The sequence below is a fragment of the Cyprinodon tularosa genome, unplaced genomic scaffold (assembly GCF_016077235.1).
Source record: "Cyprinodon tularosa strain WSP-4 unplaced genomic scaffold, ASM1607723v1 ctg18, whole genome shotgun sequence".
Classification (NCBI taxonomy): Eukaryota; Metazoa; Chordata; class Actinopteri; order Cyprinodontiformes; family Cyprinodontidae; genus Cyprinodon; species Cyprinodon tularosa.
The window spans coordinates 1,214,049-1,467,500 of NW_024038608.1; the positions used below are offsets into that span (position 1 = coordinate 1,214,049).

At 38.8% G+C, this 253,452-nt stretch overlaps 5 protein-coding genes across 6 annotated transcripts; 3 read left to right on the forward strand and 2 right to left on the reverse strand.

The window, feature by feature from the left end:
- The first annotated feature begins 8,101 nt into the window (after positions 1-8,101).
- Positions 8,102-44,289, forward strand: LOC119781572 (fibronectin type III domain-containing protein 5-like). The gene is made up of 7 exons (XM_038282069.1): positions 8,102-8,742; positions 28,812-28,927; positions 38,037-38,138; positions 42,601-42,703; positions 42,787-42,876; positions 42,958-43,124; positions 43,852-44,289. Exons 1-7 carry the CDS (start codon positions 8,673-8,675, stop codon positions 43,891-43,893), a joined length of 690 nt encoding a protein of 229 aa, XP_038137997.1. The 5' UTR covers positions 8,102-8,672; the 3' UTR covers positions 43,894-44,289.
- A 9,424-nt stretch (positions 44,290-53,713) lies between these two features.
- Positions 53,714-83,006, reverse strand: gpd2 (glycerol-3-phosphate dehydrogenase 2 (mitochondrial)). Of its 2 annotated transcripts, XM_038282114.1 has the most exons (18): positions 82,888-83,006; positions 80,631-80,737; positions 78,042-78,050; positions 74,542-74,713; positions 74,321-74,445; positions 74,137-74,234; positions 73,889-74,052; positions 66,489-66,653; positions 66,240-66,384; positions 65,634-65,827; positions 65,426-65,560; positions 65,176-65,351; positions 60,461-60,592; positions 60,224-60,382; positions 60,004-60,116; positions 59,847-59,925; positions 59,673-59,771; positions 53,714-56,181 (listed from the first exon to the last, which is right to left on the reverse strand). In XM_038282114.1, the coding sequence occupies exons 2-18, from the start codon at positions 80,730-80,732 to the stop codon at positions 56,056-56,058; spliced, it is 2,193 nt and encodes a 730-aa protein (XP_038138042.1). In that variant the 5' UTR covers positions 80,733-80,737; positions 82,888-83,006; the 3' UTR covers positions 53,714-56,055. The 2 variants fall into 2 exon arrangements, with proteins under 2 accessions (XP_038138042.1, XP_038138044.1); XM_038282116.1 differs by lacking the exon at positions 78,042-78,050.
- A 4,908-nt stretch (positions 83,007-87,914) lies between these two features.
- LOC119781573 (nuclear receptor subfamily 4 group A member 2-like) lies at positions 87,915-93,587 on the forward strand. Its single transcript, XM_038282070.1, has 7 exons — positions 87,915-88,116; positions 88,285-89,021; positions 90,335-90,464; positions 90,644-90,801; positions 90,895-91,094; positions 91,261-91,439; positions 92,858-93,587. Exons 2-7 carry the CDS (start codon positions 88,290-88,292, stop codon positions 93,121-93,123), a joined length of 1,665 nt encoding a protein of 554 aa, XP_038137998.1. The 5' UTR covers positions 87,915-88,116; positions 88,285-88,289; the 3' UTR covers positions 93,124-93,587.
- Positions 93,588-116,898: 23,311 nt separating this feature from the next.
- On the forward strand, positions 116,899-123,472 carry LOC119781585 (tubulin alpha chain-like). The gene is made up of 4 exons (XM_038282117.1): positions 116,899-117,050; positions 119,382-119,604; positions 121,609-121,757; positions 122,303-123,472. Exons 1-4 carry the CDS (start codon positions 117,048-117,050, stop codon positions 123,275-123,277), a joined length of 1,350 nt encoding a protein of 449 aa, XP_038138045.1. The 5' UTR covers positions 116,899-117,047; the 3' UTR covers positions 123,278-123,472.
- Positions 123,473-136,526: 13,054 nt separating this feature from the next.
- On the reverse strand, positions 136,527-243,543 carry LOC119781566 (inactive dipeptidyl peptidase 10-like). Its single transcript, XM_038282066.1, has 27 exons — positions 243,161-243,543; positions 191,372-191,486; positions 191,140-191,235; positions 172,832-172,926; positions 169,415-169,489; positions 166,212-166,264; positions 166,036-166,117; positions 162,731-162,851; positions 162,063-162,217; positions 158,670-158,767; positions 158,455-158,578; positions 157,651-157,689; positions 157,173-157,280; positions 155,480-155,571; positions 155,342-155,389; positions 155,135-155,253; positions 149,529-149,576; positions 148,050-148,148; positions 147,781-147,850; positions 146,665-146,793; positions 146,519-146,584; positions 143,399-143,453; positions 143,125-143,221; positions 142,864-142,922; positions 138,806-138,878; positions 138,593-138,666; positions 136,527-136,868 (listed from the first exon to the last, which is right to left on the reverse strand). The coding sequence occupies exons 1-27, from the start codon at positions 243,218-243,220 to the stop codon at positions 136,740-136,742; spliced, it is 2,379 nt and encodes a 792-aa protein (XP_038137994.1). The 5' UTR covers positions 243,221-243,543; the 3' UTR covers positions 136,527-136,739.
- Positions 243,544-253,452: the final 9,909 nt, after the last annotated feature.

The following is a 253,452-nucleotide window of genomic DNA, read 5'->3' on the forward strand; positions in this document are numbered from 1 at the left end:
CGATTTCATTTCAACAGACGTTGGTGGCCTAGTAGAACATAGAAATCTACTTTGCATCTTATTAGTTTGTCATAAAAATATATAATTAATATTTTTTTTAACATTCTCATCCAAAAAAGCCTCTTTTAGTGTGATAATAGATTAACTGCTGTATTTTGTGATCCTAAGATAATGGATCCCATTAAAAGCATAATCTCAAACTGAGAACTTCTTTTTTAATAATAATAATTTCCTAATTTTCCCCATTGTCCTACGGCATTACATTTCTATAAAAAATAATTAAACAAATAATAATAATGCTTTTATAAGAGACCTGTATTTTAGAACATTTTAAAGAGTTCTTCTTAATCTTAAAATAATAGCCAGAGAGGGATTAACATCTACAATTTGAACCATGCTATAAATGCTTAATTTGCTCAGAAAGCACTGCTTTTGTTTTCCACTTTATGACTCTTACTGCTGTTTAGAGTTTGGGATAAGAGATCTGATGCTTCAGGATATTTTAAAGATTAATATTTGAGCTTAAAATAATGGTCAGAAAAGGTATGAATCTGGTGAACTGGCCAAAAACTGTTCATTTATCTTAGTAAGCATTGAAATTGCTTTATTACTCTCACTGTTGTTTTAAAATGAGAGAACAATGTTTATACCATGGCTAAATTAAGTTTTTATCTTGCAATAATCTTAAAAAAAAAAACGAATTTCATCTTCAAAATATTATCTGAAATCTCACTGTCTTTACGTAATACCTCATTTCTTGCCAAGGTAACTGTTGACTACTCTTATAAAGAGAAATTAATGTTACTCCCACAGACTGCCACTCTGGGTCCCCGAGCCAGACCCTTTACCCCACACTGCTCACCAGGTGCCGCACAATAGAGGCCAACTGCTTCCCTAAGGGATGGGTTAAATGCAGAGAGCAAATTTCATTGCTTTTCCTTGTACCATTATAATGAAAAGTTGATTCTTCTTCTAAAAAAATCTTGTTATCTAGAAATACCAAAGCATGTCTTACAATAGTTTAGTTCTTATTATCTTCAGATATTGAAGCATATCTTAGTAATTTAGTTATTACGTCAAGATAACAAGGATTTTCATGCCATAGTAACAATTTAGTTATCATTATTTCATGAGAATGAGGCTTGTCTTAGTAATTTTTCTTACGATACTGAGATATTTCTTGCAAATTCAATGGTTAACTCCTCTGAACTTAAGCTATTAAGTCATATCCTGTTTGTCATAATTTGTTTAAGCGATCTGACCCACATGCAGATTACAACTCAGAGACCAAGGGAAAAAGTTTAACAGGTTTATTGAATGTTGATGAAACACAGAAGCTCAGTGGACTGGTGAACTGGAACCGGAAAGTCTGAAGGAGAGGTCACAGAGATCAGTTCAGGGACCGTAGGAAAATTGACTGAGGCTTGAGTATAGCTGGAGAGAAACTCACATTTGAGGGGACTCTTGTTAATCCTTGAATCCAGTTTGTGGGGAATTAATCCAGAGGAGAGGGAACTCGTTGGAGAGCAGACAGGTACACATACGTTGGACCCAGAGGAGTAAAGGAGCGGACTGTCACTTGGTTTTCCAATGAGGACTTGAACGGATCATTTGGAGGTTTACCCCTGCTCAGTGTGTACTCAGTAATCCTTTCAGGGGGAGAAGGTCCAGGTTATCCAGTTACTCAGGAAACAAGATTAGACTCAGAGAAACAAAGCTTCGGTTAGACTCTGCTAATCTCAGCTTGGCTAGAGTACCCAAAACTGGCAAACAATCTGGCATCAAGGTAGTGACAGCCCACTGCTCAAATACTCCTCCGGTAATGATCCAACGAGCTGCAGGTGTGCACGGAGGCCCAACGCGGAACAGGGCACCACCTGGTGGTGGAAAGAGAAAAACACAAAAACAACCCACACAAACTGGATTCCTAACACTGTTGAAGTATTAGTTTAGCTATTTTTATCTTAAGATAACTAACTTTTCTTCGCTATAGAAACATATTGTTGGCTTCATTTTAAGATAATGAGATTGTCTTACCAAGGAAACATTTTAGTTGTCATTACCTCAAGATGCTAAAAGCCATTGTGAAGTCCATATTACCTTGACATGGTGAGGCATATCTCTTTGATATAACTGTTTTGTACGCATTATATCATGATAACAAGGTGTTTCTTGACACAACAATGGTAAGCGGACAATATTTCATGATTGTGAAACATGTCTTACCTGATTTTAATAGTTGTTATCTTGGGATACTGGAATATGTAGCCAAAGCCAACGGTAAAGTCCTCTTTGACATTGACATTATGAGCCATATCTTGTTGACTGAATTGTTTTGTTCTGGTTTTACTGAGATAACAAGGTCAACTTTGCAATTTCAGGCTTGTCTTGCTAATGACACATTTCGTTGCCATTATCTTAAAATACTGTAATATGCCTGATAAAGATGATGTAGAGTCCTTATGGTCTTACGATAATGAGACAAATGTAATTGATGTAAGAGTTTAGTTTTAATATTTTGTTGTTTTTTCTTGTCACAGTAACAAGATAGTTGTCATTCTTTTAAGTAACTGAGGCTTTTCTTGTCAAAAACACATTTTGTTCTCATTACCTCAAGATACCAAAACATGTCCAATAAAGGTAGTGGTAGCGACCTCATGGTCTTCAGCTGATCAGGCATAGCCTATGTCACTGTCTAGTGCTTATTGTGATTAGATCATTAGGTATTTCTTGTCATAGTCACTGATTAGTTGCCATTATTTTAAGTTAAGGGGCCTTGTCTGGCCAAAGACACATCTTGTCATTATCTCAAGATACTGAAATATGTCTTACAAAGCCAATGGCGAAGTTCTCATGAGCTTAAGATAACGAGGCACATCCGGTTGATGTAGTGGTTTATTTCTTATTTTGTTAATATAACAGGGGGGGTGGGTTTTTTTTGCCATAAAAAGCTGTTTTATTGTTATTATTTTTAAGACAATGACTTTTGTCGTGCAAAGGAAACAAAGGCAGGCTAAATGACAATGCAATTTTTATTATTATTTTTTTTTTCTACTTGCTTTTATTCTGTTTTATTTTCCTATATTTTTATCATGTAAAGCTAGTACTGTACTAGTACTAGTTCAATTTCTGTGATTGAAAAACATCTCATATAAAGCATGTTCTGTTATCTGATTATTCTTTGATTCATCACTAAAGAATAATTAACAGATTAATTAATTAGCATAATAAAGTCTTAAAATTCTAAATCGTTTTCTTTGACTCTACTCTCCTTCCTCACAGCTACCACCATTTTGCTGTTCTGTTTTTTTACAAGACTGTAATGTTCCCCTGCACTCCTGACTGTTACTATTGTAACAACTGTTTACATGCATCTTGAACTACTCACCTTGACTGAATATTGATTTGCACTGCCGACTGTTTATTCGCAGTACCAATTGTTTACATATACATTTGCAATAACGTACTTTAACTGTAATATGCCTTCCACTGCACTTTAATTTAGATAGCTTCTGTCCAAACTTTATTTATTCATTTTATATTAAAATCCATCTGTATATATGCTATTGTATATAACTGTAAAAACCTTTTTATTTAATACTATTCATCTCTATACTTATTCATTAGAAACCCATGTCCTGTATTTATGGAACCATTATTTATCCTGCACTTGCAGCTATTGCACTTCTGGTTAGACCTAAACTGCATTTCGTTGCCTTGTACCTGTACCTGTGTAATGACAATAAAGTTGAATCTAATTTAATCTAATCTGATGATTATTTTAGAATTACTCAGCTATAGATAATAAATGTTGACTAATATTATTTCATTACACCTTTAGTTTAGAAATTGCTTAAAATCAGAGATGGGAAGTAACGGAGTAACGAAGTAGGGGAGAAATACACTTCAGGAACAATCTAGAAACTAGAAATAAGTAAAACATTTCTTAAACTAATTTCATTTACTCTTACTTTCAGCAGGTAAATAAGATGATTTGCCAATGGAATGAGTATTTTTACACTTAAAATAAGATAATTAGATAACATGCACTTGAAATAAGACTATGCAATTGTTTTTTTTTTTCTAATTTTAAATGTAAATTTTCTTGTTCCATTGACAAAGTGTCTCATTTACCACCTCAATTAAAAAAAAAAATGCTCTTATTTTTCAAGAAAATTACTTATTTGGATTTCCTTTTTTTTGCAGTGTAGCTGGGCTGCTGCCATCGATACCTTTGATTATAGATGATAGAGTTGGGTCTTTTCTTCAGTGTTTGGCCCTGTTTCTCTCCTAGAAATATCTATGGGCATAATTTTTACTGTGACTAATTGGATGATCTCTCTTTCATCCCTTTTTGGCATTAAAACTGGCTCATACCCATTTGCTTAACTGTTCAATTCAATTTCAATTCAGTTTATTTATATAGCGCCAAATTCACAACACATGTCATCTCAAGGCACTTTACAGTTCACCAGATCATACAGTCAAATTGATACAAAGTTTTCTATCTAAGGAAAACCAGTTGATTGCATCGACTCATTGACTCTTCAGCAATCCCTCACACTAAGCATGCTTGTAGCGACAGTGGAGAGGAAAAACTCTCTTTTAACAGGAAGAAACCTCCAGCAGAACCAGAACTGTTATTCCCTGACAGAACCATCTGTGAAGTTAGTTTACCATTACCGACTAACATAGAACGTATTTATGCATCTTTACTTCTATGGTCCTGAAAGCTGCTGACACTGTGCCCGGTGAAAAGGGAGTGTTTCCTCTCCAGTCTCACTCCAGTCTCATGATCCGGTGAGGGACGGTCCCCTTTTTGGACCACCCATCCCCAGCTAAAGCTGGCCCTGGAAATGTCTCAGATTTGACCGTTTTATGAATGAGGGGGAAGTGTTGTTTGTAGACTAGTATTATGGTAGATACAACATGTGAGCATGCTGTTCGCTAGCTGGTTTGCAACTGTTATATGAGCATGTCAAAATAGAAGAAAGTGTTAGGATAATTATCTTTGAAGATGTGAGAGTTTATTACATCTTGGTATTGGCTTTCTGTTGCGGGTCAGAACTGCTGTTTTGATCTAATTAGGACAGTTCCTCTGTCTGGATATAGTTATAATCTTTATTATGTACGTGACAAAGATTTGGAAGTGGAATGAGAGCGGTGTCCTTCAGCTAAGAACGAAGTGTAATATTTTGATAAGGATGGAGCCATGGATGTCTACTCATCTGCTAACGTGTATGATGTAAAATATAATGATGTGGCAGACTGGAGATGTATAAAATGTATAAAATGCCTTTTTAACTGTTAATCACTTCCTGAGAGGTGAGCCTAGAGGTGAGAAGCTGCCTTCTGTACATTCTAAGCAATTTCTCTGATCTGAGTAAGATTACAATTTCTATCAGAATCTGTTGTCAAGTCTCTTGGTTATTTAATACATATAAGTTATGAAATGTTATTTAAAGATTTCTTCCCAAGTGATCTCTTTTCAGGAAAAAGGACCGGAGAGATAGAGCATCAGGGTGCATACACAGAGCCTATCATTGTCCCCGTTTCCTATTTTAATTTTGATGATATGTATTTATTTTTATCTACAAACTGGAAAAATCCCCAGATTGGATTCCAGAAATCAGGTCGCCTTATAGTAAGTGCTGGAATGAAAAGGCATTGAAGGGTATTTTTCTGCTCTACATCACATTTAAAATGTATTGGTGTGCCCATAATGCATGTGTATAATATGAGTTTTCCTTTTTCAAACAAATTAATGAATTATGAAAACGTCCATGAAATGCACTTGTATGTCCCCACCTTGTTAGGATGATATAATGATTTAGATATGCTGTAAATTCTCCTGCACAAACCAACAGACCTCATATAGGTTTGTTAGAACAGGGGCGGAGCTATATGGGGGGCCAGAGGTGGCCATGGCCCTTAGCCAATCATGTGGCCACCCATCATTTTTTCCCTCTAATACAGACGATGGCAACAGTAATACTCTCAAGGGGAATGTTCAAACTTATTAAACATTTACATTTTTCATTTATTAGCAATTACTTGACAACTAAAACATTGTGGTTAACTAACACATTAAAATACTAATATTAAAGTTGATATATACAGAATTCATGTTCTCTTCAGAACTAAATTTTGTGTTATATGGGGTAAAGAAATTATTATTGTCTCTGCAAGTCATCTAGGAGACTCCAGTGAAATCATAGATAAGTAACTACTTAAATAATAACTTAATGCAGATATTAGTCCATGTAAATATAAATTTTATGTAGAACAACTTTGATAATAGTAGGTAGGTAATGACAAATGAAAAGATGTTCGGCCCAGAAATTTTGTCTACTAAATCTTTTATCTAGACAGAATGGATCTTTAAATATATGCATCTATTTGTTAGCAAATGCTTTAGGAAAGTATAGTTAGTGATATTTAGAAAATATGGATGTTGTGTTGTTCCAGTGTAGATTGACCCTGAGGTTCTGGCGCCAATCTGTTTACGGCCTCCCTTCAGTGCACATTGTTTTTTTTTTACTGGGCCCCCCCTTTTAAAATTTTCTGGCTACGCCTCTGTGTTAGAAGCATGGGCGGTTCTAGACAGGGGTCAAAGGGGGCCAGTGCCCCTGTAGACCATGTCCTGGCCCCTGTTATGGCCCCTGTACTAAAGACATAATACCCAAAGAAATTCTAATGATGATATGTGCTGCAGCAGACATGGTTACTGATAGGTCCTTTCGATCTATTTCATTATTTTCTTTACAAATTCTTTTTAGCCTGTTAACATCCACCTCATTTTGGGTAATCCTCGCCTCTTTTACATACCCCAATGGAAAAGCAAATAACTTAGGAACTGTAATCGCAAATTACATGTGCAATACATTATTTGAAAGCTAACACCCTCTAGTTTCCTAATATATAAATTATAAAATATAAACAATTGGGTGACTAGAACACAGATCAAGCAGCATTAGTGCAGTCAAACATGACTCAAAGTTGTTTTTTTATTCTCTAAAATGATAGGTGTTTTTTGAACAGCAGTAATAAAGACATTCTTGGGAAAAAGCAGGTTTCATTGTATTATATTTGTTCTTCATCATGTCAACAGGAAATGCAGAAAAATTCAGACCTCAAGCTATAACAGTTCCAGAGCTGTGGGGTATGGAACTTTTGGTGTCAGCTTGGAGCTGTGCGCAATGGCTCCACCTGCTGGTAAAAATTTTATGTATTTTAAATAATTACCCCCACTTAAAGGGGAACACCGTTTTTTTTACATTGGCCCCTTGATATTACGTTATTACATCATGTGTTACTCACCCATGTTAGTTTTGTGTAATTTGGCGCGTTTGACGTCATACACACTCCCCTTTGTTTTAAAAAAAATATAAATATAAAAAATTAATGGCGGATGTCTGGGGGGACAGTGATTCGCCTACATGTTATGAATGCTGGCGTACTATAAAGAATTAATTATGAACAGTTCAGTTTGTGCCCATAGGAAGAAGTTACTTGGATATAACAAAACGAAATATCTTCGGAACAGTTCCAAATGAGACAAAACTAATATGGGTGAGTAGAACATGATGTAATAACGTAAAATCAACGTCCAAATGTAAAAAGAAAAAAAAACGGTGTTCCCCTTTAAGGTCCGCCGGGACAACGGCGACCCAGTCGGTTTTAAGAGGTTAATTATCTAAAAACAGTAAGGTGATAGCTTCAGTGGAGCTAAGATAGGATCCCAGTTTTCATCTGCTAAATGTTTTTTTTTTTTTTTCAAAACAAATTTAAAAAAAATCTAATTTTCACAGCTGAATTTATCAGTTTTTCTTGAGTTCTAATTCAGATTTTATAGAAAATTTATAGAAATATTGACTTAAATTAAGTCAAAAACATGTAAATTTCCTGACTTATGAATGTATATTGACCTAATAAGACATATAATTTTAATCGAACCTAATTGAATAGAAATTTCCCTTCCTGCAGCTATCTTAATATATTTGAAACCCTTGCTCTGTTTTTTATTTCATGCTTTTCTGGGCACCCTCCTGGCCCCCTGGTACATTTTTGTCTAGAACCGTCCGTGGTTAGAAGCCATCTTCATACTCACCTGGTTATATAATCAACAGTTGGCTTTTGGTGAGGAGAGGGGGGTGTATCCATCCTCTCTCTCCATCCTCCTCATCCTCCATGCTGTGTTTGGTGACAGGATTTCAGCGCAGACCTGCAGTGTGTCTCTGAGGCTGAATGGAGGTCTTCATCCAGCTCCTGCAGACATTTTCCCCTCAAACACCCCCACTATAGAAACGGACAGACCGGCTGCCACTGGCTGTCATTCCTTCCAGCGAGAACCGGTGTTTGTTTTCGCCTGCGCGCTTCTCTGAACCTGCGGCTGGAGGAGAGAAAAGGCGCATCTTTTTCCCCTCACTGCGTGGACACGCATCCAGAGTGGAGGTGATCGGGGACTACCTGTTTGCTTCCACGCGGCTGACGCAAGCTCATCCATACCTACTGACCTACTTTGTGGTTAGTTGGGAGCCGGAGCGTTGGAGCGGTTGCGTTTTTTGTTTGTTTTGTTTCTTAATTAAAGGATGCAAGGTGTTGTGGACGAAGTGGTGACCCCGAGGGGAAAGCTTCAGTAAAGCAGAGGCAGTGGTCAGAGGAAGGCAGGGATGTGCGCCTCTCATCAGCTGCTGATGCTGATGCTGCTGATGCTGGCCTGCTGGCAGACAGTCGGTGCAAGTAAGTCCCTTCTTCTCTCAACACATTCAATGCAAAAAACAGAATAAAATAAGTTATTTTCTCTTCAAGGAAGTCATTTTTTATTGAATTGAGGAGGTAAGTGAGACACTTTGGCAATAGAACAAGAAAATGTACATTTAAAATAAGAAAAAATAATTGCATTAGTGCATATTATCTAATCAACTTATTCCAAGAGTAAAAATACTAATTCCATTAGCGAATCATCTTATTCACCAGCGGAAATTAAGGGTAAATACACTTAATTTAAGACATTTTTACTTATTTCTAGAACATGTATTTAGATATTACATCTTACTCTCTAATTCTTTTATTACAGATCACTGCAAAAACGACCTAGAAATAAGTCAACATTTCTTAAATTAAGTGTTTTTACTCCTAATTTCAGCAGAAAAAAAAGAGGATCTGCCAAAGGAATTAGTATTTTTAGTCTTAAAATTAGATAACTAGATAATATGCACTTGAAATAAGACAATGCAACTGTTTTTTCTTATTTGAAAAGTAAATTGTCTTGTTCCATTGGCAAAGTTTCACACTTACCTACTCAATTCAAGAAAAAATGCAATTATTTTAAGAAAAAAATTACTTATTGAGATTTCAATTTTTTCCAGTGATGTTGCTTTTAAGCAAAGAGAATAAAGTTCCTTTTTTCTAATAATTCAGCAAAACTTGAAGCTTAGGATTTTATGACACAGAATCATATTTTAAACGGTTATTTAGCTTTATTAGTATGATTGTAGTTTTATATGCTAAAATAGTATTAATACCCCTTAATAATCGAGAAAGGGGGCATGCATTCCGGCATCTTAAGGGAAAGTTGAGTGGAAGGAAAAAGTGTAAAACAGGGGAATATGACTTTGGGCTGATGCTACAGTTAAATAAAATAGAAAAAAATAATTGCCTGGGAAACAAAAAAAATAAATAAATATATATAATATTGCAAATTGATCTCGATGGCTGACCCATATATATATATTTATTTATTTATATATCTCTTTTGTATCTCCCTTTTTTTATTTACTTTTCATGTGCTTTAACCCATATTTTTCACTTCATCACTTATATCTACAATTGGAAAAAAAGACAGCAGAAGTCCATGTAATTGCCCAAGTATAACAAAAAGCAGAAATACTTCATTCAAGCAGTCCCATATAAAAACAATTGTGATATGATCTATTGTGCAGCTCTTATTTACATATGAAAGACAAAAATAAGGTTCGATAAAATCTTAAAATAAAGCATAACATTTTTATGTGCCTGTTATTTTCCTTAGAATCAGTGCGAAAAGTGCAGACTCAAATATAGTGACTGAAACCTTCTGGAACAATATTTAAAAAAAAAACTGGTGCTAAGAACGTTGTGTCTCACCATATAAAAACACAAGAAAAAATAAAAAATGTTGTTTCTTCTTTGGCTATAAGAACATTAACATTAGCAAAATTACCATAAAACCAAACCTTAAACTTACCATCTATGTATGAGCTTCCCTTTCTGCATTGAATTAGAGAAATAAATTTACTTTCAGATATTAAAATTCATTCAGTTCTCTCCAATTGAATCTAATATGGTCCACATTTAACTTAGACTTTAATGGAATTCATTCATGTGTAATCCAGTTATACAGCCGGATCATATCATTCGTTTTCACTCCTAAAACAATACAGTCAAGTGCAATTGATCATACATTAATTGTTCAAACATAGCCATCCTAGGGCGTCCAGAATATTTAATTGAGTCGTCTATCCAGCATCTTTTATCCAGCATGCATGTCTCCTTGGTCTGAAGTCAGTTTCTAGGAGTTACTATTATGAGGTCCTTTCTATGAACAGCATCTGTGGAAACAAAGGTAGCTAACAGCAGTAATATCTCTGTTAGAAAACATAACTTTTTTTTTTCTTTTTTTTACGTTCTTCATAATTTGGCTCTATATATGAAAAAAAAAATGTTCCCCCATTCTTAGACACATTTTCTCTCATAGAACCTTCCAAACATAACGTCATCTAATTAATTCAAAAGTAGTAAGACTCAAACTTCATTTGAACAGGTGTTTTGTGTCAGAATTAAATTCACTCGCTGACATAGAGTAACCACCCGTTGCTCTGGAAGCTAATCTGCTTCCTTGTGGCGTTCACCTGCATTTTATTATGACACTTTCCACCTACGTGCACATTTTTAAAACACAGATCCAGCCCCCACATGGCAACAGCTCTTGCTTACTGTAGCAACCCACCCTCAGCAAACACAAAGCTGAATGAGATAAATGTTTTATTTTCTGCTTTGACTTCACCAATTAGTCTCACTACCAGCCAGTTTTCCCGCATATTTTTATTCATAGTTTGTTTGTGTTTTCCCTTCATTAAACAAAATTCCTTTTTGTTTATCGAATTGTTGATTACATGTTTCACAAGGTCACCACATTTTATTCCACTCAAAACTTCTTAAGCATTTGACGTATAAATAAAACTACCAAAGTGAATGAATAATGCTATTTAAAAAAACAGCTATTTTCCAGCTAATCAAAGTTTCAATGATTTTTAAACAAGCACAAGCAGCAGGATTGCTACTCAAATGACTAATCAGCAGATTACTGCTTGTTGTGTGTTCACATTTGCCTCTGTGAGAGGTAATTGTGAATTCAATAAATTGTGTGAACTCTAAGTGATCTTATGTGATTCTACAGGAGGGAAATGTCAATTTGAAATGGATACCAGTAGGCAAATGTGATTTCAAAATAAACATCAAGAGGTAAATGAGAATTCATTGATCTAATGTCAATCTGAAACGACTTCCATCAGGGAAATTTGAATTCAATCTGATCCAAGGTAGTCAAATGTGGATTCAACATGATAAATAGGAGGCAAATGTGAATTTAAAAAGACCGCCAGGTGCCACAAATGAATTTAAAATGAAAACATGGAGACAGATATCAATATAAATTAACAACTATAGGGCAAATGGGAATTTAGTGTGATCCTAGATAGGTAAATGTGAATTCTCAATGATCGGAAGAAGGCAAATGTGAATTTAAAGTGGCTACCAGGAGGCAAATATGAATGGCAGGAGGTAGATGTGATTTCAAAGTTATCTAATGTCAATTGGAAATGACTTCCTTGGGGCAAATGTGAATACAACATGATTTCAATTTGACATGACCACCAGGATGCAAATGTGAATTTAAAAACACCACCTAGAGGCGACTGTGTATTAAAAAGACTACCAAAAGGCAAATGTGAATTTAAAGTTACCAAGACAATGCAAATATTAATCTGAAATTATAACTAGTAGTCAAATCAGAATTTAAAATAACCACCATGGGGCAAATGTGAATTCAGTGTGAACCGAGGTATGCACATTTGAATTCAAAATGACCACCAGGAGGCAAATATAGATGGAAACCATTGTGAATTCTTTCTTTCAGCACCAAGCTAATAGTGTTAGTTTTTATACTAAAATGAACACTATAATACAAAGTAAAGTAATCTTAGGTATTATTGTAGATATTGGGATAACATTATGTAATAATAGGGTTGGATTAAATAAGCATTGTCTTCTTCCCATTCATTTTGACTGGTGTCTTTTTCCTTTTGTTTCTCCATTGTTTTTGCTATAATTGCCTTATCTTCAAATAAAACCTTTAAAGAAAAATAAACATAGTTTAAAAAAAAAATACAATATGACTACAAGGTGGGAAAAACGACAATAGAACATTTTACCAGAAGGTAAATGTTTGCCAAATTACTTCCTGCAGGTGGATATAATTTGAAATGCACCAACCTGAGGAAAAGGTGAACAAAAACTGTAAACAAGAGCTAAATAGGAATTTGAAGCTCTCATACAAAGTAGTGAGAACTGTTCATATAAACTGGTGAATAGCTGTACCTTTCATATGCACTACTAAAAAGCTTTCATATACACTACTGAAAAGCTTTCATACATACTACTGAAAAGCTTTCATACATACTACTGTAAAGCTTTCATATACACTACTGAAATGCTTTCATACATACTACTGAAAAGCTTTCATACATACTACTGAAAAGCTTTAATATACACTACTGAAAAGCTTTCATACATACTACTGAAAAGCTTTCATACACTACTGAAATGCTTTCATACATACTACTGAAAAGCTTTCATACATACTACTGTAAAGCTTTCATACATACTACTGAAAAGCTTTCAAATACACTACTGAAAAGCTTTCATGCACACTACTGAAAAGCTTTATATGAGAACTTTTGTGTAGGATATATAAGAAGTAAATGTTTTCACTGGTTTATGTGAGAGCTTTTCACTAGTGTTTATGCAAGTTTTTCAGTATATTATAAGGAATAGTTTAATTTAATATGTGTATATGAAAGTTAATTTTATGTCCTTAGGGGCACCCCCTAGAAAACTATGTATATGTGAATTAAAAATCCCTCACAAAATCAAATGTGAATGAGTACTAGAAGCAAACAAAAATGTAAAAAAAAAAATTCAGGAATGTCTTATATAATTAATTGAGCAGCAGGGTACATAAAGGTGAGGTCAATGTGAACACAATGACAATGAGGAGGCAAATGGGAATTGTAAAGCCTGATAAACCAGACTAAATGTGAGATTAAATGTGTTATTTAGTCTGGCCCTGATGAATGAGACATCGGAAGATTGTTGATGAGAACAACGAGTTGTCTTTCAAACTGCTGTCTGTGCCAACGCTATTGGCCAACGCTCTGACCAATGAGCGCAACTGACTGTGAAGTAGTAAGCACGACAGAAAGCTGGTGGAGGAGTGTAAACAAACAGCCTGTCGGTAAAACGGCGCATATGTCTTTCTTAAAAATGAATGAGCATAGAGCCTCTTCCTGCTCACGTTTCAACAAAAACCCAAGTCTAATCCTTCCAAAACTGATTCCAAAGCTGAGTCAAACGAGAACTGTTCAATAGTTGTTGCTATCTTCCTTGTTGTGCTTTTTCCAGCGTTGCACAGCTTTGTCGTCATGCCCTCAAAACCCCGCCCGCTTTGCATCCAGAAATTCAAAACTCATCTCTGCGTTGTGATTGGCTCGCCAGTTTTAGGGCCTGAGGCATTGATCGAGGCTAGACCACAAGCAGGCAAAAAGGGGTTTGGCCGCTCGTGGGTGGGGCTAGTTTACTAGGTTGGAATTGTACATTTTTCTCAGAGTTAAATATTAACTATCCAATTGTAAAATAATGTTTTGCATGTTTGATTTATCAATGTGTAAATCATTTTAAGAGTTAATTATTATCTGAGGAAGGGCCTTTCAATGAAAAAGAGTTTGATTTATTTTCTCAAATAGAGGTTCTGAAATGAACGGAATTTGTATAGTAAAACAAAAAATGAAAGAGGCTGAAATGTTTACCTTGTAAAGTGATTGTTTACAACAGAGGAGGTCTATTTATAACCATCTGGAGCTGTGAGTATGTGACACATGCATAGTTTTACATAAATATGCTTGATTTAAAGCAAGTGGAGTGTCTGTTTACGGCTTATATTTCATAGAGACAAAGCACTCTTGTAAAAGTGTCAAAGCCATAACAAACTGCCCATCAGGTGGTCCGGAGTAGCCTCTTCTGTGCTCTCTGCTTAATTAGCTGTAACAAGGAAGCGCTTAAATCACCAATGGACATATTCCTGCCTGTTGGACGTTCTCATAGGATTCAATGTAATTCACACTTCAGGAAGATGATGCCAGATCAGCGTTTCTCTTCTTTCGTGGAATAACAACAGGCGGCTAATCAGTGCTCATGAGGCTTTGCGTAGATTTATACGATAGAGAGGGCTTTTTATTTTCCACACGTGGCCTGAACCTCCCCCGGTTTGTGTCGTAAACATCTACTCCTCACCGCAGCTTAGCATCCTGCCACCACTTTGGTGTAAATGGCTTCCCTGCAGGGGAAAGAACATGCAGTCTCCCGCCGGTGTTTTTTCCTGCTAGATAAATCCCCACATCTGCTCACACACAGCAGTACAGGGCTGAATTTAGTTTAGTTTTTTTTTAAGTATCAAAACCTGAATTGGAAGCCTTGATAAGCAGACTGGTGACCTTATTGGAAAAAATATTTGAAGACCAGGAGCTCCAAAAGCTCAGTAAATCCAACCACCAACTTCTAAGGAAGGTCCAAGATGCTATATTATAGATGTGGTTAAATTATATGTATCCTAATTTACAAATCTGAACGATAAAGACGCACTAAAAAAAGTTGAAGCTGTTGTACAGATGTCATAAAAAAGGAGAAAACAGTTCAGTTTGTAAGATATAAATATGCAGCAGCTGTCGAAGCTGAAGATTTCTATTGATGCTCAGCGGGTTGAAGAGGGTTTTCAGTTCTGCAGGGAGGCTTCGCTTATCTCTCTCTGCAGCTCTACATCACTTCTCTGCACACTGTTGATCTTTTATTTGTGGTGACATCCTGAACCTCGTGCCTCCTCCTCTCCTCTTTCTTTAATGTGTTTTGTTAATTTCGCAGCATCACTGCTTCTCCCCTTGTAGGACACGTACCTGACTGGGCAAGGTCAAATTGATTTCACAGCTGATTGCCATTTTATTGAAGTAATGCATTTTAAAACTGATGTTGCATACTGAACGAGGCCATTAAGCATAAAATGAGCACATAGTTGAGTTGATCTGGATGTGAAATCATGGTTTTTCAGTCTTAAAGCAAAACAAAAACCTTGCAGGAGACTAAGAATAACAAAAATTAGAACAAAATGTTCAAAAAGCAATTTAAATCAATCACAATGTGAAGCAAAGAACAAGAAAAACGGAAGCACAAAATGGTCAGACAAAGGATCAAAAGGCAGTACATGGATCTCAAAGATACAGGTATAACTATAAAGGCAAAGTGAACCACATGGCCCAAATACACAGTGTTAGAGCAAAAAGAAACCTGAGAGGCAATACTGACTGCTGACAGCATGAGCATGAACCCAGGATGACCAATAAAAGGTAAGTGAGCAGTAAAGCTGGCAATGTGGACTCTATAAATAACAACGACAAGAGACTGTAGATGGCTGAATTAACACTAAGAAGCAAATGTATACACAACAGAACCATTACGTGGCAAAAAGGAACACATAATGATAACCAAGAGGCAAATAAGAAGAAACTCACCACCACAAGGCAAATGTGAAGTAAAAATGACAACCAAAAAGGGACAACGAAAGCAACCAGCGAATCTGAATACAGATGACCAACAAAGAGAAGACAAAAGCAAAAGGCCCAAAAAAGAAAATGTAAATGCAGAATGACCACAACAGGCAAATGTCAATGAAAAATGAGCAAAAGAGGCCAAACATAAAAAACAGTGACCACGAGAGGTGAGTGTAAATGCAAAGTTGGTACAAAAAGACAAATGTAAAAGCCACATGACAACATGAGGGAAATGTTAATGAAAAATGAGCACAAGATGTAAATGTGATGGTAAATGACCATGAGAGGCAATTGGAAACATTTGTACAAAAGGTAAATGAGGAAGTTAAAAGTAGTACCAACAGCAAATCTGAAAGTAAAGGAATCTCCAACAGACACAATGGAAAATATAGGAGGGGTGTGTTAAAGGTAGTGGAGGATGTTCTTTTTCCGGGTGTAAATCATTCTGGTGATATGCTTACGTAAGGCCGTCCTATGTGCTCGTCTTCAGTTAGTTGTCTTTTTCTGCGCATGCGCACTTTTATGTGGTGAGCTATAGTTTCAGCCGGTCATTGAAGCTTGCCTTTCTCACCCCGTTTCTTTGACAATGGCAGAGCGTTGTAATTGAAAAAGTGTCTACGAAGTGTATGAGAAGAAAAGAAAGGCCTCAGAAGAGAGAAAAAAGACTTGTTTTTGGGAGATTTTTTCGTGCGACTGAATGCACAGGTCGGGCTTCCCACTGTAGAAACTTCAGTTGCGAAGTTTCTACTCGACAGGTAAAGTTTGGCATGCTATTAGGAGAAATCCATCTCATATCACTGCTAGTAAAATATATCTACCTCTATATTGTAACTTTCCAGGGAAGATATGTTTATTTATTTTGTAATTTGCATCATTGGTAGTGGCCACAGATCGTTATTTACCCAGCCAACATGTCCAAATTTCCACTGCAGCAAACACATACAAGGATGTCATGATTTTTTATGTACCAGTAGTCTTATTTGTGTGGAAACTTTTTATATATAATTATGGGTGAGCGACCGTCTTATTGCATCCAATCACCTTCTTGAATAGAAATGTGCTCATGCATGCTCTCGTATGCGTTTAATAGGTGTTCCCTCTCTGGAGCAGGTACAGGGTTGTGCATGTTTTTTTTGTTTTTTTTTTATTTTACTTTTTTTAACAGTGTCCTGTCTGGCAATGTGGCAATAAGAATAATTGTCTTGATGCTAAAAACAGCCCAACAGATTTTACTATCACAAGTGGAGCAATATGGCAATTGCCATATTGCTCCACTTGTTTCGTGCATATAAATTGCTTTATTATAATTATAATTACAGTTTATATGGACACTGCAATGTAAATAGAACAGAAGAGGAAAACAGAAGAAGAAAAAGAAAAAAAAGGGAAAAGATGAAAGAAAGAGGAGATAGAAAGGAGACAATGACTAAACAAATTATAGTCTGCTTCATCACCTGAAACAAGATGCAAAAAGAACAACCGAAAGACATGGTACGAGACATACAGTAAAGCAACACCTTGAAACTATCGCTGAAGTAGTACTATTTAGTCTGACATGTACTCTATGTTATGGTAACATAGAGTATGTTATGTTTATTTCTTTTCAAAGTGGAGAGGGCAGGTTTTTTCAAAGATTCGTTAAAATCCTCCATTATACCTTAAACAAATGAGCATCAAGTGGCAAACATGAACGCAAAATAAACACCAATATGTAAATGTCAACCTTTACGGGCCACTACAAGACAAATCTGAAGAAATAAAAGATCTACCTCATGTCTAGGCACATATGAAAGCAAAATGATTGGAAGTGGCATGTTTGGTTAACCAAGAAGCAAATGTTAAATAAGATGACCATAGGTAGCTGACTGAAAATTACCACCAGAATATATATGAACCATGAAGATATACCCAACCATGAATCAAATATGAAGGCAAAATAAACAAGAGACAAATATGAAGATAAAATGACTACAAGAGGCAACTGTGAAAACAAACCGACCAAGAAACATGAAATAACTCCTACTAGTCAAACACTGAGGCAATATGACCACAATTAAGCACAGCAAAATATTTATTACTGGACTAAACTGGATGCAAATTGGTCACTTTGGTGTAAAGGATGACTGCCAAAAGTTCAATGTGGGAACTGAAAGTTGAACAAAAGAAACAGGTATTGGCACAGACAAAAAAAAAAAGCAATATAAAGAAATTTACAACTCAGAGAAAAGACACAGCATCACAAAGTCACCGAAACACTGTTGAGAGCCAAGCAAGGCGGCAGACACCTGGCACGGCTCTAATATAAACAAAGGCTGAGACGTGTGTATTACAATGGCCGCCTGTTTCATAATCCACTCAATATCAGACAGTGTTCGATCAGTATTCATAGTTTGTCAGTATATTTTAGAGCAAGCACTCACACAGACTCCCAAACATGCGCAGACATGCATTTATCTTCAGAAAGTGGTGGGAAGCCATTATCCAGATTAGGCTGTCGGAGTCTATCAGCTAACTGTTACATCACTGTGATTTACAGTCATCTGTCCAACTCCACTTGTACGTCACAGACTACTGTAGTGGTAAACATCTGCTTTCACCAGACCTGTTTGAGTTTTTGTTACTCCTGCATTGTTGGGGGGAGCTGCTGACAAACAAAAGCTAGTGATGTATGAAAAACTAGGTAACTTATGGTATTACATGCAAGTAAAATATAAAAGAAATTTAAATCTCTAGGTGCAATAACGACAATCCTCCCCTTTATTGATAACCCCCCCCCCCTTTAACGACCGACCCTCAGAATTATAGACAGGTTTCAGATATTACAGGCTAACAATGGAACCAAACGACCCACTCGTCGGTTTCAATTTGCATGTTTCCAAGCAATACAAGGCCTTGTCTCTACAAAGACTCAAACTCACTGCAGATCCAGACATTTGAATTGAGAAAGCTTCCTGGAGAGGAAGTGAAATGTCTTCAAATCTTGGAAACCAAGTCCAGTGGATTGTTTTTTTTTTTGTGCAATATTGGGATATTGCTACAAGGTGTTCCACTAAACCCTTTTGAAAGTACCCCAAACTCCACACCCTGTACAAACTTGGACAGGCCAAACGCCTTCTGGAGAAACGCTCTATGTTAATTAGAGTCAGGAAACTCAACTTTTAAGCTTCACTCCTCTGGGCTTAGCCTGTCTGTGTCATGTATGCTTGCCAAGGAACCCCAACCCAACGCCTGGCTCCAGGGTTATGTCGTTGCTATGCCGTACTGGGCAATGACATGTGCCAGAGGACAGCCAAGGACACACTGGAAGGTCTACATCTCTTTTCCTGGATGGGAATGCCTCGTCTTCCCCCAGCAGAGGTGTAGGAGCCTTGAATTAGGGCCTTTAGATATAATTGTAACCATAATACAACTTCCAAATAACTCCATACTTTATAGAGATGATCTCAGTTCTGTGTTGTGCATTCAGTCAATCAGAGATACACTTGGATAGTTTTAACACTAGGTCTCCATCATCATAACTTCGTCTCCCTTATGCAATACAGTGGAAATGTCAAAGGATGATTTAATGTAGGGCACTTAGAAGCAGAAAATGACTAAATGTGTCCTTTAGGAAGTTAAAAATGAATGGTTATAAATATGTTATCCAGACTAACAGAGCAAAGAAGGACATGGAGGAACAGAGTGTGCTCTGACGGCCATCTGAGCTGCTAGATTTCAGCCCTCTTGTTCTTTCGCTCTTTTTTTCCCCCTGCTAGGCCACTCCGTCTGTCGTCGCACTTTGTTCAACGAAACCAAAAAATTGAAAATCACCACCTCTTGATATCTGCCATGGATAATAGCTTTTTTTTTTCCATTTGTGCTCCGTTCATCTGTCTTCCCCCCTTGGTCCTGTCATCTTCGTATCATCTTCCATCCACTTCTCTTTGTTCTCCATCTGCTTTCCTCTGTCTTCCTGACTCCCATCTAAGCCTCCCCTCTCATCTCATCACCCCTACTCATGTGTGGAATGTAATTGCAGAGGTCTATTCAGCACTGCCAGATGAAAGAAGGTGGGATGCAGCAGCCGTAGCGCAAGGGGATGTTGTCTGTTTTCGGCAGGGAGCTTGAAACACGGTTCTGAGTGTGGCGGAGTGTGTAGGAGGGATGCGTTCTCGTCATGCCTCTTTGCATTATGCGTACACATGTTTGCTTTGTGAGTGTCTGTAAGCTTCCCCATTCTGTTCAGAAACCCTCCCCGGAGCAACAGATTCAGAAATGTTAATGGTACAAAGCCCCCTGGAAGGGAGTGGTTCTCCTCTTCTGACGTCGGTTTGATTTGAGCTGATGTCAGTTTGGGGATTTGGGAAGAAGTTCTCATGCAGGAGTTCAGCTCTAAGCAGGGAGGATTTTTACCAGCTGAAACTTCACCAAATCAACTCTAATGTGCGATTCACAGCATCTGTCTCACATACCACAACAGTGATGGTCGACAAACATGATGCTTATGTTAAGGGTGATATCACGAAGGCTGAGGAATTTGGATGGCATGTGATGAGATGTTGTTAAAAAACGAAATTTAATTAAAAGATTTTCCAGGTCTGGAGAAATAGGAAAATATGGGAAAATACGATTTGTCTAAAAGTCATCATCCATCCATCCATCTAACGATTCATCCCTGCATCCATCTACCTGTTAATTTATCTGATGGTTCGTCCATCCCTCCATCCATCCATTCATTCATTCATTCATCTAAGGATTCATCCATCTAACGATTCATCCATACATCCATGCATTAATGTATCCATCCATCCCTCCATCCATCCATGGATTGATCTAACAATTCATCCCTCCATCCATCTACCCCTTCATTAATCTGATGATTCATCCATCCCTCAATCCATCCATGCTACCATCCATTCATCCATTCATTAATCATCTAATGATTATTCCATCCATCTATGCAACCATCCATCCATTCATCCCTCTAACAATTCCTCCATCCATCCATCCAACCTCCATCTATCCCTCCAACCTCCATCTATCCATGCATCCATCTAACAATTCATCCATCCATCTACCCATTCATTCATCTAATGATTCATCCATCCATCCATGCAACCATCCATCCATTCATCCATCCAACCTCCATCCATCTATGCATCCATCTAACAATTCATCCCTCCATCCATCTAACCATTTATTCGTCTAACGATTCATCCATCCATCTAACAATTCATCCATCAGTCCATGCATCCATCCATTCATTCATCTAATGATTCATCCATCCATCCATCTACCCATTTATTCATCTAACGATTCATCCATCCATCTAACAATTCATCCATCAGTCCATGCATCCATCCATTCATTCATCTAATGATTCATCCATCCATCCATCCATTGGTCCATCTAATGATTCATCCATCCATCCATCCATTGGTCCATCTGATGATTCATCCATCCATCTACCCATTTATTCATCTAACGATTCATCCATCCATCTAACAATTCATCCATCAGCCCATGCATCCATCCATTCATTCATCTAATGATTCATCCATCCATCCAAACATTGGTCCATCTAATGATTCATTCATCCATCCATCCATTGGTCCATCTAATGATTCATCCATCCATCCATCCATTGGTCCATCGGATGATTCATCCATCCATCCATCTACCATTTATTCGTCTAACGATTCATCCATCCATCCATCCATCCATCCATTGGTCCATCTAATAATCCATCCATCCATCATTGGTCCATCTAATGATTCATCCATCCATCCATCCATTGGTCCATCTAATAATCCATCCATCCATCCATTGGTCCATCTAATGATTCATCCATCCATCCATCCATTGGTCCATCTAATGATTCATCCATCCATCCATCCATTGGTCCATCTAATAATCCATCCATCCATCCATCCATTGGTCCATCTAATGATTCATCCATCCATCCATCCATTGGTCCATCTAATGATTCATCCATCCATGCATTTAACAATTCATGCATAATTCATCCACTATTTTTTACTTTGTATTTAAAATATAGACACAGTAGTTTCAAATTGTTGTCATTTTAGTTTTTGTATACCGGTAATCAAATTAGTGAAGTTTAAAGAAAATACAAGAAAGGAAGAAGCTTCCAGTTAGTCCCACCAAATCTTTTCTTCACAAATATCATAAATCCTTTCATTTACTGCTGATTTTGCTGCCAGGCCAACAGAGGATGGATGAGCTCTTAGCCTGTGATCTACGTCTGGATCTAAGTTGATCTGATCTGTGTGAACCATTTCTGAGTCTGAATAGGGGTTAGAACTTGTGTCTCAGCCAGACTAGAAAAAAGTCATGCTTTGATCCTCACAGGTAGTAAGCATTAATATGGCAAGCACCAAAAATAGAGCGGTTTAAAAAAAGAAAACATAAATCTGTGTTGAACTTCTGCTTATTAAAATTTAAACAACTACAGATACTCTGCAGGTAGAATTGAAAAAAATCTTCAGTAGACGTAGCCATGTTTTCACCTCCTTTTGCATCCCCTTATTCCCTTTGCATTAATGTTTTATGTAATGATTCTCTGATTCTTTAGACACAAAACAATTCCTGTATCTTTCCATGGATCCCCACAGTAATATTGTGATAATCTCAGCCAATGAATTAAATCTGAGAAATTGATTTAAAGGTGACCTAAACATCTCATTTTGTGTCCTGGAGTGTAATAAAGTGTCATATTTTAGTTAATAACTCAGAGAAACATTGTTTTACAGTGAGAAATATGTCAGGAAATGAACAGTTCCTACCCACACAGTGTCAAAAAATAGACCCTCAGACATGGTGGCCTCAGAATTTTTTTTTTCTCCCACCTTCTTGGCCTGCTTTCATTCAGTCCACCCCCGCATCCAAGATGCAAAAGCTTTTTATCCCTCCCTGTCAGCCATCAGCCAGCACTCTGGGACTATTCTAAAGGAACTCGACACCCCAGAGGTTAGGGCTACCTCTGTAAAAGCTTGGTCCTTTTATTTACTGATCCTGAAGCGGTTTTTGCAGCTGGACCAACAGAGGATTGGTAGAGCTTTGGAATTAAGACGAACTGTGACTTTTTGTGGGTATGAGTTGGGTGTAGAACTTGAGTCTTAGCTGGTAGTAAGAATGAATGGTTCGAAAATAGACAAAAAGAGAAAAAACAAACCAAGCATTGTGACTTTAAGCACTAAGCAGGAAGGATCAAATTGGGACGTATTTTGCTGTGCATGCAGACCAATGTCAGAACGGCAACTATAGACCTTGTGCAGTCAGGTGTCTGCTGTTTGTTTAATACAGCAAGATATTTACTACAGAGATGTAGTACAGAGCCCAACAGAAAATTACTTTTTTTTTGGTTTGAAGTCCTTATTTGGCCTTTTAACAAAATATGTAAAAAGAAAAAACAGAAATACATTTTTGATATTAATAATCTATTACTATGCGATAAATCAAGATAATTTTTTGTGTAGTCTTCTGTCCTCTGTTATCAGGTATATCTGATTGTGTACAGTAGGATTTTGAGCAAAGTTTTTACCATGAAATTATGCAAAATGTGTCAGACGCAAAGCATTTCAGAAACCGTATGTATCAAATATGATACATTTGGCATTACAGGGTTAAACAGGTTTAGATGTCCGGTTTAGATGCAAAGTCTATTGTAGACACACCAATAGGTTCTGTGGCTCCTTTTTGGCCATCTGGTGCAGCTGGTGTTGAAGCGTTTTGAGTGTGAAAGTGGCAAGGGTCGGAAAATCGATACTTTTTTCTTCTTCTTCAACGTAGCTCGATGAAGAAAGTTTATCCGAGAGCTGACAGGGAGACATTATAGGTGTTTCCATCAACCTTTTTCTTTTCTATTGCTACCTTGATGGAAGTAGCAATATTTGAACCAGCTTACTAAATTTACTAAGAAAGTTTTAGACTTTCTAAAGGTGTTTTTTTAACTTTTTCAAAAAACCTTTAATGTGTTAAGGGGGGGGCATTTTTGTAATAAGTAAGCAAATATTACCCCACGTGACAGATTAACTGTTTCCACTACTGGCATCCTGAACACAGCATTAAAATCAAACTTCTGTCCTGATGTCTCCTGATGGAAATAAACCATCGCTAATACTAGCTGACACAATCAATTAAACTCTGACGGTGAGTTTGCTTAGCTTTACAGCAGTAACCAATAGATAACAATGATAATTTAGACAATTCGGAGAATTTAAATGTGTACAACTAAACATATGATGAATCACAACCCCATAATTATGAGCCTGTTCCCTGAGAGAGCAGACAGAGACCAGGGGGAGAATGAATTCATTGCTGCATTGTAAAAGTAGTATCAGTCATAGTAGTGTCACAGCATGTCCTTAGAGACATTTTAACCGCAATAGTTTGGCCCACAGCAGAGTCCTGCTATTTTTCAGGACCACAGAAGTCATCCTGAGAGATTTTGCTGCATAATCTGTTAATAAAACTTGAAAACAGTTCAAAGCTCAAAATTTTGGGGTTAAGCAGCAAGACAAAGAGTAGCTGCCAATGAGGTAATGTCTGCTGCTTATTCCTTTGTTTAAAGTTTCTCCACTATCATATTGATCCAAATAACAGTTCCCAATCAGCCATCCTCTAGCCAATGTGTGTGGGATCTACTGTCTACTCCTCTCATAAGATTTGCTCCAGAACTGGGACTTTCCGTTTTGGAAAAGTGCGGACTCCACTGGCTGGAGTTTGTACAACCGCGCATATGGAATAATCGACCTTACTAATGATCATTAAACCCAATCTTCACCTTAAACCAAACTCAAGTATATGTACGCTCTACCCGATAACTAGCTACTCTCGACACAGAGGTGAAGCAGCGCGACTATTTGACTCACCCATGGGACGTCAAATGATGTGACTTATAGAAAAAAATACATTTTTTAGAGCCGCTGCATGTAACTTTTATTGGTAAACTAACTTCATCATGGCAGCAACTTATCAAATATGATTCTTTAGAAAACACAGAAGAATAATTTATTCTTCGAAACTAGGTTGTCTACGTAGGTGTCACAGTGAATGCAAAGACTTCCCCACCCCCTGCGCAGACACTCTGTTGCACCTCTCCCTAATTGAAGGTGACCGCAGACCGTGCCACAGACATTGGTCTCTCATTGGTCGAATCTATATCCACTTGCTGGTTTGTTTTGTTTGTATGACTGCAATTGCGAAAAACAACTCGTAAAGATGGACCAGCTAGAAGAGCGAGGTGCACGAGAAGGGATCCCTGCTCTTTTTCGCCCTCATGTCCCTCCGTTGTCGGACAAACTCGCCCCCACTTCCTCACCGCCTCAGCCGTATCTAGACCGACAGCTAGTTCGTGATTGTCCCTCTTGCGTTGTGTCGTGGAATAACATAGCGCAGACCACGATTCAAAATTGAGCATAAATCAAAAAAGTCTGAGTCAAGCTCACTGCGACACACTGCTGTTGGGAGAATAACCAGCCTTTAAGTTTGCAATTTTTAAAAAAATGTTACCTGCAATTTACCCTTTAAGTTCTGCTGTCCAAATCCAGCCTGTCACTGCAGATTATCCTGCACACAAGAGCCAAACAAAGGCATATGGTATCAAAAAAAACGAGGCATGTGTTCTTTAACGATGCACAAAGTAGTTAAACCAGCAAAAAAAAAAGGGAGTAAAAAAATGAAATGCTTTAATAAAATTTCATTAGTACAGCTGCAGACGGCCCTTTTAAAGACCTAGCGATGTTTAAGTGGTCTAGTATAAAAAGTTAGATTGACACCCCTGCCACAGAGGACATAAACCACACTGTTGACTTTGAGTCTCATTTTGAGTTTGTGAGAGGTCAGGCCAGGCGTAGGAAGGATGGATAGATGGATGAAGAGGAAAATGGATGCAGGCAAGGACGTATGGGAGCTTATGATCAAAAAAATCCATTCATTGATCTCAATGCAAATGTCATGACTCTAAAGGGGTTTTAAGGTGTTGATGCCCTAATTGTTTGCACTGCACACACTTCTCTACCCACAAACATACAGGAACACACACTTCCAGCAGGCAGATACTAATTGCCTTCTGCTGCCAGAAGAGCTGAGGAGAAATATGCATTTCTATTCCCGTCCCCGTCTCAAAAAGTAGCTGAAGTGGATGAACTGGACCAATCAATACATATTGACCTGCAGTAAAAACCAAGTGATTGATGTTGGGAGGAGTTGTTATAGCAGCAGGAGGAAGGTCGCTGAAGGAGGCCCAACCCTTTCTGTTCTAACATCAGACATTTTTTTTGCTTTTATTCCTGTTTTCCTTAGCGATGCTGTCTTAGATCTGGTGTTAGATGTTTTACTTCAGATGCTCTGAAATATTCTAACTGGGGTCATTGAATGCAGCCTTGCTATGGATAAGACAGAAGTTTAATTGAAGTTTAATTTTCTTTGCATCAATGCCAATTAAATCTTTAATAAAGTCATACTTTAGTGATGCACTGATTTGTTGGAGTTTTCTGGTATCAGACGATTCTTTTCTCATAGCTTTTAGAGCAGCCATCTTTTTTCCATCTCGATACTGTATACAAGAAAATGCTTGAAAGCCTAGTGTTCTCACTAGTCCACTACGGCTCCGACTGTTTTGCCCTGACGAAGCAGACCAAGAAGAAGATCACGTCCTATGAGTTTTGGTGCTATCGGCACATGCTCAAAATCAATTGGACAGGGATGTTACACAACGAAGAGGTGCTACAAAGAATGGGAACGGAAAGACCAACTCTGCTAGACAAGATCATCAAAAGAAAGTTCTTGTACTTTGCTATGTCAGCCATGGCCTCATTTGGTCTGGACTTGAAAATGATTGTGGCTTAAACACATGCCAAACAGGGACAAGGCCGACGATGCACAATGTGGATAGACGAGATAGAAGTGATCACAGGGGAGAAGGACGTGAAGAGGAACCTGGCGACGGCCGAGAATAAGAAAGAATGGCGCAATGCATTGGAGACCCACGATTGAAACCGGTCAGGGTGAAGAGTAAGAGTAAAAGTACTGTATAATAGAGATCAACTGATTACAGAGATTTTTAAGGCCAGTCTGACCCAGGGATCACCAGCGTGGTGGAGGGCACCAGGGGGCCTTTCAGGACCATATGGAGGGCCCCCTCAGCATCTTCCTAAAATAGCATAATTCACCAGAGGGCTAAGTTAGAAATTTTATTAGATCTTTTTTTTTTATTTACACTTGCATTTATAGAGATTCCAAAATGACAATATCCAAAAAAAAAAAAAAAAAAAAAAAAAAGAAATGAAAAGAATTAATAAAATTATGTTTATTATGCATTAAATTTAGATAAAAACTCACTTAGTTCGGTCTTGGTATCTCTGCTTCAGGACCCCATGAAGTAGCTCTAAGCCTTAAGCCATATCCATATGTAACGCTGATATTTAGCGTTTGTTATTTAGAAAATATACAAATACAAATATTGCAGAAAGTTCTTTGTTTTTGTTTTTTACAACATTTTTATGGAATTGGCCATGAAAAATGGAATCAGGCCGATAAGGATTGGGGTTGAAATGAATTTTAGAAGATGCTCTAAATGTGATAGATTTGCAGAGATGGGAGGTAACGAAGTACAAATACTTCGTTACTGTACTCAAGTAGATTTTTCTGATATTTTTACTTTACTTTACTACTTATTTTTATGGCGACTTTTTACTTCTACTCCTTACATTTTTACACAAATATCTGTACTTTCTACCCCTTACATTTTAAAAAATTGGCTCGTTACTTTAGTTTTGAATCATTTCAATGGAGTTACCGTTATTATTTTTCACGTCATCAATACCAAATTCAATCTAATTGGATGGGAATCTACGTTGCATTTGACGCACCACTACAAGATGAATCGACAGATTCGGCGGTATTCATTGGCGGCAGATCATTGCAGCTTGGTGGCGGTGGCGTTAGCATAGTAGCATGGACGACGAGATGATTGAAAATGAAAACAACGGAGATCTAGTCCTATTGGCAGACATCCATTTAAAATGTAGGCAACGGCTCGAAAAAAGTGGTTTCTACTTTTACTTTTATACTTTAAGTAAATTTACAAGCCTGTACTTTGTTACTTTTACTTGAGTAAAGAAGTTTAATCAGTACTTCCACTTTTACCAGAGTATTTTTTAACACAAGTATCTGTACTTTTACTCAAGTACGGAAAGTGAGTACTTTTGCCATCTCTGTAGATTTGTAGCCTTTAGCATTCCTTCTCCAGAAAGAAGATTTTTCCTAAAACTTTTGCATCAGTCTTCAGCTGACTTCCCGTAGGATATTAGTTTTTCCCTGATAATTTGTTTGGAGAAATATTGTCCTGTGTGTTTGCATGTGAGAAACTTCAATCTATATATCTTTATAATAATGTGTAGAAAGGCAGAACCAGGAGTGTAATATTACCATTAGATATAAACTCTATAAACTGCATCTCGTCATTAGTAAACTTTGTTACTATGTTTGCACGCATTGTCCCTGTCATATAAGTAGATAAAATAAAATTAAGTTTTGACTTCAGTTTTGTTCTGGTCTGAAGACCCTCATACCTGCTGGAACAATATAACTGTGACTGTGTTATATCAGTTAATCATATGCAGATTTACTTTGCTACGCAGAAATTACTATTTACTGTAACTTTTCTGTTTTTATCCTTTTTTAGGGCGTCTTTCTTTATTCTGCTTGCTTCAGCAGACATTTTTTGTCCCATCCATCATCTTTGGGACCTTTTACCATGAGTGTTCTTCTATCTCTCCTAATAAATCCCTGCTTAGAGGTCCATCAATGAAAGTAGCCTCAGCTCTGTCCCTGTGTCGGACTGTCCTGACAGTGACGGTGTACATTCCTGTTTTTTTTTTTTGTCCGCAGCTGTGCCAGCAGCGCCTGTGAACGTCTCTGTGACCCAGCTGAGGGCGCACTCAGCCATGGTGACCTGGAACGTCCCTCAGGGCGACACCGTCATTGGTTACGCAATCTCTCAGCAGGTACAGTGCCTCCCTGCCCACCCGTCTCCTCTTAGGTCAATTAGTTTTACAGGGGTCCGAAATGTGACTCTGAAGGAAAACTTGGAGCGCTGCCATGCCAGGGACTAAAGCAGATCCTCCAAATATAAATTATAATTGTCTTTGTGATTGTCTCCGTCCCATGAGGGGTAGATAATTCTCCACTTTGAAAATGCTGTGTCATTTATTAGCCCTGCAGTCATCCAGGCAGTCTGCTCAGAAACACTTTCAGAGGTTTGGAAACATCTCAGGGGGATTTGCTCAGAAACATTTTAATTGTTAAAAGGCTTGTCGCAGTCAGGGCTGGCTCAGAGTCAGCTTTGGTTACTGGAAGAAAATGTGAAAAAAAACAAATTGCTTGATTAAAACCCGAACAACTGAAAGCAGAACTTTCCAAGTAACCGGTTTGAAAGAAAAAAATAAATACAGTGGTTTGAGTTCAGAGTCACAAAGCTGTTGGATAATGTGATTTTGTACTGGTTCAGCTCTTAATAGAAAGTAACAAACTGCAAGCACTTAGAAATAACTATCTGGAAATCTCCTAGATTTTGTTGCTGCTTTGAAGTTGTAAAAATTTAAATAAGGGCCTAAATATACATGTAACAAATAATGGCAAATACATCCATCCATTTTCTGACACGCTTTGTCCCGAGTGGGGTCGCGAGGGGTGCTGGTCCCTATCTCCAGCTGTCTATGGGCTAGAGGCGGGGTACACCCTGGACAGTTCACCAGTCGCAAGGCAACACAGAGACAAACAACCATTCATGCACACACTCACACCTAAGGAGAATTTAGAGAAATCATGTTTTTGGACTGTGGGAGGAAGCCGGAGTACCCGGAGAGAACCCACGCATGCTCAGGGAGAACATGCGAACTCGCAACCTTCTTGCTGCAAGGCAGCAGTGCTAGCCACTGCGCCACTGAGCAACCCTATGGCAAATACATTCAAATTTTATTTTAAGTTCAACTAACACTCCAGATTGATTCAGTAGGAGGGTAATATGTGTGCTGCTATTTTCAATTATTAACATTTTTTTAATTAAATGGCAATAAATGCAATAACAATTTTAAAACCTGCGGTTTTCAGATTTTTTTTTTAATATCACAATTTTCAAGAGTAAATTGCGACATCTCTTCTGGTTGACTGAAAGTGGATTTACATAAAACTATTGTAACTAGAATAAGGGCGTAGGTTTGATTTCAACTGTGGTAGGGACACTATTGGTCTTCAGTTTCATTGGTGTGATGTCATTGGTTCTATGCAAAAATATTAATGTTCTCTTTTATGCTAAATGTGAGCATCAGGACACATTTTGTTTAAAGAGAACAACAGCATTTCTTGCTACATTAATACAAATCGTACAAGCACTACAGACACTAGATTCTGTTTATCAATGTTTAAAGCATCACTGGCTCTGATCAATGTGGAATTGGGACTTTTTTTCCACCTTAAACTTACCAGCGACTAAGACAGTAGGTAAATAGTATTTTTATGTAGAAAACAAAAAATAGCTGATCTTCATCATCCTTCTCTTGTTATGTTCTACAAAAGAAATAACAGCTGTTATTTATACCTGATAAATGAAAACAGTAAAAGCAAAGAAATATTGGTGAAAGGGAATCAGAAAGTTTACAGTCTTTGCTTTTCTTTTCAAAACTCCTGTCTGACTGAATATTTAGTTTTATAAAAGAAATCCTAACGTTGGTCACTTACATTTCCCAAGTCCCACAAATCAAAACACTCTCCTGCTTCTTTACAGAGCTGCAATCAGCCACCGTATTCTGGCATGTCAGGTCTAAGCACCTAAAACATCATACATACATGCAGGGAAAGAAAAAGGCACAAGAGACAATTAGTTTAGTTTTACTCGCGAGGAGAGTAGGAAAGGGACCACACAGTACAGGTCTTCAGCTTTCTCCTCGCTATTTATTAAAGTTAAGGGATGTCCCTAATTACACAGGCTAAGGTTGTAAAGGGAAAGGGAAACAAAATGACCTTACTTTGAACCTCAGCACACATGTTAAAACAAAGCATGTGGTTGTTTTACAATTAAATTCGTTCCAAGAACACATGTTTAGAAGAAACATGTGATAGAGGATGTTCAAGCCTCTTTCACAACCCGTCCGTTGCATGACCTCTAACTGGAACGATCTTTAGCAAGAGTTAATAAGCAATGAATCACACATTATACATCATAATAGTTCATTAGTACACAACCCATGAAACACAAACGGAGTATAAATAAAATATTTCTAACAGGCGTCATTTTTTTGCGCTCCTTGCATGCACGCACACACACACATACAGACTAGAAAGCAAGCACGAGAAGGCGGAACTTAAGGCAGAAAAATCAGAGAGTGGAGTTAAACAGCGCAGCACAGTTAAATGCACGGTAATCGTAAAATGAAAGACCAGGCAGCTGCAGCTACCAGGCAGAGGAGCTGCGAGAGAAAAAGAAGCGACAACTACTGCTGTAAATTATAAAGATATTATTCACATCCAATTATCGGTGGGGACAAGTAGGTCGGTCCAACATTTTGGTAGGGACATGTCCCTGTGGTCCCTATACAAACCCACGCCCATGAAATAGAGCATTAATGTACAATTGACATGGCTTCAGGTTAATTCAGCAGTGGTTCAACCTGTTGTTACTGTCATTGTTAAAGTGAAACAGCAGGGTACTAGTAACTAAATGCTAGAAAATCATAACTTTTTTTTTCCAAAAACAATTGTTCCTGTGGCCGCAGTTCTTTGTATATAAACTACTGTTTTTCCCCCCCAGCTGAGTTTTTGCAGTCTCTATCTGTGCATGCTGGCTAAGCTATTGTAGAGCTAACGGTCAGCTAATGGTCTCGCTGTCACATCTGTTTTCAGTAGTTTTTTTGGCAGTGAGGGAATGAAACATTCGCTGATTTCTGCGTCTGGGTCGTCTCCATTAGTGGGAACAATTTGGCTTGGATTTGTATTACAGGAAGACCAGTGGCTACTGTGCCAAACATCGTTTTTTTTTTTTTTTTTTTTTTTTTTTCTTAAGCTTCCAGGTGGTGTTTTGAAGACATCACTAAAAGGGGATGTAAAATATCTCCTACCTTAACCTCACAAGGCCCTTATGTAAAAGCTTTAGTCAGATATTAATGGAGGAGGGGTGATAGGAACAGGTAGATGGTTCATGTTTTATATTCTCTGCTCTTTTCTGCTATTAGTCATCAAATCAGTGAGGGGTGAGGGGGGACTCTGCATAAAACCCTGCTCTATCAATCAGCCACACATTTTTTCTTCTGTAAAACAACAAACTGAGCCTATAAAACAAAGCGACATGGCAGTGCTGTTTGTTTGCTGTTAATCAGAACCCACACAGAGGCTGGTTTATGAGATTACTTTGCTCTATTTGTGAAGGAGAAGCAGGACGAGCCGCTGACGAACAGTCGTCTGAAGTAGCTCTAAATCCCCACAGCGCCGGCTGCTGAGAGTCACACAAACCCGCTCCAACAGGAAGTAACCCAGATTCAAACTGTGTTCCTGAGAATCCTTAACATCCTGAAGCATCAGAGGGACGAGGTTCATCAAATAAACCTGAGAGTTCATGTTTCTGCAGAGAAGATCCAACCTCTTCTCAACCATCTGAACTATAAATACAACTTCTTTAGGTTTATTTTTACCACCGTGGCTTCAGTAGGTTCGTTGTTACAAGCTGCAGGCGTGAGGTTGTCTTCTTCAGACTCAAAAAGAGCATCAGGTTCTTGTTAAAGTAATTCTTCAAAGCTTTAATGGTTACAAGTGTTATTACCTGTCTGCCTTTTTTTTATAAGAACATCAGACTTTATATTTAGATATTTGAATTAGGAGGACTGAAACAATTAGTTGGATTAATGGGGATTAATGGAGTATTCAAATAATCGTCAACTAGTTTAATAATTGGTTAATCATTAACCGGAGAATAGAGACTGTAAAGCATGCCTTTAGCTGAGAGAGCAACAAACCTAGAGCAGTAATTATATGAGGATTATTTAAAAAATATAAACATTTTTCCTGTAGAATTAAAAAGAAAATTATTGTACTTCTGTCAATATGCTCCCTCCAGATCTCCTCAAGGGGAAAAGCTTTATTTTTACTTCGTTTAATTTTGGAGAAAGTCTTCTTTAACGAACCTTCTGCTATCCGATTATTAATCGATTTATCGAAAATGTATCGATTTGCAAAATAATCGTTAGTTGCAGCTCTAATCTAAATATCACTGGAAAATGTTTTCAGAAATTGGGTTTGAAAAGTTAAACTAATTTAATATTATTTCATTACTCAAAGTTTTTAGGGTTTTCTTTCACTCAGTTCTGTGTTTAACCCTTTAAAGCCTGATCCAAGAATAAAACAAAACAGAAAATTACTTTTTTTGTTTGAAGTCCTTATTTGGCCTTTTAACAAAATATATTAAAAGAAAAAACAGAAATACATTTTTGATATTAATAATCAATTACAATGTGATAAGTCAAGATTATTTTTGTGTAGTCTTCTACTGGCTGTTATCAGGTATATCTGATTGTGTACAGTAGGATTTTGAGCAAAGTTTTTACCATTAAATTATGCAAAAGGTGTCAGACGCAAAACATTTCAGAAACCGTATGTATCAAATATGATACATTTGGCATTACAGGGTTAAACACATTCTGTAGAAAGTTTAGTGGAAGGAGAAAATAGAATTGCTTACAGCAAAGGAGGGGATTCCCAGGATTACAAATCAGAAATTTGGTCACGATAACATGACCTCACAGCTCATATTTTCACACTGTTAGCTATTTATACACTGAATAAATAATGGCATTTACTTAATCATATTCAATTACTTTAACACAATAATTGTATGTGCCACTCTGCTAACATTGTGTTAAAGTAACTAAATATGATTAAGTAAATAACAAAAACAGCTGCATGTTTTTTTCAGTGTAGCTTGCACATGGAAGGGGCCATGTAGCTCAGTCTGTGCAGCTCTGTGTAGCCTCTAAAACCTTTTTAAAAATAATATCTTCAACCCTAAAATCATTAGTTTATTGTGCAAAGGACACATCACATATAATCATCAGGCTCTTCTCTCTAGGATTATAGTTTTAGTGCTCTCTCGCTTTACCCAGCAGCTTACTAGAGGCTTACAAGCACAAAGAGGAGAACTGGAGGGAGGAGGGAAGGGGGAAGATTGTTGTGTCTAATTAATCATTTCATCTTTATATGTAATAATAGAGAAAACCAAATAGCACTGCTAATGTATTAATTATAAAAATGAGGGACAGCAATGTCAGTGTTCTAAAAAAAAACATATCCATCTACAGACGTATACAGAATAAGCACGTAGCTTGACAAGATGTCGATCCAAAACCTTGATTTCATCATACGGTTTTTCCTTCCACCAAACTTTCAGCCAGTTTCTTCATTAATGGCCTTCAGTCAGCGATTTTCTGGGTGATCTTTGATTTTATCACCTCTGTGAAATATTTCCTGATACGTTTCAATCAAATTTTGCCTTTGAAACTGAAGCACTGAACTAAATGAGCTAGATTAAATTATAATTTATTTTGAAGCACCTCTATATTCCAATCTATTTATCTATTCCAACTTTCTGCACTTTGTCGATTAGACCTTCTACAGTACTTCTAGATGACGCTCCCCTCTCTCACTGAAGTGGGACCTTGTTGCAGAGTCGCTGATTAACAAACCTTTTAAAGTCCTCCTAATATATGTAGTGAGGTCTCTGAGCTCAGAGATAATAAAACCTCCTTCGCTGATGTGTCGCCTGCAACGTTGCCAGAGGACCAGGGAACGGTCTGATTCAGACATCTGGAGAGCCTCAAGCTTCCTGTCAGCCCTTTTATTTATTGACTTCTCCTCAGCTTGTAGTTCTCTGCAGACACATTTATTAAATGGGGAACCAAACTTTCTGCTGGCCTGATATAACGAAACCTATAATCCAGAGGACAGGAGTTTATGAAGTTACCTTGGGGTGAGCTTCAATGCTTAGTAAGCTGGAAATAGTGTTTCTTATCCTAAACTCTAGGGTATTGTCAAAGCAGCACTGCAGTAATTTTAGCCACTGTGTTACTTTTTACTTTTAGTGCACTGTAATGCACTAAAAGAAAGTTCAGTAGAAGGAAAAAAGTAGCTGGAATTTGCCGAGTTGAGAGTTGTAAAGCAAAAAATCCCAGACACCTTCCACATGAAGCCGTTACCGAAAACGGGATGCCGGATCCAAGCATATAATGATGGATGTAAAAAAAAATGCATTTCTTTTAAAAATAAAGCAACGCTGTGCAACCTTTAGCTACTAGGAGTGCTAGACCTGATACTGTTAGCTCCACCTACAAGCCATCGTCAACACTTCGGCTGAATCCCTAAACGCTAACCCTGAGCATTAACCCTTCATTTGCGTGTTCTTGCACAAGGTCCGCCATATTGATGAACGTCCCAAAGCCCACAGTGGGTAAGGCGAGTGGACCATTCAGCCTTTAAATAGTGATTCTGCATCAGTGCAGCCTCGCGGGAATCTGACAGCGGGTGTAACGGCCAACTAGTAGTGGAGGAAACACTTTCCTCCGAATGTCAGCTCAGCTAGATAGCTGCAGCTTTTTCACACTGACAGAAAATCACAAAAAAAAGACCAAATTAATTCCAAAATGGACGGTCCTCTTTAAAATAGTTTTATTTGACTGCATGCATTTTTTTTGAGAAAGGGGCAAATGTTTGATTTCATGTCCACCTGCGCCACAGACCTACAGCCAGGCACATGGGGCATGGCTTTGTTGTCATAGCAAAAACTGTTTTCCTTTTCAGTTGGTGGGACGAGGACATCCCTATGTCACAAGCATGCTTAGTGTGAGGAATTGCATCCGAGTCAATGAGTCGACGCAATCAACTGGTTTTCCTCAGATAGAAAACTTTGAATCAATTTGACTGTATGCTTTGGTTGAACTGTTAAGTGCCTTGAGATGACATGTGTTGTGAGTGTACTGTTAGCTTAATTAGGTCTGTGTCATGGTTTTGCTTATGTTGTGCTTTACTTTGCTCCTTTTTTTCTAGTTTTATTGGTTTAATGCCTATTTGTTGTAATTACTAGATTTATGTTAGTTCTCATGTTTTTCTGTTGTCCTCTGTTGCCCTCTTGTGTGTGTGTGTGTTCCTTTCCCCTTGGCTCCCTCGTTGTCTCCTCACACCTGCTCCTTGTCAGCTCGTTAGCCCTCCCTTTGTCTCTGTCAGCTATTTATGCTCTCCCTCTGCTCTCACTCTTTGTTGGTTCCTTGTTGTTGCTGGTCCTGTCTTCGCTGTAGTCGTCTACCCTCATCTCTCCCTGGCTCCTTCTACGTGTTTTCCCTTGAAGTCTCCATGGTTCTGGTCTGTTACATTTTTAGTTGGATTTTTGGACTGCCTTTGTTAACCATTTTCATTAAAACTACAAGTATTCACCTATGCCTCTGCATTTGGGTCCACCAAACCACAACTAACCTTGACAGTCTGGGGTTTAAGGTAAGCTCTGGTTCACATGTTGTTACATAGGTGAGGTGATGAGACGGGCATCCTACATGGAGCATTGATATGCACCAACTCTTAAATATTGACCTGGAAAAAAAAAATCACTTATAAAACTTCAATCAAGCCAATAGGTCAAAGGTTACACAGAGTTTTTTTTTTTTTTTTTTTTTTTTAGTTTTCCTTCCATAAGGCCAGACTTTCTTTTAATTTCTGTGTGATAAAACAGGATACTCTGAATTTCCAAATTCGAAGTAGATGGATATATTGGCCAGCTAATATTCTGGGCCGATATTAGCATTTTTTTTTTTCGTATTAACATCAGCCGATACCTGCATACATTTTCAATTTATCAACCAATCAGCAGCCATGCTTTGAGATCCCATGAAACGTGAGCATTGCCTATCCCTCTATCTCTTATCAGTTATGTTTTCTTTGATTTGTAAATAAATGTTTATTTTTTTGTTTGAATAGACACTTGTGTCACGATTTGTTAACATATATTGGTTTTTTTTTTGTCAAATGGAGTAAAAAAAATAACTATCAGGATTAAAAATTGGCAGCACATATATGGGATCGGTAATAAATAATCGGTACCGCCATTGGCCTTAAGGAATCTGTAGCACTCGATTTCAAGCAGTCAAACTCACAAATACAGGTTTACATCAATTCTAGGGGTGAAACTACTTAGTTCCGATGCAATACCGATATTGCACTTTGAATAATGAACAATACCGAAAATTGACACGCTACAATATCAGCATGAATCATTCTGTAGCGTGGAAGGGAAGATTAAACAATATTACTCAGATAATCTCTAAAAATGGGGATGAGAACTATAGACCCATTTCAAATTAACCCATGACTTACATATACTTCAAACTAAAGCAAAGCTTTTATCACATGCCAATATAATAGGAGGGACGATATATTACATTTTTTGGCAGATATTGGACCAATTTCAGATATAAATGTTGGATCGGATTATTTGTAATTAAATACATCAGTCAACTAAGCAAGTCAAGTTCAAATATTTTCGTAATGCACCCATCCCCCGCTCTACACCTTAATGTTTAATTAAACCTTACCTTGATTCCTCTAAACATATTTCATGCCAGCAGCTGATAACCTCAATAAAATATGGTGACTTGGAACATCTTTAATATCACATTTACTCATGTTTTGATATGTTAGCACAGGAAACAGGCTCAAATAGCCTGTAAATATGTTCAAGAGAACATATTTACACATATTCATGAGATAATGAAGGCTGAATATAAACTAGTACATGCCAGAACCATGATCTTTTAACTCCGGAATCCTCATCGGGGTTTATGCATGACTGGATCTGAGTCTTCCTCACTCAGTAAAATCCTCCCCATCAGGTATGTGTTCAATCAACCAGAAAAGGAAGGAAATTGGATTCCTGAAAGCCCGTTCTAATGTTTTCTAGTTGAGCTGAAAATTGCCCTTCCCCCTGCCTTATTAGAGATCATGATCCTGTTCGGTGGGAGTGTAGAAATTTCTTTTAGACTTGATTTGGATGAGCTGATTTTTTTCGTATTTGTTTTCTTGTATCTCCAGAGGCAGGACGGCCTGATGCAGCGCTCCATACGGGAGGTGAACACGTCCAGTCGCGGGTGTGTGCTGTGGGATCTGGATGAGGCTACGCACTACAGCGTCCAGGTGAAGATTGGAGCACATTTCAGATGAAACATGCAGGAAGTTCTCTAAAAATTGGATTTATTGTCAGCTTTTGAGTCCCTAATTTGTCCTAAATACCATCAGCCAAAGGATTTTAAAATAAGCAGAGCAAATATATGTAGTGAATTTTCCATCATTTTGTAAAGAATATGTTTTGCGTCGATGCCATTTTTTGTCCCGATACCTGGCTGTGCAGTATTGGCTGATACCAATACAATACCGATACCATCTGTTTGAAACTGATGTGTGTGTATATGAAGAACTGCATTCTACTTGGATGTTAAATAATGGCCATCATGGCTTCGTCAAGCTGCTGCCTACCTTTGTGAAGCAGGAAAAAGACAAAGTGAATCCAGTAGAACTTTTTATTACTTTTGGCCCTCAAAATGGTATCGGTGCCCTATTTGACGGTACTCGCCGATACCGATACCACCATTTTAGTGCAGTATCAGGGCCCTGCCAGATACTGGTATCGTTATCGTTGCAACACTATTTACAAATGTAACCTTTAAAAAAAATTTTATCAAAAAGAGATTTTACGTTTTCAGGTTTTATTTTTTTAGACACTGTGTCTACTAATACTACCCGTACCACTTATACTAGGAATAGTACTACTAGTAAAATCATTAATACTAATTTTGTTACCAGCACCACTAATACTAATTTTGTTACCAGCACCACTAATACTAATTTTGTTACCAGCACCACTAATACTAATTCCAGTTACCTTCAATACCATTTCTAGTAATACTACTAGAACTTCTGCTACCATCACTGCCCCTATTAATACCACCACCACTACCACTACTAGACTACTACCACTGAAAGTGCTACCATTACCACTCGTAACACTACTGCTACCACTATTATAAGTACTAAAACTACTTTTATTACCACTATTACTCCTGCTACCACTGCTAATACCATTTCTACTAATACTATAACACTAATCCTACAAATACTACAACTATTACTACCACTACTACTAGTAGTGATATCACTTTTACTACTAGCACTACTACTACCAATACTGCCAATGTTGTGCCAGTTCATAGTTGACTTTCTCTGTGCCACTACTACTGGTAATATTACCAATGTCAGGATTTGTTTGAGAGTTGAGGACCCAAAAGCAGAGGCCAGGCTGGAGGAGGTGAATTTATGGTTGGTTTAATGAAGGGTAATTGAAAAAGCAAAGTCCAAACAAACAGTCAACCAAGAATCCAAAAACCAAAATGAAAACAAAGTCCAAAAGAAAAACAAACAAGAAACCAGGAGTCCAAAATTTAAGAATTCAAAACATGAAAAAATAAGAAGAAAACAAACCAGAAAACCATGGAGACATCAGGGAATCAAAACTCAAGGAGGAAGGCTCAGAGAGACGAAGTTGGAGCATGTGAGACGAAGTTAGACGAGGACCCAGCAAAGAAGAACAGAACAGAGTATTTGTAGGAGACTGAAACATAGAGGTGGTTAACGAGCAGATTGGGAGCAGAAACAAGAAAGGAGCAAGAGAAAAAAGGAGAACTCAAGAGGGCAGCGGAGGGCAACAAATAGAAACCTGAGAACTGAAAATAACCAGAAAAAACAAAATAGAATTAAACCACTAAGACTATAAAACATGGAGTAAAGCAAAACTGAACACTCAAAAGAAAAAAACATAACAGAGCCAAGACTGAAACAGTAACTAAGAATAAACCAGAGAACACAGCAAAATAAAAATACAACTAGGGATGCACGATAATGGGATTTTGGCCGATATCCGATATGCCGATATTTTTAAACTCATGTAGCCGATAACCGATATCGATGTTAAAGCTGGACAAAAATAAGTAGTCATTGAAAATAGCAGTTTTGTTATCCATTTCTGACACTTTGAAAAATAATATACTCAAATATATTTTCATATGCTATATCAAATTCACTGCAAAAAATTTAAATCTAAATAAGTCCTGTTTTCTTAAAATAAGTGTATTTTGCCTTGAATTGAGGAAATAAGGGAGACACTCTGCCAATGGAACAAGACAATTTACATTTTAAATAAGAAAAAACAATTTCATTGTCTTATTTCAAGTGCATATTATCTAATTATCTTATATTGGGAGTAAAAATACTCATCCCATTGGCAAATCATCTTATTTAACTACTCGAATGAAGGATAAATAGTTATTTTAAGTTTTGTTCCTATTTCTAGATGTTTTTTCCAGTGTTGATTTTTAAAAACGCGGTATCGATCTATTTTACTTTCAAAATCTGATGAAATTTCATCGTTCTGTTACAAACTCTCGTGATATTTTGCAAATTCTTGTGAGATTTTGTTAGTAAAATAGATCGATACCGCGTCAATATATCTACATATAAAAATATGGCAAAATTTCGTGAATTTTCAGGGGATTTCGTAGCATAACGATGACATATAGCAATATTTCATTAGTAAAAGAGATTGATATGGTGTTTTTAAATGGCAATATATCAGCATATGAAGATATTGTGATATTTTAAGTCTTTAGAAGTGTTTAAGTCTGTAAAAAAGAAGTTTTTGAGGAAGAAGAGGTAGTATTTTTTTTTTTTTTTTTTTTTTTTTTTTTAGACTTTAGAAACTCAGAAGCGGATCAAATATCGGGTTAAATATCGGTGGGGTGGCCGATGTCCGATATTCAGTTTTAAGGCCGATACAGGCCGATACCGATAGGGGGCCGATTATATTGTGCATCCCTAATTAAAACCACTAACACTAGAAAACAAGGAGTAAAGCAAAACTGAACACTTGAAAGGAAATAAGAACCAAAACTGAAACAGTAACTAAGAAAAACCCAAAGAACAGAACAAAATAAGAATTAAACCATAAAAACCTAGAAAACAAAGAGCAAAGCAAAAACTGAATATCAAAAGAAAAACATAACAGCCAATACTACTAACACCACTACAAACACTGTTACTATTTCCACTACCGACGATAAGAACTCCGTTGGTGTTGAGCAGGTTCTTCTCACATGTTTTCTATCTTGGTTGTTAATTAGTTTATTAATTAGTCCTAAGATCAGATTAGATCACAGAGATCAGCAAGATCATCAAACATGGTGAGACTACCAGCATTTTCTGTTCTCCGGCTGAAACATGTCCTCTGATTAGCATGTGTGGGTGTCTAGGCTTCATGCTGTGATCCGAGCCCAGTCAGTCCGTCCCAGCTGGCAGAGAGCAGCGCCATAATCATGTCCTCTAAAATCAACCTGCTTTCCAAGTACTTTCTTGTACAGTTGCATAAAATGCTTTCTTTGTTATCCTTATGGCTTCATATAAAAGCTGGTTTGTGTGGTTTCTAGCCGGTTACCATGGAGATATTTCAATTTGGCATGGAATCAGGTTTGTCACTTTTCTGTTCCTTAGCTCTTCTTCTTCTTCCAGCTTCTCTGGCTTAAATAAATGCTTGAAAATATTAAATGAATGACATAAGAATCTAAATTTAAAATAAGACTTAAAAAATGACATCTGTTTATATTTGAAGCCTTGCCAAACCACTGCTAAAGTTGGACCTGAATCTTTAAATATTGACTATGAATTTGAATAAAAACTAAACAGTTATATGTCATAAAAGCAGAATAAACTTGTCTGTTTAGTCCCTGATTGAAGTTTGAACTTTATTTAAGTCAGTTTGGTTTGCTTTAGAGCAAACAGGATCATTTTGGAGCTGGTTTTTAACAGTGTTTTAATCTAAATGTTCCTCATCAGATGATTATCTCAGAGGAATTTTCACTGCAGAACATCCTAATTGGAGAACGATCCCTTCAAAAAAAGGCCAATATGAGACTTTATTAGCTGACAAAGTGCTTTCCGTCTCACTAACTGGCTCTAATTAACTGGGAGTGTTGAATTAAGTGTATCTGTGGCGCTTCTTCATTTAGTTTTTACTGCTGCGGGTTTAAATTGAGCATTCCATCATGTCTCCATTATAGCCACGGTTTGGATGGATCCATAACGGCTCAGCAGAACAGTTCAGGTTGATTGCTCACGTCAGCAGGTGGATGAGCTGCGGAGGCGAAGAGTTTGATGTCTCGCCAGGTTCTGGGGGGTTAAAAAGAGGTGAAAGTCCCAGCGGAGTTATTATCCATGCTGGACGGTTGGGGTTTAATCCAAAGACTTTTCTTTTAAATACGCTAATGGAAGCATGTAGGAGGACTCTGTGAGGAAGCTTAGTGTCTGAATGAATAATTTCTGGTGTGAAACTCCTCAGACAGCTTTTAGAAAATATGATTATCTCCAAATCTCTTTATTTTGTTTGTCTGCGTTCTTCTTAGTGGAGTATTTCGGCCAAAGAAATGTCTTCAGCTTAAATAAGTACTGAACCAACCAACGCTCGGCCGGAGCCAGACGTTACGTAACGCCATTGCCTCCTCGCTCCTCTTCCTCTTTGTTTCTGTACGACTGAGCACTCTCTAACCCTTTGTAGGTGCAGTCTGTCGGCCTCCATGGCGACAGCCAACCCAGCCGTCCCGTCCAGTTCAGGACGTTGGAGAGAACCGACCATTATCCAGTCGGAGTCCTGGATCACCGTAAGTACCAACGAAAAGAAAGACAGTCTCGAGACGGTGTCGATGTTTTGGCCTGACTTTGGCCTGACTTCCTGTGTCTGCAGACGAGCCGGCGATGGAAGGTCTGGGGATGAGTCCTCACCTGCAGACCGGAGAGCTGCTCATCATCACCACAGTGCTGCTGCTGTGGGCCGGTCAGTCTGCACCTCTTGTCTTAAACGTCTGGGCGAGCGCCTCCGTTTGCATGTTTTAATCTTTGCTCTCCTCACCGCCAGCCGTCATCGCCCTCTTCTGCCGGCAGTACGACATCATCAAGGACAACGACTCTAACGGCACCAAGGAGAAGGCCAAGAGGCCGCTGGTCCAGGCTAGCACCTCCTACTACAACACGTCGACGGGCAGCTCACCCATTTACCACAATGGAGCCGTCCGCAGCAGCAGGGTGAGGCCTTCTGTGAGCCCACTCTTGTTCTGTTGTTTTGAAGATATGTTCCTGGTGGTCTCTGAGGAGCCTTTAGTAGCTGCAGCAGAGATATCGGAGTTACTCTGAGGGTCACATGTCACTGCAGCTCCCCCTACTGGACATACCATTGATAGCAGACATCTGGTGATAAGAGGCAACCAGAAAAACTGTATCCCTTATTATACAATCTGTATGTGTCCTTATAATGCATCCTCCATCCTTTCTATTCCTCCTTGTCTATCCCTTCCTTCCTTCCTTCCTTGCTTCCTTCCTTCCTTTCTTGCTCTTTTCCATAATATGTCTTCTATCCTTGTTTTTCCTTCCATGTTTTCTCATTCCCCCCCCCCCTACTTTCTCTCCTTACAGCCATATATCCTTATTTCCTATGTCATTTCTCCATCCCATTGGGCCCTAAAGTTGTAGATCTAAACTCTGCCTGTGGTTGAAACATTCTAAATGAATGCTTAGTCAACCTTGATCTTTCATTTTTGAATGTGAGTCCTGATAGATAAGCAGGAATGTGTATGGAGAAGTTGAAAGTTCAGAGACAATCAGTTTCTGAAATTTTATCACCTCCAGTGTCCTACAAAAATATTAATTCCTCTTGACCTTTTCCCAATCGTGTGTTTGTTTCTTTTTTATCCTTTTAGTCTCATATTTGTGGTTTTGTGTCAGAGTCCTCACCTTCCTCCATCTTGTTTTTCAGCTACATCGAGCCTCTTCTTCCATCAGCATCATCAGAGTCTGATGCTTGGAGACGTTTCTTCTCAGGAGGAGGATGGACACAACCCTCCCCATGTGGAAACAAAGACCTGCTGAGGCCCCCAAACTGATGTAAAATACCTGCAGATGAAGGAATGGTTCAGTGCTGCCCTCTAGTGGCAGAAGAGAATTCCTCCAGCTCTCATGGACTAATGCTGCTGCTGCTGTTGATGTTTCAGGGTTAGAAATAGTAGTAATGGACGATCTTAAATGATTAGTTGAGCTCATGTTTCATCAACAGTGATTTAAATGTTCAGCTTTCATCATGGTTTGTATATGGAGATGCATCCGAAGTGTTAGTGATGAACTTTGAGTGTAATTTTGCTGTGATGGTGGTGAATTTACACTGTAAATTATTCATTAAATCAAGTTGAGATTTTTGCATTTTTTTTCACAGTTTTTGACATTCATCTCGTTAAAAGGGTTTATTTTGCTGCATGGAGTCTAAAGATGAGAAAATATGTTATAATTTTACAAGTTGTAATTAGAAATAATATTTATAGGAAGCGAATTGTCTTCGATTGTATTCTTAGCTTTAGGTTTTATTCAGGCCGTTGTGTAGCTTCAATGTTTGTAGAATTCATGTAACGACCGATAAGAGAGCAATTAAGGGGTTTTCTAGACAAAGTATGGAGTGAATTTCATTCAATCTTTGGTGCACAGAACAGAATTTGTAAAAGGAAATTTACAAAAATAAAAAAGATAATAAATCTATATCTATGAATGAAAATTTTAAAAACATATCAAAGTAATCAAAAAAATTAGCCTGACGTAGTCCTACTCAATTCTAGTCAGAATATGAGTCTGATACTGCTCCATAGAGCTGTGATTATGGGGCGTGTTTCGAACGAACCAGGTAAAAAATGCCTCTGCACTCAATTGGATAGACCTACAACCAATAAGAGCAACGGAGTTAAGCGACGCACAGTTGTCAACAAAAATCAAAGCGTGCAGTTGCACACCTAGAATAAGAAGATGAGCCGTGATCGCGTTTCTCTGTTCCTCTTTTAAAATTAATTTGCTGTCGATATCTTCTAGAACAGACCTAATAGCAGAATCTACTCACCTCAACTCTCCAGTGGCAGCCATTGTTGTTGTCACCCAAGCGCGCTTTGGTCACGTGGTTGATTAAGTTACTGTTGATCATCTGTCCATCATTGTATAAAGCCCGCCCTGACAATTTGATTGGCCTGCCAGATATTGTGCTAGCATACTCGCACTACTGTTGAGCAATGCCAGACCGAACTTCCCGACCTCAAACGTTGTGGGCGGGACTAAGTTCGGAATGGCACCCTGGCTACAAAAAAAATAAAACAAAAAAAAACACAGTTTTGAGAGAAACTTTGCTGTTTCCTTATTTTTTTTTTTTGTTTACATTTTTTTTTTTTTTTTTTTAAATATAATTTTACTTTTTGGTAATTTTTTTTAATTTATTTTTCAGTTTTTATACATATATATTTTTTTCAATGTTATTTTTTCAATTTTTATTTAATTTTTTCAACATTTTCTATATTATTTTTCAATGTTTTTTTCAAAACTAAATTTTACAGATCACATTCTCCTCACTGCTGGGGGCAGGCTTTCCTCTAGACTCTAGATTCTTTTCAAATTGTGTTTTATAGATTACATTCACCTCACTTAAAGCCCAATAGAACCACCCGCTCCTATAGAGTCCAGAGGAAGGAGCGAAGATGATCTGGATGGACATGAGCATCATTTTTACTGATCAAGAGCGAGTGTTTGTATTGCGCCTTAAGTGAGGAGAATGTGATATATAAAACACAATTAGAAAAGAATGCAATTCGTAAAACTTAATCTGAAAAAGGAAATTCAAAAAATAGCATTTGAAAATATAAAATCACTAAAAAAATACATTGTAAAAAGAAATAAAAAAAATACATGAAGATTTTTTTTTTATTTAAAAAAAAACAGCAAAGATACTCTGAAAAGGTTTTTCAAAGTTATATTTTTGGATTACCTTTTCTTTAAATTTCTATTCACCAGATGTGTTATTTGCCTCCAACAATAATGGAACAAAATTCACTCTTCATTATTTTTTTTATTCCTGTTTCTGTGTCTTTAATCGATACTTACATGAACTCTATAAATGTAGAAAATCTTCAACCTAAAAGTACAACAGAACATTAGAGGAAAGCAGCTTCACACTCTTTTTTCTCGACATTGAAACAATAAAATTGAAGCAGGTCCGCTATAGCTCTCTGAAATAGAAAATCCCAGGAGGTAATTTTATTCCAGCAATATAAATGAATAATTAAGCTCATATTTAATGTTGATTCTTTGCACACAGTGATGCTAACCATGTTTATATACTTTTTGATGGGGAATTAACAGCTGTTCAGAAGACAGGAGGGTAAGTCATCAAAAGTTGTGGCTAAGGGCTGTTTTGACCAGGCTTATTGATGGAAAGTTGAGTGGAAGGAAAAACAACACAAGTCACAAAAATAACCACTACTTTTTTGATTGTCAGTTGTGATTTGAAGTTCATTTAACAGTTTGGAGTTTCATTTTTTGGCTCTCTGATGTAGGATTTAACCCAGAGGGCTGAATGCGGCCATGAACGTGTTCTGCTATCAGATTCCAAAACTGTTTCAAGGGGGAACTAAACATGGAAGTAACACGCCTAGCCCCCTGAGTGGCTTAAAGTTACACAGTGTTGCTTTAATTTCAAATGCAGTTTTGCACATTTGTGCACATTAATATATGCTTGGATCCAACACTTTATGACAGCCACCATTTTGCCTTGAATCTTTGTGGTAAAGGCTCCTTGTGAAGGGTTTCATGGATTTCCTGCTGAACAACTGTAATGTCAGTATGATTGCTGCATCCATAACACATAACACATTATTTCATTTTCCATTCTGGCTAACTAAATAGTGTATTCACTAGCTTATGAGCTAAAACCTTCTTTCCTATATAACTTTGTTTTTCTTCCCTAGTTTTTCTTCCCTAGGGGGTCCATGGAGGTGCTGCTTGGGGGTCGCAAATGTTTTGGTTGATTAGACTTTTTTACATTTTTTTTTTATATTCCCCACTGTAATTTTTCCCTCTAATTGAAATGTCTTTAAATCCACATTAACATTAATTTAACTCACTGTGGTACACAGATAAATGGAGGCAGAAGATGTCTTTCAGTCATCAATGCACACATTCAGTGACACACAGGAGCTCTTTCAATCTGGGCACGGTTTCATTCACAACACCTGTACCATCAATGAGGAATCAGAATCAGAAATACTTTAATAATCCCAGGATGAAATTACTAACGTTACATGACTCCATGATATAACACAATTTCATACAATATATATAAATAGGGAGTCCCCGCTCTATCTCGCCATCAGCATCGGGGGTCCTTGGCCTGGAAAATGTTGAAGACCCCTGATCTAAATCATAAAAACACAATCATGTCCTTTTCTAACCTTAATTTTAATTTATTATTGTGTTTTTATGTTGATTTGTCATAATATAAACCAAATCCTCTTTAAATATATAATAAGCTATTCAAGACTAAGGGTAAGATTTGCAGATTAAAAAAATACAACAATTTGGTGAAGCAAATATTGTCATGAAGGGAAGCCATTTTAATACAAAACACTACATTTTCATTTTTCTTGACAGACAGCATTTATGCGTTTTTAAAAAGCCACTTAAAAGCCTCTAACGCCTAGACTGATCTGCAGGTGTCCTACTTTACCAGCAGAGGGCGCCTAAGCTGCATCGTCAGGCTTTGCCCTACATTTTGTTTGGACAGGAAAACACCAAAAAGCTTTACAAAGTGGATTATTAATTTGTCTAATTATAGATTATTGTAATTTTTTAATTATCTGTAAGGTAAATTAATCAAATACTTCCACGTTTAGGCGTAAAAATGCAGCAGCTTTGTCTTTCCTAACAAAGCAACACAACCAAATGAAGACAGATAGCTTGAGGAATTATTTATGGTTCATTGAAATGCAGCAAAATGTCACCGTTTGCATCTCAGAGGTCAGAGGTCACAGGAAGAAGCTTCACCTGGAGCGCTCCCCAACCTTCTAAAGGGGAATTATTTGCTGCCAAACAAAAGGTTCAGGAATGGAAGAATCCTCGGCGAGGTGTGAGGGAAAGATCAGAGGGAAATATCACGGCCTGCTCCGGGCTCAGAGGCAGTTTTTAGACAAGACTGGGTGAAAATACAGAGAGAGAGAGGAAGGAACTGACAACACTAGAGTGCTTCTGAGAGACGATAAATCCTCTTCTTTCATGTTAGGAAGCCCTCTTGTGTCCTCTGAGTGTTTCTTCTTACAGGTACAGAGGATCTGCTGTGAGTTAATGAGGTTTTAATCTGCAGCGAGTCGCTGCACCCTTCACACTGACATTTAAAGAAGTCGTGGAGCTCAGATTTTTTAGGTTGTGTGTTCCAGGCAACGTATTTCACACCATTCAGATTCTAACAACGTCTTAAAACTTGACTGATTTGTAGTCATGGCAAAATCGGGAAACCGCATTAGATATAAAGGCTATAATTAAGAACTATAGAACCCACCTAGCTTCCTAACAGCTAATTTTGATCTAGTCTTCTTTCCGCATGTTGAGTTTTAAGATCATGGTCATTGCCTCAGAGGTGAAATACCTTTTCAAGTCTTAAAGGTGGTAGGTCTGGAATTATGGTAGCATGAAAAATACCCATCAATCCAGGAGGCATCCTAACCAGATGCCTGAGCCATCTCAACTGGCTCCTCTTGATGGCTCTACGACCATAGATGAGTGTAGGAATGTAGATCGACCGGTAAATCGAGAGCTTTGTTTTTTTTCTTAGTTCTCTCTTCACCACAACAGACCGGTACAGCGCACGCTTCAGAGCAGACGCCACACCAATCCGCCTATCGATCTCCCGCTCCATCTTACCCTCATTCGTGAACAACACCCCAAGATACTTAAACTCCTCCGCTAAAAAACTGAAAAATACCCAAAACCAGATATTGGCGTTAAAAAAGGACCATTATGCACCAAGAGCTGACCTTAAAAGCGGACATAAACAGTTTTACACCAGTATTTGGCAGTATTTACTCCTGCCTCTATTAACTTGCTAACTTTAGCTCCTTCTTTGCGGAACACCGATACTGTATTAATCTCTTGGATTCCAAATTCCTACTTCCTCTTTTTAAAACCCCTGTTGGAAGGTACTTGGCTCTATAAGACCGGACGCAGAACGCTCACCCCTGCGCTCTGAAACAATTGCACTGTGCTAAGCAAAGTAAAGTGCTGTTGATCCACTGACAATGAGTCTGAAATGTATTTTGGAGCTAAGAAACTGACAAAACTGTTATAATATCAATTTTATGAGATATGGAGAGCCAGGGGAAAGAGATTAGAACTGGGGTGATTTGCTCTACTTTCTTAGCTTCAGTGAGGACGCCGGCAGTAGTATTCTGGATCAGCTCCAAACCTGTGAAGATGCTGCTGCATCTAATGGTTGGAGTTACAATATTTTTCAGGTCTTGCTGTGACATTAGTCTTTTGATGTTGGAGATGTTTTTTTAGGTGATAGAAGGTTGACTTTGCTTCTGTATTAAGGAGCTTCTGAAGGTCAATGACTATACCCAAATTTAGAGCCAGATTGGGGGTTTCTAGCTGGATTAATTTAAGCTATATGCTCATTTTTATTTTGATTGAGCTGAAGAACACTTTGTCCCATCTTTGATCTCTTTACCCAAAGCTTGAAAGGGTTCATAGTCAGCTGGTGACACAGTAATATATAGCTGTGTCTCATCTGCATATGGATAGTAAGCTATGTCATTGAGTATCAAAATCTGATTTTGGGGAGCATCTATATATTAAGCATGGACATTCCTGGAAATAGACATAGAGTGCTAACAAAAAGTGTTTCAGAGTAGTTTTATCTATTTATTTTTTCTTCATATTAGTTATGAAGCAGACTTATTTAGCCTCAGAGAGTAAAAATCCTCATTTTTCTGCCTAACCCGAGATTCAAACAGCTTTCTAAAGACTGAGCCGTTTTTGTTGTGTATTCTGAGTCACGCCTCGCTGCAAAACCGAGGACATTTGAGTGACTCACTGAACCGACCTTTTTGTGGAAAGGAAGCCTGGTTACCAGGCAGCAGAACCACGGTAAACCAAGAGTGCGTTTCAAATCAGCTAAAATGTATGATAATAAAATAATCTGGAAATATTTTGGGATAAATAGTCCATTTTTTGTCTTTCTTTTATTGAAGCTGCCTGTTGAAGTGTTGTTTGATTGACAGGTGTCCAAAGAACTGTGGCTGAAAAGAGCTTCCTGTGTGGATCAAAGGCCGTGAATGACTCAGGTAAATGTCAGGACATCTGGAAGAATGCCGTTTTTGTTCCACCAGAGTGGGCCAGAAAGGTCTGAACTATTATTCCCACCCAGAAACTGGGATGCCAGTGGTAATCATCATTCTTCCAGGCTTTCAATACATTCCTGACTTTTAATCAGTCCAATAACAAGCTAACACCGGCCGCTGATAAAACCCGTGAGACCGTTCCACTTCCAGATCAATATTTGAACATCTCCTTCCAGCTCGATGAGAGCCGTCAGTTAATTATCATCTTATTTACCATAATTATTGGCTGAAAGGAACCGGAGCTGTCTGCCTGGTCCCAGCGCTCTTATTCACACTTCTAATTAAAACTCATCATTATTTTTGCAACGACCTGTTTGTGAAAAAAAACATCTGAATGGTTTTTGACTCCCACTCCTGCTTTTCCAATTAACTGCTCAGGCTCTCCAGCTGCTGGTCTGTGGAGGACACCGGTTAGAAAGAGTCATGAGGCTTTACTGACACCTACAAAAATCTACATGCAGAAAACAGATCTTAAATACAGCTTTTAGCAGTAAATGTGACATTCGTATGGAGATCAAATACACACGACTCTTTGGGAACAGGGCTGGCCAAAACTTCCATGGAGCCCTGAGCAAAATGTCCTTGCTGGGCCCCTCTATTTCTGCATATAATATAAAACCCGACAATAAACAGCTTGATAATCAGATCCTTTACACCATTACTTTAAACTCATCTGGCAGTGTTTACAGGCACCTATTTCTATGCATCATCTAATTTTACATTAATGCTGCAATCACACTGAATTCTTCAAAAGTCAGAATTCTGAGATTAAAGTCAGAATTTTGAGAATAAAATCAGAATTCTGCGAAAAAAGTCAGAATTCTGAGTTAAAGTGAGAATTCTGAGAAAAAAGTCAGATCTGAGATTAAAGTCAGAATTCTGAGAAAAAAATCAGAATTCTGAGAAAAAAGTCAGAATTCAGATTTTTTTCCCATATTAAACTGAAATAAAATGTAAAAATCAGTTAACTTTTTTTATTTTTTGAGTGGCCCTAATTCTCTTCCGTAATTTCAAGTTAATTTAGGCATCAATAAACTATTTCAACAACTGATCATACCACTCAATTTTCTTTGTACAGATGCTTCAAGATTGGCTGCAGGACTTTTTTTGATACGCTTCAACTCTAGACTTTTCATGTAAATTTGCTGGTTCAGCTGCTCAAATCACGTTCAGTGTGAACGTAGCAGTAATAATTTCTAAAATGTGGTTTGCTAAGTCTAAAAGTGCTGTTGGTTTATACTTTGTGGTGCAAAAATACTCTTTAGAGCAAATCTATGGAATGAATGTTGTTCAATTATTGTTGAAAGTAAATAAAACATTTTATAAATTGAAAAAAAATGCAACCCGAAATGAAGCTTTGATAAAAAGGATTTTGCATTAATTTTGCTGATTACTTTGATTTAAATAAATAAATAAAAAAATAATATTTTTTGTATCTATTTTTTATAAAAAAAAATTTGACCAAGTTTACATTTTCAGATTTCTATTTTCCATATTGAGTTTGACCATTTGCATTTTAGACATCACATTATCTGCACTTTAAGCCCAGTAAAAACACATTTGTTGTCGCTAACGTTCATACAAACCAATAGAATTGTGTCTTTGGTGAGGAAAACCCGCCCATGTCAATCTGGACCCAGCAACAATCTTTTTTGTCTTGTACTGATTTCTATATAATTAGAGACTTATTGATGTAAAAATGCACATCATCATTATAGAATTGTATTTATATATATATATATATATATATATATATATATATATATATATATATATATATATATATATATACAGTGGCGGTTCTAGACAAAAATGTACCAGGGGCCAGGAGGGGCCCCGCATATTTCTATGGGGGCCCAGAAAAGCATGAAATAAAAATCAGAGCAAGGGATTCAAATATATTAGGAGAGCTGCATGTAGGGACATTTCTATTCAATTAGGTTTTATCAAAATTCTATCTTATTAGGTCAATATACATTCATAATTCAGGAATTTTACACATTTTTGACTTAATTTAAGTAAAAATCTGAATTAGAACTCAAGAAAAACTGATAAATTTAGCTGTAAAAATGTGAGTAATTTTTTTTATCTGTTTTGAAAAAACATTTAGCAGATGAAAACTGGGATCCTACCTCATTTCCACTGAAGCTATCACCTTATTGTTTTTGGATAATTAAACAGATTTTGTAAAGGAAAAAAATGAAATAGATCCAAAGGACCTATCAGTAACCATGTCTGTTGCAGAATTTGCTAGAATTTCTTTGAGTATTATGTCTTCAGTACAGGGGCCATAACAGGGGCTAGGACATGATCTACAGGGGCACTGGCCCCCTTTGGCCCCTGTCTAGAACCGCCCATGTTTATATAGAAATCAATATAAAGTCAAAACCCTTAACAATTAATGATTATCTCTGTTTGTGACCATTAATTGTCCTAAACAAAGTCCACTGCCACCTACTGGCTTTAGAAAGCACCTAATTAGTAAATAAAAGTGGCAGGGTGAAACATGGTGGTGGCAGAATCATTATGTGGGCCGCATGGTTTCACTAAAGACAAAGCAAACAACATAAAAAAAATGCATAAAAACATTAAGAACTTGCAAAATACATAGTGTGGCTTACAGCAAAATCAACACCCAAAACCAGCGGTTGGAATTAAAGCATATTGATGGGTTGGAACGGTCTAGTTAAAGTACGGGCCTAAGTTAAATGGAGAAAGTGAATCTTACCGAGCTTGTGTAATCTTCTATGCATTATAAGACACTGCGCAAATCACCTTAAGATATTGAAGATATTGAAAAATAATTACCTTTTTCCCTCTTCACAATGCTGCCACTACCATGCTTCACTCTGAGAAATGTGTTTGTGGAGATAAAATAAAAAAATAAGTGATTATATTTTGTAGCGATGTCTAACTTATCACTGTACTGTTATTTACGCTACAGAAATTGCATATTTCATTGGATTAGAATTTTTTTTATGTTTATATCTGTAAAGTATTCCATAATGAATGAAAATATAAAGTTTTATCGAGGCCTCTCTGCCATGGCCACGAGGGAATCCTCCAGGGAGCATTGAACCATATTATTGGTGGCCCGACACAGATTTTCCCCCTTATTTATGACTGCTAATTGCTTCCCGGCGCTCCAAGCCTTTTCCCCAGGAAGACGTCTCTGCTGCGGACTGTAACAAGAGCGGAGGACTTAGAGCTGTCACTCAAACCTCACTGTGACCTTTTCTGGAGAAAAGGATGTTTTTCAGCCACTTTCTATTAGCCCACAATGTGTGAGTGCGCTTCTATTCTTGTGAGAAAAACGAACTTTTATTTCTTCTTATTTAAAATAAAACACAAAATAATATTTTTTTTTCGCTTTCAAGTGAAATTAGAAGGTAAAATATCCAAGATCGAAAAATCAAAGCACAATTTGGTTCATAAATGTTTTTATTTAACAAATCATCAAATACAAACATTGGACTTTGTGCGCTTTGTGGGAAAATAAAAATTAGTGAAGGCACATGGCATACATTCATCACAGCATCAAACAATTTTTACAACTTCAAAAAAGTTGCATAAGCAGTAAGACGTCAGCCAACATGCAGAATCTTTGTTCTCGACCAGAAGCATGCAAATAGAAAGAGTAATAAAAAACATTTATGGTTACAATTAACGGCATTCATATGGGGGTACAAACATGCCACGTTTCACTGAAAATATAAATCAATAAAAAATAACATTCATATTAAATGTATACTTGTTAGCTACATATATTATATTACAAAAATATGCTTTTTTTTAACTAAAATTTTATATCTAATTTATAAATCAATTTGATTTATTGTAAAAAGATGTGCAACAATGTTTACATTTATATTGCGGGCGGGGCCAGTGAAGCCTTAGATGTGTGCAGTTGATCTGACGGTGGAAGTTATTTTTGCATAGAATGAACCATAAAAATAATGAAATAAATATTTAAACCATTGAATGGAGCTTTATGTTCACTCATATATTACATTTAATGTGTTTATTTCAGTTTTATATTAAAACTATTTGTTTTCAAACCTTTTAGACACATTTATTATTTCTAATGATGACATTCAGATAGTTTATGTTTTGCTTTTTTTAAATAAAATCTTGACACTTTTGGAACCCCATATTAGCTCATACTTTCCACTATTAAAAGTAGTCGTTTTGCTTTAAAATAAAACCTCCACCATTCCTCATATTTTATACTTAAATATAATCTCAGTGAACTACAGGCAGCTGTAGTGCGAATAAAGAATAAATAATCAGTAGAAAAATATGAAAAGCCTGTAAACTTCCTTAGTGGCTGCAGCTTCTAGGCAGGATAAGCAGGTAAAGGTACAAAAAGTAAATTAGAGCATCAGGAGTGCTTGAGGAACTTTTAAAGTTTAAATGTGCTTCTAGTTATAAAGCTCAGCCTCGTCATTTTTGAACAACAGCTTTTCATTAAAGAGAGTTTAAGATCATTTATTTATTAGCGACTTGCTAGCAGGTAGGAGCCACATTAAACACAAATGGCAATGCTAAACACTGCAAGGATCGGGAAATACCAGCTGTGATTATTATTTAAATATTCGATGTTCGTATAAAAATGTTAAAAACTTAAAAAGATTACAAATTTATGGAAAAATAAGGATTCTGTTGTGAAAGTTAGGATTTCTGGCTTAAGGCTTGGCCTTAAGATGCGTTCAAACCAAAATGCGTTTTGGGAATTAAAAAAAATAAATAAAAAATTCCAAAATTTGTACGCCGGGTCAAACGGTGGTCAAGACCCGGCGACGCAACGATGGATGTTTATCTGCTCTGTTCTGTAGCTCCAAGCAAGAAAGCATCTTTATTTTCTTTGATAAGGAAGTTTAAAAAAAGAAAATTGAACAAAGAGACAAAATTATCTAATTTGAGCTTCTTTAGTCATCTATCAAATTTCTTGTAGAGGGCGGTGAAGAATTGTGTTTTTCATCAAGAAAACATGTTTTCTTTCTCTGTTAAACATAGAATAAACACTAAAAACCCTAGTAAAAGCTTTATTTGCCTTAAAGAACAATAATATTTGGCTGAAACGTTTCTTTAATATTTATATTGATAAAAAAAAAATGAAAATCTAAAAATCCTTAATTCCTCTCCTCCAAAACCCAGCCTGCATTTGTTACAAAGTCTTTACCTCCTAACATCTGCAGCATTTTGCTTATGATTTACATTAAAGGCAAAATAAGTGAGGATTTGTTATGTGTTAGTTTCTGATCAATTCCAACAGAGCAGCAGAGAGAAAAAGCTCCAGAACAAGTTTTAATCCATCAAAGGATTCATCCAAACAAATCCGTCTGTTTTTTCTTTTGAATATTGTGAATATTTCCCCTTTTAATCATAAAACATGTGTAGTTGGGTTAACTTTTAATTTCCTGGTGGAAACATCTGGATTGATTGAAATTGTTGCAGCTTCAAAAATAAAAAAAAAGGCCTGAAAGCTGATCTGAAATGTTTCTAATCTACAATCAGTGCTGATCGCTAAAATATGGAGCGATTCTGGAAACGGCAAAATGTCAAAAAGGTTGTTTTTTTTGTTTCGAAATCTGCGATGAAACGTTTTATGCCCTCAGAAGCACAAGAATTATCTCCCTGACTTCAATCATTAGATCCAACCCCCCCCAACCCCTCACACCCTGATTCGGTCAAGCTCGTCCCGCTGCGAGTCTGATTGCCTTATTGTGATTCAAATGCGACCATTTGCATACAGCCTCTGAGGCTCAGACTCCACCGCCGCTACGGTCCACCGTCACCGGCCCTCTCTGCTCCAGCGTCTCCTCGGCCGTCTTCATGAGGATGGCCAGGCGGCTGTCGGACACGTGTCCTTTCTTCACGGCGCTCATCAGCTGCGTTTGGGGTAAAAGAGCAGAAACACGGTGGGGAAAAGGTTAGCCTGTCAACCTGAAGCTAAGAGGTCCCTCTGGTAGAAATAATTAGCGTTCCTTCAGGATGAGCAACTCCTCTGACCAGCTTTACATCCCAACGTTTAAAAATCAGAAATTACAAACCAATATCCCCCTAATCCTCATCCCAATTAATCAGTAACATAAATAAAATGAATTTCTCTGTTGGGATTTTCATACAAACATCTACAAACAAAAGAATTGCATGGAAGAGGATCTATGATGCTGTGGGGCTGTTTCTCTGTCAACAACTCCCTAAAACATACATTTTGTAACTGAAAATATATGAGTGACTTTTGTGTGAAAGCTAAGCTCCTAGTTGTGAAATCAAAACTACTCCTAATAACGTACGGCGGAGATTCCATAATGCTGTGGGACTGTTTTGGTGAAATGATCAACTGAATCATTTCAGCCTGTGACTCCTAAATAAACTTTAATAACTCCTAATTTGTACATATAAATTACCAGTTCCCACGGTGGAGAGTGCGAGCAGTTAATAAAAACAATATAAATTGATGCCAATTTCCATTTTTTTGTAACACAAATACATACAACTTAAAAAATCTGAATAGTTTTGTTAATAACATTTTTTTTGTTTATTTCAGTGCAATATGCTTTTCTGTATTTGATCTTCAAAATCAAAAAGGGGCACCAAGAAAGGATTAAGAACCACTGATATAAAGTAAAATAATTATAGTCATTTTTATGTTATTAATTAATTAATCAATGTAATTACTTACTCAATCATTTTATTGTATTTTTAGTTATTTATTAATCACAGTATTTTTACAGTTTGATTAAATATATATAATAATTTTATTACATATTAGATAAATCCAGGCTTTTTTCCATGTTGTATTGTTAATTTCTTGAGATGTAAACATATAAATATTTTTATTTTGGCCCTCCGTACACCTCACGGATCATCTTGGGACTTCTTACATTGGGAACCACTGATCTAGAGGTCTAAAGAGTGAAATGGAAAGCACGAGGTGCCCACTGTTGATGCTGTGGGCAGTGTTGTGCCTGAACGCGTTCATTGAGCGAAAGTTCATGAACTCGTTCATATTTTGGGCGAACGTGAACTGAACGTACTGCATTATTGCCTGATGAACGTTATTGTGAACTCGTTCATTCTGGTGTCTGTGAACGGCACGCTCTCTCAGTTCAGCTCCGTTCAATAGGTTGCCAGATTTCTATAGAGTCCTCCAGGCGAAACCCCGGCTAAATCACACCGTAAACAGGCCTTAATATGTAGCGGGAAAAACACCCAATCTGGCAACACCACCTACCAGTGTCGTAGCCTACAGCCGCGTGCGTCATCAAAACAAAATGCTGTGTGGAAGCCACAGCAGCGTGGAGGCGACAAAGCAGCAGTATGATCACTTAAAACAGTTTTATGACCAGGTGGTCGGTGAGGATGATGGCAACAAGTTTGCCCGCCGGCTTTCAGTAAATAAATCCGCACTTCAGTAACCTTAAATTCCTACCTCAGCCTGGTCCCTCAGTTTGTGTTCGTAAAATCTTCTTGAGCGGAGGTCTTCAACAGGGGATCCGCGACCCCTAGGGGGTCTACGGAGGTACTGCATGAGGGTCTGCATGGTTAGTTGATATTTTTATATTCCCCCCCTGCAATTTTTTTTTCCCACTAATTGAAATGTCTTTAAATAATCATTAACATGAAATCAACACACTGTAGTAAACAGATAAATGGAGGCAGAAGATGTCTTTCAGTCATCAATGCACACATTCAGCGACACACAGGAGCTCTTTCAAGCTGGGCACCGTTTCCTTCACAACAACCAAGAATCAGAATCAGAAAAACTTTAATAATCCCAGGGAGAAATTAATTTCTTTACATTACTCCATCTGTAATAGAGTGACTATAGAACACAATTTCATACAATATATATAGTTAGGGGGTCCCCGCTCCATCTCGCCATCAGTTTGGGGGTCCTTGGTCTGGAAAAGAAGACCCCTGTTCTTGAGGGTTTTACTATCCATGTAACTTGTTTGTTAAACCTGCCTGGTATAATTTTCCAGGATTCCAGTATTCCTTTTTAGTATGTATTGAAATGGAATTTCAAATGGAAAAAATTATTAAAATAAAAAAAAAAACATTTGCACCTTAAAGACTACTTTCCTATTTTTCTTTTAATAATTACTCATAAAAAAAGGCCATTCAAGCAGCACATTTTTCCTGATGTTTTTGAGAATATACTGTAGGGGTGAAAGCTGCAGCTGCTACTAGTGTGAAGTGAATGGACAGCAACAAAGCGTTAAAGCAACAATGGGGAAATGCTGTCCCCTAAATGCTAATGTAAACCCTGGTTGGATAAGGATTCAAAACTGGATATGAAGATGAAATCTGACGCACAGTTTCAGAGTTACAACTGATAAAATAATTGCTGTCTGTGGTTCTACAGTAGGCTATGGTGTAATTGAGCAATATATGAAAAAAAAAAAAAAAAAGAACTATGAACTAGTTCATTTTTTGGTTTTGAATTATGAACTATGAACTGAACTAGTTCATTTTAAAATGTGTGAACTGAACTTTGAACTAGTTCACGTAGAAAGAGAACTTTCCCAACACTGGCTGTGGGACAGTTTGGTTTAATAAAACTTTTAAAATATCAATTAAATTCAGTTTATTTATATGGCTCCAATTCAGGACACGTCATCTCAAGACACTTTATAGAGACAATTCAACCAGATCATACAGTCTGATTGATTCAAAGTTTCAATCTAAGGAAAACCAGCTGATTGCATCAACTCATTGACATGAAATACCAGGAAGTTTTATATAAAAACTGGGTTTCTAGTACCCTGTTATTTTGTCAGTAAGTCACAAAGAAATGGTGATAAAAAGGACGCAAAAATGCTGTGAAAATAATATCAGTGAGCACTTGAGACAAACGGCAGAGGAAGCCTTTTCCCATACCGCTTACTGGCTCGGTTTAAGAATTTTAACGTTCAATCCTTGTATTTATATTTCAAATCGGTTGTTGGCCTGATTTAAATTAAATATTGTTAAAAAAGGGACATTAATAAGTGGATTATTTACATTTTTGTTTTGAAATTTAACTTTAAAAAGTAGCTTTTAACAGTAATTCATCCTTTTTAGTGGTAGTAAACGAAGCAGCAGTTATCTTTTGGATGAAATAACCGGTTGTAAAATATGTTGTAATCAGGCCATAAATGGTTCTTCAGAAAAAAAAAAAAAAGGATAAAAATCAGCCTTTCTCCATATTGTTGCTATGCAATATTTTTTATACTTTAACAGTTTGTAGATAATTTCGATCCCTATTGAATCCCTCAGAAGAACATGTGAATGAAAGTACAGCTGAAGTAAAAAACATGGGATATACTTTTCTAAAGTCACCTGAAGGCATCAGAGCTAGAAACCAGACTATTCCCGTCATATGTTAGCCTACCTGCAGGAACTCGTCGATTTCCACCTGTCCGTTCTTATTGAGGTCCACCTCGTTAAGGATTTCATGGAGTGCGTTCTCGTCGATGTGAACATTGATGCTCTGCAGACGGGGGGGAGAACGAGGGATCAATGGTGCGTATTGAGGAGGAGAGGAAACCGGCAGAAAGGGACTTACCCCTAAGACTCGCTGGACATCAACTGTAGTGATGAAGCCTTTGGACTCTTTGTCAAATTTATGGAACCGGTTCTTGTACCTATAAAACAAATCCTAATTTTTAGGAAGGGGGAATATGAGAAGTGGGACTTAGAAGGTGAAGGAAAAAGAACAGTACTTGACAACTTCCTGGTAGTCCAGGTTGATCTCTGATGTCTTGGTAAGCTGCTCCGATCGAGACCTGTAGCCCATCTCATGGTACAGAAACTTCTTTGCTGCTTCCAGCTCCTCCTGGATTTCACATCAGATACAGAACCAGACTAATAAACACAATCACTTCATTTAGACTAAATAAAAAGTCATTCTTTAAGTAGAGGAGGAGGGTAGGTGTCCCGTACCGTCCTCTTCTCTTGACTCCAGTTCAGCTCTTTGCCCATGATGTGGACAATCCGGGGGAGCGCTTCGTCCGCCGCCTGCACGTTCAGGAAGCCCAGCCTTGTGCGCCGAGCGATGACGTCAATGGCGGTGCAGGCGTACTCCTTGATCGCGTACAGCACCTGGAATGAGGGACCTGGTCTTAGAGAGTCCCTGGATGCTGAACTGGAAGGTTCCCCGTCAGATGGTGACGGCTTTACCTCTGCTTCGATGTAGGGGAACTCGGACACCAGACGTTTCCCAACGATGGGCCACCTCTGGCCTGTAACCTTTGCCATTTTGGCAACGTCGAACGCTTTCCCGCCGTAGGTTGAGGCCAGATGCTGAGCGACCTGCAGCAAAAAAATACAATTACACAAAGAAACGAGTCATCATGAATAATCCAGTCCATTTCATTAAGATGTCTCAGAATTCCTCGACGAACCCACATTGTATGATTTTAACCATTAAGTTCAGTACCTTCCAGTGTCCCTTAACTGAACCTTTAGATTTGACTCAATGCAAGTATCTAAAATAACCCGAAAATAACCATTTCCCACTGGCTGAAAAACCTGTTTAAACACGGGAACAAACTACTTTTAGTGGCACTGGGAGGAGCTCACTGACGCGTGTCTACCTGGGGCAAGCGGCACACTGATCGCATGTTGTGGGAACACCAGTGCCAGGTTGACTCGCTAATTTACAGGATACCATTGAACGCAAGGTACGGACGTCAACACACCGCGCCAGTCATGTCTGACCTAACAAGCCGAAACAACTCCGTTTACAATCCATAAACATGGCGCAGCACAGGTTCGGACAAATAAAAGGGCGAAACAATGCTATTTTGGTTAATGCTACAAAACCTAGCATAGGTCCTTTACCCAGAATGCATTGCATCATAAACAACAGTGACGTCAGTGTGACAGTATATTTTATATATTTATTAAAACTAAACAGCTTATAGTATTTATACTGTAATGTATTTACATCAAAAATAAATATTTCTTAAATAAATTCTACTTTTACAACTATTTATCGATCCCTTTAAGGAGTTCCTCTGGGCTACATATCAGGACCTATTCTTTTCAATTTCTACATAAACCATTTTTGGGTTTTTTTTGGTAGATTTTTATGTTAATTGCTCATGTTATTTAATTTCCCATTTAAAATGCAAAGTATTTAAGAATTAATTTAGGACAGAAAAAACTTTTTTAATGCGTTTGATTCCTGACTTTGGAAGGGGCTGGAGTTAATGTCCTAAAACCCTACAAGTACTGAGGAATTATTATTGGTTAGAAATAGCCTTTTAGTATATTATCTTAAAAACAACTAATATATAACTTAAAACATAGAAATACATGGTTTCTACCATTTGGCCTTTGTTGCATCCTGGCGGACTGGTATGAATGAACCTGGTCAGCTAACAATACACAAACTAGCCCTTAAGACAAGGGGTAAACATGTGTCAGGTATTTTTGTAAATTTATGAAGAAAAATCTAATATTTGAACCACGAGTACATAAGATTTCACAGCTACTGTAAGGATTCCTTAAGTGTGATCAAATTGTTTTAGCAGCAATCACAACCAAAAGGTTCCCTGTTTTAGGGTATGTCCTTCTATTCTAGATCGTCTCAAGCATGATCAGTTACATCAATGGGTCTGTAGGTCTTTGGTAAGATAATAAATTGGATTCCTATCCAGACTTTAGGTGAAACACAGAGTGTTTCGCATAGAAAACTGTAACCATCCCATAGAATGATGCTGCCATTACTATGCAAACTGGTTACTCAGTCCAGCAGGTTTAGGGACATGCACAATAAATTACAAATTGTTTAAATTGTAAATCAGTAACTTAAAATATGGACAAAATGATGAGTAAAAACTTCCTGGTAGTACATAATGTCAATCAAAGTGCATCTTTTAGAATTATGAATGAAATGACAATACTGCTACTAAAAAAAAATACTCAAAGGTGTACTTTAAGTTTATAATATTCAGTTAATCAGTTGTCATACTTATTTGTAGAGGAAACATCAACGACTGCACTGCTTTGTCAATGAGGCATCATCTGTTTACAGAACAAAGGGGCCTATTTGTTATTCAGATGGATCACTTGCCGATCATGTGAAAGGGCAAACCCTGTCCAAATATCAACAGTGACCTTTTAGGAATATTCTTCAGAACACCATAGCAGCTGTGAAAGCTTCTAATGAGTAGAAAGTTTACTAGAGGCACCTTTTCTCCAAGAAACTATCGTCTGCTGCTTTTAATCCAAACTGGATAATTATGCCGCATTTGACTCCGGTCAATGTATCCTTATATGAAGATATTGATGAATCAGGCAGCCCTCATAGCATTTCTCTATGACTTTTTTTTTAATATTGAACAAATGTCAGAGGAAGCTTTAATGTCACCACGAGGGGTGCTGCTGGAGAAATGTACCAGTCTCACTGAAACTCTCGACAGGGTTTGTTTTCAGATCGCCTTGTTTTTTAAGCAGTCTCTTCTTGGTCTGTACCTTACTGACCAACATTCAGAGCAACCTCAGTTTGACAGAGTAAGGGAGAAGTTCTCATGGAAGAACTGAGTAAACAGGTATGCTAAAATATCATCTAAAGGGCGGGTTACACTTCTGCAACTGCACACATCATATGTTGCTTGAGTCTGGTCGCGAACCAGTTTTGCTGGTACGCTTCTGTAACGTCGGTCAAGAATTTCTAGGGACGCACAGCAGTTTTCTGTCAAAGTGTGAGGGGGAGCCTATTCTAGAACTTGCGAGAACTTCGGCGGATGGTCACAAGAAGTTCTTTGGCAGCGCCGGCTTGAGTGTTTATTTTCCAAAACAACAATGGCGCATCTGGAAGATATCACGGTCACAGAGATGGATCTAGAGAATCCATTCTTGTTATTCCTCGGTTTTTAAAAATGACCTGACCCGGCACCGAATCAAGAAGGATGACCACACAGACAGCCGGAAAGGCATACCAAGGACCAATCACAGCTGTTTTTTGTCTGCGCACGTCTGCTTGAGGTCTGCGCAAGTTTGCTAGCGTCCGATGTATAGTCAGGATTTTTTTTTATCTGTGCGCAGAGACAGATTGACAGATGATGGTTTCAAGGGCTATGCGTCAGAAGTATAAATTAGCCTTAAGACAACCTAAATCCAAAACTTTATCAAAGTATTAAAAAAAAGAATATTATATATTTTACAATTATTTTTTGGTACTTTTTTGGCAACTTTAATTGCTGTGGGTTGGAGAGGTGTTAGCTTCAATTGCTGTTGGATGAATTGGTGTTAGCTTTAGTCGCTGTTGGCCAGAGAGGAGTTAGCTTCAGTTCCTGTTAGCTGGTGATGTATTAGCTTCAATTGCTGTTGGTTGAAGAGGGGTTAGCTTTAGAAAACTTTGTCTGAAAAGGAGTTAGCTTGAGTTGCTGTTTGCTGGCGAGATATTAGCTTTAATTGCTGTTGGTTGAAGAGGGGTTAGCTTTAGAAAACTTTGTCTGAAAAGGAGTTAGCTTGAGTTGCTGTTTACTGGCGAGATATTAGCTTTAATTGCTGTTGGTTGAAGAGGTGTTAGCTTTAGTCGCTGTTGGCCAGAGAGGAGTTAGCTTCAGTTCCTGTTAGCTGGTGATGCATTAGCTTCAATTGCTGTTGGCTGAAGAGGGGTTAGCTTTAGAAAACTTTGTCTGAAAAGGAGTTAGCTTGAGTTGCTGTTTGCTGGCGAGATATTAGCTTTAATTGCTGTTGGTTGAAGAGGTGTTAGCTTTAGAAAACTTTGTCTGAAAAGGAGTTAGCTTGAGTTGCTGTTTGCTGGCGAGATATTAGCTTTAATTGCTGTTGGTTGAAGAGGTGTTAGCTTTAGTTGCTGTTGGCTGGGGAGGAGTTAGCTTCAGTTGCTGTTAGCTGGGGATACATTAGCTTTAATTGTCATTGGTTGAAGAAGTGTTAAGTTTAGTCACTGTTGGCTGTAGATAGTAAGCTTTAGTTGCTGTTAGCACAAGAGAAATTAGCTTTAATTGCTGTTGGTTGAAGGTGTTAGCTTTATGGTAAATGGTAAATGGCATGTACTTATATAGCGCCTTTATTCAAGTTAGGAGACTTGACCAAAGCGCTTTACACTACATTCATTCACCCATTCACACACACACTCTCACACTGATGGTGGCAAGCTACATTGTAGCCACAGCTGCCCTGGGGCTCACTGACAGAAGCGAGGCTGCCGTACACTGGCGCCACCGGGCCCTCTGACCACCATCAGTAGACAATGCAGGTGAAGTGTCTTGCCCAAGGACACAACGACAATGAAAGTCGGAGTCGGGGCTTGAACCGTCAACCCTCCGATTACAGGGCAAACTCCTACATCCTACATCCAACGCCACTGTCGCCCTTTAGTCAGTGATGGCTGGAATGCCGGTAGCTTTGGTTGCTGTTGTGGCGGTAGCTTTGGTTGTTGACTGCTGGAGAGGCATTAGCTTTTAGTTTATTATTTAGACTACATTATGCAGCCATTAATTAGTATTTCTTTTAATTAAACTAACCGTTACTTGACCAGTTGTTAGCTTTAATGGAGTTTGTTACAGTTGAGAGTTTTTTTAAACACATTTTACACTTGAAATCAAATGCTCCTGTCTAAAATAAATACATAAAATGGATATACACGGAAAAGTAATTGCATTGCTAACAGCGTTGTACGAGTAGAGGACTGATCTTTCACCACGCATCTGGAATACATTTAAGTTTAATGTGAAACTCCCATCCTGATCAAACTCTTAAATTTAGAGGTAAATGTACTCCAAAGAGCAGTACTTTGAAGAAAAAGTAATGGAAAATCCCTTTTTAGAAGCTCTAAACTGATGTTCAGTACAGAGACGATTATAAAACTCTTCAAAGGTTCATCTGCTCAATAAAAGGGGAAAACATCAATGTCGTACCTCCTTCTCCAGGCCGTAGTCCTGCACCAGACGGATGTAGAGGGTTGGGGTCCAGCCCTTGGCCCCCTCCAGCATCAGACCCACAGTCCTACAAGGTTGAGCTGAGAGGCTGTGGGATTTAATTGCTTCATCTAGAGTCTCCTCTGCCATGGATCGGTAGGTCGTCCACTTCCCACCTGGATACACAGAGCTCAGAGTTAGACAAACACATTCGTTTCAGTGGAGTTTTCCAAATGGTGGCCAAGCAGACCTGCAATAGTGACCAGCCCACTGTCACTGATGGATACTATGTGGTTCCTGCAGATTGACTGGGTGTCCTTGGAGCTGGGATCGGTCACCAAGGGGCGGATGCCGCTCCAAGCTGCCAGCACGTCTCCCCTCCGCACTGAAAATGAAGCAGAGTTGTATACTATTCAGGTAGTCACTGCTGTAGAAACAATATAAGCCGAGTCCAATACCTTCCACGTCTGGGCTGAGATAGTTGCGAACTTCCCTCAAGATGAAGTTGATGTCGTCTTCCCCTGGAATGGGGTGGGCTGTTACGTTGGTGGGTGAATCGGTGGTCCCAGCGATGGTCATCTTCTCCCAGGGCAGGAAGAAGATGACACGGCCGTCGCTCGTGGCTGGATCCAACAGGCCCATGTTGTCAGGGCTGAATGGAGGAAGGTTTGAACATTTTTAATGCGACAGAGTTGGGAAAATAAAGGACAACATGGCATAAAAGATGAGAGAAGGAGGGAGGTACGGATATGAGGGGGCAGGGTGAGGTGAGCGCAAAAGATGAAGAAGAAAATGAGGTGGTTGGCATTTGTGTTCAAAGGGCTAGTGCTCCCTCGGGTTTTACTCAATAAGCTTAGCTGAACTTTAAAGCCTCCCACTTCAACAAAACCACTCTATTGCTGAGCCGTTTCTCAACCTGAGAAGATTGTGTTCAACTCTAAGCTAAGGTCAGGTGATAGTTAGGCTCCTCCACTATTTGCAGAAGGGAATGAGAAAACAAAGGGACAAACGTGGACAGGTTAATGCATATGAAACAGCAACAAGCGTCGTGTTTCTGCGGGTACCTGTAGTATCCCGGAATGACGATGTGGACCCCCGCACTTGGCTGGCAGATATTGGAGATCTCCTGTTTGTCCATCTGCCTCAGAGAGTCAGTGAAGGGTCCAGTGGCATTGATCACACATTTGGCCCTCACGTCAAACTCCTTTCCTGAAATAACAATGTCATCATCTCCAAAACCCGTCTGAGGAAAGAGCTTGGAGCTAAAGGGTTGAATCAATCGGGGGTACTGGGGAAGAGGTTGGAGCCCTCACCTGTGATGATGTCCCTGCAGCGGGCGCCGCACACTTTCTCCTTGCCAGTCTGCTGATCTTTGGTTTTCAGAAGGCGGACAACCTCTGTGTAGTTGGCAACGGCCGCGCCATGGCGAGCGGCAGACAGCGCAATGGCCAGGTTCATTCGGGCATCGTTATGCTGTCCTGATGACGAGGACAAAGGCAAAATAAATAAGGTTCTCCATTAATTAACTCAAAGCATCCACTGATCCACCAGATAGTTACTGTCCACACATCCACCCCTTCATCTGTGTATCCAACACCCACTCTATCAGTCTATGTATCTTTGCATCTGTCTAGTAACTCCATATGTAGGTATGGCCAAAATGAAGCTCTGTGTTCGAGATAATTTGGGTGTGTCAAAACCCTCAGATTGGTCACTGCCTCAAAATTGAGGAGCCATTTGTCCGCTTTCTACTGCATGCACCATCTTTGAAGGCCAACAAACTGGCATTCATTGGTATACCAAGTTTTCCTGATTTATCAGTATCACAAATTGGACAGACATTTACATCACTGCACCGTCACAAGACGGGGACAGCATCACTGCATCAACACTCGTTTTTGTTTTTCATGTAAATACCACCGCTGTGTTTGTTTTGCAAATCAAACCGCTTTACACAAGCAGTCAATCTTAGTATAATCCCCACAGGCAAGTGTGCAGATTTTACTAAAAACAGCCGGCATGGCAAGTAAACAGGAAAATAAGCAAATCAAAATGATAAGCATTCAAATGAGGTACGTTGGTGTGACATTTTTACTTGCCTCAGTTTCCTCATCATGACTAAAATTAGTGTAGATTGTTTCCATTCAATACAATTTCTATATATGGATCTGAATTAACCAATCACAAGGTCTCACCTAGAAATGGGGTCCACCTCAGGGTCCTGCGCAGGTCTGATTTTTCAAAACTGTATCCACCCACACCCGTAGAGTTCAGAACAGAGACCCGACCAGTTACCCACAATTAGAAATAGTTTAGAACCAATCAGATAACCATGAATGTGACAGAGAAACTTTATTTTTAACAAAAAAGGAATAAAAAATGCAGCCAGCTGGGGAAAAAATTATGTTATAGAAGCCCTTCCAGGGCTTAAAGGAATAGTACACCCAAAACATGATTAGCCTTCATCTTCTACTCACCCCCATGCTGAACAACACCCTGGAGTACTTTTTTGATATCTCAAATGCATCTGGAGATCTGGGAGGCTTCTTGCTGTCTGCTGACATTCAAATAATGGAGGTCTATGGTGCCCGAGACAGAAAGGTCCACAAAAGTCAAAAAAAAAAAGTGTCAATATTCCTCCATACTGCTCGTCCAATGTATTCAAAGTGTCCTGAGTGGGTAGCGTCCATAATTTATTCGAAACAAAGTCATTTAGAATGTTTTTAGAGCATAAACAGTAGTGTATAGGATTTCCTGAAAGCGCGCACCTGCGCGTTCACGACGCTACGGAAGCCGGCAGACCAAACCAGATGAAAGTGCGCATTCAGCGTCTGCTCTGCCAATAATGCAAGCGTAGAAGAAGAAATGTGCTGTTTACCTGTGCAAAGAAAGAAACAACGAAAGAAAAATGTCTGAGGACTTCAGTGTTGAGGAAGAGCATGAGTTCTTTGCTGAGCTCAATGCGCACTTTCATCTGGTTTGGTCTGCCGCGGTTTCCGTAGCGTCGTGAACGCGCTTTCAGGAAATCCTATACACTACTGTTTATGCTCTAAAAACATTCTAAATGACTTTGTTTCGAGTAAATTCTGGATGCTACCCACTCAGGACACTTGGAATACATTGGACGAGCAGTATGGAGGAATATTGACACGTTTTTTGTGGACTTTTATGGACCTTTCTGTCTCGGGCACCATAGACCTCCATTATTTGAATGTCAGCAGACAGCAAGAAGCCTCCCAGATCTCCAGATGCATTTGAGATATCAAAAAAGTACTCCAGAGTGTTGTTCAGCATGGGGGTGAGTAGAAAATGAAGGCTAATCATGTTTTGGGTGTACTATTCCTTTAATAATGAGCTTTAATAAAACGTTTCTTAGTAACCTCTGCAATCTTAATATTATGGTTAAAGAAAATCATTGTTCTATTACGAGCATTATGAGCTACAAACGCTAACACCTCTCCAGCCTTATAGGTGTTGTAAACAGGCATTTTCTGTCCATTGAAAAATTTAGTAATTGGCAGAAGGTTTAAGTCGTCTTTATTGATGTAACTGTAAGAACTTTTTTTGTTGTTGTTGTTCTCACCACTATCTCTCTTTTTCTTTGAGGTCACCTGGTCAGTGGTTGCCACGCATGCCAATGAGCAGGGCTGACAAGGACCTGGTTTTTCAAATAAGCCTCATAAGGAAAATCCATGCTAACTGAGAGGGAAGAGAGATGTTTTGGGTTTTGCTTGGATTTTGTAGTATTGTTTAGCTTCATTTTGTTGAATTTAATTGTAAAAAAAAATTCCCTCGAGAGGTTTAATTTAGTTGATTGCTTCCCAAACAAAAAATGTAAATGTTATCAAAGTTTCCAGCCCTTTTATTAGAGATGGTACAGACTGATGCTTTAGAAAGCTGGGTTGCTCAAATGTGGGTGTGTCTTTTTTTCTTGGCGCTTCTGCTGTGACTGAAGAAAGTGGAACCCCTGTTCCTCTGCTTTCAAATGTAAGTTGTTTTTTGTTTTGCAAATATATCTAAAAAAACAGCTCTACAATCTTTCGATCCAGTCTGATTTTATTCTTTTGGTGCGTTTTCTATGCTTCACTGGCCACAAGGTTTAAGTCCACAAGCTTTCTGCCTGTCTACAAACCTTACAGTTACTAAAGCTGAAAAAAAGATTACACTAGATTACACTAATTCATATTTTTTACAATGCATATGTCCAATCTTTTTCTAAATAAGGTTTCTAATTATGTGAAAACAATATATGAGGAAGATCTTACATTTAAACTTTACTGATATATATGTGTGTGTAGTTCATTTACATTTCTCACCATTTTTAGCTGTAAAGGGACAAACTTTTGAAATAGTTTTGAGCCAAAACACAGTTCATTTACATGTAACATACCATTGGAAAAACCTGAATAACCTCCCTGTCAGGCTCATACACCCAACTTCACCTCTCTTCTGCCAGAAGACACAACCTTGACTTAATTAGCTCAGAGGTTTCACAGTCTTTGTACTGAGAAGGTGGAGTCCTCCATTGTACCTTATGCACCGGCTGTACACCTGGCTGATAAGGTCATGCGGGTCTCTCACAGAACAGTGACTGGTGTTTTTGTCTACCTTCTACAACATGCAGAGTTTCGGCTGCTTGCTGGTCTATATCATATGTGTGTGTTAACCAGTGTTGCACCGATACCCATACCAGTATTGGACAGGACCCCGATCCAGAAATAAAATGGTGGTATAGGTACCGGCGAGTATCGACAAATAAGGCACCGATACCATTTTGAGAGCTATTGTCACCCATTCCAGGTAGGCAATAAAATGTTCTACTGGATTCACTTTGTATTAGTCTTTTTCCTGCTTCACAAAGGCAGGCAGCAGCTTGACAAAGCCATGATGGCAATTATTTTACATCCAAGCAGTATGCAGTTCTTCATATACAGGTGCTGGTCATAAAATTAGAATATCATGAAAAAGTAGATCGATTTCAGTAATTCCATTTAAAAAGTGAAACTTGTATATTATATTCATACATTACATACAAACTCATATATTTCAGATGTTTATTTTGTTTAATTTTGATGATTACAAATGACAACAAATGAAAATCTCAAATTCATCATATCAGAAAATTAGAATATTGTGAAAAGGTTCAAAATTGACGGCCCCTGGTGCCACACTCTAATCAGCTAATTAACTCAAACCACCTGCAAAAGCCTTTAAATGGTCTTTCAGTCTAGTTCTATAGGCTACACAATCATGGGGAAGACTGCTGACTTGACAGTTGTCCAAAAGACGACCATCGACACCTTGCACAAGGAGGGCAAGACACAAAAGGTCATCGCTAAAGAGGCTGGCTGTTCACAGAGCTCAGTGTCCAAGCACATTAATAGAGAGGCGAAGGGAAGGAAAAGATGTGGTCGAAAAAAGTGTACAAGCAAGAGAGATAACCGCACCCTGGAGAGGATTGTGAAACAAAACCCATTCAAAAATGTGGGGGAGATTCACAAAGAGTGGACTGCAGCTGGAGTGAGTGCTTCAAGAACCACCACACACAGACGTATGAAAGACATGGGTTTCTGCTGTCGCATTCCTTGTGTCAAGCCACTCTTGAACCACAGACAGCGTCAGAAGCGTCTTGCCTGGGCTAAAGAGAAACAGGACTGGACTGCTGGTGAGTGGTCCAAAGTCATGTTCTCTGATGAAAGTAAATTTTGCATTTCCTTTGGAAATCAAGGTCCCAGAGTCTGGAGGAAAAGAAGAGAGGCACTTCATCCACGTTGCTTGAAGTCCAGTGTAAAGTTTCCACAGTCAGTGATGGTTTGGGGTGCCATGTCATCTGCTGGTGTTGGTCCATTGTGTTTTCTGAGGTCCAGGGTCAACGCAGCCACATACCAGGAAGTTTTAGAGCACTTCATGCTTCCTGCAGCTGACCAACTTTTTGGAGATGCAGATTTCATTTTCCAACAGGACCTGGCACCTGCACACAGTGCCAAAGCTACCAGTACCTGGTTGAAGGACCATGGTATCCCTGTTCTTAATTGGCCAGCAAACTCTCCTGACCTTAACCCCATAGAAAATCTATGGGGTATTGTGAAGAAGAAGATGCAATACACCAGACCCAACAATTCAGAAGAGCTAAAAGCCACTATTAGAGCAACCTGGGCTATCATAACACCTGAGCAGTGCCACAGACTGATCGACTCCATGCCACGCCGCATTGCTGCAGTAATACAGGCCAAAGGAGGCCCAACTAAATACTGAGTGCTGTACATGCTCATACTTTTCATGTTCATACTTTTCAGTTGGCCAACATTTCTATAAATCCTTTGTTTTTATTGGTCTTCAGTAATATTCTAATTTTCTGATATGATGAATTTGAGATTTTCATTTGTTGTCATTTGTAATCATCAAAATTAAACAAAATAAACATCTGAAATATATGAGTTTGTATGTAATGTATGAATATAATATACAAGTTTCACTTTTTAAATGGAATTACTGAAATCAATCTACTTTTTCATGATATTCTAATTTTATGACCAGCACCTGTATATACACACACACATCAATTTCAAACAGATGGTATCGGTATTGGCCAACACTAAACAACCAGGTGTTGGGTATCGATATCGGGGCCAAAAAATGGCACGGGCGCAACACTAGTGTTAACACAATACCAAAATGAGCTTTAAAAGGCAGCTGCTGCCATCTTTCATTTTAGGAAGTGTTTCAAGGGCAAGAATCCACTACTCTCAGCATCAAGCACGGTGGTGGGGTTTAATGATCTAGGTTTATTCTAATGCCACAGAATCTCTCTTTGAGCTTCATTGTAGTTACATTCAGCTTTTGACTGACTTTTGGTCTCTTTTTCAAAAGGTTTTTTTGGTTTACTTTCGTCCAGACTTACTCCTGTTACTGGTTTATTACTTTATTTTTTTTCCAATAAAAACAGAAAAGAATGGAATGCAAATTGAAAGCAACCAAACTTTCTACACCTATCCAGGCAATTTGAAGTTAAATTGCTTAATGTTTAAACAACACGGATGGCCAGCCTACTAATCTCATTCTAAGTCAGATTCAAATCAAATACCCAGCCATCATTCTCCAGGGTTTCTGATGTATTTTGTTGTGTCCGACTTAGGTGTTTGGTCATTTAACTCATTTAACTCATAACTGTATTCTCTTCACTCATTCCAAAGAAATTACACATCATAATTCAAATTGCCAAAAACATAACAGACTTCAACAACCCAGAAGAACCACAGGAGGGTCTTTGATTTGCATTTGACTTGGAATGAGCTTGGAGGGACCTCTGTGTTACTAAAAGGATCAGCATTCCAACTACAGCTGACTTTAGTATGAACCGACAGAACTGACAAAGACTCCTGGAAAGGAGTCGAAATGTCTTCAGAAAAACTCAGTGCACCTCCGTTTGCCACCGATTTAAATCTGTTTTGTAGTTTCCGTATCTGAACGAGAATTTACCCAGGTCTGTTTACTTTGTTTTGACTTCTGGCTTCATTTTGGGCTTTGTTTTATTATGAAGGTACAGCTGTCTGACAGCTGAAGCTGGTCCAGATCTGGGTCATTAACAGAACAGTAATCTCAATGACAGCATCAAAGGGTGGCACTGGTCCAGTCAATGTTAGGACCTCAAATTCCTCCACTGATAAGGTCCGATGGAATGATAACAAATGATGAAATACTGTAAATCCTAAAACAACCAGGCCGGTTCATGAAAAAACTTAACCCAGCTAAAGATAGATACTTTTTAGCCCCAATGCAGCAGTTTATTGATTAGTCTGATTGAAGAGAAGAAACCAGGAATAATTTTTCTTCTTATCAGGGTCCATACTGACCAAATCCAAACACTGCATGAAAAATCCTCTAATTAAAAGTCATTTATGATGATTGTCATGTGAAGTATTCTTGTTTCCTTGACAGTTTAACAAAAAAACCCAGATGTCTGTCTGAGATGGGCTTCAGCCCAGCTGTACGCTCTGCTGATTAACAACCATTGGCGTTTTGAATGCAAACCTAGGCATAAATCTAAGGTGATTTGGTTTGAGAGGAATACATGTTTCTTGACCAGTTTCTGGTGAGAGTAAAATAAAGGTCTGCTGTTGGCAGTGGCAGGAGAGAGAGCTGCTGCCGCCTTGTCGTTCCGGCAGACCATCGCGACGCTCCTCTGCAGCGCCGGAAGAGAAGGTCAGGTTTCTTAATGTCACGGGCGTGATTGTTCCAGACGGAATAATTGGAGAAAAGACGCTCCAATCCTCCACCAGCCTGCACTTCCCTTCCCCCCAATTCATCCCGTCAGAGCATCTGATGGAGGAGGGGAAGGATATGGAAATTCCTACTACTACTACTTGTGTTGAGATTCTCTTCTAAAATCTGATTATCAACTAAAATGAAAGGGATCACAAAAGCTGTTCTATCCAAACTAGTCAATGAAACCTGAGTGATCTGCAGATAAAACGTCTTTTTCTTTTTTTGACCCAAAACCTTTAAGTGTCTGCAAGAAAATCAAAGTTATATCAACAAAGAATGACTTCAGCAGAACAGAATTTGAGTTTTAGTAAGGCCTGGTGAGAGTCCACAGATAAATCTGACAGAAAACCTCTTGAGTGACTTTAATATGGGAAATCTGACACAGCTGCCCTTTATTTGTTCGAATAAAACTACCAAACATGGTGAGGGAAACGGAGCCTGTACTCACCATCATAGTATACGATGGCCCCTACCAGCTTGTCCTTCTTCAGCATTGGGAAATGTTCCAAGGCTTTGGACTTCGTCAGGACGTAGCTACTCTTCAAGCAGTAGATCCCAGCCACCAAGTCATACATCTTTATTCCTGCCCAGTAGTAAGGCAACTGCCACCATCTGTAATTAAGACCGCATACGTATGAAGACCAAAGGCGTGAAGAAGTGTTTTTTTGTTTATTTTTGAGGGGTTTAGATTCTTACTTGTAAACAGGAAGCATTATGGGTAATGGTGCTGACAGGTGAGGGGCAATCTCCAGCAGATTGGCTCTCTCGTGCAAAGCCTCTTTTACCATCATGTACTAAGACCACCGTAAATAACAGGCAAGGTGAGACGACGTTTGAAAAAGGAGCTGCAAATCCAGAGGGAAGGGGAACGGGAACGAACCTGTTCATAGTCTAGCTGCATTATAGCCTTCTGGAGGTAACGAACTCCACCGTGGATGAGCTTTGTACTCCGGCTGCTTGTCCCAGAAGAGAAATCGCTTCTTTCTACTAGAGCAGTTTTGAGGTCTGAGGAAGGAATGACACCAGGGTGTAAGAGAATACTTCGTCAAAAGCTGGATTTCATACATTTGAGCCAACCAGTAGAGGCAGTTGTGGGCTTACTGCGGGTGACGGCATCTAAGGCACATCCGGCGCCTGTGGCCCCCCCTCCTACAACCAGAACATCAAACTCTGGAGTGTCTCGCAGAGTTGCAAGCTGGGTCTCCCTGGAAGGAAGCTCGTCCACGAAAGGGACCTTCAGCTCTGCCTCGGCTGCCACGTGAGCCAATCGAGCCTGGAAACAACATATGGAAGTTAATGAATACAACCATTGTGATGGCTTTCGTCTCTTAAACTGAATCTGTATTGCATAGACAGGGCAGATAAAGGTAAGAAGGCAGAGCAACACTTTGCCTGAGAAGCTCTGAAACATTATAAGCACGCTGTAGGTCCTTTATTCTGGCATCATAATTAGTCAGTGAACTAACATCTGATGTAGCACATATTTTGGTTGGGTTATATCTCTTTAGTCAGTGAGTTCTCAACTTTAACATTTTTTCTCCTTAGTGAGTGGGAAAAGTTTGTAAACCTTCAATTTTAGTATCAGAATGCAATTCCTTTCAGTGGATCTATTATTTGGCAGTGGATTTGACAGACTTGCAGTCTTTTAAGGTTGGATGCAAACTCCAGGTCCTCTTGGGTTGAAGACAATGAATTTACCCCACAATGCCATATAGGGATGATGCCATATTGGGGTGATGGCACATGGAGACAATGCCACGTGGGGACATTGGTTGTGGCTCAAACTAAATATGTTTTGGATGTTTGGATGACTAATAAAGATCAGGTTTAGGAAATTCTCCTTCTCCCGCTGGATGAAGATCGTCAACTGCAGAATGTTGGAGAGTTCCTTCTGATTCTTTCTCTAAAGGTTATCAAGAGCTTTCTCTATAGTTATGCGGCTATAGGCTTGGACCACTGCAAGAAATAACCCATTTTCATTGTTCTGCTTCATTCTATCTTTATTCTCCCATTTTGCAGTATTTATTAGCCGAACCTCTAACTTCATGTCCTTTCTGCTTTTTCTCTTCATAGTAGCTTCATCCGGTGCATTCCAGTTTGGCTGTGACTCCATCCTGGAGGGAGATATAAGCTGTGCTACTACCTTTGTTTATAGATGTTGGAGTTTGGCCTGTTTTTCAGTGTAGTCCTGTTTCTCTGTGACCAACTCTAAGTCCTCTCTTCATCCTCTGACCAGGAAGCTAGCTCAAAACTCATCTGCCTGGCTGTGTGTTTCCTGGACGGGGCCACCTGTGGAGCTGGCGGTTACCTTTTGTATCTCTGCTTCTGTCTCCTTTAACCCCAGTCGGCCTCGGCAGATGGCCGCTCACACTGAGCCTGGTTCTGCTGGAGGTTTCTTCCTGTTAAAAGGGAGTTTTTCCTCTCCGCTGTCGCTACAAGCATGCTTCGTGTGAGGGATTGCCTTTGAGTCAATGCAATCCGCTGGTTTTCCTTAGATAGAAAACTTTGAACCAATCTGACTGGATGATCTCAGTGAATTGACTCTGTAAAATGCCTTGAGAAGACATATGTTTTGAAATGGCGGTATATAAGTTAAGTGAATTACACAGGACGTTTTACTCTTTTTCTTTACAATCTAAGTCGGGTTGTGGACTAACACATATTAAATTGTTCCAAAGTAAAAGCAAAAGTAAAAGCCCATACCATGATACCCCCACCACCACAGTGGATCACATGGACACTTTTGAGTTAATATAAAGCAACAATCCAGAAAACGTCCATTGATTATAATTTATTCCCCCAGTTAGACAACATAAACGAAAGGAAAATCCTGCCCATGCCATGAAACACCACCATCAGTTTCCAAGGTTGGACACACAGCTTTAATTTCTGTTCTATGTTAGAAATCCATCATATGTTTTTATCTTGTTTGCCTACAAAACCTGGAATAATTAGTCTTTCCTAAAGTAATGACGACCTTATTCTCCCCATGGAACACTGGACCCTATCCTTATCCTTGTGGAACTACTTATATGGAAGTTTAATTGTCTGGTTAAGGTTTGTCTTGTTTAGTGAACAACATGTAAGGACATGTATGGTGTGTTTGGGAAAACTGCACCAGGATTAACATCAATCAGAACTAACAGAGCTGACTTGTTAAACTCATCCAGAACACTTTGTTTGATGATGGATAAAATCTTGACCCACATAGCTATAAACAAGACAGAGTCTAATTTGGGTCCTTTATGGAAACTATAAAGGTTCTATTTGGGTCACGAACTTTAGTATGAGCAGATACATACTGAAGTTTTCATCTGAATGTGAATCAACCAGCTTCTCCAAGTCTGCTAACTTAGCCAAAAAGTTGCAGAATCTTTGAGTATTGCTCACTAGTGATGGACGGAAGAAGTTGGAGATGGATGGTTGCATGTGGACGGGCTCAGACCTCATGGAGAAACATAAAAGGTTCAGTGTAGTGACACAGACTCAGACAGTCAGTTAAGTTGGATAGAAGTATCTTAGTCAGGGTGTGTCATGTATGCCTTTCTTTGAGGCTCATGGAGAATGTTTCATTGATGGATGGACGGACGGACCAATGGATGGAGATCAGTCCGTCTCAGTCACAGTGCCTTTGGGCAGGACATCCTTCCTCTTCTTCCTGCTGCTGTTGGTAACAAGGCCTGTAGTGTAAGGCAGCTTTGGCTCCGTCAGTTTGTCCCAGGTTGAACGATGGAGTGCTTTGCAATTTGTTGGAGGTTCACATCCAACAGACTTATTCCTCTAAAGGCAAACACTCAGGTTTATAAGGTCAGAGCAGATTATAGCTGACCGACTACAGCTGATTTCACCCTGCAATTATCAGCTTATATCAGGTATACAATACAATAAATGAAACAAACTATATTAATAACAAGAAAAGATAAGGTGTACCTTAGAAATATGTGTTTCTGAGCAGCTATATTGGTTAAAAAGAAGCCTATCTGTGCTTATAATGATATTTAGTAAGCGAGTGAAAGTGCTGCCGAAGAAAAGCCCGACACATTCAGGGACACGTTAGTGGGAAAGAAAAGTTAGAAAAGTGCAGAGGGGTTACGTCGTGGCTGCTACACCATGCCGCTCACCAACGTTTGATTAGAAGGGTAATTAATTTAAAGGAATAATCACAGCTACAGTAGAAGAATTTCACCTCTAATGAAATATTTATTCAGCTTTCTACTCAGCAGCTTGCGCTAAATGATTGCATCAAGCTGCTTTGAGGCCACCAGCGCCATTTGCAAGTCAAATGGCGGCGGGCGTTTGTAATTTAGGTTTTGCCTATGATATAATCATTGTCTCTTTTTTTTTCCACTGATGCTCGGTCACACAATGAAGCGCCGGTAATCAGGTTAAGTCAGAGGACGGCGGGGCGAAGCTAATAGCCAATTGGACCGCTTTGAAAACTTCCCTCAGCCACATGCCCCGACTGAAGGAGACAAGACGGACATTCAGCTCATCAGCAGTGCAATTGCAGGGATTAGAAGGCATGCATGATTACAAACTATTCATGAAAAAATAAATAAATAGAAATCATCGGATGTCATCAGGGTGGACTTCTTGCTTACCAATCCGGGCTTGTTGGAGAGGACGGCGATGGCAGAGTTGAGGACATTATCCCACCGGGACACAAAACACAAAGTTCAGGTTAGGTTGGAGGAGACCAATAAAGTCTGAAGTTATGTCTCACATCTAAAATAAGAGGAGCAAACAGCTGCTTGAAGTCTGGCCGTTGGGGTTATTTTTGTCCCCGAGTAGACGATGTGTGCGAGGATCATTAGACGACTTCTAAACACCTCAACAAGAACCTTCACTCGATCTTTAATGTATATTTTAGTTTTTACTAATTAAATGATTGCAGGAAAAAGGAAAATCTTCTTAAACTGGGAAGCATCTCTTCAGGTTTCACATCTTGTAGTAGTTTCCTTTTTGGATTTAGGTTACGGCTTTGACTAGGCCACTCTAACTCTTCCATAACATTCAGACCGAATGTAATTAGAGGTGCATCTGGTTTAAGTGCGGTTTATAGCTGATATCGTGAGGTTTAATCTTCTGTCGAGGCATTTCACCCTCCAGGCGTTGTGCGTCCGAAACGGCGGGAGTTTGAAAACCAGAAGTTTAGAAAGTTGAATGCGTGGCTGATTTCTTGGTATGTGATTGGGGTGCCAACGCAGGTCAGTAGGTCATCAAACTGGATCCGAAGGAGAGAAAAATAAGATTCTGAAGGAAACATGGAATTCACTAAACTCTGAACGCCTCTGAATTATCTGGGAATCCTGAGAGATCAGAAGCACCCGAGGACTACGGAGTAAATTTGGTTCCATTATTGTTACAAGCAATAAACACATTTTCTGAATGGAAATTAAAGAAAAAAAATCAATCGAGAAAGCAAACTATATATAAAAAAGTTATTTATCAAAAATATAAGATTTTGAGAGTAACTTTTGCTGTTTTGAAAAGTTATCGTTCCGAATTTCACAAGTGAGGAGTAAAGATGCATTTCTATTGGTCTTCATGAACGTTGGCAGGAACATCTTTTGTAAGTCAAAAGCTAGTGTTTTTTTTTTGTAACTGGGCTTCAAACAAACCAAATGTAAAAAAAAACTATTTTAAAAGAATGCAATTCATAAAATATAAACAGAAAAGCTAAAATTTGAAAAAAAATTGAAAAACTAAAAAGTGAAAAGATAGATTCTTATCTCAAAACCTTTGTTTAAATAAGAAGTGCATTTATTTTATGGATTGGAATTTCTTTTTATATTTTTATATATATATTATTCAAAATGCCATTTACAAAACGTGCCCTTTGCAACAATATTGGAACAAAATTTACTCCATAAAGCCTGTATCAGCAAGAAGTGAAGAGTCTTCTCTGTAAAACGCAATTTAAAAAGAAAGTCCTAAACTCAATCCGGAAAACAGAAATGACAAAAAAAATCTACATTTGTAACTTCATTTTAAGAATTTTTTATAAATTATATAAAAACAAAAGTATTTTCTTTTGAAAAAACAAAAACAGCAAAGTTACTCTCAAAACCCTTTTTAATAAGAAACTATTCAGTTTCAGTTCTGGATTATATTGTTTTCCAGTTTCTGTTTCCAAAGCCGGCTCTCTGCAACAATGATGGAAGTAAATTGACTCCATAGTAATCAAACTGGGCCTTGGAAAGACGAAAATGATGCAGGAAACGACACTTATTTGCACACAGCTCTGGGAGAAAACGTGGAATGGACTAAAGTCTAAAAGTCTCTCAGCTACAGGTGAATCCAGACCACCTTCTCCTGCAAAACAAAGCTAAACTTCTCTCTCTATTGCCTCCACCATTTAGACGTATCAAGGAAAACAAACAGGGTGGCTCCTAAAAAGTTCACAAGCTTCCAGTTTTCTGTCTAAACACATTCAGTCTGAAGGCAACATCAGGTATTCATTGATTTAAATCAGGGATGACAAATACTAGACTTCGAGTGTCAACTCTGAAGTCTAGAATTTTTATATATATTCCCGGTCCGACACACTGGAATTCCCTCCTCTGTATGCAGCCCTGTTCTCCAGAGACCTGCTAAAGACATGACTAGCAGAGATTAATCTGAGAGGATCAGGACAGCGGACCTAGTTTTTAGGTTTTAAGATTAAAATCCCGTCAGAAATACTCCGGAGTTTGAGGTTCCAAATGCAATGAAACGTGAAAAAAGTTCCACTGATATAAAGACTACTGCAGTTTAAGCTTGTTGTTAACAAAACAACTAGACTCTGTTTACACAGCGCAAGTATTCCCTGTTATTAACATCAGCCTATTTAAAAACAAATTTTAAAAAAAGAAAGATTTGGGGAAATTATTAATAATTTCCACTTTGAAGAGCAGTAAGAATTTTCATGTTAGGGGCGAAACCTTTCCAGAACTCTTCTAACACTGAAAGAGAGGAGATTAATACTCAAATGAACTGGATCCAGTTAGTTGACCTTTACTTTGAAAGGCTCAACAGGGAGGGTTTACACCCTGAACCCGGAGTGTGCTCTGTACATCTGCAGAGGAAATTCCCAAAACAAAGCGACACACCTAGAACCAGACAACATTCCATCATCCAGACTGGACTTGCCCTCCCAGCTTAGGGGCTCCTTAATAGAGGGAGAACATTCCTCCCTAAGGTGAGCTCACCTGGGTCCTCCTGTACTCCAAGAACTGTGACAGGCCGAAGCCCGCAGCCACCACCCCGCCTCCTACCACCGCCGTCCGTCTCAGGGCCTTCCTGAACGCCATGAGCCCTGTGGTGGAAGATGACAGGGAGGGAAAGAGTTAGACTTTTCATGTTTTTTTTTCGTAACGGCAAACCTCAGTGGACCTCTGGGACGCAGGATTGATCGGGGCGGGAGTAGGTTTGAGATGATTTGCATACTACTGTAGAGCGGCTGGGATGTATGTGTCCAGGGAACGCCGCACATCAAGGCAGATTCTCATGCATCCTAATAAACGCAACCAAATGTCAGGGAGCAATTTGGGCGAAACTCATCACTACTGCGCTTATCCACAGTATGGCTATTTTTCATCTGACTTTTCACCAAGAAAAAAGAAAGTTACAATATGTTCCATATTTAAGGCCCAGTAAACTGATTATTAAGCAAAAGACCCGTCTTCATACACCTTTGTTATAACAGTTTAGGTATATAAAATAGAGATCAACTAATTCAGATTTTCAAGGCCGATACCGACCATTCCTCGATATTGGCTGCCGAATTTTGGGTGGAGCATGATGGGGCTTTTTCTTCCTCCATTTATGACAAAAATAAAACAATTATTAATAGCAAATCAAACAAAGGGGAGAGGTAACGCTTTCACCCTACATGATCTCAGCATGGCTGTTAAAGGAACTAATAAATCGGCGAGCATATGCACTATCGGCTACCGATTCAAGAAGAACAACACGAATATCAGCCGAATATATCATCTGTATGTATCCGTCTATCTCTAATCTAAACTAACTCCCATTAGAAAATCACATGGCATTCCCCAAGGGTCCATCTTTGGTCCCCTCAAAATCTACATCCTCCCTCTATGCAGACGACACACGGCTGTACATTTAAATGTCACCAGATGACTATGACCCCATTCCAGCATTCGGTAAATACATAGGAAAAGAATTTATGCATGAATATCATATTATAACGTAGCATTTATCTATTTAACAAACCAGAAAGCGCACTTTACTGTGCATAAGATACTGTATATATAAGTCAACTTAAATCTCTTTTTTACATCCACTGTATATATCTGGGTGCATTGTATGTACTTAATGCATCTTTTCCTCCTTTGGCCATCTTATGTTGTTTATAAGAGTCAATGTCACAAGTGAATTTTTCCATTGTAAGATCAATAAAGTTAAATTCTACTGTGTAAAACCAAAATCACCCACTAATTTTTCATTAAAGGGTCAATATAACTACTCATAATGTAACAATCGGTACATGAGCCCAGCTATGTAAACAAATAGGCGCCTTCCTGTGGAAAAGTACACCAGAGATGATCGTGTTCCAGCTGATAACGGGCTATTAACCATCCCTCAGTGGTGAAGGGAGAATCTCCAGTTTCCGGAAACAACCATAAGTGCAGTTTCATCCTCTGGGATGCTTGATAAAACTGGAAGGCATCCAAGAAATACACCTTTCTACTTCATATCTTACGAAAAGCGTTCAACATCACCGTCTTCAATCCCCATGTTTTATTTAAATAAAACTATAAAACACATTAGAGGTAAATTACAACAGTAGTGTTTCACCAAGCTATGCACATCAAATGGTGATGCACAGCAGCAGCAGTGGCAGCATCATGCTATGGGGATCTTTTTTCATCAGAGGAAGGGAATTGAAGTGTGTAGTTGGGAAGAAAAATGTAGCTATAAATAGGTTGTGTTTGCTCTAATTATTAGTCAGCAGAGGAGGGGGAGTCCCTGTTTTTTACAGTTATTTAAGATAAAACGAACTTCATGTAGTTTTCACCACATTTAGAGGGAGAACCAGTGTTTTTAAAAGTTGTTAAGGAGCGACATGTGTGTTATTGACTCTAACTGGTTCATTATAGTTTCAGCAAACAATCGGCATTGTTTCCAATGGACACACATGAGGAAGTTGTTAAACTATAACCTCGTTGCAGAGGATTACGCCATGAACCCAGGCTAGGTTATATTTCAAGGGGAACCAACTATAATTCTTCATATTATGGCTATCATACATTTAAAAAACAATCAATAGATCGGAGGAATACACCGTTAAAATACCAGATCAAGTCACAAAGCTCCGTAGCTCAGAAAAAAAAAAAAAAAAAAAAACAAGATAGGAGGCATAGTTCCAATTTTCTGCCTCCGATCCAAAATGTCTCAACATAAAACTCCGGGGAAACCCACCAGATAGGGCACACTTACAGGATTTCTTGTGTTCTGGCTGAAAATTGACTCCCTCGGGGTGATGCAAAAGACGACAGGACACCAAACTGTCGCCTGGACTGTCAGGCTCCAACCCAGGAAGCTCCGCTCTACGTGCCTCCGGCGACGTCCCGTTACAGCCAATCAACGCGCAGCGCTTGCAGGAGCCCTCCAATGAGATTAACCGGGTGGCGGGACCACGCCGGTGACGTAGGGAGAGGGAAAGAATGCGTAACTCGGATCTTCCTATTGGATAATGAGGAAGAGATGAGACGAGGCGCTTTCTCTGATTTTCACTGCAGGAAGAGGGAGGGGGATAGGAACCCACCATCCAGTTACTTGAAATGTTTTTTTTATGGTTTGAGAACGTATAAATGTTGTCAAATCTCTTTATTTGGTGGCCAAATATGTAACCGTTACTTTATAGCAAACAGGGGCGGAGCTAGATGGGGGGGCTATGGTCACCCCTGGCCACCCTTAACCAATCATTGCCCCCCCCCCTGTGGCCACCCCTAACATTTTTTCCTCTAATACAGACAGTGGCATCAGTAAAAAAGAGTGTGTTTATATTATATTTAAGTGTTTAAATATCTCTGTCTATCTGTTAGCAAAGATGTAGGAAATGATAGTTTGTCTTTATTTAGAAAATATGGATCTTGTGCTCGTTTCTGTTGGAACAGCGTAGATTGACCCTGAGGTTCTGGCACCCCTCAATGTACTTTGGTTATTGACTGGCTGCCCCTATTAGGATTTTCTGGCTATGCCTCTGATAGTAAAATTTTAATCAAAGGACCTAACATAAAGTCAAACTTGGCGCTTAAGAGAAGGACAAATCTACTTAATGTTGGAGCTATTTATTCTTTATTTCTTCATCTATTTGAATTGTGTTAAATAATTCCTAAATTTATATTTTTCTGTATTATTTACAGAGTTTATTTGCAGGTTAATAATTGTTGATTCTATTTCTCTTTGTTTTATTATTTTTCCTATTTATTTTTTGTTCTGAAGTATGACAGGAAGTGGCGTGGATCAGTTCACTTCCTATAGGTGTAGGGGCCTGGAAAGGACCAGCAGGCATTTTGGGTTTGGGGCCTATGGTTTTTACCAAGAGTTTGAACTTTTTAATTGTTGGTTTAAATAGAAAATAAACCATCGAGAACGATCATCAAGACTGGACAGTGAAACTTCTTTTTGCCTGCATATAGAAACTTAATTGGAACTTTACTTGTATGTTTGGCTTGGCAAACAATCACCACTAGACCTAATATTTAAAATAATATGAAAACAAAAAGATTGATCTAATTTAACCATTGTAGTACTTTATCACTTATTTATAATTTACTTACAAATGATTTAATTCTCCATTTTGTCATTGCGAGTTGATTTTTTTCAGGCAAGGATTAAAGTCCATCTGTTTATTCATCTATTTGTCCATCCCTCCATACCCAGAGGCGTAACCAGAACATTTTTATAAGGGGGGCCAGGTAATAACCAATGTGCACTGAGCGGGGGCCGAAATCGGATAGGTACCAGAACCTCGGGGTCAATCTACCCTGTTTCAACAGGAAAATTACCCAGCAAAAGATCAATGTTTTCTAAATAAAGACAAACTATACTTTCCTACAGCCTTTGCTAACAAATAGACACATATATTTAAACATCCGTAATTTCTAAATGAAAGGTATAATGAATAAAACTCTTTAAATGTTTTGTTCTGGGGCGTAAATCTTTTCCATTGTTATTACTTACCTACTTGTATCAATACACATTCTGTATAAAATTGACATTTACAAGCACTAATATCTACATAAATTGATTATTTGATCAGTTTTTATTTTATTAAAATTGTTGTTTATCTATAATTTCACTAAATACTTTTCTCTTTACCCCATATAACACAACATCTAGTTCTGAAAAGAGCATTAATTATCATCTTTGACGTTAGTATATTGTGTATAATTAACAACAAATAATTTAAATGTTTTGAATATTCCACTTGTATTAGAGGGGAAAATGGTAGGGGTGGCCAATGAATGGCTAAGTGTGGCCATGGCCACCCATGGCCCCCCTTCTATCTCCGCCCCTGATTAAGGTATGGACCATACCTTAATCATTCTAGTCAGATGCTTTAGATCAGAGCAAGATATTAAAGACAAGGAACCTTATAAACATGAAACAAGAGCTGCAATAAAACCAAATTTATACGTAACAAATATGGCGGGTGATTAGTGCCACAATGCACTAAATTATTAACTTCTGAAATCAGAATTTAAGTGCGATTGAGTAAATGGCTATGGAAATATTTACAACTTTTTTCTGTGAAAATGTTGACTTTAGACTAAAAGAAAACAAAGGAGAAGGTGTCTTTTGTTTGAGCTGTATAAAGCAGCCAATCAGACATCAGGGTTTCTATGGTAGCAGCTCTAGTCCCGCCTCCTTGTCATTCATGGATGTCTGACAGATTAGTTTCTTAAGATAAAATCAATATCTTTATTGATTAAATTTAGGCCCATATTATTTAATATATTATGTATTAAATATATTTTGTCTTTACTTAATAAATGACATCTTTAAATAATTATTTCATAAGTTCTTTATTTATTGTGTTTTGGCGCTTGTCACAGAGTAATACTGTCTCTGTGTTACTCTAAAAAAAAATAATAATAATGCAGAGCTTTATTGATCAAGCATAAAATTTGAATGTTATTGTAAATGTTATTAAATGACATGGAAACCAAACCTAAAAAACTATTTACAATTTAAAATTGACAGTTTTGTTTTCAGCTACCAGGTCTTTTTTTTTTTTCTACTTATTTCTCTAAAGGTTTGTGCTTCAAACTATGAGGAAAATATGTCAACCTTCATTTGCTGTCCAACCACACTTAATAAGATGAGGGAATGAAAATTAAGCCTTTATTTAAGGCTTCAGCTTCTGGCGGGTAACCTTCCTTATCAATTTGTCTAGAGAGGTTTATAAGAATGAGACACCAGAAATGTTATCAGTTGTATTGCTTATCATTTAAACTTTCATTTTCTTTGAATTAAGCAAATGGAACAAAGGAAATAAAGATGAAAAAACAATAATTTTTATAGCTTGCAAAGGACTGAACTTTCAGAATAAAACGGAATTGTCATGATCTGGCCTGTTTGCTCCTTAATTAGTAATCCCTGTCACCTGTCATTTTCCCTCCCTGCCTCAATTATATTTTATTCCTCTCACCTGTTTCCTCGGGGTTCAGCTCAGCCTGAGCATTCAGCGCCAGATCATTACTTGTCTTTCTGTTAGTCTGTTTGTCTGAGTTTTTGCCTTGGTTCATGTCCTGGATCCTAGCAGCCAGTGGAAAGAGGGTTTTAGTGTTTGTCTCGTCTCCTGATCGTCCACTGTTCCTCCCCTGCGGAGTCCTCTGGGTTTTTGGCTCAATATGTGGAGAGGTTCAGTTTTTATCCAGTAAGCCTGGCTCCAGGGAGGAGACCAGTTTAAAGTCCTGCTTCAAGTTCAGGTTCCTACGTCCTGTCTCGGCTACCCTCTTCCACTGAGCCTGCCTGTCTGCACCTGATCCTGTCTGCTCCTGTGCATGACCACCTGGTCATGCTTCTGGCCCCAGTCAGACTCTGAACCCTCCTGGGAGCCTGTGGATGCCTGGAAGTCTGGATCCTGCCACCTGTTTCTGGTCCTGCCTGATCTGGATTCTGCCTGTTCCGTCTGTTCTGGATCCCTGACCAGGATCGGCTTCCAGCATGACCTCTGGGACTGCAGCAATTGGGGACATTCTTGGTCTGGACTCTTAAACCAGGTAAGTGACCAACTCGGATCATCTTCTGTTAGATGATCGTGGTCACTTACCTGTGTTTCTCCCACTTCAGAGTGTCTGTGATTGGGCGGTGCCCCGCCCTCCCCATCCTGCAGTGTCCGCGAGCCACAGCTCCGCTTTTGTTTTGTTTATTTAATAAACGTTTTGAACTTTCCTACTGACTGTCCTTGAATACTGGGTCCATCTGTCCTCTGTGCATGACAGGAATAGAATAGAAAAATAAAATAGCCACAAAATAATTACTAAATAAAAGAATAAAGTTATTAATGGTATATCAAGATTGAAAAACAATGAATATCAAACTTGAAAATTAAGTCGTATTTTGTTATTCTGTCTTATTGTGTTGAGCAGTCCAAGGCAGAAACTCTAATTGATTCTTATGTTTATCTAAATTAAATCACATTAAGTGTATTCATATAGCATCAATTTAACAAAAAAAAGTTAATTAAATTAAATTAGACCAACAGACTTAAAGTCGATGCATTCCAGTTGATCCTGATTATCAAACAATGCAGTCAGGCTTAATTTCATGCACATTGGTTTAAACTTTTCTTTAAATGTATTTATTTTGGGGAAATCCTGCACTGTAAAAAAAACAACAATCAGCGTAATTAAAAATTCAAGTTAGTAAGATTGGGTTTAGTCATGAGTGTGGCTGGACAACGCTGCAAAACTGGAGAGTAATAGGAAACTTTAGCAAAATAAGAAAGAAGTTATGTCCTCCGGCAGCATAAGCCTATAGCAGCATTACTCAGGATAAACTAAGCATATCTAACTATACTGTAACTTTTAACTAAAAGGAAAGTTTTAGTATTAAATGTAGACATGGTGCCTCATGGATTAAAACTGATTGGTTCCACATCGGGGCTTAATATGTCTTCCTCCTATTCTACTTTTAATGAATGTGAGGAACAACTATATTTATAAGAGAAGTAGAAATTGAACTCTATTCTTGATTTAACGGGAAGACAATCAATGGAAGCTAAAAAAAAATAAAAAAAAGGAGAAAAATGATCTTTGTTTGCAATGATCATCTTGTTTAACTCTATAAGTACATGGACTTTTCAGTGTGGATTATGATAAAAATAAATTGTTAAATATCCTACAATAAGTCATCAACTAAAAATGTATTTTTAACATCAAGTTTTACCCCTCTCCTCCATTACAGAGACGCACATTGCAGCTCGTGGACAGTGCGCACCACCCACCCACTCAGCCACCATCTGTGGACTTGTGCGTGAAGGGGTTTGGCACAAGACTCCGGAGCGCGTAAACAAAAGCACATTGTCTGAGGCGCTGCTGTCCAGTCTGTGAGGGGAGAGTGGATAAAGTCAGCAGTCATTCCCACAGATCTGGAGCTGAACAGAGAGCGGACATAACTTAAACTGGATATTTCTTTTTATCTTGGACTTCTAAGGTAGAGAAAATTAAATCTTTTAAATGTGATTTTAGTGGATATCACCTTTTTTATTAATGGGAAACTGGTATTTAAGTTAATTTTTAGTCTAATTAAGTCCAGTTTTCATGTTTTTAGGCATTTTGTTAAAGAAAAGTTAATATTTAAAGAGATCTTGTGTGTTTTCAGAGGTGATGCCGTGCCTCCAGAACCAGTGCGGCTCCTCTCCACAGGGCGCCAGCCCCGCATCTCAGAGCGCAGAACGCAGCTGCGACTTCCTCACGCCGGAGTTTGTGAAGTTCAGCATGGACCTGACTAACAGCGAGCTCTCCGCGGCCTCATCGGGGCCCGGTTTCTGTCCTCTGCCAGACAACTACGGCTCCGGCTACGACGCGAAGCCGCCGTGCGTCTTCCAGATGCCGAGCGTCCAGGCGGAGCTGCCGTGCGTCAAAGTGGAGGAGGCGCACGGATGTCTGCGCTACCAGAACCACCTGCACCCTCCGGATGAGCTGCTCTCCTCCCAGAGCTCCGTGTATTACTACCGCACCCCTTCCCCGCACAGCTTCCACGCTCCCCACGGACACATCTGGGAGGATTCCGGGTCTCTGTACAAAAACGCCCTTTCCAGATTCTCCCTGTTTTCTCTAAAACACGGTGCCCAGAGCTTCCCTGCATGCCAGGTGAAATTCGACGTCTCCATGAACTTGGATGCGGGCGCATCTCACCAGCAGCCTGGGAAACAGCTTGGGATGGGATTCCCTCGCTCCCTGCAGTTCTCCAACAACCACCACTTTGTGGAATACCAGTCCTCTGGAGCCGGGCGGGGGTCCATCAGCGCGGAGGGGCTGTGTGCGGTGTGCGGGGACAACGCAGCCTGCCAGCATTATGGAGTGCGCACCTGTGAGGGCTGCAAGGGCTTCTTCAAGGTCTGCAGGCTGCTAATGTTCACATTTTTCTATAATAATAAGCTTTATTCTAAGAAAGAAAGAAATTCCCCTAAGCGGCAGTGGCGGTTCAGACCAAATGTTCCAAGCGGCCGGGGCGGGAGGCCCCAGCGTGTTTTCATGGGGGCACAGAAAAGCATGAAAAGAATAAAATAAAATAAAACAGGTTCAAATGCATTAAGATAGCTGCATGAAGTGAAATTTCCATTCAATTAGGTTTAATTAAAATTATATATATATATATATATATATAGACTGAAAATATTTTAGATTTCAAATTTTAGGCATGAAAATGTTCATTTGGATTTTTGTTAAAATCTAAATAAAAATCCCTTAGCTTAGCAAAAAAGCGACTCAAAAAATTGTCGCTATATAAATGTCTAAAAGATCAAATAAAGCTATTATTTGCAATATTAGGTCAATATATACGTTCAAAAATAAGGAATTTTACATCTTTCTAAATTTAAGTTAAAATTACAGTATTCTATAAAATCAGAATTAGAACTCAAGAAAAACTCATAAATTCAGCTGTAAAAATTAGAGTATTTTTTTTATTTGTTTAAAAAAAATTGGGATCCAGTCTCAATATCACTAAAGCTATCACCTTATTGTTTTTAAATAATTAAAAAAAATTATTTTTTTTAAAGAAAAAATATTGAAATAGATCCAAAGGACCATGATCCATCAGTAACCATGTCTGTTTCAGCGAATATCATCATTAGAATTTCTTTTAGTATTATGTCTTTGGTACAGGGGCCAGGCCACTGGCCCCCGTTGGCCCCCGTCTAGAACCGCCCATGCCCAGTGCTCCTCTTGACTATCATTTGAAATTGGATATTTTATTCCACAATCAGGATCTGTTGATCTCCTGACAGGTGATATATTCCGTATGAAAGCCTCTACCGACGTGCCATGAATTGTAAAGCCTCCCCCTCTTGATCTGCCAGGAAGATAATCCCGAGGCAATTCTCAAAATTATGAATGACCACGACCCGTTGTTTACCCAGACTGCCCCTGTCCGCCTGTTGAATTTATTTCCACTGCCTCATGTGGCCCACAGGGGCCAAAGGTGCTGCTGATGAGTTTCAAGGGGCAATTTAGACCGTTTGTACGTTCATGTTCACGCAACTGGGTGCAGAAATGAGAAATCCTGTTTCCCAAAATGAATGACATCCAGCTGGTAAAAGTTTGCAGCACTTGATGGTAGTCAGAAGACTATAATGGATGGGATTGGATGAATTTGTGCCCGTTGGGTGTGTCTCATTATTTTGCCTTTCTTTCCTCTATCTGTACAGCGAACGGTGCAGAAAAATGCCAAGTATGTTTGTTTGGCTACGAAAAGCTGCCCTGTTGACAAGCGAAGGAGGAACCGATGCCAGTACTGTCGCTTCCAGAAGTGCCTGGCGGTTGGAATGGTCAAAGAAGGTATAGCCAAAACAGTCTCCTTTCCTCAAGTTTCTATTCTAATATATGCCACCCACTGAATTAGCTTTGCTGGCATGAGGATGCATCTAACGGTTGGAGGACTGTGGCCCCTCAACAGTTTGAGATCCCTGTCATTATTTGAAACATAAAGTTCCATATAAAGTGTTTTTTTCTTGCAGTGGTGAGGACGGACGGCCTTAAAGGCAGAAGAGGTCGACTGCCATCTAAACCTCGAGCTCTACCGGAGTCTGTTTTACATGGAAGCACCCTTCTCAGTGCCCTCGTTAGGGCACATATAGAGTCCAACCCTCCGACGTCTCGTCTCGACTATTCCAAAGTAAGTCTTCCCGTACAAATGAGCCTTAATGTAAGTCATGGTTGCTCAAATGCACTTTAAGATGGGGTCGTTGGTGTTTCTCCTCACCTTCAGTTCAAGGAGAGTCCAGGAAACCTGCTAGGTGACAATTCTCAGCACATCCGTCAGTTCTATGACCTTTTGACAAGATCAATGGAGGTGATTCGGAGTTGGGCGTTGAGGATTCCAGGTTTTGTCACCCTACCTAAACAGGATCAGGACCTCCTGTTTCACTCAGCTTTCCTGGAGCTATTTGTCTTACGACTGTCGTACAGGTAAAATAGACCAGAAAAACCCTCCGGTCAGATACATATGACTATCCGATGTTTGATGTTATGACCATGGCTTAGGAAAAGTTCTGTATTTGCAGCAGCCTGGTACCATTTGCATTTACTCTTACGCTTTTAGCTTGTTTTCCCACAAGATTTCATGTCATTTTAGATCGAATCCCGAAGAGGGAAAACTGATCTTCTGTGACGGGTCGGTGTGGCATCGACTACAGTGCCTGCAGGGCTTCGGGGAATGGATCGACAGCATTCTGGAATTCTCTGCCAATCTGCAGAGGATGAACCTGGACGTTTCAACCTTTTCCTGCATCTGCACTCTGGCTTTACTCACCGGTGAGCTTTGCGTACTTTCACCTGCTTCAATCTGATGGTCATTTATTGGAATTTAAAAACAGAAACCTTTCCTTTTAGTCAGTTTTCTTTAATGGTTAAGAGTCATTAAATATAATAGAAAGGATTTGGAGGAACGAAAATAAGTTAGTAAAGTTGTGTTCTATATTTATACTTAAAATATGCTATAAAAAGTGCTATAAATGGTTATCGACCTCCAATCAAACAGGGTGATTAATGATTTATAAAACATTTAGAAACTATAGTTGAATAGATTCAAAGTGCTTTGAAAATGGCCTTGATGGGTTAAGAATGATGTTTTTGATTGAGAATAGGGTTAATGTTTTAAATAAAGAAATACAAAATTAAAAGTCAGAAAAATGCTTGAATAAAACCTCTCTATGGTTAGCTAAAAAGAAAAAAATTCTTTTAAATATAAGCTTGTGCAAATACTCTAATTAATAAGCTAAAAGATACCAATTTGATAGCAACAGATGGGTCAAACTTCAATAAGAGAGTGAAAAGAAAAACAGATAACAGATTGATTTAAAGTCAAAACTTCATGTTTCCAGTATTAAATATTTTCATAGTAGATTTGTTTCATAAAAAGGGAGCCTAGTTGCGTTTAAGTAGATAGAAAAATAACTGTTTAAAATGTTGATTGTATTCAATGGAATTAATGAGAGATTAAATTTAAATAAAAGAATAGTGAACTTAATGGATGTAAATAATGCAAAGAAATTATAAAACAGTAAGAAGGTATAAACTGCTTGGTGTTAAAAAATTTTAGTCAGGCTTACAAAAGCAAAATTAAATATGAAAATATAAAAAAAACAAAGTGTGAAATATAAATAATTCACATGTAATTTTTTTAATGTCTCATTAAGATAGATGTCAAAGAAATCAAGATGATAGTGATTATTTATGCCTAAAAATGTCTCTTTTCAAAACTTTAATACTTTAATTCAAAGTAAAATATAAATATGTAAGGATACATATTCGATGAAATGCACAAATGTAGTTTTTAAATTAACTCAGTCATTCTTAGCCTGTTAAAAGGTTAGCTAATACGCTATTTGGCTAACAACAGCTAGCTTAAACAAAATCATGTAATAATAAAGGGATATTTTTATATAACTGTTTATAATTATTGAGATTTTTAGTTAGGAGGGTTTTCTAAGCCTTTTAAACATCATAGTACTTGATAAATCCCTACAACTTTTAGCTAAATCAAAACCAAAGATGTTTTTTCGATTTTACATCAAGTTTTCTGAGTGTCCAAAATGTTATATCTTATATCATATTATTGTAACTTTTATTTTTCTAAACCTGCAGTCTAATTATCTGCAGTCTAAAAAAATAGCTTAAAAAAAAAAGCTTGTGCTGTTGTTGGATGCTAATGCTAATTTTGAAACATTCAGAGCGCCACGGGCTAAAGGAGCCAAAGAGGGTGGAGGAGCTGCAAAGCAATGTGCTCAGGTGCTTAAAAGACAACGAGACTGCAGGTTCAGACAGACGAGGTGCAGACCGCTGGTCCAACCACCTGTCCAGACTTCTGGAGAAACTGCCCGAACTTCGCACTCTGTGCATCCAAGGCCTGCAGAGGATTTTCTACCTAAAGCTGGAGGACCTGGTGCCGCCTCCTGCTGTGATAGATAAGTTATTCATGGACACGCTGCCGTTTTAAATAATTTTTTTTTAACTTCGTTTTAAATTCATTCTGGCAGCTTGAGTTATTTGCTCTACATAAAAGCAGTTTAAAAATCAAAATTCAAGTTGCTGGGTGAGTATTGGGGCCAAAATGTCCGCATATAAAACTTAAAGCTGGTGAGTTTTTCCTTCTTGAAGTTCCTTTTTTATATTCATATAAAAGAAAAATGTGAATGGGAAAAAAAAAACTACATTTGGACACATTCTACTGCCTGTTCAGCTGCTATCAAATCATTTTATACCAAATAAAACAAGTTTTTTTTTTCATGCTTATATTTATTAGTGAGATATTGTTCTTTAACATTTGCTACAAATGCTCAGCTGTGTTCAGTCTGTCAGTTATGTCCACGATTTAATAAAATAAAGTTCAAATAAGATATTTCTAATATTTTTATTTTATGTCTTGTGATATTTTTTAATCATCAAAGGATAATTCATTTAGTAGTTTCAGTAATCCACCTTTTTTCATGCAACAACACACCTTCCCACATAAAAACATTTCTTTTTTCCCATCATCCTTAGCAAAACAGTTCAGATCAGTTATATTCAGTGGAGTTTTTAAGTTTTTGAGGTCTGAAACTTAGACTAGACCATTCTAACACATACATATGATGTGATTCATATTCATATGATGGTGTAACATAGTGTGAAGTTTTTTTTCATCATATTACACTTTCGAAAAATTTATTTAAAAAAATAAAATAAATAAATCTTCCTAAATTTTCTCCCTATGCACATTTTTTTTTGTGTGTGTGTAATGGTTTCATTACAAAATGTCCAAATATTAACCGGGTTTCCACACTTTCACAATTCGTTTTGACATTATTCTCAATGACATTTTACCTATAAATCTATAAGAAGTTAAAATATATATATGTGTCTTTTTAAGATTTTTTCGTAATAAGGAATGGGTCCTAAAATGGCAAGCCGTTTTTAACATGAATTGGGTTATAATGCCTTTACACTCAAGATATCTCAAATTGTTTTATGACTAGACATTTTAGCGATTTAAGAAATCTCTAATTATATTTTGACTTGTCAAAATACCTATTCGAGTATCTCTAATTACATTCTGACTAGTCGAAATTACGTCAGATTTACCATTAACTTGTATGGAAACGTCACTTTAAGATATCTAGAATGAATTACTGACTATCTGAAATACGCATTTCACATATCTACGATTAAATTACGACTAGTCATAAAGTAATTTCAAGATATCTTGACTTTAGTTTTGGCTAGTCATAATTCTAATTAAAGATATCTCAAATGCCACCATAATTCATGATATCAAATGTATTTTAGGATAGGAGATATGCAGTTTTGATATCTTAAAAGCAAATAATGACTAGACAAAACAAATTTAAAGAAATCTTGAATTATAATTTCAACTATTCGAAATTCCTTTTTAAGATATCTCTAAGTGAATTAAAGATATCTTGAATTATTCAGCTTTTCCATTAAAGATATCTTAAATTGACATTCTGACTAGTCAAAATGTGTAAAAATCTTTTTAATGGGCTTCCAGGAGGATCATTCCTAAATAATTCCTTACTGTCAGTTTAATCCAAAGGAGGAAAAGTTAAATCAGCGTGTGAAGCTTTAAATGACAAATCTGGTGTCGTAATTTGAGATATCTTGAAAGGAATTTTGACTAGTCTAAATGTAATTTAAGATATCTCGAATTATTATTCTTCCTAATCAGAATGTAAATACATATATCTTAAACTGCCATTCCGAATAGTCAAAATGTGGTTTTTGTCTAGTCAAAATGTATTTTTAAGATATCTGGAACGTAATTATGGATGTTTCAGACGAAACCGAATTTATGTTAAAACGGCTTGCCGCAGTCCTATGGGCAGTTGCTCAGGGAGATATCAGAATGAAGGCGTCATAGAGAAAAAAAAATTCAGAAGCCATTTCTTTTTCGGTTGTGCTCTGAAAAGAATTTCTATAGCTGTAATTTTTGTGCGTGTTGAGTAGACATATCCCTACCTCAGATTTTCTGCATTTTAAGTGTTCAGATCATGACAGGAACAAGTTTTCACCCAAACTGTCACTGATGCGAATCAAAGCTATTTGAAAATATTTATTCTTTTGTTTCTATATAAATATAGAAAATAATAAAAGCCAGTTATATGACCATTTATATGTGCATCCTCAGGCATGTTTTTTTTTTTTTTTTTTTTTAAACTTCCAAATGTTTTTTTTTTAAGGCTGTCGGCTTACTGACCTTTCCGTAGCCCTCTGGTCAGATGTGACATTAAAGACATTGGTTTCTGCTGCCATTCTCCGAGATAAAGTCCCTTTTAATTCAGCAACGAGACGAACCGACAGGCAGAATGAAGCTTTTTATCTGCAGTGGAACCGTCTGTTTAAAGCCTGAAAGGAAAACTTTCGAACTGCAGCGAAAGAACCGAACTCCACAAGCATCAACCTAAGCTTGTGCTGTGAAACAGATTTACAGATTAGAAATAATCCCAGCAGAATTTTATCACTATTTTCTTCTCTGTCTGGGAAAAACAGAACCCTGATGTTCCTATAGAGGTTTTAATAGAGCTTAGGATCAATATTCCATTTAGAGCTGTAGTTTGCTGAGCAGAGATAGCAATGAATCAATAACATTAACGGGACACATCCAGTATATTCTGAAGATGATGATGATGATGATGATGATGATGATGATGATGATGATGATGATGATGATGATGATGATGGGAGAACAAAAGAGCTGCACTGGTTCTTTAGTGGCTTTAGAAACATGGATTTCTACTGACATGCCAAAAATGCAACAAAACATACATTTATCTCTGCAAAATCACAATATAAACCCATTCTCACTTCCTGTAGGAGTGTAAGAAGCTGTGTTGGAACTCCAGATTAGGGAACATTTTTTTTACTTTTAGGGCGCTGATCAAGTTTCTGAATGAAAGAGCGCTCGTATTTCATGAACTGAAAGACGTTTTTGTCCGATCAAGTGTTTAAATGGGCTGCGGTTAACAAAGTGAATGTTTCCACTAGCAGTTCCTTTAAGTCAGGGATCATTTACAAGCTTTTGGTCCAAAGATCAAAAAGTAGAACACATCTCTTCTCTTTGCAGGTACACAAGAAAGTTCCAAAAAAAATGGTTTAGGTTCTGTCTTTATGGTTTTAAGGTTTTATGGTAATGTGGTACATATAAAAAAAAAAAAAATATTTCACTAAAGCCACTTACTGACTGTTAACATCTATTAAAATGGTTTTCATTTCCATCACAGCCTTTATCACCACCAATTCTACTTTAACAAAAAGCTTTAAAGAAGCTGGATGTATGGAGGTCTGAAACTGACAAAATAGAATTAGAACATTAAACCTTACTAAAAACTTCTACAAAAAAATGTATTTTCTTTTCAAGTATGAATTGACCTTGCGCTAAAAAAAAAACATTATTTCACTAAAGCAACTTACTGACTGTTAACATCTATTAAAATGGTTTTCATTTCTATCACAGCCTTTATCACCACCAATTCTACTTTAACAAAAAGCTTTAAAGAAGCTGGATGTATGGAGGTCTGAAACTGACAAAATAAAATTAGAACATTAAACCTTACTAAAAACCGCTCTAACTATATTAATTTCTTTTAAAGTATGAATTGACCTTGCACTAAAAAAAAATTATTTCCTTTACAGTCGAATTTTATTTTTATTTATTTATTTTTTTTTAATGTTTTATATCTTACAAAAAATGAAGTAGGCTGCTGTAACTATAATTACCATTAGCTTGTCTGCCTACAACACATACAATTATAATGTTAAAGCTTGTTGCTTTTTCATTAAACAATTTATTTTCAAAAGTAATACTACATCCATTGAATGTCTAGAGTGGTGCATAAAAAAAGGAATTAATCCTTATTTAAAAAAAAAAATTACATTTGTTTTTATAACTTTTATATTTTTTTATATATTTAATATTTTTATAAATGTTGACGGGTCCAAAATATATAAACATTTACTTTGGTTGCCTTGGTTATGATGCCAACGTTGACACCAAAGGATTTAGCAAAATAGTATTAGCAGGTTGCAGCTCAGCGTTTCCAGATCGTTGTAGCTTATTTATAGGACTGAGAAATGGCTTGTTAGCACCTTTATACTGTTATGTTTTATTGGCCAAAAAAAAAGAAAAATAAAGGGGGATATGATTGAAGCTTTTAAGCTTGTAGAAAAGTGAAGGGGCTCAAAAGCCACCCAGAGGTTCCCTTACAAAGGGTAAGGAAAATGTTTGCTAATTCAGGCTGTGTCCGAATGTCCGCCCTAACCAATATATACGGCACTGTATAGTGGTTACGTCATTTTAGATGAGTGTCCAAATGTCTAGTGTGCCACTAGCCGATCCGTCCAGGAAGCACGATCCGTTCTGCGCATGCATGAATAGATTTCCATAAAGAATGTAATTATGGTACTAAAATTACTTATTTCTATCCTTAACTCACTCAAGAAGGCTAATACACATCTTTAAAAAAGTTTTTTCTTACTTTTGTGAGCCAATTTTTACGTTTTCTTCGTTAAACTGCTTCTCTGACGTCATCATCGGACATGCACAGAGCAGTCCGGCAAAATATGATTAAACCATCTTTCTTTAGATTACGCTCTATATACCATAAGGTTAAAAAGAAACAAAAACATAAAACTCAAAAAGACTAGATTTATGTTTAAATCCAAAACCGAAAAAGTTAGCCATCGGAAGTAGCGTAGGATCCCATTTCCGATCGGGAAGAGACGAGTGACAAAACAGAAAGGATTTTAAGGTATTTATTTTCTCAGAAAATACATTTTCAACCTTTAACACATTATATTTAAGTACGCTTACTATTTTGGGGGAGGGAAAATGTCACTTAGGTATTTTTAACTAAATAAAATCGAGGACGACCCGGATGTATATCTGGATGCGCATGCGCAAATGAGCTGATAGCGCATGCACAGAACAGATCGTGCTCCCGGGACTGATTGGGTAGTGACATAGTGGGTTAAAAAGTAGTGGACTCTAAATTACCCAGAATGTACCTTGAAAAGTAGTGATCATCCATGGTCACTAGACGAGCAGATATATCCTGGAGTCATGAGATTTGTTGTCACAGCGGTGACAAATAAGAAAGATGGCGCAGGAATCATGCGGGGAGGTGGAGTTTCGTGATCAACGGGGAGTAAAAAGTGATAATCTGTCCAAATGGTGAGCTAATTGAGTTCACTATAATTTCCACTATATAGTCCCCACTCTATATAGTGATTGAGGGATTTAGGGGTTAGGGCGGATGTGCGGACAAAGCACTAGCATTAGCAAAACCTAGAAACGAGCTGGCAAATGAAGGTTGGAACAACAGCAGGCAAGAGGAAGTGTGCCACCTATTGGATAGGATTGAATTTTAGTATTGGAGATGAAACTGAAAAATACATGTAAAGCGAAAATAGCAGCAGTAGGAAACACATATATTTTCTTTTTTCTGTTTCAACTTTACTTTCATTTTTTTTCATGAATTCAAACCAAAAATTTTTTACTAATTTGGTTGAACTCTAAAAATTCAACCAAGGTTTTTTTTTTTTTTTTTTTTTTTTTTTTTTTTTATGAGATTTTTTTTAATGGAGCCTAGGTGGAAGTTCAACTGAAGAAACTGATTGCTCTCCTACATCCACCTGCGACACAGCCAATCAGCTTTGAACCACACCTCCACGAAAGCCAATCGGCATCCAAAGTTCATCTCGTCTGCTACCTAGTGTGCAGGTTGCGCTGTGTGACTTCATTCAGATGACCCCGTTTCAACCCACCTCCAGCCCCTCCTCCACCATCGTAGCTAAAGCTTCATCAGAGTGTCATTCCTCCCGGACTCTTACTGCATACCGCGTCTCATTTCAGCAGTCCGGCAGAACACCGCAAGTTGAGCCTGGTTCTGCCAGAGGTTTTCCTCTCCACTGTCACTTCATGCTTGCTCATCATGGACAGGTTCTCTCAACCTGTGTTTTCCAAATGGAGTGAAGCTCTAGTATCAGCTGGATCTCCCCATAAAGCTCAGCATACCGTCTCACTAACCAGCAGTCTACAGACTGACCAACTTCATCTATCTCCAATCCACCACCAGTTTCAGGCCTGGGGGGTAAACATGCCTATTCTTTGCTCCTGTTCATGCATATCTATCAAAATTAAGAGCTATGCTTCCTGCTGAGGTCTGAGCGCCAAAGACAAAGTAATTGTATCAATAAATTTCTTCTAATTGTCTTTTCTCTTCGTGTGAGTTTTTCAGATTGAAATAACACGTAATGCTTTTAGATTAAAAACATCAAATATTTTCTCACGGTTTAACTGCTTTAATGTATATATGTTCCACATCTTTGTCTAAAATTGAATAAAAAAACCTCCAGGATGCAGTTTTACACAAAGCAGGACACTGTAGACGCTAAGTCCTGTTTGAGCTCCTTAAATGTATATGATGGAGAGTGGGCGGCCTGAACAGGTTGTTCTGAAGGATGTCATTGCTCCCAGGCAGGTTGTGGCTACGCAGCAGCATCTTATATTTGATCTCAAGTGGGTCGGCGTTTGGGTTTTCCTGCAGACTTTGATCTCTGCAGCTGTCCGGCTTCAGGACAGCTCAACCCTTATCGCTTTCAGGCCAGAGACCAGGAGCAAGGAGACCAACCGCTGAGGAATTTATAGGAAGACTCGCTTTGCCCCCAGATATTTTCATCATGTAATCCGTCGTAGATTATTACAGATTAATTCATCCAATGCCTCAATTGCTATTGATATGAAAGAAAAACATCCCATTAAGAATATGTGCAGGTAAATAAAGAGGGAAGAGTCATTAGGTTCTAAAGAGTGGTATTTTCATGGAGTCTGTTTTGATTAAAAAATGAACACTGAAAATCATTAAAAATCAGAAAGGACACCCAATCTTGATTGTTTGATACCCTTCTTTTTGAATCGCGATTAATGGTATGCAGGTAAGATGATGGGTACTTTGTGCCTTGAGACCTTTTTAAAGAGAAAATCCTCCCAAGATGTGCTTGACATTTAACACTTCAGCCACTGAATATCCATTCCTTTCAGGTTAAAGATGATTTCATTTCCCAAATGTATTCACACCTTTACAGATTTCTTCTTTTTTTAAGGCCAAACATAAGTTTAAGATTATTAAACATATTTAAACATCAGACCTGAATGAAGACAATTTTTATGTAAATTATTACAAGGACTTAAACTAATTAATATTATGTGTATTCTACCATATTGAACAGAATTGTTAATGTTATGCCTTAATAACTTAATGTGGTTAATCTTGACTTTGATTTGGCCACTTCAAAACTCTTATCTGGTTTATGGTTCACTCTGAACTGGACTTCAGATTGTCAAGCTGTGCGTCTCATGTGGTGGAGTTTATGATCACACAGTCATACTTGATGATGTTGGGCGTTTGCCTCAGGAGTGCAACATGCGTGGGTTGTCATATTTGCCAAGTTTTTTTCTGTTGTTGAATCATAAAATCTAATTATTACTGAGGAAATGAGAGGTGAAGGGCTTTAGATGTTGTTATGCAGTCATCTGTGACCTCCTGGATGAATCCTGGTCAAGGGGAAGTTATCATTAAACCAGGCACTCGACTTGAGTCCCAAATTCCTGAGGGCCCCATAAAACTCCTCACACCCTGTCAAAAGGGAGATATTTTCCCCCTATATTGATTATCATTACCTGATTCTACTGAAGACGGAAAATTTCATGGCTCGTTTTGAAGTAGGCTTTCACTTTCGTTTGTTTTTTGCTACAGAGGAGCAGAAATCTACGGAGCCCCTCTGATGACATGGTCAAAAAAAAAAATGTTTAATTGTGGCCACGAAGTAGTATTTCGTGCGCACGAAGTAGTATTTCGCGGCCACGCAATAAGTATAACGTGCGCACGAAATACTACTTCGTGGCCACGCAATAAGTATAACGTGCGCACGAAATACTACTTCGTGGCCACGCAATAAGTTTAACGTGCGCACGAAATAGTTATTAATAATATCAATAAATCTGCCCGTTTTCAGGTTTATGTTAACTGTAATGACTTATCTTGGACAGGCTGCTATGTAAACGGGCCTTTAGTCCTTCGTTTAGCTATGCTGCGGTTGTTTACACTACGCCTTTTCCACCTAAAATAGCGTTTTAGCAACAAATGTCACGTGACTGGCGGAGACCGACTGGGTAAGCAAATCGAGCGCGCCTTAGACCTTAGAGAAGGCGCGCTCGATTTGCTTACCCAGCTGTCCAGGAATGATATTAATATTATTAATAAGTATTTCGTGCGCACGTTAAACGTATTGCGTGGCCACGAAATAGTATTTCGTGCGCACGATAAACTTATTGCGTGGCCACAAAGCAGTATTTCGTGCGCACGTTATACTTATTGCGTGGCCACGAAATACTACTTCGTGCGCACGAAATACTATTTCGTGGCCACAATTAAACATTTTTTTTGACCATGTCATCAGAGGGGCTCCGTAGAAATCCATCTTCTGTTTTTATTTTTTAAAATAAGATTGCACCGACAGAAGTAAAAAAGTAAAAAGACTTTGAGAAAACAAGAAAAGGAGAAAACAGGGAGAGAATATAATAAGAAAAGTGGACAGGAAGAAGACAAAAGGGAGAAAAATATAGGAATTGAAAAGGAAAGAACAAAATAAACGGTTAGAGGAAACATTATGAGACAGGAAGTAAAATATTTAGTGTGTATTCTATTCAAATGTCTGTATCTCTAGAATATGATTGACTTTTCTTTTGTTTTTTTTTTGTTTTTTTAATCCAGTACTGGTCCTTGTGCAGTTTTTGCAGTAACTTTTGTGACACTCCGAGATGTTTTTTTTTCCATTTATAGATACCAGCTCTTCATGGCTTTCTGTGAAGCCCTCGAATCAACTTTATTTATTCCCAACCGAATAAACATCAGAGACTCTACTTGTTATGTTTCTTTAAATTTGGCCATGGTGCTGCTTCTTAAAATCTTCTAGCCTACTTCCTGTTGTCAAATTGGTTCTATTGATGCCATTTCTTGACTTTAGGAATTAAGACTTTATCACGTCTGAGTTCAGCTTACTATAAAATGTCATTACTTAGAAATAATGCCTGTTAAGGCTTCTATATATCAACTCAGGTTGGTTTGGATGGGCTATAACTTTAAATGGTAAAATCATAATCTGAAAACTTATTTTGCTGTTAATTCATGTTGTTACAATATGATAAAGTGTGGGAAAAAAGGGACAAAAACTATAATTTCTTCTCAACCTGGTTATCTTCCATCCTTCCTGCTGCTCCACGGAAATATTTGTATTCAGATTATTCTTCTGTGTAATTCTACAAAGCCTGATCAAAAGCATAAACGAGAGCAGAAATCCCTCACGCTGTTTGGTTGTTTAGGAAAAGCAATCAGTGAATTCCTCTCAGCGTCCACTTAGCAACTCTGTCTTTAAACCGACAGTAAATTAAATGGATTAGAGCGTCTTATTGTTTGTGAACCTTTGGGGAGTCCTTCATCTGAAATTAACATTCAGTTTTTATGTATTTAAATCAAACAAATAAAGACAAACCTGAGCAAAAGGGGTTTAAAGGAATAATATATAGAATCAGGAAGCCAAGGGATTATTGTGAGATTTTCTCTCCCGCTTAGATATAGTTTATTTTCAAAGTTTTTAGATTGGGGTTGCCAAAATAAGGGTCGGGATCCCCTGGGTAGTCAGAAGTCACATATAGAGAGGATCTAGTTTGGAGGATCTAGAGAGTCACTAAAAAAGCAAATAAACAGCTATTTTAGATTTAATATTTAAATCATGCAATTTGTAATCCGATTTGAAGTGCATTGTTTAATTGCACATTTTAAATTGAAGAGGATTTTTAAATTGTATTTATCCATTTTCTTATTTTTTTTTTTTTTCATGAGCCTTCTGCTTGCCCCAGTTGGACGATAACAATGCGGAGGAGAGCAGCTGTTCAATTTAATAGGTGGAATTAGAAAATGCTTTTAACATTGGATTTCAAATTGCATGATTTAAATATTAAATTTGAAATGTAGTTTTTTGGAGGCCATGAATGTCTCATGAAGTAAATAAATATACCATGAAATGGTTTATTACACCATTAAAATATTAAATATACAAAAAAAACTGTTATATATACAATTAAATGATTAAATTTTCTATTAAATAATTTAGAATTCATTTTAAATAATGAATTGAATAACTATTTTTATATCCAAAATAGATATTATTTTATTTAAAAAAAATAATAACTTTTCCACTTTAAATGCATGAATAAGTAAAATGCGAAGTAAAAATCTATGTAATTTTAGACTTTGGAAAAATGTTATTTTTTGTCCCAGGTTTCAAAGTTTGGAAACCCTGGTATAGATAATCAGGAGCGACAGCAGAGTAAAAAAGAAATCTGCGATAATTGCAGAGGCGTAGCCAGAACATTTTTAAAAGGGTGGCCATTCAATAACCAATGTAAGTTGAGGGGTGGCTATAAGTGGATAGGCGCCAGAATTTCAGGGTTAAGCTACACTGTTCCAACAGGAAAATTAATAAGCAAAACATCCATGTTTTCTAAATGAAGACAAACTATCCTTTCCTACAGCCTTTGCTAACAAATAGACGCATATAGAGTGGATACAATTCTTTCTGGGGAAAACATTGTTTTCATTACCATTACTTATTTTTATCAATCATTCTGCAAAAAAAGATATTTACAAGTAAAAATATCTACATAAATTCATTATTTAATACGTTTTTATTAAAATAGTTATTTATCTATGATTTCACTGAAGACTCCTAGATGACTTGCAGAGAGACATAATTTTCTCTTTACCCAATATAACACAAAATCTAGTTCTGAAAAGAGCAGGAAATATGTACTTAGCTTGAATTTCAGTATATTTATGTGCATAATTAACCGCTGTATATTTGTTGTCAAGTAAATGTTAATATATGTAAATTAAAATGGTTTGAATATTCCACTTGAGATTATTACTGTATTAGAGGGGGAAAAGTGGTAGGGGTGGCCAGTGATTGGCTTAGGGTGGCCATAGCCACCCCTGTCCCCCCATCTAGCTCCGCCCCTGGATAATTGGTGTTTCACGAAATGAATGAATGACCGATGCAGAGATATTTGGAGAAAAACCTTCCCAATACCTGCTTTCAGGCACAGCGGTGGCAGAGAAATGATGAAGGATTTTTTTTTTCACAGGATAAGCCACAAAAACCTCTGTTTAGCAATTAATTGTAGAGTTCAATCGGAGTTCCTGTGTCCTAAAAGTTTCTCACTGACTGTTTTTCTGGTGTTGGACTTCTTTCTACCATAGTTCAGCTTCTTGGCTCAGGAGACAGAATCCAAACCGCAAGAAAACCAACCTCCCTGTCTGCTAGCTTCAGTTAGCAACTTTAATCGTTAAAGTTTGTAACAAGAATGTCCACAAATATGACTTTTATGAGTCCTAATGGATAAAAATCCACGCTTTTAAATAAGGTAAACCTTATAAACACAATCATACGTCTGAATTTTTATCTTTTGTCTTGATCTGTTCATCTAATAACAAAAGACAGACTTAGACTTCGTATAAGCTAAAGAAAAGCGGCAGAAATAAGCATCAGTAGCGATCAGGAGAGATGTAGGGAAAAAACAATCCATAGACAGCCCGCCTCCTGTAAAAAGAGATTTATTATCTGTTGATCACAATCTTTCTTTTCTTTAAAAAGATGATTGGTGCTGTTTGAAGAGGAGTCAAAGGCTCAGGAGGGCTCTGGAGGTTGGTTTGAGGATTATGAGGATGTCCCCCATCTGAGGCGATGGCCTGGTGAGATGTCTGCTGTGAGTTTCAGACAATCATGATGGACAGAAGAAGTTCACAAAGACTTTTCTCTGCTGTCGCAAACAGAGCCCCTCTGCCATTCTAAACATGAACGAAAATGAAAAGACGACTTCTCTCAAAGATTTCCTGTAAATTTGTCGAGCAGAGATGCAAGAGAGGCAAAATGGGCCCTTTGTCTTGTGTCTCATCCTGATTTATTTCTATTACTCTTAAAGTGGATGTGGAAAGACTTGGAAACATATGAGAACATGACATCATAGATTATTGTTTTCCAGATGCCTTTAGTTTAAGATCTTTGGATTTTCCCACCCTGGATGGCCATATATATATACACCAATTTGTTACAAAAAAATGGGGCAAAACAAGAACTCTGAGTACTTTAATCTAGATATTTACCTGTGCCTGTTTATCCACCTAATGAAAACTCACAGACTGTCTGGAAATTGTATATCTATGATACTACTGACTCATCCTTTCTTTTCTTAGACACATTCAACCCCTTGACTTTTCTAGAAATACTTCCCATAAACTAATGTTGATCTTTATTAATTGGCTAAAACGAGTAAAATAATGACAGAGAGTGGACTGGGAAGTCTAATCTATGACGTGAATGTAAAGTCAGTCAACAGGCAACCACATGAGGAGCACGAGACACAATAATAAATGATCAGCACTCCCTCTAGTGGCTGAAAAGTGAATTACATAAGCAAAAGCTTGGTTTGGACTATTATAAGATGTGATAATTCTAGTATAGCTTTGAAATTTTGGACTTTTCTAATGAACAGATGCAAAAATAAGTTTTAAACTCCTATTTTACAAATACCTGTAAGGTTGTTTTTTTTTTTTTTTCAAACAGTGGAGCTCCATAAAATCACTGAAGCTCCAAATGTTACTTTCTACACAGTCATACTGATTTTTCATGCAGATTATGCTCCACTTTCTCTGTGACGTATGCTCTTTTAGGTTTTATCATTATTACAGACAGTTTCTTAGAATGGGAAAAAAAATGCTTGTTAATTTTACTGTTTAGTACAGGAGTTTTCAGCGTGTCCAGTTTTTAGATCTTTGGATCTATGTTTCTTGTCAGTAGGTTGGAAAAATGTCCTTTGTAACAAAATTTCCCACAAATATCAACATCCTATAAAGAAAAATCTCTGAAAATAACCATATTTTTAAGTATTTTTTTAAATATGCAGAAAATAGTCTGTAAAGCTTTAGCAAAACGGTTAGATAAAGTCACTCCTCTCATAATCCACCCAGATCAAACTGGTTTCATTAAAGGGAGGCAGTCAGCTGCTAACACACGCAGACTGCTGAATTTAATAGATTATTCCTACAGCAAAAATCTTAAATCCTATATATTGTCCTTAGATGCAGAAAAAGCATTCGATAGAGTAAACTGGAAATTTTTATTTGCTACTCTACATAAATTTGGCTTTGGCAATTCCTTTATAAATTGGTTAAAAATATTATACAGCTTCCCAACAGCCTGTGTCAGGACAAACAATCAAACATCTTCCAGTTTTTGTCTCCAGAGGGGCACCAGACAGGGATGCCCACTCTCCCCCTCACTTTTTGCTATTTTTATTGAGCCTCTGGCTGCTACAATCAGACAAACAAATATGATTAAAGGTATAAAAGGCATGAAAATGGAGCATAAAATTAGTCTTTACGCAGATGATGTATTACTTTATCTCCAGCACTCAAACACTTGCCTCTCTCAAGTGATTAGTTTACTAGAATCTTTCTCAAAAGTCTCAGAATACTCTATAAATTGGTCTAAATCTGTAATACTACCAATTAATTGCTCTCTACAGAATCCCTCAGGTCTACAATTGCAATCAGGAAATATCAAATATTTGGGAATTACTGTGTCATCTAAACTAGCTGAGTTACCAAAACTCAACCACACCCCTCTTTTAATGAAAATAGAAGAGGACCTAGAAAGATGGAAATCGCTTCCGATCTCCCTTTTGGGTCGGGTAGCCTCAATTAAAATGATGGTCTTACCCAGAATTAACTACCTATTTTCAATGATCCCAAATAAACCATCAACCGAATGGTTTAAATCTCTAGATTCTTCCATCTCTAAATTTCTTTGGAAGGACAAACCCCCTCGTATCAGCTTAAAAACACTACAGAAAACTAAAGACAGAGGGGGACTAGATTTACCTAACTTCCAATACTACTATTTAGCAAATAGATTACAATACATCTCTAAATGGATAAAACATAATCCCTTAGATGAGCCCTGGATAGACACAGAACAGGATATATGCAGTAATATAATAATCTCAGATTTGCCGTTTATTAGCTCTAAGATCAAACGGCACCCATGTTTCAAAAATATTAACATCAGCTCTTCCCTGACAGCATGGTGGGAATTTCTAAAAATAACGAACTCATCACTTATCCCGTGCAGTCGTACACCCATCTGGAATAACCCTGACATTCTACAAAACAATAATGTGATAAACTTTCCGTACTGGAAGAATAAAGGTATTACATATCTGGATCATTTGTTTGAAGGTACGGAGTTTATCACATTCGCTAGATTAAATTTGCAATATGGCATTAACAAAAATAAATTCTTAGAATATGAGCAAATCAAAGCTATAATTAGAAATAAATTTAAGCATATTGATGGAGGTTTAATAATTCCAACTAAAATATCAGAGTTTCTAGAGTTAACCCCCCCCAAACTACTGTCTAAGTTATACAGGACACTGACTAAACTGGATGATACAATATCTCTTCCTATTACTAAATGGGAGGAGGATTTATCAGTCAGCTTTGAACAAAACATCTGGGCTCAGATATGTCTAAGAACTTTTAACATGACCAGAAACCCCAATTTACAATTAATACAATACAAAATCCTCCACAGAGTGCACTATACAGGTCAAAGATTATTCAAGATGGGTTTTGCGCAATCTAACATCTGTCCACAGTGCACAGGCAATCGACTTGATAATTATTTTCACGCGCTATGGTTATGCACGCCGGTTCAGAGATTCTGGGTACAGGTATGTAAGGATCTATCACTGTGCCTGGGTTGTAAAATCCTAATTTCCCCTTCAGTTTGCTTGCTGGGTGACTTTGAGGGAAGCTCTATGGGAAAAAAATCGGTTTGCTTGGCATTCACTGCATTATGTATCGCAAAGAAAACTATCCTCATGAATTGGAAGAGTAAGGATAAACTCAACATCAATCAGTACAGAGATCTGTTGTTGGATCATATTAATCTTGAGACAGCATCTGCATCCCCATCAGACCGATCTCTCTGGGCTCCCTTGATCGGCTCCATCACTTAGTGTAGTGGGGGGCTATGGGGTGCGTCTTGTGGGGCGCGGGGGCTAGTTCGGGGGTCCTTGGGTCCTGGGGGCTCGGGGGGGTGCTCGGAGCGGGGTGCCTGGCGGGTCTGGCCCGGGGGACTGTTGCCCCCGTCGGGGCGGGGTCTGGGGCGCCGCGGGGGGGTCCTGCGGCGGCCGCGTGCGGTGCTCTTGGGGGGTTCCGTGGTGGCGGACGTGGGCTACTGGCCTGGTGGCTGTGCTGCTGCTGGGTGGGGCTGGGCGCCGGGCATCGGTTCTTTTGTGGTGCTGGCCGGGGTGCTTCTGCTCTGCGGGGCGTCGGGGCGTGCCTCGTCTTCCGGTGCCGGGTTTCGGTGGTTGGCCGTGGTGCTTGCCGTGGTTGCGTCGTCCGGGGGGGGGCGTGGGTGGTCGCGCCTGTGGCCGGGGTTCGTGTGTGTCTGTTGTGGGCGGGTTGCGGGCGTCGGGGGTCCCTTTGGAGTGCCCCCGGGTCGGGGTGTCGCTTCGCTCTGTTGGGGCGGGTGCCGGTGACGCGTGGTGCGGTGCATCGTGCGCGGCTTGGGAGTGGAGGGTTGCTCGGTGTTTGGCGGCGGGGGGGGGACGGGCCGTGGCCGGCGTGGCCGTCCTCCTCTCGGCGGCCTGTGGGCGGTGCGGGGCCGGAGCGGGGTGGGTCGTGCTGCTTTCGCGCCGGGCGCGGCGGGGGTGGTGGGGTCGCGTCTGCTGCTTTCTTTTTGCTGCTTGTGCCGGCTTCTGGCGGCTGGGGCGGCCTTGCTGCTCTGGCTCTCTGGCGTGCGCCGGGTGGGGCTGCTCTGTCCTTTGCTTTGCCTTGCGGCTGTGTTTGCTGTGGTCGGTGGGGGCGGGGTGGTTTCGTTGTGTTTTTGGGTGGGGGAGTCCGCCTGGGGGCTTGGTTGGTGCCGTCGGTTCGTCCTTGTCGGCCTTCCGGTGTTGTTTCTGTTGGGGCTGCTCGGGCCCCCGCATGCCGGCGGTGCGCTGCCGGGGGGATTCCTGTTCGGCGGGCTTGCCTGTCTCCTGGGAGGGCAGGCATGTTGACTTTTCTGGGGAGGAGCATCTGGGTGGAGGGGTCCTCGTGGTGTGGCGGTGGGTGTTGGGCACTGGCTTGTTTGCGGCCGTTCTTCTCCGGTGAGGGGGAGAATATTATAATTTTTTTGTTTTTGTTTTTGTTTTTGTTTGTTTTTTGTGTGGGAGGGGGTGTGTGGGCGGGGGGATCGGGGCTTGGAGTGGGGCTCGGGATTTGCGCTTAGCTGTGTTGTGTGGCTTTCTTCTTCTTCGGATTGGTGCTGTGGGACCGGTGTTGGGGGGAGTCGTTCGGGGGCCGGGGTCGGGGTGGGGGTGCTGGCGCCGGTGCCGGGGGTTTTTGGGCATTGCCCGGCCCTACTGCGGGGTGGGTCTGGGGTGGCTCCTTGGGCCTGGGATCCCTGGGGCGCATTGCCCTTGGGCGGGGTCCCCGGTGGGGGTTCGGGGGTTCGGGTTCTGTGGGGAGTGCTGCTTGGGTTCTGGGCCGGTGTACGCCTGGCTGTCTGTCCCTGCTGCCACGGCCTCTGGTGTGCCGGGGTGCCTCGGGGCCTGCTGGGCTGGGGGGGGGCATGGACATTAACACCTATGGCAAGTGCTTACCCCCTCACGGGTTTGCACTCTGTAAGTGGGGGAAGGGGAGGGAGGGGGAGTAGGTATGATCTCGGCCTGGATGTCTTCTGTCGCTTGTGTGGTGAGTAGCTTGATTGTTATTGTAGGGGAGGGATTACATCTCCGGAGGGGGGGTGGTGATAGAGGGAAGAAGATCTTTGAAGGGCTTTGGGTCTGGCTCCCTGTCTTGGTCCTGGTCCGTGCTGCCCCCTGGTGGGGCTTCGTCCGGGGTGGGGGCTCTGCGTGTTGCGCGTTGGCTGGCCGGCTGGGATTGTCCCTTCCCTTATTCATTTATGTATTTATTATTATTATTTTTTTTCTTATCTTCCTTTTATATTTTTTTATTTATTTATTTATTTATTTTTTTTTTTATTATTATTTTTTTTTATTTAATTTATTTATTTATTTTATTTATTTTTTTTTTATTTATTTATCTACTTATTTATTTATTTATTTTTTTTTATTATTATTATTTTTTTGGATGGACAGGACGGGGGGGGGGTGGTGGAGTCGGCTCCGTGCCCGGCTGGCTGGTGGGTCCTGCTGCCGGTCCCGTGCCCCCGGGCTATGGTGGTGAAACTGGTGGGGCCCCCTTCTCTGGGGGGGCTCTCGGGGAACGGGGTGGGGCTGGCTGCGGGGCCTAGGTGGCCTGCTGGCGGCGGGGCTGTCACCTCTGCTCTCCCCAAAGAAGGTTGGATGGAGGGGCATGAAGTGCCTGGTTGAAGGTTTTTTTTTTTTTTTTTTTTTTTTGTTCTTTTCGGGGGGGGGGGGGCGGTTCTGGTTGGGTGGCCGGCGCGGGATGGGTGGGCCCCGGTCCCGGGGGGGGCTCTTGCGGGGGGTGGTCCGGTCCGTGTGCGGGGTGGGGGGCCGGGCTTGAAGCAGGAAAGAGATGGGTTGGTGTGGCGGTGTCGCCGCTCCCCTCCCCTCACATCCGGATTTTAGGTTCACTTATGGGGTCATCCGATAGTCCCGGGACCGACCACCGGTGTCACCGGGTTTTTGGTCCTGGTATTATTGGATGTGAGTGTTATGTGTGAATGTGTGTCTGCGTTGTTATTTTCTTTATTTATTATTATTATTATTTCATTCAATTTTTTTTTTTTTTTTTTTTTTTTTTTTTTTTTTTCCTGTGGTACGAGTGGGGGCACTAGGGAGGGAAGGCATGATTGAGATGGTGTGTTTTTTTTTTTTTTTTTTTTTTTTTTTTTTTTTTCTTTCCCAGGTTGGGGTCTCAACCGCACCCTCTCCCAAATACATCTCAAGTCTCCGCTAAGTGCGGAGCCCATTCCCCCCGTCCTGCTCTCCCTCCGCTGGCTGGCGTCGGGGCTCACCGGTGCACTGGTGGAGCTGGGGGTGGATGCCCGGGGGACTGCTGGCTCATTCCTGGCGGCCTCTCCACTGGCCCCGGCCGGCCGGGGCTTTGCTGGGGCTCCTGTCTGGGGGTGGGGTGCCCTTGGGGCCTCGGATCCCTGGGGCCTGGGACTGGATCCGCTTCGGGGTGGGGCTGGGTGTTGTTCGGGGATTTTCGGGGTCGGTGCCGGTGCCTTCGCTACGATGCCGGTTCCTGGGCGGTGTTTCTTTCCTATGCCGGTTCTGTGGTATCGGTTCGGGGAGGGGGGGAGCTGCGCGGCATGGTGGGGTGCGGGTCTTGGGTCCTGTTTTGGGCTCCGGTTTTTCCGCTCGCACTTCTCCTCTTGCCTATTTATTTTAATTGTAATTATTAATTAATTTATTTATTTACCTATTTATTTATTTATTTATTTATTTATTTATTTTTTTTTTCTCTTCCTCGGTGGGGGGGAGCGGTTGCGGGCGGGTCGGTGTCTGGTGTCCGCTGTCGCATTGTGGGGGCCCCTTTTTTTTTTTTTTTTTTTTTTTTTTCTCTTTTTTTCTTTGGGGGGTTTGGCATGTCTGTTTTCTCGGGGGGCAGGCGGGCCTGCTGGGTGGGGGTCCTGCTGGCGGCGCGCCGCTGGTGTGTGGGGGTCCGGGCGGCTCCGGCGGGGGTAGTGTTGGGGGGCCGGTCTGGGCGGGCTGGCTGCGCTGGCTGGGTATTCGGGTGGGTTTTCACTCCTGGAGGCATGGCGGGGCTGCTCTGTTCCCGCTGATCGCGGCGGGTGGGGCTGCGGGGCGGGTGGGGGCCTGGGGTGGCTATGACCGGCGCGTGGTGGGGGGCCGGGGCGGCGGAGCTGCTCTGGCCGCGTGTCGGGGCCTGGTGCGGGCTGCGGGGGGGGGGTGGCGGACGTGGCTGGGCTGCTTTGGCATCGTCCGGTGGGGGGGGCGGCGCGGTTCGCTCCGCTCTGGCTTTGTGCTGCCCCTCGGGCTGCTGGGGGGGTGGTTGCGCCGGCTGCGGTCTGCTCCTCTTGCGGTTTTGCGCCGGGCGGCTTTTCTGCTCTCGGGCTGATTCTGTGCGCGGTGTGTTTCGTTGCGCGCTGTTGGCATCGGTCTTGGTGGGGTGGGGCTGCGCTTTTGGCCGGGGGGGCGTTTTGGGGGGGGTCCCGCGGCGCTCGTGGCCGGTTCGCGGCGGATGCGCATGGGCCCCGGCCGGGGGCGGGGCCGTCTTAGTGTTTTCCTGGGTGGTGCGGTCGCGGTGGGTGTTGCGGCCGGTCGCCGGGGCTTGGTGCGGGGGGGCGGGGCGTGTTTCGGTGCTCTGTGGGGCTGGGGCGTTTCGGTCGGCGCCGTGGGGGGGCTGGTGTTCGGCGCCCGGCCCTACTTCGGGGTGGCCGGCTGCCGGCGGGGCCCGCGGACTCGTCCCTGCGGCTCCCCGGGGCGCCGGCATGGCGGTGGCTGGGGGGCTTCCTCGTGGCTGTCTCTCCTCCTGCCTTGGTGGGGTCTGATTTCCGGGGCTGGCCCCGCCTTGGTGCCTTCGCTTCTGGGGTCCCCTTGGGCGCCTGGGGCTTTGGGTCTCCCGGCGCTGGACTCAGTGCTCTGGGGGGTGTGCCTCTCCGGCTCTCCACAACCACTATTGAGCATTTTTTTCTATGGTTAAAACTTTACATGCACAAGTTCACCCTCACAAACAACTACAGGTGCTAGGCTTCAGGTACTTAGAGATTCACTTCCAAACAGAAACCCCACATTCATATCTTCAGGTAACACAGAGTACATGTCAGACTTAATAATATTACTTTAGTGATAGTTTCAAGGTGTTTGCTTTATTGTATATCTCGTACCATGTTTTTTGGTTGTGCTGTTCTTTTTTCTTTTTTTTTTTTTTTTTTTTTTTTTTTCCTGTGGTACGAGTGGGGGCACTAGGGAGGGAAGGCATGATTGAGATGGTGTGTTTTTTTTTTTTTTTTTTTTTTTTTTTTTTTTTTTCTTTCCCAGGTTGGGGTCTCAACCGCACCCTCTCCCAAATACATCTCAAGTCTCCGCTAAGTGCGGAGCCCATTCCCCCCGTCCTGCTCTCCCTCCGCTGGCTGGCGTCGGGGCTCACCGGTGCACTGGTGGAGCTGGGGGTGGATGCCCGGGGGACTGCTGGCTCATTCCTGGCGGCCTCTCCACTGGCCCCGGCCGGCCGGGGCTTTGCTGGGGCTCCTGTCTGGGGGTGGGGTGCCCTTGGGGCCTCGGATCCCTGGGGCCTGGGACTGGATCCGCTTCGGGGTGGGGCTGGGTGTTGTTCGGGGATTTTCGGGGTCGGTGCCGGTGCCTTCGCTACGATGCCGGTTCCTGGGCGGTGTTTCTTTCCTATGCCGGTTCTGTGGTATCGGTTCGGGGAGGGGGGGGAGCTGCGCGGCATGGTGGGGTGCGGGTCTTGGGTCCTGTTTTGGGCTCCGGTTTTTCCGCTCGCACTTCTCCTCTTGCCTATTTATTTTAATTGTAATTATTAATTAATTTATTTATTTACCTATTTATTTATTTTTTTTTTTTTTTTTTTTTTTTTCTCTTCCTCAGTGGGGGGGAGCGGTTGCGGGCGGGTCGGTGTCTGGTGTCCGCTGTCGCATTGTGGGGGCCCCTTTTTTTTTTTTTTTTTTTCTCTTTTTTTCTTTGGGGGGTTTGGCATGTCTGTTTTCTTGGGGGGCAGGCGGGCCTGCTGGGTGGGGGTCCTGCTGGCGGCGCGCCGCTGGTGTGTGGGGGTCCGGGCGGCTCCGGCGGGGGGTAGTGTTGGGGGGCCGGTCTGGGCGGGCTGGCTGCGCTGGCTGGGTATTCGGGTGGGTTTTCCCTCCTGGAGGCATGGCGGGGCTGCTCTGTTCCCGCTGATCGCGGCGGGTGGGGCTGCGGGGCGGGTGGGGGCCTGGGGTGGCTATGACCGGCGCGTGGTGGGGGGCCGGGGCGGCGGAGCTGCTCTGGCCGCGTGTCGGGGCCTGGTGCGGGCTGCGGGGGGGGTGGCGGACGTGGCTGGGCTGCTTTGGCATCGTCCGGTGGGGGGGCGGCGCGGTTCGCTCCGCTCTGGCTTTGTGCTGCCCCTCGGGCTGCTGGGGGGGGGTGGTTGCGCCGGCTGCGGTCTGCTCCTCTTGCGGTTTTGCGCCGGGCGGCTTTTCTGCTCTCGGGCTGATTCTGTGCGCGGTGTGTTTCGTTGCGCGCTGTTGGCATCGGTCTTGGTGGGGTGGGGCTGCGCTTTTGGCCGGGGGGGGCGTTTTGGGGGGGGTCCCGCGGCGCTCGTGGCCGGTTCGCGGCGGATGCGCATGGGCCCCGGCCGGGGGCGGGGCCGTCTTAGTGTTTTCCTGGGTGGTGCGGTCGCGGTGGGTGTTGCGGCCGGTCGCCGGGGCTTGGTGCGGGGGGGCGGGGCGTGTTTCGGTGCTCTGTGGGGCTAGGGCGTTTCGGTCGGCGCCGTGGGGGGGCTGGTGTTCGGCGCCCGGCCCTACTTCGGGGTGGCCGGCTGCCGGCGGGGCCCGCGGACTCGTCCCCGCGGCTCCCCGGGGCGCCGGCATGGCGGTGGCTGGGGGGCTTCCTCGTGGCTGTCTCTCCTCCTGCCTTGGTGGGGTCTGGTTTCCGGGGCTGGCCCCGCCTTGGTGCCTTCGCTTCTGGGGTCCCCTTGGGCGCCTGGGGCTTTGGGTCTCCCGGCGCTGGACTCAGTGCTCTGGGGGGTGTGCCTCTCCGGCTCTCCACAACCACTATTGAGCATTTTTTTCTATGGTTAAAACTTTACATGCACAAGTTCACCCTCACAAACAACTACAGGTGCTAGGCTTCAGGTACTTAGAGATTCACTTCCGAACAGAAACCCCACATTCATATCTTCAGGTAACACAGAGTACATGTCAGACTTAATAATATTACTTTAGTGATAGTTTCAAGGTGTTTGCTTTATTGTATATCTCGTACCATGTTTTTTGGTTGTGCTGTTCTTTTTTCTTTTTTTTTTTTTTTCTTTTTTTTTTTTTTTTCTCCATCTCATTACAGGTGTTGAAGCAGACTGAAAATGTTTTGTCATTGTCTCCTTCCTATCTCCTCTTTCTTTCATCTTTTGTCCTGTTTTTTTCTTTTTCCTTCTTCTTCTTCTGTTTTTCTGCTCTACTTACATTGCAGTGTCCATATGAACTGTAAAACTCCCTGCATAATTATAATAAAGCAATTTATATACATGAAACAAGTGGAGCGGTATGGCAATTGCGATACCGCTACACTTGTGAAAGTAAAATCTGTTGGGCTCCTTTTGGCATCAAGACAATTTTTCTTATTGCCACCTTGCCAGACAGGACACTGTAAAAAAAAATAAATAAATAAATAAATAAATAAATATGCAGAACCTGGTATTTTTTGTAACCTTTTAGTTTGACGTTTGGTCCATAATTAATTGGGAAATCCAGACTCTGCCAACCTGCCATCAATGGATAAGGGACCTCTTTTATTTTAATTAACATGGAGAAAATCTAAAGTCTTCTGCTTCTTCCAGGAAAACATGGAGGCTGTATGTTTATTTTGTTTGTTTTATTTCTCTTCTTTGTTTATATAGTTGAGCTTTGTGATAATAACCAATAAAACTCAATGCTTGTTACTTTAAATGATCATTTATGTGATTAAAACCCAATAAACAGCTGAGAGAAAAATAAAATAAGTCGTTTCTGATGTATTCCTGGTCCCAAGTACTATAAAAGCAGCAAAACTCTTTGGTTAGACCTTTAATATTAGAAAAAAATATCTCTTGCAACTTAACAAAAACTAAAAAAAATAAGTGGAGCACTTTATTTAGACATGATACTTTCCAAAATGAAATGTTTGCTGGTCATCTAAGTCTGCAGATAATTAAACACAACCCTAAAATAAAACATGAAGAAGGAAGCATCATCCTGTAGGAACGTTTTATATAATGCTTTATATAAGTAAAGATAATCTGAGCATTCTGTATGTTCAGAAATGCAGGTAGCTAAATGTATTTCTGCTTATAAACACCACATAAAATAAAATGCCCTTGAACGCAGCACCAATTTAAATGCTATTCTAAAATTAGCATCAGCAACTGCTAAAGTAAACATGCAGATAACCCATAAATAAAGTCTATAGATATAGTCTATATTATTTTCTTTGTGGCACCCCTTAAACTGTGCCATCCTGGGCAGAAAGCCATATAGAAAGATTCTCCAGGTCAAAAAAATAAAAATAAAAAATTCATAGAAAATGAAAACAGATGATGACAGCTCTGATAAACCTGAGCTTTTTGACAAAGAACTAAAAATGTAAAGACTTGCACCACAGCATGATGCTACCACCTCCATATTCCATTGTAATAATGGTGAGTTCAGGGTTCAGATTTCTATTTGTAAAACCTTCTTTTTTATCATATGTGTGAGCTTACTGCATAAAATCCTCCAAAAACCTATTTAATATTGCGGTTGCAATGTCACAAAATACAAAAAAATCAAAGAATATTGATTCTGTGTATCGCTTTAATTTGAAACGTGCAAGTTTTTCCAGCGGGTTTTATGATGAAAGGAAAGCAGGAAGCTTTCAGTCACTTTTCAGGAAGAGAAAGAGTTGAAGAAAGTAGAGCGGCTGCTGTGGGCTCCTCCTCCTCCACCCCTTTCTGCTGCTATATATAGCTTTCACCCTCCCACACTGACAGGACTTCACTCACAGACATCCCATTAAGGTTGCACTGTGAGAACCGCTACGTCTAAACTTCTCCTTCTTCCCCTCCAGAAAAAGACAAGAAAATGGTGAGTATTGCTGATAAAGACGCTTAATTCTTTCATCAAGTTAAGAAAATGGTTCCTTTCTATTAATATATATATATATGTCTGTGAAGTTTGAATTGTGACTCACTGTTTCCTGCTTTCACACTTCCTTTCTCTTGCTTCATGTTGCATCTGGCCCCCCAACAGTAGCAGTGCAACAGAATGCCAGCCTGTCAAGGTTAACTGTTTCCATATGTGGACTGCTTGTCTGCTGGGGGACTGCTGATGTGGCTTTGTGACTGTTTACAGAACACTCGTGAAAAGAAGCTCAGAGCATAACTTTACATGGAGGGAACCCAGAAAGCTGGACTTTGACTTTTGCAGAATGAATGCAAACAGTTTGGATGTTGTAATGTTTGAAGTTTACAGGAACTCAGGCCGGTTCTGCTGGTTTTTGAATACAGGAAAAGGAAGCTTTTAACAACTGCCTCGATTTTTAAATGAGGGCCCAAAAATTGTTCAGTGGGGCCCGTCAATAAGCCCTTCCAGCTCTTTCCTTTTCCTGCGTAGCACAAAGATCTACTGTGTTTGACCTCCATGCCTGACCTGATTTCAGGCGGGACAACATAGACGAAGCAGATGATTTCCCTCCACCCCCTTCACCAGTCCCTTCTTTGAGGGCAAATCAGCGCAGCGTGTCGCAGCACGCCGCCACACCCCACATTCCCTCAAATCTGTTCAGAAATCACCTCCTAAAGATTTTTTTTTTAAACTAATCCGCAGATAAACTTCTACATGCGATTAGTTGATGAGGTTAGTGGGTTAAAGGCGAGCTATGTGTGGAGGGAGCAGCACCAGACTCAAAATAGCTGCCTGTTATTGCCAAACATAGCAGCTGAGGACCCCTCCCCTCTCCTCTCCTCTCCTTTCCACTAAATGAGCGTTTTAAATGCTCCAAAACGACTGTTTTCTCCTCTTTGTGCAGCTAAAACAGGACCCAAGAGGGATTTTTAATGATTCTCTAACTGCGATAACAATGTTATGTAAAAGCTTTTTATCAGCAAAGAGTCATGCAAAGAATTTCACGTCATTGCCTCACTGTTTAGAGCAGCAGCTAAACATAGCTGGCTCAGAATAAACCCTGAGTTATTGATTATAACTATACGGAGCTAGCAAGAACAGCTTCTCAAACAAAACAAAACTTTCCCTCCAAGCTTGCTGCGACGCTCTGTTTGCTCACACCCGTCACATCCTCAACCATCACCCTACCTTTACAACCAGCTAGATAAATACTTTGGCAGGGCGTGGAGGCACTTTTGGCCCCTGCAGACAAATGATGATTTTGCGATAATGAGAAGCTCCTTCCCCGCCCCTGCTTTTTTATAATCTGTTTTTAGTGCCACTACTTTCGACTGTTGCGTCATACGTGTGAAGCTGTGGTTGATTTCAGATCATAGAGACGTTTCCTTACAAACGCATTCAAATCCTTTTTTGGGAGCATTAGAAAACGGCCAACTTGGTGGGTTTTAATTGGATGCAAAGTTACAGTAGTGAGAAACTGGACAGTGTACGTCCACTGGAACATGAAGTCCCAACAGTGAAACACAGGGTTGACAGTATGATGCTGTGGGATGCTTACATCACAATCTTGCAGTTTTCTTTTAATGTTTCTTTGAATTTTCTTTAAGATGCATATTTGTCTAATTAAAAGTACATTATCTTATACATGGTGTCACCATTATGATACATGGTGGTGGCAGTATGATGCACCATTAAGAGCATCAGATTGAGAGTATTTTATTAGATCCATAATTAGACCTACTTTGAGTAGACCATTTAAATACATGAATTATTGGAGCTTAAGCTGTTCTATTGTTGCTTTTGCTTCATATTTAGGAGAATTCTCATGTTAGAAGGTTAACATCATGGCACAAGGTTGCCTAGAGGTTGTTTTTTGCATCATCCGCATGGCATAATACTGCCACCACTGTGTATCACTGTATGGAAAATGTATTCATGGCTGTTTTGTCAATTTTCCTCCATTTAATTTGTACTGAATGAAGAATAAAGGGTCCAGTTTTGGCTTCATCTGACCAGATGATGTTCCTGCCCATATATTCCCATTTAGAAAAAGTTTCTTATGGCTTTAACAAACCTTCAGTGGGTCTAAATAGTTTTGTAGAAGACTGTTTTGGCTGCAGTGGAAACTCCTCCCTGTTTTTTTAAGCGCTCAACTGACAGCTTCAGCAAGTTCTTACAAGTTTGGTCTAAATCTAATTAAAAAATCTCTTTGTTCTTTCTTTTTTTACTTTTGCTTTGCACAAGAACCCAAAGGAACCCATCTGTTTATATTGTTTTTCTTCTCCTCCTCAGAGAGAGTGCATTTCCATCCATGTCGGCCAGGCCGGTGTCCAGATGGGCAACACATGCTGGGAGTTGTACTGTCTGGAGCATGGCATAATGCCCGACGGCCAAATGCCCAAAGATAAGCCCAGCGGTGGCTATGATGACTCATTTACCACCTTCTTCAGTGAGACCGGGACGGGGAAGTACGTTCCCAGAGCCATCTTTGTGGACCTGGAGCCTACCGTCATTGGTGAGAACCTCCACCGCTCTCTTTGGGGGCAAAATGTCCCCTGTTAACAGCATTATTGTGTGTGTGTGTGTGTGTGTGTGTGTGTGTGTGTGTGTGTGTGTGTGTGTGTGTGTGTGTGTGTGTGTGTGTGTGTGTGTGTGTGTGTGTGTGTGTGTGTGTGTGTGTGTGTGTGTGTGTGTGTGTGTGTGTGTGTGTCAAACCAGCTTTTCTGGTAGCATATTGTAAAGTTTAGAGCAACAAAAACTTGTTTTCAGATGAAACAAAAGGTAGATTTCCAGTGAAAGAAGGTGGAACCTTTCAATAGTCTGTTAATGGTTTGTTTAGTTTGGCGCATGCCTAAAACAATAAGCAAACATAATAAGTCGATTAGCAACTGTTCTTTCCATCAGTGGTTAGACATGAGAGAAAACTTGCTAATATATGTTTATTATTTGACAGGAACTAGGGCTGTTGTAAACGAATATTTTAGTAATCGAGTAATCTATCGATTATTCTTACGATTAATCGAGTAATCGGATAAAAAAAATTTACAAAATAAGCTATTGGCAAATCTGCAAAACACCAGTTAGTCCAGATCAGTCCAATATCTCCTTTTTGAGCATCCCTAACAGTTAAATTTTTGTAGTTTAGAAAGTTTACTTGTAACAGTAGTTTGCTTTAACCTGAAGAAAAGTTATAAGATATTAAATTATATTCAAATAATAAAGTGGCGGGCTCACAAATTTGTACAGAGTTCTGCAGCCTTAACTAGTCATGATAAAATGCAAAAATGTTGCTATTTTTATTAAAACGATGTTATTATTTATTCTTGATTGCTTAGGTATAAACAAATATAGAATTACTACAAAAAATATTAATCAAAAATGTCTAATTCATACATAACAGTAGCGAGAAGAAAATACTGCAACTTTTCAGGATGGAAAGACACCAATAAATAAATGCTTTTCAGCTTATGCCTGTAATCTGTTGCTGCGTATTTTTATTAACAAACTTACATTAAGTCCTGCATAATTTCTTTCAGTTCCACCCTCACATACAATTTACACTACACCCGGTTAAGTAACCGCTATGTTTAGATGTAACGTTAGCAAAATAATGTGCCTCAATTTACATCTGTAACATGGCAGATTATCACACAACGTAGTTAGCAAAGAGAACATAAACGTTACCTGTTGGCAACCGTGTACGAGTTGGATGCATGTAGCGGGTGTTTTCTCTTCAGATGCTGCAACATTGATGTCGTGCTGTTGTGGTAGCTACGCCAATTCTGCTTTGCAGTGGATGCATTGCGCTGTGTTGTCCTTTCTGTTTAGCCTAAAATGTTCCCAAACTTTTGACATTTTTTGTCGCTTTCGGGGTTCTCCTTCTGAGCATTCTCCGGTTCCCTCCATAGCTACAAACTTAGCACAAGCGCTCCAGGCGCTAACGGAAGTGGTAGCGTTGTGCAACACAAAAACCCTCCGGCTAGACCAGTGTGCTGCGTATTTAACAGCATTGCTTATTACAATACAATAAATTTAGCGAAGCTTCGAGGCAGATAAATTTCCTCGAGGATTTTTTGTAATCGAGTTACTCGAGTTACTCGATGAATCGTTTCAGCCCTAACAGGAACACATTTATTTCTGTAACATCTACATAAGAAACGCCATAGAAATCTTCAGATAGTTAAACTAATGTAAACATAAATGTAAACCGATCATAAAGCATAACTTAGATAATAAGCCCCTCCCATGTCTATTTATATTAGCCCCACACAAACTGTTCAAACTTTTTATGGATAAGCTCCACCCACCTCTCGTTTAACTAAACCAATCAAATTTACTTTCTTGCCACACCCCATCACCTTATCATGGCTCCACCCACATAGATTTAATTAGCCGAGCCTTTACGATTTGTTAGCTTTACTCCAATCAGTTAGCCCCAAACCCTAATTTCTGTGGCCAAAGAAGCACTTTCCAAACTGATGCAGCTTTAACCCTTTTTCGAACCGTTATACTCTTTCAGACGAGGTTAGAACCGGAACCTACCGTCAGTTATTTCATCCTGAGCAGCTAATCTCAGGAAAAGAAGATGCTGCCAACAACTACGCCCGAGGCCACTACACTGTTGGAAAGGAGCACATAGATTCTGTCCTTGACAGGATCCGCAAACTGGTGAGAAGGATAATTAAACAGTAGTGGTTAAGACTATAAACCAAGTGTTAACGCTTGAAAACCCTCCAATTTAACTAAATGAAAGCAATTCTGCAATGAGAATTACAGACTTTCTATCAAAATATTCATTTTTATCAACATTGTTTGATACCAGGTGGGTAAAGGAGGGTTTACAGGGCAAAGCCTCTTCACATTGGGTTGATTTAAAAATTGTTTTTAGGCAAAAACTGCCATACCACTTTGACCAAGAGAAACAAAGACATGCCAAATCTATAGCCTATTTATGTTTTCACACATCTTCTGATTAATTGTGTTCTTGGTGTTGTTGTAAAAACTTTTAACAAATCTGGTTTATAATGATGTCTTTTTGGCAAACTCCTCTCTACAAAAGGGAATTGATCTGAATGTACAAAATCTTCCTCTACAAAATGCCCTTGCCCTTACAAGGGCAAGAAATGCATCGTCAGTTTAACTTATCTTTTTGTTATGATGAAAATTATGTTTCAGTCTTTTCTCCCATTGTAAGTTGTGTCTTGTTTTTTCAGTCCGACCAGTGCACAGGACTCCAAGGGTTCCTGGTTTTCCACTCCTTTGGAGGAGGAACTGGTTCTGGCTTTACCTCTCTGCTCATGGAACGTCTGTCGGTAGATTTTGGCAAGAAGTCCAAGCTTGAGTTTGCAATCTACCCAGCTCCTCAGGTGTCCACAGCTGTAGTTGAGCCCTACAACTCCATCCTGACCACCCACACCACCCTAGAGCACTCCGACTGTGCCTTCATGGTGGACAATGAGGCAATCTACGACATCTGCCGCAGGAACCTTGATATTGAACGCCCGTCGTACACCAACCTGAATCGTCTCATCAGTCAGATTGTCTCCTCTATCACTGCCTCCCTTCGCTTTGATGGAGCATTGAATGTAGACCTGACAGAGTTCCAGACCAACCTGGTGCCATACCCTCGCATCCACTTCCCCTTAGCCACCTATGCCCCGGTAATCTCTGCAGAGAAGGCTTATCACGAGCAGCTCACTGTCGCCGAAATAACCAACTCCTGCTTTGAACCGGCCAACCAGATGGTGAAATGCGATCCCCGTCATGGAAAGTACATGGCTTGCTGTCTCCTGTATCGCGGTGATGTTGTGCCCAAAGACGTCAACGTGGCCATCAGCAACATCAAAACCAAGCGCAGCATCCAGTTTGTGGACTGGTGCCCCACTGGCTTCAAAGTGGGCATTAACTACCAGCCTCCAACTGTGGTTCCGGGTGGCGACCTGGCAAAGGTGCAGAGAGCTGTGTGCATGCTAAGCAACACAACAGCCATTGCCGAGGCCTGGGCCCGACTAGACCACAAGTTTGACCTGATGTACGCCAAGAGAGCCTTCGTCCACTGGTACGTTGGAGAGGGGATGGAGGAGGGAGAGTTCTCAGAAGCCAGAGAGGACATGGCCGCCCTAGAGAAGGATTATGAGGAGGTTGGCATTGACTCCTACGAAGAGGATGAGGAGGGGGAAGAATATTAGTTGTGACACCTGAGAAACCTCATTCAGAAGCTGAATGAGTGCTGTTCTGTTTAATGGTGGCTTACAGACCATTTTTAAACGCTGTTGTATAGCAGTTTTAACAAGTTAAATCCCATGGTGTTTCGTTTTATGAAAAACTAACTCCTAAAAAAAGGAAAATGTATTTTCTAATAAAGCTATTTACACCAACATAAACTGTTTAAATCATTTTTGATCCTCAAACTGAGACCACTCACCTTTCTGACATATATTTCATCAATGAGTAAAATTGGTAGGTTGAACTTGAACCCCAGTCGACCTCGGCAGATGGCCGCTCACACTGAACCTGGTTCTGCTGGAGGTTTCTTTCTGTTAAAAGGGACATTTTCCTCTCCACTGTCGCTACAAGCATGCTTAGTGTGAGGGATTTCATTTGAGTCAATGAGTCAATGCAATCCACTGGTTTTCCTTAGATAGAAAACTTCGAATCAAAGTGTCCGTATGATCTGGTGAACTGTAAAGTGCCTTGAGATGATAAATAAACCGAATAAAAAAAAAGACTAAAAATTTTTTACCAACAAAGACTATAAAGCAAAAACTAATATTGGAACAGCTAGATTGATGAGATGAGCGTATTTGGCCACCAGATGGCAGTGTAGACCTAATATGAGAGGACATGAATCATTGCATTATGGTAAAAAGAAAAGAGATAGTCCAGACAAATTACATAAAACATTAATTCAATCAAAATCAATATGATGTATATTTATAGATATGTAAAAGCCTGAACTTTGAGAGAATTTTGAATACTTTTTAATTAGCAAGCATTGAGAGAACTACATAAATGTTTAACTCAGTATAACCTCTAGTAAAATAAATCTCAGCTGTGAAATAAGTTGAGGGGAAATTATACTATTTTTTCTTAATGTTTTTCGAAAAATGTTCTCCCCACTAGTTATATTTTCTGTAGAGGAAAAAAGTTGGCGAAGACTAACTTATTTCCTGTAGCAGGTTTCAATTTCTGAAACTTTCTTCTGCCGCCTTTTCTTTTCCTCCTCTGTGGACGAGGCCTTCATATTGGCTCTGTAATTGCTTTGATATAATTACGGCACAGTTCAAGCCTAGTCTCGCCAGTGTTGGACAGGGGATTTAGAGAAGGTCGCGAAGGATAGAAGGAATGATAAATGCAGCTACAGTCCAGCAAGTTCTACTTCTGCTTAATTTTCAGTCTACACTGTAGCTCAGTCGACGGTTGCCACTCAGTCCGTCAAGAAGAAGATAAAAGGCTTCGCTTGAACAGATGTAAACTACTAAAATCTCAACTTTCATTAATACACGTTCTCTTGGTTTTAACTAACATAACATTTAAATTTTGGATTATATGAATTGGAAACCAAGTGAGCCAATCTTTTTAATCCCAAAACTCCAGGAAATGAAAGATGTGTTTTAAGATTTACATTATTTCTATTGACAATAGTGTAGTTCAATTCATTTTAGTCATATAGCACCAATTTGCAACACTTCAACTCAAGTCACTACAGCGTCAATCAAATCATCCGGACAGATTTGTTAAAAGTTTTCAATCTAAGGAAATGCAACTTTATGCATTAAGTCATTGACTTGCAGAATTTACTCCTGGATAAGCATGCAGTAGACATTCCCTTGCATTGTGCCATTGACTGTTCAGCAATCTCTCACACCGAGCATGCATGAAGCAACAGAGGAAAGGAAAACTCCCTTTTAACAGGAAGTAACCTCCAGAACTAGACTCTGTAATTCAATTGGAAAAGCCAGAAGCAGACACTCAAAAGGTACATGGAAGTACTGATCCATTAATACTTTCAATGTGAGAAAAGGTAATGTAAACTAGCGTTATAGGTGGCTCTGTCTAGGAAAGAAACACAGATAAGTGGATGGGTTCTGAGCTACATACATAAACATTTAGTTGCAGCAAAACAAGCTTATATCTCTTTCCAGTAGAGAATTGAGCCTACACACACATACATCCAACTTTAACATCTGTAGATAAAGTTGTGAAAATGAAGCTACTATGATGAGAAAAAGCAGTGAGAACAACAAGTTAGGGGTTGAAATACTGTAGACTTGGAGAATAGAGATAGAATGAAGCAAACTGAGGAAAAGTGTTGCCTTGTCCTCCAGTAGTCTAAGCCTAAAGCAGCATACTTATAGAGACAGGTGAGGATAACCTGAGCCACTCCAACAATAAGCTTTAACAAAAAGGAAAGTTTTAAACCTACCCTTAAAAGTAGACAGGGTGTCTGCCTCACAGACTATAACTGGTAGTTGGTTCCACAGGAGAGGAGCCTGATAACTAAAAGATCTGCCTCCCATTCTAATTTTAGAAATTCTAGGAAACTTTAGTAAACTTGTGGACTGAGAGCAAAATGCTCTGTTAGGGACATAAGAAACAATCAGATCTCTGATATTAGATGGAGCTTGTTTATTTTAAAAACTTGAAATAAATCATTTTAAATTCTCCTCTATTTTTATCAGGGAGATAAATGGAAACTAAATAGGGAGAATAAAACATTTTCATTTTTATTTTCATCCGAACTTGAATCAATGCTTTGCATCACCTTAAGGCTTTTAAATATATTTTGTGGACTTCCTGATAACAATTACAATACTAACTTGTTTTATTTTTTTTTACATTACTAAGCTATTACAATTCCCCCCAACTGACTAAACAGCTTCTCTTACAAATACTCCAGTTTGAAGATGATAATTTATGTCTTTTCTCATGCAGGTTCAAGTCCTCAAAACATTGCCTAATCTGGATTTATGGACAAATTTAGCTAAATACCATTAACATAATAGTGGAAATTATCCACTGTCAACTAACAATTCCATGAATTCAAAGCATATAGCACATATAGGGAAGATTGTCCCTTGCTTTGATCATGTTGTAACCAGTAGCTTAGAGACATTTATTGTTAAAAATGGACCATCTTTTTAGTTTTTTGATGAACTTTTGTTAGTTCTCTCTTATGCTTATGTTATGAATCTGTTTTTTTTTTTGTTTTTCCTCAACCCTTTTATTAGTTTTTATATTTGGGTCTTGCCATATTCTATTATGGCGTTAGCAGTGGCGGCTGGTGAAAAATATTTTTGGTGGGGCTGATATAGCCTAGTGTATGTCTCCAACTAATCCGGAATAAGAATTCAAATAAACAATTGGACAATACATACAATTTAACAGTAATGATTTAATTTACTATATAATAACAGTAACAGTGATGATTTGGGTCACTGTGACGGGGTTCTTTGGCCTCCAAGAATCAGGGCTCAGTCGGGTTACCGGTGTTGGTGATTTATTGTGCTCAAAAACTCAAAACAGGGTGCAAAAGAAACTAAACATATACAAGATACTCTGGGCCTCAGCCTCCCAGCAATGTAACAAAGAAACAGAAAACAAAAATGGCCGCTCTTCTTCCCACAGCCCTCATTAAATAGTTTAAGCCCCTCACCTCAGGCTCTCTTATTTCTGATTTCTTCTCATTAATCAGTTTTGTCCATGTATTACCTCCACAAACAATTGATGTACAAAAACAAACAATTTTTACAACTTAATTCCTTTAAACAGATTCATTGACTTATTCAATTACACCAAACTGGGTTTGAACCCAGCAAAGACGCAGCCAGACTGAAGATGACAGGACAGACGCTGATTGGCCATTAAATTCACCTAGCAATAGTACATGATTGGCAGATTCTCTGCAAATGTGGGTCTGTCTGATCACAGCCCCAAGACAGAGACGGTAGGAGTCTGTCTGTGGAAATCCACAAATGAATGACAGTAGATAGGGAAATGTAATTTATATAATTTGTTTTGGTTATAGGTACACACTCTAGAGAGTAAAACTGACATTTATGAGTTAATTTCTAAAAATATATTTTATGTTTCTCTCTTCTTATCAGGGAGGGCGGTGCCCCAGCGCCCCCTATGGGCCGGCCGCCACTGGGCGTTAGGGGTTTTCCATATTAGTTTGGTTTGTTTATCCTTTGGTCAGTTGTTATCTTGTCTATTTCGCTTCCATATCAGGAATAAACAGGAGTAAAACCTCTGTTGATGTGAAATTGTATAACCATACTTTATCCTTCCACTAAATTTTCCCTTAAAGGTTGGACGAACACCCAGCTTTTATAGTACTGACCATTTGTGACTTTCCCTCATATGCAGTCAGTAGCATTTAGCATCCATAAAACATTAAATTGCTCAAATTGTAATTACAAACATACATTTGCTAAATAGAAACACTGCAATTTGATCAAATGTTTTGATACTCTGGTGATACTGAAACTTTAGATTTCGCAAAACTGCAAAGGAAATGCTTTTTTCACAGTCAGGTGATCTGTAACTGGACATAACTGCCATTTAAAAGGCATATTTTCATTCACAATGACACTGGATATTTTTTTATAGTTAGTTTGTGACAATGAGCCCAGTGAGCATTAGAACTGTGGCTGAAAAATTGATATATCTCTACATCTGCCAATACCATGCTGTTGTTTGCTTAAACAAACATATTTGCGTGCAAGTTAGTCGCATTTCTTAATTATTAGAATTACCACAATTGAAAAAAAACTACTTTTTTTTTTTTAATGAACACAATATTGACATAGTTTTGCAGGTATTTGTAATGTAATTGCAGCTAGTGACAGTATGTATTCTTTTCATTGACTGTATACCTCTAAAAAACTTCAAGATAATTAAAACTATCTTGCTTTTATTGGATTTGGGTAATTTTTCCCTTGTTTTCCTTAAACTTAACTTTCCATGGGTAATTATCGGATATAACAGCTTGTGTTCATCAATGACTTTTTACTGCTTCCCTTACCTGTAAAATGTGCACATAAGTCTCTCCTGAAACAATGATGGCGTAGGGCTAAACATACAATTTTACATTTAAAAATTTTGCTCTTATGTGTCTGATCTAATATTAAGTAATTTTGGTTTTCATTAGAACAGATCCCCAGCCATCAGTTCTGATTGAAGCCTGAAATAATTGAATATTTCTGTTGTATTTTAATGCATGGAGATGTAATAGTGTATTACAGCATCATTTGAGCAAGACGTGTGTTGTAAGGTGGAAAGGTGTTTGTTTCATTTGTTTCTTTTAACCAAAGTAAACCCCAATGAGAATATTTCAGTAATCTTTAATAATAAAACAGCAAACAATTACAACAGCTTTTTCATCATTCATCCAAAATTAATTGCATTTTCCAGAAAAGTAGTACAAGCCAACAACCTAAGTTTCTTCTCTAAACCAGATTTTTCAGTTTTTTTCCCATCATAAAGCAGGTATAGATATGGATTTGTGGGAGTTATATCATCCATGTAATGTTAGAAATTATTTTTTGTGTCCACATCTGACCGCTCAGGTAACTCGCCTCCATGGTTGGCTGTAAATGCCGCTTGGTTGTTTACTTTCCTGGTGTTTTTCATATGGAAATGAACTCCAAATGCTGAGCGCACGTCGTCCAGAACACTCATCCTGTGAATAATGGCCCTCGTATGAGGCGGACGGTAATTGTGCGACTCGCTCTCTTACCCACAATCACGCAGAGGAGTTCACTCTGTTGCTCTGGACACACACAGAGCTTTTAAATGAAGAGCTTTATGAACCCACACTTTAACTAGGACATATTTCAGAGAAGAAAAGATCCTCAAGCGGCTGGGAGTGCACTAACTCTACTGGAAATGTGCACCACATGAACAGGAAATTAGTTTAAAAGCAAAACACTGTTTGAGTGTTGACATTTAGGGAAACTAAAGAAACATTAAGGGACTTAAAAATACTCCCTATAAAGGTTGCATGTAAAAAGAAATAAACGAAAAATAAAAAAAATACGTTTTAAATGGCAGAAAATATGTAATATTGTCACCTGGACACAAAAGAAAAACACCACAAAACTGGTGTGACATTTAAATAAAAGCATACTTTTAATAGTAATAAATAAATAAATCTGTACAAACACCCAGAAGACTTAAGAAAACACACTTTAACCTCTAAGATTGCACATTTAGTTAGAGTTACTGCTGTGTACAACAAGCCAAGACTGAGTCACCCCAAAATGATGTCCTAATGTTAAAAAATGAGGATAAACTGTACACTCATGGGTCAGGCTTTTCTATCTTAGACCTATGATTGAGTACACTGACCTATTGTTGGTAAAAAAAAAAAAAAAAAAAGTATTACATTTAGCCACATAGGAGTACATTTCAGCATAAATCCTCAGAAATTTTTTATTTAATTACAAATATTTGCAAGAAAAAACTTTTATTCTCTGATGTTGAAAAATGAAAAACAAAAATGTTTTACAGAAGGGATAAATTGTCGTCTACAATATATAAAATGCTTATTTTATCTGTGACAGCGGTTCAGGTTAGCTAAACAGAAAGAAAATATCATGGTTCTGCCCTTTGTGGACTGGTGTTTGGTTTCTTTATGAGTTTTCAGTTGCTCTGTGTTTTCTTGGTCGTTGGTTTGTTCCCCGTTTTGTGTCATTGTAGGTGCTTTCTAGGCATTTTTTCGTGCTACTCTCTACTGCCCCGTTGTGCCAGTCTCATCTCCCCTAGCAACTAGTTGCTTCTATCCACACCTGCTTCTTGTCAGCTGATCAACCCAGTCTTTGTTCTGTCTCCCATACATATGCTGAGTTCGAATTCAGGATCTGCATCCTCCGAAGGCCAGCTTCGTCCGTTTACGTCATTACATGACGCTAAGGTCTATTCGGATTGAAAGACACCTCGGTTGCCGAATATTGCAGCCTTCTGTTTGCCCGTTTTGAAGGACAGGTCGGGTGTATCCTACAGTAGTAGCCATTAAGAATTTCCCACTTTCCTTCTTTGGTACTTGGCTGGTCCCCTACAAGTCCGGTCAGGAAGGAATAATCAATGGATCATTATTTATACCTAAAAACTAATGCGTTCATGGTGATTTATTTAATTCAAATCAGTAATAAACTGAAACCAATAATTTTTGTCGAAATCCCTGACGAACAGCCATTTTTGCCCAAATATAAGTGATGTCACGATGCGGTAAGCTTAGCGCCATTCTCCCCGCTTTACTAGCAAAATCAATGGGAAGTACCTGACACAACTGCAATCAACAATTACTTAAGATTTCGAGAGGACTTCACCATTGAAATTGACGAGAGCTATAGTAAAATAGACAATGCCCATGTGCATGGCAGATGCATGTTGTAATACAGCGGGTAAAAGTTTCACCTTTCCAATTCATGATGCACCACAGGGTCATCGTTGGATTGACCAGTTGAAGAGGTTCGATTTTCGAACTTCTGGCCAGAGAAAAAACACCTAATATGTAGCCAGCATTTCAAAGATGTTTTCAAGATGACTTGGATAATAGCACGTAATGGCAAACACCAGATACAGCATTGGGACTTGCTCAACAGCGGATACAGCATCATAGTGGCAGTAGGGCTCTTTGACAAACATGGGTTTCTCCGGTAAAGCACATTTGAATGAAACTACTCTTATTTAAAAACACTTAGCATTCATTGAAAAGTATCAACGGTAATCATTTTATATTTCAAAGACCTTCAGAGGTTTGAATTCTGAATATAACTGGACTTTTCCTTTAAACATAAATTTTTGTACAAAAATATTTTTCTGTCATGAATTGTGGACATTAAAGAATTAGTACACCCAAAACATGATTAGCCTTCATTTTCTACTCACCCCCATGCTGAACAACACTCTGGAGTACTTTTTTGATATCTCAAATGCATCTGGAGATCTGGGAGGCTTCTTGCTGTCTGCTGACATTCAAATAATGGAGGTCTATTGTGCCCGAGACAGAAAGGTCCATAAAAGTCCACAAAAACGTGTCAATATTCCTCCATGCTGCTCGTCCAATGTATTCCAAGTGTCCTGAGTGGGTAGCATCCAGAATTTACTCGAAACGAAGTAGGCCTAATTTAGAAGGTTTTTAGAGCATAAACAGTAGTGTATAGTATTTCCTAAAAGCGCGTTCACGAGTCTACGGAAACCGCGGCAGACCAAACCAGACGAAAGTGCGCATTCAGCTCGGCAAAGAACTCATGCTCTTCCTCAACACTGAAGTCCTCAGACATTTTTCTTTCGTTGTTTCTTTCTTTGCACAGGTAAACAGCACATTTCTTCTTCTACGCTTGCATTATTGGCAGAGCAGACGCTGAATGCGCACTTTCATCTGGTTTGGTCTGCCGGCTTCCGCAGCGTCCTGAACGATAGGAAATCCTATACACTACTGTTTATGCTCTAAAAACATTCTAAATGACTTCGTTTCGAGTAAATTCTGGATGCTACCCACTCAGGACACTTGGAATACATTGGACGAGCAGTATGGAGGAATATTGACACGTTTTTGTGGACTTTTATGGACCTTTCTGTCTCGGGCACCGTAGACCTCCATTATTTGAATGTCAGCAGACAGCAAGAAGCCTCCCAGATCTCCAGATGCATTTGAGATATCAAAAAAGTACTCCAGAGTGTTGTTCAGCATGGGGGTGAGTAGAAAATGAAGGCTAATCATGTTTTGGGTGTACTATTCCTTTAAGATCTAGAGAGAGGTGCCTTCTCCTGGTCACCCCCTATAGATTCAGTGACAGGGTGGAGTCAGAGTAAAAAAAAAAATGCACGCCCAGAAAAGGGCCAGTGGCTGGAAGTTGGAGGGGATTTTGGCAATTTAGAATGGCTGCTACTGTACACAGTCTTGGGTATCCCATGGTTCATTGCGAGCCAAAGCAAGCTGGCTGCTCTGTGCTCAGAGGAGATATGCAAATGGGGTGAATATTGTAAGTGCAGTTTAATATAATAGTATGTGAATAGTTTTGTCTGAAATGAATACAAATGGTTGTTTTAAATGGTTATTGAATGAGATATGTGGCGGGTAATGTTTGGTTTATTGAAAGGTTTTATCTGTCCCTGTGCAAATGGGTTTGGCTGATATTTAGGTACACATTCCAATATCTCTGCAGGGTCGGGATTATAAATATGATATCCATGACGAATGTACTGCTGCTGAAGCTCCTCGAAAATGTTATTAGCACCCAGAACAGTAGTGAGAAGTTTGGTTTCCATTCTTTGCCTGCTTTGTGCGTCAACTATGGTTGCTGTGCAACAGAGGGTAGGGGCAGTGAATGCAGAAGAAGACTCGACCTGTTTGAATCAATAGACGAAACTCTTCTGGCCTCCTAATTTTCATGAACATCCAGGGTCCCAGTTCAGTTAGCCCAGATCCTTGGAGGACACAGCCTCTGAAAGCGAACACCACCCATTCTCCTCCTGTGCTGGTTTCTCTTCATTACTTCATTCCTACTACATGGTCCTCTTGAGTGTCTCTGTGTTTTGGTTTCTGATTTCCCTGCAGGTCATTGACTGGATTTAATCTTCTGTTGCTACCACATCAAATAAAACTGAAAGAACTCATCTCTGCCTCCTCATCTCTGCCTTTGGGTCCTCAACCAACTTCCACCCAACCTTGACAGAAAACATTTAACCCATCATTTTAAATTTCCACTGGCTCTCCCCAACGATTAGAAGCCAACAACTGATATTATTTTAGATAATATCCAAAAATATGTTTTTTTGGTTTATTTTAAAGAACCACATACATGTTTTGAGAATAAGCTTAATTTGAGATACAGTATATTGAATGTTTTTTCAGGTCTTTAACACAGTATTTAACTCACCCCAATAACTTGAAAATGAATCAGCTCGATCGCTGAACGGGTCATGTGACCCAGATCGCCATTTTATGGCTGTCTGAGTGCCCTTTTAACACGAGAGCTAACCTTACCTGCTTTTCTCATGGTAGTAAAGCTCTTTTTGCAGTAATATTCATCAAGTTCTTTAAATCAGAAATAAACCTGGATACTTTAATCTGTGCTTGGCTCCTTTTGCTCTTAACTAGCCCAGCTCAAAAAGAGGACAAAAAAATATTGGGTGTGTTCGAGTTCAAAGGCTGCATCGTCCAAGGACCCGGCCTATCTCCACTCGGTCCTTCGAGGTCCGTGAAAATAAAGAGATCGGAAGAGTTTTGGCTGTTGATTCAAACAGGTCCAACTTTTACCGCCGTACGCTCTGTCACCTAGCAACTGGCAGAGTTGACACACAATGCAGGAAAAGAATGAATACTGAACTTCTCACTGCTGTTCTGGGTGTTAATAACATTTTGGAGGAGCTTCACCAGCTGCACCACCCAAGATTTCAAATAAATTAGAATCTGTCCTTAAATATCAGCCAAACCCATTTCCACAGGGACAGATAAAAACATTTCAATAAACCAAACATTACCCGCCACATATCTGATTCAATATGCATTTAAAACAGCTATGTTCATTCATTTCAGATGGAACTATTCATAAACTTGTATTATGCTACGTTCACACCGGACGCAGCAGGAGCAGCAAAATCGCGTCTGCTGCTTCATTTTTGCTGCTTGTACCAGTTAGTTCTGACGCGCGGCTGAAGCAGCTTTGCTGCTCTGGCTGCACAGTGCAAAAGTGTGTCTGACGCGCGTTGGGCGGAGCTTCACTATCCTTTCTCTGCCTTGCAGCTATATTTGCTGTGATAAGTGGGAATAAAGTAGTTTTGATATGTTTTTGAGTGAGAAAATCCACCTGAAAACTTCATTAGTCAGTTCATCCAGATTATCATCCTGCCTTCCAATATTATTTCTGTCGGAGCCGCTCAGACGCCCACATACCAGCGGTGCGCTGTCAGTAGGAATCCCTTCATCAGCAGCCTCTGGCCGGGTCGCCTCCTCGCGGTTCACCGCGGCGGCTGGTAGCTGGTTTTCATCTAAATAATCCGATCTGCAGGCACCAGAATAATAAAAGCGAACATATTCTGCCGGCAGATTTCTGCATTTTGAGTTAATTAATGCGTCAATAAACTGTTTCAGAGGAGTGATCATAGCGCTCTGATCATCAGCGCTGTGTCTCTCTCCCAGCCAGCTCCCAGATCAGCTTCTCTGATTGGTTGACGCGGCGCGTCGAGCAGCAAAAATTAAATTTTTCCATCTCGAGCAGCAGCGCGTTTGCAGCGCGTCAGATGCTTAAACGTGTCCGACGCGCTGCTTCAGCTGCTCAGACGCGCTGCGCCTGCTGCTCAAAACGCACTGCGGGACCTTTTGCTGCGCCTTGACGCGCGTCAACCATTGACTTTGCATGTAAACTCGCTGCTTCTGTTGCGCCAGCTGCGCCCGGTGTGAAAGCAGCATTAGATTAAAGTGCACTTCCAATATTCACCACTGTTCGGCGCCAAGTACCTTTTTCCTCTGAGTAGGGAGAAACCGACTTGCTTGGACTCGCATTGAATCACGGGGTATCTAAGGCTACCTAGGATACACCGGACTAGTCCTTCAAAACGGGCAAAACGAAGGACGCATTTGTGGGCCACATAACGAGGAGTCTCGGAACCCGAACAGAGCTCGTTGCTGCGCTATGATGTAATCTGCCTACGAATCTGGCTTTCTGAGGACGCAGCCTAATTTGAACTCAGCAATAGATCACCAGCTTAATTACTACTAACTCTCTCCAAGAGTAAGATTGTTTTTACATCATGTCATTTAAACCTATTTCAGTAAATAGCCATAAAGTTACATACGCTTACAAGCTACCGTTTGCAGTCTGCACTATGAGATAATGTTTACTTTTGCAACAGCTTCACATTTAAGTTACAGGTCTAGCGCCTCTAGTGGCTAAAGGTTAAAAGGTCCTACTATATTAGTTCATTTATTATTGAGCATATCAGTTTGGCAGAAATTAAAGTTTAACTTCATAACTAGATACCTCTGAACACATAGCTGTGGTGATCGTACAGTTGTTGGAGTTCCTCAAGGACTAACTTCCAATCTTTGGTAAAAGTCAGCAGGAGTTTGAAAACAATGTGCTTGATATTAGGTGCAAGATCCAAATTTAAAAATCCTCGACTGCCTTATTATCTACCAGCTAGTAGGGGAGATAGCTTTTACCGTAGCAGCTATTAACAGCACAATTGTTATACCTTGAGAAGATATTTCAGTTTTATGCAGTTGGATTCTCCCCAAACAATATTGTAAAAGTTTGTAGTGTGATATATTAAAGTTAAATCATAACTTTTTTGGTGGGAAATATCAAATATTACAATTTCTGCGTATATTCTTGGTACTTCAGCCAAGGAAGTTATGTTTTTAGGAGAGTTTTCCTTAGATGAATCAATCTGACTGTATGATCTGGTGAACTGGAAAGTGCCTTGAGATGACATGTGTTGTGAATTGGTGCTATAGAAATAAATTGAATTGAGTTTGCATGTTTGTTTGTCTGTCTGTCCACAGGGTAACTTGAAAGTTGTGGACAGATTTTAATGAGGTTTCATCAGAGGTGTACATCATGCCAATGAACAATCCATAAAATTTTGGTTATGATCCAGAACATAATCTGGATAAAGTCATTTTTTACATAATTCTCTAACATTGTCAGATTGTAATATTTGGAGGAACAAGCAGTTCCCAACTAAACCAGAGGGTGGCAGTACTGACTATTAACAGCCGCGGCATTGGACTCACTGAAAACAAAAACACAAGAAATGGGAAGGTTTGTCAGAAGGTTTGTTAGCAGGATAAATTGAAAACTTATCAATGCATTTTATGCATTTATTTTTTTTTTTTAACCAGAGCTGCGCCTTATGCCAAGGAACAATTCATTTAGATTTGGCAATGACGATGATGTGCAAGTTTTACCTATATGTGTAAGTCACAATATAGGGCAAAATCTATGCGCTGTCCGAGTGCTTTCCTAGTATTAATATTGCATATTTATGCCCTTTATCATAAAAAATGTTTGTATTTTTTTCACAATCAGAGAATATCCAAGTCAAACTTGACATTTCTACATTTTTTGCATGATGATTTTAGGAACTTTTAAAAACTCGTTTAACAGACAGAATCCAGCTTTCAGGTTTTAGGCTTAATTTCACAACAGAATAGGATTAAAATGTCCAAATTACTCATATATGTAAATATCCATAAATCTTCTATCAGGGTAAAAAAAAAAAAGAATAGTTTGTGGTTAAAATATCAATATTTGGCACCAAGGTTTTCTATTTATTATTGTAATCTATATACATTTCACCTCCAGGTGCTACACTCTGATTAAACCTATTTTTTGTTTATTTAATTGTAAAATACTTTACAATTAGATAAAATTAATAAATAAGTTCAATACTTTTTAAATTAAAAAAGAAGACAACAAATGAATCTCATTGGGGGTAAATGAGGCCTTACAATTCTCAGTCAGGGCTGATAACAACAGTCTCGCTAACAACACTGAATATACAGCGGCTGCACTTTGAGAGCATTTTATACAAGTCTGATATGTCACAAAGAAGCTTATTTTGTCCGTCAATAATGGTGCTACTGGTATAAAACACACATTTGGTTTACCGCACACATTAATAACCCCCCTTTTCCTTTCATTCGTCGTCCCGCTGTTCAAGTAACAACGACATGTCGAGCAAGCATCCTGTGAAGTATCCAATTAGGGACTGAGTCAGCTGGATCTGGCTGCGTGTCGACAGGAAGTGGCCTTCGTCCGGATAGATCTGAGTTAGGCATGAGAATTAAAAAACAAGGTCAATCAAAACTTTTTCTGCCCAGACAAGAACAAGGAACTTTGAATATGATAAAAAAAAAAATTAAATAAATAAAATTATTTCATTGAACCTGAGGATAAACTATTCAAAGTTTATTTTATCCCAAAAAAAACATTTTGATTACACATTTTGATTAAAATTTTGATTAAAATGTGTAGATGCTACAGAGTGATAAGTCATAAAATATGAAATGATAAGCCAGACTGAATAATTTTTCTCATTGCAGTTCAGGAACTACTTAATTGGTAAAACCTGGATTGATTTTGGCTTAATGTGACTAAATTCAGATCAAAATTGGTTCATGGTCCAATCAGACTAATTGAACCATGTACAACTGCTTTTGAAGTGGTCCTTTCGCAACAGGGTCGTAAATTGGCCGAAACCGAAAGTGAAGGATTTTGGGTTGATTTATCAGCAAATTCTGTGTTTGGATTTCAAGCTGACCCTCCCAGTAATACACTGGAATTAAAGTAGGATTAGGAACAGTTGTATTAAATCAGATTATATTGGATATAAAATGACTTGCATTTAATACGTTATTGAGTGTGGAAATGGCATAATTATATTATATGAAAGCATATTACCTTAAGACTACAACAAACAGCAGATGAAAATAAGGGCAGTCTAGTAATTTTTCACACTACAACTCATCTGTTAATACATGTTAACCTGAATCCAATCAGATCTTTTATAAAAATTGTATTTAATCAATGTGAACTGAACTGAGTGTGATGATCATATGTTTTGGGTTTTAAATTTTACTTTTGTTTTTATTGTTTTGTTTATGTTTAAAACTTCTTGCCATACTTAACTTATTTCTGTTTGTTGAATATTGTTAAAATTGTGTTGCAAGTATAATTTCTTTAGGTTCAATATTTTGTGTTTCTTCACTATTTGTATTTTAGTTAGATTATACTGCATTTACAGTTTCCTACTTAATTTGTATTTTCACTTTCCTTAGCTTGGTTTCCTCTGTTAATTATTGCTAAAATGATCTTGCCATACTCTGTCATATTTCTTTAGGTCTCATACATTTTTTCCTGTTTTTTGTGTATCTAATTAAACATTTATTTCATTGATACTTTCCTCCTTGGTTTGTAATGGTCTTTGTGTCTAGTTTAGTTTTATTGCGTTTGTTATTGGCCTTTTCTCAGTCTATTATTTGTACAATCCTCAACTGTTTCAAACCCCCATGATGACCTAACTTATATCTAAGGCCATTCTTCTTCCTTGTCTCTATATAGAAGCTTCTCCATTTGTATTATTAAACCACTCAGATTTTCATTTTTGAACTTTTTGTCTCCATTTTTAGTGTTATTCTCAACATAGAAACATGTTATTGAGTTTTAATTGGATTACATCAATCTGCAAACATTGAATTTTAACAGGATTTCTGTATGGAACAGAAATCAGCTAAATTTACAAACAAAGTAGCCATTTCAACCAATTAAAGCTGCCAAATCTACATAATGGATGTCTAAATGTGGCTCCAGGGCCGTTAGCCACAGACTCCAGCTGCAGAACATTTGAACTTTCCTTTGGCTTGTTCAGCATGTTTTCACTCTGTTGCTGATCCAAAGGCTTACTACATTACACAATGTGAAGCCTTTGGGAACCTGTTCTTCCATGATGTAAGTTTTTGATGATGTAAGACCGATGAGCGGGGTTTTTACCTGCATAGTGTAGTTTGCCCCAATCTTTATCAAGTGTTTGATGAGCTCAGCTGAGTGTTGGAAGTGAACGTTGGCTGCGCACAAAAACACAAAAACACTCATGTTAACTGTTAAAAGATTATTTTTACATAATAAAAAAGATGGACTTTATGATTCACGTTGCAGAAGTAACAAGGCTACAAAACGTTTTCTGTGTGAGGAGGATGATTTTACCGTCAGCCGTGCCGTGGGCCAGAAACAGAGTTCCTCCCTCGATGCCTTTCATGTCAAGCAGCACTTTGGATGCCTAAACATGGAAAATGTATTAAAGCTGTTAAAACTTCAGAAAAAAAACAAAACGTCTTGAAATACAAAAGACAAGGCCAAATGGCAAATCCTAATGAAGTACGACGCACAAAACAATTCAAGGCATTTTATTTTTTACTAAGTTAAAAACACAGATAAAGTAGCCCAGCATTTCCAACAGACTTTCAGAATAAGAGTAGATCTATATTATGCACCCCGAATAACAATAAAATGAGAAAGTACTTTTTTGTGTGTTTTTTATTTTCATAAAATTTAGGAAAGTCCGAAGGCCTGGTGCATTGTGGGTTGTCAGTTTTTGTTTTGTTTTTTTATCTCGTTAAAATGGTGTTGCAAGTATAATTTCTTTAGGTTCAATATCTTGTGTTCCTTTGCTATGTTTATTTTAGTTAGATTAAGGGACACTTTCCTCCTTGATTTGTATTTTCATTTTTGCTTAGTTTAGTTTCCTCTGTTAATTACTGCTAAAATGTCTTGCCATATTGTCTTGCCACTATGAGTTTTTTTAAAATATACTTTCTATAAAAGATTTCTATAAAAATGTCAACTGGCAGTTTGATTTTTGTCTTTTCTTCTTATGTTAAACTCCATTTTTAAAAGGCCAATTAAATGTTTTTTTTTCTTACTATCCAGAGTCGTTGAATCACCTGAATATTTACCAGTATTTGGTTTTAATTTTTTGGTGTATCAGTATTTATTTGTCATTTCTCACTTTATATTCTAAACCCGATGAATTAACTTTATTAGGAAAATGTTGCCTCTTTGACATTTAATAAATTCTTTTTTTCAGAATAATGAAACAGATTCCGTTTTAATCTTTTAACCAGATAATTTTTCCTGCCGCAGTGAACACAAACTTTAACAACGCACGCAACACAAAAGGCACGGTGGGCGCAGCAGAAGCGGATAACCTCTCTGTCCAACGTGTGCTAAATTTAAGCATATTTTCACTTTATCTTTCCTTTTTCAGTGTGTCAGGTGTCACCACTTATTCCTTCTTCTTGTGTTCTGGCTTTCTATAAGCGTAAGGCTCGCAGATACTGACATATATGCCCACAAATGTACTCAATTCCTTCACTTAAAAAATCAGGAGATTAGTGGGAGAAAAAAATCTGGAGTCTTCCGCAAGCCTTCCAGGAGAGTTAGCAAGTACTATAAGAACTAAAGTGAGAATAAATGATGTATAAAACAAAAATGAAGGTTTTAAGATCAAAAGAGGTGCGCTGCTGTAGCTTCAAAGGGTTATAAAGGAGTGTTTTACATTTACAGTCCTTCTTAAATTGTATCAAACTCATGTTTTACTATTTTGGGGAGAAAAATAAAATGAAATAGAGCTCATTTGGACCACTTCTGCATCTTTTTTACTCTTCTGAGGGCATCTGCAACAGTGATGGCTCCACATTTTTCTCTCTAGGTACTAGAGGGAGGCTAAGCATTGAACCGAGGAAGCTATGAAGCATGCTTTGTTTTTATATGCACACAGATAAAAACAAAAACAGAGGTACTAATGTTAGTAATGAATAGGTGGTGTCCTGCGATTCAACTAAATCATACAAAAATACATGTATTAGGTACAGTGTGACATATAAACTTTAACTATATTCATGTAAATTCAGCAGCAACATCCGGTGAAGTAGACGTAAGGTGATTAATACATTTTTATTATTATAGGTAAAATTACTTAAAATCGATTAGTTAAATTACTTAGTTAAATTGCTTAGAATGTTAGCAAAACACCTTATATGAAATAGTAGGGAAAAAACTAATTTGGCCAAAAAAAAAATTCAAATAGGGTCCAAAAAAATAAAATAGCAGTAATTCATAGAAATCGTCAATTAAAAATAAAAGCATATGAACAAGTGGGACGTGTATCAACCACATGTTTTCAAGTTAAATCAAAGTTGAGAGAAGTTTATATTATGATGAGAAAAAAATCAAATTTTTCCAGTAGGTTTTAAATGAAGCCAAACACAAACACGTTTCAAAGATTTCCAAAATAAGATTTCCAAACAAAAGAAGAAGAAAACAAAGCAAGCAGCACTCTGTAATCCACGGAGCCTGACTGCATTTAGTTTTATTACTCATGGAGCATGTGTGCAGTTAACTGCGGCACTAGAGGAATTCCCTCTCTTTCCCATTATTCCATTTATTCTCAGCCTCGATTTGGACCTAAAGATGTCTTTTTGAGCCAACAACTGCCCAGCTGTGTTCTGTTTCTTTCTCTGCAGTCGTAACCTAAAGGGTAAGGGGTGGAGGGATACGGGGGGGTCTTTTTGGCTAAATTTTGTCTGATCAGATCGTGTTACATTGGCTTTTTTTTTTTTTTTTATAAATCCAAAGCATATCACGCTTCCTGCTGTGCGAGGCACCAAAATAGAGCAGCCTGGCCCAGTTTTAAGCAACCCACTTAATAGGGAAAAATACACTGCAACCTTCACATTGGGGGAACCTCTAAGCAATGATTTTAGCTTTAAACCTCTTGGATTTCTATACGTATTCTCTTTTTCTTTACAGAAAATCTTTATATCTTTGAAGATCAAACGCAACAAATAGGCAATAAGCTTTAATTTATACATACACTGCAAAATCAATTTAAGAATGAATAAAAATGTCTTTAAAATAAGTGTATTTGCCCTCACTTTGAGCAGGTAAACCAGAGGATCAGCCAATAGAAAGAGTATTTTACCTTTAAAAAAAATCATAATTAGATATTATGCACAGTTGCCTTAACAGTTGCCTTTTGAACCCCAGTCGGCCTCAGCAGATGGCCGCTTACATTGAGCCTGGTTCTGCTGGAGGTTTCTTCCTGTTAAAATGGAGTTTTCCCTCTCCACTGTCGCTACAAGCATGCTTAGTGAATGATTCAATGCAATTGATTTTCCTTAGAAAGAAAACTTTAAATCAATTTGACGTATGATCTGGATGACTGTAAAGTGCCTTGATATGACATTTGTTGTGAATTGGCACTATATAAATAAACTGAATTGAACTGAAATAAGAGACTGCAATTGTTTGCTCTTGTTTTAAATGTAAAATGTCTTATTCCATTGACAAAGTGTTTCACTTACCTGCTTAATTCAAGTAAAATTGCACTTATTATAATAACAACATTTATTTTCTTATAATTTTTTTGCAGTGCAGTTGAAAACGGGTTAAAGATTTATTATTATCATTGCTTTTGGCCTAAAATGTGAATGAAGATTCAAGAGACACTGATGATACATGATCTAGGAACTGATGACTATCTTAATTACTAACTCCATTCACCTATTTAACTTTGCTCTGTTGCTCATTACCTCTCATCTGATTCACCTGCTCCTGCCTCTATTTAAGGTGCTAGCATCCAGTCATCAGAGCCAGATTATTCTTGTTCTCTCTAGGGTTGGAATGTTTTTAAGAATCTGTGGTGTTTCTGATTTCGTGATCCTGACCTGTTCTGCCTCTCAACCAGTGAGCCTACCTGTTCCCTTCTGAACGGTTTGCCTAAACTGTCTTTGGACTCCTGGAAATCAGAACTTGCCAGTTTAGAGAGTATTTGTTACGTGTTTTTGGTATAATTATGACTTCATCAGAAAAAAATTATAAATAAGATGAAGGCATAACCTTTACAGCTTTAGTTCTGTGCTAGAAACGGTAACCGTTGCAAAGCAACAGCAATCATGCTGTAAGGGTTAGACCTGCTGATTTGCAGCTCTCCCTGGTGCCCCTGTTGGATGCTACATTTAAAATCATCACCCTAAAAGGAAGTCGCTGGCCCAGAGATGGCATTTCACCTTCGGCGTTGGAACAAAAGCTCCAATGTCAACTCTCTTTACTATGAAACATTCATCAACAAAGGGAAGTAGACTTATTTGTCTTTAATGGTGACTTTTTTCTTTTTTTTGTAGTTTAAACTCCAGATGTGCATGAATTCCTACAGGGAAATAAAGTAATAAGAACCAAGATTATAATTAGAAAGAGCAGCTTACGTGGTATCTGCTCTCCTCGGTAGAAGGCAATCCGAAGTACCTCTCGGAGAAGGCAGAGGCTGAAATTGAAGCAGGGCGAGGTTGATTAAAGTCCACTCAACGACACACTTCTAATAAATGTTGGAGCTTTTCATCTTAAAAATTCTCGAAGCCTAAATCCCAAAAGGCAGAGCTAAAGTATAATTAAAGTCTCCCTGCCTTGATGAAACAATGTGAAAGATCTGGAGGTTTGGCACCAAAAGCAATAAGTGTTTTACCCACCGTACATGGTCCAGTTAATGATGGGAGCCTGAGCTGCTGCACATCTAATCAGCCTTTCTGAATTCAGCATCATCAGAGTCAGGTAACCCCCATAACCCTGCAGAGGACATGTGGAGTCAGAAAATGGATGGAGGAAACATAAGATAGTAAGAACACTAAACCTGGTCTGTAAAAATCTAATAAACATGCAGTTTACAGACAGAAACGATGCTTTTCACATTACTGACTGATATAGATTGATTTACAGTATCCAGCTTTAGTCTAACGGACAAACCTGTCCATAAACTCCAACACGATTCCCATCGACATACGGCAGCCTCATCAGAAAGCTGGGAGGACAGAAAAACACACACAAAAAAGTAACTTTACAAATTTTTGACATAACCCAAGGTTCTCTAAATATCACCACTGTTAGAATTAGAGCTCCCTCTTGTGGTGAGCAGCAGGCCAGGTAACAGCCTTTGCTGGGCCAGGAGCAAGATAATAAGACACGGGCCCCTAAGTTTATATTTCTCAAAATTCCAACAACAACAGTCCCCAGTTAAATCGGAGACTTTTAAATTCATCATCATCATCAAGAATGTAACACAAGACAATATATTAAAACCTTGCACTCTATAATACATTAAGGAATGTGCTACAAAACACAGTGAAACAACTAAAAAAAACTGATGAAACAACTACTGTACACTCAATAAAAAATACCCCAGGGAAATTAAATTATTATTGATTAATTAAGAAAGAAATTTGATGATGAAAAATGAACTAAAAAAACAAAAAAAACAAAAAAAAAACAAAAAAAAAAACAATACAGCAACCAAAGAAAAACAATAAAACAACTAAAATAAAACGGGGAAAAAACAAGAAATTGATAACAATAAAACAACATTAAAACAATAAACTAAAAAATAGGAAAAATAAAGCAACTAAGGAAATAGAAAATCACCAGAACAACTAAAATGATACAGAAAAAAAAAACAACGTAAGAAACAATTAACTAAAAAGCAGAAAAACAATAAAGCAACTAAATACAAAAAAACAAGTAAGGTAAAACAGAATAAAAAAGAAATACAGAAAATAAATTATACAAAAAGGATATGTAATTGTATTTAAATAAAAAAAATCTAAAAACATAAAATAAAAGCTTGAAAAAATACTATTAGAAAAAAAACATAATATAAAAAAAACGTTAAAGTAAAACAGAGGAAAACATCATGCTTACTCTCAAAACATTGTTTTACTCAGAAGTTTTTTCAAATTTTGTTTCTCGATTGAGTTTTCTTTCATTTCCATTTACAAAATGTGTTCTTTGCTTGCAGCAATAAAAGAACATAATTCCCTTTATAGCACAGAGAGCAGGCTGTCTGTAGGTGAAAGCGACCCTGCTGGTTGAAGCGTTTTCCTCAGGTCAAAGTCGTGGCTCCATTTCTATATTTAAGCGAGGGAGCGACTGTGTGACCCAGAGCAGAGTTTCACAGGCTGCATTTTCCTGGCTACCTGTAGCGCAGCAAAACATTCTGTACTTTAGTGGAGTTAGTGGAGTAGCCTACCGTTGAGTTCAAGGTTTTATACAGTAGCTCAACAAAGCCTTGTAGCTTGTTGCTACTGGATAAAACCTCAAATTCAAGGCTATTCCTGACATTTTGAATTGAAAAAGCTTCCTGGATGGGAAGAGAAACGTCTTCAAACTTGGAAACAAAGTCCAGTGGATTGTTTTTGACTTTTGTTGGAATGACTATTAACTTGATGACTGAGAATCTTCACCAACAGCTCAATAAGTTCCAATTATGTCAATGGTTGTCTTTAATACAACTATGAGGGGGATTTGGAAGCATATGTATTTAATATTACTATCAAAATGTCTTGATATACATCCATAGTTGGAGGGAATGGTTCTGGGCCTCTGATCTACCCTGATTAACCTGGTTGCTGCAGGGCGTTATAAGCCACAAGAACATTTGAGACAAGGGTCATTTGGTACTCACATAGGAGCTGATTGTCCACTTAAAGACTGCAAGAAGCACAGGTCCTGTCACTACTAAACAAACCCAAACCATCACGCCCCCACCACCATGCTTTGAAGTCTATATGGGATCTCCATTTAGTCTAGCCTAGTAAACTAGCCCCACCCACCAGCGGCCAAAATAATTTTTGCCATTGGTCTACCCTCGATCAATGCCCCAGGCCCTATATCTGGCGGGCCAATCACAACACAGAGATGTGTTTTGAATTTCTGGATGCAAAGCGGGCGGGGTTTAGAGGGCGTGACGCTGGAGAAAGAACAACAAGGAAGATGGCAACAACTATTGAACAGTAGCATCCACTGCAGCATGGAGCGCTCTATTGAAAGTTAAAAGTTCTCTTTTCTGTTGCTCAATGAAAGTACGTTTTAAGATCATTTGGGGCAAGAATATTATACTTTAAAGCGTCATTATATGGTCAATTTACCAATTTAATGCTTAATTAAAAAAACAATTTCCGAAGTTGATAGGACCGCGGCAACCAGCCAACCTCCGGGGATAATGGCAGCCAGGGCTAACCGCAGCTCGTCTGCAGTGGCCCTCTCTCGGCATAGTCGTGTGTGAAGGGTGAAGGACCGCTGGCTATGATGGCGATTTTTGACTCAGCTTTGGAATCCGTTTTGGAAGGATTAGACTTGGGTTTTTCATTGAAACGTGAGCAGGAAGAGGCTCTACGCTCATTCATTTTTAAGAAAGACGTATTCGCCGTTTTACAGGCTATTGGTTTACACTCCCCCACCAGCTTTCTGTCGCACTTCCAATGTCACAGTCAGGTGCACTCATTGGTCAGAGCGTTGGCCAATAGGCACAGACATGGTTTGAAAGATAACGGGTTGTTCTCATCAACAATCTTCCGATGTCTCATCCATCGGGGAAAGACTAAATCAAACATCTAATCTCACATTTAGTCTGGTTTATCAGGCTACATTTAGTCTATTTCAGACGTTTTGAAGATCATTCATTGAAATTTGCGAACCAAACTGATGCTTTCATACAGTACTTTAGAGAGAGGTCTTTTTTAAGATTTTTAAATCATCTTTTCATAATATTTCAATTAACAGTCTGTAGCAATTATTTTTTTTATTGCACTTATTTTTGGAAGCATTTGCAGGGATGTCAGCTGCAAGAAAAACGGGCAGAGTGATGGACGTTAATTAACAAGAACAGCTGCTACTCTAAGATGTTTGCTTAGGCATTGTGTTAGCAAAAGCCAGGATGCTGTAGTGGAATATATAAAAAAAAACATTTCGCATTTATAAGTTAATGTTGTTTAACTTGAGTTTTAACACATAAAAAAACATGAAGTAGACTTAAGTTCTTGATTCCAGTGATAATAAATGAATATGTCTTTATATTGATCTAATGCCTCATACTCCAGAGCTGCAATCTGGTCCTCCAGATCCACCGTTCTGAGTCTGTGATAAGGCTGCTCCAGCGATCTGCACAGAAAGCAACAAATATCAACAGGTCTAATCTGGAGCAACTTTCTACGAAATTTGTCAAAAAAAGGTTCTTGCACCTTTGACCTCTGAACCCGGGTCCTCTGCCATCAAACCGGGCCACTATGATCTGATGTGACACGGCCAGCGCCCAATCCCAGTCCAGTGCAAATTTCTCCGTTGCCGTCTGTTCCCTGGGAATGCTGCCTCTGTCAGAAAACATGTCTGACTTACTACATCTTTAGAAAAAAAATTATAAACGAACAAAACATATAATAGCTATGAACAGTATTTTTGATTCCCTGTTGTTTTGATAGTTAAAGGTGCATTGCGCAAATTCAAATACTGAACATACATGTTCTTACAATTGCCTGACTTGTAAAATAAGTTTTCCTTTTTTTCATCCTCTTTAGGCTCAATTAGTCCATTTATGAAAGTGTGAAACACACAACCCGGCTGTCATTTTAACTTTTCGATAGAGGACTCTGGAACTTGCGCTCCGTATTTCCAACAGGCCATTGAATGTCTCTCAGTTGGCATTAAATACGTCAGCAAATGCATTCGGGTCCAGTTAAAGTCCCAACAGGAACCCCATCATATTTATTTTTGGTATAGTAGGACAGAAAAGTCAAGTTTAGGGCCAGCCATCAGCCACTCTGTTGTTTCTGACTTCAGAAAGTGATGAACATGTTCTTCTATTTCTCATTTTGAGCAGCGGCTAAAAGAGAAGCTACCTCTACTTCAATTCCTACAGGAGAAACAGTGCAGTGAGAATGCAGACATAAATCTTATACTCGTACAAGCAGCATTTAAAGCACATGCATGCATATTTACATGCATTTTTTTTATTCTTGCAGATTTAATCCCATGAGGCTTCCAATATATCACAAACAGGAGTTTTTACATCTTCTCTGCGCTCAATTAGTTTCTCCCCTACTTCTGCCTTAACCTGTTTCTGTGCGCTCATGTCAAATTTAGTCACTTTAACAATATATATCTGGTTAAAAACAATCGTTTGCGCTTATTGTTTTGGAAGAATGTAGAGACAGACTGATACGTCGGTCTGCCGATATTTTTGGCTGATACTAAACACTAAGATTTGTTGCTGTGAAGTTTGTATGAAACAAACTGGGAGATAATGTTGCTTCTCCTTGTCGAAGCGAGGCCTGGATCATAATAAAGCGACGAGGGCTCACATGATGAGGAGAAGGCCGTAGAGGTTGGACTCTGAGAAGCCCGGAGGACAAATGAGCTTCAGAGGCAGCTCTGCAGGAAGAGAGAGAAACATTAGCTAGTGGGGAGGTGACCCAAGGAAGGTCAAAGAAAATTAAAGTAGGTCGGGACGGCAAGCCAGGCACAGTAGTAGAGAGAGTCCCGTTCAAACACTAACAGAATCCATTGTCATGTCATGTGTGCTTTAATTATCTGTGGGGCTCAAATGCAGCTGTTAAGAAATCATTTGTACCAAAGTTGTCAATGGTGATATTCTCGAATACGGTCTTAGCCTTCCTTCTGGTGTCCAGCGCTGATCGTAGGGGGAGGTTGCTGTCCAGGATGAAGTATGCTGTGAATAAGAAATTAAAACAGCTGTTTTTCCTTAGCACAAGGATTACAACAGGTCTTTTTTTTCTGACATGGCAATCTGTGATGGTATAATGCTAATGCAGAAAAACATATCCTCATTAGTACCATGACATGGTGGTGATAACATGCAAATGATTGCATTTAGAGGTGGGAAGCAAGAAAAGAACGACATAATCTCTATTTGATTTCTCTCCTCAACTTCAAATTCATAGTTACAATTAACAATTACTCATGATTTCCAATTATTTTCATAAACAAAACTAATGTCTGGAGAAAGGGGGCTCCAGAGGGAGCCAATTTGCGACAGAAATACATCTATTTTGCTGTGAATTAAGCTAAGCGTCATCCTATTCATCGGCTTATTATAGAAAATTCTTTACATTTGTCGACTTTAAGAGCAATTTATTGTAAATGTACCATTAAAGGTAAAACATTTTCAGCGTTGCACTTTTGCTCTTAAAATTTAACTCACTGCAAAAAAGGAAAAAAAAAAAAAAAAAAATCGCTGTATGCTGGAAAAAAATTTTTTTAGAAATTTTCTAACTATAAATTCTCGGTAAAAAGTATTTCATGCCAGGATCAAACATTTGTATTGAACAGTTTGACCTGTTTTACTAAGCTGACAATTGCTTATGCTAAAAAAAAAAAAAAAAGGAAACATTTCTGATTATGGTTAAGCATACAGTTACTAGTAATCAACGATATGTCAATGTTGGCATAATGTTACTATACTAGGATTACTATAACACATTATAAATGTTAGTAGTATAACAGTATTACACTACCAACACAATAACATCAATATGAAATAAGCATTTTTGGACTAATATAACTTTAGTATCATGAAAGCATTAGCTTTATATCATCAGGAGTTAGTGATAGCTTTATAGCAGTGATAACAAGCTGAAGTTAGGATTAAATTTATCTATATTTTTAATAGAAATGTAACAAAAACATCATCATTTGAACACTATCACAACATTTTAACAGTATACTTGCAGATATGAGCTCAAACTTCTTTTTTGCTCTAAATACAAAGCAGAAACTTGTATCATTAAATATATTAAACTTTCTTTCAATTCAAAATTCATTACAGTCATCAGGCCACCGAGAGATCACCATACTTTTAAATTAATTTTCCCTTGCCCTTGAGACGTGTGGAGTATTCACGCTTCATTTCTAAGTGACTTTAAAAAAATAATATAATTGATATTTTGAAGTCACCATACTGGTGTTGCACTGGATTCGGCTGCCTTGAATACAACAGAAAACATTTTAATTGCTGCAAACAGTTTTTGATAACAGCTGTGAGGAAAAAAATAGGGTCCCGCTGACACAGATAAAAAAAAACAATACTCACAGTCCAAGTCGCTGAAACTGAGAAGCAGCACAGCTGGAACGTCAGGACCTGCAATGTTTACAAAAGAGGGGAGGTGATTTTTTAGAATAAAAAAAAACAAATGTTTATGAACCCTTATTTAGATCACGTTAAAGTATTTGGAATTTTTATATATATATATATATATATATATATATATATATATATATATATATATATATATATATATATATATATATATATATATATATATATATATATAAATATATATATATACTCACCGGCCACTTTATTAGGTACACCTGTCCAACTGCTCGTTAACACTTAATTTCTAAGCAGCCAATCACATGGCGGCAACTCAGTGCATTTAGGCATGTAGACATGGTCAAGACAATCTCCTGCAGTTCAAACCGAGCATCAGTATGGGGAAGAAAGGTGATTTGAGTGACTTTGAACGTGGCATGATTGTTGGTGCCAGAAGGGCTGGTCTGAGTATTTCAGAAACTGCTGATCTACTGGGATTTTCACGCACAACCATCTCTAGGGTTTACAGAGAATGATCCGAAAAAGAAAAAACATCCAGTGAGCGGCAGTTCTGTGTGCGGAAATGCCTTGTTGATGCCAGAGGTCAGAGAAGAATGGCCAGACTGGTTCGAGCTGATAGAAGGGCAACAGTGACTCAAATAACCACCCGTTACAACCAAGGTGGGCAGAAGAGCATCTCTGAACGCACAGTACATCGAACTTTGAGGCAGATGGGCTACAGCAGCAGAAGACCACACCGGGTGCCACTTCTTTCAGCTAAGAACAGGAAACTGAGGCTACAGTTTCCACAAGCTCATCGAAATTGGACAATAGAAGATTGGAAAAACGTTGCCTGGTCTGATGAGTCTCGATTTCTGCTGCGACATTCGGATGGTAGGGTCAGAATTTGGCGTCTACAACATGAAAGCATGGATCCATCTTGCCTTGTATCAACGGTTCAGGCTGGTGGTGGTGTCATGGTGTGGGGAATATTTTCTTGGCACTCTTTGGGCCCCTTGGTACCAATTGAGCATCGTTGCAACGCCACAGCCTACCTGAGTATTGTTGCTGACCATGTCCATCCCTTTATGACCACAATGTACCCAACTTCTGATGGCTACTTTCAGCAGGATAATGCGCCATGTCATAAAGCTGGAATCATCTCAGACTGGTTTCTTGAACATGACAATGAGTTCACTGTACTAAAATGGCCTCCACAGTCACCAGATCTCAATCCAATAGAGCATCTTTGGGATGTGGTGGAACGGGAGATTCGCATCATGGATGTGCAGCCGACAAATCTGCGGCAACTGTGTGATGCCATCATGTCAATATGGACCAAACTCCCTGAGGAATGCTTCCAGCACCTTGTCGAATCTATGCTACAAAGAATTGAGGCAGTTCTGAAGGCAAAAGGGGGTCCAACCCGTTAATGGCATGGGGTACCTAATAAAGTGGCCGGTGAGTGTATATATATATATATATATATATATATATATATATATATATATATATATATATATATATATATATATATATATATATATATATATATATATATGGCCTATTAAGCAGCATTTAACAGCAAACACTGCTACAATCAATGACTACAATCAATTACCTATTTACAAACCAATTTTTAAACTGCTTCTACTTTTATGGCCTACAGTGAAACCTAAGGGTGAGTATTAGCATGTGTGTTTCAATACGATACATGTCCCGATTCTTGGGTCACAATATGATAACATTACCTTATGTCAAAATCACTAGGGATGCACGATATAATCGGCCCCCTATCGGTATCGGCCTGTATCAACCTTAAAACTGAATATCGGACATCGGCCACCCCACCGATATTTAACCCGATATTTGATCAGCTTCTGAGTTTCTAAAGTAAAAAAATAAAAATAAAATACTACTACTTCTTCCTCAAAAACCTCTTTTTTACAGACTTAAAAACTTCTAAAGACGAGGGAAAAAATATTTATACATTAAAATATCCCAATATCTTCATATGCTGATATATTGCCATTTAAAAACACCATATCAATCTCTTTTACTAATGAAATATTGCTATATGTCATCGTTATGCTACGAAATCCCCCGAAAATTCACAAAATTTTGCCATATTTTTATATGTTGATATATTGACACGGTATCGATCTATTTTACTAACAAAATCTCACAAGAATTTGCAAAATTTCACGAGAGTTTGTAACAGAACGATGAAATTTCACGAGATTTTGAAAGTAAAATAGATCGATACCGCGTTTTTAAAAAAATCTATTTGATATCAGCATATGAAAATATTAGTGCTGTCAATCGATTAAATTTTTTAATCGCGATTAATCGCATCAATGCCTGAGTTAACTCGCGATTAATCGCATTTTAATCGCACATTTTTTTTCCTGATTGAAAATCATTTAAATACTCTGGATGACATACAAAAAAATACATACAGGCTAGGTTTGTGCCAATGTTCTTTTTTTAAAATGAAAACAGGTCACAGATACTGATTTATGCCATAGAAACATATGGCAAGAAGATGGGGAGGCATGTAGCAAAAAATAACAAATATGTAGCCAAAAAAAAGGCCCTGAAAACAGGCTGATGTAAAAGACAGTCTTTACAGTTAATACAGTCTTTTGAACAAAGACAAGCATTTTACCCTACTGCTATAAAATTTAGTAGAATTAACATTAGATGTTAATTAACCAAGGTAATAATGAACAATTTTCAATCAATACATCAAAATCAATAGACCAACATCACTAGATGAAGGTAGTCTATGCTCTCTAGAAAGTTACTTTTCAGCCTCTTAACAAAAATGAGAACACACACACACCCACTCACCCACTCACCCACACACAGACACACCCACACACACACACACACACACACACACACACACGATACCGACAAGAGTGCCGTAGCAGATTCCATTTCACCTCAGTAATCTGTTTTCTCAGCGTATTTCAGGTTGCTACTAGTTACCAGACACTCAACTTGTTTGTTGGTGGTGGGGCTTAAAGAAAAGGCACTAGCGCCACCCAGTGTATGAGCGTCTTTTTTCCTTGAGGAGCTCCGCTCTGGAAGCCTATGAGAAATGCATAGACTGGGGGAAAATAGCCCCGCCTTCCCGCAGGCTGCAGCGGGATGCACTTGGAAAATTGTACCATAAAACCACATAGCGTTAATCTCGCGTTAAAAAAATTATCGCCGTTAAAATGGCCTCGCGTTAACGCGTTAATAACGCGATAATTTTGACAGCACTAGAAAATATATTTGAGTATATTATTTTTCAAAGTGTCAGAAATGGATAACAAAACTGCTATTTTCAATGACTACTTATTTTTGTCCAGCTTTAACATCGGTATCGATATCGGTTATCGGCTACATGAGTTTTAAAATATCGGCATATCGGATATCGGCCAAAATCCCAATATCGTGCATCCCTAAAAATCACTATATATCGCGATATTTTTCCCCAGCTATCAAAATGAAATGTATGGATAAAAAAAAGCAAGTACTGTATCAATTTTGTTTCTGGTATGACTCTATCTACGTCTTCTCTTGTGACTGCCTTAACTACAGATATGGCGCGGCGGTGACACAGCAAAAAGGTTCCACAGCTCTATCTACCATAGGTAAAAAATTTTTTTATATTTTTTGAAAATCGATATTAGGAACTTGCAGATCGATTCAATATTGGGCAGCGAAAAATTACAATATATGGCCAAATACATTTTTTCCAACAACCCTAATGAAATTGTTGTTTTAGAGAAACAGGGGTACGAAACAGTCTCCAAATAAGCTGTGAAAAATCTTTTTTCCCAAAATTAGATTTTTTTGAATTTCAGAAGGATTGTAAAATTCCACATTACGACTCCTTTTCTAATCCAGCCATTATATTCCGTCAGGACATTTAAATGGATTGGATTTTCTTTAAATTTGTGTTTATCTCATTCTATTGTCTTAAATCCAAGACAATCATAAAGCACCGGGCTGTATTTTGTTGTATCTAACAGCAGAAATTATTGACCAATATTGAAATTGTACACATATCTGCTCTATGCTATGCTTTGGAGGATGTTGTACCGGTTTTCTATGAGTTTGCAGGGTTTCATTCCCATCTTTCTTCATGGAGTTTGCAGCAGTCCAAAAACATGACTGTTAATTGGCGTCTCTAAATTGTGAGTGTGAATGGTTGTGTCTGTGTGTTGCCCTGTGATGGACTAGCAACCTGCTAGCCCCACCATCACCCTAATGGTTTAAGCAGTAGAAGATGAATTGATGGAGTGCCAACTGTAGTTTCCGCCATAGCTTATCTAATAAGTGGTAAAATATTTCCAAGGTAGAAAAAAAAAGGAGGATTTTGTCATTTGTGTATAAGCACAGATGCATTTACCTAGCTTGGTTCTAATAATTCTAAAGCATACAGGCAATGCTGGCCCCATTTCCAGGCTTTAAACCCAATAAAGGCAGTTGTTTCTGTGAATGGCGCTACCCTGGGCATATTTGGTTAACCGTCTAAAGAACCTATACTTGCGAAAAGTGGTGACCTGGATGTTTCAAGCAAACCAGAGGAAATCTTGGTAAGTTCTCAGAGGTGTAGTGTGATGATTACCTTCCAACTGAATAAGGTCCAAGGTGACTTGATTACTTGATTACTGTTCTTTCTGCTTCCGTTTCTACCAAAGCCTGAGCTTTGTCCCCATTCTTGGTACAAGATCAAGCTTGGTTCTGGTTTGGACCTTGTAAAGGCTTTGTCTTTCCACCCTTCTCCTTTGTAGTATTTAACCATAACTCCCTTTTGAAAATAAACATTTCATAATAGTTGACTGCTCTTTGCACGTCACAAGTGAGCCTTCTAAGTAACAAGTGTAAAAGGGTATTGTAGAGCTCTTAACACATCTACAGTATGTTCTGACCCTTCCTGTCTTAAAAAATAGATTGTGCAGAAAAGTACATCCACTATATAGGAAAGCTTGACTCAGCCCTTGAGATAAAAATATGTTCTCCTTTATATGGGAGTCAGCTGAGGTGGTTCAGGCAATGCATAGGATGTCTCCCCAAAACCTTCGTTTGGAGGTCGTCTGGACATATCCCACTGGGAGCACACTCCAATGTGAACCCAGCACTTAGTGGAAAATAACAACAGATCCTCAGGACAATGTCACCCAACGGATGTCTGCTTTCCTACCTGGATTTGGTGTCTTAGTTTTCCTCTTGTAATATAGAAAACAGAACTAATTACTCAGTAGACGAATCACTGGCTATATTTGACAAGTAGATATTTCAAATTGGTTGTAGGATAGTAGGATTGTAGGTTTAATGGGGGTTTATCAGGAATCTGTTCGATTGTTTGAACTGTTTTAAGAGTTCAAAGAAATTCAGATTTACCCTGAAGCAGATGACAGACCAAAGTAGCAGTCATCAACAGAGCTACTGCTGACAAAATTGGCATTTGCTTTTGCTTTTCAGTAGAAAGTACTCCTGTATTTTCAATAAACCACCTTTAAATTTGATTAAGACACTTTCGTTCAAACAGATCAATGTTCATTCAACCAATATATTTGAAAGGAGAGGTGAACAACTAAGACCTTGACAGTGGAGGATGGCATTTTGAGCATTTGGACTGATGTCGACGTCATAGAAACTGCACCCTTCCTTCAGTCTACAGGTGAGGCATCGCCTTGAAGAGGAACCATCAGTCGACAAACTGCAGGAGAAAATTTGGACAAAAAAGTCACCCAAAACCATTTCTGAACACGGTGAAACTAACTTAGAGAGCAATGAAAGGGCTTTACCTGTATAAATGCCTTTGCTGTGGAGCTTCCTCTGAACTCAGGAAGTATCTGTGAAGAAGAAAAGTAGCATCAGTTTGGAAAAGAAGCATTCAAATAGGTACAGAAAAAATGACACCGGGAGCACAGCTGGATACTTGCATGATATTTTTGAGCTCGTCATAAGTTACGATTCTGACCACGTCCCAGTTTCCATATGTTAAATGGCGAACTTCAACTGGCTCGCTTCTTGACTGGAACAGAAAAGAAGAACTTTTGGGAAGATGTTCTTTATTGATAAACACAAACTCTTCTAAGGGGACGGATAAAGAAACAACAGATTAAAATAATACATGCATGGCCAAAACTAAATACACACGCACACACAACCCTTCACTAATATTTAGTTGGAAGTTCGGTTGAAGGTTCTTGCAAGATGGGTGAGTTTGCTTAAAATTGGTGGCCAAGCTTTAAGGCAAAGCTAATACCTTTTACAACAGGTGGTAGGTCATGTCTTCAGGACAGTCAGAGGCTAAAGGGCAGATTATACTTCTGCAACTGCACACATCAATGTCGCTTGGGTCTGGTCGCGAACCAGTTTTGCTGGTATGCTTCTGGACCGTCGGTCTGGAATTCCTAGGGACGCACAGCAGTTTTCCTCCAAAGTGCAAGGGCCTATTCGAGAACTCACGAGAACTTCAGCAGATGGTCACAAGAACTTCATTTTGGCAGACACCTTGGCAACTTTATATAATTTGTTTGAGGCATCGTACAAGTGGTTGTACTTCCGAACCTCCTCGATTAACCTTTTGTCGTAGTTATCCATTGTAGTTGTTCCTTGGTTTTTTCTAAATGGCGCGCCCCGGCATCGGATCGAGAAGGACGACCACAAAGACAGCCGGAATGGCATACCAAGGACCAATCACAGCTGCTTTTTGTCTGTGCACTTCCGCTTGAGATCTGCACGGGATTGCGACCGTCCGACGCATAGTCAGGATTTTTTTGAGGTGCGCAACAACAGTTGCAGAACCTCTGCGTGGGGGGTGTGGTCGAGCAGAGATACAGATTTGTTAGTGTGCAGAGGCTATGCCTCAGAAGCATAAAGTGGCCTTTAAAGTGCAACTAAACCCAATATAAAAGCATTACACTGACCTCAGACATAATTTGATAGAACAAGTTATACAATGCTAACCTACATTTTTGTAGGTTAGCATTGTAGTACTTTCCGTAACTCGACTCGCTAGATTGGCATGTCTATATAATAGACATTTACAGAACTTTACCGTAATTTTATCCAAAATTCCTTCATTAGTGCGAGTCAAATACATAGTTTTATATCAAATATGGCAAAATTTCAAACGTTTATATAAAAATGCCCGGTAACATAAATATAGCACCCTCAAGGACCTAATAATACAATTTGAGTTACCAAAACTTTTCTCCACATGGTCAAATTACCAACTATCTGTCTTGTTTAACCAAATTATTCTTGTCTGTTTAATGTGAGGTTTTTCTCCATTTTTGATTTTTACAGCAGGTTTATCTGTCTTAGTTCTACCTTATGAGTGACGGCAAGGTCAAATTACACCTAGCAGCAGAATACAGGTTGGAAACATGAACATGTTGCCTTGAAAGTATTTGATTTAAATTACAGAAGAGGCAGCTGCTTTTTGTTTGAAAAAGCAGCTGCAGTGGACCGACTAGGATTAAAATCAAAGCTCGCAATGATAAGATCACCCTGAAAATAAATCCTTTCTCCTGCTTCGAGACTTATGATGTGGATATTTCCGACTGTTGGAGGACAGGAATGGAATGGAAAGAGCAAGGAGAAAAAAGAAGGTATATTATTAGTCACCTTTCTAGAGAACATGGTGATGTGGTGGACATCTGTGTGACCTCCATGTTTGACAGGAAGAGTGAGGAAAATCTTGCTCAGGTCCTCAGAGAACAGCGGCTCCTGACTCTGTGGGGAGAAATGGGGAAATCGACACACTTGCAGAGTGAATGCTGCCTACAAATATGTGGATACTATGGATGCTACAGTCTTTGATTTAATTTCTATAATATTTTTTTGTGATTTTTTATATAATTCCCTAAAATGTTTTAATTAAGTTATCGATGCTGTTTAGTTTGAGAAGAAAAGCTTTAGATTTTTGCTTCATTTGGGCAAATTCTGCAATTGTTTTGAATTTTCAAGGTTAAAAAGAATCTTTTAGATCTGAGAGGATCTTTTATTCAGATAGAATAAATGAATACTGATTCGCATCTCTCTGTCTACACATCAAATAGCTTTAACTAAAAAACTACTTTAGAATTTAAATGTCTTTATTTACCTGCCTGGTAAGCCATGTCTCTGAGGTCTCTTCGTGTCTCTGAAGGGAAGAAAGAAACTTTAATCCTCAAGATTAAAGTTTTAACATGTGTGCAAGGTTTGAATAAAGATAAGTTCAAACAAAAGTTTGTACTTTTCAGGCAAGAGAAAAAAATAAACACATAGATACAGAATATGATATAAAATCAAAGGAAAAAAGAAAATATATCAAAAATAAATTTTAAAAAAGTCTCATAAAAGGTCAGAATGATATTTTTTTAAACTACTTTTTAAAATTATTTATAAAAGGGGCATAAATTAGCTGAAAAGATTTTAATATTTCAAAAAAGGTGAAAAATAAGGTTACAATTTACCCATTTTTATGGAGTAATGAGTAAAGAGTTAACATTTTATTTTTGAATACCCTTCTCTTTTATCTGCTTTAAATGGATTTTAGACAATAACAAAAAGCATTTAGACCTTCAAACTCAACTAAACAACACAACACTTTGATAGAACCAGAAGAAAAATGCTTCACAAAAGCCAGATATTGTTTAATAAACTTTAAAAGTTGAGGAGTTTTCCTTATTTTTTCCACCTTTGGAGACGTTCAGAAAACATTTAGCGCAATAAATACTCCAAGCATAATAAAACCACTGGAGAGGCTTTCTGCTCTTGTTCAGCTATTCATTCTTTATCCAAATTTCCCCAAAGCCATCAAAGAAAATACATCTTATTTTGTTTTTTATGATTTTTAAAACACAATGATCTAAAATTTAAATGCAAAGAATTGCCCCCAATAACAAATGCATGAAAGGAAACCTACCTGGTGACAGACTCCAGTCGTGGCCTCACACACCGTCAGAAGTGAGGCATTCTGAGGACGGTTGACCCACAGCACGGCGAGGCGCGTGTGATCAATCCACTTCACCATGGTTATGTAGAAATCTCTGCAGATTGTGGAAAGGAAAAAACAGAATAAGAGGACTGGATGGTGTCACGCTCCCATGCGATGTGGATGCTTTTGCTATGTGTCGCCACCTGAGTCTGATCTGATCTGGAGGATGCAGCTCCTGAGTGTTCGTAATGCCAAACAGGTTGACCACAAACAGCTTGACAGTCGGGTTCCTCTGGCCTGCCTTAAGTAATAAACATAAACACACAGATGAGCCATAGGAGGGAAAACAGGAAGCCTGCGGAACATTGAGCTCCAACAGAGCAAGAAAAGAAAAAAAGTCTGGAGTAGTCCCTGATATTTCCCTATTGGTAGATTTCATGTGACTAATGTGGTATTTTGGCCATCTCAAGACGGAGGTTGTTGAGGGTTAATTTCTTCTAAAAGAATACACTCACCGGCCACTTTATTAGGTACACCTGTCCAACTGCTCGTTAACACTTAATTTCTAAGCAGCCAATCACATGGCAGCAACTCAGTGCATTTAGGTATGTAGACATGGTCAAGACAATCTCCTGCAGTTCAAACCGAGCGTCAGTATGGGGAAGAAAGGTGATTTGAGTGACTTTGAACGTGGCATGATTGTTGGTGCCAGAAGGGCTGGTCTGAGTATTTCAGAAACTGCTGATCTACTGGGATTTTCACGCACAACCATCTCTAGTGTTTACAGAGAATGGTCCGACAAAGAAAGAACATCCAGTGAGCGGCAGTTCTGTGGGCGGAAATGCCTTGTTGATGCCAGAGGTCAGAGGAGAATGGCCAGACTGGTTCGAGCTGATAGAAGGGCAACAGTGACTCAAATAACCACCCGTTACAACCAAGGTGGGCAGAAGAGCATCTCTGAACGCACAGTATGTGAAACTTTGAGGCAGATGGGCTACAGCAGCAGAAGACCACACCGGGTGCCACTTCTTTCAGCTAAGAACAGGAAACTGAGGCTACAATTTGCACAAGCTCATCGAAATTGGACAATAGAAGATTGGAAAAACGTTGCCTGGTCTGATGAGTCTCAATTTCTGCTGCGACATTCGGATGGTAGGGTCAGAATTTGGCGTGTACAACATGAAAGCATGGATCCATCCTGCCTTGTATCAACGGTTCAGGCTGGTGGTGGTGGTGTCATGGTGTGGGGAATATTTTCTTGGCATTCTTTGAGCCCCTTGGTACCAATTGAGCATCGTTGCAACGCCACAGCCTACCTGAGTATTGTTGCTGACCATGTCCATCCCTTTATGACCACAATGTACCCAACTTCTGATGGCTACTTTCAGCAGGATAATGCGCCATGTCATAAAGCTGGAATCATCTCAGACTGGTTTCTTGAACATGACAATGAGTTCACTGTACTAAAATGGCCTCCACAGTCACCAGATCTCAATCCAATAGAGCATCTTTGGGATGTGGTGGAATGGGAGAATCGCATCATGGATGTGCAGCCGACAAATCTGCGGCAACTGTGTGATGCCATCATGTCAATATGGACCAAACTCCCTGAGGAATGCTTCCAGCACCTTGTTGAATCTATGCCACGAAGAATAGAGGCAGTTCTGAAGGCAAAAGGGGTCCAACCCTTTACTAGCATGGGGTACCTGATAAAGTGGCCGGTGAGTGTAATTTCTGTTTTAAGTTAGTCTTCTTTGGGTATCTTTAACATCTTGCAGCCAATTCCACATTGGGGACTCTCAGTGGGTAACCTGTATTCACATGGCAGGCTGCTAATCAATCAGGCTGGACATTCCAGCACTTAAGCTGCTAATTAGTTGTGAGAACCATTCGTGTTTATGTTAGATGTAGGAAGAAACTGTGAGTTCCTGTTATTTGAGAACTTAGTGTTTGGAGCCGGATCCAGATTTGCGGCCAATATGGTACGGTTGACGTGGAAAATAAGACAACATCTGCAATTTTTACATGCCTCTCCACTTGCATCTAATATTCAATCCAACTCAAATTTACACAGCTGTGTTCTACTTTTAAAAAGCCTCTTCTCATTCAAGATTGACAGCAATTTAAGAGTTTTTCCACAATCTGTTGATTGTGGTGTTATTTTTGGCCTAAATCACAAGATGTCGCTCAGTGTTTATATTTGTCAGCCTGCAGAGATGTGGAGTCTATTGGAGTCTGTAAATGTATGTAGGTACCCATCTAACTTGTTTATTTGTTGGTTCCTTTTACATTTTGGTTTATGGAAAATGCTTACATACTTACAGTAGTAATTATTATTAAACTACCATATTTTATGGGGTCTTTATAAGGTGCCCACGCTTTTTAGGGTACAATAAGTCATTAGAATGGGCTCCAACAGTCTGTTTCAGTGGAAACAAGATGGTGACAAGGTTCTGGACCCATCTGCTGACAAAAATTGTCAATGACGCGAAATTTACAGTTAAACCCAAAGTTACTCATAGTCCTGGTTGGTAGGGATCACTAAAACAGTCAGATACATCTTATCCAAACATCTTAACATTTTCCAATGATATCACAGAAATAAATTTTTAAAGACTAAGTTTTTTCATCAGCCTTATTGGTAGCTACCTCCAAAAATTGGTGTCAAGATTCCAACTAATCTCCAAATCACTAATATAATTTTATGTCAAGATGTGAGAAAAACTTCCCCTAAAACTTGACCTGATAAACTGTGGTATAAATCTAGCCTTTACCTCAGTTTTACAAAAGTTAAATTTTGCATAGCATACATTATAGCTTAGCTTAGTTAAGCTTTGGTTTACTTAGATCAATTTAGTTCTGGTTCTTTTCATTTACCTGACATTTATTTTTGCTTAATCTACCATGATTTATTTAAGTTGAACCTCAAATTGCTTATTTGAAGTTCTTCTATGAGCTTAATGCAAGCTTATTTTCCTTAGCTAAATTTGTTTCATTTAAGTACACATTAGCTGATTTTACTTACTAAGTTTATTGTTTAGTATTTAGGTAATAATGGCCAACTGTGGTATTACATCGAATGAAAGGCTTTTAATTACCTTTATGAAGTCTTAAGAGTTTTATTTTAAAAGACTTTAAAATATGACATGAAAGTCTTCTTGTGTCCTGTTTGTTAAAAGCAGAAAGGCTACTCTCTTTAGTTTATTTTTGCGCTATGATTTTATTTTATTTTTATCTTTTCTTTTTACAATTTCTTGTTTATTGACGTGCCTTATTGATCTTTTTTCTGCCTCCATGAGTTTGAGGGTCTAAATCCCCATCCTTTAACCTGGTGAGCCAAGACACAACTTTTTTTAATTATAATTTAATCTATTTCTATATAAATAAAAATCTGAGTCTATGAAGGTAAGTGGGTAGGTTAATCTTTTGTTTGTTTTACTCTTAAAAAAATCTCCAAGCATCTTCAGCATCTTCTAAAAACCCCACAAAATATTATTTTAAGGTAAAAATCAAATGCAACATTTAATGAAATGGATATTAATGTCATTACAAATACATATTTTTTTTTCTTTTGCTTTATTTTTTTCCAGCCTTACCATTGGATAAGGATACTGTATTCCTCTGGGGTAAGTGCTGCCGGTGAACTGAGGCAGGGTCATGTTGGGCACCAGGGTGTCATCAATTCTCAGAAACGCTAGTCGCTCTCCATCAGGCGACCACCAGTGAGCCAAGTGTGAGTGCAAAATCTCCTCTGATAAGAAAAACAAAATCTCTTAAATTCCCCTCTCTTGTCTGTAATTGGCAGGTTAGTTATGAAAGCCGCCCCCCACTGGAGTCCCATGATTAGTCAAAAATACCACCAGAGTGATAATACTTTGAAGCATAAACAAATCTAAAAGCTGAATCTCTAAACATCCTTCAACTGCCAGTTAATTTTTTTTTCTTTTGATGCTATTGCCTGAGCAAAGCCTTCACAGCCACTTCAAGGATTGCCAACTCTTGTTGAATTTTCATCACTAATCTGTTTAGTTTGCCTCATCTGCTCTCCTGCATTCTGAATGCCAGAAACAAAGCTTTGGAAAAGCTGAGATTTAACAGTAAATTATATCTGCTGAAGACTGTGTCACTTTCAAGAGTGAGATATCTGAAAAAAGGAGAAATATCAAGATTTTGCGTCCATTTAGTTCACATTAATCCCCCATTAAAGCCATAGTTTTCTTATTTTTACCCAAAACATCTGGAAAAATGTCAGAAATAAACTTACCTTCATATAACCAGTCTGCTATCCCATTAAAGATGACTCCTTCCATCCCGGAGGAGGTGATTCTCAGAGAGCTGGTCTTCACATCTGATTGATAGTAGATGTTGTTCTCAAAGATGTAGACCTGGAGAGAAAAGAAGAACATTGAAGTTCTTATCATAATCTGATGTTTGTCCCCCTTGATTAGATTTTTCCAGCCCACTAACCCCGTGCAGTCCTTTTCCAATCCTATGTCATAGCTTTTTAACCACCCTAAACCTGAATACCCTAGTTTGAGAATTATAATTAGACTAGACTTTTGCTTTGTAGTAATTATATTTCAATATGGAAGTTAAGTCCCTCCTAATGTGTAACTATTTCTATTTATACACTGCAAAAACTGATCTATAAATAAGTACAATTTCGTTAAGGAAAGTGTATTTTCTGTAAGGATTTGTTTGTGGTTAGATGACCCAAATGCAGAGGCAGGGAGGCAGAGGTGAGTTTCTTGTGGATTTAATGAGGTGTTAACAAACAACTGAGGCAGAAATCCAAAAATCCAAAAATCAAACATGAAAAAAGGCAAACAAACCAGAAACCATGGAGACATCAGGGGAAAAACAATCACGACAAGGAAGACTCAGAGAGACGGAGTTGGAGGAAGTTAGACGAGGAACCAGCACTGAGAAACTGCCTAAGGAGTTTATTAATGGTAGACTGAACAAAGAGAGGACTAATGAGCAGATTGGGAGCAGGTGTAATGAGAGCAGACAGGAAAGGCGCTGGGGAAAAGGAGAACACAAGAGGGCAGTATTGGGCAACAAATAAAACCTTAAAACTGAAAATAACCAGAAAACACAACAAAATAAGATTTAAACCACTAAAACTAGAAAACATGGAACAAAGTAAAACTGAACACTCAAAAGGAAACATAAAAGAACCAGAACTTTGACAATTTTCCATTAATTTAAGTAGGTAAAGTAAGGTAAATAAGATTATCTTCTCGTGGAGTAAAATAAGGTGAAATTTGAAACATGATAATGGAGTTCTTTCTGCCTATTTTAAACATACATTTTCTTATTATTTTTGGCAAATTTTATTTACCTGATCAAATCAAGGTAAGATACTTGTTTTTTTAATACTAGATTTTATTTTTTGCACCTTTTCATTTTTCTCTACCACAGAAATATTATATTTCCAGGCAAACATTAATGTCATTGTCTTGATTTTATATAACCGTAAAACCTCCAGCCACTAGTTAGCAGCAAAGTGCCTAAGAGCCAATAATTATTATATTTTTTATGTTTTGTTTTTAAGATCTTAAAATTTAGCTGTGTTTTTTTCCAAAGCTTAAAAAAAAAAAAAAAAAAAAAAAAATTGCGATATATTCATTTTGATAATGCATGGGGATAAATTGTTTCGTGATAGAAATTGTGTCACTAAATTCTTGCCAATTCACATTGCTACTCTAAAGCATATGTAAAACAGCTCAAACATCATGGATTACAAGAGAAATTAATTTTGATCAGACCAAAGTCATTCACGGCAAGGGAACATGGACATCTAACTTTTTAATTCAGTTAATCCTAAATAGAAGCGATATTTAATCATGGAACCCTATAATAACAGCTAAATCAAAAACAAATCCATTGTTTTGGTTATAAAGAAGTAACAGCATTTGAAACTCCTTTATAACCTATTAGCATATCTTAAGAGAAGTCTTTCTTCATAACATCAGTAGAATTGCTTTTATTAAAACCTATAAGAACCTATAGAGGATGTTAAAAAGGGGGTGACCACAGCTGCTATCTAAAACATTAGTAAAATAATTATGGAAATCTGCAGCTGTTACAGAATAAATAACAAGAATTAAAAAGGATTTAAGGTCAGGATCACAAAGCAATGATTTAAAGCTATAAAACATTAACATTGAACTAAGCAGTTAAAACCTATAACACAAGGAAAGTTGCTTCAGATTAAGGGGGTAGATTGAGAGGTATTGATTATTATTGTTTTTTTTTTTTCCAAGTCAACACCAGAGGGAATATAAAAACACATCCGCAACAATTTTACACATTACTTTGGGCCCACATATTCATCTAGAATAAGGATTTTAAACTTTGGTTTATTATCTAACTGCAAAGATTGGTGGCTGCTCATTTTCAACAAGTTTTGAATGATTTTACTAATATTTTAAAGGGTATTTTCATTTAAAAATCTTGTTATAATAAAAAAGTGTTATTAAAAAGTGTTATAATGCTATTTCTACATCAAAACCATATGTGGAATTTAGCTTGAATAGAAAAAAAACACAATAGAAAATCTCTCTATGATGCATGTCTGAGAAATTCTCATTATTTTAGTTCTTTTATCTGAGCAGAAGCTCCTCCCTGACCTTTGATAAAACAAACACCCACTCCCTCCGATCCTTGAACGGTGATGTGAAACAGGGCACAATGATTTCTGTGAAAGGTTTAGACAAAGTGGCTCTTTTAACATCTAATCTTAACCTTTTTCTCTTTTTTTGTTTTTTTGCTTTTTAACGTATAAGTCATGAAATCCTAATGAAATATGTGGCACCCAGATGGGGAGAGGTGGATTTGCTTTAAAGGCAAGTGTTTTTCTTCAACTTGGACAAAAAAGCAGCTTTAATTCATTAAAAAAATATTGCCATGTGGAGCTAAAGGCATTATTTCATCATATATTTTCTTTTAGTGACTAAAAAGACTTAAAAAAGCAAAATGAAGGACTTTAAGAATATAACCTCCATCAAAGGACCCAATATTTTGCATGATATGATGAGTTTACATGCTTTATTTAAAAAGAATATTGTTTCTTTCTAATGTTAAGCTATCCACAATAGTGGGCAATAATTAACTGTTCATCAGGAGAGAAAAAAATTATTTTACTGGTGATCTTGTGATTATTTATTATTGGCAAAACCTTTAAATGGATCAATGGGATCAGTTAATTTTGCCATTTAAAATGGTTTTATGTTTCAGTTTAAGTGAATACTGTTAATATAATTGCTTAGGTTCCTTATTTGGAGTAATTATGAAGTCAGAATATTCAGCTGAAACTGCAGTAATTTTAGATTTTCTGATTTAATTGCGAAAAAGTATTGCTAAAACTTTCTTGGCTCAATAAGCAGCGTGAGTCGGATATAAGGTAGACATGAACATGAAAGCTCTCAGACAGGAGGATGTAAACAGACAATATTTTTGTTCTGGACACAGTTACATCACTGGAGGAGATCCCATCGGAGAGACAGAGGATTTGTACCAATAACTGAAGTAAGGAAAGAGGGGAAAAACAGAGACACGTCTCACCAGCTGCCTTCCCTGCCTTCCCCAGGCTGCATGTTGGAGTACAGAGTTCGGAACCTCTGGTGGGTTCAGCTCCCATACTTCCCTGACAAAACACAACAGCATCAAAAACCCACCATCTGTTAGTTCCTCAACACAACCAGGTTCAAGCTCAGACAGAAGTGCTCACGCAGCCTCACCTCGTGTCGATGTTGTACACAATATAAGACGCTGTGTATGAGTATCTGTACACCTGCAATAAGAAAAGAGACGACAAAATGTAAACACTGACAAGATATTGATGCTTTTTCATATCAGCCGCTCTGAGCAAACATAACAGCAGCGGCTAATAATGCTGGGACGTTCATGAAAGTAATAAAGTAGATGACATAAAGTAAATAAATACAGCATCATATCTTATATTTACATGGAGATGAGGCGTACTCGAGAGAAAGATGGATTATGTCAAATATTTCAGTAGATGATATCTGTATCAATTGGAAAATACCAATATTGCGATATTGATTTAAAATAAAGCCGGATTGATTTAAAATGCAAATATGGCAGTTAGAATATTTTTTTTTTCCAAATTAAAATTTTTTAAAACATTATTGTTAAACAAATTGTCTTTTTCAGATTACATTCTCTTTACTTAAAGGCACACTATGCAACATTTTTCAGTTAATTAATGTGTTCCATAACGTTTTGGATGACTAAATGAGTCATTTCAGGTTGAACAAAGGTATTCTCGGCCACCCCGGTGGTCTGTGGGGGAAATACTGCACTTGCAATTGCAGGAGCACCGACCCGCACCCACAGGCTCAGAAGTCTCGTGAGAGTCAGTCTTGCTTTACGGCGAGAACTGCTACACCCATCAGTTAAAAGCATTCTCGTTGCTAGCACAGTGGCAATCTTTGTACAGTAATGCTACGTTCACGCAGCAAAAGCACGTCTGCTGCTTCATTTTTGCTGCTTGTACCAGTTTGTTCTGACGCGGCTGAAGCAGCTTTGCTGCTCTGGCTGCGCGGTGCAAAAGTGTGTCTGAGGCGCATTGGGCGGAGCTTCACTAACCTTTCTCTGCCTTGCAGCTATATTTGCTGTGATCAGTGGGAATAAAGTAGTTTTAATATGTGTTTAAGTGAGAAAATACACCTGAAAACGTAATCAGTGCAGTCAGTTCATTCAGATTATTATCCTGCCTTCAATATTTTTTCTGTCGGAGCCGCTCAGACCCCCACATACCAGGGATGCGCCGACAGTATGGATCCCTTCATCAGCAGCGGTTCACCGCGGCAGCTTGTAGGTGTTTTTCATCTAAATAATACAAACTGCATATTCTGCCGGCAGATTTCTGCATTTTAAGTTAATTTAGGCGTCAATAAACTGTTTAAGAGGAGTGATCATCAGCGCTGTGTCTCTCTCCCTGCGTTAAACGCACCCGATGCGCTGCTTCAGCTGCTCAGACGTGCTGCGCCTGCTGCTCAAAACGCGCCGCTGGACCTTTTGCTGCGCCTTGACGCGCGTCAACCATTGACTTTGCATGTAAACTCGCTGCTTCTGTCGCCCCAGCTACGTCCAGTGTGAACGCAGCATTAGTCATTCGTTGCTAAGCTCAAAACAACCGCGCCTGGCTTGACGGAGAAACCAGGAGAACAGCTGTGCATATTTACGACAGTGCACTTTTACTTTCGCCCTCTGGGGGGAGCCTCGCTGGAAAATCAACACCGGTTGCATAGTGTACCTTTAACACTGATCAAAATGTTTTTGCCTGTGTCTATGCAGACAAATGAGAGATCGTCGTCGCTTGTACCCTATAGGAATGCAGAGCATTAAACTCAGTTTGAAAAAGACAAATTTGATATACTCAAATGAGACAAAATAAAATATAGTAAAGAAGAATTTAGAAAGAAAAAAGTAAATATTAAATATAAATTTTGAAAAAAATTGAAATTGAGAAAATGACTAAGTTACACTCACAACCTCTTTTTGATTAAGACGTTTTTCAAAATTTAATTTCTGGGTTACACTTTGTTTTTTTTTTACAAATTTCAATTTGGAAAAAACTCAACAACATTCACTCCATATACCTCTCCATAGTTTAAAAGTTGTCATTGAAATGCACATGGTACTGTCAGACATTAAGCAAGTCGCTACTGATACACATACACTTAAAGTTTTTATAATCAAAGTGAATGAAACACATTGTTAAAAACATATTAGTTAATATTCGTACACTAAATAAAGGTAATAAACACTCAATAAGTGTTCAATAACATTGCAAATGTAACGGTTGTTGTAGTATCCACATGTAGGGGGTTGAATTGGTAAAGGACTGCTTGGATCCTGCATATCTTAAAATTCTCTTTTAATATCTATCATATATGTGTCCATTTGGACAGACAAACTGCTTTAAATACGTTCAGATGTGTTTAAAGTGGCTAATATGGCTAAACCTGCAACACTGTGGTGGAAATAGTGTGTAAATCCAATAAGAATACATGTTGGTTAATAGTTATCCCAATTTCCAAGATTTGGCATGGCCTAGTTAAAGCCCCATTTAGCTTCTGCTGTTTGACCTGAAGCGGGCCGTTCATTCCTGAAAAAAAAAAAAAAATTTGCAATTGAAAGAAACCCAACTGAGGGCTACTAAAAGCTTTGTAAGAGGTGATTCTTTGTTGCTAAAGCAACACATGAAGCTGGAATCCAATTAATTAAAGCTAAATTTAAGGTGCACTCTTCCTTTTACAAAGGCTGACAAACCAAGAAATTATATTGACAGGGCAATCAGCAAAGAGCATAATGTAGCACACACATCCTTCACTTTATCAGCTGCTGCAGCGTTTCTGGAGAAGTGCTTGTGGTGTAAAAATTGATTGGAAAACCTTCGCTGTGGTGAGAAGGGAAAACCTCCTGCAGGTTGACTGATGGCACAACCAATACAGAAAAATCGTTATTTAAAAAATAAAATCATACAAAATTAATCTAGACCTGTTCGTTGCAGGTGGTACAATTTATTCACCCAGAGAACTCTGCTCAGAAGCGGCACAACAAATTCATCCATCCCTCTAAAATCCAAACTATCAAAGCAACCCTTTGCCAAGGCAGGAAATCACTTGTCAGGAAAAAAGCAGCCTGTGAATATGAATAGAGACATCACAATTGGGTGATATGTTTGTGCGTGTGTGCTGTGCATATGAGTGATGGTGCCGCAGGGTATTTCATAGGCACACAATGAAAATGCCGATCTGCCAGGATATAAAACAAAAGGTGACAAGAATAGCTGATAACATTCAGGATAAATCGCAATCAGAGCTAGTGTGATTATAATGGGCAAAATCTCTTAACACCAGCTGTTATTCACGGGTTCTTTATTCATGGTAATCAGCTTTCATTGGAAGCTCACCTGTTTGACATCATACGCAAAGAGAGCATACTTCAGATCTGGGGACAGCGAGTATTTTGCCACTTTGAAGGAGACCTAGAGGAAACAGGCAAGGAATAAAATGTTGTTTTAAATTTGACAGCAAACACAATTCTGAAAATATGTCACTACAGTTCTTATTAAATCATTCATGTGGACCAAGCCAAAATCCCAACTCAAATCTGATACATAATCTGGTGATAGAGGTAGAGATTAGCACTGTTGCAATGATTAAGAGATGGATATGCTAAGTGAGTAGGTAGAAATACGTTTTGGCAGACCAAACTAATGGAATAGACAATATTGGTACTGATTCAATATAGTTTTTTTTTTTTTTTTTTTTTGATAATTTACACCAATTTTTCATATTTTAAGAGATGCCCATTTACTGTTTACGGAGTGCCACGGAGAGGGGTACAGGATGCAAACGGGGAAAGACAGATGATGCAATGACGAAGGAAGAAGGGAATCTTCTGCACAATAACCATTAGCCCTGGTGTTTCCCAGGGTTGTGGTATCTCTCCATTCATGTTCTCTCTCAAAAATTGTTTTTTTTAAAGTCACCTAGTTACAATTTGTGAAGCTCCTGCTGTTGGGATCTGGAGGTTTGTCCACTTTCTCCACCAGAGGGCGCACGAGATCTCCTGGGGGCATGAGCTACTGCTACACCTGTCTTCAATCTGCTCATCAGGAGACTCCTACTTAAGGAGGCGGGGACTGACACTCCAGTGCCAGAGTGTTAGCCAGTAATGGTACAGCTAGACCTGAGCCAACCTGCCTGATCATTTCTCTGTGTTTTTGCGTGAACCGGCCTGATCCAGTTCTCTCTCTCTGCCTAGAGAACCTGACCTGTCTGAAAACCTGAAACCTGGAAGTGACTCAGTTCTGGGATCTGCCTGCCTGCATTCGGTTAGTCTCTGCCATAGCCCTCAGCCCTCTGCCTGCCGACAAACCTCTGGACCCTCAGGGTTATCCCCCTCTTGCTGATCTGTCCCGTCCCTGAGCAGGTATTAACTCAATCACCTGACAAACTACTGGATCCCTGGAAATCCTCTACCTCTCTGTTCTCCTTAGTGGTGTTCCTCCCGTGACCAGTCGGACCAACCCAGTTCCAGTGCACATTTGAAAACTCTGTCAATAAACCTTTGAACTTTTTCTCTGTCTCCTGAGTGTTCTCTGCATGTGGGTTAGACATCTCAATCCCATCATGACACCTGCAGACAACACCACTGTCTTTGGTCTGATCCAGGACAGTGAGTCTGCATAAATAGTTTAACCTACATTGTGTAATGTACACAGTGCATTTTTTTTTTAAAAAATACAGCAACTACTTAAAGAAATTGCTTCAATTAGCAAAAAGTAATTGAATTAATTTTGCACAATTTGAATTGAATTTTCAACTTTTACATGTAATAAATTAATTAGGATTCACATGATTTAATTACTTGTCACCAATTGCAGATATTCATTCATGTTCGAGCAGCATTTTTATTTTGTTTTAGTGTGGAAATGGGAATGGACCTCTGATGAAATTTCCCCTCAATTCCCTCAACAACACTTTTGCTACATTCCCACAGCAGCAGAACCTTTGACCCAAATCCGATTTTTTTTTGCTGATACACAACCTGCATTTGATCATCTCATGGCAGTCTGAACATAACAGATCAGATTTTTTCCAATGCGACCCAGGCCACTTGTAGCCTCCTGAGACCATCCTGATATCGCGGGCTTTCAAGGTTTCACTCGCAGATCAGTCTGGCTACTTTCCGTTAAAGAAAATTTGGAGCCGTTCACCAAACGAACGTCCAATCAGCGTTGGCTTTGAGGCGGGTTGAGGTGTGACGCAACGAGAAGCGCGACAGTTCAGTCTAAAGAACATGGCGGCTTCAGCCGATGAAACTAGCGTTAGCGTGGCTATCGAGCAAGTTTTATCGGAATTACAGAGTATTTCTTCACTGAAAGAAGAGCAAAACACTGCTCTGGAGGCCTTTCTCAGAGGAAAAGATGTTTTTGCTATTCTCCCGACTGGTTTCGGCAAGAGTTTGATCTATCAATTGGCTTGTGCGTGGCTTGTGGTTGTGTTTTCGTCGTCGCTCTGTTAGTACGTCATATGCTTTGTTGATCTTATTGGTTTATTTGGCCCGTCTATCACCAACATAGGCCAATTAGCTAACCAGTAATTTCGCCCCTTCCCAAAATTACTTAAACGGAAGGTTTCCAGATGGATATGCAGAGCAAATCCAGCAAATCCATCTGGCGGAGTCAGGTTAGGCCACTTGGCTATGTGGTCCTGAATCCGATGCGAATCTGATCTTTCCAAATGCGACCTGTGTCTGAACGGCCAGGTCACATTCATCCAACCTGAACGCCATTAATACCTGACATAGGTCACTTTTCTGCATCTTGCTACAAAGAAGCGAAAAGAAAACCAACAACCATGGCAGATGATGATATGGAGAGCCGTGTTTATGTTTAACCATCTTGAAAAGATTACGTTTTTAAGGTTGGGAAAGATCGCTAGATGTTCTCCGGCACTATCCATGTTTACATCTGTAACTGTGACATCATTGCGTCCTCTACTGCACAGGAGGAGTATATATATGGTAGACAGATCAATGACTGGAGTAATCAGCTAATAGGGAGCAGGTGTGGACAGAAGCAGCTAAGAGGAAAGGAGAGGTGCAAGAAATAGTAAGCAGGGCTCAACTAAAACTTCAAATTTCAATGGCTCATAAAAACACTGAGGCAGAGATGCAGTGTGGTAACCAGATTGATATTTGTAATTCAATGTCATGTTCTCAAAAAAGAGGAACATTCAGTACTATTTTGCTCAGTGTTTGAATTGTGTGAACAACTGAAGCTCTTTCCTTATTTGTGCATATAATAATGTAAAAAAAATCTAACTCCCAAATCCAGCAGTATTTACCTCCAGTCGTCATCAAAGCAGATTTTACAGCTTTTCTGCTATTCTAGGTAAAACATGGTGTGCATGAGATGATGATGAAAACGGGACCGATCCGTTTCAGCAGACAAGGATTATAATAACAAAATAGGATTAACAAGATGGCAGCAGAAAACTGCTAAATATAACCTTTGTTTCCTTGAACTGAAAATTTAGGATGTTAATGTTTGTTTCTTGAGGTAATGTTGACGAAAAGCCCGCCAACCAGGATTGAGATTTTAATGCTTTTCCTGCAGGTGAGCTTGGACCAGAAGTTTTATTTCATTGCTATATTTATTCAATATTCAGTCCTTTAAACTCTCCAAACCTTCACGAAATCAAATTAAAGCAATTAAAAACATAACTTTGTTGACCCTTGATGTCTATCTACTCTAACAAACAGATGCATTTTTCAGCTTAATAAACAAAGGACAATAAAAGCAGGAGCAATGACTCACAAACGTGGAGTTCGCCAAAATGATCTCCGTCTCATTCAGGACAAAGTTGAACTTGACGACATGTCCGTCTCCATTTCTGTACACCACCTCTGAATCTGAGAACCAAGAGAAGAAAAGATGCAGAACAAATTACAGAACCCATGAAAAGTTCACCAACATGATTTCCTACTGTGTTGAACTGGTTTTGGATCTCTTACTCTCTGACTAATCACCCTTTAATATTCTTTTGGAGAAGATTGAGCAGAATGTACATGTAAAATATGCTGATATTTTGAAGGTTCTTTGTGTGCAGAATGATGAGGCCCTCAATATATCAACATAATGAGTTCATGTTCCTTGTCTTTATAGGCTCCTGTAGATTCCCTCCTATTATGGTGTGGACCTGTTTCTCTGCACTCATGTCAACTCTTGTTTTAAGGAGAAGCCGACCTGAGAAAGTTAACTTCCAGTGATTGGCTTTTATATATATATATATATATATATATATATATATATATATATATATATATATATATATATATATATATATATATATATATATATATATATATATATATATATATATATATATATATGATAAGTTTTTCAAACAATAACATCTCTTAAAGGTGAAAAGACATGATATGCCTTTACAAAAAGACCAAGTATACTTTGATCATGATCAAATAAGGTTATTTTGTTATTTTTTTTGTTTTTTCCTGACTAAATAGAATTCCAGCTGCTTAACAGAGCCTGACGATCCGGCAATATCTCGCAATAAACCAACAGGTCTGCATTATTAAACATAAAATAAAATGATAAAAAGCCAGAAGTTGGATTGAGCAGGTAGAAATGTACGACATAATAGCCTCCACTGTTTAGGAGGGCAGCCCACTGGCAAGGAGAGGGTAGATAATATTTCATTGACATTTTTACAGCCAAACAAATAGTCTCTACTGATACATTGGAGGTTAGAGCTCTATTGTAACATAATGCTAGAGCCAAGCTTATATAAGCTCTTGAAGTAAAATAATCTTTCTCTCTACTGTGTGCAATGTACCATAAAAAGAAAAGCCTGGCTGGTAAATGTGTTTATTAATCTGCTTTTAATAGATTAAAAAAGCTCAACTTTAATACTGAATTTGGTCATTAATAGAACTGAATAATGCTTTTAAGAAAGGAAAGAATTTGGAGAATGATGGGACAAAGTAGGAAAAATTCTGCTTGGTTTAAGATAAACCCATACAAGTTTAATTTTTAGTAAATCCTCCACAGAGCCTCAAATCAGAACATCAAGGAACAAAACAGGGGGATATTGTCAAACTAAGAAACTTAAGCAATTTAATTGGAATAAACACAAGTTAAAATCTGTAGAGATGAAGAATAGCATTTAAATCCTTAGTATCAGTATTAATAAGGATATTTAGTCTGGGGCCGCATCTAAACACCTCCCCTCTGCTTTAGAGAACACCACTATATATCCTGCACTACTTAAGTCCTATCCTTCGTGGAATCAAAAACTCTTTTCTTCATTAGTTCCACAGTTTACTGGAAGATGCTAATAGTTTAGCAGTAAGCTACTTCCTTTATACTCCATGTGTGGTACCATAAATGTTTTTTTCTATGTAAATATACATCAAGGGCTTTATTTGAAACCAAATTCAGCAAAAACAAAACATCAAACACCAAAATCACAAATAATACACCAGCAGAAAGCAGTAATCTTTCAGAAAAACAGAGCTACTGGAGAACAATTTTGAAAAATATGTATAACATATCTTTGCACCATGTAAGAGAGAAAAAGCCAATCCAACTAAAGCCGGACATTCACTGTAGGCCCTTTTCAGGCTGATTCTTCAGTCATAAGAGAATTTTTTGGTTTCAGCCTCATCGTGGGTCCTGCGCGGTGTAGTGTAAAGGCGGTAGAGAGCGGCGATTAGCCTCTAACAACCAGATCCCGATTAGGAATCGTAAGGTCTGGAGAAAATGGAATATGTTTGAAATTCATTTAGCCAGTGTGAGATGTTCGTGGACAAATCCTGCTGTTGAAAGCAGAGCTACAAGCATCTATGAGCTGATTTACCAGAACCTCGAGAACTAATGTGCAAGCAAAGGAGTTCTTCTTCTTCTTCCAGATTGTTGAGTCCGACCTGCGCCATCTCTCAGCGTTCAGTCCAACGTGCGGTTTTTGGACGTGCAGCGTGAGCAGGTAGATCACATCAGAGCGTCGGGCTGCACAGCGTGAGAACATACTGTATATCGTGAGCTGTGAACTTTTAAACCTTGTGGATTCATCGTACAGTCTGAGTTGTAGCTGCGTGCAACGATTACAAATATTGCACAGCGTTTGCGCAGTGGGTAGTACTGCCACCTTGCAGCAAGAAGGTTCCCGGGAATCGATTAGTTTGCATGTTCTCCCTGAACATGAGTGTGTTCTCTCCGGGTACTACGGCTTCCTCCCACAGTCCAAAAAAAAACATGGCTGTTAGGTTAATTGGCTTCTATAAATTCTCCTTAGGTGTGAGTGTGTGTGTGAACGGTTGTTTGTCCTGTTTGTCCCTGTATTGCCCTGCTATGGACTGGCGACCTGTACAGGGTGTACCCCACCTCTCGCCCGTAGACAGCTGGAGAGAGGCACCCCTTGTGACCCCGCTTGGGATAAGCGTGACAGAAAATGGATGTACAGTAAGCCTAGCTTAACTTAACCAGTTTCCTCCAAACACTGCTATCCAAATGCTTGCAAAATATTACATCAGAAGTGAAAAATACTGATCTTAATTTTACACAATATGCAAAAACTGTGCAAGATTTTTCTTTTATAATACTTTCTTTGAAAGTAAAAAGTCCCCTAAAAAAAAGAACAAAACGATCAATTCTATTTATAGTAAACAGACCAACTCGGAGGTTGTCAATGATTTTTAGCTACTGCCTTCTCTGCCCTCTGTCCTGGTTCTGTCTCATCACTGCCCGGTCCTGCTGCACAGAGCTGCCAAAGGCTAATGATATGCGAGTAAGAGACTGACACTTTTAGAACTGCATAGGGGCTTTTTAGGGCAACAGATTCTGTTGTATTTGCATCAGAGCTCCGATGGGATTTGAAAAAATATTCCACCTATCTCAGCTTAGGTGTGGATACATCAAGATTTACATAGTGTTTTTCTTATTGTATATATATATATATATATATATATATATATATATATATATATATATATATATATATATATATATATATATATATATATATATATAAATGCAAATCAAACACCCGTCTAATCACCTCATTTCACAGCTTTAACCTGCATTATCTCACTCATATTTCAGGCAGAAACGTTTGCCACATAAGAAAAAGGGGATTAGTTTTAAACTCTGACTCATTTTCTGTCAATTTAATCCTAAACCAGCCACAGCTTCTGTCCCCATCCCTCCTTTTTGGAATCTTGGATCTCATTTCGGAGCGAATTTGTTGCTGATTGCAGCTGAGAAAATCACTCTCCCACCATGTTCTGAGTTCAGAATGGGTGTGTGCTCTAATGCAGCTGGAAAGAAATCCAACATTGTTCAGTAAGCGGCAGATGCTGATGGTGGGGGTTATGCGAAGGACACCTCCAATCTAAATGCATAAGGACATTAGAAAATGAGTTTTTGCTCTTTAGGCTGACTTTATATCATTTCTACAAACGGCCCTATTGGTGCCAGAAAATCCATTAAATGTATTTTCTCTTGAGTCTACAGGAGAGAAAACATGTGAATTATATATAAAATAAGCTTTGTGTCTTCATATAAGTATATAGGTCAGCTGTTGATAAGCCTGCCAACAGATTAATAGTCCTTCGTAATGAGTTAAATTGAGCTTTTTTTCCAGCAATTCCTTTAAGATAGCTTGTTCTAGCTCCAAATGAAAGGATTTGAGAGGTCCCTAAATGCCCGATGTGTTCATACAGTACTGTGAAATAGTCATATTAATAATTGTCCCTCGTAAATGTTTCAGATCATAAAATCCAGAGACAGACTTTCTGGCATAGGTTAATTGGCCTCTCTAAATTCTCCTTAGGTGTGTGTGTGTGAATGGTTTGTCTCTGTGTTTTCCTGCGATGGACTGGCGAGATAAGCACCAGCACCCTTTGCGACCCAGCTTGGGATAAGAGTGACTGAAAATGGATGGATGGACTTTCTGGCATTAACAGACTTTCCTGTTTAAGGTCTTGTTAAAGCATTTAGAGGTGGGTTTATAACTCTGTGCTTCTATGTTCTGTGCAGAACTGAGGTGCGCATCGTTGCCATAACAGCAGTTTCATCATTTTATGCTCTGCAAATTTTACCCAATACGCTTGTAAACTCTAGGGGACAGTCTAGGGCAAAGACCTCAACCCTATGGCACCATATCACATGTAGAGTAAGAAAACAAAATTGTTTTCAACATTTTCAATGTCTCTTTTTCTCATCCATAGTTCATTACAATCTGTTGATGCGGTGATGTTTATGGACCAAGTCATAATGGTCAGTAGATGCTTATATTGCCAAATCCCTATAGGAGACAGTACAAGCTTTTGCTCAACTGCCATGTTTTTCCGCAAAGAACTGCCCGCATAATTACGCATCTTACCAGATGCGAGGAGCAGAAATATCTAGGGATGGTAGATGGATGACGTAATTTGTCTATGCAATGCAACCAGACCAACATATTCTCATTATCAGTTTGTATGAAATCGTACGAAAAGTTATGCACAGTATTTCGTACGTTTTCGATTTTTTTCCTCGAAAAAACAGATCAGTGCGCATGCGCAGCCAGACAGATGAAAAAAGCAGGTCCGCGGTCGGACGTAAAACTGGGAAAAACAGTGCAATAATTACTTCTTGATGTCTCTAACAACGTTACTTGCTGTTTTGGATCTTAGGGTTAGGCGTTAGGGTCAGGGTTAGGGTTAATTGTATGTTAAATTCTATGTTATTGAATGGTGCATGCGCAAGGATATCTTGTCTCCAGGCAAGACGTAAAAATACGACGAAATACCACGAAAAAAACGTCAAAAACGTACGAAATTACTGTGCATAACTTTTCGTACGATTTCATACAAACTGATAATGAGAATAAACTGACCAGACAGCTGCCGTGGCCAATGAAACTGTACAGGGTGATTTTAATGATATGGCTTGCTTTTGTCGTCCACTGGATAGCCAGACAACATTCTTAATCAAGATTGTGTGCTACAGAACAGAACCCATGATCCCCTCAATTGATTTATCTGATCTTCTCGTAAAATCCAGCAGAAGTACTTTTAAACAAGAGGCAACTAGAACTCTTATAAAAATCCACTTTTGTCTCCCCATTCCTAGAATTTTATCCCTGAAAATCTTGGGGATCATGGTGTTTTTTTTTTCTGGCAAACATGGTTCTGTGGATTTGTTGGAGTCAGTTTGTCCTTTTCTTATGGTTTGGTCCCAGCTAAAGCCAGTGACTGCTTTACGTAGTTCTTTTGTGACCTCCTAGTTGAGTTGTTGATGTACTCTTGGAGTCATTTTGGTAGGACTCACTCCTAAGAAATAATAAACAAAGCTATTATCTGTCTATGGTAATAATTGCACTGCAAAAAGCTTTAATGGCCAGAAAAAGTATCGTCAGAAAACTTTGTTTAATCTCAGCAGCATAGGTTGAGCAGTTCTAGCAATCCAACAGTAGACTGTTATTGCTATAAATAAGGAGGAAGGCTGGCTTGAAACTAAGTATGAACCAATAACACAGAGGCAATATTAATATGTGTACTTTGGCTTAGAACCCAGATATTTTATAATTCCCTTCCCTTTCAGCACCAAAAATGGCACACAACTGACAATGCTTTTATGCTTCAGTAAACACCCCACAATTCTGATCTACATTACAATCATTTTCCCATCTCCCAGCTATTACCACATGTCCAACCCCCTCCCAGACGCAAACAGCAGAGAATGAAAGATGAGAATAAACATTGGTTGTTAGTATGGGACAAATATTTCTAAAGGGACAGATTAAAAAATGACCAAGTTGGCTCATACCGATGTTAATGCAGATATATCACAAATCTCTACTTAGAATCATTGGATTTTTTTCTTATTGAGGGTTACCTCAAGCGGAGTAAGATTAGATGGGAATGTGTTTGGTCATTATTTGTCTGAATTGTTTTGTTTGATCAATGCATATCTGTAAAGATAAAGATGACATACAGTACTTGCTGGTGTCCAGTTAGCTTGCTGGCATGTTTGACTTCCAGGAAACTCCTTTTTTAGGAAAACATAGATTCAGTTAGGGGTCAATGTATCAGTTATGTCACAGTTATGTCACTCATTGAGGTGAACGAAAAACTGTGCAGCCTTTTTATGCACACAGTTGACAATAAAAGTTAAGTTGTTGCTTACTTCCTATTACTGTTCCTTTGTATATGATAAGATGCTTTTTTTGTCATTATTCATCCAGGGTGCATACAACACATTTAGCAGATAATGTAAGATGGAGAGTTAGCCTGAGCCACTGCAAAGAGCATGATAACACTAATGGCCAATCTGAGCAGCATGTCTTTAGTAGTCGGGGAACCATAACACCCAGAGGAAACCTACGCAGATACAGGGAGAGCATGCAAACTCCTGGCAAAAAGGCCCTGGATGAGCTCCGACTCAAACCTGGGACGTTGTTGTTGTCAGGTAAAAAGTGCTAACCATTGCATCATCGTGGCCCCCAGATTTTTTTATTTATTACTATAAATTGATAGGGTATAAAAGGTTATAAAAGTATAAAAATGTTATTATTGCCAGTGGGAGGAAAGTAAGAGAGCCTATTAGTCAGACATAGTGTAGCAGGTGTTTATCTTCAGCATACTGAGAAGAATCTTTTTGTTTTCTTCCCATTATGTTCAGACCCCTGTAGGCATCTTTTGCATTTTCTTGACTCTACGTATTCTTTGTAATTTATTCCTGTTTTCCTAATTACCCATCCTATTTGCTTTTCAAATGTCCTCACCTTCTGCATAACTCCCTCCCTAAAATCTTATTCTTTAGATTGAGAAAATGCTTCAGTATACCGACCCATAGATTCTGATTTTTCTTGTATTAATAATATTTTCAACAAAAAATGTACATAACTGGACATAATCAAAACTAATTCACAGTTTATTGCAAATTTTTGCTCTGCATTGACAGGTCTATACCTTCAATCTAATTGGATGGGAATCTACGTTGCATTTGACGCACCACTACAAGATGAATCGACAGATTCTGCGGTATTCATTCGCGGCAAACCATTGCAGCTTGGTGGCGGTGGCATTAGCATAGTAGTATGGACGACGAGATGATTGAAAATGAACACAACGGAGATCTAGTCCTATTGGCAGACATCCATTTAAAATGTAGGCAACGGCATGAAAAAAGTGGTTTCTACTTTTACTTTTATACTTTAAGTAAATTTACAAGCCTGTACTTTGTTACTTTTACTTGAGCAAAGAAGTTTAATCAGTAGTTCCAATTTTACCAGAGTATTTTTTAACTCAAGTATCTGTACTTTTACTCAAGTACGGAAAGTGAGGACTTTTGCCATCTCTGATTTTAATATACTGTAGGTATTTGCTGTGGGGGTCTTTTTAAATGCATAGTACATATTGTAACTACAGTGCTGCAGGTAGTTGATGAGAATTGCATTGCAGTTCATTAAACAATGTGTTTGGAAGGAGGAGAAAGCAGCTACCTCTCATTTTAATCACAGTTTTGAATCCTCACTTTTCTCCTCCCACTAATACATGATGAATCCTTTAATTTAGACTAAGGGTTATTCTTGAACAGCTCCTGAGAGGGACAGGAGGAGGATCTAACTACCTGTTGAAACCTCAACAAATATTCTCAGAAGTAGGTAACCCATTTGTTCAGGTTTTCCTAGGAGAATGTCAGTGTTTACGATGTACCATAAAATCACTTAAACACCAAACAATTACAAAGAAAACAAGCCAGAAGTGGAGGCTCAGCACTCATATGTCCAACCCATAATATAATTCTAGTTAGTACCTCAAGCTGAGGTGATCAAGGTTAAGAAAGCTCTACTCAGGCAGCTTAATGATTAAGAAATAAGGTATTAGTAAACCAGTGTGGTCGTCTGAAGTAAAACCATTGTGGTAATTGTCTCCAAGCGAAAATTGGGACCACTGGTGCAGAGCTCGTTAAGGCAATGATCTGAGTAAGGCAACAATTGTTACCCTCGGTGGTGTAGTCTGTGTTTTCCTTCAATATCCACTGGAATTTAGAAAATTTTCCGTCATGGATTTCCAACTTATTCTTGCCATTTTTTTTATGTTTGCCATTTTCTCATAAAGACATTCTACTACGCTACAATCTTTGACCTATTGTTTGTCACAACCTCATTAGTAAAAAACATCCAACAAGCCAAAGAAGTGCAAAACCTAATTTGTAATACAATTTCCCTCCCTCATCAGCATCTTGGATTTGTTACTTTTTTCCTCTAAATCCCAAGTAAACTATTCAGGGCAAACACTGTAGACTTCATGAATAAGTCAGTCATACAGATTTTAGGGGAGTTAGTCCATAAACACACACACAGACAGGATGCTAATCGGCAATTATACGGTTCCAGTGGAAACAACAGATCATTGTAGCATCCATAATGCTGATGATAAGTAGGGAGATCAAGCTCATGGCAAGCAGAGTGGAGTAACAGGATTTCTTTTGCAGATTTTTACCCTGATATTGTGGCTTTAGACGCTTAACTAAAAGTGTTGCGCTTCCAGGTAGATCTGGATGCTGAAGAGCAAATAGGACAAAAAGTATACCTTTACTTTTTGTGGTTCGATAGATTCCCAAACTCATCACCAGATACCAACGTATTTGAGGTTAATAAGATGGTCTGTTTCACTTTGATGCAATTTTAAAAATCACAGTTTAAGAAAAACAATTATCTTTAAAGCATTTAACAGTTAGTACAGCCATTTTAAGTTGAAATATCAAACCAAAACTCCATGTAAAAAAAGGTTATATCCAATATTCTGTGTTTTTTAACTGTCCTTCAAACACAGGGTCTTAGAGATGCTATAAAATTGATATTTTAACGTTCAGGGGCCCCGTAGTGTCTAATGTAGCTACTCTACATCTCCACAAAGTTGGGGTGTTTAAAAGATTTTTATTTTCCTCATGAGATGCACAAGTTTTTAAAGGTATAGAATACAATCTTTTATTTCTGGGTTGATCATCTAAATAAGTGGTCGTCCTAATTGTCAGTCATTCTGTTGACATGTTAACGTAAGATCATCCTACGTGCTCGCCCCGTCAGCTATCTTTTTCTATGCTAACGCACTTTCAGGCATAAATCTGTAGTGAGCTACAGTTTCGAACAGTCATTGAAACTCACATTTCACAACTCAGTTCTTTGAAAATGGCCGAGGATCGAAAGAGAAAAAGTGTCTACGAAGTGTATGAGAAGAAAAGAAAGGCCTCAGAAGAGGCAGATGTATCCCGGAATGCTTTGGGTGGAAAGCTCTCCTCGCAAAGCATTATGGGATTTTCTGCCACAGCAGCCCACTGTCGCCATAGGCTTTCGTCAGACAGCATGACTAATAACAAAGGCTCCGTGCACTGGAGAAGGAGTTACGTGACCAACGGGGAGCAAAAAGCAGTGATCATCTGTCTGAACGGTCAGTTAACTGAGTTTACAATAAAGTCCACTACATAGTCCCCTCTCTATATAGTGATTTAGGGATTTAGGTGTTAGAGCAGATGTTCAGGCACAGTAAGGTTGTATGAGCTATGAGAACAGATTTCGTGCATGAGGAGAAATGGGCTTGCGCAAGTTCTTGCACGCGTTTAATTGGTGTTCCCTCTTGGGAGTGGGTACAGGGTTTTGCATGTGTTTTTTTGTGCATGTGAATTTAAAAAATTTAAGAAAATCTTCCACAATACCTTTAAGTTTTGAGAATTTTAGCGTCTCAAAACCCACCAGGTCGCCGGCGACCCGTTTTAAAGCATTTAGAAATAATCACTCAGAATGCATGAAAATTACACAGGTAAAATGTTTATCAATATAGACATGTTAGACACCGTTGGAAAGCTTAGATTCTCCACAATTCAACTGTCAAGTTCATTTCAAGGACCTGGCAGGCATCAAAGCACAATTACAGCAGATATAGCAGCATTTCAAAATTTGAAGGCATCCGGAAGCTGTTTTATAAATCCAATTTTCAATTGTTTATACTCCAATCGTCCATAAGAGTCCACAGATTAAAAGTAATCCAGCATATTTGGTATAAAAATATTCCATGATGACGGTTGTTGACATCAGAAAAGTTAGCTGCTCATAGCTAATGCTTAGCATCTTGCTAATATTCACTTCCTAGCCCGTGATGTTTGGTATGGTTCTTTACATTGTCTTCTTAATACAAGACAAAAGTGTCCACATATTTGTATGACACGATTTGAGCCAGATGCAGTCGCTGAAATCTCACTTCCAGTCACTTCCTGTCAGCCAGTGACGCACCGATTAGCGCGATATTACGCCTCATAGAGTCCTGCTGTTATTGGTTAAGACCACGTGGGTTATTTGGCTTTGTAGCCAATCAAATAAGGTTTCAAACAAGCGTAGACATGGGTGGGTAATATAAACCAGAGCCGTTTCACCAGCTTGCTTGTTCAATGCGCGCAGTTCAAAGCTGAATAATAACGGCCCAATTTTTTTGAAGTTTGGACACTGATTTTGTTTTAATCCAATATCTAAGGCTAAAAAACATCACTGGGGGTTATTTTAGCTTGAAAAGCAACAGTTTCTCTATTTTCTATATATTTTTATGTTTATTGTAGGTGTAAAAGTTATACATTTTGTTATATGCACTGATTCTGGAAAAAAAAGTGGAAAATACTTGCCAACAGTTGTGTCGGGACGTGATAGCGAACTTCCTGTTTAGTTTTTCATCTCTTTAAAAACTGGTGCGCTCTATTTCATCTTTGTGTCTTAATGGCAGCTCAGATCCATAAGGATTCTTACTATCCAACAAGTGGTGCACTCTTTTAATCATGTTTAGGTTAACAGCAGAGCAAAATGCTACCGTAACAGCTGTTTCTGCCCCTAACATGCTCATGCGCTTTTCTACCGTAATAACAGTCAACACGCAACATTTCCTCCCCTCATTCATAAAACGGTCAAATTGGGGATATTTCCAGGGACAGGTGTAGCCAGGGAAAGGTGGTCCAAAATGGGGACTGTCGCCTGATATCGAGGACGTCTGGTAACCCTCCATTTAACCCATCCCTCTTGGGAAGCAGTGGGCTGAAAATGTGCTGTACCCAGGGAGCAGTGTGGGGTTAAAGTCCTTTGCTCGGGGACTCAGAGTGGCAGTCTGTTGGAGTGAGGCTTGAACTCAGAAACCTGTAGGTATCACCTTTAATATAAACAAAAACTGCAAACTGCATCTCTGATCTTATATAAAGAATCATTAATTTATTTATTCATTAATTTATTTAATATCCCACTGAAAAAAACCCTTTCCAAAGTGTTCTCTTTGCTCCCAACACCGACAACTAAAACTTAGAATATGAGCTTTTAATATAACTTGAACTCCAAACCTGCTCTGTGTGATCAGGGAAAAAAAGGTTTGCAGTTGTTTTGGTCTGTTTTTTCCCCATACAAAATCGTTGGGAAACATCAATTCTCATAATGTTCGACTCTTTTAAGAGCACTGAACTCTCCAAGCTTCAACGTGTTATGAAGAGCCCGGCTTGAACGGTTCCATACTGGATATGTATTATGCTCGGTTTCCTGCAACTTACAGCTATTTGATGAAATATAGGAAATCATTAAAACATGTCCCCTGTTCTGTTAAATGTCGGGCAGGCCACCAGTGAGGCCTAACTTTGATGGTGAAATAAGTCTAAGGTTGTCAAGGAATGCAATTTCCATCAGGGACCTGTTTGAATTAGAGCTGCAGTAAATTCAGACTCAGACGCCCCTCGTCTGCACAGCCTCTCAGCTTTCATCACATCTGATGGAAACTACTTTTACACCACACACAGTGCGTCAGGCTGCAATTTCCCCCCCCCCCATTTTATCATCAATCTCAATAAAATAACTAATGGGACAGCTGACCCTGTAGGGCTGAAAACAAATCATTACAGCTGCGCTACGCCTAGAGATGGGCTTCCTGCAGGTTTAAGCGAGTTAGAATGTAGATTCACTGGGGAAAAAAACATCCGTTTACGTTAAACTTTATTCTAATAGAAAAAGAAACGTCTGTTAAAATAAATACCCTTCTGGGTCAGGGGTGGTGTGATACATTTTGATCAAAGGTGTATATTTCATATTTGCACAGAGCAAGGTGGTCTTCACGCAAATGCAATGCAAGGTTTATAACAAGCATGCAGCATATGGGTGTGTGGATTCTGCATAGCAGCATAAGACAAGATTCACAGCTCTTTCTACAAATGAGGGACATTTATAGAGGTTGCATTTTGGGTCAGCATGCAGCAGAAACTGCAATGAGTCTGGAGTTTTAACCCTTTATAGGGCACTCAGTGAAAGACTTTAAATATCTAAATTAAGCAAATTTCTCTTAAAATAAGTGCATTTTTTCTTGAATTGAGCAGGTAGGTGAGACATTTTGCAAATGGAATAAGATCATTTACATTTACAATAAGGGAAAAATTACAGTCTCCTATTTCAAGTGCATAATATAAAATAATCTTATTTTCAGGATAAAAATTATCCTTTCACTGGGAGATTTTCTTATTTACCTACTCAAATTAAGGGTAAATACACTTATTTAAAGACATTTTTACTAATTTTTAGATCATTTTTGTAGGGTGTTATTGGAATCCAGGACAAGACCTGATTATCTTTGTAATATTAAAAAAATATGGATATTTTGATGGCAAAAATGAATGTCAATGTAATAACAAGAAACGCCAACTTGCCCAAATATATTAAGAAAAATAACAAAACTGCTTTTATACGAAATTCATGAAAAACACTTTGAGAGTGAAAGAAACACATTTTTTTAGGTACAACATAACCTTAGAGGCTTATTAACCCTTTAGCTTTACTTTCTAACTTTTCAATTAGCTGTTTACCTTTTTTTCTTAACTTGTTATTCTTTTTTTATACTTAATTTACAGTAGGGCATATATCATTCAAGGGCTCATCTAATTGGTCAAATGCCAAAATAAAATGCATAGCCATGTAGCAGTATCTTTGCTAAATGGCGGGATATAGATCTTGTGCTTCTAGACCTCACTGAGGGATGGGGGAATCCATTTCTAAGGGGAATGCAAGTGATCAAAAACAGTAACTTGCCCTATAAAGGGTTAACTGAGAACTTGCTAAAAGAAAAACAGACAACATTTAAATGAATAATTTTTAAAACGCTGCTTTTACACATTTTAACCAGAGGTTTTCCCTTCAACCTAACATTCCATAAAACTGCTTGGATACAGACCGTCTGCTGAAAGCTGCAATGTTCCCCTGATCATTATTTAAAAGTTCTTTATTTTTAGAGAACTTGAATTGTACGTTTTCCAATAACCGTAAATAATAAGCACCATTCTTTACAAGAGATTTTCCTTTCACTTAACTTCCCTCCAGTGTGCTTGAATATGGCAAACTGTGAGCAGTGAGTATTATTAGCAACCATTTGTGGTTAAAACGACACCTATCCACATCAGCAGTCTTCCTCATGACCCCCTTAAACCAGGGGTTACAAAGTGGAACTCGCAGGAGGTCACGAAACACCAAATAAGGGGTCACAAGATGATTTTTTGTATCTACCGTTCCGTTAAAGGCAGAAAATCATCAGCGATTTAAAAAAAATGAAATGAACAAAAGTAATCATAAATAAATAAAAATGTTTTTAAAAATGGAAAGCAAGATATTGATTTTGAATATATTATTAAGTAAGACACGCAAACAAGCCTGATGGAGCTCCTACATTTTGTTGAGTAACACTTTGAGGCAATCAGTGAAATCTGGTGTTTTTCTTATGTTCAGGAGGAAGGTTCATTAATTTGTCTGGGAAAGTTTGTATTTTTATATATTTTTTTATACAAAAATTCAGAATAATATATTATAAATATATTTATTTTACCAAATCACCATTTATTATATTATTATTGTCATGATCCTGGCACTGATAGCAGGCCTAATTGCTTTCTCTATTCACCTGTTTTAGTCTGTCCGGTTGCTCATTAATGCTATTTAATCCACCTGCTCCTGCTTTTATTTATACGGCTTAGTCCCAGCCATCAGGGCCAGATTATTGCTCTTGCTCTAGTTGTTGTTTTCAGGGGCCAGTGGAGAGACGGTTTTTAGCGTTCCTGATTTCCTGATCCTGATCTGCCTCTCATCCACTGAGTGTGTCTGTTCCTGTCTGATCTCTGTGAAGAGAGCGTATTTTAAGTGTTCGGTAGTGTTTCTGATTTCCTGATTTGCCTCTCATCCACTGAGCGTGCCTGTTCCTACCTGAATGCTCTGCCTGAACTGTCTGTGGACTCCTGGAACCCTGAACCAGCCTGATCCTGTTCTGACCTGGCTTTTGACTGCCGGACCTCTGAGCCTTCCTGTTGTGATCTGTTTCCTTGACCTGGCTTCGACCCCTGCATGTTCTCCAGGGCTGAAGCATCTGGGACACTCTGGGCAGCACTTGCCGCATCTTGTAGGCAGCCCACCAGCTGCATGGTATGGCATTCTATGGAAATGGACTGAACTGTTAAACCAGAGTTCTCAGTGATAGGCGGCGCCCCGCCCTAACTGCTGGTCCCCCGGATCCACAGTCCGCTACTGTTTTCAATAAACGTTTTGAGTTATCCCACTGTTTAGTCTTGAATACTGGGTCCTTCTGTCCTGCATCATGACAATTATTTCTTATTAATTTAAATATAGTTTTCTTTAATGGCATGGTAAATGGCAAGGTAAATCTTCAAGAACAAGTGGATATGGAGGGCACAAATGTATTTATTTAAACCGTGAATCAGATATTAAATAGATCAATAAATAATGAGAAAATGCATACATAAATAAATATAATAATAATATAAAATAAAATGCAAATATTTTTATTCATATGAAAAGGATACCTAGTGAAGTAACTGTATGTATTTGGTTGGAGGTTCCAAATCTGTGGAATTTAGGGCTGCAGCTAACGACTATTTCACCAATTGATTAATCTGTCGATTATTTTTCAATCAATTAAGAATAAATCAGATAGCAAGAGGTCCCTTAAAGAAGACTTTTCACGAAATCAAACCAGGTTAAACTAAAACTTTTGAGGAGTTGTGGATAGACCGTATTGACAGATGAAAAAGATTGCTTTTATCTTAAATGCAAAATGTTGATATATTTTTTACAATCTTGGTATAATTACTGTGTGGGTTGCTCTGTCAGCTAAAAAGCATTTTTAACAGTCTGTACACTCTAGTTAATGATTAATCGATTACTAAATTAGTTGACAATTATTTCAATAATCAATTAATCATGATTAATCTGATTGTTTCAGCCCTACTTGAATTGTCATTTTCTGGGGTCACAGGGGTCACGGGCTGTAACCCATAACATCCCCATATAATAACATTTCTAGATAAAATTTGCTCCTTTTATTCCGCTGATACACATAATTATGATGCTCCTAGAACTAGACTGGATCCAACTGTAAAATTCAAAGGACTGAACTAGTTTCTGTTTACCTAGATTTGTTCAGTTTTTCTTGTAAAGTGGCTTTTTGTATAACTGGTCCGAAAAGAGCGCAAAGAGATTATTTAATATGCCGTAGGAAACCATATCTTAATGAAAGAAACACCGAGAGCTATTCTAACATAAACCCAATAGAAAAAACATTCAAAAGGAGAAAAAACCTAAAATGAAGTTATAGATGCAAAATAGATAGAAAATCCAACATTCCAGGCTGCAAAGGGTTGAGTTGGATCTGAGCAAAATTTAGTCCTCATAAATATGTTTACCAACACACCATGGTGCATCAGAAGCTCAGCTTTCAACGATAAGAAGCCACGGGCTACAGAAGTAGTTATTAGTATTATCTCGGCAGGCGCTGCTTCTTTTGTTTCTCTACCAAAACAACAAGGCCATTTTTCACCCTTCCTCTCACCTTCTGTCCCCTCAGCACCTCCACAGAGGTGTTAGAGATACATTTAGTCATCAACACGTCTGAATTCCCCACAAAGGGCGGTAATTTAACCGTCATGTCATCAAAAAATCCCCCTGCCATTCTTTAAGACCGTCCTCTGCTTATTGTCCGTTCCTTTTCTTAAAAAAACAACAACAAATAAATAAATAAATCTCTGACATTAACACAATCTATCATGCTGTCAAAGAGCAACGTTTGAAATCTTCCCCCCTTTGTGTGACGAGGCGACGAGAACCGTTATAGATCAAGGTGAAAACTATGAGGAGGTGTTGTTGAAATGGCCTTGAAGGCAAAATAGGGTAAGAAAGGTCAGTGAATTTAGCGGTAGCTACGTTTGTTTTCATGCTAATAAAAACACAAATGCAGCCTCTCCTATAATCCTCGAGGGCCTTGTCCAAAATTATTGAATTATTATGGCCACTGCAGAAAAAAGGGATGCCTAAAAAAGAGGAAAGAATAAAAACTTAATCCAACAGAAAATATTTTTAAAAGAAGTCAAATGATCCTTTCATCCGGCAAGATTGATTTCCTTGATTTAAGCTTTTTATTTTAAAGTTGAACATCTAAAATTACAAATTATGCCTTAAAACAGGATAAATGATCACAATGCTTGTTTCTTCTTGGTAAAAACCAAATAATTAGGTAAGAAGTTCTTACCAAATCATTTGTTTTAGTGTCAGTGTCCAAAATTGGTCAAACTCAATCTGTTTTATTTAATTTATTGTGACAAACAACCAAGGAAGGAGCTAAAGAGGGGGTCAGGGAGCCATGGCCACAAGAATCAACATATTCTCATCAGTTCGTATGAAATTGTATGAAAAGTTATGCACAGTATTTCCTATGTTTTTGAAGTTCTTCCTCGAAAAAACAGATCAGTGCGCATGCGCAGGCAGACAGACTTGAAAAAAGCAGATAGACGAAAAAAGCAGATCCGCGGCCGGACGTAAAACTGGGAAAAACAATGCAATGATTACTTATTGATGTCTCTAACTACGTTGCTTGCTGTTTTGTATCTTAGGGTTAGGGTCAGGGTTAGGGTTAATTGTATGTTAAATTCTATGCTATTGAATGGTGCATAAGATGCGCATGCAAAAGGATATCTTGTCTCGAGGCAAGACGTAAAAATACGACGAAATACGACGAAAAAAAACGTCAAAAACGTACGAAATTATGGTGCATAACTTTTTGTACGATTTCATACGAACTCATAATGAGAATACACTGCCAGAATCTTGGCCTTTTAAGAATTTAATTTTATGTTTTAAGGAAAAGAGTTGGTCTCTGCAGTCATCTATGCATTTAATAATATAATTATCTTTTTTACTCATTTAACAAAGATATCATAAAACCATAAATTAATTTAAACTGCAAAGATATATAAATATGCGTGTAGCTTTATTAGCATGGTTATAGATGAGCTCGTTCATTTTCCTGTTGGCTCATTTTGATCCTTATAGACCAGAAGTTGTGCAACCTGCAGCAAAAGGCTATTTGGAAGCCCTAAAATGATGAAGAACTACCCAATGGTTTTTAATAAATTATAACAAATACCAGTCTAAGAAGCTTCAGGTTTTTAAAGGAATATACAAACTGAATTTTCACAAGTCGCTCGCATAAATGTTTCACCCAAAATTCAAGATTTATGCAATTTTATTACATCAATTCGCTTTTACTTTTGCATATTAATTAATTTCTATTAACAAAGCTTACATAAATTAAATGCATAGATACCAGGTTTATATATTTAGAAATAATATAGCATACTTAGTCAAAATTAAGTGTATTTATATAAAAAAAAAATAACGTTTATTGTGCGAATTGGCTAAATATAACCAAAAAGCAAAAAGAAAGAAATAACTGTTAGTTATAGGTAAAGAGCACTGGATTGGACTCGCGATATATGATATAAAATCTCTCATATCAAATCCATGTATTGGATCAGTGCATTTGTAGGACACTAGGACACAAGGGAAGACATCAATTATGTAGATGTAATTAAGAGTCATTAGATTAGATTGTAGCGTAGCAGTTATTAAGGAAAAAAAAATGGGAAGGAAATGACTATTATGCATCTAACACACCTGGAAAAAGAAAATTCTTTATATAGGGATATAAATTATATGATAGAAGTCTGATCTGGCTTTGCAGACTTTTTAAAAGCCTTAAAAATGGTCACAGACTCACCATTAATCCACCTGGCTTGTGGGTCGTGAATCTGGAACTCGGGTTTAAACAGGTCCTCCACCGTCAGCTTGAACTTGCTGCTTTCAAGAGCGTCACCTAGGAAGCCAAAAAGCACGTTCAAATCCTACTAGTCACATAGTTATTGCTAAAAAGCTCAGCATATCAAAGTGCATAAGCTTAAAAGAAAGTAAAAAGGCTCATTTCTAACAATGCACTGTGGATTTTAGCTTACTGGGCGTTAGGACGACTACAGACAAGGTGATGAGCGAGCAGACCACCACTATAACCAGGAGAGAGATGGCGATGCCCTTCCAGTTCCTCTGCGGGGGGCTGACGTCCACAAACTCCTGCAAATAAGGGTTAAAAAGGCATCAGAACACCAGAAATGAAACCTTTATGTAAAAACTGGAGCCAAACTGCGGGTATCAACGATACACAAGCTGAAACACATTTGGTTTACTTGGAAACTTTACATTTACAGAAATCTTTGAATGAATAATTTATTTATTACAATTCAGAAAATGACATTCAGACGGAAGGAAGGGTGTTAAACCACAAGTGTTTGTTTTGAAGCCATTAAACCGCAATGAAGAGCAATCGTCCTGTCCAGACAAAAGACTACCCACAGAAAGAGGTTTTTTATTATTATTTTCTTCCCTTCCTTTCGGTTCTAAATAATATAACCTATGATTCTATGAGGAATCTTTCAGCTCTTCTTTGGTAAAGTGACAGACATCTTAAGAAAAGTGGGTTCGAAATGCAGATGGAAAATGGACAAAGGGATACAGGCTTTCAGTTTAACCACATATTCTCAGCCGTGGAAACCGACCGCAGACGTGAGGTCAAACGCTTTCAGCAGGGACACCGCAGGGGGCTGTAATAGGCACCTGACATATCCTGGTTTCTTAGAGACAAAGAAATGTTTGAAGCCTCGTTCAAACGGCAAAAAGCCTCTCAGAGGAATTTTATTATGTAAAAAAATAAAAAAAAGCAGAAAGGCAGAAGAAAACAGCTGCAATCCAACACACTCTGAACCATTAAATCATTTGGTGTTTGAATATAAAAAGTAAAAACTATCAATATTTAGAAGCAGAACAAACTTCAAATTTACATTCATATTATAATTAATTATTATTCAATTTTTAAATCTCAGGTGTTAGTATGGCTGATTTATAAACATTAAAGCGCCTGCAAAAAATCTTTATATTCAGACGTCAAAGGGAAAAAAAAGCTGTCTTCAAATGAAAGCTTCTGTGAAATAAAATTTGACATTGCTGATTACATTTAAAAGACAGAATGATAAAAGCATGAAAAATCTCTGAAAAAAAAAATGTTTTTGTTAGACAAAAAGCTATTGCAATAGAGTCAAATAAAAAAAAACTCATATTAGTCTAGAAGAGACATAATGGTGGTAAAATTAAATAAATAATTGATTAAAAATTATGTACAAACTTGTCTTGCAATAATATAAAATATCCAAAGGAAACTTGATAAGAGGTTTATAAGACAAAACAGCCCAGGGGTACAGCTAGATGGGGGGCCAGGGGGGGCCATGACCACCATTTTAACCACTACTACCAGGTGATTTGTTGTTCCCATGTGGACTTGATTCCCGACCTGGAACATGCAGTTCACAGCTTGACCAGAAGGTGGCAGCAATGGTACTCTTAAACTGAATGTCCTAATCATTTTTGAAATTCAAAAATAATGTCTTAACCACAAACTAGAGATGTCCCGATCCAGGTTTTTGCACTTCCGATCCGATACCGATATTGTTTTTGGACTTCCGATCCGATACCGATACTGGCCGATACCAGCCTATCCGAGGATGTATTTAAGTTTAAGTTAAAGTATTTAGCCTTAGTTGTAAGGCTCATGTTGAAAAGGGTTTTAGTACTCTTGATAACATCTAGCCAGCTAAATTAGGTGAGATTGAATAAAACACAATGATTGGTAACAACAAACTTACCTGTTTATTAAGAGATAAACACAAACTGGACAAAATGACGAATAGCAATCTGAAATTGCACAGTGAGCAGTAAAACTGTAAACAGTTAAAGGTGCAAGTATTACTGTAAGTTTTAATAAAAATGCAAAACAGGGGAACACTGGCGCAAAATAGTGGAATGGATCGTTTCAATCGGCGAAACTGGAAAATACGGACCGGATTTTTTTTTAAAAACTGGATCGGCAGTCTGGATCGGCATTTTAGATGCTTTGCCGATACGCATTTTTTTGCCAATATCGGCGTCCCGATCCGATACGTGGATCGGATCGGGACAAGCCTACCACAAACTTTTATTTTCTGAACTAGCTTTTGTGTTCAGTGGGAAAAAATGAAAGGTATGTCTCTGTAAGTCATTTAGAAGCATGGGCGTAGGTTTGCACAGGGACCATAGGGACATGTCCCTACCAAAATTTGGGCAAGATCCACTTGTCCCTACCATTAATTCTACGTGAAAAACATGCTTATAATTTACAATACAGTTAATATTTTAAATGCTAAGTGTCAGTTCCTCTTATAGTTCCCGCGCCCATGTAAATACAATACATCTATTTGCAGTCCCTTGAATATGTTATTTTGCTTTGTTTTACACTACAGAGAAAATCAGCATATTAGATCAAAAAAATAAGAGTGGGTTTTACCTCTGTTTACCTGTGCAAAATTCTATTTCTTAAAAAAAAATAAAAAAACACACAGGATAAATACACATACAACAGACATATTTAGACTATATTTGGTTAAAAAGGCACGTATTTACCTTCCGTCTTAGTCACTGGTAAGTTCAAATGTAACCCTTTTCAAAGTGTTAAGTTGTCCCACAGCATCTTGTGTGTTTAGTGCTTATAGGATTTGTATAAATTTCACAAAAAATGCGGTTTTCTCTTTAAACAAAATGCGCCCTGACGTTCACGTCAAGCATAAAAAAAATAGGAGCATGCATAATGCACAGGACCACTGACATCAGACCAATTCAACTTTAGTGACCAATAGTGTCCTTATCAAAGTTGAGATCAAACCTACGCCCTTGTTTAGAAGTCTCACAAGTAATTAGTGACAAATGACAAATAAACCTTTTTAACATATGTATTCATGTATGTATATATTAATATTACAGACAACAATATTAGATAAAAGGTATAGTATAAAAGGTATATGTCTTTCCCGAAATACAGGTGAGAAACACCACAAGTTTTTGCCCGATTCCCCAGTAGGGCAAGAATTTTTGGATCGGGCTGAGTTTCACTCTAATACCTAGAGTAACGAGGGGGGATTAGCCTCTGACAACCACGTCCCAATCGGGAATCATAAGGTTGGAACAAAATCAAACATGTTAGAATTTCAGTCAGCCCTCATGAGGTGTTCGAGCTATGAGCATCTACGAGCCAATTTACAAGAACATCAGGTACTGCGCATGTACAAACGCATGTGGTTTTTGGACGCGCATTGGAAGCAGTTAGATTGCATCATTGGGCTGCACAGTGGAAGAACATATATCGTGAGCTGTGACCTTTAAAACCCTGCAATTTCATCTTACAGTGTGAGCTCTAGCTGAGTGCAAAGATCGAAAATATCATACAGTGTATGCCCGGGTTTATGTTTATTACCAAGGGCTTTATGAAAATCTTGCCATCTTTAATGATTAACTTTTAAAATGCCGATGTCATGCTTGTTTGTTTTCCTCTTGGTACAGTGTAGACTGATCCCAAACTGGTTCTGGTACCCTTTGACAACCAGTCCCTGCCGGGTCACCCCAATGAAAATTGTCTGGCTATGCCACAGCTCAGGACAGAACCCCGTCCAGATCAGATTAAAGTAAATATACTACTGTTTGAGTAGTGTTCTAAAACCTTTGCAGAAGCTAAACCTGTCAATTTGTAAAATGGTCGTGTCACGTCGGCAGGACCTACACTGACTGTCTGCTTTATTAGACACACCTATCCAACTGCTCTTTGACCAACTCAATGCATTTAGGCATGTAGACGTTGTCAAGACGATCTGGTGGAGTTTAAACCGAGCATCACGATGGGGAAGAAAGGTGACGTGACCATAAACGTGGCATGGATGTTGGTGCAAGATGGGCTGGACAAAGTATTTCAGAAATGACTGATCTAATGGAATTTCTAGGGTTTACAAAGAATGGTAAAAAAAAAAAAAAAAGAAGATATCCAGAGAATGGCAGTTCTATTGGTGCATATGCCTTGCTGATGCCAGAGGTCAGAGGGGAATTGGAAGACATGTTTGAGTTGAAATAAATGCACCAGTACCTCAGATAATCACTCAATGTCTGCAATGTCCAGTCAGACTTAACTGTTATGGACCAGAAGGAGAGAGAACAAATAAATGCACTCCCCCTCTCACCCCCAATTCTGATTTAGAATAAAAATATTCAGATGTTTTCCCCCTGCTAAAGGTGTCCTTGTTCATGCGACACAATAGATAGGGTCCAATCCCCCATCTTTGGACTTAATAAACATGCCGAGCACACCCAGTTAATTTTGCATCAAAATGAAAAGAGGAAAGGATGTGAGTGACTTTAAATTAGGGTTCATTGCTGGGCCACAGATGGCTGCGGCTCCTGTTGCAGACTGCTGCAGGCTACCGTTTCCCAACCGACAACGGCTAAAGTGACATCGGCACTTAAATGTAAGGGGAAGACTTGAGTAAAAGGATGGAAACGGAGGGCTAAAGTGGTTATTTGATGACAGAAATGCTCGAGCATTAGAGTGATTACAGAGAGCAGAAGAGACGCCATTCCTCATGCAGAGGGCATTGAGGCCCTTCTGTGACATCCCAATAATTGTTGATTTTATTTTCATTTGTAAGAACCAGGAGTCCCAGCAGAAACCTGAGTAGTAGCTTTTTGAAAGAAAATATGAGCTTTATGGAATCATTAATTCATTCAAAGCTGACAACTGAAGACATGACTCACAGAAACTGTATTTCAGAAATCTCTCTTATGCATTTTAAGGATATGTATAATAGTGTAAAATAGATTTTTGAATAGCTTTCTGCATGTTAAGAGACAAAAATATGACAGTTTTAGTGACTCTATGAGGATGAAAACATCTCAGTTGTAGATTGTTGTTTTCTTACTGAAATCTGGCCTTGAAGGAAAATAAAAAATGTTGTGGGTGGGGAGGTCATCTTTTCTGACTTAAGTGGAGATATTCGGAGAATGTATTAAAATAAAGAGGAGAAAATGTGTATTTAAAAAATAAATTTGATAATTATTATGAGAATAAAGCCATATTAATATGAGAAAATAATGAAGTAAAAAAAGAGTCAAAAAAGTCATTTCTTTTTAATAAGAAAAAGGCGTCAATAAAGTTATCAACCAAGCTCACCTAAACTGTAGTTTAACTCTTATGAAAATATGGCTACTTCCTTAATCTTGTAATATGGCATTATTTTCATTATGATGTCACTTTATTCTCATAATGTTAAGACATTTTTTCCCAAGTATTATGACTTTAATCTTTAAAATTACGATTTATTCTGTATTCTCCTTCCTATGACTGCATTTTCGTAATGTAACGACTTAATTCTGATAATTTAACCCACTTTACTCTCATAAGGTTACATATTTATTCTCGCAATGATATAACTAATCTTGCAATATTAAGACTTTTTTATTTTAATGTTAAAACTTTGCTCTGGTCATTCTGCAACTTTATTATCAAATTTAATTAGTTAATTCTGATAATTTTATAACTTTACTCACATAATTTTACCATTTTATTAATACATCTTGTAATATTATGACTTTATTCTTGTAATTTTACAACGAATTAGGTCATGTAACTTTAACCTTGTAGTGTTACAACTTTATTCTCATAATGTTAGAAGTTATTCTGGCAAAGTTTAAAATAATCTCCTAAAGTCACTTTATTCTGGTAATGTCACCACTTCATTCTTATAATGTTAAACCTTTATTCTGGTAGTCTTGTTAAACTTCCTTAAAATTCCTGTAATGTTACAACTTTATTGTCACAATGTTTGGACTTTATTCTAATAACATTACAACTTTATTGTTGTAGACTCCATATTATGAGTTAAAATTTGTAATTTTGCTAATTTAGTTTCTGAACTTTACTACTTTAATCAGATAGACCTCATATTATGACTTTGTTCTTATAACATTATCACTTTAAATTTCTTAATTGAGAAAAATATACATATATATCCCTTTGTAGGGCCCCAATACTCCATCGTACACACAAAACACAAACATTCTTATTTTTAGCTATTTGTCCTTCTGTTGGTTGCTGGACTTCTTTGCAGAGGCGTAACCAGAACATTTTTATAAGGGTGGCCAATAACCAATGCACACTGAGGGGGGGGCGAAAGCGGATAGGCACCAGAACCTCAGGGTCAATCTACACTGTTCCAACAGAAAAATAAACATGCAAAACATCCATAGTTTCTAAATAAAGAGAAACTACACTTTCCTACAGCCTTTGCAAATAGGTAAAAGCATATATTTAAACGTCCATGCTTTCTAAATAAAAGGTATAGTGGATAAAATTCTTTCAGTTTTGAGTTCTGGGGTGTAAATCTTTTCCATCGTCATTACTTACCTACTTATCTCAATAAACATAAAATTGATATTTACAAGCACGAATATCTACATAAATTGATTATTTGATAAGTTTTTGTTAAAATTGTTATTTTTCGATAATTTCACTGAAGACTTCCAGATGACTTGCAGAGACACATTTTCCCTTTACCCCATATAACACAAAATCTAGTTCTGAAAAGTATGGAACCCCGAATGATTCATAATTAAATAAATAAAAAACTTTATGAAATAAATACCATTTTGATAAATAACACACAAATATATAATATGGCCATGAAATAAAAAGCAAGGTAATGTTATTATGAAATACTTATAGCTATTCTTTAGTATTTACTTCTTGTTATTTTTTTTATCATAATTGAATATTTCATAATAATTATTTTCATAATATCATACTTTAAAAAAAAAATGTATTTCATTTTCCAAGATTTTGTCAAATAAAAAAGTTTTTCCCAAAGCCATTTTTTATTTCATAATGCCATTTTCCACAATGGCCTTTTGTTTTTCATAATGTCATTTTTCAGCAGAATGACTTCGTCTGTCAATCAAAGCTAAGGGGTTGGACCTCCGCTGGGTCTGGCGTCTGGTTACCTGCGTTAGCATGAGCAGTTTGTAACGCTGATGCTGCACTGTTAGGTGAACGTTCAGGCACCACCTGGTCAGAAACACGGTGCTGCAACGCTCCTCTCTCAGGCTGAGGTGCAGGATTCGTGTTACTATCCAATCTATTCGCAACTTCTCTGAGCAATTCTACAACTGACTTCTCTCCAGCTGCCATCTCATCGCTAACAAGCCGCTCACTCCTGGCCTCCAGTTGGTGATAAGTCTCCGCGCTTGAATCGATACTGCAAGTGCTGCTGCTCATGTCTTAGTAAAGGAGCAGCCAATCACCTAACTGGCTCTGCCTTGCCTGCTTTGATTGACAGATGAGGTCATTCTGCTGAAAAACAACATTTTGAAATAAAAAAGGCCATTGTAGAGAATGTCATTATGGAATAAAGACAAACTTTGGAAAAAAGTTCTTTATTTTCCAAAATCTTGGAAAATTAAATAAAAAGTAATTATTTAAAAAAGCATATTGTATAAATATTGTGAAAATAATTATCATGAAATATTCAATTATGATAAATATAATAATAAGTAGATATTAAAGAATAAAAATATATATTTCATAATAACATTACCTTGTTTTTATTTCATGACCATATTATATATTTGTTTGTTATTTATCAAAATTGTATTTATTTCATCATTTTCTATTTATTTATTTAATTATGAATCTATTGGGCTTCCATAGAAAAGAGCATGAATTCTGTATTTATCATTTTTGATGTTAGTATATTGATGTGTATAATTTACCACAAAAAATGTAAATGTTTTGAATATTCCACTTGAGAGTATTACTGCTGCAACCATCTGTATTAGAGGGAAAGAATGGTAGGGGTGGCCAATGATTGGGTAAGGGTGGCCATAGCCACCCCTGGCCCCCCAACTAGCTCCGCCCCTGCTTCTTTGCTTACTCTTTCAAACATTTCATGAGGACAATGAGACAAAATTTAGCCCAGCTGACTTTAAAGCATCATCAAATAGGAGGAGTCTACCTGGATGCCTGTTCTGGTGTTCCACTCAACATAGCGGACCTGGCTCTTGCCAAGCAAATATCTTTAATTTAATGTTGATTTCATTTCCAGCTCCTGTCATAGGCACGTGGGGCAGATCACCACTTGATGAGTTTCTAAATGAATAAAGCTTCATTTTGGCTGTGCTCTCCCATCCTAAATCAAAACCACATTCAGTCCCTGATTACCTAATGCTACACAAATTGAAAGTAAATCTCAGATTGTTGATCTCTAATGAAATTTCACTTGGTTATTTTCCCATCCCCACATATTCGCCCAATTAGCACCATTCCCAGCGCTCACTCAAAACACGCTCCCTCACATCACCTTAAATTATTTAGCTGATAAACAGCAAATGTGAAAGCACAGAAAGTAGAAGGTGTTGGGTTGCAAATCAGCTGCGTCTAATCATCAGTTGTATCTCCACCTCTATGAAAGCAGGAGTTTGCAGCTCTGTTACATGCCTGTATGTGTTTATACAATGTGAAGGTGGAAAGTCATCAGAGATAGTCTTCATGGGCTCCTAATGTTATAAAATAAGGCAGTAACCGTTAAACAGGGAGTATAAATTACGCTATCCCCAACCATGCTGCTGAGTAATGGCTCCTTCCTCGAGGGTAAAGCATTAGCCAGCCTCTTTACAAGATCTTTAGCTTTTGTTCTTGGGTTGATTTCCAATAAAAGACGTTAATCTCTGGGACTATGTAACAGACTTCTAAATCGAGTTTACATTTAGTTGAGATTTGCGAAAAAATCCAAACATAAAATTAACCATTTTAGAGCTTTAACAAAAGATATATGTTTCAATGAGTCAGTTGAATGTGATCGGATTGATTTATCATTATCTTTACATAATACACTGGAAGAATGCACATCCTGACCATGGGAAGATAAAGAGGCGGCTGCTGAGGTGGAAAGTGTTTAATCAATGGAGCAGGAGGAAGTGATTCCCACTGACACACACTCAGCAGTAGGGTCGTTTTTTTCTGCATAAACTCACTGAGCCATCATCATCTCTCTGTAAGCATTAGTTCAACATTTCGGCGCTAATTCCCGCCATGCTCCCAGTACGTTTCATCAGCCACGGTTCGCTGCAAAAGCGGCCTGCTCCCCGACTCACGTCGGTGCAAAGCAAAGCAGGCGAGGAAGTCAATTGTGCGTGTCGGTGTTTGGAGGGCAACAGCCGTGTGTGTAGGAGAGAGAATTTAACGAGAAAAAAAAAAAAAAGACTGGACTAAAGATCGTAAACCATAAACAGGCGGAGCAGGATTACAGCTTAGATATTGTACGGATGACCAGTGTGAAAGATGCAAAGAGGTGTCAGAGTATTTGGAACAGCTAGAAAGCAACTATAGTGTGGAGAGATATCCTAAACAAAAATGGGACCCTGAGTGAAGTCTGATCTAGGGCACCCCTGAAAATTAATTATATATCAATCAGGAATTCAAGTTATCAATTAATTCATTAATTTGAAGTTGATCGACAAATGATTAATTGATAAGAAGCTATTTTTTTTTTTTTAAATGCTTCTTATCCTCTCTTCTCTTGTGTCAAGAGGGCCTTGCGATTAACATAATTGCATAAATTTAATTTTTATACAATATTCTGAATTTACAGATAAGTAGTACATCAATATATTTTTACTATTTCTTGTACCAGCTGTATTAAATACTCATCAAAGAAAAAAACTTTTTACCTAAACCAGATGGAGATTTTTAATTAAACTAGATAAATGTAGAAGATATAACACAACATGAAGCTTTTAGTTTCAGGATAATAACAAAGCTGAATAAAATATGTGAAACCCATATAATTTCAAATTGTGGGTCTAGATACGGCCGAGGAGATGAGGAAGTGTGGGCGAGTTTGTCCCACAACGGAGGGACAAGAGGACGAAAAAGAGCGGGGATCCAAGTGGAAAAAGGATCCCAGTGTTCTCGCGCACCTCGCTCTTCTAGCTGGTCAAACTTCACGAGTTGTTTTCCGCAATTTGGGTCATAAAAACAAAACATGCCGGCCTCCTGTCTGCGGCACTGTTTGCTGTCAGCTACAATTTGGGAGACGTCCAGCGGAATGTTTTACGGAGGGGGCGGGGAGAGCTTTTTGTTCACTGCGACACCTATGCAGAGGACCTAGTTTCGAAGTATAAATCAGCCTTTTAGTTTGAATGAGTGGAAGGTCACTGTGTCAAAGCTTTTTGTTTTTAGTGTAGTGCAGCGTTCAAAGACTTTACCAGTAGCACTTTTCAACAGGTGGGTATGTTGGTGCAAGTTAGGTGGTAACTTAAGTGATTTGTTCAGTGATAATATGTACAAACAGAATAGCTTGAAGTAGTGGAGCGTAAATAATCCCAGACCAGACTCTGGCCATTTCTCAATATGTGTACTTTGCGTTCTGATGTGCTTGTGAAACGTCACTAGCCTCAGCACCAGCACTGTTCCAATTCACAAGAACCCCTCACTCATTACCCAGCATGCATCAGAGCACTCGTCCGCTCTCCAGACTGACTGCTGTCCCAGCATGCACTGCGGAAGCAGCAGCTTCCAGTGGAGTTAGTTAAAAGTTCTCTTTTCTGTTGCTGTTGTTCAATTAAAGTACAATTGAAGATCATTTGAGGCGAGAACATTATACTTTTAAGCTTCAATATATGGCGTATGTACTGATATAGTGCATAATAAACTTAACAATGTTGAGAGGAACCAGCGGACCTCCGAGTCTAACCGCAGCCAGGGCTAACGTTAGCCCATCTGCAGCAGCCCTCTCTCAGCATAGCCATGTGTGAAGTACAACTGGCTCTGTTGGTGATTTTTTTGGTTTTATTTGGTAAAACGTTCATTTGTGTTTATCTGAATGTGTTAATCATTATTCCCCCACTAAATAAAAAAGTAAGAATTGATTATTATCTAAAGACTATTAATAACAGGAGGTGAAATGCAGCTCCAGACGAGCCGTGTGGTGACCTCACGCTTACGCTTCTGTTCCAATTGACCCAGATTAAAGGGCGGATTATATTTCACACATCAAATGTCGCTTGCACCTGGTCGTGAACCAGTTTTGCTGGTATCCTTCTGCAATGTCGGTCTGGAATTTCTTGGGAGAACTTCTGTGGATTGTCACGTGAAATTCTTTGGCGGCGCCGGCACGGTTGTTTATTTTCCAAAACAACATGTCTGAGGTCTCGTACAAGTGGTTGTAATTATGAACCTCCTCGATCAACCTTTCATCGTGGTTATCTATTGTTGTTGTTACTCCTCGGTTTTTAAGGGGTAACGCGCTACGGCACCGAATTGAGAAGGACGACCACATAGACAGCCAGAAAGGCATACCAAGGACCAATCACAGCTGCTTTTTGTCTGTGCACTTACACTTAAGGTCTGCGCGGCTTTGCGACCATCCTGGCGTGTAGTCAGGATTTTTTTGAGGTGCGCAACGACAGTTGCAGAAACTCTGCACAGGGGGCGTGTTCGCTTACAGAGACAGATTTTTGACGGTTGCAGAGGCTATGCGTCAGAAGCATAAATTGGCTTTTATGCTGCGTTCTCCCCAAGTCCATATTTTCTTGTGTTCTTGTCAAGATCGTACTTGCCGAGTCCATACTCTTTTTTTTGTGTGAATTGAGAAACGGCCTGTTTCGATTTGTGTTTCCCGCATGCCTCCTCTCTGGCATTATTTCTCTTTCAAATACCAGTAAGGTTCCACTTAAGAATGATCAGTGGCTCCCTCTAGTGGATTGAGGTAAAATTACAACACTGAAATAAATTCTGACTTAAAGTACATTATCAAATAATTGGATGAAACAAATTTTGTTGTTGCCATTTACCACCATCACTTTTCCCAACAACATCAATAAGTTGTAACGTTCATAGGGATTTTTGCACAGTTTCTGTGTTAATCAGTTAAATAAAATGATTCTGTCATTTCTTGCACATCTCTGGTGTTGCTGCTTTTTTTCACATATCCATTACTCTAAAATGTCCACAGCTGTTATGATTATTTATTCTCCAGATAAACAGTATCTATAATGTAAAAACACTCTACAGTGCAGTATTTTATACTCTCTCACTTATTCTGTTATTTCTATGTACTTTTCTATGGTCAAAATTGTGTGACCGGTTTTTCTGTAATCCTTTTCTGCTGCTCTAACACCAATTTCTATTCTACTCTATTTTGATCCCGTAATCCATTAACTGACAATTCATCATAAGTGCATTAAATGCTAACATTCCCACTATCAATCATCTGATTTTAGTTTTTGTTTTGTTTTGTAACAGCCAGAGAAATTGGACCAGCGGAAACACTTGGTTTCAAAATAAAAGCTGCAACTAGAAACCAATGAATAAACGTAACTAGAGCTTCAAAATAAAAGGCAATGCTTGATGTTTTGCTATTGGTGCGGTTAGAGGCCCCATCCCAATACCCATCCTACCTCCAAACAGCCCTCTATGAAGTGTAATTAAGGGTTTGAGTGCAATGGTTGCAAACATGCAAAATTGGAGAACTGGGATGGTACAGGTTATTTCATTAACTAGCACCAATGAGAGGTAACTACAGTAGCGCATTAAAAATGGCGGCACTTATACTTGAAAACATTCCCTATTGACACAGAAGCTCAATCACTAAACTTGGCCATAGTTCTGCCGTTTTGCTCAATACGTCATTAATAACAGTTAATTTGTGGAAAATACTTTGATGAAGACTACTCAGATGCTCTCTTTGCAAAAGTTTAGCGTAAAGGTATGGGAATGACAAACCACTCTGCAGAATTAGGTTATACTATTCACTCAAACCCGTTAACTGGAGCTCACATTACGAGGGACCTAGAACTGGATGTGCTAGTTATAGTTTCAAAATAAAAGCTGCTGCTGCTGGCGGCCCCCTAACCTGTTATTGCATAAAAACAATGGCTTTCAGTGGCATTCTTCTGCAAAGGCATTTCCTTGTATGAAAGATACAGAAACATTTTTAATCAAGTTTTCATTGTTGAATGTAACAAGAAAGTGTTTTGGAAGACCTTTAATCATAAAGAACACGACTAATTGGAAGACTTGTAAAACTTGTCAAGGTGTAGGACCTTTAACTGTTAGAAAAAAATCTAAAAAGCAAAAAAATGACACAAAATTTATGTGACATGCAAAAAAAAATGTAAACAGCTTCTTTAAAAATACACAAACATACAGATCTTCCGAAAACTCCATCAATGTTGACTCAGATCGGATCTAAACTAAGAAAAAAAGCCATGTGGCAAACCAATGGGTAATAAACACTCAATTACGACTAAAATCGAGGGGAAAAGAACAGATAAAAAGAAAGAAAACATCCTAGGTTTATAAATGAGAGTTAAACAACAATAGGTAGGCATCAAGTATTAATATTTATGCAGCATCTAAAGTATTTTTAAGAAGAATTAATAATTTATCTATCCCTTCCATCCAATATCTATAAACATATATTTGTGCTGGTTAATATAATTTCCATTTAAGACATTCGGTTTTTACTGAGGGAAATTAAAGATATGTACCACGGGCATAAATACTTTTAAAAGACATGTTGAAATGGTAAAATTTGCAATAAAACTGATTGAAATTGGATGCAAAGCCACATAAACTAGCCTTTAAATCGTCTTTCTAAACAGGGCAAAAAACATAAAGGAGATCAACCAGAAAAAAAATAGACAAAAGACCCTAATGATCAACAAAAAAGAAGAAAAAGATATCTTCATGCATACAAAAAAGTGGGATTTTAATTTTTTCTAATAGCCAAAGTGTCATAAAGAGTAGACTTCTCCCTATCTGGAACCTGTTGAAGACACTTCTGACAGCATAGGACCAAATCTCATGTTGGTTCAGCTTGAAGCAGGATGATGATGATAGCTGTGTGCAGACAGACTTTAAGGCTTAGCAGCTCGCAGACAGGCAACAGAGATTCCTGTGAGATAGAGCAGGCTTGGGGTGTGATGCAGCAGCTGCAGCTCTCACCTGGGATCTAAAACTGTCAATATTAAATCACAACTCCACTATAAGTGGAAACCGCTCACTTCTTAAATAAAGGTTCATTCCTTACATTTTTTTCCTTTTTAACATTTGGTATATGCATGTATTTTTGCATGCATCATGTAGGTGTGAATTAGAAGTAGAATGCTCATAAATAATGGAATTGATCAGCTACTGTTGCTGTAACCTGGCTCCAGGATGACTGCTGGAGCGGCTGTCTTTGTCAGCACAGATACCAGAAATAATCATCAAACATAGCAGATTTTTTTTCTATTTTCTCTATACCTCATCCTGCTGAGAGTCCTTGGGCTTTTTCCGGACCGGATCTTTAGATGCCGTCATTTCTCCTGCTGCTGCCTCTGTCTCGGTGTTTATACTCTCCCAGCGATAATAACATCCACAGCGCCTGTCGGAGCGATTATTAAGCAGCGGAGAGTCAAGGTGCTGATCCGCAGCAGCGGCTGCATCCGGAAAGACCGTCAAAATAAAAGCCGCAGGTTGTTATCTGGAGGGTGTTATTCTATTTTTTAAAAAAAAGCTCCTCCTTAACAGGCCTTTACTTGTTAAAAAGGTTAACAACCAGCAAGCAGATGTAGCCAGCGTTTCAAAATAAAAGCATCTACTGCAAATGATCAAGTTAGAGTCTGAAGCTTGTAAAATTTGTCAGTAGATATGTTAATTTTTTAAGTGGACTGGGAGTTTGAAAATAAAAGGTGCCGATTGAAACCAACAATTAGATTTTTAAGGGGATTAAAAACCATATATATATATATATATATATATATATATATATATATATATATATATATATATATATATATATATATATATATATATATATATATATATATATATATATATATATATTATATTATATATATATATATATATATATATATATATATATATATATATATATATATATATATATATATATATATATATATTCATTTTCACACAAAAAAATACATTGAGGTTAAAAGCTACACTGTATTTTGCTGAAAAGCTGCTGATCTGCAGTTAATGCAGTTTTATTTTTTCATGCATCATAGTCATGCTTATAGTCTAAAAGGTGGGGATATTAAAAAAAACTTTTGATTCTGATGGTTTGTTAAGATAAATAAATGATCAGAGTTTCAAATTAAAAGCTTTGGATTGGAATTTGGAATCTTTAAGACCAACATCTGAATTTGTCTATTTTTTAGTTACTATTTTAAAACCAACAACCGAGTTAAAGGCTGCTCAATTATGTATTACTTCAGAAATCTTTTTTCTTGTCTTTATTGAGTCAGTCATTGTATCCTTTTCTCTGAGATACAGTGGCCTCTTCAACAGGGGTAACTAGCTTAAATTGGGCCCTGGCCAAACTTATTTCAATCCATCCCCTCCAAACAACCTTGGATATTAGTCGTAAATATCATAAGTGGAAAAATTGAGCTATCTACCGATTTTGCATTAGTCCCTGCTTTCATCAAATACAATCAAAGTTCTATAACCTCCTTAGTGAGCAAATGTAGTCCAATAAACTCCATTAAAAGTACCAAAAAGCTATTTTGGCTTCATTAAATTTCATAAGATTTAACTGGTCTGACCAGAACCAAAATAAATAGCAAAAGCGTCCAATAAAATATGTCCATTGTTTAAGTAAAAATTCAGCTAAAATGTAAATTCATTGCATTTTTTACTGTTATTGTTTTATATTAGAACCTAAATATTTTTTTATAAGTCATTCCACCATACAAGTGGAGGATGTTTGAAACAACTGCCAACATGTCAAGTTCCCTCTGAAAGCAGAGCGCAAAATAAATAATCCTACTTTGCAATATATTGTAAGAGGACTGTGCAAACTAAACGTTCATGGAAGGTGTTGAAAAGGAAAAATGTTCCTCTTTCAGAATAACACAACGGTGAGAATAAAGCTTGTCAGAGAGAACATACTAGACAAAGTCCAGAACTTCTTAAACACCATTCTTTGGACAGCTGAGTCCAAAAATCTATTCTTCAGACATAAGGCCAGAGACTAGTTTTGGTTAAAACCTGATTACACACAGACTGGAATGCACGGAGGTGGAAGTGTCATGGTTTAAATATGCTTTGCTGCATCACAATTATTGATGTGGGGATAAAGGCAAAGTGTTTTTCCCCGAAAAGGCATACAATTAATCTTGCATAAGGAAACCTGATTATTTTTTTGTTGATTTGCTGTCATTTAATCACCTTTCCAGAGATAAACTGTTCATTATTTACATCAACCAGATCAAAACGAGTGTTTAGTTGTTTAACTGCCCTATATTTATTTGCCATTGCTGTTTTTCTCTAAGTTAGCCCGAGTTCCACCATTTTTAGTGTGATTTTATAGGTTCTTATTTAGACTCATGCTTACTACAATTTCCAACAGGGAACAGCAGAGAGTGTGTGAGACTCTTAGGTATTTTTAAATCTGATGTCACACCCCTATTTCTACTGTATCACTTCAGGGACCAGGAGCCCTTCTGTGATACCATCTTAATTATGAGATTATTGCTCGGTATGTCAGAGGAGAAGGAAGAGGTCCAAGACTCCGTCTGAAATCCCACTGGATGACAGTAAGGCGAGGCTGTGGAACAGATCAGTGACCAGCTGGTCTTCACAGCTGCCAAGTGGCTCAATGCAAATAGATAGGTGTCTCTGAGAAAGCCCTACAGGGGGAACGCAGACTCTTTCCACAATCCCATCTAAAAATAAGGACAACAAAAGGAGAGAGGGGGGGGAATAGAAAAGTCTGCAAATGACGATGGAGCAGTTAATAGAAAATCTGGAACCATCCTAAGGGAGTTTGTCTCATTTTGCACCATGGGAGTAGATGCTATTCTAAGGAGAAGAAAATGACTAATTTCAGTTTGTGATACCAGCCGTTGTAGGCTTCCATTGCCATTTCTTCAATTACTAAATTCAATATATTTTACCATGACTCTATAGTAGAAATGGGTGGATGGGACAATTCACAGAATGCACTAGATTCATCTCTTTAAAATGTCTTTGTCAGCCATTTTATATCTACTAAAAGGACATTTTATCTCAGAAAAAAATGCTGTATTTAATCTCTTAAAATTTATAAATATTTTTATGACCTTGACATGTGATACTCATAGAAAGTCCTCACTGGATACCTGTTAAGATCTAAAGGTCATCTGTTCATTCTAGAATTCAAAAATGTTAGAAATGATCCCTAATTCATTCATCACTATCTTTACTGTATGGAGAACCATTTTATTCAAAATAAAACATTAATTCATAAATGTTATCGAAAAATTCATAATAAATATCCCATCAGATGAATAAGATAAACCCATAAAAAACAAAAAAAAATGATAATAATGATAAATAATAATATATAATATAATAGTAAAAAAATATTTTGCTTAATTTGTGATTTGTTTAGCCATGTATTTATTTTCTTAAAGATTTATTTTATTTAGAAGATATATTTTATATCTATTTATTAATTTTGATTGGAAGCATTTTAACTATAATACAAATATATGTAGTTTTGATATATGTCTACTTTTTTATTTATTGATTTCGTAATGGTGTTTTATTTTGTAAAGCTATATGTGGTATTTTAAGGCCATTTATTTTTTTGTACATTATTTTGAAAATATTTTTGAAACAAAGGAACCTTGAAATGCAAAAATAAATGTTGATATGAATAGGTATATTTATTCAATTTCTCTGTTTCTATAAACCAATACATTTTAAAATAAATAATTAAATAATTAAAAAAATAATACATCGTAAAGTGGGGCTGCTCAGTGGCGCAGTGGGTAGTATTGCCACCTTGCAGCAAGAATGTTCTGGGTTCTTTCTGCATGGGGTTTGCATGTTCTCCCTGAGCATGTGTGGGTTCTCTCCGGGTACTCCGGCTTCCTCCCACAGTCCAAAAACATGACTGTCAGGTTAATTGGCTTCTCTAAATTCTCCTTAGGTGTGAGTGAATGGTTGTTTGTCCTGTGTGTCTCTGTGTTGCCCTGCAATGGACTGGTGACGTGTCCAGGGTGTACCCTGCCTCTCGCCCATTGACTGCTGGAAGTAGGCAACAGCACCCCTCGTAACCCCACTTGGGACAAGCGTGTCAGATAATGGATGGATGGAATACATCGCAAAGTAAACCTTAATTTATAATATATATTAATCTACTGTAAGTAAATCATGAAATACACACAACCACCTAGCTTTGCTTAGCATGACATGTGGGGACATTTCATTGACATGCATTCACTTTATATGGTGTAACCTAGACCCTTACACTAAACCTAACTATTACCAACTTAACCCTAACCTTAACTGAATTCACTCCTTAGTACTAGTCCTAACCTCAACTCAAAGAACAGAACTTTACCATATGGGGACCAGTTAAATGTCCCTGTGAGTCCCTGCAGGATACTTCCTCCACATTGTAGGTAAAAAAAAGGCCGCACACACACACACACACATATATATATATATATATATATATATATATATATATATATATATATATATATATATATATATATATATATATATATATATATATATATATATATATATATATATATATATATATATAACAATTAGTCAGACAGACAGACAGACAGACAGACAGACAGACAGATAGACAGATAGACAGATAGATAGATAAATAGATAGATAGAGGGATGAACAGAGGACATAAATCACACTCATTATTTTTTCAAATTGTTAAACACAAAACTAATTTATTAAAACCGATTGCAACGACCCTGGAATATGACGGATAGGTTATTGATTTGCATCTGACTTGGAGGATTGACTTTCAGTTAAAAACATCAGCGCTCCAACAACAGATTGCCATATTGTGAGCCTCCGGAATCGACAAGGACTCCTCGATATGTGTCCAAACATTGTCATAAAACTGAGTGAAATCTAGTTGCCTCTGATTTAAACCTGTTTTGGAGTTACCATCACCCAGATGGCGGAGAATTGGCACAGCCGTGTTAAGAACAGCTGTTAAAGCATCAGCAGGGCCAAAGAAACAACAATGTATTACCTGCATACACCCAAATCTAAGTCAGCTCTGTAAATAATTCGACAGCTAAATTCACAAACCCAATATTGGCATTCCACTTTTCCCATTCTGTAGTTTTAGCTCTAATTTGGAAATCTTACAGACTCAGAAGCTTTCTTTTTCCTGTCAGATTAATGTCTGTTTTACCAGTGATCTTTCCATATCCTTAAAACAATCTTAAATTACAAATATCTTTTTATATTCCTTTAAGATTAAAAAATAATTTCTCAAACTATTTGTTTTCTTTAGTAATTGAGAACAACAAGTATTTTCTCACATAAATAAACAGGAAAAAGTCCTTTTTGATGCATAAAATCATATAAAAAGGAAGCTAACTAATAAGCAAAACAATATCTCCCAAACTTAACACGAGTAATTCCTTTCATCAGTGTGAAGGAATTTAGCTAGCTCTAAATTGATTTCAGCAATCATACAATGTCTGTTTAGACCCGATTTCATCATTTTGCTCTATTTAGTCCAGGATAATAGAGCACAGCTGGACTTTCTGGGGGTGTTTTATAATTCTACTTTATTAGATTCTTTTTGTGTGCAGAATCTCCAGCTACAATTTATCCATATCACATAGGGACCATTCCTTTAGTAAAAATGATTACAGTGTCATTGCTTCAGTAGCCATTTACAAATCGACTGCAAAGTCTTCATTCAGCCCTCATACAGATATTTTCTCTGACACAAACTGGAAAACCCAAACGTTCTCTTTGCCAAACTCCAGGCAGCATAAATGCTCCATTCTCCCATTGTGCACCCAGATGATTGATTGGTTTGCTGCAAGAAAATGTAGTTGAGTCTCTGCTTTGATTCACAGACTCGCTTGTCTTTATTTAATGTTTGTTGCAGCATTGAGTCTCTTTTCACATAGCAGACAGTCTGTTCTGCAAATTGCATCAAGGAGAATCAGTTTTACGGGAATAAATTGATAACGAAGTGGACATTTCATCAATTTATTGATGTCAAGGTCAGGTTTGGTTGTCAGACGAGGTATGAAAGAATGATAAAAGGACTAAAAGTCTCGGATCCCAGAGATAATGAATGGGTCCAAACAGAGATGATTTATTATCACAGACATCCCTGAAGAAGAAGCACCAGTAAAGATGTGTCGCCTTGCAGGACGCAGTTTAGGGTTCGTCGATATTGTTACTGTAGTAACCTCTCCCTGTTGGGCAGTAGGATGGTGTCTTAACAAATGGCCATGCTTACCTCAATGGACCAATCCATTTCCAAGCCTGTTTGCTTTGTGCAGCCCAAAATTAAGCCAGTGTTTATAAGATCTCTGAGCAGAAAGAAACAGTATTCATTGAAAAAGTATTACCACCTGCTGGACTAGGAGTGCAAAAATAACATATGTGCATTGAATACGTGCCTTAATCTAGCACATTGATGTGTCTGGGAAGGACATGGGCTGCATTGTAGAATGGAGAAAAGAGGGAGAATGAAAGCAAGGGGGTGAAAAGTAAAGGAGTTTGGAAATGCAGACAGAAGAAAGTAAACAGAGTAACAGGGACAGAGGGTGATAGAAGAAGACAGAAAAAAAGGTAGGAGGAAAAGATCCTCAAAGGTTTTGTTAGACTTTTTTCCCTTCACCATTAAATATTCAACAGTGGCAATAAGAAACCACATGGAAATGATCCCTATCTCTCCTTCTCTGACCTTTCCTGGAGATTTGGAAGCTCACCAGCATCCCTGAGGCACAAATCTCACCAGCCGCCACTCCAAATACTAACTCTTACATTCTTACTTCAAATATTATCATATGTCTGATAATATTTGAAGTAGAAGTTCTATGTTTATGGTTATGCATAATTCTAGGAACAATCTTAATTTGCGTGCTAGAACTACACATTTTAGTTTATCCTTATATTGCTTCATCATTTTAATTAATAAGAATCTTACAGCTTTACAGCCTCTTGATTTAATCAAAAATATATCAAATGAATGCACAGGATTACAAACACAGGCCTTCACTTCTAATCAAAGTTGTTTTACAACTGGGCATGAGGTGAATGCAATTACCCTGCCGTCTTGATGGAAACCCACAGGGCTCTGATCTCAGACTGACCGAGTAATGCATGGCTGATAAGGAAGTGGGTTAATTGACTCAAAAGATGCATGACCCTGCAGTCTTTTGCAGAAGGATTGCAGACACTGCGGGGTGCCCAGGGATTTGCTGTGATGAATTTGAGAGAGAAAAAACATAATAACTATTTAAGCACATAATCTTTTTAAGTGGGTTTCATTACATTAAGGATTTAGTTATGGGAAGAAAACTAGAATTTTTAGAAAAGTTCATGATTTCACAATTTGGACAGGGTCTGACGTAAACTTTTACGGCCTATGTAGGTGTTTTAGGAGCCAAATGTTTTTAATTCTTAAATAAAGGTGAATGACGTGTACAGAATACTCTTTAAAGTGCTGTTGATCTATTAACCAACCTAATCCCATTTTTGACTAGAGCTGCATAAGTAAAACGGAATATGGTTAGCATTTAGAATAGAAAACGATAGAAATACAGACAGCCAGTCTCGCTGATGCTCTACTGTACCAGCTGCTAATCTAAATAATTTGTTCTAAAGACAAAAACTAAGCCTAAATCCAAAATGGCTGACAAAAACAACACTGCATTGAACTGGATGATATGGCTTCAGGATGTCTTCAAAGTAGGAAGTGTCAGGGTTAGTTGTGGTTTGAGGACCCAAACGCAGAGGCAGAGAGGCTGAGGAGATTTCTTGCAGTTTAATGGGGCAAAAAGTAAACAAAGGCAGGAATGCAAAAATCTAACTAACGAGGAACGTAGACCACAGCATGGGAAGACAGCAAAGACAAGGAACCAACCAAGAGTGAGAGCAGAGGGAGAGTATGTAGCTGACAGAGACAAAGGGAGGGCTAACGAGCTGACAAGGAGCAGGTGTGAGAGGAGACAACGAGGGAGCCAAGGGGAAAGGAACACATACAAGAGGGCAACAGAGAACAACAGAAAAAACATGATTTATAATGGGAAGACATCCATCAGGAAATTGTGAATTTTGTTTTCAAGAAGAGACAGTAGAACATGTTTTGTTGTTATGTCCAAAATACTCTGAGGAGAGAAGGAAATTAGAATATCGACTTCTAAAGAATAAGTTACAGTTAAAAATATCAGATATGTTGGGATATTGCTCTTCTTCTGAATATTTACGTTATTTAATAAGCTTTCTTAAGAAAACTAAACAGATAGAAAGGATTTATTTATTTATTTTTTTTAAGTTGCATTCTGATCCACACTCCTTACCAGTAGGTGGCGGTAATGCACACCAATTAGTTGCTTGTCAACCGCCATTAAAACAAGAAACAAAAACAACAACAGAAAAACATGAGAACTAACACAAATCTAGAAATTACAACAAACTGGAATTAAAACAATAAAACTAGAAAACAAGGAGCAAAGTAAAGAACAACAGAACCAAGACCATGACATGAATCAGAAGGTTTATCTTAAAAAATTATGATTTAACATGCAGCTATATCTTTATTAATTGTGTTTTGGTGTCTGTGATATCTATAAGACGAACTTGGTGGTTGAATTGTGGAGAATCTAAGCTTTCTAAGTATATAAAATATGTATATACTATTTTTCAAGTGTACTGTTGTGTTTATTTTAAATACATGTTGCGAGGATTTCTAACTTTATATGTTTATTTTCCTATTCAATATAAGTCTAATTAATATTTTTGGACACAGAAAAACAATCATAACAACAAAAACGTAATAAACAGAATCCAAACTTGGCCTACAACTACAGATTATTTTGCTAATCATATGATCGGATAGCCAAAGGTTCCTTAAAGATGTTTTTTTTTTTTTTTTTTTTTTTTGTAGAGAATGAAACCAGTTGAAAGTAACATTTTGCAAGATGGAGCACCCCTGCTTCCTCCATCACTATAGCTGCTGGGGAACCTTGCCATCCCTTTTTAAGATGTCTGTATTAAAACTTCTTTGAAACGTCCTCCTCATCTCTCTTTTGGCTGTTACAGCCTGCAGCCTCTTCACCCCAGCTATATGTCCCTACATCCTCTTGAGACCCGGCACATGTAATTTGTCCTTTATAGAGGACTTTGTTCACCTTCAAAGTCCTTTCCACTTTCTGCTTACCCAATCAAGCCCTACTCTTTGATGTGATGTGTCATGTGATGCGTTTACAGTAAAGTGCTCAATGGACCAGTTAAGAACACCAAGCAGTACCCTGACATCAAGCTGCAGTAGGTTGAAGAGCTGTTGGAGTCTATAAGATGACAGCATTCAAGAAAGTGAAGGAGAGTATCTGCCAAAAGAAAAAAAAACTGGATTCTACAACCAGATCCATTAGTGCACAGTCTAGGAGTTAAACAAATGCCACAGATGATGGATATCAAGCATGCAGAAAGATGCAGGAATAAGGGCTGCAGTGGGAAAACATACATGAGGTGTACCGAACGCAAATTCTTTCTCTGCAGTACCAAAAAGAAAACACGCTTCCAGGACTACCGTAGCTAAAATATCCTGCTGAACAGCAAATTAAAAACCAGTCCTCTGAAATGTTGGTGGAATTCACCGTTCAAAAAAATCCATTTTCTATTTTCATTTCAAGTAACAAGCAAAAGAGGACAACCAGAAATGGTGAAGACATTTACTCTTTTAACAAATGCAATCTATTCTTGTGTTAATGTGACCCATTAATCATTAATCTGGTCATTTCCAGATTATTTAAAATCAGAGTTAATTTTAGATCTAAGTCGCCCTTTTGTAATTATATCAAATTAATGTGTTTTTCTGTTTTTTGTTTTTACTAAATTGTGATGTGTTCTTTTAGGCCTAAATGGATAGAAAATCACATTTATAGAGAAAATGGAACACCATTTTCTTTACTTGATTCTAAGGAAGAGATTGAAAGTTTCACCCACCTATCACAGAAGTTTGTGGGGTGCCCTTTTTGGGATAATTTCTTTGGTTAAGATGCTATTACATGACCCCAGGAAATCTTTCCTTATAATTCCTTATAAATAAAATACTTGCAACACCTCTGCAGCTCCAAAATAGCAATAGCAATTAACAATTTATACTAGATAGACCAATACATTGCCGGATATAATTTCTGGCTGACATCAGCATTTCTTTCCTTTTATCTGTCCATACGTGCCTGCTTTACTGATTTATTACTGCACTTAGCAGCCATGTCTTAACAACGCAGAAGGCATATACCTCCATTTTCTATTTGGTGTTAATGTTTTGTTTGATTTTTTGAAGAGATCCAACATTAGCTCTAACTATACATTTTTTTTTTTTTTGGGAAATATCTATTTTCGATGTAAATACAGCGTCGATGTTCTGGAGAAGTCTTCCTGTTTTTGGTCAGAGTTATCTCCACTAGATGGGGCCAGAGAGCCAGCTGTCTCTGTTCACTGTCAAAACCTCGCTTACCTGTTCTTTGCTAGGTTTTCACGAGATCTGTTGCATTTCTGTCAAGCTCCTTAATCTCCAACTCAGTAACCCTTTAGTAAAACCAACCCTCTATCCTCTCTGACCTGGCTCACCCTCCATCCTCTCTGACCTGGCTCACCCTCCATCCTCTCTGACCTGGCTCACCCTCCATCCTCTCTGACCAGGCTCACCCTCCACCCTCTCTGACCTGGCTCACCCTCCATCCTCTCTGACCTGGCTCACCCTCTATCCTCTCTGACCAGGCTCACCCTCCACCCTCTCTGACCTGGCTCACCCTCCATCCTCTCTGACCAGGCTCACCCTCCACCCTCTCTGACCTGGCTCACCCTCCATCCTCTCTGACCTGGCTCACCCTCCATCCTCTCTGACCAGGCTCACCCTCCACCCTCTCTGACCTGGCTCACCCTCCATCCTCTCTGACCTGGCTCACCCTCCACCCTCTCTGACCTGGCTCACCCTCCACCCTCTCTGACCTGGCTCACCCTCCATCCTCTCTGACCTGGCTCACCCTCCACCCTCTCTGACCTGGCTCACCCTCCATCCTCTCTGACCTGGCTCACCCTCCACCCTCTCTGACCTGGCTCACCCTCCATCCTCTCTGACCTGGCTCACCCTCCACCCTCTCTGACCTGGCTCACCCTCCATCCTCTCTGACCTGGCTCACCCTCCACCCTCTCTGACCTGGCTCACCCTCCACCCTCTCTGACCAGGCTCACCCTCCACCCTCTCTGACCAGGCTCACCCTCCACCCTCTCTGACCTGGCTCACCCTCCACCCTCTCTGACCTGGCTCACCCTCCACCCTCTCTGACCTGGCTCACCCTCTATCCTCTCTGACCTGGCTCACCCTCTATCCTCTCTGACCTGGCTCACCCTCCATCCTCTCTGACCAGGCTCACCCTCCACCCTCTCTGACCTGGCTCACCCTCCATCCTCTCTGACCTGGCTCACCCTCCACCCTCTCTGACCTGGCTCACCCTCCATCCTCTCTGACCTGGCTCACCCTCCACCCTCTCTGACCTGGCTCACCCTCCACCCTCTCTGACCAGGCTCACCCTCCACCCTCTCTGACCTGGCTCACCCTCCACCCTCTCTGACCTGGCTCACCCTCCACCCTCTCTGACCTGGCTCACCCTCCATCCTCTCTGACCTGGCTCACCCTCTATCCTCTCTGACCTGGCTCACCCTCCACCCTCTCTGACCTGGCTCACCCTCTATCCTCTCTGACCTGGCTCACCCTCCACCCTCTCTGACCTGGCTCACCCTCTATCCTCTCTGACCTGGCTCACCCTCCACCCTCTCTGACCTGGCTCACCCTCTATCCTCTCTGACCTGGCTCACCCTCCATCCTCTCTGACCTGGCTCACCCTCTATCCTCTCTGACCAGGCTCACCCTCCACCCTCTCTGACCTGGCTCACCCTCTATCCTCTCTGACCAGGCTCACCCTCCACCCTCTCTGACCTGGCTCACCCTCTATCCTCTCTGACCTGGCTCACCCTCTTTTCTCTCTGACCTGGCTCACCCTCCACCCTCTCTGACCTGGCTCACCCTCTATCCTCTCTGACCTTGCTTGCCCTCCACCCTCTCTGACCTTGCTTGCCCTCCACCCTCTCTGACCTGGCTCACCCTCCACCCTCTCTGACCTGGCTCACCCTCTATCCTCTCTGACCTGGCTCACCCTCCATCCTCTCTGACCTGGCTCACCCTCTATCCTCTCTGACCTGGCTCACCCTCCACCCTCCCTGACCTGGCTCACCCTCTATCCTCTCTGACCTGGCTCACCCTCCATCCTCTCTGACCTGGCTCACCCTCTATCCTCTCTGACCTGGCTCACCCTCTATCCTCTCTGACCTGGCTCACCCTCCACCCTCTCTGACCTGGCTCACCCTCCACCCTCTCTGACCTGGCTCACCCTCCATCCTGTCTGACCTGGCTCACCCTCCACCCTCTCTGACCTGGCTCACCCTCCACCCTCTCTGACCTGGCTCACCCTCCATCCTCTCTGACCTGGCTCACCCTCCACCCTCTCTGACCTGGCTCACCCTCCACCCTCTCTGACCTGGCTCACCCTCCATCCTCTCTGACCTGGCTCACCCTCCACCCTCTCTGACCTGGCTCACCCTCCACCCTCTCTGACCTGGCTCAACCTCCACCCTCTCTCACCTGGCTCATCCTCCATCCTCTCTGACCTGGCTCACCCTCCAGCCTCTCTGACCTGGCTCACCCTCCATCCTCTCTGACCTGGCTCACCCTCCACCCTCTCTGACCTGGCTCACCCTCTATCCTCTCTGACCAGGCTCACCCTCCACCCTCTCTGACCTGGCTCACTGTCTATCCTCTCTGACCTGGCTCACCCTCCATCCTCTCTGACCTGGCTCACCCTCCACCCTCTCTGACCTGGCTCACCCTCCATCCTCTCTGACCTGGCTCACCCTCCATCCTCTCTGACCTGGCTCACCCTCTATCCTCTCTGACCTGGCTCCCCCTCCACCCTCTCTGACCAGGCTCACCCTCTATCCTCTCTGACCTGGCTCACCCTCTATCCTCTCTGACCTGGCTCCCCCTCCACCCTCTCTGACCAGGCTCACCCTCTATCCTCTCTGACCTGGCTCCCCCTCCACCCTCTCTGACCAGGCTCACCCTCTATCCTCTCTGACCTGGCTCACCCTCCACCCTCTCTGACCTGGCTCACCCTCCATCCTCTCTGACCTGGCTCACCCTCCACCCTCTCTGACCTGGCTCACCCTCCATCCTCTCTGACCTGGCTCACCCTCTATCCTCTCTGACCTGGCTCACCCTCCACCCTCTCTGACCTGGCTCACCCTCCAGCCTCTCTGACCTGGCTCACCCTCCACCCTCTCTGACCTGGCTCACCCTCCATCCTCTCTGACCTGGCTCCCCCTCCACCCTCTCTGACCTGGCTCACCTTCCACCCTCTCTGACCTGGCTCACCCTCTATCCTCGCTTACCTGGCTCACCCTCCACCCTCTCTGACCTGGCTCACCCTCCATCCTCTCTGACCTGGCTCACCCTCCATCCTCTCTGACCTGGCTCACCCTCCACCCTCTCTGACCTGGCTCACCCTCTATCCTCTCTGACCTGGCTCACCCTCTATCCTCTCTGACCTGGCTCACCCTCTATCCTCTCTGACCTGGCTCACCCTCCACCCTCTCTGACCTTGCTCATCTTCCACACTCTCTGACCTGGCTCACCTTCCACCCTCTCTGACCTGGCTCACCCTCTATCCTCGCTTACCTGGCTCACCCTCCACCCTCTCTGACCTGGCTCACCCTCCACCCTCTCTGACCTGGCTCACCCTCTATCCTCTCTGACCAGGCTCACCCTCCACCCTCTCTGACCTGGCTCACCCTCCACCCTCTCTGACCTGGCTCACCCTCTATCCTCTCTGACCTGGCTCACCCTCCACCCTCTCTGACCTTGCTCATCTTCCACCCTCTCTGACCTGGCTCACCTTCCACCCTCTCTGACCTGGCTCACCCTCTATCCTCGCTTACCTGGCTCACCCTCCACCCTCTCTGACCTGGCTCACCCTCCACCCTCTCTGACCTGGCTCACCCTCTATCCTCTCTGACCAGGCTCACCCTCCACCCTCTCTGACCTGGCTCACCCTCTATCCTCTCTGACCTGGCTCACCCTCCACCCTCTCTGACCTGGCTTACCCTCCACCCTCTCTGACCTGGCTCACCTTCCACCCTCTCTGACCTGGCTCACCCTCTATCCTCTCTGACCTGGCTCACCCTCTATCCTCTCTGACCTTGCTCACCCTCCACCCTCTCTGACCTTGCTCACCCTCCACCCTCTCTGACCTGGCTCACCCTCTCTCCTCTCTGACCTGGCTCACCCTCCACCCTCTCTGACCTGGCTCACCCTCTATCCTCTCTGACCTGGCTCACCCTCTATCCTCTCTGACCTGGCTCACCCTCCACCCTCCCTGACCTGGCTCACCCTCTATCCTCTCTGACCTTGCTCACCCTCTATCCTCTCTGACCTGGCTCACCCTCCATCCTCTCTGACCTGGCTCACCCTCTATCCTCTCTGACCTGGCTCACCCTCTATCCTCTCTGACCTGGCTCACCCTCCACCCTCTCTGACCTGGCTCACCCTCTATCCTCTCTGACCTGGCTCACCCTCCATCCTCTCTGACCTGGCTCACCCTCTATCCTCTCTGACCAGGCTCACCCTCCACCCTCTCTGACCTGGCTCACCCTCTATCCTCTCTGACCAGGCTCACCCTCCACCCTCTCTGACCTGGCTCACCCTCTTTTCTCTCTGACCTGGCTCACCCTCCACCCTCTCTGACCTGGCTCACCCTCTATCCTCTCTGACCTGGCTCACCCTCTATCCTCTCTGACCTTGCTTGCCCTCCACCCTCTCTGACCTTGCTTGCCCTCCACCCTCTCTGACCTGGCTCACCCTCCACCCTCTCTGACCTGGCTCACCCTCTATCCTCTCTGACCTGGCTCACCCTCCATCCTCTCTGACCTGGCTCACCCTCCACCCTCCCTGACCTGGCTCACCCTCTATCCTCTCTGACCTGGCTCACCCTCTATCCTCTCTGACCTGGCTCACCCTCCATCCTCTCTGACCTGGCTCACCCTCTATCCTCTCTGACCTGGCTCACCCTCCACCCTCTCTGACCTGGCTCACCCTCCACCCTCTCTGACCTGGCTCACCCTCCATCCTGTCTGACCTGGCTCACCCTCCACCCTCTCTGACCTGGCTCACCCTCCACCCTCTCTGACCTGGCTCACCCTCCATCCTCTCTGACCTGGCTCACCCTCCACCCTCTCTGACCTGGCTCACCCTCCATCCTCTCTGACCTGGCTCACCCTCCACCCTCTCTGACCTGGCTCACCCTCCATCCTCTCTGACCTGGCTCACCCTCCACCCTCTCTGACCTGGCTCACCCTCTATCCTCTCTGACCTGGCTCACCCTCCATCCTCTCTGACCTGGCTCACCCTCCACCCTCTCTGACCTGGCTCAACCTCCACCCTCTCTCACCTGGCTCATCCTCCATCCTCTCTGACCTGGCTCACCCTCCACCCTCTCTGACCTGGCTCACCCTCCACCCTCTCTGACCTGGCTCACCCTCCACCCTCTCTGACCTGGCTCACCCTCCACCCTCTCTGACCTGGCTCACCCTCCATCCTCTCTGACCTGGCTCACCCTCCACCCTCTCTGACCTGGCTCACCCTCCACCCTCTCTGACCTGGCTCACCCTCCACCCTCTCTGACCTGGCTCACCCTCCATCCTCTCTGACCTGGCTCACCCTCCACCCTCTCTGACCTGGCTCTCCCTCCACCCTCTCTGACCTGGCTCACCCTCCACCCTCTCTGACCTGGCTCACCCTCCATCCTCTCTGACCTGGCTCACCCTCCACCCTCTCTGACCTGGCTCACCCTCCATCCTCTCTGACCTGGCTCACCCTCCATCCTCTCTGACCTGGCTCACCCTCCACCCTCTCTGACCTGGCTCACCCTCCATCATCCACGAACTATCTGTTCTGGATCTCTGGCCTCTAAACAGTTTTCCAGTCTAACACCTCAACTAGTGTTCCAATTTAAACATTCATCCGTTCTATCTAGTCAGTCTCTGGCACCCAAAGCTGAGGTGACTAGCTTTACTATTGAAGCAAGTAGGTCAACTATTCCAGAGAAGTATCAATCATGAAGACAGGTGTTTAATAAGACTAAACCCGTCTTTACCTCCTCACCTCACATGACGGTGCTTTCGATCTGTTATCCAGAACATCCTTACCATCTAGTCACCCGTACTACATCTGATGGCCAGAGCGACAAGTTATGGAGAATTATATTAACAGGTCCTCAGCTTCCTCTTGTCGTTTGGGTGAAGGGATTTTTCTTTGTCAGCAACAAAAATGGCTCCCTTCAGCCCTGTATAGATTACCAAGGTCTTAACTAAATCATAGTACAGAATAAATACCCCCTGCTCCTCATTGCCTCTGCATTTGAACCTGTTCACGGTTCTACCATTTTCACCAGGCTTGATCTCAGGAATGCCTACCATCTCATTTGCATTAGAAGCATGTGAACAAACAGAAATGTAACACACCGCTCAGAAATATCGGTATTTGGTCATACCGTTTGGTATGTTTAACACCCCAGCTGTTTCCCAGGCAATGGTTCATGGCATCCTCAGAGACTTTATGAACAGTTTTTGTCTACCTGAATGACACATTGATCTATTCCAAAAACCTCTCCAAACATTGACAACATCTTTACTAGTACAATAAATGATCATATTTATTCTTCAAATTTGGTTTAAAAAAGCAATTAACAAACTATCCTACATTTATTTGTATGGTTCATTGTAAAAAGTTTGAATAAAACATTTGCATAAGTTTGTTTTACTTTTCTTTCTTTTGGAAATGTATCCTGCAGGGTACCCAGTTTGTGTGCTATATATAATCATATTTGATAGTGTCTTACATTGTTTAACTATAACACAGCTTGTGATATCACCAGTGACGGAGATAACAGATGCTGTTTGGGTGATGAAACGGTACCTTAACCTAGATAAAAGTGGGTCAGTGTTGATTTAATGACCCATTAACTGGCCTGAAGCTCTGTAGAGCTTTGACTGCTGATCTCTGGGGGTAGACAATTAACTGAAGGGAAAACAAAAAGTAATTCTCAAATTTCAATGATGGTAGCTTGTACAGAAGTTGTCTTTGTTATATCAGAGATGATAATTGCAGCACTGAGCATGTTTTTATGAACACAAGCAAAAGCTCAGTTTATATTCCCTATATAATCACCGCACATCGATTATTATCTTTTAGACAATTAATTAATTTATGTTATCTCCTTGTACCTTTCTTTCTTTCTTTCTTTCTTTCTTTCTTTCTTTCTTTCTTTCTTTCTTTTCTTTCTTTCTTTCTTTCTTTCTTTCTTTCTTCCTGTCCTACCATCCTCCTTTCTCCCTTTTTTGAAGTTCTTACATCTTAATCCGAATGCCTCAAATCGGTCAGGAAGTTAAGCCACAGCGAAAGTGCCTCCATTTTTGCCATTTGTGCGATCTGAATAGTGTGGCAGTAAGGAAAGGGGTAGAACCAGGAAGAGTTTCTTCATCCTCATAATGTTTGGATTTTATAATGTTAGGAATCCAGTTTGTGTGGGTTGTTTGTGTGTTTCTTCTCTCTCCACCACCAGGTGGTGCCCTGTCCGCATTGGGCCCCCCTGCACACCTGCGACTCATCTGTTCATTACTGGAGGAGTATTTGAGCAGTGGCCTGTCACTACCTCGACGCCAGAGTGTTTGCCAGTTTTGGTTACTCTAGCCAAGCTGCGATTAGAAGAGTCTAACCTGAGCTTCGTTTCTCTGAGTCTTACATCGGTTTTATCTTTGCTCTTCGGCAGGAAGCCTTCCTGTCTAACTGGATACCTGGACCTTCTCCCCCTGGAAGGATTTACTGAGTTCACACTGAGCAGGGGAAAACTTCCACATGATCCGTTCGAGTTCCCATTGGAAACCCAAGTGACAGTCCTCTCCTTTACTCCTCCGGGTCCAACGTAGTCTACATGTCCACTCTCCAACGAGTTCCCCCTTCTCTGGATAATTCAACACAGACTGGATTCAAGGATTGACAAGAGCCCCCTTAAACGTGAGTCCCCACTCCAGCATAATTCAAGCCGCAGTCCCTTTTCCCACAGTCCCTGAACTGATCTCAGTGATCTCCCCTTCAGACTTTCCTGTTCCGGTTCACCAGTTCGATCCAACCTCCGTTCAGATTACATCAAATAAACCTGTTGAACTTTTCTCCGTGTGGTTTCTCTGCATGTGGGTCAGATTCCTTAAACCGATCATGACATATAATAGAGAGCGTCTGCCATCTTTTGTAGCTCTTTCCCACAGGGCTGTAATCCCAATTTAACCAGCACCATACATGCAGCCAGTAGCTCCTTTCCTAGCCTGGATAGCTGTACAATTTGAGATATTCTGATCAAGCCTTAGTTCATCTTCTCCTTTTAGTTAGTCTTTCTCCATCAGCTTTGTTACTTTCATTCTGCAACAACTGTGCCATTTCATAGATTACTATTCATTTAGCATTGTCTTGATTTTTGCTGTATGTTGCTGGAGTCTTGCCTTTACCCTACTGCTTTCTCTTACCATTTTCTGTCTTGGCTCCATGTCATGCTCAAGACTTGTTGGTTGGCTTACCGTTTTATTAGTAATAAATCCCCAACCAAGCCAATCCAATCCAAGTTCCTTTGTTCACTTTGTCTAACATTTCGTCATAACATAAACTTTGGGAGAATTAGGGCAAAGAATGTGTCAAATAGGAGAAGTCATGAAAATGTGGCCTGGACATGAATTTTTCTGATGTTTTATTCTTTTTTTTTTCATCTCTGATGTTGGGTGCTGTGCAGCTGAAATTCATTTTTGACAATATCTTTTCAGTTTTTTCTTTGGACAGCAATCATGAACCCTAGCAAGGGCAAGTGCCTTTCAAAATCCACTCTAGATCTAGTGCAAGATAGGAGCGAAGCCAACAGAGAGAGGGAGATAAATCCAAAGTGTATTTCAAAACATTCTAGATCTGGTGCAAGACAGACAGCTGCAGGAGATCCTTCCTGCCTACAGCTATCAACATCTCTAACATATTGCTAAAAAATCCCCACGAGTTACTACATTTAATTTCTTTTTGCCATCAATAAAATATTTTTATTATTTGTTTTTTTAATCAATCCATCAGTCCACGGCTGATTAGCTTCTACCGACTGTAGCAACATAATATCTTTCCTGAAAAAAAGGTATTTTTTTAGATGCCAACAAAACCTCCCTGAAACAACACCTGCCTTGTATTCCACTGTTTGGACACTTTATAATCCAGAGATGCTCTTTCTCCATGTCTTAAACAAACACAGTTAAGCCTATTCTTCATGGAGAAAGCACTGAATCCCAGAGGACATTGTTAAAGCTTTTTAGAGCTTCACATCCCCCTGGACACAGCAGGTACCACTGGGAATTTCCAATATAAAGATTCCATCTGGCAGATTTTCCTTCCCTCGACACATTTATTCAAATCAAAACCAGCAATGCTTAACAGACGGAAGTTAGTCTATGTGTGTGCACACACCATGATTTAAATACTGTAGCTTACAAAAATGCTGGAAAACTTCTTACCTCCATAAAACTGAGCTCTGGGTCCATCATTTGTCCAGTTTAGTGGCCTGAAATGCAGCCAGATTGAGTCCCGCAGGCTAAATTCAGGTTATTTTGTCCAAAATCTACATATAAGTGTTTGCTGTTCTGGTTGCTTGGGTCAACAGTGGAGTTTTGCAGCTCTCTTGCCAAGAGGAAGTCTGTCATTTTGTCTTCAGAGTAAACAGAAGCTTGGCACATGTGTGCACAACAAAAAAAAATGGTGACATTTACACATAAAATCACTCAACCCAGTTTCTCTTGACATCATCCATCTAATAGTCTTATCTGTGCCAAGGGAATTTTGGTCGGCACTATTGCAAATTAACTAGATTATCTGTGTTAAAAGGCTTAAAGGAGGTGTAGAGGTTTGGCACTTCTGGTTATTGCTCTTACTTTTAGAGGTTTGGCACTTCTGGTTATTGCTCTTACTTTTTCATGTATTTATGGAGTGAATTATAGTTTATTATTGTTGCATGCAAGCAATAATACATTTTGTAAGTGGAAAAAGAAAGCAATCCATTGAATGGATTTTAGTGAATGGATTGAAAAGTGTTAAATATTACAAATGCATTTTATCTTCAGTACTGTATATACATTTGACAGATTTTTATATACCATTTTTTTTTTTTTATTATTATTCATTTCAAATTTCTGTTTTTTAAATTGAGTTTTACTAATTGCATTCCTTTCAAACTGCTTCTTCCAGATTACATTCTCTGCACTTTTGATGGCGGGCTTTCCTCTGGAGGGTGGAGAAAAGACAAGTTTCTGTTGGTCTGTATAGATGTTAGCTTTCACGATTCAGAACAGAAGGACCCAGTGTTCAGGCAAGACAGGCAGTGGCGTAACTAAAAAAGCGTTTATCCGCGATAGAAATCAGTGGATAGAGCATCTATGACTGGAAACAGTTGGAGAAAAATACAGATTAGTGTCCATGATAATCTGAAGGAGGATCATTATGCATTTGACTCATTAACCTGGTTTAACAGTTCAATCCATAGCCAGAGAACAATGTAGGATCCAGCTGCTGGACTGACAATGAGATGTGGCAGGTGCCGTCTAGACAGTCCCAGGTGCTGGAGCCCCAGAGAAAATGCAGGGGTCGGAAGCCCGGTCAGAGATACCAATTAGAGCAGAAACAGGCTGATTCAGGGTTCCAGGAGTTCTCAGACAGTTCAGGCAGACCGTTTGGATGGAAACAGGCAGGCCCAGTGGTTGAGAGGCAGAACAGGTCAGGATCAGGAAATCAGAAACACTATGGTTGTCATGAGACGCGGACAGATGGACCCAGTATTCAGAGAGAGACAGTCAGGAGACAAGACAAACACTAAAACCCTCTATCCACTGGCTGCTAGGATCCAGGACATGAACCAAATAAAACTGAACAGAAAGACTGACAGAAAGACAAGCAATGATCAGGCTGAACTGAATATAAACTAGAGGAAACAGGTGAGAGGAATAAATTATGATTGAGGCAGGGAGGGAAAAAAGACAGGTGAAAGGAATGAGTAATTAAAGGAGAGCAAACAGGCCAGATCATGACAATGGTGTGCTAAAAACCCCTCTCCCCACTAGAACGAGAACAAGATAATCTCGCAATGATAGCTGGATGCAAGTCCCTTAAATAGACGCAGGAGCAGGTGGATCAGATGAGCGGTACTGAGAAACCAGGCAGAGTAGACAGGTGACTGGAACGAGTATTTAAACCAGCCATCAGAGCCAAGATCATGACAGTTAGCAACCAGTTTCTTTTCTTAAAGTGTTTGTATTGGGCTTGAATTTAAATAAACAATTCAAACTGGGTAAGAATACATCCATCCATCCATCCATTTTCTTTACACGCTTGTCCCAAGTGGGGTTGCGAGGGGTGTTGGTGCCTATCTCCAGCAGTCAATGGGCGAGAGGCGGGGTGGGTAAGAATACATTTCTAAAAAATAGTTTTTAAAAATATAATCTGTGAATAACAATAATATGTGAAAGAAATGTGAAGAGAAAAAAAATAAATGAACTAAATAAATTTGAAAAAACATAAAACTTACTTTCAAAAACCTTTTTTGTTAACTTTCATTTCTGGATTTAATTTTATATAAAAATGTTTTATTTTTGATTTAAAAATGTTATTCTTTCTTTACTATTTCTACAGTGCTAGACAGTATTCGGGTACTTAATGGTATTCGGGTAATAAACTGATAGTCAAAAAATTACATTTTTCAAATATTAAGAATATAAAACACATACGATACATTAGCTATTATATTATCATTTGACTTGCCATATTTCAGAACCTACCCTCCTCCACTACCCTCTACTCATAAAAATGGCAACTCTGCACACTAAAAAAGAAAGCAGGTGGGTGTTTAAAACATTCTCTGTGTTATAATTAATATTTGTTGTACTGGTTTGGTGTTGGGTGATTTAAAAAGCAACTTTCTTTTCAGATCTTTGTGTTTGTATTTTACTAAAATGAAACACTAACACATATTATTGTAGAATACCATCGTACAGTAATACGTTGTAGTAACCTTTGATTTGAACTTTCTCCTCAAGAACAACATTCTTTAAGTCCTTTCAAAGTCTTCCTTATAGGAAAATGGATCTTCTTGAAATAATCTATGGTTGAATTATAGAACCAGACTGTCGAGTTTATAAAACATTTTAATCTTTCGGACATTTAAACCATGTTTTGTGAGAATTACAATTTTTTTTTTTATTACAAGTCCACATTGCATTGGTCGACCAATCCCTTGTGATGACTTCTTCCAAGGAAGTAATTACTGCCAATGAGCTTTAGGTGATTTTATTGAAAGGATCATAGAATCCACCATAGAAGTTCTGGAACATCTGCATATCTACACAGATCCAGATGTTTAATGTACAGCATCATTTCTGACCAAGTAAGGTATACTTTTTACTTAATATATTCTAATGGTTCAGGTCCAGAAAGCTGATAAAGACTTTTATATTTTATATAAAATTGATATCAGCAAATTAAGAATTATTGGGATCCATCTTTGTTGGTTAGTTTCTGCTATTAGAGAGGGAATGACTGTTAGTGCTTTTGCATATAATTACCAATTAAAATATGTTTAGCTGTATTAGGAAATAAAAACATCTAATTAAAGACAGAACCTGTGTTCATATTGGATATTTAAGAGTGTAAAATACTTAGAGCCCAATATAAGCAACATTAAAAAAGAGCACCAACTAGCACCAATTTAGGGGCGTTTTAGATTAATCTAAACACCCTGGAGAGCATCTTCTTGGATTATGTTTTCCAAAACAGGCTGGTTTAAAATATTTCATTAATAATTAGATAATTATCCCTTTAGGCATGTCTAGGGTGTAATTAAATCTTATAAGTGGTTAGGCTTAATGTCGGAAAAAAAAAAGATCTGGTACCAAGTTTGCTTGTTAGACTTTTAATAAAAAGTTTACCTCCTTTCCATAACAGTGGACAACTTCACTGGTTTTTAGAACCAAACAAAGGCTGGCATGACAATCCAACTTTCTAAGAGATTATTTTCTAACCAAGGCAGGGGTCTCCATAGGTTTCTGTCTACAACGATGGAAGGTTTATGTGTTTGTTTATTTGGAGTGTGTAATAGCGGATGGATTTATAAGCTGTTTGTCTTTGGGAGGATGTCCAACTAGGAGCAGATCCAAGAAGTAAACCCAGGGTGACATGGAGAGATTATAGCTCACATCTGACTGGGGAATGGCTGCAAGTTCCCTCACAGAAACAAGATAAGGTAGCTGTGGATAAGGAAATAATCTAGTGCAAGAACACGAAAACCTCTTTAGAGCTTTTAGTGATTTTTAATGGTGAGGTTTTTTTTTTTACTTAAGACAACTAATTTAGATTCTTTTATGCATTTACTTAGATGTACATCATATTTCTAGTAGAATTACGAAGATATTAACTCTACTACCAAAATACAACTGTAAAATACTCATTTTGATCGTTCTATGCATGGAGATTCAGCACCATGATCCTCCCAATGTATCACCAGCATGAGTCACCTTTATCTGTAATATCTAAACATCATGAAGTATTAACTCCACATATAACTGTCTTGTTTCAAATATGCATTTTCTTTTTCAGTGGTTATTTCCATTGCCCTTATGACACTGCAATGTACTTCTCTTTTTATTTTTATTTTAAATGCCAATGAAAATGCTTTACCCTAAATCAGAGGTCACGGATTAGCGGACCGGGATCTGGATCCAGACCCACCTGCTAGCTAATTTCGGACCCATCCTGATTTAAAACATTTATAAATTACTGCATGTTTTCCGACAACAGTGTAAAACTTCACTTGCGCAGCTTCTCCTGTTAATATGGTAAAACCTTCCGGAGCGCGGGACCAGGCTACACTTGATGCAAATCAGCCAATGAGCTGAGTCAGTCTGGGTTGCTGCTGCAAGCTACTTTTAGACACAGCAGGTAAACCTGTGGCAAGCTGGGCGATGGGAAAGAAGGAGAATATGATTAGAAAAAGAAAGCAGAGAAAGTGTTGACTGCTAAAAAAAACTGTGGTGAACCGGTGAAAGAGAAGTTAAATGGTGCTCAAAGATGACCCTGCACATTTGAGTATGTTTTGCTCAACCTACTGCTGTGAAGCAGGATTCTCCACCATGAACAGAATCAAAAATTGATTATTGAATATTGATTTAGGCTGAAATTGAGCTCCTTGATATGTGCTTTATAATGGCTTTTTCTCCATTCAAACCAAGGTTTAAAGCCTTGCAGGTCAGCCCAAAGCCCACTGCTCTGTTTAAGTCATAAAAAAAAAAAAAAAAAATGTCATTCATTGTTCAGGTCTATAGACCAAACTGAATGATCGCTGTTCTCTACTTAAAAAAACACTTTAGATTTTAAAATAGAAAAAATGTCTGTTTTTTTTTTTTTTGCTTTATTTAAAAATTCAATGTATAAAAAGATGCATAAAAAAGACTCATTTTATTTCAGTGTTAAACTCTTTTTAAAGTAACAATATATAACAATGTATAACAAATTAATAAAAATGTCTCCGGATCTTTACTGGTTGATGATTTTCTTGATTTGGACCGCGCCCTAGATCCTGACTTTCAAGCAAAACAGCAATCTTGGGATAAAAAATGAGTGTTGCCATCATGTCCAGCGTCAGTGTCTGACCTCATAATCTCAGGATCTTGGCCCTGATGACTGGATTATTAGTTAATTTCCTCTACTTGCTTAGCTTACCCATTTTTTATTTGCTCTCATCTGATCCACCTGTTCCAGCTCCTATTTAAGCTGCCTGTTTCCAGCCATCAGTGCGAGATTATTTGAGCCTATTGTAAGAGTTCTCTAGGTCTCTAGACCTGTTTCTGCCACTGGACTCCTGACTCCTGGTCTGTTTCTACCTGTTCCTGTTTTTGGAGTGCTGCTTGGATTCTTCCTGTTAACGACCTTGGATCTGTCCCCTGACCCTGTCTTAGATTCCCCTTCGGTACCTCTTCACCTCTCTGATTTACCGGTCTGGACATCTGCTTTGTCATATCTCTGGATTCTGCCTCTGGACTCTTCTGCTCTTCTGCGTCTGCTGGCTTCAACTCATCAGTCTGCTCTGCCTCACTCCTGGAACTATCTGGTAGTGGAGAAGTCATCCGCCTCGTTTCAAATCCTTCCTTTGGGCACGGACAGAACTAAGAACCAGAGATGTCCAAGCTGACGAGCTGAGCAGTCAATAAAAGTGTTTCATTTTGAAAGACATCTTGTCTGTCTGAATCATAAGTCCTACTTTCTGAGCCTTTACACATAAATAGGCTTCTGGAAGAAAAAATGTCTGTTTAAAAATGTCTATTTATACATCATTAAACGTTAGGAAAATGTGGCTGAAAATTATATTATTATCAAAATTCTTCATATTTCAGTAGTGGCCATTCAAAATTGCCCCACTTTCCTTGATGGGCACTTGGCAGGTCCTTGGCTGGTCCTTTTTATTACATCAATCTTTGTACTAAAATATTCTTTCTGTCATGATTTGTGGACATTAAGATCTAAAGAGAAGTGATTCAGTGTAATTCAATTAAAGGGTGGAAGCAGAGTAAAAAAATATGCAAGATGTCACAACAGTGGCCGGAAGTTGGCTCCGATTCGGCTGGTGTTTGCCTGTGAAGGGCCTTTTTGAATGGCAGCTACTGTAGGAATTCAAAGTCACAGAACTGATATGAGTTTAAAGGCAGGAAAGTAAATACTGTTGATAACATATTGTAGTATATTTATCATATTTTAGGATGAGTATGCAAACAAAAAAGGGTCTCTCCTTGAATTTTCCATGTGTGATGTTTAGTCAAGGGGTCTCCTATCCCCATGCTGGCATATAAAGGCGCAGATCAGCCTCCGGCCTGCAGCCTTCGCAGCAATGACCTTCATGTGGGCAATTATGTTTGGGAGCTGCCTCCAACCTGAGCTGATTCCTGAGGTGGTACTTGGCGCCGAGTAGGCCACGCTGTGACTCACTGAACGGAAAATAAAACGCATCTTAGTAAACAAGTAGCCTGGGCGATGAGGACAAACCCAATGTGGATCAGAGAACTCTGGAGTGGATGCATGATGCTGGAGGTTCAAAGGATCAGGTTTTTAAAAATCAAATCCTAATAAGAAAAGAAAAAAAAAGATGTTTCTGATTTTTTTGCTGTTGTTGCTTGCCTCTTTTGATGTTAGTTTTTATTTCATCTATTTCACATCTACATTGTTGATAGGACAGCAAAAAAATACTTATGTAATACTGCCCTCTGCTGGCAAAACACAAACAAATCCACAGTTTTATATTAATGCATCTTTAAATATTTCATTATTCAATTAAGTTAAATAATTAAAAACATATAGCTCGCACTAATATATGTGCATCGTGTTTGTTACTGTGAATGCGTCATACCCTTTCTTTCTATCTTTTATTTTCTTCTCTCTGGAAAACGTTTCTCTCCATTGCTCTCCTTTTCCAAACTATGAGGGAACCTTGAAGTGGGCCTTGTACCATTTTGCTATCCTTCCCTCGACCTCCTCAGATGAAAAGACTCAACCATCTGGGCACTTAAGTGATTTTTTAAGAGTTTCCAAAGAGCTCAGAGAAACCCAGAATGCATGAGTCTTTTATTTCTGTATTTTCACAGTTTTACATCTTTTCCATTTACGTCTTTTCTCTCTCAGTTTTTTTTTAATCTTATCTTTCTATTTGATCTTCCTCTTCATTGGGTCTCTTTCTTCCATCTTTCACCACTTTTATTCTCTTTTGTGTTCTTGTCTCCTTCTGTCCTTCCACCGTTTCCTTCACTTCATCCTTCCTTTTATCCTTTTTATTAGTCTTTTGTTCATTGTCTTTACAGAGCTTTTTTTTTTGGTTTCCTTTTCTTGTTGCATCTGTGAAGGTAATTTTAAATCCTAAGTATTTGCATTTGCACAAATACTTTCCTTAATTGCTACCTTTCTATTCCAACTAATTTCTTTTATATATTCAAAAGTACAAATATCTGCCAAACCCAAAGTAACTTAATGTATTAAAACATGCATTAAAATGTACAAATTTAGATTTTTCTTTTAAATTGTTAACCTTTTATTTAGAGGATTCAATTTTGTATAAAATAATGATAGCTCAATAATACTAAACATGCATGCTTTTGGATCCAATATTGTTACTAATCTTTCTTTTATACAAATATATATTTTGAAATAAGTATCTAGTAAGTGTAAAACTTGTTGGTTTAAAACTAAAGCCTTCGGCTTTCAAAGCAGCACAAATGTTGCAGGCAGAAGTGAGCTGTTCACAGATTTTCCGTTTTTCTCACTTTCCTTTGGTTTTGGTGTTAAAACCACACAGTTCATCACATTGTCAGGAACTTAGTTGGGAACTCGGCGTGACTGGTCCTCTCACACCAAGCGTGGGTAAAAATGTGTATAAAACGCTCATGTACTTTTTAAGATACCACAGTAACAACCCTGCAGGCTGTAACAGGCGTTAAATGAGCAGACCTCCATGTTGCTGAGGGTCTAAATGAAATATTAGTTGAGCGAGATAAAGATAATGAAGATGGGAAAGACTGCATTACTCATTTTCCTCCACCTCTCTGATGCTAATGACTTTTTTTTTTAACGGCATGTCCGTCTCCACGGTAACAGATGGCGTTATCAACATGGGGTTTGTGTTAATATTCAGTGACTGTGACGGTTGTTGGGGTGGCTGAACCCTGGTTGGAAGGCAATCTGCTCTTTTTCACAGGTCCTCAGGTTGGAAGGCAGGCGGATGGGTTGATATAGCAGAAAATTAGGAAGAGGACGGTTTCCCTGATCTTATATATGACCTGTCTGAGCCTGTTTCCTAAAGTTACATCTGAAAAGTCAGCAGATTTAAACAGAGGTCCGATTCTGATCGATGGGGGGAAACTGTCATAAAGCAGGATAGATGGATAATCAGATATTTTCACAGACTCTCCAGACTAATAGACTAACAACCTCTGGTCTTAGTAGGTGTTAGGTTTCTGTTTCTGTTATGTTTTTCTTTTGAGTATTCTGTCTTTTCTTACTCCTTGATTTCTAGTGTTTAGTTTTCTTTTCACCATGTTTCATTATCCTAGTTATTTGATTATTATTTTGTTGTTTTCTTATTAGTTCCTGTCTTCCAGGTTTTCCATTTGTTGTCCTCTGCTGCCCTCTTGTGTCCTCTTTCCCTAGCTCTGTTTTCTGCTCTGTCCTCACCTGTTTCTAATCCTCTCGTTAGCCCTCTCTTTGTCTCTGTCCCCTTTAAAAACCCTCTCTCTTCAGTTCCTGTTTGCTGGATCCTTGTCTAACATCTGTCTGCCTTCCTCGTCTCTCCCTGGTTCCTAGAGTTTGGTTTTCTCCTGATGTCTCCTTGGTTCTGGTTTGCTTGTTTTTGTTGGATTTTTTGATTCCTCTCTCAGTTTCTGTAAAACTCATTAAACCCACCTAAATTCACCTCTGCCTACTTGCCTCTGCATTTGGGTCCTCAATCCCACACCAAATCTTGACAGTAGGGACTTGGTGGATAATTGTATGGATAATTGTCCAGATCTTATGCAGGGAATGTTAGACATCACCATAGATAGACAGTAAATGCTACCTCAGCTTTACCAAATATTGGTTTGTAAAATTTTGAGCTTAGTACTGATAGGAAAAGAAAGATGGTCGTATTTTTGCTTGGGAACCCTAAACAAAGACTATGGAGATGGTTTCATTCAGAATATTCAAAGAATGAATGTTTTTAATACATTATTAGGGATTTTTCAATCAAACTAATAGATGTACCCATGAAAAATGGTGAAATAATTTGTAGTGTATTTTGTCATTTGTTTATGTAGTTAAAGATTTACTTAATTTTTTTATATATATATTTCAAGATTTATGTTTTGGTTTTATGATATATTTATTTTATCTAAAACATATTCTTTCATTTTAAGATTTATTTGTATATTTATACAGAGAGCAAACTCTATGGTCAGTTGTATCTTTTTAAATTAAATAACTAGACAAGGCTGTTGATAGATATTGCATGAAATAAATACATATCAACATTCATATTATCTTATTCTTATGCATTTTTTGCTACGGTCCACATTTTGTGACAATTTTTTGTATAATGTTTTTGCTGCTGTAAACGACAGAATTTCCCCTTTGAGTGAAAATAAAGGGATTTTCTATTCTATTCTATAAACAAGATATACTTTCTAAATTAAATTCTTAGCCTTTTTGTCATTTAATCACATGAAGAATTATTCATTTATTTACCAAACCTTTATTTCAAAATACATTTTTCTATTTAAAAATTGATTTGTGTCAATTTATATATATTTTAGATAACTTTATTTATTCAATTAATATTTTTCTTCATTTATATATTTATTTCATGCTATATTTACTAAAAGTATGGTGGAGCATGTTCTTTTTGTGGGTGGATCATTAAAATAAGTGGTCGTTCTAATTGTCAATCATTCTGGTGATATGTTCCCAATTTCTACTTACCGGTGGTGAGTCTGACATGGTGGAAAAATTGCAAATCTTTTGGAAACTAAGCTTGTTTGAGCGATGCAAACAGCACCTTTTAAACAGAGTGTGAACAAGGAGAAATGGGCTCATGCAGGCTCTTGCACACGTTCAATAGATGTTCCCTCTTGGGAGCAGGTACAGGGTTGTGCATTTTTATTTATTTTTTAAATTAGTTTATTTGACTAAAACAGGAATAGAAATGAACTGTCAGAACATCTGTCAGCGTAACCCAGAGCAGTAATCTACTAGTTGACCAGCAGTGTTAGCAGTAGCTGCATAGAAGAAACACACATTTAATAAAACAAATAAAGGATGGATATTCAAATATTCTCTTAAAATCAAGTACTGAAAGAAAAAAAGAAAACAAACCTTTTATTATGTAATATAACCTAGCAGAGTGGGGCTATAACTGTATTAGCTTTGAAGAATTACCAGGTTTCCTTCAAACATTTAAATTTAGCACAGCTGTTTTCACACTTTTAAAGAAATACCTTAGTTCAAAGAGTTTTTTTATGTCTGGTAACATAAATTAGAACAGTTTGTGAAATGGTATGGAGAATATTAGCAATTGCATCAGCAATTTTGCATAATACACATGCTAAATTTTTTGTCTTTTTCAGTCACATAGTTCAAAGCTTTACCCATTTAAATCCAACATTGGTTTTAGTTGATAATTAGAATAACATTGAAAAACTGATTTATTTTTTAAATCAATTTAAAGAATGAAATCGATTATATGAAAAGTTTCTGATTCCTGGAATGCATCATTGAAGGATATAAATGCATCTGGGTTTATAGAATAATTTCTGGCTTTTGCTTTGTGCATTGAATCGCCAATAAATAGAATCCATGTTTCAAAGACATTCATATTTATATGCAGCTGCAGCTCAACCCAGCAAAAAGCAAAAAGTACACTGTAATGGAAAACAGATTTTCATCTTAAATAAAAAAGCAGGAGTAAGAGAGTTGAAAGCAGTATATAAATTATAAATTATTTTAGCTTATTTATTTTAATCTTTATATTTTCATCAACTTGTTTCAGTTAAATTCTGTATATTCTGCTACTTGTTTCTCTTGCATGTTTCAAGTCTTAAACAAGCTGGAGGATACAAAAAAAAATCTCTGAGGTTGTCAGCATCAAGCCCTCCAAATGAAAGACATCTTTTAGGTTCTTCTTATTTTTAAGGGATTTGTGTTTTTCCGACAACTCACTCACAGCAGACTTCATTGAAAAAGCCCTCCCACTCCCTTGACCCTGAGCAAACGGGATTTAACCAACATATATATGATAAAAATGTCCTAGAATAACAAGTTACTTAGCAACAGCCAACATGGTCATAGCAGCAACTGAGCATGAGGAAGCAGGCGAGGAGAGATCATTTCACATGGAGTAAGATTCTGTGTTTCACTATGCATTCAAACAAATGCATAATAGTAGACATTCAAATAGACTAGAATTGAAAGATTGGTCTCAATAGAAATAAAATGTAATCTTACATTTTGATTAGTTATGCATATTTAAGGTCTTTTGAAGCCATTGAATGTGATTTTATTTAAAAATATAAAGTAAATTTAAGTATATTCAACCTTTTATTCATCTTAAAGGTCTGATATAATACAGATAAACATGTTGGGCTATATTCTTTAAAAGGAGCTCATTTTTTTCTAGATATACTTCGCAACTTATGTTCAGAAAACAATACTAATGTTAATATGAATGTCAATATGAAAATGTAGGTCTGTGTAAAAGTATTCATGCATTTATCAATATCATATAGTGGTTAAAAGAAATTCGCAAATGTATGGCTGAGTCCAAAGTTTCATTTTGCTGCATTTTTCTTCTTCTTACCTAATTTCAAAGCATATTTACTGGTAGATACTTTGTAGAGTTTAGGTTGAAAACATTTAGAAATCGCATTTTTAGAGAAAAGAAGTGACAAAAATAGTCCCAAATATTTTTATAATCTCTAGAAATCTTGATGGTTTTCCTTATGCCCTGTTTAAGATGTATTTCTCCAATGTAGTTGTTAGCTAAACTTTATAGATCACATGTTAATGCATGTTATTTAAAAAAAAATCTATGTTTTTTTAAATAGTCGCGTTTTCACTAACCTCGGACACAAAAAAAAAATAAAGTCAGATCTAGAGATGCAGATTTAATATTAATGTCTGTAACAGTCCTCATTATTAAAGAAATTTCAAGATATCTGTAAAAATGGGACCCTGATTTCTAGGGGGAAATGTATTCAGTCTGTTTCTGTATTAAATTGAATACATTTAAAGCTTTCTCGAACAGCAGAAAAGTAAATGAGTGTAATCTAAACTTACACTTATTCAAACCCTTAAACTTACATATTGGTTTTTCATCGGAACTTGTTCTCTTTAGGACTTCCTTTTATGAACTTATAGAACCCTGAAGTTGCCTTCATGGATATGCCTCTGTACATTTGCACACATTGTACATAATAATCCCTTATTATGTTTATAACAAGTTCTTAAAAAATCAACAGTGACGATAACATTAAAGCCAACAGAGCTCTATTATCAGAAAACTATCAAACTATCATTGAAAAAATGTGGATCGTTGCGAGGTACGTGAGAGTGGCACACTTTTAAGTACCAAATGTTATCAGGTCCCTTTTTACAGTACAGAGTGTACGGCTCTATACTGCTTCCCCCCTTGAAGTAGACCAAAATGGTTTCCAACATCATCAAAACCTCTTTGTTTCATCCAATAGTGACAGTAATTTTCCTTCCAAGAGTTTCTCATAATCATTTGGCCAAATCAAGTGATTTCTTTAGGTGTTTATATTTGCAAACCCGTGGCAGTAGGAGCTCTGACTTTTTCCAACATGTTTTTCAACGCCGACCTGTCCGTGTGGTTACAATTTTTTTTGTAGGTGCCCGATGCTAAAATGACATAATTTGTCAGGGTTGATGCGTCACGCATCCCCCATACCTTAGCTTCTACACAATGCAGTATGGTAACAACTGTTCCCCAGGCGACAGCCAAACAGAGACATGCCAGCAATAGAGGCAGAGTCGGTCGCTCCAAGAAACGCATCTTCAAGTACTCTATTGTTCGGTAGCAGCTTGTTTTAAACCATACATTTTGCACCTGTCGCTGAAAGGCTTAAATGGAAGCCATGCCATGTTATGAAGCTCTCTATGCTCTTTGTTTGAAGTAAGCTGTACAAAAGAAGAACTTTCAAGGTCTGTAGCTATTACCTCAGAAAGAAAAGGCCTCTACCCTAGCATCTGGTCAGTCCACTTTGACCAGCGGGCGATTTTCAAAAAAATAAATACATTATCTTTATAACTGCGCATATTTTGGCTCCCTGGAGTTTCTGTAGCTGCAGCGTTACTCTCAGGTTGCAGTTTGGAAAAGCTACAGCATCACATCAAACAACAAACAACTGCAGGTGAGTGAGAAGTTTGTAATCAAAAAAGGAATACAATTGTCTGTTGTTTGGCACTGAAGGGCTTTAAGTTCTCTGGTGTAGTGGTGGCGCGGCAAATGCAGGTGGGGATGTTTTTTATTTTTTGGTAGGAAAAAATAAACCCAGTGATAACTCTGACTGCTGTGATGACGTGTTTTATGGAGCCTAGGCGGAAATTCAACTGAAGAAACTCGTTGATTTCCTCTATCCTTTCCTACATCCACCTAAGACACAGCCAATCAGCTTTGAACCACACCTCCACGAAAGGCAATCGGCATCCAAAGTTCATCTAAAAGGCCTCCGATCCGCTCTTGGGCAGCGGCGGATGCGCTGTGACTTCATTCAGATAACCCCGTTTCAAACCACCTCCAGCCCCTCCTTGAGCATCGTAGCTAAAGCTTCATCAGTGTCATTCCTCCTGGGCTCTTACTGCATTCACTGTCTCATTTCAAACAGTCTGACAGAAGACCACCATGTTGAGCCTTGTTCTGCCAGAGTTTTTCCTCTCCACTGTCGCTTCATGCTTGCTCATCATGGACAGGATCTTTCAACCTGTGTTATCCAAATGGACTTCCATCTTCCAGGTCCCTGAGTGAAGCTCTAGTATCAGCTGGATCTCCCCATAAAGCTCAGCAGACCGTCTCTCTAACCAGCAGTCTACAGACTGACCAACTTCATCTATCTCCACTCCACCACCAGTTTCAGGCCTGGGGGGGAAATAGCCCTGTTCTTTGCTCCTGTCCATGCATATCTATCAACATGAAGTGTTATGTTTCCTGCCGAGGTCTGAGCGCCAAAGACAAAGTAATTGTATCAATAAATTTCTCTATTTGTCTTTTCTCTTCATGTGGGTTTTTCAGATTGAATTGGCGCTTATTAGAACACATTAATACCCAACCACAAGGTTGAATAGCGCATTGTAAACATTTGCAACATGCAAGGCAAGTTTATTTAGATGCGGTTGTATTAGAAGAAACAGTGCTGTGAATTGAAATGCGTCTTTTAAAATGGTCAGAAAAGGTTCCCGGTCCACAAGTGTGGTACTGATGTTCCCCCCGCATACCCAAAGAAATTGTGCCCCATTTGTACTCTAGGGGGTAGGGTTTGAGTGTGAAAGAGTGCCCATTCTCTCACAAACGCTAGTAAAAGACGGCTGCATACCTAAGGTAATTACAGTTCAATGATTTGCAGTGTTTAGGGAGAACTTTAGGCTATATTGTTGGCATAGCCTCAATATTTAAAATTAGTATAAACAGAACAAATTGTGCACAGTTTAAACTGCAATGCTCAACTCATACAAAACAGGTTTGGTTCTTAACTGGGGCAATCCATTGAAACTGAGCCACTGCTTTACGGTTACTTTAACAGCTTCTGTATAATAAAGACAGAAAAGTCTGTTCATTCTACAGCATGTAAGACTAGAGGACATTAAATGAAACATGCTCTGGATCTGTGGAAATACTCAGTAAAGAAACATGTTTTTTGGGAGGCTGTATATTTCCCCTCCCTTATCGAGGGTCCCTTCTGTCAGATTACCGTTGTCAAGGATTACACTTTGCCTTGCTGTCAGTCCTCCACTTCTTAGGGCTCTGCTAACACTCGAGAACCACTTTGCTTAAAGTGCAAGCAATGATAAAGCACTTTAATCTCACAGACTTTGCTGTCAATGTGTCTCTGCCCAACGTCAACACAAGGTCATATTTTATTGTTGAAAAGACAGGTTGAATAACATTTGGTTGCCAAAATGTGTTTTTGAAGATACATTTCACACCGGCGTACGCGTAAAACCATTTCTCCTCAACCGTTCAACGCTTTAAAGCAGCTCTTTTGCGAAGCTCTCATTTCCATAACACCACCGCTTTGAATAATTTGGCATTCACTGTTTTTTAAATCTATGCAGTAAAAAGAGCTGAGTATTATAAAACTGAATGTTTGGAAGGTTTCTTGTTGCATTAGGGTGAGTTTGACATAAATAAAAAAATTCCACACAGAAATCTAAGATTTGAATGAATGTGAACGTGTGAAATTACAACATAAAACAACACTTTACTGGTTTTCACCATAAGATCTGTCACTATGTGATCAAACAAAATAATATCTTACCTTTAAATGTACAATTCATGTTTACAGAATATCCTTTAAGATGGATAAAACTCCTAATAGGATGTTGGGTGTACCCCGTTTTCAACAAAAATTTTCTAAAAGGGTTGTATTTTGCAAGGTTCACCTATAAGACATCAATGCATGCAGATATCCGTTTTCTCTTCATTTATTTTAAATTTATCAGTAATTACAACAAACTTGGAACATAATAAAATATCTAACATTTTGTTGATTGAGGTATAAGCTTTGAATTAAAGTGTGTCGCATTTTTGCATCAATCCAGTTTTTTACCAAGATTGAAACTGTTAATAAGATGGAAGTGTAACTCCGCTCAGCCAGTGTTGTGCACCTTTTTATTTGCTAATGTTAACCAAAGGCCTTCTGAGCCTCTTTGCCCCTTAGTGGCAACTCAATGAAATTTGGCTATTTTCACCTGTATGCCTTAAAAAAAAATAACTTTAGAACACATCATTGGATGATAGGTTACCATCAAATCGCACACTATTTGTCCGCCTGCAGGAGGAGTTTCTTCCTGACACCTAGCTAAGACCTGCACATGGTGACTTAAAGGTATAGTGGAGGATTTTTGCAAACTTTTTAAAAGACTCCACTGTAAAAAAAATAAAAAATTGCACATGCACTATGCGTGCAAGAGCATGTATGAGCCCATTTCTCCTCCTGCGTGATCTGTTTAAAAGTTGCTGTTTGCATCACTCATACAAGCTTACTCTCCAAAAGTAGATTTGCAATTTTGTCCAATTTGTCAGTGAAAATGGGGACGAGCATGTAGGACAGCCTTACATAAACATATCACCAGAATGATTAACAAATAGGGGGACCACTTATTTTGAAGATCCCCCCGGGAAAAAGAACATCCTCCATTATACCTTTAGCAAACATATATATACCTTTTATTGTTTTGCAGATATAAGTTGTTGTTTGTGACGGAATTTGTTGCCAAATAGAATCCAACTCGTAAAGATCCAACCTAAATATAGTCAATTGACCCCAAAAAAGACATGTTGGATCAGAAGTAACTATTAGCATACAAGGTGGTCTGTTTGTTAGCACTTCGTGGGAGCTGGCTCAGAGCTCTTCTCCTGACTGTGTGTTTCCTGGACGGGGCCGCCTTTTACAGCTGCTTTTTGTATCTCTGCTTCTGTCTCCTTGAACCCAGTCGGCCTCAGCAGATGGCCGCTCACATTGAGCCTGGTTCTGCTGGAGGTTTCTTCCTGCTAAAAGGGAGTTTTTCCTCTCCACTGTCGCTACAAGCATGCTTAGTGTGAGGGATTGCATCTGAGTCAATCAGTTGATGCGATCAACTGGTTTTCCTTAGATAGAAAACTTTGAAAGAATCTGACTGTATGATCTGGGGAACTGTAAAGTGCCTTGAGATGACATGTGCTATAGAAATAAACTGAATTGAATTGAAATGAATTATTAAATTTTAGGGTTGATTCGTATTGTCAGCAACAGGTTTAATCAGACGTTTTGTAAATTCAAATGTGAAAAAACGCATTTTGTAAATGACAATAAGAAAAAAATTGCATTTCACAAATGAAACATGGTAAAAAAAAAAATTAATCAAAAAAAGGTTTTGGGAGTAACATGCTATTTTAAAAATTTTTGTTATATCAAATATTTGTTACATAAAATTTTTTATGTTTTAATTTCTATTGTTTTATATTTTGTTTTTCTATTTTTATTACAGATATACTATTATCAAAAGTATTGTTTTTTTCCAAAATCCTTTTTATAATACTTTTCATTTTCGAGATTGTTAAGATTGAGTGTAACGGATTGCATTCTTTTCCATCTGGGTTTCACAGACCACAATCTATTCACTTCAAGTCCAATACAAATACTTGCTACTGACAAAAAATACATACCGGTATTTAATTCATTTCATTTTTAATTTTAACTAAATTTAAGAAAGCAGCTATGTTACTCTCAAAACCTTTTTTTTTTAAAGAATGTTTGTCAAAGTTCTGGATTACCTTTTTCACAGATTTAATTAACAAAATGTGTTTGTTTTTAATTTCCATTTAAAAAAACATTCTTCACATTCTTTGGAGCAAGACTTACTCCATACCATTGAAAAGGATATAGTGTTTTTTGTTTGTATTTTTGTATTGGCAATTGTTTTCTCTATCAAAAATCATCAGTTTTGATTAAAAAATTCGTGTTATGGGTTTTAAAGTGTAGAAAAAACAATGAGGTGTGAAGAAAAGCTTAACGAGGATCAAAATATCTATACAGAAATAAGCTGCTAAGAAGGTGAAATTATCTTCTAATGTAGAGTCAAGATGTAAGGTGAAGAGAATTATTTCATTCCTCTGAGTCATGACCTTTTTAAAACCCTTAAGTAGCACAGAAATGCAGTGGAAATATCATTACATGGTTAAAGCCAAGTCTGAGTGTGAAAAGGCAAAAGAAAAGTACTTTCCACTCAGCAGCTCGGTACAAGCGAAACACGTGAGAGGTCTTGACATTTAAATTCAATTCAAGAGACGCTACATGAACAGATTCATCATACCTTGCTATCTCTGATGGGCTGACACTCTATCTGATGCGACACGGATGCAGTTTGGTTCATCTTGGCTTGTCAGTTTTCACAAAACACTCCTCAGTCTGACAGCCAGACAAGGAAACATTGAAAAATCCTGAAGTGGCGGATCAGAGGCAAAGTTTCCCCTGACTTCCTGTTGTTCCAGCTCCTGCAGATTATTCTTGAATCTTGAAGGCTGTAGAGCTTCTCCACTGGAGCAGTTGCCTCTCCTCCCTGAAGCTTCACCAAATGTAACACATTTACACCAACAATCTGTTTTCCCTCCTTTGTGTCTCTCTCCGGCTCTGAATAATATCAATGCATGTACAACCAGCTTCTCCCCTCCTTCCTTTTCTTCCTCTCTGCTCGCCTACCCTTCTATAGCAACGATGTGCTGTTTCATATTCAGCTGACGGGCAGCTCATAAACCAGGATGTTTGCCAGTGCCTCCCACATATGAAGACATTTCTTGATCAGAATGCAAATTTGCTCCAGGCAAGGATTTTGCAGGCTCATACATTCAACGCTCTGAGCGTAGATATTAACTTTGACACACTGTGAGAGATATATTCCTGTTGAACTCAACCCTAACCTTCCAGAGCCACAGTTGAACTGTGTGCTGAACTGATTGAGCAGAAATGGAAAATACTGTCAAAATATTAAAAGAGCCATAAAATCCCTACATGTGATCACAGAAAACCGTGTAGAGTAAAATACAATAGCATGTCAATCTCCCAGTCCCACTCACAATGCTCACACATTCATGCGCGGCACAGGTCATTAAGCAAATGTGTTGGCGTCGGCATCTGGAGTTAAACTTTCAACCGTCTGGATCGTTAGTCAAGCTCTTTTCCCGCTGAGCTCCATTCCAATGCCTAAAACCAAAACACAGCTATCACTGAAGACAAAGCTTCAGGATCTTCAATGTGTCGCATATATCTTCCACTTGTAAGGATATCTGGTAACTGGGCAACCTGAAAATGTCTTACCTAGCTAGATATATATAGCCATGCAAGTTCTATATTTGCCCAGTGGAAACATACAGGTGGGACATGCGTGGAAACGGTGAGAGTGTGGCGCCCACATTACTGGAGATGAAGCCTTAATTCATAAAGACACCAAGATGTTTGAATATTTGAGCATTTGTCTTGTTGAAAAAAAAAACAAGTCTGAAGGGAGAAAAGGACCACAGCATCTGAGACAGTAAAGAAAATACCTGGATTCCCTCTTCACCGTCATCAAGTCTTGAGCTTCTGTCTATGTAAACCACAGGTAAAATGGAAATGCATAATAGCCCAGGTTAGGTCCATACCACACTGAAAGACTGCTCAAGGCTGTGCCAAAAAATGGGGACTCAACTCTTGCACGGAGTAAAGAAGACAGCCCATAAAGGCTTCCCTAATAACTCAGCCAGCATAGATCCAATGCGATCCAGACAGAATTACCATAAAAGTAGAAAAGACATTAAGAGTTCTCCCTAAAGGCTAAGGGTGAGTATTGGCATGGGTGTTGCAATACGAAATATATGTCACGATACTTGGGTCACAATACAACATTATCATCCATCCATCCATCCATTTTCTTACATGCTTGTCCCGAGTGGGGTCGCGAGGGGTGCTGGTGCCTATCTCCAGGAGTCAATGGGCGAGAGGCGGGGTACACCCTGGACAGGCCGCCAGTCCATCACAGGGCAACACTATAATATTATCAGTGTCTTTAAAAATACACAGGATATGGGCACATCTTGGAGCCCGACTGATAAAGGAGAGCTATCTCTAATCCTGACCCCTTGCTCACACTGGCTCCGGTGCGGTTACCGAGCCGACGGAGACCGCAACTCCCGCACACCCCCTCTCACACCGCCCTTTTGACTACGGTGCGGTGCGGCTCTGCGGCTCCGGCAACAGGTCCGGAGATTTAACAGAAGTTCACTTGAGTTCACGTAACTTCACGCGATAACACGGCCCAAATAAAGGATTTTTGCGAGAGCTTGTTGCGGAGGGCTCCGGCACGCCGCAAGGATAGCTTTCTTGCGGAATTTTCTGCAGCGCCGGAGTGTCTCGGTAACCGCAGCCGGACAGCTCAGCAGCCGGTGAGAGAGGTTTACGTCTTTTCAATGACTTGGAATCACTGCGGCGCCGCACCCACCGCACCGCAACGGTAAGACCGGAGTCGGTGTGAGCCTGGGGTAAGGCATATAGGCAAGACGCATATAGGTCAGGGCATTGATGGCGGGTCAGTTTCTGATACGGACAGCTAAGCATCCACCTGATGCAACACATAGACACATAAGGTATAAGAAGCAGGAGATGACCTTGTTTGGGGCTCAATCTTTGCCGGATGCTCGCTGACGTTTTTTGAGCCCACAGCTGTGCAAGCTCCAAGCATTTTCTCTGTCCTGTAACGACCTGATCTGGAATAAACTCTGTTACTTTTTGACTCCTGTTTTTTATAGTCCTTTTTACATTGTTTTACCCAGTTTGAGTTAAGAGTAGTAAGCAACTTGCTCCCAGGAAAAGAACCGGTGGGGAATTCCCAAGGCGCAACTGCCTTAGAGGGGACATAACTTCCTCATTTAACACTATATATTGCAATATTTTTCCCAGCTATCAAAATAAATGTTCTAAATAAAAAATAACGCCCTGTAAAGGTTCATCAGAAGATATTAATAATCACGTTATATTTGTATCCATGTCAGTCCATGTTTTCCACTGTGACTGCCTCAACTACAGATATGGTAAATATATATATATATATATATATATATATATATATATATATATATATATATATATATATATATATATATATTTTATCTAAATCACTGTAAGTTTGATGCAGAGCTCCAACTTTTGTGCAGATAACTTTCGTATCCAGTGTAATGTTCTTTTTTCTGCAGTCATTAATCCACAGAGCTAATGCAGACTCCATCCTTACCATGGTCTAGTTGCGGACAACTGCAACCATTTTTGCATCCTTATTAAAACGTTTTGCTGCTGTCGTCCTTATATTATTTTCCTCCTTCTTTATAGAACAAACAGAATATTATTTGATTCCATAATGGCGACCTTCAGCCGCATAGCTTTTACCCTCCTTTAGCATGTCCAGAAGTTAAAGTTAGCTTTTTCTTCTTCCTTTTTGGCCCGTCCACAAGTGCCTTTGTCTGTGCAGGACGTTTTGTCGACATTATGGGTTTTGGCGGCATACATGTATAATAAAATATAAAATCGTAACATTATTGGCACACAGGTAGAGAAGAAGCATGGAGACTGTTTAGCCAATCAGAATGCATGACATAATGCACAATGCAAATCTGCAAAGCAGCAAGGCCATGAAAGGTGAACCACATAACGAGGGTTTACTGTATACAGTATTACTAAATCGATTTTTATCCTCACACCCTACTAACCGCTAGCTGAACCCAACTAGGGGTCTGCAGTTCATACAGGACAAAAGAACCAATGTAAGATGCTGGGCGGCAAAAGGTGTAAGCAATGCAATAACCAACTGACAGGAAATGTCTCCGACCTCTTTTCAGTCATGGATGCTTGACTAACAGTGAGGCTATAAAGGGGGAGTGGCGGCCTAGTGGTTAGGACATAGGGGTTTGAATCCTGAGATAGGGAGTTTGATCCCCCCACTGCCACTCTGGGCAAGACCCTTAACCGCACACTGCTCCCCGGACGGCGCATTATTAGAGTATATAAAATAAAAAAAAAAGGGGAGACCTTGTCCCCAATGTTGAATATCAGAGTACAACATAGGCTGGAGGCCCAACTGTCCAAGTAGTAGTTGCCACCAGTTGGGGCAAAAGACCTTCAGATAAATGGGTACCGGTAATTGACATTACCAAAGTAAAAGCAACCTTGAAATCACTGAATGTAAACAGAACTGCTGTGAGGGACTCAATGCCACAGTCTACCCAAACTTGGATCTCCACAGTCATGGGAACAGTTCTATTGTCAAACAATTAGACCTTCAGGCTTTTGTTAGAGGATTTCAGCTTTAGGTATGACTGTCTGAATAGACCCTATCTAAATAGGCAGTGGCAGTTCATTACTTGTCAATCAACACCACCAATCAGCTACGTAAACCTTTTTACCATCATTTCACCTGGCTCAGTTCAGAAGAATGGTACATTAAGTTTATTCCGTCTGGGCTTGGAAGTACTGTACTCCTCCCCTTTCATATTTCTCGTTACTTGCTACCGTAATCTGTTGCTGAGAAATTTATGGCCTGATCTATAATTAATTAGCTGACCCTTTTCAATGTCAGTAGTCATTTATTATTTATTATTTTCTCATGAAAATGTATCGCATGGCTTTTTTTATAAAATTTTTGTTCATATTCCTAAAAATGTCAAGGAGTAAAGTAGAAATTTCATACATAAAAAAACCTAATAATGAGTAAATCATGTTGTTCATGTTCTTAACTACTATATCTGGGTTAAGTGATGTTTTGAGGTATTGACTGAGAGCATTAACGTCCCACATCATGTCGGTTTTTATGCTAATTCATCTCTGCAGCAACAGCATGGATCATGTTTTGATGGCTACATCTGGCAATTCCATAGAACCGCAACATTTAGAGAATCCAGCTCTCCTGCAGTAATTGCTAGAGGAAGTCTAATGAAAGGTTCACACGATGCAGGAAGCAAGACTTTAGCTTTGGAACCAATCTTAACACTATAGATAATTTGTAATTTGCAGGCTGGAGTAAAAAAAATAAAAAAATCTTCATGGAGAAATTGATTTAAAAAGAGACTCCTTATAATTACTCCGTATTTATGTCTTGGATGTCCCTCAATTTAACCATTTATTTGAAGTCACTCCTTTATTTTCTCATTAAAACAGTTAATTTCATACTATGTTGCTTTTCATGGAATAATGAAATGCTATAATCGCAGTGGAACGTGTTTAATTAGAGCAGTGGTGCGGAAGCAAGAGTAATCAGGACAAACATGCGAAAGCTGAGCAGTTAGTCATTACATGGAAATTGTTTCTGAGCCTTCCATGTGCATACAAAGCACTGCTTCAAAGAGTTTTAAAAATAGTCCCTTAAGTTCTGCATGATTGTTTATGTTGTTGTAATTGGTATCTCTTCTTTCTCTCATTTCATTTATTTTTACAAAATTTATAGTGTTGCGTATTCGTATATTTTCACCAACGTCAAGAAAAGTGCAACACAAGATATAGAAAAAAGAACCAGAAAGATCTGACAAGTAATAAATGAAACTAAGCAGCCTCTAAATGCTGGGGAGGTGATCTATGGGACTGGAACCATGTGAGAACAATCAGAAAACAGCATAGACCAGTGAGGTCATGTTAAAATTGAGAAAACGTAGTCCCAATCCTCATTTTTACCTCTGAACCCTCTGAACACGTCAAGGTTCACTAAATTTAAAAGGTCTATATCATGCAAAATCAAATGTTTGGATGTATTATGTAAGTTCCAATCCTAGTCCTTCATCAAAGCCATGCCCAAAGTTGTATTTCATTTGATTTATGTCTGAGTAATCCTCATAGATTCTTCTCTTGCTGAATAACTATTAACACAGCAGCAAGTGCCCATTACCGTCCTATGAAGTAGACGGTATTACCCCATCCCCTGCTACCTTGACAACACCGCGTCCACTTACTCCCATCAGCTTTTGGTGATGTGAGGCAGAGCAATTATTTCTCCTCATAGTTGAGGCAAAATGCCTTGAAACTCCTAATCCTAATCTGCACAGTGACAGCAACTGTTGTTAGCTGCAAAGCTCTCATACTTGATGCTGGATTAAAAGACTTCTCGCCAAACATATTCTCATTATCAGTTCGTATGAAATCGTACGAAAAGTTATGCACACTATTTCGTACGTTTTGGACGTTTTTCCTCAAAAAAACAGATCAGTGCATGTGCGCTGGCAGACAGACAAAAAAAGCAGATCCGCGGACGGACGTAAAAATGGGAAAAACAGTGCAATAATTACTTCTTCATGTCTCTAACTATGTTGCTTGCTGTTTTATATCTTGGTTAGGGTTAATTGTATGTTGAATTCAAAGTTATTGAATGGTGCGTAAGATGCGCATGGGCATACGATGAAAAAAACGTCCAAAACGTACGACATTACGGTGCATAACTTTTCGTACGATTTCATACGAACTCATAATGAGAATACACTGTCTCGCCTGAAGTGTAAAAGGAGATCATGAAATGGGCAAGTAAGACACAACTAATGTTTCATAAAGTTAAAGACATGTTTTGAGCCATGTCTTAATGTCAAGCTCTACTTCAGCATTCCTTTTTTTAAAGTTGGTGTCACAGTTTCCTCAACAGACTTTGAGTCTTAATTCAACATTCAGGAGCAGAGAACTAATAAAAAAATCCCAGCTGATTTTCAAGTGTTCATTTCTGTTTTCCTTTTTTTATTTACATTAATTTTTTTTATCTTTTATGGATATTTATATATATACTGTATGTATAAATTCAAACATGTAAAAACTATTTTTTATTTTTTTTTTTTAAAGGAGGTAAATTATTTTTTGGCATCTCTTCCTGCCAGCCTTGCATGTCGACCAACATCCTGCTCCTTTGGACTCATAATACAAACAGTACTTGTTAATGCAGTTGTTCCCAAACCGTTCAGCATATTAAGAAACCAAAATTATAGATTGAAAAATAGATAGTTTTAATATAATTTAATTCAATATGATAAACTTTATTTACTGTATAATAGGATTTATCCTTCATATACGTCACAGTACCCAAAATTGATAATAAAATCCAAATCATGAGAACACCTGATTTAGAACAAGGGTTTGTAAACTTTTTATTGTATTTCCATTCTATTTTATTACTATTTAATGGAACATTTAAATATTCATTTTTACATTTTATAAGTTAATGGTTTATTTTCTATAATATTTGAATCAAAATAAATAATATCTATCATCTAAAATACAAGTACTCTTAAAAATCAGTACATTTATTTATTTCATGATACATTTTGGCCCTCCATACCTCATTAATTGACAGTGATAGTCAATATCCAGTTGTGCCCCTCCTCTTTGTGTTTCCCGACATGTGCTAATGTTTCAACTGTTTCCTCTCCTCCTTCCTACTTGTCTCAATATTTTTTTTGTTTCATTTCTTTTCCTCAGCTTTCATCATTACCTTACCTGTGAAATGTTGCTCACTGAATCACAGCTGAGCTTAGATTTTTACTTCCTACGGGAAGCAAAGATATGCCGCCTGTCTCCTGTTCAAGGCCTCCTCCCACACTAGCTCCACTCTGTCTCCGCTATATTATGATAAAAAATCTAAAAAGAAACGCACACACACAGCTGCAGGTTCACATTTTCTTTTGTAAGAAGGCTTTAATGGACACCATTTTTCACATTGAATTAAAAGTAATAGTAAACTCTGCTAACTGTTAAAAAAATCCATCGTACACTTTCAGCGCTCGCCCTGCAGACATACGGCTTTAACCTTTTGAAGAAAGGTTTATGAGAACAGAAGGCTATTTAATACTATAGTGGAATAATAAATGAGAACATTAAGACATTTAGTGCACTGACCACTCACTTTTTCTGGGTTTAATGGTACCTATGAGTCCCTTCTCTGGTTTCAGATGTACAGTTTAAATGTTGGAATACAGTCTATTACAAAAGCTGCGTCAGGTTGGATAACTGAATCTGTCCTGACTGAAATGTATATTTAATGGCATTAAATTTCTTTCAAAGGCTCAGGCAATAAGAGCAGGCTTTCATCAGTTCAGTAGCTATTATTTGTCCCAGTATGGGCAATTTTTGTGCAGTAGTAGTACACCTTTCACGCACACATTCACATTTCACAAATAAAAATATAAATAAATGAATAAAAAACAAAAAAAAATGAAACAAAAGAAACATAAAATATTATAAAAAGATAAAAGTATGGTGGATAAAATAGAGAAGAACATGCATATGCATATGATGCATGCATGCATGCAACATATAACTATCTGCTTTTCCTAGTTAGCAGCTGAACAGCAGAGGGGATAAAGGAATGTTTGCATCTACTGGTCCGAGCTGGTGGATATTTAAAACGGGAACCAGAGGGTAGAAACTGGAATTTGCTATGTAGGGGATGGGTGTAATTATCCAAGATGGACGCAGCCTTCCTAATTACCTGTTCTTCATACATTTCAGTCATGTTTTTCTGTTGAACACTTTTGATCTTAACTTCATACCTTAATAATCTAGGATGTGACATTTTTATTCTTTACATTAAGAAGAGATTACTAGCAGATGTAAAGCTGTTCCAAGGCAAGACAAGGCAAGGCAAGGCAAATGTATTTGTATAGCACAATTCAGTACAAAGACAATGCGAAGTGCTTTACATGATTAAAATACAGGAAGATAAAACAGAATCAAAGCAAGTAGGAAAAAATAAAATAAAGAAATACAGAAACAAAATAGAATATTAAAAACAGTTGGACTAAAGAAAATATGTTTCAGTTGAACTGTTTAACTAGAACAGTCAAAGGCAATCCTAAACAAATGTGTTTTTAGTCTTGATTTAAAGGAACTCAGGCTTTCCGCACTTTTACAGTTTTCTGGAAGTTTGTTCCAGATAAGTGGAGCATAGAAACTATGCATTTGAAAGTTAAAAAATAAATGCTGTTCTGAATTAAGCATTAATAAATATTCTTTTAATAAAGCATTGCAACTTTTAAAGCATTAAAAAATATATACTTTTGTCCTAATTTGTCAATTCTTTAGTCATTTTGTATTTCTATACATCCAATATATAATTTATATATATATACACATACATACTGTATATGAATTAAATTTTTCATCAGAACTCTGGCTGCAGCATTTTAGATCAGCTGAAGGCTTTAAACTACAGTTTGTGGACTTCCTGATTGTAAAGAATTACAATAGTCCAGCCTTGAATAAAAAAATACATGGACTGGTTTCCCAGCATCACCCTTAGAAAGGATATTTCTAATTTTTGAAATATTTCGCAGATGAAACAAGGAAATTCTAGAAACACCTTTGTTATTGGAATTTAATGACAGGTCCTGATTAAAAATAAATGTACAGTAGAATATTTTGTGAATGAATTAATGTATTTATGTAAAATAAATATTTATTAAACTAACAAATACAGTTTGAAATGGATAAAAATAAAATAGTTATTGAGCTAAAAAAATAATTCATATATATATATGACACAGTAAGCTTATTTTTTTGGCCGGTCACTCAAAGTTAGAGGGTCAGATTCTTTAGAAAAGCTCTCAGATTTATCAAAACCTTTTTTTATCCCATTTCCAGCTCAAAATTACAGGTGATAAAACCTCGTCAAAATTGCCTTTTTCCTGAGATCAGCAGATTAAAAAAAATTGCCATCGATTTAAGGATGAGTTTTACACTTTAGAAAATATGCAAGTTAAAATGTGTTTTTATTGTTTATTGTTTTCATCGATGAATAAGAGTAAGTGATGTGTTTAATGCATACTAGATGATATTTTATCTTAACACAAAACATTTACCATAAAAGCTCTTAGAAGTCTTTTAATCTTGCATCAATTTTTGACTTCTTTTTTTATTTCTTTTAAAATAATTTTATCATTTACAGAGAAGTGAAGCTTTATTAAAAAAATAGACTCGTTTAGCAAATGGTTTTTCCATCATAAATGACTGTTTTAGACACTGAGCTTTTCCAAGTAATCCTGTGAAATAAATCTCTCTTTAGCATCGACTTTAAGCTCATTTCATCCAACACACTCTTCTTTAAAATAAACCATGTTGCCATCTGTTGAATTGGCTGGCAATACACGTTTTTCTAGCATGCAAATCTGTTGTGTGTGGGAGCTCAGTAATTCAACCTTTAATTCTTTGTGAAAGCAGAAAACATAATAGATCACACTTAATTTATTTTTATAAAGGATATCTATGGCAATACAAAAAATAAAAAATTCACTCCTTTTATTTTCAGACATCATCATTTGCTGACATGGAAGGGGTTTTTAATTAAAAAAAAGAAATACAAAATATGCCCTTGATTAGTAAATGTAGTTTCATAAAGAAATTGCAAAAAATGAGTGATGATTTTAAACATAAGTGTTACAAAATGGACGGATTTCTTACTAATTCAACCTAAAGAAATCACAGTTGAGAATGTATATAGTAAACGAAGAACAAACTGGTCATCACATAGTGTCAGTAGCTATTTTTCCATTACAAATATATGGTAAACTTTGTTGAAAAATACAGGAAAAACATAATGTGTAATTTCAAAAAAGTTTTCTA

Bases quoted from the DNA above. Each gene is read 5' to 3' on its own strand.
- LOC119781572 (XM_038282069.1), top strand. From the start codon at position 8,673: ATGTGCGCCTCTCATCAGCTGCTGATGCTGATGCTGCTGATGCTGGCC. The intron at 28,928-38,036 runs GTACAGTGCCTC...TTGTATCTCCAG, and splicing joins GTTACGCAATCTCTCAGCAG to AGGCAGGACGGCCTGATGCA. The intron at 38,139-42,600 runs GTGAAGATTGGA...AACCCTTTGTAG, and splicing joins CTACGCACTACAGCGTCCAG to GTGCAGTCTGTCGGCCTCCA.
- gpd2 (XM_038282114.1), bottom strand. From the start codon at position 80,732: ATGGCGTTCAGGAAGGCCCTGAGACGGACGGCGGTGGTAGGAGGCGGG. The intron at 65,352-65,425 runs GTCTGCTTGGCC...CTGTGTATCCAG, and splicing joins TGGGCTGGTCACTATTGCAG to GTGGGAAGTGGACGACCTAC. The intron at 60,383-60,460 runs GTAAAGCCGTCA...CCCTCATTCCAG, and splicing joins TCCCCTACATCGAAGCAGAG to GTGCTGTACGCGATCAAGGA.
- LOC119781573 (XM_038282070.1), top strand. From the start codon at position 88,290: ATGCCGTGCCTCCAGAACCAGTGCGGCTCCTCTCCACAGGGCGCCAGC. The intron at 90,802-90,894 runs GTAAGTCTTCCC...CCTCACCTTCAG, and splicing joins CTCGTCTCGACTATTCCAAA to TTCAAGGAGAGTCCAGGAAA. The intron at 91,440-92,857 runs GTGAGCTTTGCG...TGAAACATTCAG, and splicing joins CACTCTGGCTTTACTCACCG to AGCGCCACGGGCTAAAGGAG.
- LOC119781585 (XM_038282117.1), top strand. The intron at 119,605-121,608 runs GTGAGAACCTCC...ATACTCTTTCAG, and splicing joins CCTGGAGCCTACCGTCATTG to ACGAGGTTAGAACCGGAACC. The intron at 121,758-122,302 runs GTGAGAAGGATA...TTGTTTTTTCAG, and splicing joins TTGACAGGATCCGCAAACTG to TCCGACCAGTGCACAGGACT.
- LOC119781566 (XM_038282066.1), bottom strand. From the start codon at position 243,220: ATGAACCAAACTGCATCCGTGTCGCATCAGATAGAGTGTCAGCCCATC. The intron at 158,768-162,062 runs GTAAGGCTGGAA...TTATTACTTAAG, and splicing joins TACAGTATCCTTATCCAATG to GCAGGCCAGAGGAACCCGAC. The intron at 143,222-143,398 runs GTTTGTCCGTTA...TGTCCTCTGCAG, and splicing joins GTGTTGGAGTTTATGGACAG to GGTTATGGGGGTTACCTGAC.